Genomic DNA, 288,358 nt, shown 5'->3' with positions numbered 1-288,358 from the left:
AATATAAAACTTATATTACAATCTCATGAAGAGACCCGCGCATGCATATAAAAAGAATTTCATAATACCGAGTGTCTTAAAAGCAGAGAAATTAATTTATTCATTTGAGTTTTATTCTATCTGAAAAGCATTAAGTTATTGGATAGGAAATGCATTACGATATTGGACTTTTCAAGTTACCCTTTGCTCAATGAATAAAATATGTACGTTTTTTTATTTATGCTTAGATTACTCCTACACTCCACTCCGATGAGATAATGCTTTGCTTTGAAGTTTTTTTTGTTTTTTTTTTTGTTTTGTTTCTTTTGTTTATTAACGGAAGATACCCAAGTAAGAAGTTAAAATTTAATTACTGTTGTAGTCATTACTGACTTTTGAACAATATGACTATTCGTTAACAATGAATCCTTCACATTTGTTTCTGATCTGCAACAAGTTTTGGTTCTATGAATCACGTGCTGCGTATATCAGAACGAGTTTATCTCGATTTTTTTTGGCTCTTGTTGAGCTGGGCGTGGTTGATTTTTTACTTTAGAAAATCTGGCAGGTTGTGCCTGCCAGATTTTCTAAAGTCGAGCATACATCTGGCCTTTATTAAACAATCGAGATATTGTAAGGGTATTTTGCTTCAATGACGTCCCGTATTTGCTTTAATACATGCACTTAGATTGTTACATTACTGTTTTTTTTTTTTTTTTTCAACTTGGCGACAACTAGCTGACAATTCTCAATGAAATTGCTTCGTACTGATTCTTTTTTTTTAGACCAAAATTGTCCAAAGAACATACGGTCGCCCGATCCAATGATTAAAGTGAATGAACAGATCCATCAGGGTAGACGGAAAGTCATGCAGGTCATCCAATCAACAGACTGCCATTTTCTTTCCGACTCATTCCATCAATTCATTAATTTTCTCTTCTTTCTCTTTATCTAATCCCGCTCCACTTGGAAAATATTTTTTTTTTTATTTCTTCTTTCCTGCGCTTCTAATTCGGTTTCTGTTTCTTAGAACTCGTGCACACACACACACACACACACACACACACACACACACACACACACACACACACACACACACACACACACACACACACACACACACACACACACACACACACACACACACACACACACACGCGCGGATCAAATCACTACGACCGTTCGTAATCAGCTTGATTTTCTGACGTTTTCTCTCTCTCTCTCTCAATTAAATATCTACAGTTAGCGTATCACGCCAATACGAGAAAAGAAATATCTTTTGCAGTCACATGATTACCACCATTGACTTGACGGTCATAGGAGTGCCATTTCCTGTTAGTAAGAAAATCCAGAAGGAGCAGTAAATAGTCCCACATACACAACATTTGTTGCGTTAGGAGCAAAGGGCAGTTTGGTAGCTGCTTGCCATCAGAAACCGAGTTGGCCAGTAAAAACAAATGCCAATCTGACTTGGATGCACTGGGTTGTACTAAACTGTCAGCAATTTACATTGAAAGCACATTAATTAAGTAAATCGACGCTACTTCCCTGGGCTTGATTTTTATGCCTTTTATCCATATTTTATATTTTAGACAAGTTTATGTATTCGTTACACTCATGTGGCAAAGTTGTTTCTCAAAACACGTGGATGCCCAAACACTCTCACCTGCCATTTTTCATCATCATCATTTACATTTTATTCCCTTCCGATTTTTTTTTATTTGAATTTATTAAATTTATATCATTGACTGTCTATTCGAAAGCAAATGTGAAAGGAACTAGAGTAAATTGTGTTTTGTGGTGGTATGTTATCGCTTCATGTATTTTTGGTGATTATAATACTCTTTCGATGTTGAATCATAAACATGTGTTCGGTGGTGGCTTAAATCATTAGTTTTAAGGTTCGAACTAGTCGCTTCACTAATCCTGATTTAATCAGCTCTACGATAAGCACAATCCAAATGAATGTAGATTATTGTGTAGCTTAGGCGACACCGCTAAGGAGTCCAAGGCCTCATCGTAAGAGGACATTCTTCACCATACACCCCATACAATAGAGAGGGATTCCAATGTATTGCATGCACTGAACTTTTTCTTTTATTCAAAATATTCCACATTGTTGTTCTCTGTCCACACTGATGATGTCCTTGCGATCTGGTGTGTGTGTGGGGGGGGGGGCTGCATGGTTTTGTGAAGGGTAAGTCATCCCTCATTAATTTATTAACTTTTTATAATAGAGTGATAGCCGAGTTGGATAAAGAGAATGGCAACCCAATGATAAAAGTGGATTTTGCAAAGGCGTTTGACAGGATACCACACGAAACTCTGTCATGCAAACGAGAACAAATGAGGACGGATATGGAATTGATAACAGTGTGGCTGATGGAAATAAACATCGGAGAGTACAACTCCAAGGAGTAGACTCGGAAAATACACGAGACTAGCATTATGATACAGGGCTGTGACTTGGGCCACTGTTATTAAATTTGTAGATTAATAATATAGGATATAATGATTTGAAGGGAAAATAATTATATCCTACATCATTAAAGGATTTGATGATGCAAAACTGAATAACAAGAAGAGTTAATAAAGGTGATGTAGAGATCTTTCAGATTTAAATGAATTTTGCCATGAAAAGATTACCAACAATGGAAGGAACTCGGCTGGAGGAAATTGATGAGCTAAGAATTTGGGAGTATTGAAGACCATGAAATACAGTTCGAAGGAGATGTTGCGCATGTGGCTAAAACAGCTCACATGACTAAATTTTGGTTGTTGAATAGTACATTGAAAATATAATGAAGTCATTACAAGACCGATACAGTTTCACCTGGGCTATTATGCACAGATCTCGTGGCCTGGGTTTCCTTTGGGATAAGAAGGAGGCAGATCGGATATAGAGTGAGTGACTAATATAATAACAGGTTTATAGAATGCTCCTTCCTTTCAAATTTTATCCAGGCTCCGGAACCGGCATAGGCTGACGAATCAGGCCTATGGCTGGGTTAATATTCCTGGCTGTAATCCGTGTGTTCACTGGACCGGTTTGTCTGCTCGCGGGATGAAAACCCCCAGATAAACTGGTGGGAAAACCCTGCTGTCCACGCCCAAGACCGGCTTACTTGGCTATGGCTGAGGAAAATCCTTAAGCTCCTCACGTCGGCGACGGGAATCGAACCTAGGACACTCCTTCCCCAGGCATATGGTTGCGAAGCGCAAAGTCACTAGGCTAACCGTGCGGATGGAATGCTCCTTATGAGGATAGGTTGAAGACGTGTCGAGAGAGGATATCATAGAGACATATCAGTTACTTAAAGGTTTTATTGGTTGATACAGAGAAAATTTTCCATTACATGACTGGGAAAGGGTAATCTCTGGAAACGGAGTAAGAGCATAGTTAGTTAGGGCATGATGAGTAGATTTTTTTTTCTTTTTCTGCTTGGATAGTGGTGGATGAATGAATTGGGTTTGCCGTTATGGTGAGTGAATTGGAAGCAAAGTATGACAGAAACATGTGAAACTTTACTCCACTCTCCTAACTTAAACAGATCCGAGGTTTACGTCAATCCCTTTTGTGGGATTGACGTAAACCTCGGATCTTTATAAATCAGCTAATCTTTCCTAACTTTTTTAATATATATATATATATATATATATATATATATATATATATATATATATATATATATATATATATATATATATATATATATATATATATATATATATATATATATTTTTTTTTTTTTTTTTTTTTTAATAAGTTAGGAAATTTATTGACCGTTTTTAGTTATCTTACATTAGCTACTTAGGTGGCGCCTTTTGAAATTGTCAGTTATTGTTTAATTAGTTTTTTACATGTACTGAAGATGCTTGTGATACTCGGGCAAAAATTCTACTAATAAATAATATTTTTACGCGAGTTAATTCCGTTATTATTAATTTTAATTAATAAGTATTTTATTTGACATAGTTACTATTGTGAAGCCAAGGTAGCGCTCAGTTAGTGCATTTACTTATCCCTAGAATAAACCACGTGGTCATATTTCTTTTACAGTGAAACTGCAAAGGGATTTACCGCCGATCCCATTTTAAATGAAACAAACGTGCGTGAAACTATTGCGAAAATCTCTGTTGACATTCTTTACATGGATCTAGTTTTCACTCCATCAGTACTCGATAAAAATTCGCTTAAGTGCTACATTACACTGAGGTAAACATAAAAGATTTAGGAAGATATCTGAAAAGCAACCGGCATTATTTTTCTGGATAATCCTTTTAAAAGTTTTTCAAATCCTCACTCGTGACCCAAACAAATGCTACATATAACTTCTACTTATAGAGATATCGCATCGAGTGCAAAATAGCCTATATAATACAGTACATTGTTATTATTACGCGACACCTCGTGTATTGCATAAATATGGAAAAAAATAAATATTCAACAAAACGTTTTCTCTAACAGTCGCAAATATATAGAAAGCATAATGAGGTCTTTTTTTTTCACTGTTTTTTATTTATTTTTTACTGGTTTTAAGGTCAAAGTACACATTATTTTACTTGGTTGGTTAACAGTTTTAACGATAATCCTACAAAGAGAGGTCATTCAACCTACTAATACCGTAAAAGGGTATACAGTTGAGCAGAAGGGGGGGAAACTGTTTAATAGTGCATTTAAGTTTTTTGTTCCTTATGCTGATCCTCATAAAAATAACAATTGAAAAAAAAAAAAAAAAAAAAAAAAAAAAAACCTAATTCCCAGTGTTGAGGAAGCGACATTTGGAAACATACATCAATAGTGAGATCGGTTACTCCAAGAAGAGAAATCTGGATTTGGGGGTAAGATTAAAAGAAAAGGGTAGTTATGTGGGCGCAATAAGACAGAATTGAGTTTTACTAGTACTGAAGTTAACAATGCTGCCGGAATCCAGGCCGCCATAGCAAAGAATGCTTTGTTATCTAAATTTATTGTTTGTCCTAAGTAATTGTAGGAGTCAACCCGTTCTATAGGGATGCCATCATTATATAGGTGACTGTCACTTGTGCAGATGTTATTGATCCATTTTGTTTTGTTTTTTTTAGATTCATTTCTAAGCCTATCTTACTGCTGTTTGTGTATATTGTTTCACCCATTTCTTCTGGATCTTTTGGGTTGTGGGATATCAGTACTAGATCATTGGCAAACATAAGGATTTGTAGTTTTTCACCATCTATGCTTATTCCTCCGGTTAGGTCTATTTTTATCAGATAAGCATAGATGGTGAAAAACTACAAATCCTTATGTTTGCCAATGATCTAGTACTGATGTCCCACAACCCAAAAGATCCAGAAGAAATGGGTGAAACAATATACACAAACAGCAGTAAGATAGGCTTAGAAATGAATCTAAAAAAAAAAAAAAAAAACTGGATTAAAAACATCTACATAAGTGACAGTCAGATATGTATTGATGGCATCCCTATAGAACGGGTTGACTCCTACAATTACTTAGGACAAACACTCCAGAATGTATTCTAAAGTGCTGGTAAATAGATTTGGGGAGATTACATCGCCTTGACGGATCTCTCTCTTTATATCTATATTTATAGGTTGATCAAATAGGGTTATTTGTGTGGTCTGATTTTTGTTAATTTCTTTTATCATGTGGATGTACGTAGGATCCACATTTATTTCCAGTAAGGCACTGATGACTGCATTGTGTTCTATGGTATCAAATGCTTTATATGTGAGAGAGTAGACAGATTGGACGATAGTTTTTTATGTCTTCCTTGTTCCCTTTTTTGAATAGAAGTATGGTTTTTGAAGTCTTCCATTCACCTGGAATCTTTCTTTCTTTGAAGTACCACGTGAATCTAGCAGCCAACGCTTTGAAAATAATTGGTCCACCTTGTTGGATTTCTTCATCCTTAACATGATCAAGTCCTGAGGCTTTTCCTTGACTCATTTTCTTAAGGGCATGTTCTATTTCTTCTGGAAGTACATCTGATATTGCTTGGTTTTGGAATGATAGGTTCTGAAACTTGGCACTTAGTTGCATAGAGATCCTTATAAAAATTCTGCACAATTTCTTCTATCCTTTTTCTATTAGTATGTTTTTCTCCATTTTAATCGTGTAAAGCAGTTGGAATTGACTGTTTAAAATTTAAGTCTTTCTCTTTTTTTTTTCTGGCTGGTTTTTGCCTGCACTGCTTCTCTTAGTTTTTGTATCCTGAAAGCTTTGTAGTCTTTTGGAATTCTTTTTTTTAGTAACTTAGAGATAATTTTGTATTCTAGAAAATTTTCTTCAGATTTCTTCAGTTCTTTTCTCTTTTTCAGTAGTACTATAGTTTGAGGTGAGAGTCGTTCTCTTTTCTTTTGTTTCACAGGAATTTCTGATTTTTTCTTGCACTCGTTGAATTTATTAATTTATTTATTCGTATGGAGTTTCCTCACTTTTTCTCCCCCGTCCCTATTGGGGAGAGTTGAGCCCCCTCATGGGGGATTAAGTATTTATGGCTGTAGATCCGTGTGTGTGTGTGTGTGTGTGTGTGTGTGTTCATGGGGTCGGTTTGCCTGCTTGCAGGATAAAAAACGCCAGATAAACTGGCAAAAAAACCCTACTACCTGCGCCCAAGACCAACTAACTTGGCTAAGGAAGATCCTCAAATTCCTCACGTCTTCGACGGGAATCGAACCTGGGACACTCCTTCCCCAGTCATATGGTTGCGAAGAGAACAGCCACTAGGCTAAACGCGCGGACAATTTATTAATAAAGTCAATATAGTCATCCTTTATGTAACAGTTCTTAATAGTCCATTCAGTCTCTTCTATGTACTTCCCGAACTTGTGGTAGTCTATTTGTTTGGGTTGTCTTTTGTGGTTTGATGTTGCCCTGATATGTTGTTCTTTTTTTGTGGTCCATTCTTATAATGGCTCTGAAGAGTCTGTGGTCAGAATCTATGTTGAAGTATGTTTCGCCTGTTGTACCAACATTTTGTACCAGTCTTTTACAGTCTGTTAAAATGTAGTCAATTTCATTTTTTGTGTCTCCATTCGGTGATTGCCAAGTCCATCTTCTTCCTAGGCGTTTGTTGAAAAAAGTGTTCATGATAAAGAGTTGTTCAGCTGCAGCAAATTCAGCTAATCTCTCTCCTCTTCCATTTCTTTCTCCCAGGCCATGTGGTCCGATAAACGTTTCGTTTTCTTTTCCCCATCCTATTTTGGCATTAAAGTCACCACCGACGAATGTGTATGTTGACTTGTAATGCCTGTTCAAGATTCATGTAAAATTTTTCTATTTCTTGATTATCAGCTACAGATATTGGAGCATAGCAGGATATTAATTTGATTGTTATAATGTTCTCTATTCCAATTACGAGTACACCTATTCTTTCAGATACGGTGTTACAAGAAAGAATCGACTTGGTGAGCTTAGATTTAACAATGAAGCCCACTCCACCTTGTTTGCCATTGTTTGAGGATGCTCCAAGGAGTATCTGTGAGCCATTGTACCATCTTGCTGTCAGTTCTTTCAATCTTTTTGTTTCATTCACTAGCAGGATATCCAAGTTGATATTGGTTAGTTCTTTGATTAATAAATATATTCTGTAGTCTCTTGCCAAAGTTCGAGTATTGAGGGTACCGATTGCCATTTTCATAGATTTAAGAGGCGACCTGTTTTCATCTGCAAGATTCTTAGCACCCCTGGCCTCACTCGGTGCCTTACCGTCGTTGTAGAAAGATGAGTGTGGGCCGCACAAGACTCGGGGCCGTTTCTGTTGTTGTAGTGACATCTTTGCTGTGGTCGCATATACACTTCTCCTGACCAGGGGTCTGAAATGTATATATATATAAAACAGACTTCTTCAGGTGCAAGAAAAAATAGAAATAACCAACAAAACAGCACAATAAAAGTATGCATTTCAACGTTAATGCGATGACATTTGTGTACAATGTTTAAAATCATTCTCTCTCTGACTTCATTATTGGGCGTGCGCGTGCGCGCTCAAAATCTCGTGAACGCCAATACTGGATAGCAGTGCAATGACAGTCCGATAGATTATAACTCAGGTTGCTGCTGAGATGTATAGGATCGAAGATGATTTCTTTAGATTCTACCATCTTTCTCTCTAATTCATCGTAACAACGGAAAATATTAGTAGACTTGTCCCATAGTATTGGATGGGGGTGGTTCTCTTCGTTAGAATTTGCGGAAAACAGAACATTGCTAGACAGAGCACTAACTCGTGTTAATTGGAGAAACTAAATTTGAAATGAAATAAACGAAAGTTAATTCAGTACTATCCATAGTACTGAAGACGACCATAGATCCGAAGTTTGAGTCATTTCAGCTTGAGATCTTCCGTAATCTGAGTCTTAAACACTGATCTCTTTTTTCCTGATACCTGCTGGATAATTTGCCATTCAATAGCAGAGTCTGGATAATCTAGTACACTTCATTACTACCAAAAAACACAGTTCAGTCTTATTTTTGTAAGAAAGATCCCCCCCCCCCTTTTTTAACAGCCTATAACTTCCCTATTGCTAAAGGCCTCTACCATTGCGGAAGGGTTGGGTCTACTTCTCCCATGGTAACCCACTCCATCTTGGGAGAGGGTATTCATACTTGTCTGAATGAAGGTGGAAGACAATCACAAACATCCATGCCTAGGCGTTTATTTTACTGCGGGATTCGAACCCGCAGCTTTTATGGCTGGAGAGCGGATACGCTAACCACTCGACCAACCAGATCGCCCTTCCATTTTGATAATTAGATTTCCCGTGATGTTTTTCGTGGCTAAGTTACACCTCTATAAGTCTTTCCTGGCACAACCGTGTCACATCTCAATCCTCATCCTCCAAAAAACTTTACTGTCCTTTTCCGACTCCTGTAAAACTTCCATCACTGTATAATCAATGTCGAGTCCATTCAGAATTAGAATTCTGTTCATTATCATTTTGGTGGTGTGTCTAAAACCTCCCTAAGAATGCTTGATGCATTCCTGAAGAGGCTGTTTCACTTAATATATGACCGGTCCAGCTCTCTCACAGACTCTTTCCAACCACGTTTTCAGAGATGTTCCTTTTCTGTGGGTATTTTCAGCAGCACTCCACTGATCTTGTCAGTTATTCTTCACTTTCTCGTAATTATATATAAAAACTAACTAGTCAACATCTAACCAATGTTAGAATTGAAATTTCTCTCACAAATTTTTCATCCAACTCTTTCGACGGCATTTCTCACATAGCTTGCCTGTTTTGCCAAGAAGATTCCGTTCTCCAACCAATGGGGCGTAAGTTTTGAATCCCAATACCGGAATGGATGTTTGTGAATATTTTATTTGGAGTAAAGGATAACTATCTGCGAGAAGCTACATTGTCCTTTTAAATCCAACGAAAAAGGACGGTTTTTTTTTTATTTCCTCTTATTATGATAAAAATCTGAGGTTTTTCCAGGCTGGAAAATGATGAAAATTATTTCATTATTTTCCAGCGACGTTACTCGAAAAAAAAACTTAGAAGGAACGAAATCTTGCTAGACCCAAGCCTGTTAAGTTTTTAATGGACTTAAATCAGTCGCAGATTCTGACGTGCTTTTAAATCGCTTATACCATTCATTGCCCGAGATCGCTCAAGTACCTCGTTTCTCCCCCAAACAGCAGAGAAAGTTTAATGTGAAATCGAAGCCCTGTTCTGTTCTGTTTCTTTTCTAATGTTAACACGGTAACAAAGATGAAATTAAAGTACAAGTGATACTAAAATCTACCGATAAATTACACATTTCTGTGAATTCAGTAACAAAAGATTAAAATAACTAAAGTGTATTATTTTAGTTATTTCAAAATGAATAATTTATTCTCCGACAAATTGTGAATTGTTATCTGAGGTTTTAACAAATTCTAGAATTTTAAATATTCTGGAGTTTGTTAAAATTGCAGTTACACGAAAGTTATAAATAACAATAAAAATCACTGAAAGATACGAAACTGTGGCTACAATGATCCAACTGGGACAACAATGTATCTTTACACATTTACAAATATGGGGAAAATTCCTGTTCTGTAGAATTAGTTAATAATTTCCAATAATAAATGCTTCGTCGCAAAACATATTTAACTTACCTTGTGGAGTGAATATTCTTTTAAAAATACTTAGAAATCAAAATAAAATTTATTTAAATTATTTCAAAATTTCTGCACAGACGGACGTCAATCAGTTCCCTCTGCTACAACAAAGCTAATAAATTAATTTAAACAGTTTTATTGGTCGTCAATAGTCAGTATGAATTAATGAATTAATATTGTATTGTATTGTAAAATAAAAATAAAATAAATAAGAAATAAAGAATAAAAAATAAAACAATGTAAGATTATAATAATTATTTCTAAAAATTTATGCCATGTTATAAATAATTTTACACATTATATTTAACACCTTTTGATATTATTGATAAAAAGAAATATAAACTTTTTGCCTATTTTTATACAGTTAAATTTTGTATCATTGGAGTTTTTACTCAATTTTTTAATTTTTTTTTTTTTAGGATTATTGATATTTTAGGATTATTGATATTTTAAAGACATAGATACATAAGGAATATAAGAAGGAAGGAATAATTTTGGGCATACCTTTGCAGGATGTTCCTGGTTGTCTTCTTTTGGAGCAGCATCAGGCATATAGCGATAAACATTTATACTGTATACCACTTCTGGAGTATATAAAAAAAGGAAGGGTGGGGGGAATGTGGTGATAGAAAGATGTGGAAGAATTACGGATAAAGCATAGGTATGTGGATTTAAAACCCGAGTTTCCAACGGTGGGCTGTGAATTTTTTGGGGAAGAAGGTGAAAGCACTCCTAAAGAAAAATAGGTAAAATAGCCATGAAATTATATTAATTTAGAGGGGTAACATAGAAAAGTTTCCACAAATAATATCTATACTAGAAATAGAATCTTTTTGCGGGTGTTTCATGTTTGTATATTTATAAGCGTGAAATGGTTTGACAAGTTTATTTACAACTTTGGAAGTGATGTGATATCTAATTACAGGTATATTTTTAAATCTACCTTATATATATAAAATAATAAGCCTTTTTATGTCACGTTTGTATGTAATATTTGTATGTCGCGTTTTTTGAATTTTGAAACAGGGGCTACCCTGAATGTCGAATCTTCAAAATTCGAGTCATCAGAATTCAAAAAGAACCGGCCTACCAGTCCGGAACAGGGGGTTGGGCGCCAGGGGGCGTAACCCCCTAGTATAATAATAATGCATACCGATTTTATGAAAAGTAAGCGATGTAATAAATTAATTGGTCTTATAATGCAGCAGAATAACACAAACTATATATTTATTATTATAACACATAAGTATAAGATTTATGTCTCTGTCGTATCTCCCACCTCCCCTCCAGCCTATTTGATAAACTCTGCAATCAAGTTCCATAATATGTTCCTACTATGAACTTCCATAGTCATGAAACCATCTTAGCTCCTCTCCTTTTACACTTTTTCAATTTTAACGCCTTTCACAATGCGGCAACATTTCTCCTTTTCATTATCGCTTCTGTTCAACAAGTAATCATCAATACCTTTACTACGTATTTCGTGAATTTCAAACTGTATTCACTATCATCTTCCAATCCCTACCTTTCTCTGTTATCCTTCAATTCAACAAGTACTCATCAATACATTTCCCAATTTCCTATATTATATATTCCGTGAATTTCAAATCTTATCGGCCATCATCTCCACACTCCTAACTTTCTCTATCACTTGCAGTGCACTTCCACCACTATACAGTACACTGCATTTCGCCTCCCAAGTCCAAAGTACAACCTTACACTTCACGACATTGAAAGACACCCCTACCCATTTACCCACAGCAACAGTCTATCTAAATCTTCTTGAAAGGAAGATTACATTAATATTCATCAGTAAATAACCGAATAGTGAGTCATCAATATAATTAAGAAACAGTGGCACCTTACTAAATGCTTTTGCAAAATCAGGAAATATTACGATATAACCTTTGTCCCTACTATCTTCTCCTCTTTTCACACTTCTTGAACTGTATGCTAAAGTATTCTTCATCCCATTCGTATACTCCATGCCAGCATACTTTCACAACCATCAAATGCACCTACAAAACAGTCAGTTATTCGCCTTTTTATAATCCTTAGGAACTGTGATCATTCCTTTTTTAGTTATACTTTCTTTCACTGAATACACGACTGAAAATCTCCTTGGGATTTTAGTTAGGTTTGAGTTATTAGTCTTCTTTCATAGTTTAATCTTACCACACTTCTTACCTTCCTAGTCTGGACTGCATATTCGTCATGCAATTGTCATGGTATCCTGCATTCCGATATCTAAACTTGAACTTCTGCATCACCCCGTTATCAAAGAGAAATACACTAAAATTCTTTACTCACCTTCACGGGAATGTTATGTCTATAAAACGCTTTAGGTACTTCACAAATATCGTATCGCAATCCTGCAAACTACTGAAACAAGTAATCATTCATACTGTTTAATCAATATTATGAAAGAAGAGTATGCTGACCATCTTGTCTACGTTATTTATTATTATTATTATTATTATTATTATTATTATTATTATTATTATTATTATTATTATTATTATTCCTGACACCTCATTATTTTCTCCTCAAAAACAACTGTATAGAATGTTTCACGGGGGACATGGCATTCTATTTGCATATTGTAAAAGAATTAAAAAATGACCGAGCAAACACAATTTAGAAGTTTAGAAATTAATACGATAAATGAAAACGGTTAGAGAATAATGGAAACAAATTTAGAGTCAAATGGAATAGCAGACGACATAAATTAGTGTATAAATTACATGCTTGGAGGCGCTGGTTTCTAATAAATAAATATATTAATTAAGCTATAACAGATCGTAACTCAGTGAATTTTTATTTGTGTAATGAATAAATACATTGGAAATTATGATTATCGATTATGATTATGGATCGTATATGTTCTGTAGTATTTTGAATTTTATAATCTTTGTTCCTATATTAGGATTATAATATTTATTTTGATTCATTAAACAACAAGAAATTATCGTAATAGATGGAGTTCTAAATTTAGCATTAGCTAAGACTGAAATGAACATTCTGACTACGCTGAATTAATCACATAAAAGATCTGGAAAGAGGGTATTATGTACTGCTCAAGATAATAATTCTTTATGGCTAGTTCTTAACATATGAACCTTCGGTGATTTCTAGAGATTCGGGGATTTTACTCAAAGTGCATAAATCAAAAATTGCTAAAAACGTTCTCATGTACACAGACAGAAACATGTCGAATCGGTTAGTAAGAGATTTGCCAAAGCTTTAGCGGTGCACCGGGACAAGTGGCGCCATCTATAACACCTACAAACATGGCCGTGGAGGTAATTGCTGAGATCAACAAGTGGGGCCAAGAGGGCGTACGAGTCAGTAAGGGGTGGCACGTATCTGCTATTACCTGTCTACACGGGCAGGAAGGATGTATTTAGACCGTGATTGGCAGCTGTCTTCAGCATTCGCAAAAGGCTCGGAGGATGGAGATGCTGTTACTATGGAAACTTACACCCTAATACAGATCAATAAAGTCAAGCAGCATCCCGTTGCTGCAACCAGAGTTAGTCTCGCTCCGGCAGTTAGCAACAATGGAGGCACGCGCGCATGGACGAAATACCTGCAGCTGTGACAATCTCTACCTGGCATGTGTGTATGGGACAAACACGCATCTTCGAAGACCTTGCCTTACTCGTCCATGAGGAAGATGGTGCTGAAATCTTCAGAATCGGTCCTTTCCTATCCCTAAAACCCTCTAATTGTTCTTTGGTGATGGCTGGGAAAACATTTCGCCCAACGTGAGTTGAAATGTTTTTATATTCGTGCTTGAAGCTTGTTTGTGCTTTGCGTGTGTCTTATGAGCTTTAAATAGCGTCTGCTGCTTCCTGTTAAAGTATCAACGCGTTATCTTCAATGCGATTTAAGAGAAAGAAAAAACACATTCCATACTGGGTTGGTTTAACTAACACCCAAACTTATCCATAGATTTGGATCGAAATATTACTGAAGTCCCCAAGAAATCAATAGGAATCATGAGCATCGCTATAGAAACTATATGATTTCGATAAAATCAAGAAATCTATACTTTTGGCTTGTTTGAACATCGTTTGAATATTCATAAGCAATAAATAGGTGATTCTTTAATTGTATTTAGCCTAATGGCTATGCAAACGATATTTCTATGTGATCAATCAAACAAGTTATTTTTATCTTTTTTTTCTTTATTGCATATTGAGATCTACTTTTCATATAACTCTCTTTCCAGATTCTTTTCATGATTTAACTGCGGCCAATTTCAAAATACGCAATATACTTTTTTAATTAAAAGGCCACGCAGTGTTGTATATGATAGTCCGTTAACCATTGAAATAATGGTTAGTATCTACGTGCTATGTATCTATTATTTATCTCCAACTTTTGGACTTCGGTATACTAACTAAGAACTGTTTAGGTATTGGTACCATAGATTGGATCAATTAAGCTGTCATGCAGTGTCCTTGAATATCAAATTGTTTTAGAGATTATATCTTAAAAATTTATTGAGTTTATGATATCGTTTTTCTGTAAATATATAATATTAAATTTAATATAATCAGGATTCCCACATAAATTAAAACAGTGATTAAAATAAAGGTACTTATTTGGACCATCACCTGCAAGCAAGTGATGGTCCAAATAAGTACCTTTTTATAAAAAATTTTATAAAATTTTTTATAAAATTTTTTTTTATAAAATTTTATAAAATCTTAAAATCTTATAAATTTTTAAGATATAAAAATATATTAAAAATTTATAAGTTAGTTATAAGTTTCAATGAAGTTGATATTATATATTTTTTTCGGATTTCGATTTTCCTTACCCGTAAAGAGTTACTCCTGCCACAGTCAACATCACAGTCACCCTTTAAATATCAGCAACTTTGAGTCATGAATACAAACAGAAAACTCCTATTCGTATACTTTAGATGCAAACTAAAAAAGTAACTGTTATATTTTTCCTGAAAACTTTGCCTAAAGATCAGACATAGAAAACCTGTACTTCTATTGTTATTAGCAAGTGTATTTTCTCAAGTCCTGGGTTAAGTCGTATTTTAAGTTCTATTAAATGTCACTGTGGTATTGATCCACAGATCCTTTAACTCTATTCGCTTGGACGTTACCAAGATGAAGCCGTACATCTAATTCTAGTAAGTTAACTCTTGGCAAAACTGTTTGCCGGTAGAAGATGCTCGGGGGCATGTGTAACAATAAACGTATCAGTGAACTAGCTTTGTTTACACAGAAAAATGAGTTCATGTATAGATTATCTCAGTAGGATACATTAAGCAATGCATTAGACAGCTATTGGAAGATAGGAGATGTTATGAGTATCATCGCAATCGCCTATTTCCTCTGAAGGTGATAACAAGTTTGTCTAGAGTCTGTATAACTAAGACAGTGGAACGTAATACATTTTGAGCATCTGCAGATGTCGAAAATTAAATTTTGAACTCAAGATGGTGTTTAGGAATTGTCAACATTGTTTTCTGTAACGTACTACAGATGCACAGGCTGTCTGCTTATCTTAAAAATTTCTTAAAAGGGTTGCAGATCTTTATCCGAACTCAAACGTACGGGTAATGGAGAATTGTTTGCTTTTACATGATATTATTTGCTTCTACACAGAGTATAATAAATCCTAATAAGCACAAAAAAAAAACACGTATTAGATATCCTATCCTACCATAGACACAGCATTTTTTTCAAGCATTTTTTCCAATTCCACCTACAAACGGTTAGAAATCAATGATATATTATTTCCGCAGGTAAGTGAACGTTTAGATAAATAGCTAACTATGTATCTTAGAAGTTCAATATAGTTTTTATTTATTTATTTTATTTTATTTCTGCGATGTCGCATCGAAAGAACAAACTCTATCTTCTAAAGTCTTTCAAATGTCCATGTAGAATCTCAGTCCTCTGCTTGTTGGTAACCAAGCGAAGATTCAATCTATTCGACCAATCTGCATGACTAAGATGATAATGGTATAATAACTAAATAAAGAGAAAGTCTAAAAGAAAAACATATTAAAATGAGTTTGTTATGTCTTAGGAAGGAAAACTATCGCCCTGTATTTGTCAAAAATGTGTAATTGCAATGGGATTGTTTGGTTTCTGGTAGTTATTTTTGAAATATATTTTTTCTTCCCCTGAACAGTTTAATCTTCTGCTATCACGTTTCCAAATAAGCCTGGAATTTACATGTTACTCCAACAGTAAAATTGTTACCGACACGCGTATCTTTCTGAAGCAATTTGCAGCTTCTGTTCCAAGCTTTTTGGCAAGATATGTTGTATAAATTTTCGTTTTATTTTTTTTTTTCTTTCGCTCCGTAATTTTTTTCCCTTTCGCTTTACAGAAGTTTGCGAACTGCATAGACGAACTTATCAAAGCCTGCCTCAGTGCATTGAAATGGCAGGGGATGACAGGTGACATAAAAATGAGAAGGCGAAAAGGTAGACCTGTTTGCACACTCGTGAATGAAAAAAGAACGCGTAACAACACAAGCCAGGCGTGTGCACACAAATAGCACATTATATGGGACCGGAAGTCGAGAATTACACAAATTGAATAATTCCAAATTAGGCCTAAATACATTACGAGAATACCTTATTCTCCTTGTTATATAAGTTCATAATATATCTTTTACAGATGTATCATGAACAGCTTTTACAGGACATAAAATGTATCTAATAATTTAATTTACTCAATGTTTTCGATTCTTTTCTGGTAAGAAATATGAAGTGCGAGTTCCAGATGAGAAGGCACCATCACAAAAGATTGTTTGAAAGATCGTGACAAACAAAATTTAAGCCCAAATGTTAGTGATATCAAAGATGGGAACGGATTTGTTGACTTTTTCCATGCTCTAGGCCATACTTCTCTCTCTCTCATATTTTTATAATTAATCTATGTAACCCTCTTATCCCTTTATCCTCTGTGGCCTTAACTCTGACTGGATTCCATCTGCACTTTAAGACATTGGTACTAAGCTCTTTAACTGCTCTTTGAACATGCCTAAATGAGGATGATTCAAACTCAAGATTCCTCATTGGAGGGGTCTCTTCCAACTAGTCCTCATCGTCTCTATTGTACAGTTCCTCACAATACTCTTTTTTATCTGTTTTTGATCTCCTGTCTTCTATTTCAGAATCAATAACTATAACAGCAACAGAGAGAGAGAGAGAGAGAGAGAGAGAGAGAGAGAGAGAGAGATCACTGTTGCACTAGAAGGGAGATATAAAAGAAAGGAATGCAAGAACTATATAAATGTTAGTTTAATCGCCCATCGAAGCAAAATTCTAAATGATTCTAAATAGGATTGAAGCCAAAATCGAGGCTAACATATCTTAAGACATTGTCGGCCTGATTGGCCGAGTGGTTAACGTATCCGCTCTCCAGCCAAAATGGCTGCGGGTTCCACCCCCCCCCCCCCCCATGGAAATTGATGTTTGTGATTGTCTTTGAAAATACTAGTGGTGGTGGGTGGTAGATGGCGTTGGTGTAGATCAGTGCTTCCCAAACTTATGGAAGTAAAATCCCCCTTGAAAAAATTAAAATATTTCACGGCCCCCATCGAAAAACAAATTCGTAATGGAGACATATATTATTATAATATTTATTGTATTTATATTCAGTACAAAATATACACAGCAAATATCGTAAAAATCAAATGAAATATTTAAAAAAAACCAGCTAATGGGGAGTACGCGAGGCCTTTTAACCCTATCTAGCTTTTGGAGACTGAGTGGGCAGTTCAATCTCCACCGGTAGCCAATCAGAGATATCTGGCCCATGTCTATCACTAAATATAGCCGCTACCGATGAAGAGGCTGGTAAACAAGCTGCCATCTAACCCTAACAAGATATGTTACTGTCTGAAATTATGTGGGTACTACGGTCGATTTTCTTGAGTTTACGGGAGGAAAAACAATCTTGCCCGTGCCAGAGATCGACTAACTCGGGAATCGGTCGAAGAATAGCTTAGAAAAAAGTTCCTCCAGTTGGCGACTAGACTTGAACTTAAGTCTGACCTCAAGCGACCAAGCGCAGAGTACGCAAGCGCCACTTCCATTGAGCTATACAGACCTTGACATGGCACATTTAGTCTTAAAACACTTTAAATTTGTTTTCATTATTTTACAGTCCCCTCAGAAAACTAACGGCCCCCAAGGGGGCCGCGGTCCACCATTTGGGAAGCGCTGGTGTAGATGATGTGTAGTTGTGGTTTGTTGTAGTTGGTGGATTGAGTGGTGGAGTTGTAGAGTACGTGCCCTCCCTCGATGAGTCTTTGGACTCCCTGGTAATAATTATAATAATTATTACCAGGGAGTAATAATAATAATAATAATAATAATTATTATTATTATTATTACTCATGTAATAATAATAATAATAATAATAATAATAATAATAATAATAATAATAATAATAATAATAATAATACCTGAGAAACCTGCCTGTTTCTCAGGTATTATTACTAAATTTTATTGTTAGTAAGTGTAAAGTTATGCACTTTGGCTTGATTAGAGTTCCAGCAACATATTATATCAGCGAGGATATGCTACAAGAAACTGAAGAGACAAGGTATCTTGACGTACTGGTGGATAGAAATTTAAAGTTCAAAGATCATATAGCAAAAGTTGCAAATACAACTCAGAGGATAAGTGCGATGCTGAAGCGAACATTGAAATGTAAAGATACGGAAGTCATTTTGCCTCTTTATAAGGTTTTGATAACACCACACCTGGATTATTTTGCGCAGATTTGATCTCCCTTGTTCCAAGGGGATAAAGAAGCTGTGGAAAGGTGCAAAGAATAGTTACAAAGAATATATCCGGATTATCAGATTTAGATTATGAGGACAGATTGCAAGTATATGGATTGCAGCCTCTGGTTAACAGGAGAAAGAGGGATGATATGATAGAAGTCTATAAACTTTTGAATGGGTGATATGACATTTCAACTGATGAAATTTTTGGTTATATGGAAAGCGGGGAGAGAACACGGGGGGCATCTATGGAAGTTAAGTTTGTTCACAGTCAAGAAAGGGATAAGAGCTAGGTTTTTCTTCCAGAGAGCAGTGTGTGAGTGGAATAATTTGCCCTTAGGGGTAGTGAGTGCATCTAGTGTGAATGAATTTAAGGGAAGGTATGACAGCTGGTGTGGCTGATTTATAGCCTCTCTTGATGAGTCCTTGATTCCCTGAAGATCTCAGATACTACTACTACTCCTATTACTACTACTAATAATAATAATAATAAAGAGAAGGATGCGAGAGCCAGATCCTTTGTTTTATATAGATTACTGAGAGGTATAAAGAGTTTAGACTTCCTTTAGTTGTGCTTCACAGACTACTCCAAAACTTTTGACTGTGTTCAGCATGTCAAATTGTGGGAGGTGATGAAAATAATGGGTTTTCCTCAGCACAACATGAGATCGGAAGCTAATTTGTATACAGTGAGCTTGTTAGGCGTGGATGCCTACTTTCTCTTCACCCATTTAGTGCCTATGCTGAGGGCATTACACGTGTGGCATTGGATGAGCTGAAGACAGCAATTAGGAATGATGGTGGACGGGTCAGCGACCTCGGGGATGTGCTGATGATACAGTACTTCTCTCTAATAGTAGGGACGACCTAGAACGATCCCTTGACATGGTTAATAAGATCAACAAGAACAGAAGACGTAGACTCAACTCTAGTAAGACAAAGATTATGGTTCTTGAGGGGACAGAGAAGGTACAGAGAAACAAGTGTACCTTAATGTAGAAATAATTGAAGAAAAGTCAGCAAATTTGAGTATACCTGGGTCCAATATCATGTGAAGAACTGTTGTCAGAAGACATCAGAATAAGCTTAGGAATACCTAGAACAATAGTCAGAGATATCTCTAAAGTCTGGAAAAACAGATATATCGTTACGGGAACAAAGTTTAGGTGTCTGAATGCAGCTGTTTTTTTTTTTTTTTTTCAGGAAATTAAAGAAGTCTAATAGATAAATGATAGTTGCTTTTGAGATATGGTGTTACAAGAGACACTGCTGCTGATCTCATATAATTAAAAGCGGACAAATGGATGGGTTCTAGAAATGGTCGGCAGAACTTTAACACTCCTTAGCGTATCTACAGAGGAAAGTTAAAAAAAGATGGAAGGAGGACTTGTCGAACAGTAATAGAGGACAAAGTTCCTGGTAAAATGGGAAGAAGTGGTAGAACTCTCATTGTGATGGATGGATAGTGTGTTTGGAATGACTGGTCTTCGCAGAAAACCAGTTGGTAGCGAAATAGCTACCAACTGGTAATGCAATTTCAACTACATTGGCATGTTTTACTTGTAGGTTGCAAACGAACCTTGCAAACGGAGCTTTTCTTGCAATGTCAATGATGCTTTTATCTGGCTGTAATGTTTGTCAAAATTCTCGTGGGAACCCTCTTTTCCAAAGCACAAAGAAGGGCTTTAGTTACGGGTATTTCATAGACTCGAAAGAAGTGTTTGACACCCCATTCAGCCTCTAGACTGAATATACTAAGGTACAACAGTCACCCAAGTTTATTACAAATTAGTGAAAATTGCGGATTCAAATGTTTTGAAATAAGATTTAAATCAAATGGAAACAATTTTAAATAATTATCATTATTACATTACAATAAATAAATAAGCAATATATAAAAAAGAAAACACGGTAATATAATCAGTCTGTTAATTAAAATAATTTATTCTCCCCAAGGCGTTTATTCAAGCCACTTCAGGCATCCAATAAGCAGTGCTGTGGTCTCACACCGGGAGGTGAAATTCATCTTTCACCTAAAGATAATCACAAACATGTACGTCTACGCCCGGATTGGAAACCGGGCGTAGACGCCCGGTTTCCAATCCGGGATATATATATTATATATATATATAATATATATATATATATATATATATATATATATATATATATATATATATATATATATATATATATATATATATATATATAATATATATATATATATATTACGGTTTCCAATCCGGGCGTAGACGTATATTTATATAGGGATATATAAATATCGAAAACAAATGAAAAAATTGAAGGTGCATACTTTTTTTTTTAGAATTTTAGAAAATATTTTAAATAGTTTAAAATGTTGACTCATAGATTTTCACTAAAACATTTACCTTATTATTTCCGAGAGGATTATAATAAATCCTTGTTAAACTACGTAAAAGTGCGTAATAAGTTACGGAGTGCCAGAAATTTAAATTCTCAAACTATTAAACATAAATTTAAATATAGTTAGTTTTATTATATTGGTAATTTCGTGGAGTCAGACGACACATTAAGGTAGACTAATATTTTACAATTCAAGATTGCAATCGGATAGATGGCGCAAGGCGAATTATGGTTTTTCACGTCTTTTATTTAGATCGCCATTTTTATTTGCAAAATTTTGCCGTTCACTTCAATAAGTTTCTGTCTCAATTATTCAGAAAAAATATTGCAATTACTTTTTTAAGGTAGTTAAGTTCGCCTTCGTTTTATTTTTATTGTGTTGCATTAACAAGTTTGCAATCTTTATTACACTTCTCGTGAAACATATGGATGTCGTCTGCATTCATTTCAACAGGTTTTCAGGTACCTCTCTTAAGAAGCATTGCAGTCCTTTATTTTTAATTTTATTTTTAATTAATTTGGTAATTCTCTGATACTTTACGGTTTATATCTTTGGTTTTTAACATATGAACGAGGGACGACACAAATACATTTGACTATTAATAACATCTGTCAGTGAATTCTTTGATTATTTGGTATGAATAACAAAAACATCGTAGCTATTTTTCACTCTTTACAGCAACAACTGTAATGCACTCATACGTGCTTGCAGTAAGCAACTTCAAATCTAAAAAAAAAAAAAAGGGGGGGGGAGGAGTTAATCCCTGATCACGGAGGGGAAAATTCAATTTTCAGAAAGAAATGTTGAGATGCGTTTATTGGAATCCCCGTCTGTGTCCACAGACGGGACGAGCGATCCGTCGGTTGACATTTGTACAATACATCCGTTTGGTAGATATTTCTTAATCTTCTCTCTCTCTCTCTCTCTCTCGTGTGTGTGTTTTCGGTTTCCATCGTTGCACATCCCTGCCCTTTATCCAATTGTCCCCTTAAACGTTTTGGTGACACTTACCGAAGCGTTCTATTGACGGGCATGCCGCCGACGTATTTTATCATTAAAATTGTCTCCTCTCATCTCTAATCCGCTGCAGGCAAAGTCTGTTTCGGTGGAATCCGAGGGATTTAAGATGTGCTGCCGTAAGCAACGTGCCTGGCGAGCCGAACTCTACAGAGCATTTCGCCATCAAACTAATGGGCCACCAGTGACTGCTGGGGACAATATCTGTCCCGCCACGATCTATCTGTTGCATGTGCTATTCTGCTAGCCTAATGAAAACAGAGTGGACGAGCGCGCTGCAGGCAGGGGGAAGACGCTAGCGGAAGGAATCTGTGGAGACGCTTTTAAGTAATCACTGCAGCGGGGATTCGCCTTCCCGTGTAGCGATGTCAGTCAGGGAGACGGAGATTGCCTGTCTTGGGGCAGCGCCATCGCCAGAGTCTGTCAGAAAATGTCAGCACAGGGTGTCATGGCGCGAACGTGGTTGTGGACAGAAAGGTCAACACACGGAGACGGAGAAATCAACACCAAGATAAGATGTGAATTTGTGCCGATAGGAGCACATTGAATTGCCGCTTACTTCTCTTCATAGGCCTCGAGAGGCTCTTCTTCCACCCTTTTCATCCTTTCTATATTCTTTTCGGATAAAATACATACTGGATTTGATTTTGATGCTCGAATAACTTCTGCTAGCATTTCTTGCACTGCACGTCTGCTGCTAAAAATGTATTTTTTTTTTGACAAATTGTTCATCTGTAATTATGATATTCATTTTATGGACTTTAATGCAGGTTTTGATTGTTTTATGAAATATTTATGCATTTATTTCACAGTAAATCAATTCTCCACCCCTCTCTGTGTAAGGCTGGCTAATTTATACCTGAATAGAAATTATCTTGGGAATTGCGTAATTAATCCATGGCGTGTTTACTTAATAAAGAAAAAAAACTATAAAGAATGATAACACCCTTATATTCAATAATACGATCTGTTGGCAATGTAGTTGAACAGGTTATCTTTGAATTGAATTTGCAGTTCTCAACTCAATATTTCAAATAAATATAACCTGAGCACTACATGAAAAAAATATATATGTAACCTGAGCAGTGCATGAAAAAGATATATATAACCTGAGCAGTGCATGAAAAAGATATATATGTAACCTGAGCAGTGCATGAAAAATAACTATATATAACCTGAGCAGTGCATGAAAAAGATATATATGTAACCTGAGCAGTACATGAAAAAGATATATATAACCTGAATAGTGCATGAAAAGATATATATGTAACCTGAGAAGTACATGTAAAAGATATATATGCAACCTGAACAGTGCGTGAAAAAGATATATATGTAACCTGAGTAGTGCATGAAAAAGATATATATGACCTGAGCAGTGCATGAAAAAAAATATATATGTAACCTGAGCAATGCATGAAAAAGATATAGTGAACATGTCATAAATAAACACGTTAAGTAAATCATAAGTACAATACACATCTTTCCCCTTATATTATAGAAAATAAAAAAGTATTTTAAGAAAATAAAAGACGTCTGAGAAAATTATTATTTTATTGAAATATTTAAATTAAATAAAATTGATCTTTAATTTTTTGTAATATTTTAAAATATCTACTCATAATATAAATGAATTCTTCAAAATTTACAGCACTTTAACCATAGTTTATCGGTCTATAAACAAAGAAATTGGCGCTATACTCACAAAAATTTAATTAAATGTAAATAATCAAATATATAATTTAATTACCATTACTACAACGCCATAACGAATACATAAATAATATTTTAAAATTCCAAATGTGATATTTAGCTAGCAATATTCAGCATTGGACTGACCGATTGATATTTTCGAATTGTAATAAAATAATAATTAGGCTACGTGAGTGTTAAATTCGCATATTCACCCACCTACAAAATCTCGAATCGCGACGTATTCTGACGTGCCAGTAAAATAACAATTTCATCCTGAGTTCAACTCCCCCAAGTCTTAACCTTATAACAAGCAATTTCTTAAAAGGAAAGCAACGAAGACATTTTATTACTTTTTTTTTTTTTTTTTTTGCGTTTCTTTTTCGACACCTTCCTGGCTGTACTGAGGGCAACGCGAACGAATCAATCATGCTCAAAGCACGCGCCCAGTCCCAGGGAGATTAGTAGCGGACAAAAGATGCTCATTGTTCGGCTGTCCTAGTACGGCCGCACAAGCAGATAAAACCACACTTCCGTAGGTGGTGCGTCAGCAGTTTGTGGCTGATGGCGGGACTTCGGCAGGCGAAGCGTAGAATGATACGGATTGGTGCCCGGAAGAACGCACAAGTAGTGTAAAATCAACATTTTGTCCTCCACGTTATCACCCAGCCATCTTGTCACGGTGCCGGCATTTCAGCTGACTTATAAGTCCGTCCTGTACTGGGATCCGACACCAATAAAGAGACAGGCGTAATTATTACGTTCTGTTGGGTCTCCTTAGTTCGTCCTCGGCTTTCTTTCGCGTCGATAGGTAAACTAGCATCTTTATTCAACGATTGTTGAAGGTTCAAGTACAGACTCTTGACTTGTCTTTCATAAACACCGTGAATATGTTAGAAAAAATATACCTATCAGTGTTGTCTTTATAGCACTGGGTCAGGGAACCAACATTACTTGGTCCAAATAGACTTTTCAAAATAACAACAAGAAAAAAATTCTTTTATTATTTTGTATAAAATATATTTGCAAATAAAATAAACATGCAAATTATTATAAAAGTACTTTATAATTGGAAACTAATAATATAATAACTAATATAAACCAAATACAGTATAACGTAATGTAAATAAGTTATTAATATAAACCAAATTGTTTAGTTAAGTGTACTGTGGATAGGACTCGGTGATTGATTCATTCAATCCAATACCCTTGGAGGGTAATGGATGGCAATGCTGTAGCCAGTGAAGTTCCAACTGAGGCTCGGCTATTGCTCTTACCCTCCTGCCATGATCAGAGCTTTAATAGCTCAATAACACCTTATCCCTACACTGTCTTCTACAGATAACGGGGAATGTGAAAAGTATTCTTGCTTCGCCCCTTTAAGCCAGTCCTTATAAGGACTATAAGTGTACTGTTCCTTCATGACCTAGCTGAAAAGTTCATCAAGAAAATTAATCATCCGAACCCACTGATTAAGCAAGCTTCAGATTATAATATAATGAAGCAGATTTCTGCAAATACAAGAGACCCAAATCAATTCTGTGCTCAGCTGAACACAGTTAATCTCACTGCCCTTTCAGGCGAGCTTAAAGCTCAATAATTCTCCACCCAAAGAACTTTCCTTTTCAGATGGAGGAGAATATGAAAAGCATTTATGCTTCACCCATCAAAACAGTATCGTTCTGCGTAAGTGTACTGTGGGATGCGGAGGTTTTGATATCGACAGTGAGATGCGGTGATTAATACTCTTGGAGGGTAATGAATGGCAATTGCTGTTACCCGCCTGCCATGATCAGAGCTTTAATAGCTCAATAACAACGGGCAATATGAAAAGCATTCTTGCTTCTCCCCTTTAAGCCAGTCCTTATAAGAACTAAGTGTACTGTGTGATCGTACTGTCTGATCACGTGAAGCGACCCTGTCTGAGATGTTTCATATTGGCAATAACTTACATGAATCCTATTTTGATGACAATACACGTGTTATGTTCTACAAACAAAATTTTTACAAAAATAACAAAAAAAAAAAAAACTGCCGGATAATCATTATTTAGCCCTAACTTTTGGAAATTTGGGAGGAACTTTTCCCGCGCTTAGCCGTAACCGAATTGAGTTCATTCGGGGAAAATTCAGGGAACATCTAATGTTGACAAGAGTATCAATATATTTTTTTTGAAAAAATCGAAACCAAAAAATAGAAAAAAATATTGAAATGGTAACCCATTTTAAAAACAATAACGATGCTAGATCGCTTGCTTTTGAAGTCATGAAATATATATATTAATTAGAAGAGTTTGAGCATTTACTACATCGGATTTCAATGAAAAACTACAGGACGTCTGGCACAAAAGATATGCTTTTAAAATACTGTACGATAAATTGATAAAACAGTAGCTGTTGATGTTTACTGACTTTTGCATGGGGATGGACATTCTGGGTACCCCTGTTAACTGAGGCTAATAGTTTTCGAGATGTGCAGAATTAATTGATGTCTGAGCATGATGCATTAACCCGATCTACAAATCAGAGAAACTTCCCTAGGCTGGCGATTGGTGTAAGCCAATCCTGTCCACATTAATTAATTCCACTGATCAACCATATGCAGAACTGTGCACAAATCACGTCTGCTTCCAATTACAGTCCCGAGGAGATGCTAAAAAATCAATCAAAATACAGCCAGTGTACACATAGATAGAAGCCGCCATTTAAATCTTGTCGTGCGCTCGAGGTTAAAAGGGAGGATTAGAAAGGAACGCTGGCTACAGTTATTACGCCATTACAACTTGCTGGAGCAGTAATTGGCAAGGCTGCCTTCAGGGATTTGCCTAATAGTCAGATGTTGTACCAATACGGCAAATGCATTTTCATTTTTCCTTTGTTAACATGCGTAGCAAAAATGGACAAATTGGATTAAAGTGTTGCTAAATTGTGTTCGGCAAGAAGCGTAACGTCTTCTGGGGGGGGGGGGGGGAAGAGAAGGAAGGAGGGGTGGGAGGCAGCAGAAGCGAAATTAGTAATCGGCGACTCCTTTATAAACCATTCCAGATAGATAATGAACATCCGGATGCATCGGAACAAATGTTGAAGACTTGATTGGTCTTTTTACACTTTTTCCTCTGTGATCTGCGAATCACATAAGTCAGGTGCATCAAGTGCAAAGAAGATGTTGTGGAGAAATAGCGGGGATAAATTATTGTAGCTATTTAGACACATGTTGTTGCGTACTAAATGCTTACATACAAAATGATATAAATAAGTAAATATTGTGAAGTCATCGTGATTTTTCACCTTATCCTAGCACTGAAACCATGCTAATATAAATAAATTGAATTACACCTAAAATATATTTAATAAAGTTATATATCTAATTTAAATATATCTAAAAATATTTACACTCAGTTGTCAATGACACTTTAAAAAATAAAAATTAGGTTGTAGCGAGCTATTTCGCATAAAATAACAAAATGCAAATATTGAAATAAAAAGATTTTTTCTTCTTTGTTTCTCTATATTTAAATTGCGTTGAAAATTATTTTCGAATATATGACTATTAAATTTGTAAAATGAGTCTCGGAGCGCGGCACTGCTAAAAAAAAAAAAAAAGCGGCATATTTGACCTTTATGTTAACGGATCATAAAAGACGCAAATTATATTTGTGAATGTTGTTGCTTTGTTCAATATTTACATAATAAAAGTGAAAACAAGAATTGTGGCCAAGGGAAAAAACTAATAATGATTTAAACATTACATAATTATGTAAAATTGATTCGACACCATTAATTTGCATTTTTGTCTTCTTTTGAATTAAATGTTCATTCATTTGAGTTCACGCAAATAATTCTATGACTGAAAAAAAAAAAAAAAAACAGTTACTGTGGTTTGCATAGCAACCGTTTCTATGAAAGTTCGTAAGAGTTTAAAAACAGCAACATTTCGTTATCTGTCGTCTGCTCTGTGCAGATTTATTTTTCGTATTTGTTTTTACATAACTAGTACATAAAAAGGAACGGAAACAATATATAAACTCGTTCCGTGTATCAGAGATTTTCCTCCCTGACTATAAATCTAGCGGATGTTTCAAAAATTCTTTGACTACAACATATCATCATTTAAGAATATCCAGCAACTAGACGTAGTCAAGTTTGCGGATAGAAATCGCAGTCTTGTTTCCCCTACAGCACACGCACACATCCAAGTCACACTTCTGGCCAAGCATGATGAACACAACTGTCACAGAAAGTGTCTGCGATGTATCCACTGTTTCGCTTGAAAAAAAAAGATCGTTTTTCTCTCTCTAACAGCCCAAAATGCTTTCGTTTTCTTCTTCGCTACTCTTACTTAACCCTTATTTCACAGCGCTTGCCATGACAGAATGCCAACATTCTCCAGTAATGACATTCATTTCAGTGGAAGGTTGATCTGATTGTAAGCGTGACATTACGTCATTCTTTCGCCCGATAAGTTTCTTGCTTTGATTTCTTCCTGCAGACAAAACTGTATTCTTTCATCTGCTTAAGAAAGTTACATTGGTGATCGCCACAAACACTTCAGATAAAGAAATGGGCAAATGCCTTAGTGAGCGAACCAAAGTTGGCCTATGATTCACGGACTTCCTTTAAAAAAATGCTCAGAACAAGCATAAATGGCACCAAGTCCAATTTGGTTGAAAACTTGCACGTAAAATTACTTAATGTATAGCGCCATCTACAGGCAAACAGCGTAAACATGAGTATTCAGTTCGAGTGGAAACTTGCAAACCAATTTTTTTTTTCTGCTCTGATAGATGCTTGGATTTAAAGAATCCTTTAGGACTCTAATCCAATGTCCAATTTTTCCAAGAGTATTAAGAGGCTAGGTGGCGCTTTGCGCTAAGGATACATGTTGTCAAAACAAGTAACAAATGACCTGCCAACACTCCAGTGCCGTTCTAGCTGTGATTCAATGATCAGCTCTAGTTGAGTCGTGTGGAAACTAAAGATTTTTGTAGCCTCTTTTGAAGTAACGGCATTTTTAACCACGAACTACTGTATTAATATGTTGATTTTTATATTATAAAATATAATGGTATAACCTTGCTTTTTTTTCCTGTCCCACTTTTTTATACAAAACACTTACACCACAGTCCAATACTAATTTAGAGATAACATTCATAAATATTTCGTTTAATGTCACGTTAAACATCGAAGTTTGTATGTGTTTACTTTTTTGAAATATGGAAACCCTTTCTCATATCATTAACTACCAGATAAATTAGCAATTGCTAGTAAAAATCAACTTATTTATATACTTTTTCTTATACAGATATTCTGCGGTAATCTCTGAAACTGGAGATATCATTTCAAGTCATCTGTTAGGTAAGTATAAAATGTTCTGCACTATTTTTCTTATGAACAAGATGAATACATAATAAATGGAATACAGAGAGGTTCACGAGCATTCTTTATTGAGCAATTAAATTTTATATATTTATCTTTACAGTTTTATAAAGTTCGGCGACCTATATTCCCTTCTTCTAAGGATTCGTGTACACACACACACACACACACACACACACACACACACACACACACACACACACACACACACACACACACACACACACACACACTAGTATCCAAAACCTAAGGACAAACTACTTCTGAAGATTACAACTGCAAATTCAGACGAATCTCCTTGTGGTAATTTGTATAACTAACGATTTCGAAACGGAAAAGGGTACAAGTTTTCAAATCGAGAGAAAACGGGTCACGTGACAGCACTCGACAGGGCAAAAGGCTACGCATATCGAATTGCAAACTTCGATGTCTTGCAATGTCTCAAAGACATCATCTGGATGATTTCATGGGGGAAGAATTATTACAAAGCTTGAAGAAGACCGCAGAATTACTGACATTGCCAGAGAGTTTGGAATCTCACACAACGTTGTGTCCTTGCTCTGGGCAGCGTTTCAAACCAATGGAATGTGTTCCAGACGTTTACTAAGAGGTCGCCCTCGCTCTACTACGGAGCATGAAGACAGATTTTGCTTATAGCATCAACCACGGCAGGTCAGCTTGCAAGTCTGCTCAATTCAAGGACAGGTATGCGGATATCTCGAAAAACTTATGGCAAGTCTACGACAAGTAGCCACCCGAAAGCCCGTAGTCTGCGTCCCTTTATCCACAGCTCATCGTAGAGTACGTTTACTGTAGTGATGTATCCATAAAAATTGGACAAGACACCATTGGGCTAATGTACTGTTTATAGATGAGAGTCGTTTCAGTGTTTCCTCCGATTCTAGTCGACGCTTGATCTGGTATGAACGTGGCAGTGCTTACCATTGCGAGAATGTTCTTGAAAGAGATAGATTCGGCCAGTGGCGCACTAAAGATTTACTCTTGGGGGAGCCGAGTTGAACGGATAAAAATATTTTTAGCGCTCGGTCCACCCGAGCACTACTTCGTTCGCCTTGTGTTCAGAGCGGCCGTGATTCCCGAGAGCTATAGGGTACCCCGCCTTACGTGACCGCTAATTCATAAATGGTATAGAAATAGAAAACACGACGCAACATAAATAAAAAAATGAATTTTAATTAGGAAAAGATTTTTCGAAAATTTTCTAATATTTTTTCCCTTTTTTCTTTGGGGAATACAGAGCCCCTTGGCCCCCCTCTGGGTGCGCCCCCCACTGGATACGACAGTGCTGGGATCATGGTGTAGGGGGTGGGGGAGAGCCGAGCTACAAGTGCTGGAAAAAGGGACTATGGTGGGAAAAAGAGACAACGTCATGTTCGATTGTTCCGTGGTGCTGTAGGCGAAGAATTCACGCACACGAGAAGTGGAGATACTTCTGAAGATAGAGGATATTTATCGAATCGAGTGGCAAGCACGCTCCCCAGATCTCAATCCCAGAGAACACGTTCAGGACGCAATAGGGAGACGCATTGCTGCTCGAAATCCCCCCTCCAGAAAATAGACAATTCCTTATCCTTGCTCTGAAGGAAGAGTGGACCAGTTTTCCTCAAGAACTCCTGAATCACCTGGTGCCAAGCATGGGACGACGTTGTGAGAGTTGCATCGCAGTTAGGGATGGACGTATTCCACATTGAAATGTTTTTGCGCATAGTTTTCTGTAAGTTTCCCAAGAAACTGGGGTTTTTCATCTCGTATACAGATATAAAAATAAAAAATGGACATGGACAGGACACATCGCAAGACAGGGAGTCAACCACTGGAGAAAAGTCTGTACAGAATGGCAAGAACGAGAAGATTCAAGAAGACCTGACAGACCATCAACAAGGTGGAGAGATGAACTACATCATTCAATGGAGCTTCTGGGCCAGAGACAGAGAAATGTGGATAAATATTAGTTTAAGATAATGTAAATGCAGATAAATGTCTTTATTATTTAAAGCCTATTTTTTGGTATAATCATGTTTTTCTCTCAATGGATTTGAGGGAGAAACATTCTCTCGATTTATGGCAACATGAAAAATAAGTATATTGCAATGAGCATCAGTAAAATCGACCAAGATTTTTATAATTAGGGTGCTCTAGAACTCTGTACTAGGATCATTACTGATCTAAATAAATTCATAGTGGGTAAAGACAAGGATTGCAATCCACTGTTAATGTAAGGTAATGCATTTCGAGGGGGGGGGAGAGATTACACACTTTATTTCATTTTGATGGCACAGGGAATTGATGAGGCTAGGGATCTGTGGCTGATGGTGAATAGAAATTTGAGATGCAGAGGACATATTGCAAAAGTTTCAAAATAACTCAGAAAATTACTTCGATGCTGAAGAACACATTGACAAGTGACAAGCTGAAGAACACATTGATAAGGAGGTTATGATTTGGCCACATGTTGACTGTTGTGCACAGATTTGGTCACCTGCATTTCTAGGGGACGGGGGGGTGGTGGAGAGGATTCAGAGATGAATGACCAAGCTTGTGACAGTTCTGTGGAATGCTCCCTATAAAGGTAGATTTAAGGTGTGTGGGTCACAGAGTTGAGCTGCAACCCACATATAAAATTACTGAAGAGATTCTATAGGATTAACACAAAAGAAATTTTTCAATACTTGTGAAGTGGGGGGGGGATAACACTTGGAAGTTGTCTAAGAGTGTTTTTAGTAAGGGTGTATGGACTCGATTCTTTACCTCGAGAGTAGAGTGGTAAATGAGTGGAATGGATTGCCAGAGGTTGATTTTGAGCGCTCAACAGTGAATAGGTTTAAGCAGATGTATGGCAGGCATTGTGCTAATGAATCAAGTGGGTCTCCCGCGATGAGTCTTTTGACTCCATGGAGTACCATATAAATAATAATAATATAAATCAAGTGGATATTAAAACCAGAGTTATTTCAAAGCCGAATGTAGAAACTATGAAAGTTCGTACGAAATTTGACCAGAGAGCTTATGGGAATACACTCGCCGACATTTACGAGTTGCCCTTACAGAAGACACGATCGCTTGCCCAAGAGTCCGTATATTCAGTGCCGCGTGGTTGGTACGAGGCGCTCTTGTGCAAAACGCTTTCAGCGCCCCCATGAAATAAGTTTCCATGAAAAATTTTACTATATATATATATATATAAACAAAAATTACTTTTATTTTAATATAAAAAGAAATATTACATAACAAAGATAATTCGGATTCATGCTTTTAACTATATAACAATTAGAATAAATGTAGATTTATTTTACATATTTATCCGTCTTGCTTTAGCCGCCACAAAATTTTTAATAATATCTTTAATGTCTAATGAATCCATAATATTATTTTCAATTGATATAATTGATAAATCCATTAGACGCTCTCCAGACATTGTTGACCGCAAATTTTGAAAAACTTCTTTTTCAATTCTGATGCTACGGAAATCGGTAATATTATAAATACGCTTTACAATCGTAGTATTCGGAAACGTGTCAGTTAATTTTCGTATATGTAATTTAAAACATCCTGAGGAGCGACTCTTTTTAATAATAAAACATTTTAAAGTTTTTAATTCCACAAATAAAGTCATACCATCAATCTCGCGATTGTCGGAATCTTGATTGTTGCTCAATTTTAAGTGCAAATCTTTACAATGTTTCGTTAAATCTTCATCGCTCCAATCGTGTCTAAAATCGCGAAGAAAAAATGTATTTTAAAATTTTGTTTAGGATCATACGTTGTCTCATCTGATGCTTCGTAACCAAACATTTTTATTTTTCTTATTATGTCTTGAAAAACAGGATCAATATTAAGATCGTTTGCTACTTCTTTTGCAGTTCTAATAATTCTGGTCTGTTCGGCGAGTATTTAATTCTTGTATAACATAATCAAGATTTTCTGTAATTTTTCCTATATCAAATGCCGGATTCTGCATTATTTTGCTTGCAACATTTACGAGACTTAAGATTTCGTACCAAACATGAACAGAGCAAATAAATTTAAAGGAATAAATCTTTGAAATTAAGTTGTCTGCCTGAACTCCAGAATCGATATCTTTAGTTTCATCTTCCGTAATATCAAAAAGATCCACAAAGGGCGAAGCACAGCGTAAGAATGAATTCACGGTCTGTCTTAAACTAATAATTTCCACTAAACTGGTGATGTGTTAAGTTAAAAATATTGTTAGATTATTAAGAATTCATAATAATTTGACTGATTTAAAATTTCATTTTTATTGCATTAACTATAATTTTAATTGTGTAATTTATATAGTACGATATAATTCAAGAATAAGAAAATTTATATATATATTTTTTATTATTTCACGTGGTGAAATGGCACCCCTCATCTTTAAGCGCCCTTGTGCGGGGCACAATCTGCACAACATATATTCGCCTTCTGTTGGTCCATTTTGATAAGGTATCACTGGCCTGATAGCTGTTATGAACTAGTTGGTTTTCCTCAGAGACCAGGCTTTGAAATAATGCTGGATTTAACATCCAAAATGATTTATATAATTTTGCATTGCCGAAATGAAGCCTTTTGGCAGTTTATTTTAGTAAATACTTTACGCACCGACCGAGAGTTCGCTTACGAAAAATACACGACACTTCCGCGTTCCTTAGTACCGAACAAGAGTTTTTGCTCTCTTAAGGTTTCTACCTGGCCTCTGAGGAGAACCAACGAGTACGAAACATCTGTCAGGCCAGTGAAACCATGGACCAATAGAAGGCGAATATATGGACGCTTGGGCAAGCGATCATGTCTTCTATAAGGTTCGCGCTAGGGCAACTCGTAAATGCCGGCTAGTGTGTTCCCGTAAGCTCTCAGGTCAAATTTCGTACGAACTTTCATAGTTTCTGTATTCGGCTTTGAAATAATGCAGGATTTAATATCCAGTTGATTTATATAATTTTGCACCGCCGAACTGAAGCCTTTTTGGCTCTTTATTTTAGTAAATAAAGAATAATAATAATCGAATGCACTTAATTATTTTTTTTTGTTGTTGTTACTGATTTAAATATCGTCGTACGTCTTAGTCTATTTTTTGACCTTTTTGGTTATTATTTCGATTCTCTTTTTATTTTTATCCTTGTATAGCGACACTGCTTGAATCAACTAAGACGTACGATGATATTTAAATCAGTAACAACAAAAAAAAAAATAATTAAGTGCATTCGATTAAAATTAATGAAGCAATTTTCTTTATTTCAAGCAGTCCGTACTTTTGATTAGGTTTAAATAAATAGCTGGGTTGGTTTGTCAGCCAACAATCTAATTAATCACATACAAGTATTAAATCTGAATGTATGTCGAATATAAATTAATAAAGGCTGTACTAAATAACATAATTAAATGAACTTTAATAGAGAAGTATAGGAATCCGACGGCTACATTAGAATACGCCATCAATCCATGTTCTGAATTAATCACTCCATGAAAATGAAGAAATACGAGCTGAAAGGCAAAAATAAAACTCTAATTAATGAAGAAACAATTAAGTCGCCGTGAATGAAATATTATTTTGAGCATATTTTACAAGCTACTTGACGCAACCTTAACCTTTCAGCTCTCTGATATTTAAAAACTCATCTCAATTGCATTTATCCTTCATGATATGCAAAATGAATGGAAACTGCGTCCCTAACTTGATTATGTTCTTGATACCAACCTCCATCTTTCGCTTCTGTGAAGCCAAATCTATTCCAGTGTCGTTATTTTACACCTCGATGGTTTCAGGTGGCTCTTCAACTCCCGTTATTCACATCATGCATAAAATCACCATGAAATTACCAACACAATATTCTTAGCACGCATTCTGTTTCAAGGTAAAAACTAGAAAGGAGATGATAGGGAACGAGTATTGAGAGTCCAGTAGATATATATATATATGACAATGTCTTATATATATATATATATATAATCTTCTGGGACAATGTCTTTTATCGGTACATTTTAATATGCACCCTCTGTCCAAAAAGAAACCGAACTTTTTGAAAATAGAAGAAACTAGTAGCGCCACCTGTTTTATCTTTTTGTTGTCGAAAGCGGCAACCTTCATTAGTATTGTATCAACTGTTTATGATATTTGTTTCATTATAAGCCTAGTTATAATGCCAAGAGTGACAGTGTGTTTTGACGAACGGTCGATCGTCACGATATTCATGCTGTACGCGACGAATTCTCTCTATCAATCGCTTCAAAACTTCGAGATAAAATTCACCATTGACCGTTTGGCCATGCGGAACGAATTCTTTGTGGATAATGCCCTTGGAATCGTAGAAACAAATCAGCATTATCTTTACTTTTGACTTTTCCAAGCGAATTTTTTTCGGTCTTCTGCCGATCTTCTGGTGGTCTCCACTCAGCACTCTGGCGCTTTGTTTTGGGGTCATACTCAAAACACCACATTTCGTCATCAGTAACGACCGTTTCAAGGAAGTTTGAGTCCATACGAGCGGTTTTAATGAGGTCGTTGCAGTGTTCAATTCGATACATTTTTTGGTCGTCGGTCAACTTGTGGAGAACAAATCGCGAATTCAATTTACGAAGGCCCAAACTCTGGGTCAAAATGTTGTGCACAGTTGATTTTTGAATCCCCAATTCATCTCCAATCACTCTCACGGGCGATTTCGGGTTTTCTTTGATGAAACCAAAGAAAACCCGAAATTCTTTACTTTTGACTTTTCCAAGCGAATTTTATTCGGATGCCGCTCTCCCTACCACTTTTTTGGATGTTAACTTCGCTCAGTCCAGTTTACATGTCCATAAACCTGAATACGGGATAAGCATTCATCACCGTATGCTTTTTGAAGCATTTGATGCGTTTCGGTAAAACGTTTACCAAGTTTAACACAAAAGTCAATCGCAGCTCTCTGTTTGAAACTTATTTTCCGACCGTTCGGCAAAACACATTATCACTCTTGGCACTATAACTCGGCTTCTAATGAAACAAATTCATAAACAGCAGTTGACCTTTCGAGAACAAAAAGATACAACAAGTGGCGCTACTAGTTTCTTCTATTTTCCAAAAGTTCGGTTTCTTTTTGGACAGAGGGTGTATATTGTATGAAATCTGTGACGGTAGAGGGGAAAGCTAGTTGAAATCACAGCCTTTCAGACAAAAGAGAAACAAATGTGCTACATTGGACTGACTCCCGCAGCAGTAAACTTTGTTTTCAATAAAAATCAACGAATGGCAGTAGTTACAAGGGTTGGTTGGGCTGTTTTTAAGAATTACTAACGAACCGACTGAGTCCAATGTATTACGTCTATTAAATGAGTGGGAGACCAACTTACTCAAATTCAGTTGAAAAATCTCCTAAAAAGATTCTTTGCTTCTCTAGGTTGCAGGGGAAGGGTGATTTCAATCCATTCCATCCTCTGAATAAAAAAAAATCGTGACATTCCCTTGTCAGATCTTTCAGATTATTATCATATCGGTCCCTGCAATCTTCATAATTGGTTCAAAATTAAATTCAGCACTGTTTGTTTACTAAAAAGACATTTACTGGCATTCTAAATTCCATAAAAATCCCTAAACCATTCATATTTTTCAGTAAACTCACAAAGATTTTTTTTCAGTTACTTAAAATTAACGGTAAGAGACACCATGAAGTGCATGATATCATTTAACACTTCAATTATTATTATTATTATTATTATTATTATTATTATTTGAGACCTTCAGGGAGTCAAGGACTCATCGAGGGAGGCTAGAAATCACCAAAAGCAGCTATCGTACCTTCCCTTCAATGCATTCACACTAGATGCACTTACTATCCCTGAGGGCAAATTATTCCACTCACTCACTGCTCTCTGGGAGAAAATCCAAGCCCTTACCCCTTTCTTGACTGCAAATAAATTTAACTTTCACGGAAGTCCCCGTGTTCTCTCCCTACCTTTCATATAACGAAAATTTTCATCAGTTGATATCCTATAACAGGGGTGGCCAGAGTTTTTGCAGTAAGAGCCCTAGTTACCTACCAGAAATTCTTAAGAGCCACCAATTTACTTTTTGGAACATTTTAAGGGCAACATCAAAAGCTTCCTTAATATCAACGCCACGAGTGCTGTCTTTTAATGTTATTAATCTAATAATTCTCCTGTCGTCACTCCGCCCTCAAGAACGAAACGAATAAAAATTGCTAATTGTGGTTGGTCTGTAATGTCAGTTGATTCTTTTGTTGTGTCTTTTTAAATTTTCTGACAGGGTCATATAAATATAACTACATTGCCGAACAGCAATGTAGTTAATTGAAAAAATTAAATTAAAAACAATAGAAAATTAAGAAAAATTATTAATATTTTTTATTTGTTACTTGAGCCACAATAAAACTTAAGAAGAGCCGCAGTTTGGCCACCGTGGTCCTATAACACCCATTCAAAAGTTTATAGGCCTGTCTCTATCATATCACTCCTCTTTCTCCTATTAACCAGAGTCTGCAGTCCGCATACTCGCTCTTTCCTCATAATCTAAATCGCATAATCCAGATATAATCTTTGTAACTCTTCTTTGCAACCTTTCGACAACTTCTTTATCTCCGTGGAACCCGGGAAACCAAATCTGCGCACAGTAATCGAGGTGTGGTCTTATCAAAGCCTTATAAAGAGGCAAAATTACTTCCTTATCCTTACATGCCAAGGTTCGCTTCAACGTAGCAATTATCTCTGAGTTATATTGGCAGGGGTGCTTAAGGGTCAAAGCTGTATAACTGAGAGGAGACCTCCACATAGCCTTTAAAGGAATGCGGAGAACCGACCAGGGCTTCTGACCTAATGTCCAATCCTCACCTTTTCGTGGTGCACCCTGTTGGGTATCTACCTGGACACTGAACGAACGAGGATGGGCTGGCAATTTGGGATTTAGCCGACTAAATTTTAATTCTTATTGGCTTAAACCAAATTATAAAATGATGGTACAACATGAAAAAATTTCAAGCCGGCTGGGGCGTCGCCCGGTTAATAAAAAGGGAAATAAAACTGAATGTGAGAATTACAGAGGTATTTCCCTACTGAGTGTTCCTGGCAAGATCTATGCAAGTATATTTGAGAAACGGTTGAGAAGAATTGTGGAAGAAAAGCTTGGTGAAGAACAAGCTGGATTCAGGCCAAATAGAGGCTGTCAGGATCAGATCTTCACTTTACGACAAATAGTCGAGAAAGCATGGAAATATAACAAAGATCTGTATTTAAGTTTTGTTGATCTGTAAAAGGCATATGACAAGGTGCCAAGAGAGAAGCTATTCAATACGCTGCAGTTATATGGTGTCAATGGGGCATTATATCAAGCCATACTTAGTCTTTATTTGAGTTGTAAGTCAGCAGTTAGAATTGAAGGAAGCACAGGAAGATGGTTTAATGTTAAATCTGGTGTGAGACAAGGATGTACATTATCCCCTCTGTTATTCATTATCTATATGGATCACATTATGAAGGAAAGTGGTATTAAACCTGATATCAAATTTGGAGATGTTAATGTCAGCTCTTTGCTTTATGCGGATGATGTTATACTTCTAAATAAATCCGCTACAAGTCTGCAAGATTCCCTGACTAAATTGAATAGCTGTTGTAATAGATATGGTATGAAGGTCAGCAATAAAAAGACAAAGACAATGAAAATAGGCAGAATCATTGAAAATGTCAACTGTGTTGTGAATGGAGAACCTGTGGAACAAGAAAAACATTTCAGCTATTTAGGCATGATTTTTACTGAAGATGGCAAATTAAATATAGAAATAGACAACAGAATCAGCAAAGCGGGTATGGTGGGAAGTCAATTGAATAAATTCATATGGAAGAAGAGAGAATTAGTCGGAACACTAAATTAGCTGTATACAAGACAGTGTTCAAACCAGTTTTAACTTATGGATCTGAGAGCTGGGTCAGAAGTAAAACACTTGACCAAAGACTAGAGACCGCAGATATGAGAGTCCTGAGAAAGATTAGAGGCGTGAACAGATGGCATCAATGGCAATATCATATTAAAAATGAGGATATTAGGAAAGAACTTGACATTGTCAGCATCCAGGAATGCGTTAGCAGAGCTAATCTCAGGTGGTATGGTCACTTAAATAGAATGGGAGAGGAAAGATTAGCAAAACAAGTGTTCTCTTTCAGGTTGGCAGGAAAACGACCCAGAGGAAGACCAAGATATAGGTGGATTGATACGGTACAAAGTGCCTTAGACGATAGAAATATAAGATCTGATAATGTTGGAGTCTTGACAAGTAACAGACTGATTTGGAGGAAAATTGTAGATAGGAAGTTAGTAATGATGTAATTTTTTCATGTAGTACTGTCATATCCTCTACACCCCTTGAGGGTACATGGCAGGAATTTGATGATGATGATGATGATGATGTTATATTGGCAACTTTTGCTATGTGACCTCTGAATTCCTATCCACCAATACGCCAAGATCCTTGCCTCTTCAGTTTCTTATGGCATAATCCCGCTAATATAATATGCCTCTGGAACTCTAATCACGCCAAAGTGCATAACTTTACACTTACTAACATTAAATTGACAGCCATTTTCATTTGTCCAAATTTCCAGTCTATTCAAATATCATTTTATGATTGCTGAATATCAGTAGCATCCCTAATTGCCCTGCCTATCTTCGCATCATCGGCAAATAATTGCACATCTGATGTTAGATCCTTCGTAATGTCGTTAATGTATAGATTGAATAATAAAGGCCCAAGGACTGAACCCTGAGGTACACCACTGCTCACCTTAAATGTCTTAAATATTTTTAGACATAAATGTACAGATGTAATGATAAACGCTCCATTGCATAATAAGATCCATTGGATGTGATAGAATAATTCAAATTAACGGTAATAGTTTAATATAGTTGGTACGCTAAGTGGAATTTCAGCTCGCTGCCTCTATGCACTTTTTTTTTTGTATTTTAATTCATTTTTTACCTGGTTCGGAAACCATGCTGTAGAGACCAAACACGGAACCTTCTCAAACCACTTCAAGCCTCTAATAAACGGGTGATGGTGGTGGTGTCACAACGGGCGATGAAAAATTTCTCCCACTTAAAGACAATGCCCACGCAGGAGATTCAAACTTCCAGCCTACTTGATGGAGAGCATATACGCTAACCACTCAGTCATCTAGCCGGCAAACTTAACTAAGCAGTCAGCTGGACGATCTTAGTATATTAAGATCGCTGCTAAGGAAAATCTTAAGAATATTATAGCGATCCTAGCGTCTACAAGTTTATTTTATGAACTCAAAGATTATCTTCATTGAACTTCATTGTATAATAGCTTCTTTTGTCCAGACATACGTAATTTTTTCTTTCAGATGTGGTTTGCTATTGTTTCTTTAGTTTCATGATTTATTTTTGCTAAACCATTCACATGGTTGTATGTATACAGCGCAGCCAAAGCGCATTTTAGCCCTAAAAGTTACATTATTTCTTTAATTTCAATTTCTGACTGCAACACCCATTACGAAATGAAGACCATTCCCCCAAAGTAACAGAAACTTCATTCGAAGCATGCAAAACAGCCTAAAACTAATAGGAAATCTGTAATTCTTCAAGTAGAAACACTGAAGTTTGATTTTATTTTTAGCTACGCCAACTCCACTCCCTCCCATCCTGCTATTGCATTTCGGCAACGTTTATTGCGGTGTTCTGCTTTATTTTAATGTTTGTGAACGGAGGTAAAAGCTGCTACTCATCTTTGAGATACGTGTTTTCTATTTACCTTTCATTACAAACTCCAGCAGAGCAAATATGCAGAGGAGAATACTTCGCTTTGCCAGTACTTTACATCTCCATGCAGAGATGTATCACTTATCGATCGATGCATTCTTGTTTCTGAGCTCCTGGAATGTTTACCACATCAGTAAGTCCGTGTGTATGAAGTAAGGCTTTCAGTTTGTCGATTCATTTGCTTGTAATTCGCTCACTTCATACAGACATACTGTTTAGCTCCAGGCATTGAAAACAGCTCTAAGAAACATCCTTTCGTCTTTCCCAAAAACAAATATATCTAAGGATTCAAAGCTTTCGGCTATGTATGACTTAAAAGTTTGTTACGAAATACATGCAAATTTAACAAATTGGCTCATTTTAATCACGCAAAAATTAATAGTTTACTCAATTGCTAGATATTCGTAGATCATATATTTGAGCTAAACATCATGAATATAAGAACAACAAGTGAAGAAGCGTTTTTCAAAATTCTTCGTCGTAGATTATTTGAAACTATTTTCTCGTTCTGTGACTAGCAACCAACTGATGAAATTCTCAAAAAAAAAATTTATGATGCGAAGTATAATAACAACAAAATCCCTTTCAATAGCAAATTAGCTTAGCCAAGTCGTGTCTGCATTTCATGTGTGTGGTGTTTTGTATCGTCATGTAGAACATTTAAAATTTTGAAGAGGATTTATAAAATCATTTATTTTAATGTATGATTGAGGGCGATACATAAGCCTGAATTGACCCGATGGTCAAGTCGTATTATCACAGCATTACAGGGCTGTGAATAGGCGCATTGAATCCCTTCTCTTTTATGCCAAATTTGTAAATGACAAAGCATTTGATACGTGCCATACACGAGATAAAATGGATATGAAACTAGACAGATCTTCAAAGGGTTGTGTATGGAGCAGCAGAATCCAAGAGAATGCGGGCGGCCAGCAGTGTGGCACAAAGCTCTGCACTTGGATCACTGTTTAATTTGTTCATTAAGGATAAATCCACAGAATTTAGCACTAAAAATGCTAAATTGTTGGACGATATATGAAGATGATGAAGGATGATTTAATTAAACATTGCGAGTAAGAATATAATGGTTACCGTATTTACTGGAATGTGATTCACCCTCGCGTATATCTCGCACCCCTGATTTTACTTTATGAAAAAAAGAAATTAAAAAGTTTCGCATATACCTCGCATACGAAAAAAGTTTAGAATTTTAAGAAATGGACAGTGATGGCAGTTTCAGATATTTTCGAATAGGTTTGAAGAGCATCAGCATTTCATCTCAACAATAGTCGGCTTGCCTTTGTCGTAGAGTCGTGCGAACTTTTGTTAATACCGCATCAACATGTGCATGGAGATGGAAACAACCAGTAGAGGAAATGTGGGAGTGAGAGCGTCGATTTCTACTTGATCTTGGTTTGCGTGGGAGTGGAGCGTTGAATGAGGTAGGGGTTTAGGTTCTACATGGAGTGGATGGCAGCCAGCGGCTACGACCTGGCTCCGGCAAGGAAGATTAAAAGACCATCATTAGAACTATTCTGCAACTGGATTTTGAGATCTTGGGACATGATTTCGCCAGAAATAATTGCCAAGAGTTTTTTTTAAAAAAAAACTGGTATTTCTACTCCCCTGGATGGAAGCGAAGATGAGCTATTTGGATACATGACTGTAGCTAAAGATTTGTAACTAAAAATTCAAATATATCACTTGATGAAGGTGAGCGGCCGATCGCGTAAATAACGTTGATAATTAAAATTTAAATGCATTCATTTAAATGCATTTAATAATAAATAATGTGATCAATTATAAATTATAATAAATATTGGTGATTTAATTATAAACTTCAGTTTAGTTTTTTCCTGAAAAACTTTAGTTTACAAAATTCCCCGCATATATCTCGCACCACGCATTTTTTAGGAAAAAGGTGCGAGTTATATTCGAATAAATATGGTATTTGTTCACTTTGGAAAAATGTAATGTTGCGATCAGTGGCTGCTCGTGGCTTGAAATCGTGGGGATGCTGCAATTTTCGAAATATACATACACACTGTAAGTACAGTGTGTACGTGTTTGGATAAAATATCAAAATTATGGTAAAAATTTAACAAAAAAAAATTAAACATGAAAAAATATTCTTTATTATCGATAAAATTATACAGTTTGGTATAATTCAAAATGACTTAAAAATAAAATCCATTCCTTTAATTGTAATTAAAGGAATGGATTTATAATGTTTGGACATTACAATTAAATGCTTTAATGTCCAAATATTTAAAGAGACGGAGTAAACATGATAAGCACTACGAACACTCTACTACTGGCAAAAACTGCATATAAACAACAGTGGAACTGCGCGACGGACAGTGCCGCATTACGCTAATAGCTTGCATCTCACTATGACGTGCATATACTTGCGCGCGTAGCAATATGACACTGTGGTAAACACAGTGCTGCTAGCGCCCTCCTAAGTGTTACAAGATGGATTTTTATTATTTTTTTATACAAAATAAGAGAATTGTATAGGATTGTTGATGATAAAATTAAATATTATAAGCAAATATAAATAAATTAAAAAATATATTTATATAGCGAGAAAAATTGGGGGGGGGGGGTGCTGCAGTTCCTATGCACGAGCAGCCTCTGGTTATGAGTTCACCTTAATCACGTTGATATGAAATAGATCACCAGCCTATGTATTATACAGAAATTAATGAGGCAATGATAATGGAGACTGGGAATTGAAGTACAGAGAATATACGAGTATTTTGTAAAAGTGGGCAAAATGACATAAACAACCATATATATGGACTCCATATGTGGTTGTGCACAATTTTTATATGGACAACGTATGTTCAATTTTCGTCGATGTAAAGGAGAGGATTGAGAGGCGTAAATCAGCAGTACGAGATGCTCCGTATGAAGATAGATTGAAAGTTGTAGTTTACAAAAAATGATTGATGGATGGAAAAGATTTCATATTTTTCATTCATAAAATAGGAGCTGTTAAATTTTTCCCTGAATCCAAACTCCATAGAATGGATGCGGGGGAATTTATGAATACATGAAAGAACAGAAGAGATAGAGGGATATCCCTGGAAGTTGTGTAAGAATGTGTTAGCAAGAGCATGAGGACGAAAGGAGGTTGATGAATAAGGGGAATGGATTACGTGCATGTCAGTTTCAGTTTCAATGGGATTAAGATGATTTAGGATGTGCGTTGTATGAATAATGGTAATGCGGGGGGAGGTTATAGGATCAATGCGGGAAAAATTCTTCAGTACGTGTTAGGAGGAGGGGAAAGAATAAGATTATCAGACATTCACTAGTTGCAATGGTAAGGGAAGTAATAATAACGATAATATGGTTTTTAAAATTGCGTTTGGTCAAATAAAATTGAGAGGATTATCTCTAAGTAGCGCGAGATATATTGGCATTGATAGGCGTACTTTTCTAGTGGTGATTCACAGTTTTTAAGGATGATATCGAAGTGATGCACCCGCTCAATGTCCTTTAACTAGAACACGCAAATCCTGTCTGTGCTATGCAAGGACATTTATAACGGATTTTCATCTCAAGATTAATTAGTCTCATTCACACTGACGCAGAAGGAAGTATAAGTAAATAAACAAAACGAAAAAACCGCCTATGCAGTTATCAGACAAGATACACTTGCCTTATAAGTCGTAGCGCTTAGAAAAGTTTTTTTTTTAATTTAATATTTATAATATTTCATCAGTCATTCTCGGCTTGTTATAAGCTATTTATTTATAGAAAACAGCTACACCAAGTAGATTTTTCGCCATGTTATTTTTGTTATTGTTGTGTTAAAGAAGTTCTCAATAGATGGCGGTGCAAATAAAATTACGTCAGAGTTTGAAAAGGTTTTATTTTGATGATGAAAATGCATGTTTCATATCCAAATAACGGTAAACAAAACTGGATGATATCTGATATCGCGTTCAAGAGTAGAAGTGCGTCTTACTTTTCGTATGATGACTCGGTATCATATTACTTCGAAAACCCGATTCTAAGGTGGACGCAGTATTTCGCTTCTTTTTTTTTTTTTTTTTTTTTTTTTACTCTTTTTCAAAGCAGAGACATAAAATAAGCCTTTTTGGCCGGTAACGAGTAACGAGTCCCGCTTCGTTTCGAATTTTAATTTAAAAACATCGTTGCTTTAAAAACAATCCATCAATAAATATTTGTTTTTCTTTTACTGTATTTTGTATAAATCATTCTGCTCTCCACCTACCTGTACTTCAGGCGCGTCCGTCCCACTATTTACGACACTGAGAAAAATAAATATTCTAAATTATTTAGTAAATAATTTAGAAATACGAATTTATTTTTTATGCAAATTACAACATTATGGAAATAAAATGAAAACTATTATACGCTGGGACTAACACTACTTCTGAGGATTATAACCGCAAATTCAGACAAATCAGCTGGCAGCAATTTGTATAACTGACGATTTCGAGTAGAAAAAGGGCTCACATTCAAGTTTTGAAATTGCGCGAAAATGGGTCATGTGGTAGCACTCAACAGGATAAAAGGCAAAAGGCAAATTTCCTGCAATTCTAGACAACACTTGATCTGGCATGAAAATGGTACTGCTTAGCATCTCGAGAATGTTCTTGAAAAGGACGTGATACAGCAGTGCTGGGGATATAATGTGGGGAGTCATTATGCTTAATGGACGCGCCGAGCTACAGGTGCTGGAAAAAGGGACTATGACTGTCGATTGATATTGCAACGAATTTTTTCAATGCTATGTTCGATTGCTCCTTGGTGCTGTAGGCAAAGAATTCATTTTTATGGATGAAAATGCCGCACCACATTGTACACGAAGTGGAGATACTTCTGTATCTCCACTTCTGGAGACCTGGAATACACAAGATGATCTTCGTATCACTTTGTATCTCCACTTCTGGAGATCGAGGATATTAATCGAATCGAATGGCCAGCACGCTTTCCAGATCTCAACCTCATAAAGCACATTTGGGACGCAATAAGGAGACACTGGTCGAAATTACCTCCACAAAACAGGCAATTCCTTACTCTGAAAAAGAAGAAGTGGGCCAAACTTGTGGCCAGTTTGTCTCAAGAACTCCTGAATCACTTGTTGCAAAGCATGGTTCAACGTTGCGAGAGTTGAGTTGCATCACAGTTGGTGGACATATTCCATACTGAATTGTTGATTCTTTAAAGATACTTGTGACATTAGGATTATAAAATATATACACGTTTACACAAGAATATTGTTTAATTTGTCAAATATTTCAGTCTGAATATTACAGACCATCTTCAGTGGCTACATAGGAATAGTTTTAAAAAACAAGATGGAATACGAACAATTGATCAATCACTCAAAAATAGAACAAGCCGCGTGATGTCATATCGCTAAGTATTAAAAGAGTAAACATTTTTTATCAGAGTTAATTTTAAATTAAAGATATTAATTCAGAAATTCATGTAATAATCTTAAATAACATTAGACTAATATAGGAAATTTAAAAAAAGATTAATGTGTTATCCTAATTAACCTTTCCCAAATTTTTGATACAGATATACAGTCATTACGATTCAAGTTAGGACGATTTCTCGGGTTTGTTGTGTTGAATGGATGATTGATGCTCTTAAATTCTTTTTTCTATAGAGCGTCCATTTGTCCAAAGTAGGAAAGATTACAATTACAAGGGACTTGATACACACCAGGTAGAGACAAGGTTGAGCGTTTATCTTTAGAAGAAGGAAAATGGGTTGATAATTTGTTAATAGGTGTATAAGTGGTTGTTAACTCATATTTCTCCAGAATTCTTGAAATTGGTTCAGAAATCCCGGAAATGTAAGGAATTGGAACTCGAGATATTGAATCTTTGCTGTTTGGTGTTGGATTGTAAGAATCGAAAAGATGTTGAGTACTCTTTTCGGAAAAGCCATTGAGTTTCATGTGTTGTTGGATAGTAGAAAGTTCTTTCTGTAGAAAATTAGAAGTAGAACAATTAGTTTTGGCTCTTCGGATTAAACATTTTATGATTCCTGTTTTTTGACAAGGATGATGGGCAGATTCTTTGAGAATATAACGACCTGTGAAAGTTGGTTTTCTGTAAACTGTTATTGTAAGAATACCAGAAGGTGAACGGATGAGGAGGATGTCTATAAATGATAACTCGTTGTCGTTTACAATCTCCATGGTAAACTTTATACGAGGATGTAAGGAATTGATACTGCTTAAAAAGGAAGATAAGGAGTCTCTATTATGAGGCCATACAGCAAAGATATCGTCTATATAACGTTCTATACAACATTCGTATAAAAACAGAATCAACATGTAAACCACAAATATGATGTTCTTGTTTCTAGACAAATCAAGCCGTTCCAAGTTCCAGATAATTGGATCGTCAACGTATCCGGTCACCCTTTAATTAATAGTGAAACACTCATCCTCTCAAAAGGACATGAATTCTCTATAGTCCCTAAAAAGACTCCATATCTAGATTTCCTAGTTAACATCGAACAGAAACTCATTCATCTTTCAAGTGAAAAAGCTAATGCACTCCGCCTAGAAGTTGCTTCTTCGATACTTAAAGCCAAGCTTCCTCCTTCGAACATATCTCCTTCTGAAAAGAAATCGCTACATTCCTTAAGAAGCAACAGTCATCTCATCATTTCCAAAGCTGACAAGGGGAAAGCGACAGTAATTATGGACTCTTCAAACTATAGAAGAAAACTTTCCCTTTTACTTCGAGATCGCTCAACATATCAAGAACTCAATCACGATCCAACCAACAGACAACTGAAGAAATTGAACTCCCTGATAGATGAGGTCATAAGTTTGGATGTAGGCAAAAATTTTGTAGGATCTAGGTTTTATGGTCTACCTAAAATACATAAGACAGTTATTTCTCTTCGCCCTACAGTGGGTTGTATTGATTCTTCTACTTATCTCATAGCCAAATATCTAGCTAAATTACTGAAATCACACATTGGCAACTCACGCTCTTTTTTGAAAAACTCTTCGGATTTCTTAAATAAATGGAAAAATATCGCATTACAACCTACAGATCTTATGGTTAACTTTGATATAGAATCTTTATGTACGAACGTACCTCTCAAAGAGACTTTAGAATTACTTGCTGACATCTTCCCACAAGACATTATTATAAATTTATTTGATTACGTTTGCTTTGACATAAGAAATATCCACTCTGGATATTTCTTATGTCAAAACAAATTTTACAACCAAGTGGAAGGAACAGCCATGGGAAGTCCACTCTCTCTTGCTCTAGCCAACTTTTATTTGGAACATCTAGAAGAAGTCCTGTTCTCATCTATATTCCCTCACCCATCCTTTTGGGTTAGATATATAGACGACATCTTTGCAGTATGGCCTCATAACAGAGATTCCTTACCTTCCTTTTTAAGCAGTATCAATTCCTTACATCCTCGTATAAAGTTTACCATGGAGATTGTAAACGACATCGAGTTATCATTTTTAGACGTCCTCCTCATCCGTTCACCTTCTCGTATTCTTACAATAACAGTTTACAGAAAACCCACTTTCACTGGACGTTATATTCTCAAAGAATCTGCCCATCATCCTTGTCAAAAAACAGGAATCATAAAATGTTTAATCCGAAGAGCCAAAACTAATTGTTCTACTTCTAATTTTCTACAGAAAGAACTTTCTACTATCCAACAACACATGAAACTCAATGGCTTTTCCGAAAAGAGTACACAACATCTTTTCGATTCTTACAATCCAACACCAAACAGCAAAGATTCAATATAGCCACTGAAGATGGTCTGTAATATTTAGACTGAAATATTTGGCAAATTAAATAATATTCTTGTGTAAACATGTATATATTTTATAATACTGAATTGTCCTTCCGCATAGTTTTCTGTAGGCACTGTAGATTAATTCCTTAGGAAATTTGTAACTTTTGCCAAAAACGTTTTGAAGTTTAATTCGTACGAAATGTACCATATATTTTTGTGTAATATAATTTACTAGTATGCTGGGAATAAATGTTTGTCCACATTTAGGTGTAGTCACGAAAATATTTTTCATATACCGGTAACAACATAATTTGTCCTTAGTTGTGGACACCAGTGTACAAAACTGGATGGATTACCAAATGACTCGAAGTTAAATGTACAACAGAGATGGGATAAGACCAAACAAACTATTCTAAAACTGCCGAGCAAATTCTTGGAGTTGATAAGAAAACCGTTAGGAATGGTGGATTGTAAACGATAAAGATTGTAAACGTCTTAGTTTAAAACTGAAACATTCATCTGTAAATAATGATTACGAGGGCTAAAATAGCCAATGTTAACAACTTCAAGAAAAGAAGAGGGTGTTTAATACGGAGTGTAGAAGAAACAATAGAATTGAAGAAAAAGAAATACGAAAATAGAGGAGAAATTAAAAAAAGGCTAATATGACGTTTTGTAAGAAGGCAGGAGAAATGTGGATGAAACAGTTTAAAATTTACCCATAGAAGAAATGACAAAGAAGATGAAGAAGAAATTGAGCGACTGGATGGTCCTGTGAAGGAACCGAATGACACGGAGATTGTAAAGGTTAATAAATCACGAAGGAGTGCACCTGAACTGGACTTGATTCCTGCTGTAAAGAATATTGGGAATGGGTTGTGGTTAAGGCCTTCACCCAGCAGTGGGGAAGTTACAGGCTGTTTTCATTCATTCGTGATAGTGTTCAAAGGATTAGCCTCTAAAATAAGATATTATCAAATAGATTTCGTGAGAATTCGGAATAATTACCCAGAAAGTTAGTTGTTTTAGTAAAGATGGCTGTCAGGTGCAGGAAGAATTGTTGTTGTGGGATGGCTTTAATATTTTTTATTTTTATTTTTTAGAAAATAATATATCTATTCATTTGTTTAACCTTTGACTACCGAAGATAGTCGGGAATACTAAAAATAATATGGTGTGACGATTTACAAACGGGAATTCACAATCAGTTGCACATGCGGACGATGTAGAGTTGCGGCTCGTAGAAAAGTAGGCTGGCTGAAGGATTTCGCAAATCACGTGAAGAAATACGAAGCATAGATTTGATTGTGAATGAAAAGAAGATAGGATACAATGAATAGAAGGTATTAACAGGGATATTCAGAATTTACCAGTTTTACCTTGATCGGTATAAATCCGAGAGAGTTCAAGTTTTAAATACCCATCTTAATAGCAAAAAAATGGCAACAGAGTGGAGATCAAAGCAAGGCTAACTGCGACTAACAGATGTTACTTCTCATTTCAGAATTCACTGAGATCCTCTCTAGTATCGCCAATAAATAAATTTCAGATTTATAGAGTGATAATGCGACTGCTGTTACATACGGAGCAGAGACGTGATAAAAAAATGACACATGAGAAACTCCCTGATTACACGAGAAAGGAAGATCTTAAGAACATTTTACAGAGTCATTCAAGAAGTTGTGGTTTGGAAGATAAGGACCAAAAAAGAGGATAATAAGGTCAAATAGATTTGGTTACTGAAATAAAGAAGTAGCTAAATGATGCTGAGGAGATAGACAAATTGACCTCCGCAGAGTTTCCGCTGCGGAGGTCAAGGCGCCGCCCTAAATATAGATTCTGTTTGGTTAGTTTCTCGCGAACCAAGATTGGCCAAAGAGATCTGTATTTGTTGAAGTCTTTCACATCACCTTTCTTGTACAACGGTATGAATACGTCCATTCTCTCCGTCTTACAATCCATCCTGTCTCCCACATATTTCAATCATTTTACGAAACACTCAGCATGTTCCATCAGTTTTTGATAATTTCTGTTCCTGCATTACTATCTCATTCTCATTCAATTTGGGCATAAACCTTTGCTTGAGCTAACAAACTAGCCTAATTGTATCTGTTTCCTCCTCTGGTACCGTATATCTTCACATTTATTAGCGCGATATTTGTCCTTTACTTAAGTGATGTATTTCCTAACTTTGCGTCATCTCATATATCTTTAGCCCCCGTATCTCTGTGTTTTTCTACCTCCTTCTTCTTATCACATCCCATGACATCCATAGATTATTGGTTTTTAATTGAGCAGTCTAAATGTTTCTTGGCTGTATCCTCTAATGTCTTTGACTCCATCCCAGAGCTTATTCTCCTCATCAGTCTTCCAAAAGAGCATCCAACCTTTTTTGTGTTTCTTTTGGACCCTCTAGAGATCAATCTGACATCTAACAAGTTTGATAGCCAAGTGTAAGTCCTGAATGCTGCTGGAAGCGAGTATTACGAATAATAATATTTTCACCATGGACAGGTTTCAGCAGTCTTTCGCCACGTTGTTCCTTAACCAAACCTATCACATTGCCCGTCATATTCTTTCCCACTTTTGCATTGAAGTCTGTTAGGATGAAGAGTACATCACTTCTTAGCTGGCAGTCCGAAACAGTCAGTAGGCTTTCACTAGTATTATAAGACAACAGTATCTTGTTATTTACTGGGTATATGTTATTTACCCAGTAAACAATAACGAATCATTTATGATCTTTCCTCCGTATCACATCTTTTCAGTAGCGATTCGCACCTCTTGAATACTTCGCCGTCCTACCATTTGAAAATTTCTTCGCCATTTCACCTGGTCCCTATAATCTCTTGGATATCAATTCTTTACCTCTCCGTCTCTCTGCAGACAATTCAAGAGGGACCATCTGAATCTCCAGCATTCCTTATAAGTAAAGTCTACCTCAGAGGTTAATATCCTTCATCTACAGTAACATTGACCTATACTCAAAATGGTAATGTATTTATTGAACGCAGCTCTGATTTTTCTTCACGACGAACGATGTAGCCAAAAATTGGTGATAATGCACAACATCTCATTTTATTAATGCAGATTAATATACAAGGGATACTTGTACAGTCTAATAGTAACTTCTCTGACACGATCACCAGACTAAATTAATTTTTCCGGGCTATTTTTCAGGAGGGTCTCGAGCTAGTTGATCTTAGGCGCAAGCAACTAGGATTTTGTTTCGCGACAAGAAAGTTTTTAACTTGACATCGCATAAAAAATCATAGACCATAACGATTACGGTTAGGAAAACGAGACGCAGCAATTGTCTGCTGTATTGTCGCCCGTATGTCTGAAAATCGCTAGCAATGAGTTCAAGTATCGGTGATGACAAAGGGTGGAGACCGACTGGGTACAAAAAGTTAGAACTAAAACGTTTTGCCTACTCCCTTAGAGGATGAAAGGGGGTTAGATTGTTTATTTATTAATATAGAAATGTCACACAAAAGACCCATTTGTAATTTCGGTTATTCCTTCCTTTATGATGCAGAGTTGAAAATAGAATTCCGTCACGTGCACATTAACAAAAGCGAAAAGCTTGTTTTCGCTTTTGTTAATGTTCACGGGTTTTGTTAATGATAGCGGAAGAAATGACATTAAGGTAAATAGGACAGAATATTTGGTACGATGTTTGTACAGGCCAGAGTGTATTGAAAGAGGTCAGCGCGAAATGCTTCCACAATTAAAACTAGCGAGTAAGACGTGGTTAATTATTATGATGACTTTAATTATAGTAATATAGTTGACCACAAGGAGTATCATATAGCAGTAGCGCAAATGAGCTTCGTATTCGTCGTTTACCATCGCTTGATGCGATGGTGAATGACGTTTCTATGTAGCCAGATGGTGAAAGTGATCCTGTGGTACTATAATGGGAGTGGTTCCGCACGTCCCATGATGGCACCAATCAGGAGAGGTAATATGTGGAATTATACTGCAGAACACTAGGAGAGACTCAATCGACTTATCTCACCAACATTCGCTGCCAGGAAGCGCTTGTTGGAAATTGTTAAAAGAACACCTGAAGCTAGGGATCGTAGATAGTATTTCCAGAGTTAGGAGTAGAAATAGAATGGGGTCAAAATGGATGAATAACGAAATTCGAAGAGAAATACTTATCAAAAAATGCTTTGGGGAATGTGATGAGCAATTGCTTGACTCCTAAGTTATTTAGTTATGTAGCCAATGCAGTGGCGGCTCGTGGCTTGAAATCGTGGGGGTGCTGCAACTTCGAAATATACAGGGTGGCCATAAAATAATTTTCCCTCTTTGGAGGCATCTGTAGCTAAAACCAATAAACGGAATGAGAACAAATTTTATATTGAGACTTTTGAAGGCATGGGGAGATGATTTCCGCGAAAAAAAGATTTAGTACCAAAAGTCGCCGATAGGGGAAGTTTTTGGGAAATGGAATAATAACATTTCGACGGTGTAGGCGACAGCCGCGTCACTCATTCCAGCTGGATATGTGGCGCGTTACATTAATAATAATAATAATAATAATAATAATTAAACTAAAACAACAACTTGCGAGAGACAAAGAAATTAATGTAGTGATTGAACTCACAGGAAATAATGTTTTATTCATCAGAATCAGGGTCCCCTGGACCACATACACGATTTTCAATGTACTGCTTTCTGTCCTCTGCCAGGTCTAACTCCTAGTGATCCAGTTTCTTCAAACTTCTTAATCACAGCTCTCAGTGCTACAGCTGACATAGGACCTGTACGGAGGTTATGGAGCATTTTAAATTCCCAAAGGGCCGCTACGGCATTGCACTGTTTAAGGTAAAACAACTTAACAAGAAAAGCACGCTGTGGCAACGTAGGATGCTTATTGAGCACAATCCGTCAGTCATTCGAATAACTGCCTGAACGTTTCCAATCCCTTTTTAAGTAGAATTGGTGGCGCTGCTGTCACGTACGCACAGTAAAATTTGCATAATCCTTTTTACCTGCTTTTACTGCAAATATCTGACTGCTTCCGCCAGCGCCAAAATTTTCCGTAATGGCGACTTTTGGTACTAAATCATTTTTTATTTTTTTTTTTGCGGAATTCATCTCCCCATGCCTTCGAAAGTCTCAATATAAAATGTGGTCTCATTCCGTGTATTAGTTTTAGCTACAGATACCTCCAAAGAGGGAAAGTTAATTTATGGCCACCCTGTACACACACTGTAAGTACAGTGTATACGTGTTTGGAAAAAATATCAAAATTATGATAAAAATTTAAAAAGAAAGTAAACATGAAAAAATATTGTTTATTATCGATAAAATTATACAGCTTAGTATAATTCAAAATTACTTAAAAATAAAAACCATCATCATAATCCCAATAATGTTCTAAAATAAAAACTGTAACAAATGTTATGTCTTTAATTGTAATGTCCAAATATTTAAAGAGACGGAGTAAACACGATAAGCACTACGAACACTCTACTACTGGCGCAAACTGCATATAAACAACAGTGGAACTGCGCGACGGACAGTGCCGCATTACGCTAATAGCTCGCATCTCACTATGACGTGCATATGCTTGCGCGCGTAGCAGTATGACACTGTGGTAAACACAGTGCTGCTAGCGCCCTCCTAAGTGTTACAAGATGGATTTTTATTATTTTTTTATACAAAATAAGAGAATTGTGTAGGATTGTTGATGATAAAATTAAATATTACAAGCAAATATAAATAAATTAATAAATATATTTATATATCGAGAAAAATTGGGGGGGTGCTGCAGTTCCGCAGTGTCTATGCACGAGCCGCCCCTGGTAGCCAGTAAAAGAAAAGGAGACTATGGAAAAAAAGAAAGAATTCTTTCTAAGATGATAAAAAGGCGAGCAAGACAGAGGATATAATAAAAAATAATTCTCTTTTTCATCAATCCAATTTTGAATTTTAACCTTCATCAACTTCTGAAAAATCTTAATCATGACTCTATAAAAACATACCAAATTACCTCCGCCTTGGAATCATCTTTTTTTTTTTTTTTTTTTTTTTTGTATCAGTGCTACCTTATCCTATTTCTATTTCCCGAAGTGGAAAGTGGATACGATAGTACCATTACCAAAAAACTGATTCCGAAACAGAGGTGTCAAAATTATCCACTGGTCTATGTTCTTGGAGTCATGGTTTGGAGGAGATGATGAAGGTTGGAATACAAAATTGTATTTTAATTAAAAAAAAGAATCGCTAGGATAGTCAACATGGATTTGTTAAAGGAAGGTCTTGCTTTAATCTGATCATATTTTACAATAAGGCAAAGACAGTACCAGAAAAGGGCGATGATTATAGTGTGCTATAGGATTTTGTGTTTGCCTATTGCTGTTTAATTCATATATTAACGATATGGTATCTGATTTAAAGGGTAGCATTCAGTTGTCTGCAGATGACGCACAATTCGAAGACTCAAGGGGATTTGTGAGTGACTAATAGAGGATTCAAGTTCAAGGGACATATAGCAATAGTAGTGAAGATGGCACAGAGGATTGCTGGAATAATGAAAAGGACATTTGTATTTCGCGATAAAAATAAAGATTATATAAAACATTTATTTTGCGGGAAGGAGACGATCTGGTTGACATTAGTACCACCACAATAAAAATGACAATGGAGAATATAAAAAATAACAATAAAACAATAAACATAAATCCGCTACCTCCTTTGAGTCTCCAAAGGGAGTAAACTGAGCTCCTACTAACTTTAAAAAAAAAAAACGGATGGGTAGCCAGTCTCCATTCTTAATTTTTCACTGATAGTGAGATCAAACTATCAATGAACAAAGACTTTCGGAAGAGAGGGAGTGCGACAGACAGCTGCTGCCATCTCGTGGCCCTGAACCTTAATACTTACTTATTGTCTGTAATAGTGTTGTGAAAAACTGTAGTTTCTGGGAAAAGAAACTACTTTACTGTGCCAAATGCCATTTCCATGGCAACATAGAACCCAAAAAACGTAAAATATTTATATAAAACTAGAACATCTACATATGAATTTTGAGTCTCATGTCTTGCACTGGTTTTTTTTATAAATAAGACCCTTCCCGCTAACTTCACAAACACGTGGATTGCCATATGCAGCAATGTATCAGATATGAAGCTTTCAAAATGTTCTTATGTTTGACCGATGTATTTAGACTAATGGAAGTTCATGAATTTCATTTAGCGGTTTTTTTTTTTAATATTTATTTTTAAATGCTGCTCTCTGTAGTTACAGGAGATAAAAGTGGGAATTAGACTGTTGAAAAGAAAAAAAAAAAAGAATTAAACATACAAACAAAAGACACTGAGGGCTTCGTTTGAAATATTTGAATAATTTGAAATCGGTGTTTTGTAGCCGAGAATGCGTAGGACCATAATAGCCCTAAAGGGCGCAAGGACTATTGTGTGGATAGAATAACAGCTCGTGAATCTATGATTTGTTTCCTAAACTACTTAGTAAACAAGGGAAAGGAGAACATCAATAAAAGTGTCATCTCATCGCTGTCACTAACTAATATTTAGTTACTGACAGAGACGTAATCAATCAACTTAGTGAGGAAGGAATTATCCTCGAAGACACATATTTTTGTTTAAACCTTATTGAGTTATCAATCAAACTTACCTAAGAGTGGAATTCCAAGTGTTTACATTGCTATGGTAACGCGAAGCGGGTTTTAACAAATTGGGAGCTGTTCACGCGCTCAGAGATGTTGACACAGAATTCGTAATTCGGAGCTGCTACTTGGAGTCAGAATGGAGAGAATCGATGGAGAAAGATCTCGGTCAGAATTCTGTTTGGACTCGACATTAAGTAGGATTAAATATCGACGTTAGAAAATGTATTGAAATCTCATAAATAAAGTCTACTGATCTACTCAATGAAGAATCCATGCTTCCTGCAACTTATTGAGGAGGGACTTGAATCCACTCAATCTGAACACGTCAAGATGATTTACACAACAATTCATTTTCACTCTTTTTTTTTTTTTTTTTTGTGCCAGCGTTCTGTCTGGTGCTAGATCTGGTGTCCAGTTCTAGCGACAATGCCCTCTATCGTCCAGCTGTGCAGTTCTATTTCTTTTCGGAGACCGCCCTCGCAAAGGCATTTCGTTAAGGAGTAGTGTAATCTAGCCGGACGCTGTCAGGAGCCTACGAATCATCCATCATGGCTATCTCACCGCTAGCGCGAGAGGATCGGGGACAAGAGGACAGAGAAAGATGGTGCCTCTATCTATCATAATGCAAATTCTTCCGCCACTTCAACTGACCACACGTCCGTATTGCGTCCGCGAGTCTCATCTGTCGCCTGGAAGCCGCCTATAACGTCCCGCCACGCGCGGAGTCAGCACTTTGCCGGTATTTAACGTAACAAGAGAAAGAATAGTCGGGTAACGAGGTTAAGGCTTGGGATTTATGACCCAAATATAGAAATCTCTCAAAGAGAGAGAGAGAGAGAGAGAGAGAGAAAAAGCGAGAAATTTCTTAAGGTTTTCGGACGACCCTGGAGCGGCGGCTGCATTCTTCAATAGGAATGCGCTAGAGGTCGTACTGCAATTGATCTTTGACCTCTCGGGAATATTAAGCATACGGAAAAATCCCTTCCCTCTAGCAGCTCACCTAAATAGTTTTTGTTCGCATAAAACGCAATATGGTATACAGACAATGAAATACAGGTTCTTGTATGTACTGCCTATCAAAATGTCACCTGCATTTATTTACCAAACAACCAAGACAAGCTCTCTTAGTTACTTTATTTCTTATTAATGTATAGTAAATTTTTAATAAACTGAGTCGAGAGGCAACAAGTGACCGGAGAGATCGCTAAAACAACGCTATCCATGATGGCGGTGCACTAATGGCTTTGATTACAGGGACAGTATACGCCGAGCTGTACTAGTTGACCAAAGGACACTTTGAGTGAATCTGCACTGAAAAGCACTGTTTTTACGTACATTCTGATGTGCTTTGGTTTGGTACGAATCAGTTTCTTTGTGCCTCGCAGTATTTCGACTTTCAGTGGTTGATTAGAACACGTCTTTGTTGTATTTCTTTTCCTTTTTTAGTCTTAACTGTCTCAAGAGACGTGTCTAAGCAAGAGTGATTAGCGTTTGTTTGTCGTATACATTAAAAGAATAAATGTTCGACACAAACTTCAATTAGGAAGAGCCGTTCTCTGCTTGTACGTCAAACTGCTTGCGTTCTCTGAGGGGAAATAAAGAGGGGGGAGGGATTTTTCTTGCAGGAATCCAATTTCTTGAGAGAAAGCGCTCATAAATAGCAATTACTATGGATCAAAGAAATTATGGGTTGATCCGATATCTCCGAGTTACAGATAGCACACGACTTCAAAGAAATATTGTGTTATGCGAACCAACACTGACTTCATAGTTTAAGTTACTTCGGCAAGAATTCAAAACAGTGTAACCCAACCAAACTGTTCGAGTGAATTCGAACTCCTGTTGGTTAAGTATATGCTATCACTTGACTTGAACATTTTATAGTCCTCCAGTAGAATTCTTATGAATTGGAATAAAAGATAAAAACATTATACCACTTCACGGGAAGTAGATTTTGTTCAAAATTTGTTCGAAGACAGAATAGCCTATGGTAAAGTCTGAGGAAACGTTAGATCCCAGTTTTTTTTTTTTTGAAAGATTCACGTATACATTAAAACGTATACATCACGCAACCTCAATGATATTGTTAGCGCCTACAAACTAAACGAAAAATTCGCATTTTTTTATCTCTTTTAATCGCCTTTAAGTGTCATTCCGAATGTCTTTAAAGTACCATCATTCATTACATTATAACTCGACAAAAGCTGCTTAAATGAAAATGGAAAGAATTCTGATAAACATTAAGACAAATCAGAAAATATCTTATTTAATGTTCCCCCCCCCCATACTTCTCGCCATTATTCAGATACCAAAAAATAATCACATAAAAATATGTGAGCAGCTTTTACCTTTTTATCTGCACTTTGATAATCTCTGCGAATCTGATAATGGAATACGCAAAAAAAGCTTAGAATTATATCTAAGTGTAATGCGCAAAGATGGACAAATTAAAATAAAAGAACTCGTTTATGCTTCGTCTATAATGACTGAGCTACGGAGACTCCATGCTAGAACTTTTCAACCTTAAGTAGGAGAATATTTTATAAAAATAATACTATTTCGGGATCATGAACTTCTTAATTGGAGGTCCCTCTTGATTGATTCCAAACATTATTATCATCCAGTCTGTTTTCGGGCAACCAGACCAGAAACAGAGGGGTGGTGGCGATATCCTGATATGGGTATTGTTCTCATGAACATCACTGGGTTCTCTCATTCCCACTGAACACACACTGACCGCTAATTCATGCGATTATTTCGTACCAGCTATTGCCGTAACTTTGTGACAATGTGGCAATGGATTTGAACTCTTCCAGCGAAACGTGGCTCTCATTATGCAAGCATATTGTTTGAAGAGCATTTATTGTACTCTTATAGCCATCTAATTCTGATTTGAATCGCATCAAACATTTGTGATCATTTCGAATCAGCATTCACAGATCGACGTCTTTGTCTGGCTCGGTCGCTGAATGACGGACAGGCATTCTGTCCAGTCGGTCTAGAATACTTCAGGACACCTTCCATTGTCTAGTGGAGTCAATGGCAAGACTCGGCCAAAGTACCCAACACGCTACTAGGTTGTGGTCATGTTTATTTCACCATAGAAAATGCTTTTGCTGCTTTGAAAAAGCAGCAAAAGCATTTGAGACATTGAACAAGTTTATATTATTATTATTGCGCTATTATGGGAGATAAGGCATTCTATATCTGTTAGTGGAAGATATCAACATGTCTTCTTTGATTTCAATGACACTTTTATCATATGGCCAGCCAAGAAGATCAGGTTGTGGGTTCCAATCCCACTGCAGACATGGATATCTGTGAATACTTAAAGATGTTAGACGAATTCCATTACCGGTGTAAGAGTACCATCCTATTCATTAGTGTGCTGAAATGACTTGAAACACATTTAATCTCTAAAGCATCGACTGTATAATGTTTCAACAATAAGAACCCGAATTCAAACCTGTTTCGGAGGAGATCTTATCCCTTCGTCGCTATATTAAAAACGAACTACATGAGTTGCAACCCGCTTTATTTAATACATAACAGAATTTACATTAATCGCAATATAAATAATTATGATGACTCTTTTATGTATTTAAAGATTGTTTTCAAATCTTAGAAATCGAATTCCTTATCAACATCTTTAGCGATCCTTCATGATGTACGTTCAACGCTGTATCATTGTGCTAGTTATGAGATCAGTTTTAATTTCCCTTTTAATTGCTATGAAAAGGGGATCCGAGGCATAGATAATCGGGAAACTCCACTGTACAAAACAAACTTGGGATTTTTCTATCCACTTCAGGTCTCCGAAAGCAGGAATGGTGGTCTCACACCGGGTAATGAAAGTCATCCACCGCAGTAAAATATTCGTAAACATCCCACGGTACTGTTATAAGATTTTACGACCTCTGGTGTGTGAGGAAGTTGATATATTTTAAAAAAATCCTCATCCATAGTGGGATCCAAACCCATAATCGGTTTGTTGGCAAGGAAGCGCTATTCTCAGATTAATTTAAAGTATGCCCATCACAGTTTTGTAGCCGTTGGCTGACTCGTTTTTGTTTTTATGCTTTGGCGCAAAAATATTTTCTGTTGTGTTATGGGAGAATCAACATACGTAAAATATTCGACAGGTTTATATTATCACTGTTGGTGTCGTATAAGACAGATCGCTCTGGATATTTTAACTGCTAGTGGAAGATATCTACTTGGGAGAATCGACACATAAATATATCCACCTTCACATAATTGAATAAATAAAAACGTGATACGACTGAATGGTTTGCAATGTCTTTGTGCACTTCAGTCCTTATGAAATCACGTGATCAACTGGTGGGTAGAGCATCATTTCTTGTTACGACAAACTAATATCGGAAATTTTAGAACAATAGCTTACTGAGTCGTCTAAAATAAATTGGTTTTTAGTTAATTAACATATATTGTTAATTAACTAAAAAAATTAACTAGTTGAAGGTTTTTAGTTAATTAACATATATTAATTACTCGCGGTTGAACTTTCTTAAATACGATTGCATAATTGCTTTATTTTATTTTATGTTGTCCATCTTGAGTATTATATTTACATATAATTCCATCGTTATTATTATTATTATTATTATTATTATTATTATTATTATTATTATTATTACAAAGTAAACAAAAGTTGCCTGCCTTTCTTTCAAACTAAAATATCCTAGTGACATGTTTTCAGCCATCTTAGTAACTGCCAAGCTGTAGTCACGATAAACGTAAACAAATGACATCTAGCGTGATTTCCGGGAAACAGCATTTATCAAACGCAGTTTCATCCTGCATGGCAAACTACAAACATTTCGTGAGCTAACCTGTAGAAGCTGATCAACGGTAGACATTTGTGTCGTGATCTGGCTGGACGTCTTTGAACTTGTTCACTGGATAGAGAAACTTTTAATTACATGGTCTCAAAACAAACGAAGTTGGGTTATTAATGTGTAAATATGTATGACGCCGTCCAAAATTACTTCGCTACAATTTAGAAATATCTCACTGACCATATTTTATTTTGTCATAAATAGGAAGCGAGTTGTTTCTATTCTGAGTGGCTGCTTATATCTCTGCTATTTCATAGCATTACTCAAAAGATATTGCCAAGAAATAGATCTTGTTTATTCTCTAGAGGACTTTATTTGAGCGAATTTTATTCTTTAAACTGTGAATGTATCGACGTTGGTGTGTTTATTCAAATTGATCCAATTAACTAGTTCCCAATCATTATTTGAATTAATATTTTCTATACGCAGTATAATATCGCTTATTGCATTACATATTTCTCTTGAATCATGAGTCATTAGTTTTGAACTTTCTCATAAGCAGGCGCGGCTCGTCCCTAGGCACCGAGGAATTGCAGCGCCCCCAATTTTTCTCGCTATATAAATATATTTATTAATTTATTTATATTTGCTTGTAATATTTAATTTTATCATCAACAATCCTATACAATTCTCTAACTTTCTATAAAAAATAATAAAAATCCATCTTGTAGCACTTAGGAGGGCGAAGGACGCTAGCAGCACTGTGTTTACCACAGTGTCATATTGTGGTAGAAACAAATCAGCATTGTCTTTACTTTTGACTTCTCCAAGCGACTTTTATTTTTTTCGGGTGCCTCTCTTCTTGTGGTCTCCACTCAGCACCCTGGCGCTTTGTTTCGGGCTCATACTCAAAACACCACGTTTCGTCACCAGTAACGATCGTTTCAAGGAAGTTTCAGTTCTTAAGAGCGGTCTTCATGAGGTCCTTACAGTGTTCAATTCGATACATTTTTTGATCGTCGGTCAACTTGTGGGGAAAAAATCGCGAATTCAATTTACGAAGGCCCAAACTCTCTGTCAAAGTGTTATGCACAGTTGATTTTGGAATCCCCAATTCATCTTCAATCAATCTGACGGATTGATTAAAAGGTTTTCTATGATGTAATCATGCACTTTCTAGATGTTAACTTCGCTCAATCCAGTTTTTGGGCAACCCAGCATTTCGTCGTCCTCAAGTGCCTCACGACCACTTTGAAATCGCTCAAACCACTCGTAAACCTGAGTTCGGGATAAGCATTCATCACCGTTTTTTTTTTTTTTTTTTTTTGAAGCATTTGATGCGTTTCGGTAAAACGTTTACCAAGTTTAACACAAAAGTCAATCACAGCTCTCTGTTTGAAACTCATTTTCCGACCGTTCGTCAAAACACACTGTCACTCTTGGCACTATAACTCAGCTTCTAATGAAACAAATGTCATAAACAGTTGACACAACACTAATGAAGGTTACCGCTTTCGACAACAAAAAGATACAACAGGTGGCGCCACTAGTGTCTTCTATTTTCGAAAGTTCGGTTTCTTTTTTGGACAGAGGGTATAGTCACCAGAATATAGAGGGACGAAGAAACTTTGAAGAAGATATAGAGGTGGTTGAAAAAATGATTTGGGGATGGTGAAATGTTAGTTACGAGAACACTTTAAGAGCATGTAATCCACAAACTACAAAATGTGCTAGACAGACGACGAAGGGATGATATCATTGAGAATATTCGCTGAATGGACACTGGAGAATTTCAAGTCATAGAACAAAGAGAAAGGACAAGGACAAGATTACCTATGATAGATATATAATTGACGAAGTGTACCTTCCATGATGAGTCTGTTGACTCCAGAAGTTTTGTAACAATAATAATAATAATATTTCGCTAAGTGAATTTTCCGTCCAGGCTGGATAATTTGCTAGTATGTTTTACATTAAAGTTTATAAATTCCTTAAAACATGTATATAAACATAACCGTGTATTCTCAAACAAATTACATTTTCCAATATCGGTAAATTCCCACTAAAATATGACCCACGATGCATAGACAAACAGATATTTGACGATACGATGCATAGACGTGTTTCCCGATAACGAATTCGGGTCAGCCGGAGTAACTTCTTTATATATGTAACCGATATATGGATAAGCGGACTCTCAAGACACTGCTTTATTGTGAAGCGCACCTAACAAGCGCTTATAAATTCTAGAAAGCAGTTTAGACTCATGAATAGCGGGCGGACGCAAACTACGTTTATAATTATAGCGTTGAAAGTCGACTCTATCAATGCGAAAATATGGAAGCATCTTCGCTTCTATCAAACAAAAGTGTCTGTTGATTTTAAAGGCGTCATGTTTAGGCTGTATTATTGGAGAAATTGCATCTTTGTGATTCACCATGACGCATTTAACTTCGCACATCAAATTTTCCACTCAAAGCGCGCTTTTCGTTTGCAGAATTTGCATATTAATAAAACGAACCATTCCCAGAGAGTCGATACAGAAAGAAAGTTGTTTTCCACATTTAAGAACGTCGATTAGATATATTGAGGTGTATATTCAGCGAGCATATAATATTAGATTTAATTGTGATAATGCCACCGAATCTCAGACTTTAATATTGTATGTATAAAAATGTAAGATTTGTAGTGAAATTTTATTGAGTTGTTTGTTAGAAAACATTCCTTCAAAGGGAGAATTGAATAGATTGATCGATAAGGGTAAAAATAAGTCAGGAACGGAAAATTACTGAAGTGGAAAAAATGTGTTTTAAAATTAAAAGTAGTATTTTAATATTAAAAGAGAAATTGATAGTTATGGGCCAAAATCTCTGATTGGCTACGGTGGAGATTGAACTGCCCACTCAGTCTCCAAATGCTAGATAGGGTTTATAGGCCTCCCCTTACTCCCTATACTGGAATAAAAGGCGTTCCCAGATCTATTTACACCCTCTGTCCAAAAAGAAACCGAACGCTTCGAAAATTGAAGACACTAGTGGCGCCACCTGTTGTATCTTTTTGTTGTCGAAAGCGACAAACTTCATTAGTGTTGTGTCAACTGATTATGACATTTGTTTCATTAGAAGCCGAGTTATAGTGCCAAGAGTGGCAGTGTGTTTTGACGAACGGTCGGTCGTCACGATATTCATGCCGTATGAGACGAATTATCGCTATCAGTTCGCTTCAAAACTTTGAGATAAAACTCACCATTGACCGTTTGGCCAAGCGAAATGAATTCTTTGTGGATAATTCCCTTGGAATCGTAGAAACAAATCAGCATTGTCTTTACTTTTGACTTCTCCAAGTGACTTTTTTTCGGATGCCCTTCTTCTGGTGGTCTCCACTCAGCACTCTGGCGCTTTGTTTCCTGCTCATACTCAAAGCACCACATTTCCTCGCCAGTAACGATCGTTTCAAGAAAGTTTTAGTCCTTACGAGCGGTTTTAATGAGGTCTTTGCAGTGTTCAATTCGATACATTTTATGGTCGTCGGTCAACTTGTGAGGAACAAATCGCGAATTCAATTTACGAAGGCCCAAACTCTCGGTCAAAATGTTGTGCACAGTTGATTTTGGAATCCCCAATTCATCTTCAATCAATCTCGTGGACGATTTCCGGTTTTCTTTGATGAAACCACGCACTTTTTGGATGTTAACTTCGCTCAGTCGAGTTTTTGGACGGCCCGGCTTTTCGTCGTCCTCAAGCGTCTCACAACCACTTTGAAATCGCTTAAACCATTCGTAAACTTGAGTACGGGATAAGCATTCATCACCGTATGCTTTTTTATGCGTTTGATGTGTTTCTGTAAAACGTTTATCAAGTTTAACACAAAAGTCAATCGCAGCTCTCTGTTTGAAACTCATTTTCCGACCCTTCGTCAAAACACACTGTCTCTCTTGGCACTATAACTCGGCTTCTAATGAAACAAATGTCATAAACAGTTGACACAACAGTAATGAAGGTTGTCCCTTTCGAGAACAAAAAGATACAACAGGTGGCGCTACTAGTTTCTTCTATTTTAGAAAAATTCGGTTTCTTTTTGGACAGTGGATGTATTTATTTATTTTAAAGAGAAATTGAAGTGGATTTAGCAACTTAATGAAAATTTCGAACAGAAAGGAAACTGAATGTATTGAAGAACTCTGTTTTATACAGAAAGGGTCCAACACAGATTCATACTTTCTCCGTATTATGTTTAACTTATTCAGATGATTCTATATTGGTAGTGCTGTCGGCATTGACTTCGCTCAGAACTGTGAAAAGTGGTTGTTGCGCGTGTCTTTATAAATACCGTGAGAGTGCATACTCTTACAGGTAGAAACCATGCTGAGAGTGTGTGTGTGTGTGCGTCTGACTAGAAGTACTGGTTTATCATGTCTTCCATTTTTCGCACACACTTTCAGCATGTCTAAACCACACTCTTAAATGTTCATGTGGCATGAAAAGGCTTATGTTTTTCGTATTAGTTTGGTTTATTAATATGTAAATTATTATAAAAATTATTTATTATCATTATTATCACGCAAGTAAACAGTTAACTTGAGTGGAAAATTGAAAGAACGCAGGGAAATACATTGTCATAAATGACAAAGATTTAATTTCTCCAATATTGCAACGTAAACATGATGCCAACATCAATTTAAACAAAAATAAAATCAACAGACACTTTGTTTGATAGAAACGAGATCTCCTCCCCCAGTATTTCAAGACTCACAGAATCGACTTTGCATTATAATTATTAACTTATTTTGTGGTCGCTACTACAGTTCACGACGCCGAACGAGTTTTGAATGTTTGTTAGGTATATTTTACAATAAACCTAAGCATCATGGGAATCGTTTGGTTCTTCTACCCACCAAGTACATAATAGATTACAATCTCAATCCAGAAATTCTGCTGCAAAGATTCTTGCTCATCTTTTAAAGTGTAAAAGATAAAATTCGGATTAGTAATTGCTATTCGTTGCTCCGATTATCTCCATTGCATCAAAAGTAATTTCTTTTTGGCAGATGAATTGGTACTGATTTGCAAGAGTCGTTAAGAGTGTTAATAATTTAATTGGAAAAGATGAAACTGAAGAAATTATGAATAACATAATCGGTGACGGGGAAGAACTAGCAAGCATTTTCTTATATATTTTTATCATAAAAAATAAATAAATCATCTAACACCTTTAATTCCCAAAAGCGAGTGGTCCTAGTGAAGATAGCCGGTCTCCATCTTTAGCATTTCCTGAAAGTGAGTAGTTGCCATCAAGTTCTTTATTAGTGAGTGTGCCAGTGAAGTATGTTTCTGATAGTTGTGTGTATTTAAGCCAATTTACTTTTCTGAAGTTCCAAGATCTATTTGTCTGTGGTTTTTGGTCTAACTGAAATTAATGGTTGTGATAATAGCTCTATGACCACTGATGGCATTCTTTAGTATTTTCCACTTCTCCAATTTTAGTATTTTCCTTCGCAAGACTCGCAGTTTCATAATCTACTGCTGTGATGTCTAATGCTGATTCTGCACCCGTTGTTTTTTGACAAGTATGTATTTTTCCAGTTGTTTATGATCTCAAGGTTTAGATCATCAATTATGTCTTCTGTTAGTGCTCCTTTCTAATCTAGTTGTGGGGAGCCCCAAGTTGGGCTTTTGGCATTTAGATCTCCTAAGAGGATCTTTGTAGCTGACGTTGTTTGACTTAGTTGTTAAAGTAGTTCTATATTTATATCTGTGTTATGTGGGTGACATGCATTGACTATTGTAATAATGCGTTTTGGTAGAAATATTTGACTGCTTGAGCCTCTGCGGTTACTATTTATACCACTGTTTGTAGTTGATACGATTTCTTTATATTTGATGTGTTTGGTCCGTAGGAGTATAGCTAGACCTCCACCTGAACGATCCGATCTGTCTTTCCTTAATGTTGAATAGCCTTTGATTTGAAGCTTTAGATTCTGATTTAGTTTCGTTTCTTGTGAGCATGCAATGTAGATGTTATTTTTGCATAAAATGTTCTTTAGTTTTTCCATCTTTTTTTCTGAGTGCCGTTGATGTTTAGCTGAAGTGTGTTGAGAGTCCTCGTAGCATATTTCTCATTCGAGATTCCGGACTGCAACTCTCGGCTGCCCCAGATGCGGTCTCCATAAACTAAACGAAAGAATAATACATACCAGACTTATGTATTGGCTCTTAGAATATAACGAGATCAACTTCTACCAAACTACATACAGGTCTCAACACAGTACAGAAGATCAATTATTTTATCCTTGCCAATCAGTCATAAATGGCTTTCAAGAAAAACCACCAAAGAAGACAACAGAAATCTTCTTGGATCTCACAGCTTTGGATTTCAGATTTCATGAAAGGAAGAAAATTGAAAGTAAAAGTTAATGGAATTTATTCCAACATGCATCGAACTTGGGCTGGAGTCCTAAAAGGTTTTGTTTTTAAGCCCATTCCTGTTTCTCATCTATATAAACAATATCCATCCTCTAAAACAGCAATCTGACACACAAGCAGTAATCCTCAACAATCTGAAAAAGTCCTAAATAATTCAATAAAAGGCTTAGAACGTAATTACAGATAAACCCAGAAAAAACAAAACTGAGCATCTTCTCCACTAATAGAAAAACTAGACACAATTACAACCCCCAAATCAAAATATATAACACCAAAGTTAAAAAAAAAACAGTCTCCACAATGGGCCTAACCCTAGATACTGAACTGAGATTTACAACTCATACTACAAATATATCCAATAAAGCTCTTAAAAAGCTTAATATCATCAAAAAGCTTTGTGGAACAAAGTGGGGTGCAAAACCGAAGACACTCAAAACTACATACGGCACTCATACGACCCACTGTGGAATATGCCTCAACAATCTGGGCTCCAGCTTCTACTAGCTCAAAAGAAAAACTTGACAGAGTATAATCAAGAGCAGCAAAAATTGTTATAGGTGCAGTCGCATCCACAAATAATTTAAAAGCCCAACAAAAGTGTAGGCTTCACATACTAGAGGACAGAAGAAAATTCTCCCAGTTAAATTCAACAGAATCAGGAGCCAACCACAGGATCACATCTCACTCAGGACGTTTGATGCCTGCACAAGAAAATCTAGACTAAAGAGATCATCTACTTTACAATACGATTATGAAATTAGCAAACAGATCGACTTAGAACACCTGCCCATTGAAATAAGCAAAGAGCCATTCCTTTCCACTATACTACCAAAAAAAAAAAAAAAACACAATAAGACTTAAATCTCCTCGAACCTTGTTCAAATAAGGATTCACAGCAAGAAAATAAAAGAAAAGGACTTGACACTATACATCACTTAAACAGTCCAAATCATGTCACTGCCTACACTGATGGATCCTCTGATGAAACACTCAACCAAGGAGGTTCAGGGGTTTTTCTAACTCTACTTGCAGGCGAGGAAATGCAATTCAAAACCACAGCTGGCAAAATAGCTTCAAACTTTACTTGTGAATTAACAGCCATACAAACAGCTCTCAAATTCTATCTCTCAAATCCAGTAATAAGCATCTACAGTGACTCAAAATCTGCACTTGAGGCATTAAAAAATGGAAAAACAAAACTCCCACAGGAAATTCATGAACTACTAACTACCTTAAATTCGAAAAATAAGAACTGCACACTGCAATGGATGCCAGCCCATGTAAATATTGAAGGCAATGAGAGAGCAGACAGACTATCAAAAGAAGCAAGATACTTACCTCACAAATTACACCCACTATCGCTAACTGATGCTAACACTGTTGCCAAAATAACATTGGTAAAACAAACACTGAAGAAGAGTGAAATCAGTGAAATTAATGAAAATAGAGAAATAACCACAATCATCACCAGACTAAAGTCAGAACATTTTAAAGACATGAAAATTCAGCCAGATGGTAGTAGGAGCTATGAAGCATGCAAGAACTTTCCAGGAGTTGAACTAACATCTGCTCATATCTATTCTTATCCAGCAATTGCTGCTGCTCTACAGAAAATTGAGAATAACCCCAGAGAAAAGCTCTACTCCATTAACAGATCGCCAAAGCAGTTCTACAGATCCATGGTCATATCTAGAAGCTTTTCAATGGACTCGACAACAACAGAAACAACAACTGTTGCCATCTGGTAGCCCTAAATTCTAATTTGCAATATTATTATTCCTTGCAATAGTTGGCACAGTTAAAAAAAACCAGAAACTGTAGCTTTTTCTCCCGAGTGGTTGACCTTGCTAGAGATTGACCAACTCTGGAAATGGTTATAGAAAAATTAGGAAAAAGTTCCTCTAGTACGCGACTAAAATCGAACTTTGAACAGTCTTTCTTTGGGCGATTTTGTGTTCTGGTTGCAAACGCGCACAAATATATTCTTATCATATAAATACAAAAATGTAACTCGCTCCAAACAATCTTTTGTTTTCTTTCAAATTTCTTTTTAAATGAAATAAAAAAAGAACATTGGTGAGTGAGTCCTCTAAGGTGTACTGTGTTATCCGATAACGTTTTTAATTTTCCTTAATATATTACATAGAAAACAGTAAGTTGGGTCTTTTTAAATAGGTATTTTATAAATTGCTGAAAATTACAAGTGAAGAAGGCAAAGTTACTTACCCCCGGGAGGTTTGTAGCGACTTTGGATGGCCCGTGTTAAACTGAGTCCTGTTCCAGCTTACGTTTGCATATATTTAAAGGGAAAAAACAGCTCTGAATTGTATGCTACAAAAATTAGGCATATAAATAAAGCGGACGACAACAGCGAATGGAGAACATTAAAATAAAGAAGTGTTCTTGTGCGGTGACCTATTTTAATGAATAACAAATAGGTAATAATGTTGAATTTATGATACAGTGGTGTGTGTATTTCGCTTTTCGTTGCAAGGCTGTTTACCTTATCTGTCTCTGAATAAGTTTACAAAGTTTATGGAATAGTGAATATCGTGTGGCACCGAGAAAGAATTTATTGTTTGGAGTCCTTTTAACATGCACCTATGCAGACGCATTTTAACCTCCTAAAATGCTCTTTAGCGTGTCAGTTTGCAGTGAAAAACTGACTGCAAATATATCACACACACACATATACAAGAAAAAAATCATTGTGCAGTTTAAATTCATTTATATATTTTAAAAAAATACAGATTTACTAGATCTGCTGCACGTAATAGTTATTCTCATAACTTGATAATTGTAGATTCATCATCGTCATAATCATCGCTATAATCATCGTCATAATTCCCGGTATAACAGGGAATTATGACGATGGAAGGAAGCAAATAAAGAACGATGTGGTTTAAACTATTCAATACCTGGAAACATCCAGGAGTAGTTTGCACCCAGAAACAAAGTAATAAACATATAATAATAATATAACTTATGAACTTTCAGTGCCAGTAAATTACAATATTTACTCGAATATAACTCGCACCTTTTTTCCCAAAAATCAAAGTTAAAAACTCGAGATATATGCGGGATTTTCGGAAACTAAAGTTTTTCAGGAAAAAACTAAATCGATTTATAATTAAATCCTCAGTATTGATCAAAATTTAAAACTGTTCACATTATTTTTAAAATGAATGCATTTAAATTTTAATTATCAACGTTATTTACGCAATCGGCTGCTCACCTTTCATCACGTGATATATTTGAATCTTTAGCTACAATGCTTCTGTAATTAAATTGAAACAAATAGTCATCGAATAGGGTCATCTTCGCTTCCCTCCATCCAGGGATGTCGGGTTATATAAAAAAAAAAAAAAAACCTCTTGGCAGTTATTTCTGGCGATATCATATCCCAAGTTCTTCAAATCCAGTTGCAGAACAGAATAGTTCTAATGATGGTCTTTTAATCTTCCTTGCCGGAGCCAGGTCGTAGCCACCGGCTGCCATCCACTCCATGTAGAACCTAAACCCCCTACCTCATTCAACGCTCCTCTCCCCGCGCAAACCAAGATCAAGTAGAAATCAACGCATTCACTCCCACATTTCCTCTACTGATTGTTTTCGTCTCTATGCACATGTTGGTGCGGTATTAACAAAAAGATCGCGCGACTCTACGACAAAGGCAAGCCGACTATTGTTGAGATGAAATGCTGATTCCCTTCAACCTAATTCCAAAACATCCGAAAGTGCCATAACAATATTCACTATCTATTTCTTAAAGTTCTGAACTTTTTTTTTTGTCTGCGAGGTATATGAGAAACTTTTTAATTTCTTTTTGTTTTCTTTTTTTTCCATAAAGTAAAATCAGGGGTGCGAAATATACGCGAGAGTGTCCTGCGTTCGATTCTCATCGCCGACATGAGGAGCTTAAGGATCTTTCTCACACATAGCCAATTAGCCCGTCTTGGGCTTGGACTGTAGGGTTTTTCTCCCCAGTTTATCTGGTTTTTTTTCCTCCCACAGAGCAGGCAAACTGGTCTTAAGAATACAACGCTTTACAGATGGTTGAGCGTGGGGATAACGACCCCACCTCGTAGTGAGTTATGAAACTCAAAAATGGGAGGCCAAGGCCCTGCATGGGGCTGTAGTGCCGAAGAAGAGGAAGAAGAAATACGGTATTCAGAGAGAGAAACGAATATTGCTTCCTGTACTGGCCACAATGGACACAGAGTTGGTGTAATAGCAGACAGAATAACTCATCAAATCATCATTTGCTTACATTCAACAGATGAATGGTTTGGTAAACGAGGTGTAATTATTTACAGAAGAAAATATTCTCTCTGTAGCCGTAAAATGAACTCGAGAGTAAATTACAAATTTCATACATGAAAATAAACATGTTGCTGTACTCAGGAAAAGAGAAATGATTTGAATACAGCAAATGAATAATCACAGAGCAGGACTTAAGTTGATGTAGATCATACTTCTTTAACTATTTGCAGAAAAGAAACTTTTTAGTTGGTGAAGCGAACAAGTTTGATGATACACTTGGTGAATGCCTTCATTAGGAGCCGTTTATCATTTGAAATGTTTGTTGTCCCCGCAACTAGAGCATGAGAACACCTACCGGGTGTCTATGCACAGAACTGAAGTCGGAAGTTAATCGTGACTACAAAAGCAGTCACGATCAAGATGACTGCTTTTGTAGATTTTTTACAATCAATGGAGAGGGCACAAAAATTTTTATTCACATCTTTCAGAAAGAGGGGACACGTAGAACAGTTGAATCCGTGGGACAGTAGCGACACCTGCAGACAGAGAAATAAATTCCTGTTCCTGAAGACACGTGTTCTGGCTTCAAGCAGAATTGTGCCAACAGTAACTTGCTATTTTTCTCCATAAAAATTGCCCTAAAGTAAATTGCATTTGGTTCAATCGAGTAATTGCATTTCCGCTAAATCAAACTTAAAAATTCAAAAGCACATTAAAAATTTAAATTAAAAAAACCCTTCATTAATTAACTTCAATGCAATTAATTTCAGTGCAATTATTGCCCTCAAACGAAAGACATTAAAGTTTGATATAGAATTAATGTAAGGAATACGATATAGTTTTAAATGCGCTTTGAAAATGAAAAAGCAAAAGAAATTGAATAAAAAAAAAATTGTCTTGAATTCGAGTGCATGGCGCTTTTCAAATATCTGGTTTAATTTAAATATAGAATTTTCTTAATTATTTAAACCTAATGTCAAAATACTGTAAAAGTGTTCCTTAGGTGTACGATACAAACTTGGGATGGAATTCTGTACAGAGAATGTCAGCAACGTATCTGAAGATCTCAATCCCGAGAGCTGTTTACAGTTGTCATTTGCTACTTCTTCCAGAATACCTGGTAGTCCGTGCTTAGAACTCGCGGATTCTTTTTTCTTTTTTTAAATGAACTCGATAAAAATCGTACTTTTTACAATCCTTAATATCTTCAGCTTATGTTAACGCTTACAGTGCAGAAATCATATCCTAATGAGCGAAGATATTTTGCAATACTGTCTACGAAGCACAGAATGAAATTTTAGAGTAAAGAACGAACAACAAAATTGGTTCAGGAAGAGAGAAAGAAACAGTAGGGGTGAATGGGGAATTGCAGAAAAAAACAAAACAAAAACAAACAAAAAAAAAAAAAAACATGCATCTCTTGATCTACTGATCCAGCACACTCGAATCGGAAGGGAAGGATGTGTGCATTATTGCCTGCATCTATCTCGGGGCTATCATTTTAAAATATTCTCCATTTTCGTAGTTTTTTTTTTTTTTTTTTACCTTCTTCGAGTCCTCTTCCTTGTCACCGTGGGTTCGTGATGGGGGGAAATACGAAGCGTTCTTTGTCCTCAACCGCACGATGCGAACAAATAAGCCTCGGCATCCATTGACATAAAGTGAGGTGACAACTGAAAAGGCTTCAGTGATCCGAGCTGCTTCCACACATGCTCTAATAACACACCCATAAGCGGGGGGGGGGGGTGCAGTAATGGGTTCTCGGCAATAATGGTCGAAGGCTTTCTTGAAAGGCGATACCTGCGGGACATGAATGGAGCCGAACGATACTCGTTCGACACCGGAGAATATATATGCACACGGTTGCCATGGTAACGAAACGGGCGGCAAGGAGCGCGGGGGGGAGCACGGGGGGGGTGAATATCACTGCCTTTCCATATTGTTTACTCGAATCCCGGTAAGTTTGCTTAGAAAATTAGTAGGAAAGGAATAAGCTGGAGAGGATTGCAAACGGCGCTCGAGAGACTGAGCCATCCCTCTTAAAACTCTTTTCTTTTGCGAATAAATGAGCTAATTTTTATCGAGTACTGAGCACAGTCGCTCGCATTTCGACTTACTCTGGTAATCGCTGAGCAGTTCACGTAAGGCGAGTTCAAACCGTCCCCAGTAGCTAGTGGTAGAGGGAATGGTTGTGTACATATAAAGATTTTAACTTCATGTAAGCTTTTAATGTATGTAATGCAGGATTAATCATGTGCTCCCCCCTGCGCCCCCTTAAACTATTTCCCTTGTTTAATGGAACTGTGAATACAATCGAACACAGAACCGGCTCTGCTTAAGTGTCGAATCGATGTAAAGGATTGTCGTATATTAAAATTAATCTTTGAAGAGAAACTATTACTATCGCATTTAGGCCGAACTTTATTTCAAGATTTTTTTTTTGTTTTTAATCAAAAAGATTCACCACTAGATGGCGCACGTGTACTTGTGCCACAAGCCGAACTTTGGCAAGAATGAATCTACGGTCTACGAACTGAAAAGAAAATTATTTATTTTGTAATAAACCATGTACTGCATTTCCAAGTTCGTTGTCCCCCAATAACGTGATGCCCCAATAACAATAAGAACAGTACTTCAACAGGGTAAAGTAATATGCTGTATATTCAAGACTCAGGAGTTTGCAAGCCAATTATGGCTTCGAAAATCTGTGAAAAGAAAAAAAATAAATTTGTAAAAACAGCCCCAGGATGTATAAATCTTCCTTATGTAATATTTGAGTGATCGAAGAGGAGTTAGCCGGGTGAAAGCCTCTCCCATTGCGGGAAGTTTGGGTCTACTACTCCCATGGTGACCCAGTCCATATTGGAAGAGTATATCTATACTTGGGTGAAGGAATGTATGAAGGTGGAAGACAATCACAAACATCCATGCGTACGCGGGATGTTTGTGATTGTCTTCCACCACTCGGCCAACCAGGCCGGCAAACACAATATACTGTCTACGTTATTCTTTTCTTTAAATCCGAACACAGAAACTATAAAAGTTTCGTGAGAATTTTGACCAGAGAGCTTACGGGAATACACTCACCGCCATACTACGAGTTGCCTTAGCCGGACCTTATTGGTGGCAACGAACGCTTGCCCAAGCGTCCGTAAGTTTGCCTCCTGTTGGTCCATTTTGATAAGGTTTCACTGGTCTGACAGCGGTTTCAAACTCATTGGTTTTCGTCAGAGACCAGGTAGAAACCTAAGAGAGCAAAAACTCTCAGTACTAAGGAACTCGAAGCGTCGGAGAGCTGTATAAACATCCAGTTTATTTATAAAATATCACCCACTGCACTTGCTACGTTCATGTTGATTTGGAGGTAAAAGAGAAAGTGTATAAATTTGTAATAAAAATGAATAATAAATAAAGGAAAACATATGCACGTCAGAAAAAAGATCGCGACACTGACACTGTTGTGTATAATTATATTTTGCATTCTTATCTCGTCCGTTCTTTCCATATGTCCAAATCTACAAGCTCCGATTTAACCATTTAGCAATGGTGATCCACAAAGTTTGTACAGTTTTTGATTCTATCCTTTTCATTCGCCTGTTGTGTTATTTCTTACAGGTCCAAAGAGTTTTCTAAGGATTTTATTCTAAAAGAAATGCAAGGCTTTTGCATCTTGGGCTATTATGTTCCAGGTTCTCCATACCAAACATTAACTGTAAAGACGGTCTTGTAGATTTTAATTTCACTGTGCCTCAAAGAAATTCGGAAAATAATAAATGTTATAGCGAATGATGTGATCTACTTGGAGGCAGGTCTTCTAGCTTGGATTTCTGAACTAATTTCATTCTATCCACTAATGAATCTTCCTAGCTGAAGGATGTAGCATTTGTAAACTTGTGGTTATCAGTAAAAAGTTTTTCCTTGGTTATTACCACACACTTTTAATTATTTCATTTTACCCTGATTAATTTTTGGTCATAGTTTTTTAAAAGTAGTTTTGAGTTTCTGAATGTTATTATAATGTTTTCTGTATTTTCTACAACTAGACAAATATTATTATTATTATTATTATTATTATTATTATTATTATTATTATTATTATTATTATTATTATTATTATTATTACGGCAGCTCCAAGGAGTCCTTAGACTCATCGAGGGAGGCCCAACATCATGTCAAGAACTATTCAGAATTCGCACAGTATCTATCATACTTTGCTTTGAACTCATTTACAGTCATGGCACCCACAACAGACTCTGGCAGCTTATTCCACTCATTCACCACTCTCCAAGTAGCTCTAACACCCCTGCTAACCACACTCTTGCCAAGCTTCCATGGATAGCCCCTAGTCCTCCCACTACCAGTCCTATTCTCAAAAATATCTTCTGAATTAATCTTATAGAAACCCATCAGTAATTTGAATGTCTCAATCATATCACCCCTTTTCCGCCTCTCAACCAATTTCTGCAGCCCACAAATCTTCAACCTGTTCTCATAAGGTTCTCATAAATATCATCTGCATATCGTGATATCACTGTTCCACTTGTGTTATTTTTTAGTTTCTCTAAGGCATTTTTAAAGCTTAGCCAAGATGGCTGAAAGGGCATCTCCTTGCTTCAATCCTTCCATTAGCGAATACCATGCTTCAGCTGTCAGTGCTGGAAATTTTTGTAAAATGTATTATCTATGAGGTATTCTAAGTTAATTTAATACTTCCGAAAGGCCTTCTCTATGAATGATATGAAATTCTTTAAAAAAACTGAATTCTGCTGAATATTCTGTTTTCTTCAGCATATGGTAAGATTCTTTTCAGTATGATATTAGTTAACATTTTGTAGCCTGTGGACAGAAGCGATATCCTTCTGTAATTCACCAGTTTATGTATTTTTGGAGTTAACTCACTAGCATCATATTTGATGAGCTCGGCTACTATCCGATATATCTGGCTTTGTTGTGTTTGTTTCCGAGTTAATTAACTGTCTTCTACTGCTGCAAGTAAAGGTCTAAATTCTTCCTCATAAATATAGCTTTTTTTATATAATTTTATTTATAATTTTAATTATAAAGTAAAATTTTTATATTTTTATATATTATGTAAAATGTGTAATTTTAATTATAAAATAAAGTACTCCTAAAACGTTAATACTCATTAATAATAATTTATTTAATATCGTTAGCTTATTATACCTTATTAATTTTCCAATGAATACGTTTTCCCTGCATCAAAGACACATTATTCCTCATGATGCCACTCTACAGTCTAATTTTTCTGCGAACGAAAATTAAGTTATTTATTTATTTATTTATTTTTTTATTTTTTGCTTCTTCTTGATGCTTACTGTTTGAAGGTTGATTTCAGATGAAAATGCATGTAGTTTAAAAATAATGCATGCAAATATGTGCTAATGTGTTGCCTAATATAATTTCTAGTGCAACAAGTATGCAATGATTTGCGCTTCTGCAACTATTTCAGCTTCCTTCTACGTTTTGATATCAACCATTATAAAGTAATAATAACTTTTAAGGGCATAACAGTCTGCCGAACTCACAAAACGATTTGCTTTATTTTCGCTTAGCTAATAACGTAAATATACGTAAAGCGACATCTAGTGTCTTCAGATGTTTATCTAATGAAAGTCGTTTGGTATTTATTGCATTGAAAGGATATTATTCAAATTTTTTTTTTCCCTATTGATTCGCTTAAATTTCGGTTGATCAACGAAATTAGACTTAACAGATCAGGCAAAACAGCATTTGACTAATCTGATAATATTTTGCTTAAAAATACCAAGATTTGCACTTTTGTCTTTAAAAATATTTATTTATTTATTTATTATTATTATTTGACACCTCCAGGGAGTCCAAAGACTCACGAGGAAGAGTGCACCAACAGCATCGAACGATTGGTTCCCTTCCAACTACAAACCGTCCTCAAACTTGCTTAACTTTTTGCGTGAGCCATTAGTAGCAGAGGTTCTACCAATCGACCAAAACGCCAGAGAAAACTGCTGGAGGAAAAAAAAAAAAAAAACAGTTACCAGTATTGTAACTATTATGAAAGTGAATACTGGATTTTCAGAGAAAATGTCAATATTTTTAAAAAGTTCGCTTTAATAAGGAATTCTACAATTACGTGGCTAGTAAAAGAAATGGAAGACTGACTCTAGTTGATGGAGTGGGGTATGGATTAAATTTGCTGAAGATATATATATATATATAGTAGAAATGTTCAATGAATATCTGTCAGTGTATTGGGAGGGGAATGTGTAAGTAGCGTGGAATACAACTGGGAAGATAAGAGATCCAGCTCGTCTGGTCGCCTGTTCTTCCACTTCTCAACAACAAAAATTATGTTTATAAATTTGCAGTTAAATCGGTCAGACTGGAAGGTACGAAATATTATAGACTCCTGCAATCCATCCTCTCGTAACTCCGCTATTCAATATAGGGTTCGTATATCCTGTGGTACTCCAAACCACCTCTGAAATTCTGAAGTATAATCTGACACTTACGTTATTTCTTTTTTGTTTCTATCATCAAACTATTTAATTTCTTACAGACTGCTAAAGATAAACGTTAACTGCCTGTTATTTACCTTGAACCCCTGGCGAATGCTATTTTTCGTAATTGGGAAAAGGTATTTCAACAGAGTAAAGGCATCAAGAACACCAGCTGCATGAAATCTCATAATTCGACTCTTTCTCATCATGGAGTGGACGCGGAACATTGAATACTTTAGACCAATGAATGCCTGATCCAAAGCTTTTTTTATATACGAATGTTTATTTAAAGAAAGCCCCCCCGTAGCTTTAATGCATCGATCCAACCTCAATCGAAATGATTGTTTTATCGTTATCAAAAGTTTTATAGATTTCATTTGTTAACTGCAAAAATTTTTAATCACTGTTCGAGTTTAATCTAGTCAGATGTTATTCTTCTGTCTGGCAACTCTTAACATGAATGCGAAATCCCTTGTGTATTCTTCCTTTTCAATTTGCCTATTGTATCACTGATGATGGACAAAATTAGCTACGGTCTGAATCGTTTGATTACTTAATGATTTCATATTATCAGTAAACTTCTTTCTTGTGTGTATGTGTTCTCTTGCAATGGATATTTGAGATTAAAACAAAAAATAATAATAATAAAAATCAGAGAAAATCCAACGGCACATGACCGGTACTCTCTGGAGTGTGGATTGTTGAATAGAAGGACAGATTGAGGGATTTTACTCTTCACAGCTTGACAAAGAGGAAGACAAGAGAAAAGGTGATATGATGCGACATATTTCTCATCATTGTCTTTGTAATATCAAAGAGATGTAAGGGAAACATTGAAAAAGATCAGTGGATGGAGAACGACAGGTTCCTGAAAATTGTATAAGGGTCATTCAAGTAAGGAAATGAATGAAATTCATTGTCATAGTGGGTAGTAATCGAAAACAGCACTAGATATACTCAAGCACAGTATAATGTGTATTGTGGGGGTCTGTAGAGTTTCCATGATGAGTCTTCTGACCCCGCGGAGGCCTGGAAATAATACTAATTACAAAACAAAATGTCGACTTTATAGTGTATTTCTAAAAAAGCGTCAGAAGTACTTAAAATTTATACTTTAAGCTGGTGCACATTTTTCTTACCCCCCCCCCCCCCCGTGTTCTCATTTCACTGGTGATTTTGTATATTAAAAGACGTCATTTTGTGTTATTCAGAATTAGGACACGCACAAGAGTTTCTTGACATATTTTACCCATTTCAGTTTCTTTACAGATTTCTGTCAAACCTAATCGTTACTGAAGATTTTAGTTTGCCAAGCAGATCACTCAAATGGACCTCAACAGAATTAACCTTTAGAACGTCGAAAGGATCGTATTTGTTCACCCGAAATCTGCCATCATTTTTGGGACTGCTGCAATTATTTATAAAAAAATTGCATAGTCACAAAACTGATAGTCGATAATCAGGATAATCCACATGAAATGTTCCATGAAAGAAATGAAGTTGCGTCATCGATAAAAAGGTGAAGAGGTCACAGTTAATTTCGGTAAGAAAATGAAATGATGTTTTCTGCGTTACGATTGGAGTGAATTCTAATTTTATACGAAATTTTAATTTTACTCATAAAACTATAATCACTGAACCACAACCCTTATCTAACATTGTTTTCAAAATACTTTCTTTCATTTCTTGCAGTGCATTCTATAAATATAATACACTACATTCCACTTCCTTGGTTCGGAGTTCCAAAAACTTGCACTTTGCAACAATTGCATCTACTAGAAGGGATAATACACAATGGCTTAGAAAGAGCCTCTGTGCAAATCGTATATTGGGGTACCCGACGTTGTCAAATATCTGAAGTACAGAAATATTCGACTTGCCACGCTCCTTCTTTTAGATATTTATTTTCTCATATACAACCAGTTCATATCCACGTAATCAGTCTGTTATCAATTACCATTTTTCACAATTCAAATCCTACCATACGCCACTATGACAAACTTCGTCTTCTTCTTCTTCTTCTTCTTCTTCTGCAGCTTCTCCTACTTAAGTGGGGTCACTGTTTATAATGAGTCTCCTCCACACCTTCCTGTCTTGGGCTGTCACCACATCCAAGTTCTTCATCTTCAAGTCCTCTTCTACCAGCTCCCTCCATCTCTTCTTTGGCCGCCCACGCTTCCGCCCTCCTTGCACATCCATTTGCATGACCCTTCTTCCCACATATTCGTCCTCCCTCCTCATCACATGACCAAAACATCTCAACCTTGCTTCCTGTATCTTCGCTCCTAAGTTCGTAACTTTCACCGTTCCCCTGACATAGTCATTTCTCAGACGACCCTTTCTGGTCACACCGCACATCCACCTAAGCATTCTCATCTCTGCTACTTCCATCCTGCTGATGCTATTTTTCCTCAGGGCAACAGTTTCTATAGCATACGTCATAGCTGACTACTGTACTGTAGATTTTGCCTTTTAGATTGATCGGCACCCTCTGATCGCATAGCACTCCAGAGATCTCCCTCCAGTTCCTCCAACCCGCTTGTATCCTGCATCCCACTTCCTTCTCAGCTCCTCCATCTTCTTCCACTGTTGAACCTAAGTATCTAAAGTCTCTCACCTTCCTGATGACATTTCCTTCCAGCTCCAGATCTGTCTCCTGGCCGCCGCCCACTGCGCAACACATATACTCTGTCTTACTTCTGCTTGTTCTGGATTAAACAAACAGATTTGTTTAATCCAGAACTGTTACATCATCAAATGCTCACGTCACTTTATTGAAAAATGCTTGTATAATCAGATTTCTAAAACACGATCTTCCTTCTCCACCCAATTTTGTATTATAATCATGGTGGCGTTCAAGACCTTCAATATCACCCAAGAAGCAGAGAGGCTGCCCTAAGAGAAACGCAGTTAACTTCTTGAGTTTATGGAACGAAAGTGGACTGAAATGTTTCAGGCATCAATCAGTTTGAAGGTTGTCACCTTCTAAGTCACAAATAATTTCAGGATCTGTAAATCCTGACATTTTGATTAAAATTAACATTTTCTCATCATTATCATCAAATTCCGGAAATGTCACCTCAGGAGGATGTTTAGGATAACATTTTATTCAGAGAAATAAGCCATAAGTACGTGTTTGGATCATATGATGGAAGTTTGTTGACTAGGCCTGTGTACAAAACCTGACGACATGCTCTAGAATTTCCAGAACAGCTACGTGCGTTTCTCCAAACCTTTGCACAGTTTGTTCGTAGGGATACAGTGATGGCTAGGAGATCTACTAAGGGTGGATAATGTCAAAATATATACTGGCGATCATAAATTAAGTCGCTAATTATTAACCATACATCTTACACTAACTCTGGTCACACATTTTTGCATGCAAATAAATAAACAAATAATGTACGAGTATTATATTACATTTTTAATATATTAATCTTAATATGATTCTGCCAGAACAACTTTCACTTTCCTAATTTTCCCTAAAGCCTTTCATATTTATTGCTCTAATCTTCAATCAGTTTTTTTTTTTTTTTTTTGTAAATATAGATTTCAGATTCCTAAGATAAATACTGCATAAACACTGTCTTGTATATAACCAACTGCTTTAGTGTTGTGACACCCCTGTCCAAAAGAGAAACCGAACTTTTCGAAATTAGAAGAAACTAGTGGCGTCACCTGTTGTATCTTTTTGTTATCGAAAGCGGCAACCTTCATTAGTATTGTGTCAACTGTCTATGACATTTATTTCATTAGAAGCCGAGTTATAGTGCCAAGAGTGACTGTGTGTTTTGACGAACGGTCGGAAAATGAGTTTTAAACAGAGAGCTCGATTGACTTTTGTGTTTAACTTGATAAACATTTTACCGAAACGTATCAAATGCGTCAAAATGCATACTGTGATGAATGCTTATCCCGTACTCAAGTTTACGAGTGGTTTAAACGATTTCAAAGTGGTCGTGAGACGTTTGAGGACGACGAAAAGTCGGGTCGTCCAAAAACTGGACTGAGCGAAGTTAACATCCAAAAAATGCGTAATTTCATCCAAGAAAACCTGAAATCGTCCGTGAGATTAATTGAAGATGAATTGGGGATTCCAAAATTAACTGTGCACAACATTTTGACAGAGAGTTTGGGCCTTCGTAATTGAATTCGCGATGTGTTTCACACAAATTGACTGACGACCAAAAAATGTTTCGAACTGAACACTGCAAGGACCTCATTAAAACCACTCGTAAGGACTAACTTCCTTGAAACGGTCGTTACTGGTGACGAAACGTCTATTTTGAGTATAAGCCTAAAACAAAGCGCCAGAGTGCTGAGTGGAGACCACCAGAAGAGGGGCATCCGAAAAAAAAGTCGCTTGGAGAAGTCAAAAGTAAAAACAATGCTGATTTGTTTGTACGATTCCAAGGGCATTATCCACAAAGAATTCGTTCCGCCTGGGCAATCGGTCAATGGTTAGTTTTATCTCGAAGTTTTGAAGCGATTGATGGCGTGAATTCGTCGCGTATGGCATGAATATCGTGACGACCGACCGTTCGTCAAAACACACTGTCACTGTTGGCACTATAACTCGACTTCTAATGAAACAAATATCATAAACAGTTGACACAATACTAAAGAATGTTGCCGCTTTCGACAACAAAAAGACACAACAGGTGGCACCACTAGTCTCTTCTATTTTCGAAAAGTTCGGTTTCTTTTTGGACAGCGGGTGTATATCGATTCTCCTCGTGACAAGAGGAATCTTTATATGGGCTTGTCAGTCGAAGGTAAGTTAAGTTCGCAAATCAAATAAGAAGGTAGTGGTCTTTTCTTTTCTTTCTTCTTCTGCTCCCAGAAAATCAGTTTTATTTTATTTTATTTTATTTATTTATTTTTTTTGTCCTCATATAGACAAATCGGGCAAGAGAATATTCACAATTAACAGACAGAAAAGATTATTGGTGATGGACGGTAAATGGAGTTGTGTATTTATGGTGGTAGTAGTGTTGTCATGTAGTGCAGGACACGAGTCCTTAGACTCTTTGGAGGTTTCACTTAATAATACATATACCGACCATTGAATCATAATCCTTTATGCAAATAAGCATCACTTACTCCGCGTATATGTAAAATACTTGGTCAGGTGCGTCATCGTGTGTCCTTAGGCGGCTATTCAAGATTACTGCTGGTCAATAATCATCAATATTGTTGATCGTAATGGGAAAAAAACAAAGGATCTTTCCGAGTTCGATAAAGGCTTATTATGAGTGCCCCTCTGGCTACAGCCTCGATACGGAAAACAGCAAAGCTAACTGTGGGATGTCTAATCAGTGGAAAAATAATCCACATTGCTTGTCTAAGAGGCGTAACTATGGTCGTAAGACAGTCTGTCAGGAAGCAGATCGGCATCGTCTGGGAAGACTTGTATGGACAAACAGAACTTTCTGCGTGCAGCCATTGACCGAAGCATTTAACGAAGGCTGTTCACGACTCAAGACTCACCCAACTATGCGCAGTGAATTGAAGACGATCGGTATTGGTAGTCGCGTGCCTTTACGGAAAACACTGATTTCTGAGATGTTTCTAATTTACTGGCTAGTATGTGTAGTAAAAGATACATTTTCCTCTTGGAGAATGATTATCGTTGCTGTAGATAGTATCGGGTGATGAAATAACAGAAATATTCACTATTTTATATATGGATTTCCTACCAGTGAAATATGTCGATATCCAGTGCAAGGGTGCACGAAAAAAAAAAAAAAAAAGAAAAAAAAAAGCATGAAACTGCAGGAAAGCAAAGAAAATGGAAAGAACGGTATTAGTATTTAGTAAATTGAGTAAATTTGACTAAATAAATAGGAGTAGAAGGCATGTAGCCACTTATAAACTTCTTGATTCTATTACCTATTTATGAGTTACATGATAATCTGACTGTTTGGTTGCAGATTTTTTCACAGGTGCGTATAGTCGTATACGTGAGTTGTTTTTCAAACGCTTGGCACTTAGGAAAAGTGAGGTAAGAGCAAGAACAATGGGGCTGAATCCTATAATGAACGAAGTGCAGTCCCGAAGTCTAGAATCGCTAATGAAACAGATGTAGTATAACCTATGGAAAAACGTTTCATACAAACTCTTACCAGATCAAAGCCTTGTGATGCCGTAAAAGCTACAGAGTTGTCCTGAAAGTATCCCAGTGCAGGTTGATAAGCAGAGTTTACTAAAATCCAGTACAAAGGAGATGTTTCTGTACATTTTCGGGAGGAGTATCAGCGTTCAATAGGGAATACATTTCAAAGACTTACCCCCCAGTAACTCTGTGGTAATTGATTCTCTAAATTGTAAGCTCTCTTAGACAAGCAATGTGGGTTATTTTTCCGCTGATTAAACACCCGGAATATCTCATCTTTTGAGAAACCAGTAAGGTCTTATGTTTTCAAAATTGTAGCTCAAGCCAGACGGGCATCCACTATAAGCCCTTTATAACGAAAAAAAAAAAAAGAATTTTTACGAAAAAAATTTTGGAATTATATATCGTTGTAAGTCTTTTAAAAGGACAACACAAAACTGATTTTAAACATTTAAAATTACCACTTCGTTTTCTAAATGGAATATAAAAGTTTCGAATTTTTTTCCCTATGGCATAAACAATTATCATGAAAATAATCTTAAAATATTAAAGCATTTTTAAAACAGTTAAACGGGTTCAGCAGGCAGAATTAAAATAACGAGGCTTTCTTTTATTAAGGTAGCGAAGCCTTCTGACTTTAAATAATGTATTCGTTGGGAAAAGAACTAAAAGTATGAAAGGCCACACACGAAGAGATGTAAGGTTCTATTTCCTTCAGCATAGAGAATAGAGAGGAGTGAATGGAAGAAGAGAAACTGCCTAGAAGGTTCTCGTAAGAGAAGCGCAAAATTAACCCATTTTCAGATGAGGAAATGATGGTCATTATTACCAGACAGCGATTCGTATTCCTTAGTATTCGTATACCTTCTGCATAATTTACCTTCCCTAAAGACAGAATTAAATGAGTAAAAATGCATTTGCAACAATTAAATTCACCATGAAAATGACGAATAATATTTTTTTCCCCTATTGTTAGAATGAGTCGACATAAAGAGATAGAGAGGGCGCTGTCAACTTTAGATAATATAACAGCATAGACATAGTGATTTGTTATTTTACTATTGTTGGTGCTCGTGCTTTAGATTCGTTACGTAGACTGATAATTTTTTTTTTTACTTTTAATGTATTATAATTATAGTATTAGAAAGCTTTTTAAGTGAGCTGGAAGCACCATGAAGAAGTTGGTATTAAAATAAACAAAGATCAAAGTAAAAATAGAAAAAAAGATAGTCTTCAAGTTAAATTGTTCATATTTGGTCTAATGTATTAAAACTGAGAACTTTATTAATAAGAGACCATACGATTTAATGAATAGAATACAAATTGCCAACCAGTTTCACTAGCTACTGTCTAGCATTATCAAGGCTGTACTGGTGTAAATACAAATGCACCAAGTTACATGAATACAGAAGCGTTAGTATCTGTTAGACCGTTATATTTGATAATTCGCGTTTGGAAGTGCGCATGCGTTAGTCAGAATCCGGTACATGACCATGTGTTGTGTGGTTTTTCGCGTATTGTAGTTCTGTTGAGCTGAGAGAGTTGAGATTTTTCCATGTGTCTTTAAGAACAGCACCTTGATTTCTATTTAAATTGCTGCCTGTGCGTAGCACCACTGCTGATTCTTTGAAAGTTCTGTGTCTGTAGTCATCCTCGATGTAAGGCATCGGACCGTTTTCCCAGTCTATAACGTGATTGGATGTCGCAAAATGGTGAACTTAGCCTGATGTGATAATTCTCTTGTGATTTACGTCTTCCATGTGTTCTTTCTGTCTTATTTCAAGACTTCGAGAAGTCTGTCCAATGTACGATAGGCCACACGTGCATGGAATTGCATATACTCCAGATGTTTGAAGAATAGGACTTCATCTTTAGGTGATCTTAAGACCCCGTCTGATCGTAGTAGTTGGTTTAAAAACCACTCTGATGTTATGAGCTTTTAACATTCTCATTAATTTTGTGGATACAAAGATAGTCTTCAGTTTTTACTCATTTACGTTGGGTTTCTGCCAGTGATATCAAACTGCTGATAGAAGTCCAACTATTTCAGTCTCGTGTGCGTGTAATCAACACATTATATAAAATAATCAATATCACTTTGCTGAACATAGTATAGCCAACATTGATTATATTAGATCGCTTGAAGAATCTGTATTTTCTCTGTTAATTGAGTGTGTTCTTTGGCTAGTTTGACTTTTCTTGATGAACAACTCGCGCTTTTCGATGAAAACGAGGAAGTTTCAGGACGGAAAATCTCTGCCTGCTATCTCCATATGAAGCCAGCTAACTCAACTTCAATTGCAAAGTCTTTACATGGATGCTCTGGACGAGATTCAAACAATTCACATTTTTGACAAAAAAAGCATACACCCCTTCTCACACACACACACACATCGTCAATAGAGACACATTCAAAAACAGTACCTTCATTGAAAATTATATATCTGCATAATCTGCATAATCATCCCTCATAAATCTGCATAATCATCCCTTATAGCAACTTCATCTGTTGCATCATTGATAATGCTCGCTGATTTGTTAACAATTCATGGCAGTTTCTGACTACAGTGGATCGAATGCATGTAAAAGATGGGCAATGTTTACATTAGCGGCTGGTAGCTAAATTTGTAATCTTGGTATTTTCAATTAAATTTGCTGTAAATATATAGAAAACAGCAGCTATGTTAAATAAAGTAACACTAAATTGAATATAATGCAACTGTTATTCTACACTTTAATTTCACTTAAACTGTGATATATACTGCTACCATATTGCTTCCTGTACTCACCCAGGTCTTACTTCCCCATGTTTATAATTCCATTTTTTTATCCGGTCAGATGGCCATCTACAGTCCAGCCACGTGGTATTTCTAGTAATTTCTAGAAAGGTCTTTATTACTTTACTTCTTGCTTTGATAAACATTATTATTACCATATGACATCTCCAATGAGTCCAAGGACTCACCGCGAGAGGGCACTGTACTCTACTACTTCACCACACACAACTCATCATCTCCTCACTGGCACTCCATTCTCCAACTACACACAACGCCATCTACCGCCCACCACCACGACAACAATAACATTTTTTTGCCTGTAAACACTGCGTGTGTTCTCACGGACGATTTGTCCATAATGCGGGATGAAAAACCCGAGTTTCCGGGTGGGGGGGGGGAGAAAAATTGCTACCTCCGTATGACATCGGCTAACTCACCTTCAATTGCAAAAGTTCTATTTCTTTCGTTGTGACGTTGTTTATCATAAGGGTCTAATTGTTAATTCTGAGGCTCGCCAAAGGTTTATGTTATTTATAGCTCTGGATTTTATTCAAATATTCTCGATATTTTTACTACGAAAATTCTCACGAGCAATATAAGAGGACAAAGTCATTTATTATTCTCCAGTTTGAAACACACACGCGCGCGCACCCCTTCCCCTTTGCTTTTATTAAAAAAAATTATAATTAATTATTACATTATTTTATTTATTTAAAATGCTTTCATAAATAAATATACAAAATAATAAGATGTACAAAGAAGATAAATGCATAAAAATGGCCTTTGTAGCTCTGTAAAAATGGCATTCGCTTCCATAGTGATTCTCACAAGAAAACGCGACTCTGCTTGCCAAGTGGAGGAACTTTTGGTCGACGTTTTAATTTTTTTAATTAAAAATAAAATAAAATAAAATAAATTAAAAATTATTATTAGTATTCTATACTAATATGCAAACTATTCTCGTGTATCTTCTGGTCGATTTGCCCGTATATGTAATGAAAAGTCTTCGCTACTTCCGTTTGAGATTTGGTGACTCACCTTCAACTGAAAAGTCCATGGAAAGTTTCTCTTTCATTAATAAAAAAAAAAATTACAAATTATTTGAAAACTGGAAAAAAGGTCCCTGTTCTTAGAAAAATTCTAAGAATTTTACAAGGATGGAATTGCCTTTTTTTTAAGGATAATGTTCACTACAAATTGGTGACTCCTATTCCTTATTTATGCAGATGAACCGGCTTTTAAGTAAACACTCCATGTTTAACATGAGCTTGGTCACTAAGTGGATCTTTTGGGAGAAATTAATGAAGGCGAAAATGATACGCAATTATTATTTGAGTTCATTAATGAAGAATTCAGAATTAGAACAACGATGAGCAGATATGAAATATTACCTGGTTAAGCTACTTGAGATTCCCAAAGGGGCGGGGGATGTTCGAAACCGCAGGTAAAAAAGATGAAAGAAGATATATGGAAAATTCTTCTTACAAACTGATGGAGACAGCAACGCTGTTTGTCATCAACATGAGTATTTTGAATATTTTTTATCAGAAGGTAAAAATGTTAGTTTGAACACGAAAGATTAGTAGCTAATTAGAAACATTAGAAATGCTTTTTAACTGATGATTTCAAAGTAGAGCCGCCAGAGGACACTGTGATCAAATCTACGACTTTGAAATGCTGCTATGATATAAATTTACGAGAGCTTCAAGAATGATACGTAACCATTTCAAATGATCTGCTAATTTTTTTTTAATTTGAATATATATATATATATATATATATATATATGCATTCTACTTAAGTAGATGAGATAAAATTTCCTCGTCGATCAATGGTTTGATTTGAATTTAGAAGGAGCTAAGAGGCCAGCATGTTATATGAATTATATAATCGGAATTGAAATAGCTGCTGATTGGGGGAAAAAATCCCCAAACACTATTGTCTAGCCATAAAATTAGAAACTCTACTCCATTTGCATCACAATATTTCAGAAGCATTCCATGTAAGTTTAGGATTTATCTCAGATAATCACATTAACTTGAAATCTTCCTGAAATGAGTGTTTAAATATCATACAACGAAAGAAGACTTAAAAAGCATCGGTCTCTGAGCACGCGCCGCACGCCTTTCATTTTTAGTAGTCGGATTCTAAACTACTCTAAATGAAGCCTAGCCTTGTTTTATGCAGGGTAATAATTAAGGTTTCAACTACTAAAACTCTGCGACTATAAAATCCCGTTTTATTTTTACCCAAAACAGAGTTAAACGGTTTCAGAGCACCTCTTTTCATGCTTGATATAACATGAAGGGATACATCCCGTTTTTCCCGAAACCTTACAAGTTTTATCGCTGTAAATTTTTTCTCAAGCTCATTCTCATTTATTCAAATATCTTAACGGTCGTTCACAAGCAGCATATGATGTTCTTGCGTAAATGAAAATGAAAAAAAAAAAAAACTGATTAAATCACTAGCAATATTAGTTATATTTTTAAATAATATTCTCTGTACTATCCATTAAAGGGCGATTTCCACCTTTCCTTTTTTATTGTTAGACATCCTCCAACGCTTTTTATTCCTCAAAGAGAATGAACGAGGCCGTTTAGCTCAAATGAACGTTTAGAGGTTGATGCTTAGTCCATCTCCACTCTTTGATATCACAGATAGCTGGCTCAAGGCTATCAGTGATTTTAATATGCATTCGGGGAGGAGAATACAACATACAACTGCCGCCATCTCGTGGTTACTAACTTTATCATATATTATTGTATGAGAGATAGTGTGAGTTCACCAGTCGATTTTCTTGAGTAATTGGACATGTATTTTACCTAACATTTTTGCACATTCTGTATTAGCAAGCTTTATATCTTTAATCTCATTTCAAATTATTAAATTATTATATATATATATATATATATATATATATATATATATATATATATATATATATATATATATATATATATATATATATATATATATATATATATATATATATATATATATATATATATATATATATAATCAATGGCTCCGTACTTCCACACATATCCCTTCTTAAATGAAAATTCGACATGCTCGGCCACCTTCCATCCAACAGTGCATGATCTTTCTCTCTCTCTCTCTCTCTCTCTCTCTCTAATCGGAAGTAAAATAGCTACCTTGGATATGGACAAATCCTCTGATATTATTAAATCCAATAATCTCAAACGATGCTCTAGATAATTCCTTAACAGTGGATGCAATCCATTTCTCTCCCTGCACGCGTCTTTCGCTCATTGTATTTCTCCATAATTATAGTTTCGATGGTAATTAATCTTCATATGTTCATTAAATTAATTTGACGAATTCATTTCATCTATATCTTCACATCTATATCATCTATATCTATACAGGCCTATAAAAGCAACTAATTATACATTTGAATCTTTGTTTTTCATCCCACACCAAACCGCCTCAAATATACTTTCCACGATCCTGCTGCTACCTTCCTGACAAACTATACATGTCCTTTTACATCTCACAAGGAATCCGGTCTGTCTGTTTTACATTCCTGCCTCCCAACAGACGTATTCTGTGCTGTTCTGTCTGTTCTCTGCATGAGATATTTAGAACTTCTTACTTGTGAGTCTCTGATTACTTGTATTATGAGCTTTTCACTCTTCTCATTATCGTACTGGTCTTTTTTTCTTTTACGGTATTAAGCCTTATGGCCTTTCCGGTCTCACTCCATCTGCTTAAAAGTTTTCTTATATTTCTCTTCCTTTTCGTATAGAGTTGATTATTTGTAGCATTCTATTCACACACTGAATCTATTTTTTTCTAATTATCTATATTTTGTAAAGTTGGTATAGTCGTAGTAAGTTGTAATATATTTTGTAAAGTTGGTAAGGCCTCGCTTACTCCCTATAAGGGAATAAAAGGCTAACGCCTTTTATTCCCTTATAGGGAGTAGGCGAGGCCTTTATACCCTATCTAGCTTTTGGAGACTGAGTGGGCAGTTCAATCTCCACCAGTAGCCAATCAGAGATAGATGGCCCATGTCTATCACTAATTATAGCAGCCACCGATGAAGAGGCTGGCAAACAAGTGCTGCCATCTCTTGGTACCTAACCCTAACAAGATATGTTACTGTCTGAAATAATGTGGGTACTACGGTAGATTTTCTTGAGTTTACGGGATAAAAAACCCGAGATTCCGGGAAGAAAAACCCGCTTGACCGTGCCAGACATCGACTAACTCGGGAATCAATCGAAGAAAGGCTTGGAAAAAGTTCCTCCAGTCGGCGACTAGACTTGAACTTAAGTCTGATCTCAAGCAACCAATCACCACTTCCATTGAGCCAAACAGGCCTCTTCATAAAATTTATTTTTTAAATTTTTTGTTTGTCTATTTTTTTATCATTAATCACGCCAATAACTTCGATGAATTCATTAATTTTGTTTTGAACATGGCCCTACCCCCCCACTCAACATAGCTTATATTACACCAAAATACTTAAAATAATTAATTTATTCTATTGGTTTATAACTGTTCCTTACACATCTATTTAATTATTTATATTCTATCATTTATAGCATTTCCATCTATTATTATTTATTATTATAAAAATATTAGCTGCTGTTTCCTCACAGGGCGTAGGCGAGTTCATTTAACCCTAATTAATTTTTCTGACGAACGATAGTAATGATTTTAATAGCTATATGGGGTTGGAGTAGGGAGATAACTGCTGCCATCTCGTAGTTCCTAACCTTAACATTATATATATTGAGTTGTGCGTTAAAAACCCAGGTTTCCAGGAGGGGAAACCCTACTAATTCTAATCGTCGACTAGAATTGATCTTCCACAGGGCTTGATGGATCTATTTACAGTATTATTATTATTATTTGATAATTCCGAAGACTCATCGTGAGACAGTACATTTTTCTTCACAGTCCACAGTTTCTTTAATACTGATTTTGGATCGGAAGACATCCGTTGGATTCTAGTTCACAGGTGAAGTTGATTTTCTGATGAAACTTATTGAGGTGGTCCAGCAAAAGGTTGAGGTTGTTGATACCGTGTTCCCAGATGAGAAATACATCGTCAATGTAACGACACCAAACTTTAGGTTTAAGAGATGAGGAATTAATAGCTTTTTCTTCAAAATCTTTAAGAAATATGTCAGCAAGAATCGGAGAGAGCGGGCTGCCCATAGCTAAACCTGAGTTTTGTTTATAAATCTTGTTAGCCAATGACACCTGAAGAAGTTTCATTCAACGAAACTGGTTGTATCTTAACAAGAAATTTGTCATTCTCGGTATAAAGTCATTTAATTTCCTTTTTTATATACAGTTCTACCGAGTAAATAATGCAGCTGCGCAATTTCTAATCCATCTAACTCGAGTGCTTCTAGATGTTTTTTCAATGTTTTAGGGATGGCGCCTAAAGCACCTATTATTATGGGAACAACTTTCGTTTTCTTTTGCCAGATTCGTTCAACTTCGATTTGCAAATCGCGATATTTTGTAATTTTTTCATTTTCTTTGTTGTCAATCCGACTATATCCTGGTACTGATATTTCGATAAACGTAACACCCTTGTTTTCACTTTTTTCAACCACTGTGATATCGGGTGTATTACATTCCAAGCTTTTGTCAGTCTGGATTTTGAAATCCCAAAGTATTTCAGCTTTTTCATTCTCAACGACTTTCTGGTGAACTTTATGCTTCCAATAGTCTTTAGATACTTCAAACCCATACTTTTTACATAAATGCCAGTGGATTATCTTAGCTACGTTATCATGCCTTTTACGGTACTCAATTTGTGCGATTTTGCTGCATCCACTTATAATGTGGTCTACCGTTTCTTCCTTTTCTTTGCACAATCTACATTTACTGTCTTCTTGAATTTTTTGTATTTTTGCCTTCATAACGTTGGTTTTAATGGCCTGTTCTTGTGCTGCAAAAATTACCGATTCTGTTTCTTTCTTTAGTGCTCCATTCCTCAACCATTGCCAGGTCAAGTTGCTGTCAGTGCTGTCCTCTATGCTGTGAAGGTATTTTCCATGCAATGCCTTATTTTCCATCTTCCGGTTCTCACTTTTACTTGGTTGGTTTTGTATTACAATTTTGTCTCCATGGGTTTAAATAAACCCTCTTTCCTTACCTCAATTAGAAATTTTTCAGTTGTTAGCTGCAGATAATCATTTAAATTTCGTTTTTCTTCTTCAATAACTTGTTTCACTTGTAATAATCCTCTACCTCCTTTTTTGCGTGATAGATATAGCCTATCAATGTCACTGCAAGGATTGAGGGAATGGTGCATTGTTATTAATTTTCGAGTTTTTCGATCTAAATTTTCCATCTCTAGCTGGGTCCATTCAACAATGCCTGCTGAATATCTCAGAACAGGTATGGCCCAGGTATTAATCGCTTTTATCAAATTTCCAGCATTAAGCACTGACTTAAGGAGTTTTCTTAATCGTCTAATGTATTCTGCTCTAATTCTTTCTTTGATCTTATTGTGCAGAATTTGTGATGCTAAAATTCCCAAATATTTGTAGCTGTCTTCGAATTTTATTGCTTTGATTATTTCACCATTGAGCAGCTCGATTTCGTTCATATCTTCAAACTTTTCGCTTGTTATTCCAGCAATTGCACATTTGTCTAAGCCAAAATCCATTGATATATCTTGACTGAATTTGTGCACCGTGTATAAAAGGTGAGATATCTTTGCACTCTTTTGCGCAGTTTGATAACCATGAGCAGTTTTATTTAAAATTCTAGTTAAAGGGATCCACGACAATACGAACAATAGAGGAGATAATGAGTCTCCTAGAAAGATGCCCCTTTTTATGTTTACCTCTCCAATTTCTTCTCTATTTATAACCAACGTTGTTTTCCAGTTTTTCATGCTGGATTGCAAAAATTTTGCATGTTTTCGCTAATACCAAATAGTTCTGTGCATTTTAAAATCCAGCTATGAGGCACCGAATCAAACGCTTTTTTATAATCTATCCAAGCCATATGAAGGTTGGTTTTTCTACATTTGCAATTTTTAAGAATCATTTTATCAATCAGCAATTGGTCTTTTGTGCCTCTTGAATTTTTGCTGTTACCTTTTTGTTCAATTGGGAGAAGATAATTTGCTTTAAGATAGCTATATATTTTATCAGCTATTATGCCTGCCAACAACTTAAAAGTTGTTGGCAGGCAGGTTATTGGTCGGAAGTTTTCTGGGTTTGGACCTTTTTCTTTATCCTTTATGATCAAAAACGTTTTCCCTGCTGTGAGCCACTCTTCTTTGCATTTTCCTTCTAAAACATCATTAAATTGGTTAGCAAGTCATTCATCTAAGCCTGTTAGATATTTCAACCAGTAGCCATGTAATTTATCCTTCCCGGGTGTTGACCAATTTTTATTTTTTTAGCTTGCTTTTGAACCATTTCAGTTGTTATTTTCAGTTGGTCCATTTTTCGTTCTTGAGATTCGTTCGTAATTTGTTCAATCCATTTTGCCTTGTTATTGTGCCTCTTAGGGTTGTCCCATATGTTTTTCGAAAACTCTAGTGTATTTTCTTTGTCTCTGGTACTTATATTCATATTTTCTTTAAGGTTATCATTCCTGCATCAATCGAATTTGTAAATCTTGAAAAACTGGTGCTGATTTGCGCGAAACATCGAATTTTGCTTGTACTGTTCAATGCGTGCACTGTATCTTCTTATTTTAGCTGCAACTGCAACTATACTATTTTTTGCTTCACTTCCTCTAATACTTCATCAATAGGTCGTGTTCGAGTATCATATCTCTTTATGAGGTTATTTCGGATTTTTGTGTTTTCAGCTTCTTTTCCTTAAGGTTCTTCAAATTGCTCATGTCTGCTCTGAGTTTAAGAATTTTATTCTCCAGTCGATGCTTCCATTTTGGTTCCTGAGCCTTACTGCTTTTGGGTTCACTAATCTTATATCCTAATTCAGATGTTACGACGTAGGCTATTGAGTACATAAGTTGATTCGTTTGCCCAATAGTTCCAGTAGGAATATTCCTTCCAGCTTTATTGGCCTCTTGTAGGAGTTCCTTGAGTTTTTGTTGAGGTACTTGTCTCAATACTGGAAGCCTAACTCGTTCCTGGTTGCTGTTCATTTGCTCGATAATTTTTTGTGCGAGTTCTTGTTCCTTATCTGATAGTTTCCTTTCAACTATTTGTATATTTTCAAACTTTTCAGCATTCTGCACGTTGGAATCTGGTTCTGCTCCATTCATATTCTTGGTCACTTCAGGGTCAGTACGGTCTCCTTTTACAACTTGAGGTTTCAGTGTTTCCAGCTCAAGTTCACTAAATACCTTGCGTTTGATAATGAAGCTGCGTTGCTGCATCAGCCTTTCGAATGAAATTTCAGAATTTGGGTGTCGTTCAAGCCAAAGTTGGAAAATTCGTTTCTGAAATCCCCTAACTGATGGGTTCGAACTGTAGAAGCACTGCATGACTTGTCTATTTTCAGCCATGCTCCAATTTTTCCTAGTAAATACTTTCGAGTTCTGTTGATCTGGATGCTGTAGCCCATTTGTCACTGGCTGTCGAGGAATCCTAACATCCAGTGCGGTCCTTGGTAATAATATATATATATACTTTTGAAGAGTGAACATATAAAATCAACCGTGATTATGGTGATAACAAACTTTAACACTAATGCTATAAATACATCCTCTGTCCAAAAAGAAACCGAACTTTTCGAAAATAGAAAAAAACTAGTGGCGCCACCTGTTGTATCTTTTTGTTGTCGAAAGCGACAACCTTCATTAGTGTTGTGTCAACTGTTTATGACATTTGTTTCTTTAGAAGCCAAGTTATACTGCCAAGAGTGACAGTGTGTTTTGACGAACGGTCGGAAAATAAGTTTCAAACAGAGAGCTGAGATTGACTTTTGTGATAAGCTTGGTAAACGTCTGATAAACGTCTTATACCGAAACGCATCAAATGCTTCAAAAAGCATACGGTGATGAATGCTTATCCCGTACTCAAGTTTACGAGTGGTTTAAGTGATTTCAAACTGGTCGTGAGACGCTTGAAAACAACGAAAAGCCGAAAACTGGACGGAGCAAAGTTAACATCCAAAAAGTGCGTGCTTTCATCAAAAAAAAAAAAAAAAAAAAAAAAAAAACCGAAACCGCGTGAGATTGATTGAAGATGAATTGGGGATTTCAAAATCAACTGTGCACAACATTTTGACCGAGAGTTTGGGACTTCGTAAATTGAATTCGCGATTTGTTCCCCAGAAGTTGACCGACGACAAAAAAATGTATCGAATTGAACACTGAACTCGTAAGGAGTCGAACTTCCTTGAAACGATCGTTGCTGGTGACGAAACGTGGTGTTTTTTGTATGAGCCCAAAACAAAGCGTCAGAGTGCTGAGTGTAGACCACCAGAAGAGGGGCATCCGAAAAAAAAGTCGCTTGGAGAAGTCAATAGTAAAGACAATGCTGATTTGTTTCTACGATTTCAAGGGCATTATCCACAAAGAATTCGTTTCGTCTGGCCAAACGGTCAATGGCGAGTTTTATCTCGAAGTTTTGAAGCGATTGATAGCGAGAATTCATCGCATACGGCATGAATATCGTGACGAACGACCGTTCTTCGAAACACACTGTCACTCTTGGCAATATAACTCAGCTTCTAATGAAACAAATGTCATAAACCGTCGACACAACACTAATGAAGGTTGCCGCTTTCGACAACAAAAAAGATACAACAGGTGGCGCCACTAGTTTCTTCTGTTTTCGAAAAGTTCGGTTTCTTTTTGGGCAGAGGGTTTAAATCTCTGATGCAAACAAAATATTTAATAGCAGGGGACTATTACGCTTTAAAAGAAATTTTGCGGTTGGGTTGCATCGCGACCGATAACTAAATTACATAATCACGAATTAGATCAAGCACCGAATATTCTGAAATCAAAACTTAATGGATTAAACACAATTAGAGTAAATGTACTGTTGAGCTATATTAGTGATCCGATATAGGACTGGCATAATCGACGCAGACAAATTGGACCCCAAAACTGGAAATTTAATGACTATGCATCATGCATTACATCCATGGAGTGCTGTTGATCGAGTATCTACCAAGAAAAATAGGCGGACGCGGTGAGACAAACTATTGAAGAAGAAATTGCTACAAGCCGTCTCACAAGGTCTTTTAAAAGCAATAGGAAATAAATTCGATTACAAGAAAGAAGAGCAAAAGAATCGATTTTCTAGTGCTGGAAAAATAATCCCTTACATGGTCAGTATTTACGATTCATCAATGAAAAAAAAAATTGACTAGACCGAGACATGGCTAGAATAAGGTGACATCAAGACAGAAAGAAACTGAAGGATTTTACTTCAGCCACTCAAGAACAGGCGTTACGAACTAATGAAAGCAAACATTGAGAACATCAGTAATAACAGCAAATGCAGATTACGCGATCAGAAAGATGAAACCGTAGATCATCTGAACCAACTGGTTACAAATACCGCAATGATCATGTAGCCATAATAATTTGGTATTGATGCAAAAAATGCAGCTTTTCTGCCTTTGATAACTGGTGGCAGCATATAATCGAGGCAATACTGGAAAACGAAACTGCAAATATTCAGTGGGATTTCAGAATAAAAACTGATTGACCTCTGGAGATCACAAAATATCGAACACAACTAATTCGTCTAATTTTGTAGTTTCTTCACATGTTTCTACTGCATATGTTAATAGTGGTTAGAGCACTCCTTTGCAGATTCTTATTTTTATTTCGCTACTTATGTTCTTAATCTTCCAGATGAGAGACTGTTGAGAAATCCAGATATATTACTAGCTTTCATGTACACCTCCTTTTGTGTGATACCGTATTTATTTAGAGGTTTATTGTATTCCACTGATTTCTTTATTATTTACTTGAAGATAAATATTGCATCGACTGTTGATCTCTTTTCCCAAATCCTTGTTCATCAGATAATACAAACGAATTATATTTCACATTTCCTATTATTTTTGTACATAATGTTAATTTTTCTTTTCTACTGTATTTTAAATATCACCTAATAGATAAGATCATATCTTATCTGATTTTCTATCCCAGTTCTTAAAGGGTTCGTTCAATATCTTTTTCTGTAATTTCAAAAATTACGTTATCCTCTTCATAAATGTCACCATCGTTAGTTATATTATTTTTATTGTCTTCTGTATTTAGATTTTAAACAATCTTTTCATTTATCCAATCTAATATTTGTTATTTTTTATTTATATTTTTATTTACACAGTCTTGCCATAAATACTGTTACAACTTCTGCTCCTCCTTTCGCGCTGCTTTGCGCTAAAGGAGGAGCAGAAGATGTCCGATACAAGAATGTTTTGTATCGGCGTTATAACGACAAAGAAGTATCTGACTACCAAAGAACAGGTCGACCACGCTGCGTTAAGGTGCAACAGCTTGTGAGGGCTGTGAAGGCACGCCTCTGTCGTAATCCTATGAGAACGCAGAAAGTGATGTCGCGAGAAATGAACGTTTAGCAGAGAACAATGTCAAGTATACTAACATGACCTGGGGTGAGATCCTATCGTCGTTCTACTGGACACTTCCTACCATCCAAACTTATGCGGTAGAGGGTGATAAAATCAAAAGCACGTCTCCGAAGGAATGCGAACAAAATTGAAGAATCATTTAACCACCAGAACAATCTGGTATATTTCCCTGATGATTGCACAGTACCTGCCACAGCAGCCAGGATTCAGAGAGATCATCACTCTGCATCAGTGATGATTTGGTGGGGGTATCCAAGTTGCATTTCTGCAGAAAGGGGAAGAAAACCTCTGCCAAAGTGTATCAAAACACTTCTGACACTGGAAACTGTGGTACAGCTCCAACAGGACTCGGCTCCAGCACACAACACTTCAACCATACAACTGTGGTTGGAGGCGAATGTGTCCGACCACATACCACCATCTGATTAGCCATCTGGAAGTCCTAGTCTGAATCCGTTGAACTTCAAATTGTAGTCGGAGCTTGAGAGAGTAGCCTGCAAGAAACGATACCGCCATCCTGAAGGATTTGGAGCGAGCAAAAGGGTTAGCGTTTTTGTTGGATGTTGTGCATGTGCCATGGATATATGGCCTCACACACTTTGGGCTTGCGTGAAGGCAAAAGGGAGACATTTTGAACATTGAGTGCCACTATATGCACTTGACGACCATAGAGTGTTGTCATCTACAGGCACGATTTTTTTTTCTAAGTTGGTACATCTGTCATAAGCATCCATGTGAAATTGCAAGTCATTCTATCAAGTAGTTTGTTTTATATAGCTGTCTAAAGCAAAAGTGTCATGCATCCCTTGAAATTGATAAAATTGAGTATCGTGAGGTTATAAAATTCTTTGTAAAAGAGGGTTTAACGCCAAAAGAAATATTTGAAGTTCATAAAAGTTTATGATCACTCTTCTCATGAAGAAATGGGCTGCCGAGTTTAAACGCGGCCGTACCAGCCTTGAAAAGGATCCACGTGATGGACACCCAAAAAGTGTAACAACACCAGAAATCATTGATCAGTGCACGATATGGTATTGGATGACCGGCGAGTCAAGGTGCGTGATATTGCTGAGACTACAGGCATTTCAAAAGAACGTGTAGGATATATTTTGCATGAAGAATTGTAAATGAAAAAGTTTTGCGCAAGATGGGTGCGTGTTTTCTCACAGCAGATCAAAAAAGCACTCGCATGAAAATCTCTGAACTAGTGCTTGGAGCATTTTAACAAGAATAAAACTGATTTGTGCCTCGATTTATTGCTATAGATGAGACTTGGCTTCACTATTACACACCAGAATCCAAACAGCAGTCAAAGCAGTGGACAGAAGCCGGTTGTTCAGCACCAAAGAAGACAAAGTCGGTTCCATCAGCAGGAAAGGTCACGGCATCGGTGTTTTGGAATGCTGAAGGCATTTTGTTTATTAATTATCTTGAAAAGGGTAAAACAATAATTGGACAATGTTATTCCGATCTTTTACCCAGACTATACGAAAAAAATTGGTGAGAAAAGACCTGGTTTGCAGAAGAAAAAAATCATCTTTCTTCAGGACAATGCATGTGCCCACAAAGGTGTTTTGGCAATGGGAAAATTAAGGGAACTGCAGTATGAATTGTTGGAACATCCACCCTATTCTCCAGATTTAGCTCTCTCTGACTTCTATCTCTTCGCAAAACTAAAACTCTTCTTCGCTGGTCATCGTTTTTCTTCGAATCAAGAGGTGATTGTCTCTGTAGATGTATTAATGTATAATCTATAATTAATGTAGATGTATAAATGTATTAGTCTTATGGGAGATTATGTCGAAAAATAAAAAAATATATATTAATATATATTATAAAAAATTTAATCAAATTAATAAATATATTAATAAAAATATATACAATATATCAAAATATATATTTGGGCAAGATTTGAGTTTTCATATTTTTAATAGTGAACAGAATGTACGTGTTAAAATAGAATATATTTTAATAAAGGCCAAAAAATGCCAAATAATTGTTAATGGTAATTATATCTCACTTTACTTACCTAAAGTTATGCAAGTAAACTATAATTTTCTCTGTGCTTCTATTTGGAGTTTCGTATTCGTGATGGCCACGCTTGTCGTCTGCTTCTAACAGGTACGAATTTAAAGCGAGTTTATGCAATCCAAACGAATAATAGCATTTGGTAAATCCTTACCTACCGTATTTGAATCATGTCAGCTTTTCACAATGAATAAAAACAGGACAGGAAACAGCGAATCAGAAAAAAATGGAATATAGTTGAAAAACCAAGAGTTAGAATGCTTGCGATCCTCTGGGAAATATGGCGCTTTTGAACCGTGGAAAAGGCAAAACATTGACTTATAGCATTTTGCTTCTATGGAAAATGGCAGAAGTCAATGCCGCTTTATAAAAGAAAGCGCCGAATAAATTGAAAAAACGGAATGTAAAAGTGAGTTTACTTTTCTTTTTATTGGTTTCATTTTAATTTTTTTTTTGGTGTGTTTGTGTGTGTTGTTATATTAAAACTTTATAACTGTCCTGTTTATGAGTAACTTAAAGGCCTATTATTTTCGCATATTGGTTTGGATGCAAATATTATATTTATATTATTTCTTTTACATCGCAAATATCGTTATGTATTATTTATTATTTATATATCATTATTTGATTTTCTCCTATTCCAAAATAATTTTAAAATAATTTAAGAAATAATTTTAATTGTAGTTTTTAATGTTTTTGATATTTGATTACGGTAATCATAATAATTAGCGATATCTTTTATGTTAAAAATGCTTTAACACCTTTTTTTTTATTCCTCAAAGGAATCAAAGGATACTTTTAATATTGAGTCTTCATAGAAGGATGAGTCATGGCTACTGATAACTGAAGATTTTGGAAAGAGAAAGAGAGAGAAAATGGAAAGGATTGACATGATTCAGAATCTGTTGACCAAGATGGTTTCAGTTGTGTGGAATGTGGATAGATTGAAGTTTTGTGGCTTACAAAAATTGGGTGAAGGACGGAAAAGCGGAGATATGATAGAAATATAAGTTGTTAAAAGGTTTTTATGGAATGAATGCAGGGGAAAGTTTTCAATATATGGCAGGAGGAGAAAGAACAAGAGGTCATCATTAGAAATCGAGTCAAGTGTAGTCAGTAGGGATGTAAGATTTAGATTTTTTGCAACGAGGGTAGTGAATGATTTGATAGGTAGTATGTGAATAATGATAGGTTTGACCTCTCGCGATTAGTCTGTTGACGCATTGCTGGATTTGTAAATATGTGTTAACTGACAATAAAATAGTTCCTATAGAAACGGTGTTTGATTTCTTAGTTCTAATCCATTTGAAGAAGGAATGTTAATAAGATCGAACGAATGTAGTTTGTGACTAGAGGAAATTTTATTTCATCTGGTTCCCGAGTTAGCAAATCATCTATTATTGGTACAGGGAAGTAAGTTTTACTTACGGAAACTTGGGTTATATATATAAAAACAAAACAAATAAACAAAAAAAAAAGCTAATGCCTTTTTATTCCCATATAGGGAGTAGGCGAGGCCATTTTAGCCCTATCTAACTTTTGGAGGCTGAGGGAACAATTCAATCTCCACCTATAGCCAATCCGAGAGCGGTTGGTCCAAGACTATCACTAATAATCATGGCATCTGGTGAAGAGAGGCGACTGACAAGTGCTGCTATCGCGTGGTCCCTAATCCTAACACTATGTTTGCTGTTTGTAAATAGTGTGGATTCTATGATCGATTTTCTTGAGTTTACAGGCCGAAAAACCCGAGTTTCCGAGTAAAAAAAAAAAAAATCGCTTTCCCGTGTCGGAGATCGTCTGATTCGGGAATCGGTCGAAAAAAGCTTAGTAAGAGTTCCTCTACTGGTCGGTCGAAAAAAGCTTAGTAAGAGTTTTACTGAAGATGGTAAACTAAATATAGAAATAGACAACAGAATCAGCAAAGCTGGTATGGTGGGAAGTCAATTGAATAAATTCATATGGAATAAGAAAGAAATTAGTCGGAACACTAAATTAGCTGTATACAAGACTGTGTTCAAACCAATTTTAACTTATGGATCTGAGAGCTGGGTCAGAAGTAAAACACTTGACCAAAGACTAGAGACCGCAGATATGAGAGTCCTGAGAAAGATTAGAGGCGTGAACAGATGGCATCAATGGCAATATCATATTAAAAATGAGGATATTAGGAAAGAACTTGACATTGTCAGCATCCAGGAATGCGTTAGCAGAGCTAATCTCAGATGGTATGGTCACTTAAATAGAATGGGAAAGGAAAGATTAGCAAAACAAGTGTTCTCTGCCAGGTTGGCAGGAAAACGACCCATAGAAAGACCAAGATATAGATGGATTGATACGGTACAAAGTGCCTTAGACGATAGAAATATAAGATCTGGTAATGTTGGAGTCTTGACAAATAACAGACTGATTTGGAGGAAAATTGTAGATAGGAAGTTAGTGATGATGTAATTTTTTCATGTAGTACTGTCATATCCTGTACACCCCTTGAGGGTACATGGCAGGAATTTGATGATGATGATGATGATGATGATGAGAGTTCCTCTACACGGCGACTAGAATCGAACTCACGAGGCTCTGTCCTCGGGCGATTTAGCGCCGTGGAAGGCAATGCCATCTCCACTGAGCTACACACAGGCTAGTGGGTTATTAATCATAATATTAAAAAAAAATTCGACCTTAAAACTCGTACTATTTCAGCCATAATATATGCTGGTTAGAATTTCTAGAAACACAACATGGCGGTACGTGTTTGCCGTACTCTCTTTTATAGGAAAGCCCTGATTCGTGATAGTGTTGAGTTCAGGAATGTCTGAAGGACGGAGAATGGCTTCCTAGCTGTTTCAAAAAAAAAAAAAAAAAAAAAAAAAAACGGAATCCTGTCTATTAGGGAAATTACAAGGAAGGATTTATGGCAAAATTTTACAGCAGTTTAGTAGCCTCATTTGCGTAATTTAAAAACAGGAAAGAGAAAAATCTCCACTAGACGAATTTAGAAAATGCCAATGTTGTCAATAAACCAAGAATATTTGTAGCATTTCTTGGAAGCGTTTGAAATATAATTGAAGTTTTCATAACTTCAGAGCGGCACTTTATTGTGAGTTAAAAAAACAACAACAGAAGCCCTTTCAGATACATCATAATAAGCGATGCGTTTATATTTCTTTAAGAAACTTAAAACAAAAGTAAAGTACTTGGGAAAGTTGCTTTAGAAAAAAATTACTAACAGCAGTGAACGTAAAAAATTCAAAGATGTATTGTCTTGAGGGGGGATCTTTTAATCTGTGCTAATGGTCTAGACAGCAATCATAAAGAAATAAAGTAAGAAGCAGTTATTTGAGACGCGCGAATGGAATCAAAAGGTTTGTCTACTGAATAATTGAATGTCTTGAGAAGAAATGTTCTACGCAGTTGGAGATGCATTTTAGGTTGAAAGGAAAGTGAAAGAGTGACAGGGGAATAATAACAGCTTCTACATAAATATTGATTGCTGTTTCATTTTATATGATATGTACCGCAACCCATGCAATGAAAACCGGTTTCAAAGTACATCAATTTCGAAGAAAGTTTGACGTAAAAAAATGTTAGCTGCCAGTGATTTGTAGAATTATTCATTTGGTAAAAATATCTGGAATTCAAATCAATTAAAACTGTAAAATTAAAAGAACGTTTATCAAAATTAAACAGACGTTGCAAACAGACGCTTTTCAGTCCTCGAAGGGTTACGGAATTCTTACAGCCCTAACTTATTTTGGAAATCGGTAAGTAGTCGGTTCCTTTCATCAGTACCGTGGTTGAGAACATTCCTATGGCATGATAGATAAAAACCTATGTTCCTAACTAGAATTTATTTATGTCTACACGAGTGTGTGTGTTCTACGGTCGACTTTGGTGAAGTTCTGGAGAAAGTAAATACCTCAACAAATTAATGAAAGAATCCCATTTGCAGTCCTAGCTGCCTCCTTTCTTGCACTGTTTAGAAAGTTTCGTAACATGGCTAGAATTATTCCTAGGTTATTTTAATATTTTATATTTTAAAATTAATATTAATTGGCATTCATTATATTTAAATAAGCTTGTAGCAGTAGCCTATGATCACCATTATTGCCTACATTTCCCATCTATGTTATCTACAAATTTTGGCATTAAACTCGCCATACTAATGTGTTTAATATATCTCATGGGCGACATTGTCATTAAACATATAGAATAGCGTTACTCTATTAGTGTCATATTTGTCTTTTATGGGGCTCAGACATTTAGACAGGATTTGGGAGATAATTTGATTTCGTGTTATTTTTGAAATGTTTCTTAAGTGTTTCACTGGTAGCTAATAAGACCGACAGCTAATAACGATGGTTGCCTTTCCAACGAAGAGAATTACAACTGAACATGCTTATTAGAAATGCCTCAAATTGATCATTTGTAATTAACACGTGTTCAAGTAATGATTGCGCCTTAAAGCTTACACTGCGAGTGTATCAATGTGTGACACTAGATTTGAAGTTTCCAATGTTTCACTTGACAACAGCATTCCATTGGGTTTCATAATCGGGAACGAACAACTAGTTATTGAATGTCAGCAAATAATAATAATAATAATAATAATAATAATAATAATAATAATAATAATAATAATAATAATAATAATAAAGACATACTCAAATAAAGTCACAGAGACTTATATTTGTTAGATATAGTTTCTTAAATGTTTAAATCAGAATTGTTGAACTAAATATTTATTATGCTGATTTATACTCGCACTTTTTTAAGCGGCTTCAGAAGGATGTATTTTCTTTGTTGATACAAAAGTTCCAGTTCTCTGTTCTTTCCATTATTAAACTCTCACCAGTTTTCTTTCTAGCGTATGTCTCGCTTGGTGCAGGTTCCGCTGTTTTGCATTTGACCACCATTTCATTCGGTTTTCGGCATCAACAGGGTGGACAACCAAGGGCCCTCATGTCTTCTTTTAGGCTATCCATCCATTTCTTTTTCGGGCATCCTTAGGTCGTCGGCAGTCTGGACTAAGTGTAATCCCTGCAACAAATTTCTTGTCAGCCCTGACCATACGCCCATACCATCGTAGGCGTGCTTCCCTCATCCCAGTGTCCATACGAGCATCTGCATCTCCATGACACGTAGTGCCTGTTCATGCTGTTTTGTTACAGGCCAGCACTCTTCTCCATAAAGTGCAACTGGTCGGATGACTGTGCGATAGAGCTTGGATTTGAGACGTCGGGGTATTTTATTGTCACACAGGACTCCATTGATCTGGCACCATTTCAGTTCAGGCAGCATTAATGCGTGTTCTGCGGTCTGGGAGGGTACTATTGTATGACGTCACACGGGATGCAAGGTACTGAAAGTTACAGGTAAGTTCAGTACCACTGACTAGAACTGTGCTATCTTTTTCCGTGCCACATTCTAAATATTCAGTTTTTGTCAGGTTGAGTCGCAAACTGAAGTCCTCAAGTCTTGTTTTCCACTTGTAATTTTAGTAATAAGGTGTAACACCTTTTGGCTACTCGTATATAGAAATATGACATCTTCATTGCTTCAAATTTGGTATGACCTACATAGATGTAGATAAGGCAGAAGCCATACTAAAGACTCTAGAGGAGCAGTGCAAACCCTTTTGTAAGAACTTAGATTTCAATCACTTGTAGAAAATCCACAGACAGGTCAGACACGCTTTAAATCTCCCAGGTACCAGCGCTGACCATATTGCACCCACATCACCTGTTGAATTATATGATATTATTAAAAAACTTAAGAACAATAAAGCTCCTGGACCAGACGGCATCTCAAACAGGGTGATCAAGCTGCTGCCTCAGAAAGCTGTAGTGCACCTGACCAGTATAATAAATGCAGTCTTAAGATTTCACTATTTTCCTTCCACCTGGAAACTGGCTGCTGTAATCCCTATTCATAAGCCAGGCAAAGACCCACACCTACCGCAAAATTATCGTCCAATCAGTCTTATCTCTAATCTGGGTAGGGTTGCAGAGAAGGTCATCCTCTCACGACTCCAAACCTTAGTAAATGACCTAAACATCCTCCCTAAAGAACAGTTTGGTTTTCGGCAACACCATAGTACTACCCAGCAAATCCACAGAATTGTCGAAAACATCACCACCAGTTACAACTGGCGCCAGTGCACAGGAGCTATTTTCCTAGACCTATCCAAAGCATTTGACAAAATCTGGCATTTTGGGCTCCTACACAAACTTATCTCAGCCGGTACGTCACTAAAAATGGTTCATCTAATCCATTAATATTTTCAGAATAGATCAATGCAAGTAAAAATCAACGGTTCTACATCGTCCCAGAGCCATATCTTTGCTGGAGTGCCACAGGGATCCCTACTGGCTCCATTGCTGTTTTCTGTATACATGTCGGACATCCCGCACAATCCGATGTCTTCCATTTTGGCCTTGTATGCGGATGATACAGTAATACTAACCAGATCTCTCAGACCCCATTTCGTTACCAGAAAGCTTCAATAAAACCTTCTAAAGCTGGAGGGTTGGTTCTCCAAATGGAGATTGGAAGTCAACCCCCAGAAAAGCTCAGCCGTTCTTTTCATCAAAAAGGCCAATATCTCCTGCAGGAGATGTGTTACTATTCAATACTAAAATTCCCTGGCAGACAGAAACAAATTACCTGGGTGTAATTCTCGACAAAAAGCTATCTTTCAACCAACACATCAAGTCTGCGTGCGCAAAAGCATCTAAAGCCATAGCTCAGATCTATCCGCTAATTAATAGAAATAGCAAGCTCAGCAACAGAATCAAATTGCAACTATTCCAGATGACGATTCGTCCTATAATCACCTATGCCTCTCCAGCCTGGAGCCACACCTCTAATGCTAACATTATCAAGATACAGCGAGTGCAGAACAAGTGCTTGAGAATGATTCTGAAAGCCCCGTGGTATGTTAGAAACAATCAACTTCATAGAGATACAAATATTCCTTATATTTTCTCTTTTCTACAATCCTTAGCATCCAAGTTTTTCCTAAAGACGTCCACACACCCCAACGATTTGGTTCAACAAGCTGCACCATACGAGGCAACGGACATATTCAAATATAGAAGATCAAAAGCTATATTAGCTTCCTTTAGCGATGCATAATCTCCATGCCCATTCAGGGCGAGCAAACTGGTGATAAATTTTACCCTCACTGTAACCACAACAGATAGCGGGGAATATGAAAAGCATTGTGCTTCACCCCTAAAGACATAAATGTCAATTGTCAATTTGGTATGACCTATGTATCTGGCTTCCACTGATGCGCTTTAGCGTTGTGTTGTCAATAAAAGTAAAATCCTAGCCGCATTAAAAAAAAAAAAAAAAAAAAAAAAAAAAAAAAAAAAAAAAAAAACCGAGCTCCTTTGCAATTCTATTTTGTTTGGTCTACTTATATCTACCACTTTTGAATGTGCGTTCTCGACAAATTTAATTACTTGAAAATTAACATAATAATAAATCCAAATCCTTAATTAAATTGCTCGAAAACGAATAACGTGATGAGTCTTTAAAATATAAAAATAAAATATAATTTAATAAATTAACGCGAGAACGTCACTAGTTCTCGCGGAAGGACACAATTAGAAACGTTTGTGTTTGTGCTATCGTTCTGTTGTAGGAATACATCAATAGTCATCAGTTTCACCTGTCAGGGAACAATTTATAATTAGAGTGACAGGAACTGTAGCAGAAGAAAATAAATGAACAAATAAACGCTGTACTTTTGAAATGATTTCCAACTAATACCATTAAGAAAAGGACTTCGAAATTTTCCTATCGGATTATATTTTAAAAATACTTTCAGAAGATTTAATCCAATATTTAATATAAGTTTATTTTTCTATGAAAGATTTCTCACATATATATACAGGAAAAAATTAATGTAAGTAGTCACAAGTATGCTCTCGGCATGCTATGCATTGCCGACGATGTGTCTATAACGAAGCATGCAGTCTTGTGCTGCTTATGTACGAGATAAGTTGTTTTACTTCACTTGAGGCATTCCGATCTTACTAGTTGGTTCTTGGAGGATATCGTTTGTACATAACACTATTTACTTTCGAAAGATGAAATTTTAATTTAATTTATGCAGACGGTGTATGATGTTCGTTAGTTTTTCTGAAGTTCTGATTACGTGTCCTTTACTGAAAGATCGTGTGTTCCACAGTTGAATGAAATTACATTTTAACGATTCTCGCTCTATTTGAGTAACGATTTACTCAAATAGAGCGAGATCTATATTTGTTTAGGCAGCTTAGTGAGTTATGTATTCCACTTCAACTGTTAATACGCGCATTTTAGGCGATCGTTTGACATTCAATTGCATTTATTAAAATCTACTTAATGAATATTCGTTGATTTCAAATAGTGGATTTTATATATATATATATATATATATATATATATATTTTTTTTTTTTTAACATAGATTTAATGACTAAAAAACCGAGATAACTTATAAAGATTTTAATAAGAATAATACCACTAGTTTCGGATTATAACAGCCTTCCTCAGGTATTCATAAAGGAAAAGAATAGTAATAAACATTGAAGTATTTAAACAAACTGAAAATTACAGGTAAAAATTCCACACATAATCGATACATAAAAAACGTTGTATTTTTTCAAGTTGTTCTAACAGGCGCCATTGTTTATTGCAAGTGTGCGTGCAGGATCACGTGAACGCCAATATTGAATAACTGCAGCATGGCTATCTGGGATGTTATAACTCAAATTGTTGTTAAAGTGGACAGGGTTCAGCAGGATTTCCCTTGATTCTACAATTCTTCTCTCAAACTCATCATCACAGGGAAAAATTTTTTCTGATCTATCCCAGCAAACGGAGTGGCTTTGTTGATCATCATTAGGATTATCTGAAAAAAGAACATGACTGGATAACGCAGTTGCGTGAGATCTTTTGTAAGAGATGTCTCTCTTATGCTCTTCTATACGTTGTTCAATAGATTTGTTAGTTTGTCCAAAATAAGGGATATTGCAATCGCACCATAATTTATATACACCTGGATAGTTTAGGTTGTGATGAGTAGGCTTTGGATGGCTGATTAGAGAACGGATTTTAGAAAGTGTGGTGAAGAACGTCCTGATATTGTATTTTTTAAGAACTTTAGCTAATTGTTTAGAGACTGTGCTAATGTATGGAATGGAGATGCTACCTTTAAAATTAATAGTCTCTGTTGTGCACTTCCTAGGAGGATCCAGAAGAAATTTCTTAATCGTTTTTCAGAGTAACCATTTTGTTTAAAGATAAGAGAGAGTTGATTTATTTCTTTTTGTAGTTCATCTTGTTCATTCAAGAGAGAGCGTGCTCTGTGTCCTAAGATAGATATAGTTCCAAGTTTTTGTGGTGGAAAATGATGAGAAAGATTATGCAGATATCTATTGATATGAGTAGCTTTTCTGTACATAGAGATTTTTAATCTTTCAGAGCATCGTGTAAGCATCCAAGAAAGGTAAGGAGTTATTATTTTCTAGATCAGCATTAAATTTTATATTAGGATGTTGGATGTTTAGATGATGAAGAAAATGTGTGAGCGATGTGTGCCCGTGATTCCAAATAATGAATATATCATCAACGTATCTTTTCCAAACTTTTGGTTTAAATGAGAAGGAAGATATGGCTTTCGTTTCAAAATCTTCAAGGAAGATGTTAGCTAGAACTGGGGACAAAGGGTTGCTCATTGCCAGGCCTTGTTTTTGTTGGTAAACGGAGTCCTGATATCTGAAGTAACTAGAATGAATGCAATGTTTTGATAAAGTAAACATTTTTTTGGATAATATGTCCTTTAGTAATGTAAGTAGCTCGTCCGTAGGAACGTTAGTAAATAAAGATATAATGTCAAAACTTGCTAGAATGTCATTTTCATTAATGGGTATATCTGTTATATGCGAAACAAAATCTGTGGTGTTTTTGATGAAAGATGAAGGTTTATTGGAGAAACACTTGAGGTACTTTGCTGGATATTTTGAAAGTTTATACGTAGGTGAGCCAATTCCTTCTACAATTGGGAGAATAGGGATGTTTTCTTTATATTTTGGGAACTCCGTAGATGCGTGGGATAAGAGGATGTAGAGAGCGTAAAGAGAGGCGAACATTATGAGGAAGTTCACTCGCAGTCTTTAACAAGTTGTTTGTACGGTTTTGAATTTCTCTTGTAGGATCTTCCTGAAGAATTGAATATGTCGAATTATCTTCAAGTAATTGAAGCATTTTGTTGTGGTAATCTTCGGAGTTGAGGATGACCGTGGAATTGCCTTTATCCGCAGGTAAAATAATAATGTTACTGTTCTGTTTTAGATTTTTTAGGGGTTGTCTTTCAGCCAGAGAAATATTATCTGTTGGAGGTTTGCCATTATTTATAATAAAAATCGATTCAATACGAAGAAGTTTCGCCAAATGATTAGCAATGATTGAACTTGCCTTTTCTATTTTTGTAAGAAGAGATTCTTTAGGGATAAATTTTGGTGAGGGAATGAAATTGAGACCTTTGCTAAGAATATCCGTTTCCGCATCCGTTAAAATATGAGAATATTTGTTCACTACAACTTTTTCAGGATTAATACGGGCTTCACTATGACCAGATCTATTTTATATCCTTTTTAGATTGATAAATTTCCTGATAAGAGTATACTTATTATTGTTTTGTATTCGAGTGGCTTGTGCTTTACTGTTAATGATAAAATCATGTAACTTAACATTATCCATAATTTATTCACGTTTTTGAGTTAAGGATCTTTTGTGTTGAACAAAAAAGCTAAACAACGTTTTGTGTCTGAAATTCTTTCGTTGAGGAGATCCATCTTAGCTTTACGATAAATTCTTTTACCGCGTTCCGTTCTTATCTTTTCTTGCAAAGAGATGAAATTGGGAAAAACTGAATGGAACTTACAACGTTTGAGGAACACTAACCTGTTTATTTTCAATCCTATTTTCTTCAATGTTTTTTTTTTTTTAATTCCTTTGTATGTTCATTAGAGACGCCTCGTCATTTAGGCTATAGATGTGATAATCAGCTTTTACTCGGTTGTTGTGATACATTTTAAAAAAACATAGATTTAATGACTAAAAACCGAGATAACTTATAAAGATTTTAATAACATAAATACGACCAGTTTCGGCTTATAACAGCCTTCCTCGGGTATTCTTAAAGGAAAAGAATAGTAATAAACATTGAAGTATCTAAACAAACTGAAAATTACAGGTAAAAATTCCACACATAATTGATACATAAAAAACGTTGTATTTTTTCAAGTTGTTCTAACAGGCGCCATTGTTTATTGCAAGTGTGCGTGCAGGATCACGTGAATGCCAATATTGAATAACTGCAGCATGGCTATCTGGGATGTTATAACTCAAATTGTTGTTAAAGTGGACAGGGTTCAGCAGGATTTCCCTTGATTCTACAATTTTCCTCTCAAACTCATCATCACAGCAAAGATATTTTCTGATCTATCCCAGCAAACGGAGTGGCTTTGTTGATCATCATTAGGATTATTTGAAAAAAGAACATGACTGGATAACGCAGTTGCATGAGATCTTTTGTAAGAGATGTCTCTCTTATGCTCTTCTATACGTTGTTCAATAGATTTGTTAGTTTGTCCAAAATAAGGAATATTGCAATCGCACCATAATTTATATACACCTGGATATTTTTGGTTGTGATGAGGAGGTTTTGGATGGCTGATTAGAGAACCGATTTTTGGAAGCGTGGTGAAGTCCTGATATTGTATTTTTTAATGATTTTAGCTAATTTTTTAGAGACTGTACTAATGTATGGAATAGAGATGCTACCTTTAAAATTAATAGTCTCTGTTGTGCACTTCCTAGGAGGATCCAGAAGAAATTTCTTAATCGTTTTTCAAGAGTATCCATTTTGTTTAAAGATAAGAGTGAGGTGATTTATTTCTTTTTGTAGTTCATGTGGCTCATTCAAGAGAGAGCGTGCTGTGTGTCCTAAGGTAGATATAGTTCCACGTTTTTGTGGTGGAAAATGATGAGAAAGATTATGTATGCAGATATCTATTAGTATGAGTAGGTTTTCTGCACATAGAGATTTTTAATCTTTCAGAGCATCGTGTAAGCATGACATCCAGGAAAGCTAAGGAGTTATTATTTTCTAGATCAGCAATAAGTTTTATATTAGGATGTTGGATGTTTAGATTATTATTATTTTATTATTATTATTATTATTATTATTGTTCCGGAAAACTCCAAGGAGTCGATAGACTCATCGGGGGAGGCCCCAACATCATGTCAAGAACAACTATTCAACATTCACACGGCATCTATCATACTTTGCCTTGAACTCATTCACGGTCGTAGCACCCACAACAGACTCTGGAAGCTTATTCCACTCATTTACCACTCTCCAAGTAAAGAACCTAGCTCTAACACCCTTGTCAACTACGCTCTTGCCCAGCTTCCATGCATGGCCCCTAGTCCTCCCACCACCAGTCATATTTTCAAAAATATCTTCTGGATCAATCTTATAAAAACCCTTCAGTAATTTGAATGTCTCAATCATATCACCCCTCCTTTGCCTATCGTCCAATTTCTGCAACCCACAAATCTTCAACCTATTCTCATAAGGTTCATTCCACAGACCTGCTATCATCTTGGTCACTCGTCTCTGGACCCTCTCCACTTCCTCCCCATCACGAAGAAACCCTGGTGCCCATAACTGGCCACAGAAGTCCAGATGGGGGTCTTATCAAGGCTCGATACAGAGGAACAACAACTTGTTCGTCTCTGCATGTTAAAGTATTTTTCAGAATCCAAGTGATTTGGTGAGCTGTTTTAGTTACTTTTGCAATGTTCCCCCTAAACTTCAACTCCCTATCCACCAACACTCCCAAATCCCTGGCCTCATCAATCTCCTGGAGTATGGTTCCACCAATGCGATATACTGCTGCTATTCTTTTCACCCCAAAGTGCATAACCTTACACTTTGCCAGATGATGAAGAAAATCTGTGAGAGATTTTCTTCATCATCTGAAGTGATTCCAAATAATGAATATATCATCAACGTATCGTTTCCAAACTTTTGGTTTAAATGAGAAGGAAGATATGGCTTTCGTTTCAAAATCTTGAAGGAAGATGTTGGCTAGAACTGGGGACAAAGGATTGCCCATTGCCAGGCCTTATTTTTGTTGGTAAACGGAGTCCTGATATCTGAAGTAACCAGAATGAATGCAATGTTTTAATAAAGTAAACATTTTTTTTTTGGATAATTTGTCCTTTAGTAATGTAAGTAGCTCGTCCGTAGGAACGTTAGTAAATAAAGATATAATGTCAAAACTTGCTAGAATTTCATTTTCATTGATGGGAATATCTTTTATATGAGAAACAAAATCTGTAGTGTTTTTGATGAAAGATGAAGGTTTATTGGAGAAACACTTGAGGTACTTTGCTAGATATTCGGAAAGTTTATACGTAGGTGAGTCAATTCCTTCTACAATTGGGCGAATAGGGATGTTTTCTTTATATTTTGGGAACTCCGTAGATGCGTGGGATAAGAGGATGTAGAGAGCGTAAAGAGAGGCGAACATTATGAGGAAGTTCACTCGCAGTCTTTAACAAGTTGTTTGTACGGTTTTGAATTTCTCTTGTAGGATCTTCCTGAAGAATTGAATATGTCGAATTATCTTCAAGTAATTGAAGCATTTTGTTGTGGTAATCTTCGGAGTTGAGGATGACCGTGGAATTGCCTTTATCCGCAGGTAAAATAATAATGTTACTGTTCTGTTTTAGATTTTTTAGGGCTTGTCTTTCAGCCATAGAAATATTATCTGTTGGAGGTTTGGCATTATTTATAATGAAAATCGATTCAATACGAAGTTTCGCCAAATGATTAGGAATGAGTGAACTTGCTTTTTCTATTTTTGTAAGGAGAGATTCTTTAGGGATAAATTTTGGTGAGGGAATGAAATTGAGACCTTTGCTAGGCTAAAAATATCCGTTTCGCATCCATTAAAATATGAGAAGATTTGTTCACTACACCTTTTCAGGATTAATACGGGCTTCACTATGACTAGATCTGTTTTGTATCCTTTGTAGATTATTAAATTTCCGGATAAGAGTATACTTATTATTGTTTTGTATTCGAGTGGCTTGTGCTTCACTGTTAATGATAAAATCATGTAAGTTATCATTATCCATCATTTCTTCAAGTTTTTGAGCTAAAGATCTTTTAGTGGTGAACAAAAAAGCTAAACAACGTTTTGTGTCTGAAATTCTTTCGCTGAGGAGATCCATCTTAGCTTTACGATAAATTCTTTTAGCGCGTTCCGTTGTTATCTTTTCTTGAAAAGAGATGAAATTGGGAAAAACTGTATGGAACTTACAACGTTTAATAAACGTTCAAATTTATAACGGGATCTATGTAAGAGGCGAGTTTTTGACCAAAGGATGTTGTGGTTAGTTAATAATTTGAACGTTTATTCAAAGAAAGCGTACAGGCCTTACTCCATCGTCCTAACCTGAATCGGAATGACTGTATATCTATATCAAAAATCTGAGAAAGTCCAATCAGGATAACTCATTAATTCATATTAATTTTATGTTATTTAATATTATTAATTAATATCTTTATTTCAATCATGTCTCTGCTTAAACATACTCCCTTCAATACTTAGTGATATAACATCACGCGGCTTGTTCTATTTTTAAGTGATCTATTGTTAGTATTCCACCCTGTATTTTTTTTTTAAAAACTGTTCTTGTAGTGCCACTGAAGATAGTCTGCTATTTCCAGACCGAAATATTTGGTTAATTAAATATCTTTCTTGTGTTTACGTGCTTATATTATTCAGTTTTTATGTCACAAGTATCCTTAAAACATCAAATATATTGCAAGTGCATTTTACTCAAACCGGACTCAATACTATCACTATTGTTTGTCAAAAGTCTGTTATTTGTCTCTTTTATTGTTATGAATTTGTTGTTTGATGAAACAGTGTACTACGAGGGTGGTCCGAAAAGTTCTTGTCCTAACAATGAAAAAACGAATTTATAATTTCAAAATTATTTTTATTTTTCAACATAATCTCATCTCACTTAAGATTAATACGTACATTTATTCCAGCGATGCTCCATTATCCCGTCTCTGTAGTGGATCTCAGTAAGATCTGGCAAATACCCCTCTACAGCTGCAATCACCTCTTGATTCGAAGAAAAATGATGACTAGTGAGGAAGAGTCTTAGTTTTGGGAAGAGATAGAAGTCAGAGGAAGCCAAATCTGGGGAATAGGGTGGATGTTCCAACAATTCATAGTGCAGATCCCTTAATTTTCCCCTTGCCAAAACACCTTTGTGGGCAGCTGCACATTGTCCTGTTGAAAGATGATTTTTTTCTTCTACAAACTGGATCTTTTCTCACTAGTTTTTAGTCTAGTCTGGTGAAAAGATCGGAATAATATTCCCTGGTTGTTTTACCCTTTTCAAGATAATTAATAAACAAAATGCCTTCAGCATCCTAAAACACCGATGCCATGGCCTTTCCTGCTGATGGAACCGACTTTGTCTTCTTTGGCGTTGAACAACCGGCTTCTGTCCACTGTTTTAACCGTGGAATGTGATATGTAATGGTGAATCCAAGTCTCATCCATAATAATAAATCGACGCACAAAATCAGTTTTACTCTTGTTAAAACGCTCCAAGCACTCTTCAGAGATTTTCATGCGAGTGCGTTGGTCTGCGCGGCACACATCTTCCTTAAAGCGTTTTCACTTGCAATTCTTCATGCAAAATATATCCTACATGTTCTTTTGAAATGCCTATAGTCTCAGCAATTTCACGCACTTTAACTCGCCCGTCATCCAATATCATATCGTACACCTGATCAATGATTTCTGGTGTTGTTACACTTTTTGGACGTCCTTCACGCGAATCATCTTCAAGCTTGGTACGGCCACGTTTAAACTCCGCAGCCCATTTCTTAATTGTCGAAAACGAAGGAGAAGAGTGCCCATGAACTTTTTGAACTTCGAATGAATTTCTTTTGGTGTTAAGCCTTCGTTTACAAAGAATTTTATAACCTCACGATACTCAATTTTATCAATTTCAAGGGATACATGACACTTTTGCTTCAGACAGCTGTATAAAACAAACTCCTTGATAGAATGACTTGCAATTTCACATGGATGCTTATGACAGATGTATCAACTTAGAAAAAAAATCTTGCCGATAGTTTTGTCATCTATGGTCGAGGCCGAGAACGTTTCACACCACCCTTGTATAAGTTTGTACTTATAGTACGACATGACTGCGGCCTCTTATTGGACTGTGGATATTCTAAGTACCCGTCCAACAAGGCGTAAAGTTCCATTTGTAGGCCGAACCACGATGACGTTTCCAAGGGTTTAATTTATATTACTTTTTTTTATCTTTTAATATATGAGTTCAGATAACTGTTTATTTTTTATTCGAGACGGTATTTCTCATATATCATTAAAGATTGGCAATTCTACTGTTTTTTTCTAGATGAAACTAATATTTAGTAACTGCATTCTGTTCATATTCTTGAAGATTAATAAAGAATCAAAAAATAAGAATTTTTTAAATAAAAATGTTATTTTCTTTTTTGGCTTTTTTTTTTTTTGCGTCAGAATGGATTAAAGTATTTTCATTAGCTTAAAAGTAAGAGTATAATGTTTTCAGATCGATAATTAAAACCTTTTTAAAGATGAGAGCTTCAATTTATTTGCAATTAGTTAATGAAAACTACTTAGAAGCATCAAAGAAATAGGATACATCATCCTCAAAAACTTTTTTTAATGTAAATCAGGAGGAATAAAAATTTACAAGCTCAGATTATAGTATTTTAAAAGGAACTAGAATAAAAAATAAAATAAATAAAAAAACGATAACTTCGCATCAGGTTGCATCTCGTTGCATGCGAGCTTGCAAGTTCTCGTGAACGCCAGTATTGAACAACTGCAGTATGGCTATCAGAGATGTTATAACTCAAACTGCTGTTCAAATGTTCAGGATTAAGGAGGATTTCTCTGGATTTTTCCACGATTTTTCTTTCAAACTCATCACTACAGCGAAAAATGTTTTCGGATTTATCCCAGCAAACTGAGTGACTCTGTAGATCATCATGAGGATTGTTTGAGAAAAGAACATGACTGGATAGGGCAGCATGTGATCTTTTATAGGAGATGTCTCTCTCTTATGCTCCTCCATACGAAGTTCGACAGATTTGTTAGTCTGTCCAAAATAAGGAATATTACAATCGCACCACAACTTGTAAACACCTGGATATTTCAGATTGTGATGAACAGGCTTAGGATGGCTTATAAGAGAACGGACTTTAGAGAGTGTAGTGAAAAACGTCCTGATGTTGTATTTTTTAAGGACTTCAGCCAATTTTTTAAACCATACTTGGCTTACTTGGGATTAGGAGTAAAATAACCTAGTTTATAAAATTACTTGGTAATCCTAATATACATTACCCAAGATAAAAAAAAACCAAACTTATTTACATATATATATAATCCACTATTTAAAATCGACGAATATCCATTAAATAGATTTTAAATGAAGAAATGAAGCCTATTGGCTCTTTATTTTAAATAATTTATGGGTGCACCTTTTTTGACAACTCGTATAGCAGAGTGTATAAGTTCTTTTCGCTATACCCTTGGTATTATTTTGGTCTAGCTACTCACTGATGAAATCTCAATAAAGATCGAAACCGGTCTGGGTAGTGACCTCCCACCATAATGTATAACATCATACATCTCCTAGGAGATGGGTTTTACATTGTGGAAAATACTAAGAATAGCGATCAGAACTTTCTCCACCTTTGCTATGAGTTGCCCTAGTTTGTACTACGTGCTTTAGCTTATGCTAGTAGTCGCCGATAATTTTATAGTTACTATATTCAGCATGAAACTCTTTGATTTCGATCTTTGAGTTTCTTATTCGATTTTAAAACATGGGATTTAATATCCCCTTAATTTAAATAATGTTTATATCGCCGAAATAAAGCCTATTGGCTCTTTATTTTAAATAAAACTATTTATAAGCTCTTATTTAAGTTAAGGGATATTACATTACATATTGTTTCATAGCCGAATAAGAAACTCAAAGAGTTTCATGATGAATATAGAAACTATATAAAGTTCGGCGAGTCCAAGCGTAGGCAAATATCTGGATAGTCCATATGGTAGTGCAACATGGGACAACTCATAGTAAGGGTGAAGAAAGCTCCGATCACTGTTCTTGGTATTTACTCATAATGTGAAACCCAGCTCCTAGAAGCTGGATTAACTGTTCTACATTATATTAGAGAAGGTCACCACACAGATCGGTTTTAACCTTTATTGAGGTCTCATCAGTGAGTAGGTAGACCTAGTTAATACCAAGTTGTAGCCAACAGAACTTACATACCCTACTATAAGAATTGCCAAGAAGTTGTCCTAATAAATTACTAATTATATGAAGAGCCAAAGGCTTCAATTCGACGTCGAATAATTTCCCGTTGCTGAATTGAAGCCTTTGACTCTTCATATAATTATTATTTATAAGCTCTTCTAAATTTAAATTATAAGTATGTCCGCATCTGTCGATATAGTTGCTAGACCAACCAATCTTTCTTGGGCCATCATTGCTATTCGCAAATAATTTTTAATCAGTTTAAGCTTGGAAAAACTTCTTTCCACACTTGCTATGCTAAAAGGAATTGTTAGAGTAGCGAAGGCGCCTACCCCAATATGGCTGAACGAGCGCCCTTATTAAGCCGCGCCTTGAGGCAGGCTGCCTCTATGCTGCACCCTGTCGACGGTACTGGTGGTAAGGTTGCATTTCCAGCCCATTGTAAGTGACAACTGAAGCTGACATGTTTCAACGATCTGGATAATACAAAGGACAATGGACATGTATATCATTTAGATATATCTAACTAAACGAACACTATATTTCTCAATTATAGTGTTCATTTCAAGTGAAGTATCAAAATCACGTCTATATCACGTCTATATATATATATATATATATATATATATATATATATATATATATATATATATATATATATATATATATATATATACACTATATTCTCAATTATAGTGTTCATTTCAAGTGAAGTATCAAAATCACGTCTATATCACGTCTATATATATATATATATATATATATATATATATATATATATATATATATATATATATATATATATTTTTTTTTTTTTTTTAAACCTGGTTTTACTCCATTTCCCAAGTAAGCACACAGACAAACAAGTCAAGTTTGCGGCTGCAAGTGCTACAAGTCTAACTGACTCCGTACGTAGTGCAAGACCAAGGCAATTCATGGTAAAAGTAGAATAAGCTCTGATCACTAATTTTAATATTTATCCTTAATGCAAAGCACATCTCCTGGAGGAGATGTATGATTAAAGGCAAGGGGCCACTACCCAGACTGGTTTCGACCTTTATTGAGGTCTCATCAGTGGGAGCCAGGCTAGAAATACTAAGATTTTAGTAATACAGAGCTTATAAGTATTTTAAGAAAACGAGTTACCATAAGGCGTTTTAACCTTATTAAATAAAAATCTCAGGAGGAGATATAAATGTAGAAAGTACCAGGTTTAAAATAGCTTGGTATCTAGAAAGCTTGGAATCTATCTTGGTATTTAGAAAAACCAGGTTTAAAATAGCTTGGTATCTTTAACATTTATTATACCCAAGGTAAAATACTTTCTACAATTTATATCTCCTTCTGAGATTTTTATTTAATAAGGTTAAAACGCCTTATGGTAACTTGTTCTGGTAAAATACTTATAAGCTCTGTATTACTAAAATCTTAGTATTTCTAGCCTGGCTCCCACTGATGAGACCTCAAAAGGTCGAAACCGGTCTGGGTAGTGACCCCTTGCCTTTAATACAAAACATCATACATCTCCTCTAGGAGATGTGCTTTGCATTAAGGGTAAATATTAAGATTAGTGATCAGAGCTTATTCTACTTTTACCATGAGCTGCCTTGGTCTTGCACTACGTGCGGGGTCAGTTAGACTTGCAGCACTTGCAGGCGTAAACTTGACTTGTTTGTCTGTTTGCTTACTTGGGAAATGGAGTAAAAACAGGTTTAAAATAGCTTGGTATCTTTAACATATATATATCATATATATATGATGTTAGTACACATAAAAATAAAAACGAAACTGTTATATTCCTGCAGTATGCACACTCAGGCAGTTTGGAGAATTTATACGAAATCCATCAAAGAGAAGTACTGACATTGCTTTTCTTGCAAATGCTAAGCTACGTAAGTAGCTTAGCATAACATATATGTAACATATTCCACATTTTTCATCTTTAGGTTTTCAGCCTAGAGCTGAGCCGGTAGCTGTATGAGGCAGGGAAGTGGATAAATTTTCCAAGTAGAGCAACATGTGTTTAACTCCGTTTGAAAGAATTGGATATACAATAGTGACAGAACATTTTAGACATCACTTACGAGGTAGTCATAACGTACTTTTACTTTTCCTTCAGTTTGTTGAAAGCTCTCAAATATAGCTTTCTGTGAACAAATACATTTTAGATATGCACGTTTTTTTTTATATAAAAAAAATCGGATATGTTACTGACAAGTATTAAAACAAATCTGAATGTACGAGTATACTAAAGTTAAATTTAGGATTAAGAAAACACAAAAAAGAAAAACTTTATCATTGCGCCCTTCGCAAAGAGTCTTTGAACTGTAAGGAGGTGGATGTCACGGAAAAATACAGTAAATAACCTTATAGCATGTTCATCTGATGGCAGCCACGATAAGGATATAAAATTGTTATTATTTTATTCTTATTAATGCAAACAAAAATATTACAAGTGGAGATGTTAAATAAATAAATACGGTAATAAATCTAAATAAATAAAGACGCGTCTGCGTCTGAAAATTATCAATTTGGCTTGCCTCTACTTGTGTAAGAAACTTTTATTCAGGACTATAACTAAGTTAATTCGCTGATCTCAAATTCTGTATAGTTTCATTCTTTTATATAAAATGTAAAACACTTAAATCGGTTGTTATCGTAGTCCAGTACAAGATTTTAGCGCTTGTATGATAATAATCCAAATAACTATTCCTACGAGAAAATACAGGGTGGCCATAAAAGAACTTTCCCTCTTTGGAGGCATTTGTAGCCTCCAAATTCGGAATGAGACCAAATTTTATATTGAGACTTTTGAAAGCATGGGGAGATGATTTCCTCGGAAAAAAAAAGATTTAGTACCAAAAGTTGCCGATAGGGAAAATTTTGGCGCTGGCGAAGCAGAAAAAACGCGGATAATTACATTAAAGGCAGATAAAATGGAATAATAACATTTCGATGGTGTAAGCGACAGCTTACACTGTAGAAATGCCTTTTACGCCAGCATTTCAGTAATTAGAGGGTTATCAGTCAGCTCTTTCCCATAGCATGGCCGCCTCGATTCCTGGACATCACTCCATGTGACTTTTGGCTGTGGGGGTATTTGAAATCCGTTGTGTATGTTGGTGGCGTTCCCAACTTGCATGTCTTGAAAGAAAACATAAAACGGGCTGTTATGAACATCCAATCTGCCTCCTTATGCTCAGCTGTAGAGCATGTCGCATACCAGATGCAATTTGTTGTACACAAGAAAGGTCAGCACATTGAAAATCGTGTATATGGTCCAGGGGACCCTGATTCTGATGAATAAAACATTGTTTCCTGTGAGTTCAATCACTACATTAATTTCTGTGTCTATCGCAAGTTGTTGTTTTAGTTTTATTATAATTATTATTATTATCATTGTAACATGCCACATATCCAGCTGAAATGAGTGACGTGGCTGTTGCTCACACCGTCGAAATGTTATTATTCCATTTTATCTGCATTTAATGTAATTATCCGCTTGTTTTCGGCTCCGCCAGCGCCAAAATTTCCCCTATCGGTAACTTTTGGTACTAAATATTTTTTTTCGCGGAAATCATTTCTCCATTCCTTCAAAAGTCTCAATTTAAATTTGGCTTTATTGGTTTTAGCTACAGATGCCTCCAAAGAGGGGAAGTTTAAAATCTGTAGATAAAACCGTTTATTGATTTTAGCTACAGATGCCTCCAAAGAGGGGAAGTTATTTCATGGCCACCCTGTAATAAATTGCAGCAATTATTTTTTTTTGTAAAAAAAGAAAAAAAAAGAAAAAAAAAGGAAATTTCCAAACATAACACTTGAACCTACTTGAAAAATCATGACTAATGCAAACAGAATCCTGTTGATTTATTTACTATATTGTATAATAATGTAGTAGATACTATACTACAATATAGAATACTGTATAATAATAGAGTATTATACTTGAATGTGTACAGGATGGATAATTATAGTCTGCATCAGTGGCAGTTCATGGCTTGAAATCGTGGGGGGGGGGGGGCGCTGCAACTTTCGAAATATACATACACACTGTAAGTACAGTGTATGCGTGTTTGGATAAAATAATTATAGTAAAAAATTATAGTAAAAATTTTTTTAAAAAATTAAACATGAAAAAATATTGTTTATTATCGATAAAATTATACATTTTGGTATAATTCAAAATTACTTAAAAATAAAATATATTCTTCTTGTTTTGTTTCTTGAAAAAATATTGTTTATTATTGATAACATTATACAGTTCAGTATAATTCAAAATTACTTAAAAATAAAATCCATTATCATAACCCCAATAATGTTCTAAAATAAAAACTATAACAAATGTTATCTCTTTAATTGTAATGTCCAAATATTTAAAGAAACGGAGTAAACACGATAAGCACTACGAACACTCTACTACAGGCGCAAACTGCATATAAATAACAGTGCAACTGCGCGACGGACAGTGCCGCATTACGCTAATAATTCGCATCTCACTATGATGTTATACGTTTGCGCGGTAGCAATATGACACTGTGGTATACACAGTGCTGCTAGTGTCCTTCGCCCTCCTAAGTGCTACAAGATGGATTTTTATTATTTTATACAGAGTGATTCAGAACTCTTGGGCCACACTTTAAGCGGGGGATAGAACACACCTAAACAAGCACTTTTCGTCCCGAGGAGTGCAAAAAGGATGGATTCTTTCACAAGTCAGGAGAAGGTGACATGCATTTCATTTACGGAGCTGCGGACGGAAATGCGAGGGAAGCCCAAAGAGTGTACCGAGAGCGTTTTCCGACCAGACCCGTGCCTGATCGTAAAACCTTTCAGCGATTGCACCGGTATCTGTGCAAAATGGGCTCCTTTTTCAGAGGCATGCAGGATAAAGGCATGCAAGGAGTGTGAGGATGCCAGGTGTTTCAGAGGAAATTCTACGTAGGTTGCAGATCTTCCCGAATGTTGCACGCGAGCAATTTCCCATGCCATATGTGTGCCCCAGTCGACGGTGTGGCGAGTTCTACGAGATGAATGATTACAACCCTACCATGCACAGAGGGTGCACGCCTTGACACCTGCAGATCAATGCCCTCATGTGGATTTTGCACAGTGGTTCCTGCAGCAGACTGTAGCGCAGCTGGACTTTCATGCACATGTCTTATTCACTGACAAATGCACCTTTACACGTGAGGGCATTTTTAATGCCCACAATTATCATGTGTGGGCAAGCAGAAATCCGCACGCCACACGTCCACTTTCGTACCAGTGGTGTTTCTGCATAAATGTTTGGGCTGGAATCCTACATGACCATTTGATTAGCCCATACCTCCTGCCAGCACGACTGAATGGGAGAACATACCTTGTATTTTTACAAGAGGTCCTGCCAGAATTACTGAACCCTGCAACCAATAGATGATTCAACAGATGGGAGAAAAAGGGAAAATATTCTGACAGTCATCAGAAGACAGATGAAATGGTTTGGACATGTGGAGAGGGCTAATGCCATTCCAAAGCAAGCGCTAGAAGGAATCATTCCGGGATCAAGGGTTAGGGACCGACCTCGATTAAAATGGACTGATAACATCAAAAAATGGACAAATTCCTCCCTTTCTCAACTGACATCAAGAACAAGAGACCGAGACGACTGGAGGAGGCTAGCAAAGAGTATCACCTACCAGCCATGAATGACCAACGGTTCATTTAGGACTACGGGAGAAGATTCCAGCAGCTATTGAAACACGTGTGGTTCCAACACGACGGAGCGCTACTCCATTATACCGTGGATGTGCGCTGGAAAAGCCAGCTCGGATGGAAGTGGAGAGGTTTGAATCCCAGGTTCAAGGAAGCTTCTCTAAGAGCTTATAAAACCTGCTGAAGGTAAGTGAGATAGAGCAGGTCCAGTCTTGGTAGAGTATTTTTTAAATTTTGTTTTTACTATTTGTGCTATCGGTGACGATGACACTGATAATGAATTACAACCACCTTTATCTGATGTGGACTACGCCCAGTGCAAACCAGTGTTGACGATGCAATGTTTGGAAAAGGATACGATTGTCATGGCTCGAGCTTCCGTTATCATCATTTTGGATATACCTAATTTCTTTCCTCGTGACCTTCACAGTAGTTACGATGTATACTCAGAGTAAAATGAGCAAAACCACTTCCCGCTGACGAAACTGTAAAGTTACAGGAGCACAGAAAGTGGAAGCCTATATTGAACCAATGCATCAGGTAGTGTTGAAGCAGTTCACATCTCAATATAATACCGCAAGTTTAATTGACATACCGAGATGAGATGTTTATTTTATCGCGTATGAAGTTCCAGTTCCAGAGTGAAAACTCACAAGACACTCACTGAAGGTCATCGGAAGCAACTACTATAATGTCACCACTCGAACACTAGAAGAATGAAGTTGTAGTTCCTTCTGCACCACGCAGATGGACGGCTATATGGATAGTGCAAATAAGTTGATATACTCCACATATTTTGTAGAGTTGCAGTTCTACTCCTCGAAACTGGTCCTGAAGAAATATTGACGCATATAAATAACTTGCTTACGATTCGTTAAAAAGTTGCTGGCAGTAGTTGCATGTAAAAGCAATAGGTAGATGAAAACATCTGACTGTTGACTCGAAATACGCTAACGCCTTTTATTTTCTAAAAGAAGTACGAGAGGCTGTGTAGATCTAACTTCTTATATTCTGACTGTCGACAAGGTAGCGAAATTATTTCTGATGGTGGTGGAGGAAAGCAAGTTTCTAATCATGAAGCAGAAGTTGGCTGTTTTTTTTTTTTTTTTTTCCATGAAAACAGTTTCAAGATAATGGTAAGAACATGGTATATAATCATCACAAAAAGCTCCTTCGATTTTGAGAACGTGACAGACGTCGCCTGATGTGGTTCTCTATTTAGACGCTACAGATAGATTGTATGCTTGCGCGCGTTATTTCTGTGGGAGACGAAACTTATTAGTGCGTGTTCGTGTGAGTGTGAAATATTTTTGGTAAATCTTATTTTATTCTGTTAAAATAACATATAATTATTTATTTATTAAAAGACAAGGCTGAATTATGACGAGTGTCACTGTTAAAAATATGAAAAGAACTATATTTTCTCAATTATCGTTAAAAAAAAGTGTTGGAATGTGGAAACCGACACTGCTCGTTGAGCAGTGTCGCTATAGATATATTGTACGCTTCCGCGCGTTATTTCTGTGTACGAAACTTTTATTATTGGTGTGTGTTCGTAGTGAGGGTGAAATATTTTTAATAAAGCAATTTTTGTAATATGTACATTTACTTATTAGTTTTCAATATTGAATTGCGAAAATTATTTCTGTCGATTAAGAATTACAATCCCCTACACTGAATGCTTGCTGAAAAAAAATATGGCCTGATGCTGTTCTGGAACAAAATTTCGTACTGCCAGTGGATGCCGAGCTAAGTCGTATAATAAACCTCGCAAACATTTTTGGTGGAGAGGGCTTTTGCGATATGGTTGAAAACGAAATTAGTGAATTAGGCGGCAAAAAAGTTATTTTTTGTCTTGTTTTTTGGATGAGGAAACAGATTTAAATGAGGAGGAACTGTTACAATTAATAGATGACGTCGAACCAAATGGCGGGGAAATTTCTGCCGAAGATTCTGATGGTTATGAATCCGTTAAAGAAATTGGCAGACGGATTGGACTTGACAAGAAAGTTAAGTTATTTTACGGACAATGATCCTTCAATCGAGTGCTCCAGAAAATTCACGAGACAATTGGATATTTGTTTAACTCCATATTATGAACTTAATAAAAATTGCAGCTAGTAGTAGTAAGCATGGTCTTATTACTAACTTCTAAAATGTCTAAGAGATTTCAAGTGATGACGACGTCCGGCCACTCGTAAATAAAGAACATCTATGAAATGTTATTTTTGAAGACAGTGATGACGATTAAAATATGCACTTTTTTTATTTTGCCTAAAATATTTATGCATTATGTGCAATGAAGTTTATATACTATGTATTTGTTTCACAGTTTATGTCTTCTTAACTTACATGAATTACCTGAATTAAATAAAAATATATTTTTGTTGGATATGTCATTGTTGTTTATATAATTAAAAAAAAAAAAAAACGACTTCGGAACCAAACCCTACTTTTTCTATGTGATCTGAGTCTTGCATAATGCGGAATTTCTACGGAACCTAACATCCGCGTTATACGAGGGTTACCTGTATTTTTTAAAATTTTGGAATAGGAAATAGTCAGATGGGGCAGACACTGAAAGCCCAAGCTGTGTATTGTCTGTTTGGTTTCATGAGCAGTGTGAGAAAGTAACATTGTTCTGCAAAAGCAACATGCCTCTGCTCAGTTCCCCATGGCATTTTTCCTTCAATTCCTTCAGAGCTGTTGAATAAACTACTGCTGCTGTAGCAGTTGAACCTTTTTTTGAGGTACTAGCTAAGGATTACACTATCCATCTGCCAAAGGCAATGGCAAGAAAATTCCCTGCTGATTTTGGGGTTTGGAATGTCTTTGGCTGTGGAAACAAACCTTTGGAATGTCTTCACTCCATTGACTGTTGTTTGGTCTCTGGGTCATAGCGACAAAGCCATGTTTAATCCACAGTCACAATACGAGCCAAAAATTTACACTTGCTTTCTCAACTTTCTCAAAATGACCCTAAATCCCACGATATGACAGCACACGTTCCTGCTTTTGGGTTAGCATTCAAAAATTTGGGGATGTTTGAGCTTCTGCATGTCTAGATGTTGCAGGAGAATGACCCCAGCTTTCCCTGGATATCCCCAGAGGCTTTGCAATGTTTTTGGCTGGTATTCATCTATCATCAAGGATCATGGCATGCACTGCATTGATGTTTTCTAGTGTGATCGCTGTGGAAAGTCTTCCTAATATTGGGGTATCTGTTGTCTCAGGATTCCCAGTTTTAAATTTGATCCCCCATCTGGCAACTGCTGGAGATACAGCCCCCTAAAGTCTCACACAAAGTTTGATGAATCTCAGTTACAGACTTTTCTTACAGCACAAAAAACTTGATGATAGCCTGTACCTCTGTATCTTTGAATTCCTTCAAACCTGACATGTCAGAGGTTTGAGGAAATTTCCTTATATATATCCTAAAAGATAAAAAACAAATTATTACAATTTGATGAAACATGGGGAGTTAAAGGGTTTTAAGATATGTTCTTTCTTTTGGTTATATCACTTGCTTTAAGATCATTTTTGTTCTAGGTGTTTATGAGAACTTTTCAGCCCCCTTATACATTTATTTCAACTAAGCCTATAATAATACACAGCAACTGGTCAAACATCCACTCAGAGTTCAACTGTAAACCCTTCCAATCTCTCTGGGACGTTGTTCCTTACCAAGTGTTCCCAATGAATATAATCTTTAGCCATTTGGTCATGTAGCAATCTGAAAGACTATTTTTGGAGTCAGTATTAACAATGATACCCTTCACTAATATTAACAAATAGGGCTGCCTTAATTTACCCAAAATTTATGAAATTGATATTCTAAGACAACTTCAGCTCAATGGCCATACGCTATCACCTAATATAGCTATGGAGAGTACATGCAGGTATTTTAATTCTCTTTTTCAACTAATATCTGGAATTATTTCCACTAGTCAATTGAATATAATGCACTTATGCTTTGAAAATTCTGATTTAAATCCAATAAAATATCAGCAGTTTAACAAATTACATTATTTATTTATTCTTATATGGTGTAATTCCTTATTTGAACAATATCATTTAACATAATTTCATTAAAAATGTTTACGTAATGGACTTCAGCTATTCAAAAAGAACGAGTTTTTTTCTCTATTAATTGTTATTGGCACTAACGTAAAAAAAAAAGTTCCCAATCATCATTAAGTCATCAACAAAAGAAGCTGAGATGAAATTTAAGAATAGCTTGTTGCCAGAATATTGTTCCTGATGATGTAATTTATACATATCCTGGACAATGATGGTGTACTCATTTTCTTCAGATAAGTACACCATCAGACTGTTCTTATAGTTACTAAATAGGTTCTATGATTATAATAGAATGTAGCATTCAAATTGTTCAAAACAACAGTGCTTTTCAGTGAATGCATAAAAATGGATTAAAAACTGTGGTATCATGGAATTATACTCTCGCATCCAACTCAAATAACTTTTTTTTTAATATACGAACAAATATATCCTTATACTAGGTGGATTAGGTAATCATTAGGTAAACACTTCAATTCCTGTGTCTAGTGTTCAAGCCTTAATGTTCGGTTGTTTAGGAATTCCATCTATACAATCACCAATCCTAGCCAATGCAAAAGTAAATGAACATCATCACTTGAAACTATACTCTTTGAGGGTGCATATCTAACCCCTTAGCCAAACACACAAATGTACTTTGGTTGGTAACCTGTTGCATTGGGATTTACACACGTACATGCACAAAAAAAGCAGCCCACTTATGATAGTGCTACACAGCAATGTGCATTATCAGTAGGTTCCTATTAATAATTACCTCCCAGATTAATTTGTTATTTGTCAGGTCTTCAATACTGTCAAATGCTATATTTCGGTCTTCTAATGCACAACTAAATGTATTAATCCACTTAAATCTTAGAGAAGATTCTCTGAAAATTTCATCTCATTATAGTGAGCAATATCTGACCTAGCTATTCAGTTCAACTTGCAACATAAGCTACCACAAACAAAAAATTCAAGCTCTAATTTTCTTTTATAACATGTATAAACTGCTTAGAAGCAGTTTTGTTATTATGCACTGCTTAGTTGAGAAAGAGACCAAAAAGAATGAAAGGAAAAACTGTCAATGCCACAATATCAAAAAAAAAAAAAAAAAGAGGAGCTAAGTTAGGCAGTCAGAAAGAGGGGATAGAGTTTTTCTCTTAACCACAGATGCTTTTCGTCCACAGAAAAAAGCACACACATTTATAGATTTAATAAGCAAATATACCATTAATAATTAGGCATGTGGAACTTGGTGGAAGTGGTGTTTACGTCCTCAGTATTAGACTGCCCAAAGAAAGTCCTATGTTCAGTTCTAGTTGCTGATTAGAGGAACTTTTTCTAAACCTTTCTTCAACCAGTTCCCAAGTCACTCGATCTCTGGCATGGACAAGCAAGTTATTTTCTCCCAGAAACTCAGTTTTTTCATCCTGTAAATTTATGAAAATCGACCGTGAACCCACACTACTAAAATAATAACATATTGTGTTAGGGACCACAAGATGGCAACACTTGTTAGTTATCTCTTCATCAGATGCTGCTTATAATTAGTGATAATCCTGGACCAGCAATCTCTGATTGGCTATCAGTGGACAATGAACTGCTCACTCAGTCTGGTTTTTTTCTCCTGGAAACTCAGCCAGGAGAAAAAGCCAGAAAGTGGCTAAAATATAGTCAGTTCTTATTATAGCAAAAACTGTAGGAATCAGAGAAATGGTTTGTTCTAGTTGCTTATTTTAGTCAATTTCTTTTAACATCACATGGAGAATACAGGGCATGTTTTGAAAGTAAGAAAACTAAAGGGTAAAGACATTACATATATACAATGAACAGGAAAGCAAAATAAGAATACTGTAAAAAGCATATCAAGAGATATTATTGTACAACTAAAAAATTAAAAGGAATTCAAATCATAATTTTATAAAATAAAAATTTATTCAAAAACACTGCATATATTTTACAGCAGAAGGCAAAGTACAGTATGATGATTGGTCCTTTCTGTACACTTTTATTAAGTTAGCGATATGCATTGGCTTTATGCTTGGGCAAGAAGATAAAGTTCTCTGGAACAGGTCCAAGAAGCATCTCACTGAAATTAAGCAAAAGTAATCATTTTCAAATTATTACAAACCTATATGTGAGTAATACTAATTGTTAATCTCTCTCTCTATATATATATATATCCATTCTATATATATAAAAAGATAAGCAGAAATTTGAAAAGTTTTTATGTGACGTTTTGAAACGTCAAACAATGTGTTTGCCTTCATGAGACAACAATTTTATCGTTTCAGGATTACAACAAACTCATAGTCAACCATTAGAACAGTAACTGTTAGTATTCATTACTGAAATTAGCATAATGCGCATGTCATGACTGATTATATAGTAAATATTTTATTTTCATTTCGTGATTTTGAATAATTAAAGTGAGGTTCATAAAGAACTGGCCTATCAGGCCCGAAACTTGGGGGGTTAGGCGCTGTAGGCACAGAGCCACCCCCCCGCCCCAGTACAGGTATCCCTCGATTAACGCGGTTAATTAATCCCTCGATGTTATCATCATCATCATCAAATTCCTGCCATGAACCCTCAAGGGGTGTACAGGATATGATACTACTACATGAAAAAAATTACATCATTATTAATTTCCTATCTACAATTTTCCTCCAAATCAGTCTGTTACTTGTCAAGACTCCAACATTATCAGATCTTATATGTCTATCATCTAACGCACTTTGTACCGTATCAATCCACCTGTATCTTGGTCTTCCTCTGGGTCGTTTTGCTGCCAACCTGGCAGAGAACACTTGTTTTGCAAATCTTTCCTCGCCCATTCTGTTTACGTGACCATACCACCTGAGATTAGCTCTGATAACGCATTCCTGGATGCTAACAATGTCAAGTTCTTTCCTAATTTCCTGTTTTTAATATGATATTGCCATTGATGCCATCTGTTCACGCCTATAATCTTTCTCAGGACTCTCATATCTGTGGACTCTAGTCTTTGGTCAAGTGTTTTACTTCTGACCCAGCTCCATAAGTTAAAACTGATCCATAAGTTAAACATAAGTTAAAACTGGTTTGAACACTGTCTTGTATACAGCTAATTTAGTGTTCCGACTAATTTCTCTCTTATTCCATATGAATTTATTCAACTGACTATCCACCATACCAGCTTTGCTGATTCTGTTGTTATTTCTATATTTAATTTACCATCTTCAGTAAAAATCATGCCTAAATAGCTGAAATGTTTTACTTGTTCCACAGGTTCTCCATTCACAACACAGTTGACATTTTCAATGATTCTGCCTATTTTCATTGTCTTTGTCTTTTTATTACTGACCTTCATACCATATATATTACAACAGCTATTCAATTTAGTCAGAGAATCTTGCAGACTTGTAGCAGATTTATTTAGAAGTATAACATCATCTGCATAAAGCAAAGAGCTGACATTAACATCTCCAATTTTGATATCAAGTTTAATACCACTTTCCTTCATAATGTGATCCATATAGATAACGAATAACAGAGGGGATAATGTACATCCTTGTCTCACACCAGATTTAACATTAAACCGTCTTCCTGTACTTCCTTCAATTCTAACTGCTGACTTACAACTCAAATAAAGACTAAGTATTGCTTGATATAATGCCCCATTGACACCATATAACTGCAGCGTATTGAATAGCTTCTCTCTTGGCACCTTGTCATATGCCTTTTCCAAATCGACAAAACTTAAATACAGATCTTTGTTATATTTCCATGCTTTCTCGACTATTTGTCGCAAAGTGAAGATCTGATCCTGACAGCCTCTATTTGGCCTGAATCCAGCTTGTTCTTCACCAAGCTTTTCTTCCACAATTCTTCTCAACCGTTTCTCAAGTATGCTGGCATAGATCTTGCCAGGAACACTCAGTAGGGAAATACCTCTGTAATTCTCACATTCAGTTTTATTTCCCTTTTTATATATGGGTACTATGAGAGCTCTACTCCAATCATCGGGAATTCGTCCCTCTGTCCAGGCTTTCTGAACTATGCAGTGCAGCCACTGTAAGATTCTTATACCACCATACTTTAGCATTTCTGGTCGAATATCATCTACTCCTGCTGCCTTTCCACATTTCAAGCCTTTGATGGCTTTTTCTACTTCAAGTATGGATATGTATTCCTGACTGCATGCCTGGTCAGTTTTTTTTTACCAGTGTACTGTCATTACTGCTTGTTTCATTTAGCAATTTTTCAAAGTAATTACTCCATACTTCAAGGATATCTTTTTCTCCCATTTTCATGTCACCTTTATCATCTCTAACTCCTTTCACAGCACTCTTGCCTCCATTCCTAAGCTTCTTTAACAACCTCCAGAATATTTTGCCACCTTCTTCATATTTATTTTCTATATTCTTGCCAAAGTCCTCCCATGACTTTTGTTTAGCTAGTTTTACACAGTGTTTAGCATTCTTGCATTTGTCTTTATATTCTCTAAGAGCACAAGCTGACTTGTTTGACAGGAACTTTTGATATGCTTTCTTCTTTTCCTTCACTGCCTCTTTAACTTCCTGTGTCCACCAGGGAGTTCTGATTTTTTTATCCTTACAGACAACCTCACCACATGCCTCTCTGGCAGAATCAATCAATGTTTTCTTCAGAATTTGCCACTGAATCTCCAAGGTTTGATTCCTGTTCTCAAACTCTTTCATTTTTTCTTCAATAATCTTTGTGTATTTTAGCCTACAGTTCACATCTGAGAGCTGCTCAACTTTTATTCGCTTTAAAACTTTCATACATGTTCTTCTTTCCAATATGAAATTCAATTTTATCCTGCTCAAGACTAAATAGTGATCACTTCCAATTTCAAATCCTCTGTACACTCGGGTGTCCTGCACCAGGGAGAAAACATCACTATTAACAATAACATAGTCAATGAGACTTTTCTTATTCCTAGCCTCTTCTCTCCATGTGAATTTGTGCACATTTTTATGTTGGAACATGGTGTTAGTAATAACCAGTCCATGTCCTGAGCAGAAATCCAACAGATATTTGCCATTATTATTAGCTTTGCTCTTTTCTCCAAGTTTTCCCAAAATATTTTTGTATGTCTCACAATCATTTCCTACTCTGCTATTTAGATCCCCAACAAGGACCAACTTTTCATTTTTCATTGTGTCAGTTGCTTTTTCTAAAGCATCAAAAAATTCCTCCACTTCTACCTTAGTAGAACCTTCTGTGGGACCATAGGCACAAATAAGTCTCATTGTCCAGTTCCCCATTCTTATATTTGTCCACATTACTCTACTTGAGACTGACTGCCATTCACGAAGATTAGCCTCGTATTTTGTGTTGAATACTATGGCTACTCCTTCTTTTCCTTGATTGTCATTGCCTGAATATAACATTTTGTATTTATTGCTCAGAAAGATCTCACCAGTTTTGGTCTTTTTTGTTTCAGTCACCCCTATTATGTCGATCTGGTACTTATCTAATACCTCAGCTAGCTTAATTTCTTTGCCATTCAGTTTTCTTAAAGTTGATAGTACCGATCTTTAACTCTGGTAATGTTGAGTTGGGGTTTGTTTTCATATTTGTTCCAGTAGCTGACTTTTCGCTGTTCGCCCTGGTTCCCTGGCGAAAACAATGGGGGCCTTGTTTAACCGGGCGACACCCCAGCCGGCATGAAATTTTGTCATGTTGTACCATCATTTTTTATTTTGGTTTAACCAATAAGAATACAATTTGGTCGGCTAAATCCCAAATTGCCAGCCCATCCTCGTTCATTCAGTATCAAAGTAGATACCCAACAGGGTGCACCACGAGAAGGTGAGGATTGGACATTAGGTCAGAAGCCCTGGTCGGTTCTCTGCATTCCTTTAAAGGCTATGTGGAGGTCTCCTCTCAGTTATACAGCTTTGACCCTTAAGCACCCCCTCGATGTTATCGTGTATATCAAAATCGCGTTAATCAAATCTAATAATCAATGGTAAAAATTACAATTCATCCATGATCGAGTACTGTATTAATGATTAGTTTTATATGGTACTCTTTTAGGAAAGATAAAAATGAAGGCAAAGGAAATGTTTAATAAATACTTGTACCTAAGTTAGTTACTTCAATTTTCTATCAAAAAAAAAGTTATAAAAAGTCGTTTGAACAGTTTAAAATTTTTCTTATCAGCATAAATTCTAGGATAACAAGCGAAATGACTCTCTAGACCTCAGCAAACAGGCATTGTTCGATTAACATCTGGATCCGTATCCATTACTTGCTGCTTAAGCAGTTCTAAACTGAAATATTCCATGCAGTTCTTTGATTGTTATCTCTTTCGGAACCTCATCTTCACATTCCATTTTTTCAGTGTCTTCATATGCGCGTTGTTGTTCAATTTCAAGAAGATCGTTGTCGCTGAAATATTTTGAATTTGAATCCAATAATTCTTTAACATCTTTTGCATCATAACCTAAGTCTTCATCGATTGCAACGATTTCTTCAACCACGTTGTTTTCACAGGATTTTGAAAACCACCTAAGTCATTAGTGCATTCTGGCAAAATGTTTTTCCAAAAAGCTCTCATGCAGCTAAAAGACACTCTCCCATGAGTTATGAATGTTTTCAATTGCTGTTTAATGTTAAATTTTTTTGAAAATTCTTGTAGCGTAATCGCATTTTCTCCCATTGTTGTTCTACTGCCTTCGAGAATGTCTTTTTAAGAAAATAGGCTTTGAAAGTTGCAATGAAGCCCATGTCCATGGGTTGTACAGGGTGTTCGGGATAAATTTGACATATTTATAATTAATTATATTTTTCCGTAAGTTACATGTATTAACACACACTTCTCTTCATTTAAAAGTTTGGACCCTTCTTCATTCATATACAAGATGTCAGAAAGGATGGATAGCTGGAACCCACCTGAATCATGGAAGAGAATAACTTGTATCATGATGATTCGTGCCTGCCATCAAAATAAGGATATTACGACTGCTGCCCAATGCTCCCTGAATACAGTAAAAACAATCAGGCATGAACTAGAGACTTGCAATGGTGACTACGAGGATGTAGCAAGAAGAAAGATCCCTAGCAGACGATCTGATTGCGTTCGTACAGCAGAATTCCTCGCAAATCTGCAGGAACAGGTGTTGAAGAACCCTGGCATTGGAATTCGGGCTTTGTTCGTGGAGTTGCTAACTGTAGTCAAGCCCTGGATAACAAGGGTAGCCAATGGTAGGCCGTATGTATGGCAGCAGGATTCGGCCCCTTGCCACACCTCTGGGAAAAGTCAAAAATGGTTGTCTGAAAATTTCTACGACTTCACCAGTCCAAATGTTTGGCCTCCAAACTCCCCAGACCTTAACCCCATGGATTATTTTGTATGGGGCGCAGTTGAAAAAGACACCAATCGCACTTCCAGTAATACAAAAGCCCAGTTAATGGATAAAATTAAAACAGTTTTTGCGGCCCTTCCCAGGGAGGGAAGCTGTAGCATCAGCTTGTTCGAGGTTCTGAAGCAGAATTGAAGCTGTGATCGATGCTAATGGTGGTTATTTTGAGTAAATCTTGTTGATAGTATTGTAATTAACTCTGCCTGTAATGTTTTTTTGTCAATTCATTAAATTTAATAGATACAAAGAAGATTTTCTTTTTCCTTACGAAACTGTCAAATTTATCCCGAACACCCTGTAGCAATGATGTCACATTTGGTGGAAAAAATAAAACTTTCACATCACACAGATCATTAAGAGAATCTGGATGACCACGTGTGTTATCTAAATGCAAAGTTCTGCTGTATTTTTTAAATACCCCAGAACAATTGGAGCTTGTAATATGCCCACTCTTAATGCTTAATGGGAGGAATGACGTCATCTGCTTACGACTTTCTTTCTCTTGAGGAAACATTCCTCGAGGCTTGCATGTTTTTGCGTGGTAAATTTAAAGGCGTATTAATCAAAACTCTTGTCGCGTATATCAAGGGATTGTCGCAATTAATTCCGCTGCGTTAATATAATGCCGTGTTAAGCAAGGGATACCTGTATGTATATATATACACATATATCATAAAAATTCTAACATAGTAAACAAAGATGAAACCTTAAGATACACACGTCATTTATCCACTCTCATCAAGCATAGTCATGGTGGTTGACTACAGAGTAACACATGACATTTAATCATAATTTATCGAATAGGTTAGTTTCAAACCATATCTGATATTATATTGTTTAGTATATACGAGGTCTGACAGAAAAAACGAGACTGTGCCTGTATCTCTTTTATTTAACAAACTGAGAAAATCAACTACGATCTCCTTCAAAATAGCTCCCTTCTGAGTTGACACACAACTGCATACGATGCTGCCAACATCCAAAGCCAATCTGCAGATCATTTTCTGAAAGGCTGTTGAGGATCTCCATCATATTTGCTTTCACATCTTCTACTGACAAAAAATGGATTTCTTTGAGCACAGACTTGATCTTTGGGAAGAGGTAGAAGTCGAAGAAAGCCAGGTCTGGTGAACAGAGTGGGTGCTCAAGCACAGTGATGTTGTGATTAGCTAAAAACTGCTTCACAGACAAAGTGTTGTGGGCTGGCACATTGTCTTGGTGCAAAATCCAACCGTTTCTCCACAATTCTGGTTGTTTCCTTCTCATGCATTTGGGCAATTTGTCAAGACTTCAAGGTAATACTGCTGATTTACTGTCTGGCTGCTGGGAACTGACTCTGCCATTACAATACACTGGATATCAAAGAAAACAATCAACATGGCCTTGAACTTCGAATGACTCGTGCATGTTTTTTTTGGTCTTGTAGATGTTGCTGACTTCTACTGCATTGATTGTCACTTGGTTTCTGGATTATACATAAATATCCAAGTTTCATCACAAGTAATTACCGAATTCAACAAATCTGGTTCATCCTTAACACCGTGCAAAAGGTCCAAACACAGTTCTTTTTGTTCATCTGACAACATTTTTGGAACCATTTTCGCACAAACCTTTTTCATGTTCAATTCTTCCATTAAAATGCATCAAACACTCCCCATTCAAATGAACTTTCTCAGCTCCAGCTCGAACACCCCCTTCTGTCTTTTTGAATCACATCTCACACTTTTTTTAATGTTGTCATCGGTAATTGCTGTGCGTGAGTGGCCTGGGCAATCATCATATTTCACGTTTTCTCTACCTTCCAAAAATCGTTTGTGCCCATTCAAACACATGCACAAGACATGCATGCATGCACTCTTCACCATAAGCCTCAGTCAATAATTTAAAAGTATCCGTCACTGATTTCTTCAGTTTCACAAGAAACTTGATGTTAACTTGCTCTTCACTCTTGCACTCTAACATTTTCTGACAGAGGGTAAGAGAGCATCTATATTTGAACACGTGTCCACTCATACTGAGTAAAGCGATGGAGTTGAGCCTTGTCGCATGGTGACAGGTTAGAGCATGCTCTATAACCATCTCTTTTTTTTATCTCTCTCATCCCACTCTCTGTTCCCAAGCTATAGGGTTAGTCTCGTTTTTTTTTTGTGTGTGTCAAATCTCGTATATCTATAAATCGTGCTCAATATTTAAAGACTAGATTACACACAAAACAATGAAACTAAAAGGCATAGGATAAGTCATTTTCAAAGGAAAAAAAAAATTTTGAAAATATCAATTTGTCACTATTTGCAGTCTTATTTGATCTGGTTTTCAGTTGGGCCAGTTTGTGTGGCCAAATTGTAAAAAGTGTCTCCACTTTTCAGCAAACAAGATTTGTAGGTGGCAGATAATTTTCAGTGCCCAGTGCAAGACCATCAACCTGATTATTGGGTGCCTGAAGTGGCTTAAAGTATTATTTTTGTATTATTCAAGCCTATTAAAAAAGGGAATATCAAACAGAGAGAGATGCCATTTCACCTAAATTATTTACAGCAGCCCTAGAAGAAATTTTTAAAAAATCTAGAATTGAAAAATAGAGGAATTATAGTAAATGGGAAAGAACTTAGGAAAAGAGTTTAGGAAACTCTGCAGAAAAAATTCAACAATGATCAATGAATTGAATGCAGAAAGTAAAAAAAAAAAGAATTAAATATAAACAAAACAAAAATAACATATAATAAATACATAATAAAAAAAAAAGCAGTACATATGGAACACTGGGTAACTGATATAGTAACTTCATATGCTTATCTAGGGAAAAAAGATCATAGGGGAGGCTGTGGCCAGTGCATAAGTTAAAAGTACTGAAACTTTCATTTAATCAAGTTGCTTTTCTATTGCATCAAGAGTGACACCTCTCTCTCTCTCTCTTTCTTGGGAAGTGCTACCTCTCTACAGAAACATCTGTAGAGAGGTAGAATTAGAATAACTATAAGTTTCTGATGTAATAATAAATAAACTGTTATTACCTTATTTTTATCCAATCTGCACAGCTAGGACTTGACATTAAAGTTTCCATTTCATTTCTTCCAAAATATAGTAGAGGTCTTTCATTGATTTTCTGTGGAACTCTTTCCAGGAGACCAACTGGAATATATCTAAACAAAGAAATACATTTACTTAAATCCAACTCATAATGGTGATCTGGATTTTAAACAAATATTATGACAATAAATATCTTATTAATCCTTCCATTCCATCTTTTTCTCATACTGAATTAAAGTTTTATGCAAATCATTGAATGTTATAGACTTATAGTAAATTAGTAAAATGAAGAGAATAAGGGTAGATATAACAAAATGTTGTTCTAGAGATCTTCAAATAACCACTCCTGTGCTGAGCAATGAAATGCATATACTCAACTAAAACAACTTACTTTCTATTTAACACCTTTAAATGTTACATAAAATGCCTTCATGCTTGAGTAGTTTTGCCATGTATCATTCATTTGGAAGAAAAAATGTGGATTCAAATCCCATCTACAATAAAAGTAAATCGTGTTGTGTAGGTCTTTCTCAAGCAAAGTTGATGAATTTTATTCTGAAATGACAATCTGCAAAATGGGAGCTAACTGTATATTAAAATAAATAAATTAATTAAATTAAATAAAAAAACTGTTTTTGAAATCCAGTTAATGAACCCTAACAAATCACATAAAACACAAAAGAAACATGACATTTTACGAAGCAAATAAGAAAGAAGTTAGTATTTCAAAAGATGTGCACATCCCAAGAATCACTTTTGTGCCTCTCATAGCTCACAATTGGAAGGGGATGATGAGTCATGACTTCCTAGACACAGATGGTCCTGACATTGTAATAAAACTATAATACTAAATGATTAAATTTTAATTAAATAAAAAAATGTGGCAAGAAAAACAAATTATATTAACTATGGACTAAGAACTGCAAGTGAACTGATAAACATGTACTGGTGTCAGGTGTAAGCTTTGGCCTGACTGCATTCTGAATTCACATGAGCATGCCACTACCCTTGAAATAGGAAAATAGGGCTAGATGATGTAGAATTTGGTGACATAAATGAGCTCCTTGAGAGTCATGGTGAAAGCTTTCAATGGAAGATTTAGAAGAGCTCGCTGAACAACTGTCTAAAGAAGACACAGGAAAGTGAAGCTGACTCTGCAATGCCAGTTAGGACATGAAATCAATGCAAGAGGCTATTGCTCTTATTAATAAGAAAAGTGAGATCTTCTGCAGCAATGACCCCAAATGGGAGTGGAACTCAACTATTGAGAGGACCTGAGACAGTTCTACAGCCATCCTATAACTTATTATCAGAAAGGAAGAAATCCAAATGGACATCTATTCTATTGTTTTTAAAGCAGTAAATTTTCTTTCTTAAACATTATGCAATTTTCAATACATAAATTTCATAAAATAAAACACTTTTCAAGCATTTTGTGTTGATTACTGAAAATCTTGGAACATAATCTAATGTATTAACGTATGTTAGCATTATATTTTTGCTTTAATTTACATTGGAAATTTCAGGAACCTAATCCCAGCTAAAACCATGCATAAACAAAATTGGATGAAGCGTGTAAACCAAATTGCCAATACTTACTTGGTAACATAAACAATTAATAAAATATACATCAAATGGGAAGAGAAAGCCAGGTAGACCTCCAAAGGGATTAGATTAAAATGAGATTGGAACAGATCATAATGTCTATATCTGTGTTTAGTGGTATGATGCTGATAATGTTTACACATACACACACAAGATGATTGCAAAAATAATCATAAAGAATTTCAAAACTTTTTGCAACCAATGGCACTGATTTAGAATTGAGCATAGTAAGCATGCTTTGGCATGGCAAGCACCTCCATGGAGAATAAGGTGTCCCTGAATTTTCCATATGACCTACAGGCAATGTAATGGTAATCATCCCCCCCCCCACACACACACACATCACCACCACCAGTTTGAAGGTGGCAAGGTATTCCCTCCTGACAATTCAGATTTTTCATCTCATTAAAATAGCTAGAAGAACACCCATGATTGATTGACACACATAATACACTGGCCTCATAGAATTAGTTCTTTGGTGTAACTCTGAACAACAACTCATATAAGATACTGGATTTTGCAACCTGTTGAGTACACATGGATGAATTAGTAGAATTGATATAACATATAATAAATATAGTAACACTAATGTTGTTACAGTGAGCACAAAAATACCATTAGAAAAGAAAGCAACTTGTGAAAACTCATTATTCTGCAAAATAATTATGTTTCTTCATATAAATGTACCTTGTTTTCGTTTCTTTGATATCCTATGTGTTATGTGCTGAATATTGAGCTGTAGTTCTTTCACTCGTCTGGTACAGGAGAATAATATAATATACACCATCCTTTAAAAACGACCATAAAAACATTCCTTTCTAGTTTAGTTAAAAGATACTTAACTTCTAGGTTCATGATAATTAAAGAAACATCCAAAGATGTAAACTTCTAGCAATGAGCAATTATTATATATTCATATATAGTAGTTCAAATAAATATACACACACACACACACACACACACACACACACACACACACACACACACACACACACACACACACACACACACACACACACACACACACGAGGGTGTCTGAAAAGTTCTCGGCTTCGACCATAGATGGCAGCACTATCATCGAGATTTTTTCCCCCCATAAGTTGGTACATCTATTATAAGCATCCATGTGAAATTGCAAGTCATTCTACCAAGTAGTTTGTTTTATACTGCTGTCTAAAGCAAAAGTGTTGTCTGTATCCCTTGAAATGGATAAAATTGAGTATCGTGCAGTTATAAAATTCTTTGTAAAAGGTTTAACGCCAAAAGAAATTCATTTGAAGTTCATAAAAGTTTATAGGCACTCTTCTCCTTTGTTTTTGACAATTAAAAATGGGCTCCGAATTTAAACGTGGCTATACCACGTTTAAACTCGACGTGAAGGACGTCCAAAAAGTGTTTGGAAAACTTCACGTCCTAACACCATCAGAAATCATTATCAAGTGCACGATATGGTATTGGATGACCGAGTCAAAGTGCATGAAATTGTTGAGACTATAGACATTTCAAAAGAATGTGTAGGATATATTTTGCATGAAGAATTGCAAATGAAAAAGCTTTGCACAAGATGGGTGCCATGCTTGCTCGCATGAAAATCTCTGAACAGTGCTTGGGGCGTTTTAACAAGAATGAAACTGATTTTATGCATCAATTTATTACTATGGATGAGACTTGGATTCATCATTACACACCAGAATCCAAACGGCAGTCAAAACAATGGTTGTTCAGTGCCAAAGACAAAGTTGATTCCATCAGCAGGAAAGGTCATGCCATCGGTGTTTTAGGATGCTAAACGCATTTTGTTTATTAATTATCTTGAAAAGGATAAAAGAATAACAGGGGAATATTATTCTGATCTTTTAACCAGACTAGACAAAAAAATTTGTGAGAAAAGACCCAGTTTGTAGAAGAAAAAAATCATCTTTTATCAGGACAATGCACCTGCTCACAAAGGTGTTTTTGGCAATGGGAAAATTAAGGGATCTGCACTATGATTTGTTGGAACATCTACCCTATGCCCTGGATTTGGCTCCCTCTGATTTCTATCTTTTCCCAAAACTAAAACTCTTCCTCACTGGTCAGTGTTGACCAGCAATGACAGTGTTGACTAGCATTAACAGCAATGCTATAACATTGCTGTCAATACGAAGTAAAGCGTAGCAGATTTTGCTGCAATACAGCCCTTTAGGGTAGGCTCTCTACTAAGTTCTGGTAAACTGCTGTTGGAATTAATTTTCATTCCTCCTGTAATATGGTAAACATCTGATGAGTGTTAGTTAGGCAAGTAGGTCTGGCCAGTTTAGTTCTTCCACCTCTTTAAACCATGGAGCTAGGGTCTTTGCTTTGTGAACAGGTGCATTATCATGCTGATACAGAAAGAGCCTATTCCAAACTGTTGTCACAGTGAGAAAAGAACAGAATTGTCCAAAATATCATGGTATGCATCAGCATTTAAAAATCCAGACACAGAAACCAATGGGCCTAGTCCAAACCAGGAAAAACAGTCCAAGACCATTATGCTACCACCTCCAAAATTCAGGATTGCTACAAGACATTCCTGTAAGTATCATTCACCAGGTCCAAACATGCCTATCGGATTGCCAGATTGTGTAATGTGATTCATCACTCCACAGGACCTTCTTCCATTGATCCACAGTCAAATGATGGTGTTGTCTGCACCATTCCAGATGATACCAGGCAGGTGTAATCAAGGGCTTGTGAGCAGCAGCATGACAACGACACCCAAGGGCAAACACCTCCTGGTGAATAGTTCTGTCACTGATATCTGTTCCAGAGCTCATGCAGAAGTCATTTGTGATGATTGCTAAGGCTAACTGATGATTTGCTGTGACAACATGCTTGAGAGTTTGTTGGTTCTGATTCGTCAGTTTCTTAGACCTACCAGTTTGGAGGAGGGGTTTGGTAGTTTCCATCACGTTTCCACTTCATGATAACCTTGCTGACAATACACCACGGCATGTGTAATGTGGCAGAAATCTCTTGGACTGAATGATCATCCTGATGGCAAAGAATGTCTACACTGTTAATGCCCACATGCCTATGCTTATGTAGAATTGCAAACAACATGTATTATCTACATCATACAGGTGAGTCAACATAGAGCTATAGGGACGTCTGGACACTTTTGGCAACATAGTGCATGTATGTGTGTGTGGGAAATCATCTTCAATCCTGTTCATCTAAATAATAACTTGAGCTACAACCTCCCAGATAGTCATTCAGCTGTAATCATGTACTGGCGTTCACGAGATGCTACTATCATGTACTTTCCCAACAATACCACAAACGAAACAACAGCTTTAAATACAACCACAATGTTTTAATGTTAATTATGTATAGAGACTCTATGATGTTCTTAGTTTATTTAAGCTTCAGTGTTTTTTCTTTTTTCTTTCTTTTATAATGTCACCTGATGAAGGCTGTTATAAGCCGAAACTAGTAGTGTTTTAATATTAAAACTTTTTTACTTAAATCTCGGTTCTAGTCATTCAATTCTTTAAAAAAAAAAAATATATATATATATATATATATATATATATATATATATATTCAAAACCATTCCTTTTCCTCTATCAGCATTTTTATCCATATTTAAGAACTGACATAGGAAAGAGATCAGCTATGAATATATAGTTGGTTACTTTTGATGATTCTGATTTGGGATGCACTTCCTTTTAAGAAGCTTCTGAATTAAAAAGAACATGTATTTTCTTTTTAATTTGCATGAAAATAAATACAGTAAAATGAAAATGAAATGAAGTGAAAAGAGTGGTGCAGAAAGAGTTTACAGGATTTGAGTCAACTGGCAATGGGCAGAGAGAAATGGCAAAGAATGGTGAAGCAAGCATCAGACACCAATAGGCATTGGACCCATGGACTGTGATGATGAAAATGAAAGGAATCATTCAAAAGAGTAACCATCTAAGTGCAGTCACACAGTTATAAAATGTGATAATAATATCTGAATGAGTGATAGAACTAGATTTAATGGATTAGCTATCAAAGAAGACATATCTGCTTAATATTTTTCTAACCTAAAGCTTGAGATTCTGCTTCTGAATGACTGAATTCATGTCTCTTTCCCCCCCCCCCCCACAGTATTAAAAATATTATTTTTTTTTAAATCAAAAACAGCTTACAGTACATCCTCAATACAGTATACAGGTAACCCTTGATAATGCAGTACTTATACAATGCGGTTTCCATATAAGACGGTCTACAAACTGCAGTAACCCTTTATATTTTCATATATTTTTCAACGCACGACTTAAAAATCAAATTTTATCTTCGTCAAATTTGTGTCTACCAGTATCGTGCATATAGTTATAAGTAGCGAATTTGTATTAGGGGAAATACCCTTTAGCACGCATGTACGTCAACTGCTTACCGTATAAAGTGGTTATTGTTGAAAATTGTCTTCGTTTTCTGCCAGGAAAGCGGATTAAAAATCATAAGTATTGTTAATCTCAAGCTGAGCACTTTATTTTTTGGTGAGTTACATACAATATGTAATGCTTTTTTTATGTAAAAAATTTATTTTTATAGTAATGGCTACTTATAGCACTTTTCCGATATGGTTGAAAATGAAATTAGTGAATTAATTGATAGTGAAATAGATTTAAATGAGGAGCTAGTACAATTAATAGATGACATCGAACTAAATGACAGAGAAAGTTCTGCCGAAGATTCTGATTGCGATGAATCTGTTAAAGAATTCAGTTTAAAGAAATTAGCAGAAGGATTTGTTAAATATTGTCATCTGTGCCATTGTTATGTCGTTTCCTACTTTTCCTAAAATGATTTACTTCCTTTATGAATTTTACCTCTCTACAATAACTACTTACCAAAATTTCCCTGATTCTAATATCTGTATCACTTCTTATGTGTTCATTCTATAAGGAAAGCAAATTCTATATCTCTAGCCGACTTCTAATTTTACTCACGTGCTTACCCTGACTGTTAAAAGTTATTCCTTGCTAAAAGAAACGAATCCTCTAATTTCATTCTGGGGCCGTCTCCTCTTCAGATATTGACAAATTTATTTTTTTTAAGCTGTGCCAGCCAATATCTTAGAATAGAGGGGACTCTTATTCAAGGAGACTTTTCCAGACTTATGGTGCACATAGGTGAATAAATTTAGTGCTTAAACTCATAAATTAAACACTTTACTGTGGCTAAGTAAATTCTGGTTTGCAGTCGTAACCTCTATATCAACATGTTATACCTTTCTTTCAATCCTCCTGCTATGGTTCAGATTAATGAGTGGTAGTCTTGATTCATATCACAGGCAAAACTCAGGTATAGAAGAAAAAACATATTTATTGGAATCTAAAGACATATACACTTAGACCAATCTCACTTTCAATTAGTTCAATGACATGCTGAATCAAACTATCAAACTGATTAATATTCTAATGAATGAACAATAAAATCCTTCTTTTAAGTCAGAGATTAAACACACATAATATACACTTCTAATCAATTTTCTACCTACTATATTAGTCTTGCACATTAAACCAGTCACAATCATCTATAACACTGGCCAACAAAAAAAAATTTTTTTTCTGCTGATTATGATCTGACACTTGTTTTTTACTAATTTGGGTGCGCTGATTTCAAATATCAAACCCATTTTTCTCTATCACGTCAGGTTTTTCCTCTATGGCATTTTCTTTTTGCTAATTTGTAAGTTTTTGATAATTTTAAGGAGGCAGTACTATTTAGAGTATCAAAAAAATCGATTTTTTAATATTATTTTCTGAAAGTATGTACTTTTAAAAATCTGTTCCTAACTTTTATCAAGAAATTCGAAAAATTCCCTAAGATATAGCCTATTATTCAAAGTGGTTTGCAGATCAGAATCGGAGCGCTCACCGCTCTCGCTTGTTAGTAAACGAATAAATGCGTAAGAACCTGCAATGGCACACGTACTGGCACTGTGAATGCGAGAGAGGCCAATAACCAACCTAATACATTTAGGTGATGAAAAGTAGGCGATGACAACTGCCTAAAACAAATGAATGCTATATGCGTCATAGCGGACAAAGAACAATCGAAATCAGTCAATCGTTAATCGATCATGAAAGTATGATGAGCGCTTATAACATTTCAATAAAGTCTCTGGGGTTTTTTTGTCTTGTTAATTGCATGTTAGTCGGTAGTGAAGAAAATACATCATGTCTACTACTCGAAATTGTGTCAATAGTGTAGATTCCTTCTGCTACATTTGTGGCAGCTTTACTGTTCCCAGTCAAAGGACAAATATCACTGATTTTGTTAAGAAAGTGTACTTTGCATACTTTGATGTAAAAATTGCAGATCAGGACAAGTCATGGGCTCCAAATAAAATGTGTAAGTCATGTGTAGAAAATTTTAAGACAGTGGAGCAAGGGAAAATGCCAAAAATTAGCTTTTGGCATACCAATGATTGGGCGTGAACCGAAAAATCACGTAGATGATTGCTATTTTTGTTTAGTTCAGACTTCTGGTTATAATAAGAATAATAATTCATTCATAATTCATTCAAAGCGCCAGTACGTGCCATTGCAGGTTCTTACGCATTTATTCGTTTACTAACAAGCGAGAGCGGTGAGCGCTCTGATTCTGATCTGCGCACCACTTTGAATAATAGGCTATATCTTCGGGAATTTTTCGAATTTCTTGATAAAAAGTTAGCAACAGATTTTTAATAGTACATACTTTCAGAAAATAATATTAAAAAATCGATTTTTTTGATCCTCTAAATAGTACTGCCTCCTTAAAACTATCAAAAACTTACAAATTAGCAAAAAGAAAATGCCATAGAGGAAAAACCTGACGTGATAGAGAAAAATGGGTTTGATATTTGAAATCAGAGCACCCAAATTAGTAAAAAACAAGTCTCATATAAAAGTCAGCAAAAATTGTGTTGGACTGTGTAATCATTCCAGACAATTTGTCTTCTGGACATTAGCCACTACTTAATAATCACTTAAAGTTCTTAAATACTGTCCATACGCAATTATTACACTACAATGATATTTCCCTTTTACTGACTGGGTAATTATACAACAAAATCTGTACTTTACCATTTCTTGGGGCAGGATCTCCAGGTCCTTCTTTGTTTGAATTACCTCTTGATACTTCCATAAGCCTGCGTCCACGTGGTGGGTCACTATGGTCATCAGATTAAGCTATGCTCTGCACCTGGCGTTTTTCCCTCGTCTATTCTCAATATGTTTCAAGTCATCCTAGTTTCTACAGGATATGTCCACGATATTATTCCATTGGAACTTTCAGCGAAGGAGTGAAGACAGCATATGCCGACATCTCACGCTTTAGTACCGGCAGAAATTTAGACATCGAAGGGAAAGGCGCACCGTCCAATATCGTACTATTGCCAAGAAACACCATCAGGAACTTCCGATCCACGAGAGAAGTCGAATCATCTTCCCGCAAAATAGGTGAAAAAAAGGCCCCGAGAAAGGGGTGCAAATCCTTTTTATTCTTCCTTCACTTCCCCCCTTTTTAGCACCCTGTTACTAGCTGCGATAGCACCCTCTTACTTTCTGCAATCTTTTCCCGTCTGCTACTTTCTTCATCCGCAGGGATTTCGGCACGTCGCGAGATCTCTAGCAGCGTCTTCCGGGAAACGAATGTGCATCGCTTTCCAAGATTGCCAATGCCTCAGGTCCACCCATGACCTTTGGACTATTGTTTACATCTAATTTATCCATTCATTGTATACATGATGCATTCATATAATACTAATTTATACACAAAGTTCTTTACATGGTATTACAATTCTACTAAAAGGATGTAATTCTATTTCTATTTACAGTTACTACTTTATTTCTTCTGCTCGAGTACAAGTTTTTTCTCTCTGCTGATTTTTCTGACTTCTTAAATCCTGAATGAATTGTTTCCTTTTAAAAGTTCTTCATTCAGGATGTAACAAAGGTCCCCCCTTTCTAGAAAAAAATTTTTTTTCCAGAAAATTTCTTTTTTAGACGTCCCTCAATCCTCTGGGAATGAATCTCCCATTCTTCAAACTTGAATTGTTAAAGGAACTTCTAGATCTTTCAAATCTCTCAATTAAATTTACAGCGATTGTTCTCTGACTATTTTCCCCTACATTTTGATCATCTACTACTTTGACACTTGATATGAGGTAAGTTTCAGTCTGGCTGTTTTCTTTGGATGTTGAAGTTAATGAAGAATCAGTCTGGTTATCTATACATTCTTCATTATCCCTTTTAGACTGTACACTTTCTGTGATGTTAGTCTCATTTTGCATTCTGCCTTGAAATGATTCCCTAACTTTCTTTCCATTAATATTTCTCCCTTTACCTGACCGTTTTCTTCCCATAAGGAACATTTCATTACGAGAGAAGAGTCGCATGAGAATTTGTACTTCTCTAGAAAATTTATTCCCAAGATGATTTGTGCGCTTGGGCGAGATGTCCTAGGGAGGACCAACAAATCTTGCCAAACACTCATGTTAAATTCAGGTAAGTACAATTTTACTCTAACCTTCTTTGTTACATATATCTCTGATGTTGAGATTCCTGATAATCTAATCGGTCTCTTTAGTTTATAACTACCTTGCCATACACTAGATTTTATTTCTTGAAGATAATCTTCAGTAATTACAGAGGCCTAGGAATCAGTATCTAGCAATATGTTACAATAACATCCATGTATATTCCCTTTGATTTTCATTCTCGATCTTCTTAGATGTTCATGATTCCTTTGTCCTCTTCTCCGTGATTTACCTTCAAAAATATGAGGAGTGTGCCCAAATCTCGGCTCATATCTATTATTTCTATTGGAGGGTCTCTTGTTGCTAAAACAATTTCAGGCTAAATGCCCAATCTTGCCACAATTAAAACATTGAGGAGTCTCCTTTCTTTCTCCTTGCCCACTACTTCGTTCAGATTTAGGTAGAGACTCCTCGGGTTTCTGTTCTGTCACTGCCACCATTCAACAGCATCAAGACGGTCTATCATAGGCTGTTGAATTCTTTCTACTTCTTGTCTGATGAATTCATTAGTCTTCTTGATTTGAGGTATAGCTGATTTTGAGGTCCTTTCTGTAACTGCCACCAGCTGCTTTAGTGCAGCATCAAGACGGTCTATTCAAGGCTGTTGTAGCCATTCAACTTCTTGTCTTATGAAAGTGCGTAGTTCCATATTTGTTAGCCCTATTTCTTTGTGATGTTCATTTTAATTTCAGCCTCTTGATTAGTGTTGACTGAATTTTCTCTTACTTCCTCACTATCCCTTTGATCCTTATTCGTCCCTATACGTGAGCAAGATTTGTTCTCAATTTTGTTCTCGCAGTTGGAACTCTTCATCTTCTTAATCACGTTAATATAGCTGGCAGCAGATGCAGGAAGAATGTCTCCAAGCATCTGTTCTCTTTCCTTTACGGCGGCATAGCACTCTTCTAAGTTGGTTATTTCCTTAGCGAAGGCTGTCTCCTTCAGTTCTGGTCTTAGTGCAATCCTAGACTGCCCAGTCCAAATGGTGTTTGTCTTCACTTGAGACGTTTAGGGTACTAGAGAGGGTCAGCAACCTATTGTGGAAGTCGGACATGCTCTCCTTATCCTTTTGCCCCATTTTCTGCAGCTTCCACAAATTAGGCCCTACATTCTTTATCCTTGAAAACTGAGATATAAGGATTCCTTTGAATTTTGAGTAGCTCAGGGTCTCCTTCAGAATCGGTGAAGAGTAGAAAAAGGTCTTGGCCTTCCCCACTAGCTTGCTGCGTAGCAGAATAAGGAGTTGGAAATCACTCCATCTACCGATTTTTCTCAATATAACCAAAAAACATTAACACATCATCTGATTCCTCACCAGAGAATTGGGGGAATACTTGCTGTGGGTTTATCGTGGGAAAAAATTCAGTGTCGTTCATCTCCAAACTGGTTGGGAGAACCATACTTGTATTTGAGCTTACACTAAAATATAAGATTATTTTCTCAAAATTTCTACTATTTCCAATAAATTTCTGATTGCCTGATATCAACCAAAGACCAACTCACTGTGATAGGTCAATTTACTTAATTTTTTTCAGGACCTAATCACATCCTGCCGGCTGCTGCACCATTGTTAAATATCTGGGGGGGGGGGGGTATTTCTTTATATATATTCTTTGCCTTTGTCCTTTTTAAGGTATATGTTTTAAGGGATGTCTCTTACATATATTCCATCATCATCAAATTCCTGCCATGTACCCTCAAGGGGTGTACAGGATATGATAGTACTACATGAAAAAATTACATCATTATTAATTTCCTATCTACAATTTTCCTCCAAATCAGTCTGTTACTTGTCAAGACTCCAACATTATCAGATCTTATATTTCTATCGTCTAAAGCACTTTGTACAGTATCAATCCACATATATCTTAGTCTTCCTCTAGGTCGTTTTGCTGCCAACCTGGCAGAGAACACTTGTTTGCTAATCTTTCCTCGCCCATTCTGTTTAAGTGACCATACCACCTGAGATTAGCTCTGCTAACACATTCCTGGATGCTGACAATGTCAAGTTCTTTCCTAATATCCTCGTTTTTAATATTATATTGCCATTGATGCCATCTGTTCACGCCTATAATCTTTCTCAGGACTCTCATATCTGTAGTCTCTAGTCTTTGGTCAAGTGTTTTACTTCTGACCCAGCTCTCAGATCCATAAGTTAAAACTGGTTTGAACACTATCTTGTACACAGCTAATTTAGTGTTCCGACTAATTTCTCTCTTATTCCATATAAATTTATTCAATTGACTTCTCGCCATACCAGCTTTGCTTATTCTGATGTCTATTTCTATATTTAATTTACCATCTTCAGTAAAAATCGTGCCTAAATAGTTGAAATGTTTTACTTGTTCCACAGGTTCTCCATTCACAACACAGTTGACATTTTCAATGATTCTGCCTATTTTCATTGTCTTTGTCTTTTTATTGCTGATCTTCATACCATATCTATTACAACAGCTATTCAATTTAGTCAGAGAATCTTGCAGACTTGTAGCAGATTTATTTAGAAGTATAACATCATCTGCATAAAGCAAAGAGCTGACATTAACATCTCCAATTTTGATATCATGTTTAATACCACTTTCCTTCATAATGTGATCAATATAGATAATGAATAACAGAGGGGATAATGTACATCTTTGTCTCACACCAGATTTAACATTAAATCATCTTCCTGTACTTCCTTCAAGTCTAACTGCTGACTCACAACTCAAATAAAGACTAAGTATTGCTTGATATAATGCCCCATTGACACCATATAACTGCAGCATATTGAATAGCTTCTCTCTTGGCACCTTGTCATATGCCTTTTCCAGATCGACAAAACTTAAATACAGATCTTTGTTATATTCCCATGCTTTCTCGACAATTTGTCGTAAAGTGAAGATCTGATCGTGACAGCCTCTATTTGGCCTGAATCCAGATTGTTCTTTACCAAGCTTTTCTTCCACAATTCTTCTCAACCGTTTCTCAAGTATACTTGCATAGATCTTGCCAGGAACACTCAGTAAAGAAATACCTCTGTAATTCTCACATGCAGTTTTATTTCCCTTTTTATATATGGGTACTATGAGGGCTCTACTCCAGTCATCGGGAATTCGTCCCTCTGTCCAGGCTTTCTGAACTATGCAGTGCAGCCACTGTAAGACTCTTATACCACCATACTTCGGCATTTCTGGTCGAATATCATCTACTCCTGCTGCCTTTCCACATTTCAAGCCTTTGATGGCTTTTTCTACTTCTAGTATGGATATGTATTTCTGACTGCATGCCTGGTCAGTGTTTTTTACCACTGTGCTGTCATCACTGCTTGTTTCATTTAGCAGTTTTTCAAAGTAATTACTCCATACTTCAAGGATATCTTTTTCTCCTGTTTTCATGTCACTTTTAGCATCTCTAATTCCTTTTACAGCACTCTTTCCTCCATTCTTAAGCTTCTTCAACAACCTCCAGAATATTTTGCCACCTTCTTGATATTTATTTTCTATATTCTTGCCAAAGTCCTCCCATGACTTTTGTTTAGCTAGTTTTACACAGTGTTTAGCATTCTTGCATTTGTATCTATATTCTCTAAGAGCACAAGCTGACTTGTTTGCCAGGAACTTTTGATATGCTTTCTTCTTTTCCTTCACTGCCTCTTTAACTTCCTGTGTCCACCAGGGAGTTCTGATTTTTTTATCCTTACAGATAACCTCACCACATGCCTCTCTGGCAGAATCAATCAATGTTTTCTTCAGAGTTTGCCACTGAATCTCCAAGGTTTGATTCCTGTTCTCAAACTCTTTCATTTTTCTTCAATAATCTTTGTGTATTTTAGCCTACAGTTCACATCTGAGAGCTGCTCAACTTTTATTCGCTTTAAAACTTTCATACATGTTCTTCTTTTTAATATGAAATTCAATTTTATCCTGCTCAAGACTAAATAGTGAACACTTCCAATTTCAAATCCTCTGTACACTCTGGTGTCCTGCACCAGGGAGAAAACATCACTATCAACAATAACATAGTGAATGAGACTTTTCTTATTCCTAGCCTCTTCTCTCCATGTGAATTTGTGCACATTTTTATGTTGGAACATGGTGTTAGTAATAACCAGTCCATGTCCTGAGCAGATATCCAACAGATATTTGCCATTATTATTAACTTTGCTCTTTTCTCCAAATTTTCCCAAAATATTTTTGTATGTCTCACAATCATTTCCTACTCTGCTATTTAGATCCCCAACAAGGACCAACTTTTCATTTTTCATTGTGTCAGTTGCTTTTTCTAAAGCATCAAAAAATTCCTCCACTTCTACCTTAGTAGAAGCTTCTGTGGGACCATAGGCACAAATAAGTCTCATTGTCGAGTTCCCCATTCTCATATTTGCCCACATTACTCTACTTGAGATTGCCTGCCATTCAAGAAGATTAGCCTCGTATTTTGTGTTGAATACTATGGCTACTCCTTCTTTTCCTTGATTGTCATTGCCTGAATATAACATTTTGTATTTATTGCTCAGAAAGATCTCACCAGTTTTGGTCTTTTTTGTTTCAGTCACCCCTATTATGTCGATCTGGTACTTATCTAATTCCTCAGCTAGCTCCATTTCTTTGCCATTCAGGCTTCTTACGTTGATAGTACCGATCTTTAACTCTGGTGATGTTGAGTTGGGGTATATTTTCAGATTTGTTCCAGTAGCTGACTTTTCGCTGTTCACCCTGGTTCCCTGGCAAAAACAATGGGGGCCTTGTTTAACCGGGCAACGCCCCAGCCGGCATGAAATTTTGTCATGTTGTACCATCATTCTATATTTTGGTTTAACCAATAAGAATGCAATTTGGTTGGCTAAATCCCAAATTGCCAGCCCATCCTCGTCCGTTCAGTATCCAAGTAGATACCCAACAGGGTGCGCCACGAGTAGGTGAGGATTGGACATTAGGTCAGAAGCCCTGGTCGGTTCTCTGCATTCCTTTAAAGGCTATGTGGGGGTCTCCTCTCAGTTATACAGCTTTGACCCTTAAGCACCCCACATATATTCCTTATATTTTAAATATATACACTCAATTGTTTATTTTTTTTAGAATGATTATGTATATCAAATAAATTGACAAAGGGTAGACTTCTGAATAGAGTCCGATCCTCAGCAATAACGGTCTGGAGTTACCTCCTAATCAGGTTCTGGCAATATTTATTTGATCAAGCTGCGCCAGCCAGATCCCTAGGTTAGAAATTCCTTTTAACCAAGGAGTAACCCTCAGAAAATATACTAAGTAAATCAATCTATTAATTACTCTTTATCTCAATTTTATCTATCTCTCTTAAAATACTTTAGTTTGCAGTCGTGGTCTCTGTCACATAATTCTCTCCCACTCAGATTCAAATGTTAGCAAGCAGTGCATTGGATTCAAATCTTGGCACAAAACAGGTTAAGATAATCAAGATACATTTTATTAGATTCCTAAGATTACACATTAAAAAAAAAAAACACTCAATAGGAAGAGAGTTATCCCAAGTTATAAGGTTAGACATAGCAACTGTAATTCACACATCATATCCAAGAATAGGCTCGTTTCACTATACAAAATTCTTGCTAGCATCTTTTAAATATTTTACTAGCTTACACATATTCTTAAAACATTCACATCGATAACTCTATAGATCATTACTTATAACAAATTAACTACTACTCGTTCACATAAATACTAAGGAAACAGCCTTTAGATTCTAGACACTGGTATCTAAATTTCACTATAGTCCTCCTTCCAACAAGTTTAGAGTTTTATAACCTAACATCTCGTTTCTTCCATAACACAATATTCTGTTCTTTCTTAACAAAAGAATTATAAAAGGGATTTACAATACCACATTTCTGGAACTCATTCAGTCTGTCATTTTTTTATAATTTCTCTGCGAATGTTCAATCTCGTCCTTGGTGATTGATTCACGGGCTAGATTTGGCTTTCATTGTTTTGTCCTTCCATCACATTCTCAACTTGAAACAGCATGGCTTGGATCGATCCACATGGACGTATGTGGCGGCCAGTTTCTTCAAACTTACTCGGAAGAGTACCGAATATTTCTTCGTCTATTCTTTCCGCACAACATCGCGAACCGACAGCAGAGAATAGCTGCCCGCTATTGATTAGATTCCGAACGCTTCCCGACTCCACAAGAAATTCTCCAGCAACTCCAGATGAAAAAACCTAAAAAGCCCTGAATGGGGGGGGGGGGGAACAACCCGTTTTATACCTCGTATCTCTAGCGCCCTTTTCACCCAAAACTTTCTGCTTTTTGTGCCTGGCTCCTATTTTCATTTTTATCTTCCTGGAATACTCTGTACGTGTGCCACATCTTCCCGTAAAACACTGTGCGCATGCCATTCGCACGTGAATGGCATGCGCACAGTGTTTATCCGAAGTTGTTGTTAGTGGACTTTGAACCTTCGTTACTATGCTCTAACATATATCTTATAGGGTCTTACATTATAATCTTTTACAAATATATGACATCTTTCACCTTTAATTAATATTTCAAAATTTGTATTAGTATAATTCTTTAAACAAATTAGTATCTTCACTTATTTACAAGCATTTTCTTTATTGTTTTAGTTAAATTTGTTGGATCTTGAAACAAAAATTAATTTTCCAAGGAAATCCTTTCATTCAAGATCCAACAGATTGAACTTGGCAAGAAAGTTATTTTATGTAATGATCTCTTAATGGAGTGCTCCGGAAAATTCACGAGACAATTGGATATTTGTTTAGCTCTGTATTATGAACTTAATAAAAAATTGCAGCATAGTGGTAAGCAAGGTCTTATTAATGACTTCTTAATAACTAAATCAGCTTAAGTATGCAATGAGAATTATACAAATGATGTCCAAGAGATTTCAAGTGATGACGATGTCCGATCACTTGTAAATAAAGAACATCTACGAAATGTTAGTTTTGAAGAGAGTGATGATGATTAAAATATACACTTTATTTTATTTTGCCTAAAACATTTATGCATTATATGCAATGAAGTTTATGTACAATTTATAATTTTTTATAATTTTATACTATGTATTTGTTTCATAGTTTATATGTTTTCTTAACTTACATGAATTACCAAAATTAAATAAAAAAATATTTTTGTTGGATATGTCATTGTTTATATAATCTAAAAAAAAAAAAAAAAAAAAAAAAGATTTCGGAACCTAACCCTACTTTTTCTATGTGATCTGAATCTCGCATAAAGCGATTTATATAACGCTGCATTTCTATCGAACCTAACATCCGCGTTATATATGAAGATTATCTGTATGTGAATTCACTTATATATGATTCATGGAGAAGATATAATGAAACACCAATTAAATATATTACAAACAATTTTGCTAAAATTTTATAAGTATGAAGGTAACATTAATAAGAAATTAAAACAATTTAATTTATTTATATCTCACAAATAATTCACCTTAATTATTTTAGTATATAACTGTTTTCATGACCAATAAAGTGGACTCAGTGTACTGTACACAGTACAATACTAAATGCAATATTACCAGAAATTGGCATGACTATCTTACTGTTAAATGAAAAAGGAACTGAGAATAGTGGCTGATGTAGGAAGGACTAAACATTTTCCTTGCATAAAGAATTAATTAATGAAGTTCCAATAATATATGGGTGAAGGTTTTTTTGAAAGTAAATCTCTACCAAACTCTGTAACTGAATGGCTCATCAAATATAAAGCTCCATACTTGTAGATAAATGCAGCAAAAGTAAAGTGGCAAAACAGCTGGATACTCAATGTGAAATATGGTGGTATAAAAGTTCTGCTGCGTACACTGCATAATCCAGATAGTTAGGTCATAAACTGAAATCGCATGAAATTAAAGTAGATCTCCCTCTCTCTCTCTCTCTGTAACAATTTATAAAAAAGTGAAATCAAACTGAATGTGAGAATTATAGAGCAATATATATATTGTGTGTGTGTTTTTAAAATTTATTTTTTTTTTTATATATGGCTCCTTCAAACCTACAATACATTAGAAGCAGATGGGGATAAGGATTTTTATTATTTTTAAAATTTTATTTATTCTTATATTTATTCTTAATCCGAAGTGGCTGGTAGTCTCACATTGGATGATAAAACCATCTACCACCAACAAGCATTCACAAACATCTCTGTCTATGATGGGATTCAAACCCACAGCCTGTTGGTTTGAGTGAGAGAGAGAGAGCACATCTACAGTCCACCTGCTGGACACTCAGTATAGAGAATTATGCAGCAGCATATTCAGGCGCAAACTTTGTTTGCTCACACTTGGATAAAGGATTAAACTAAATTCATTATACTCTAACCAAGTGAAAAATAAAATTTCAACATCTTTCTCTAAATCCAGAGTAATTTATTAAAAAAAGGGTGGCACACCATTTGGCAATTCCTATGGGTAGAGATGACCTGCTAATGCTTCTGCCTGGTATCTCAACTTGGGCCTGGCTCCCACTGAAGAGACCTCAATAAAGGTCGAAACTAGTCTGGGTAGTGGCCCTTCCCTTAATGCATAACATTAGACATATCCGCAAGGAGATGTGTTTTGCATTATAGGAGATACTGAGACAGGAGAGGTTGGTAGCTTGCTCCACCTTTGCAACGAGTAAGGTGGTGTTGTACCACCTTACCCCAGTCCTGAAGATACTTTCAGGTGCAAACTTTGTTTGCTCACACTTGGATAAGGGATTAAACTAAATTCATTATACAACAATATTATATTTTAAATAAAAGTTATTATAATAATGAAAAAACCTTACCTGTACAAAAATGACAACCATTCTAACAAAAACCTTCGAGTCTTTTCTACTCCCTAAAAATAAATCAGGACAATAATTATCATAACACTACAAATCAAATAACAAAAGATTACAGTTTAACAATAACACTAATTCTTTTCAGTAGGGAATCAAAGTGACTATAGTTTATATTCTGCTGTTGCATGATGCCTCTCATTAAGTGGAAAATAATTTTCATTACCCAATGCAAAACTGCAGTCAACTCTCACTACAGCAAACTCATAGAGACCATAGGAAGTTTGGTTATAGTAAATTTCCTTTAAAAGAATAAATATTGTAGCTGGGAGGTTTGATTGGGACCTATTAGTAGTTTCTTACTGTGAGTAAGAAACTACTAATAGGTCCCAATCAAATGTTATAATAAAAATCATTATAACAGCCTTACACTAACATTTTTGCCATAGTGAGACTCCATGGAAGTTACATCATTATTGACAAAGTGCTTGTCGTATTGCTCCTTAAATCATTCATTGACTACTCTGACAGCCTATCCAATCTCCAAGCAAAAAAATCTAGTTTTTACACTTTTTCTAACCATACTCTTATACCACTTTCAGGGGCATCCCTTGTTCTCTCCTGTCTAGCCAAGTATTGGAAAATGTATTTAACAGTTACTCTTATAAAAACAGCTTAAAATATGTTTCTATCACATCTCCTCTTTTCTGCCTATTAACTAAACTTTGTAACTCACAAAATTTCAGTCTATCCCATAGGAAAAACTCCACAAACCAGTCACCATTTTATTCACAATTATCAAGATGGTGTTGTATGAAAACCTTATAAAGAGAGAGATAATAACTTCCTTATCCCTATTTCTCAGTGTTTCTTAACATCCAAGTGATCCAACTTTTGCAATATGTCATCTGAACCTCAATTCTCTGTTTATCACTATCCCTAAACTTCTCAATTTCATGCAGTGGAGTTCCAACTTTGTAATAAATAGCCTGTTGTTTTTTTCATCTCAAAGTGCATAATATACACTTTGACCCACTGAATTGGTAGCCATTATCCTTTACTCAAACCATCCCACTAAGTTCAGCCTATTTTCATTTCACGTTTAATAACTATTGCACCATCCAGTTTAGCATCATTAACAAATAATTCCTGAATATTCCTCTCAAATCATTTTCAATATTAATGAATACAAATTGAGCTGCAATGGCCCAAGTACAGTGTATACCACTTGTCATCTACCTTCTTTTTGATTCAACAGCTTCGTGTTATTATCATTATCCGAGACCTCCAGGGAGTCAAGGACTCATCGAGGGAGGCTGTAAATTACCCAACCCCAGCTATCATACCTACCCTTGAATTCATTCCCACTAGATGCACTCACTACCTGTAAGGGCAAATTATTCCACTCATGCACTGCTCTCTGGGAGAAAAACCCTTTCTTGACTGCAAATAAATTTAACTTCCATGGATGCCCCCGTGTTCTCTCCCCACCTTCCATATAACGAAAAATTTCATCAGTTGAAATGCTATAACACCCATTCAAAAGTTTATAGACCTCTATCATATCACCCCTCTTTCTCCTGTTAATTTCCAGAGTCTGTAATCTACATACTCGCAATCTGTCCTCATAATCTAAATCCCATAATCCGGATATAATCTTTGTAACTCTTCTTTGCACCCTTTCCACGGCTTCTTTATTTCCTTAGAACCCAGGAGACCACTAATATAATGTGCCGCTGGAACTCTAATCATGCCAAAGTGCATAACTTTACACTTACTAACATTAAACCGACAGCCATTTTCGTTTGCCCAGATTTCCAGTCCATTCAAATCATTTTGTAATTGCTGAATATCAGTAGCATCCCTGATTGCCCTGCCTATCTTTGCATCATCAGCAAACAATTGCAAATCTGATGATAGACCCTGCTTGATGTCATAGATTGATGTAATGCTTAATGTATAGATTGAACAATAACGGCCCAAGGACTGAACCTTGATATACACCATGGTTACCTTAAATCTGGCAGATTCACATCCACTGTATACCATTTTTTGATATCTGTCTGTCAACCATCCCCTGATCCAAGCAAATGGTCTTTTCCCAATGGGAAAAGACCAAACTTCTACATAGATCTTTATATAAACATGAACGTTTATATAAGTGCTGAAGCCCTACTTCACAGACCAAATCTAAACTGTAATGACGTTCTTGCTATTCCTAAAATATGAGAAATTGTCATACAAAATTGTGTAAAATATTTTTATATATGTTATCTTATTTTAATGTAATATGTTCCCCCCCCCTCCAGATATATTTTAATTTTTAATTCTATAACACGCTACTGCATGCATATTGGGATTCCATTGTAATCATGCACCCTAACTGTATGTTATTCCTAGTATTATTTGAATTAACTGTACTGACGATGTCCTAAGATACTTAGTATGAAATATTTACTTATTACTGTGGTTATTAAGTGTGTGTTTGTTTAGTAACAAGCTACAAGTTTTAATTCCACTGAGCATGGATGGATGTTAGTAATTGACATCCATTCTCTCAGTGAAATTAAAATAATTTTCAGAGCCTCTGTAGTTGTCAGTAGTGATGATGCCTTTGACTGGCAATAACTGGGTTGGAATTCACTCAAGAAGTAAAACCATGTTTAGTACTTTTTAACTTAATGTGTGGTGGGCAATCTAATATGGAAGAGGCAGGGTTTCTTCTCACAGAAACTTGAGCTTTTTTCAGCAAGACAGAAAAAAAATTCAATTAATTGCAAGTCTAGTGACTGGATTCAAGTTAAAGAATAATTTTCATGCTATTTTAAAATGGCGTTCATGCACAAAATGGTTTTTGCAAACCTATAGTACATTTTTATGATAGGCAGGCTAAGGATTTTTTTCTATTTTTATATATTTAATCATTTTTTTACATATTCCAAAAATCCTACTCTAGAGCACAAACATGGAACTTTTTCAAGCCACTTTATAAGCTTCCAATAAGCAGGATGGCGGTCTCATACCAGAGCATTTCCATTCATCTCCCACAAAGCTACTTTTTTGACTGCAATGAACAGAATGTGGACACAGAAATGAAATTATTTTATCATATTGACTTCCCCTTAATGTGGCTCAATGACCTGTTACAGCCAGATATCTTCAGGGAAACCTAATTAATGCTCTGACAGGGCAGTTAAGTGAAATGCACTTATCAGGTTTCCATGAAGCCAACTTACTTGAATGTAACAGGTTATTGAGCTTAGATTGCCAGATTATCTAAAACCCTCAGCATGAATTATACTAAATATACGTTTACAAAATTTTATATGAATGAAATTTTCATAAAAATGAAATAATTAAAAAAAATTATTTAATTTTGCTTATCTCTAATAATTTGTTTGATACGGTCTGACTCAGAGATGTAAAAACCAGGCTTAAAGACTGGATGCAAGAAAAACATGCACATTATATATATATATATATACAGGGTGTTCGGGATAAATTTGACATATTTATAATTAATTATATTTTTCCGTAAGTTACATGTATTAACACACACTTCTCTTCATTTAAAAGTTTGGACCCTTCTTCATTCATATACAAGATGTCAGAAAGGATGGATAGCTGGAACCCACCTGAATCATCGAAGAGAATAACTTGTATCATGATGATTCGTGCCTGCCATCAAAATAAGGATATTACGACTGCTGCCCAATGCTCCCTGAATACAGTAAAAACAATCAGGCATGAACTAGAGACTTGCAATGGTGACTACGAGGATGTAGCAAGAAGAAAGATCCCTAGCAGACGATCTGATTGCGTTCGTACAGCAGAATTCCTCGCAAATCTGCAGGAACAGGTGTTGAAGAACCCTGGCATTGGAATTCGGGCTTTGTTCGTGGAGTTGCTAACTGTAGTCAAGCCCTGGATAACAAGGGTAGCCAATGGTAGGCCGTATGTATGGCAGCAGGATTCGGCCCCTTGCCACACCTCTGGGAAAAGTCAAAAATGGTTGTCTGAAAATTTCTACGACTTCACCAGTCCAAATGTTTGGCCTCCAAACTCCCCAGACCTTAACCCCATGGATTATTTTGTATGGGGCGCAGTTGAAAAAGACACCAATCGCACTTCCAGTAATACAAAAGCCCAGTTAATGGATAAAATTAAAACAGTTTTTGCGGCCCTTCCCAGGGAGACTGTAGCATCAGCTTGTTCGAGGTTCCGAAGCAGAATTGAAGCTGTGATCGATGCTAATGATGGTTATTTTGAGTAAATCTTGTTGATAGTATTGTAATTAACTCTGCCTGTAATGTTTTTTTGTCAATTCATTAAATTTAATAGATACAAAGAAGATTTTCTTTTTCCTTACGAAACTGTCAAATTTATCCCGAACACCCTGTATATATATATATATATATATATATATATAAACTGTATAATTTCAGTAAAATAAAAATAAATGTAGAGGTACAGTATGGCTATATTATATATATATATATATATATATATATATATATATATATATATATATATATATATATATATATATATATATATATTGTTACCTCTGAATCTGAGCCCCAATGTTCTAAACCATAATTGACATAACGTTTCACAATATCAAAACGTTCAGATGACGAAATATCCCAATGTCGTTGTTCCTTTATTTCAGTGAATATCCATGGCTTTATAAGAGCACCTCTGAAAATAAAACGTGGTAACCAAAATTGTGCATAAAATTCCTTTATTAATACATATTATTTTTTAACTCCAACTCCACTACCTTTACAAATCATAAATAGTAACTAGAAGTAATCTAGAAGGCTACTCTTCCTCAATTTGTCATGTACAAACTATTATGCACTAAATTAATAAAAATGTATAAAAATCAATGCCAACATGGATTTTAAATTAAAGAAACCTACAAAATGAAAAAGAAAATGGAAAAAAAAATAAATAAAATAAAAGACAGGTTTAATGATAAATAAATTTCAAGTTAAAATAAAGCAAAGGGGTCCAAGTGATTTTGCATCACTTGGACTCCTTTGTATCCATGACTAGTAATGTATCAAAAACTGCAATGCTATTTTATACACAAAATATTTATATGATGATGATGATATTTTCTAGTTATAGCAGCCTTTTAAAATTGAATTTTAAAAGGCTGCTGTAACTGGAAAATATTAAATTTTCCTAGTCAACTAAAGCTGGTTTTACATAACAATATAAGAAAAAAAAAAACTTTACCTTGCAATCATCAATCCTGATACACTTGTGTGTTGCCTATGAAAATTAGCTTCCTCAAAGGATAAAACATCTCCACTACCTTTACAAATCAAAATAATGCATCAACAGAGAATAATACCAACTAAGACAAAATTTTCTTCACTTTACTGAAACATGTAAAAAATTTCAATCTCTAAGGATAAATTACATTACAAGGAATGCATTTCAGCAAAATTTTAACAACTAAATGAGTGACACATGGGTGACAAGGAGTGTTAATCAGTCAGAATTTTTAGACAGATGATTGGCTAACATCATCATCAATTAACTAAATCAGCAATAAACCTGAGTAAAAAATAATAAATGTCTAAGAAATTAACAGAACAGGTACTGTAATTATTACACAATTTTTTTATGCTATTGGCAGAAAATTAATCCTGTTTCTGTAATCATGCATGTGCATTTTTCTACATATGTAATGGTAACTGGCCACCAACTATATAATTTCAGTAATATCAAATGATTGTGTCTTCTAAACAAAATGTTATATTTCTATAATTCTGATACCATTTTGAATGCTTATATATAGTAGCAATTAGTTTGAGATTTTCACAGGCTACAGCAATGTACATACAATTGTACAATTATAATCTCATTCAAAACTTTCCCTTAAAAATAAATAAATAAATAAAAATTCCTATTGAACTATTCAAGTATTCTTGGTTTTGATCAAGGTCTCCTCTTTGGCCCAAACCTCACAAAAAATAAACCACCTGGAATAAGAACAGGACTTTTTGAAGGCCATACTGTTGGTCCTCTATGTTCAATCCATTCAGTAACATATTATATAATCACACATATACCACAGTAGAAAATTATTAGTGTACAAATATTTTCATCTTACAATTGTAAGGTATCGTCACTGTGTGCGAAGAAGGAATTTGAAACAGTAAAGAATTTGAAATAAAGAATAAAATTGTTACGAGTTGCCCTAATAGGAAGTGATTAACACTCAAAGGAAGTGATTAACCTTATAGGAAGTGATTAACACTCAAAGCACCTGTATATTCGTCTCCTATTGGTTCATTTTGATAAGGTTTCACTAGTCTGACAACTGTTCCAAACTCATTGGTTTTCATTAGAGTTTGAAACAGCTGTCAGACTAGTGAAACTTTATCAAAATGAACCAATAGGAGGCGAATATACGGAATGAGGGATTGAGCATTCGTCACTTCCTATAAGGTTCGGCTAGGGCAACTCATAGTATGGCAGCGGTATATTCCCGCAAGCTCTCTGGTCAATTTTTGCGCAAAACTTTTATAGTTTCTGTATTCGGCTTTGAAATGATGTTGGATTTAATAACCACTTAATTTATATAGTATCACTTAACATTCAGACCACATTCAGCTTATTAAACTGAACACATATGACCTGGCACAGCATGGAAATGAAAATACAAACCACAGGATCCAATGGGAAAATCCCAAACTATTACACACACATCTATGTACAAATACAAACACTTCTTCAACAAAAGTGCTGAAGCTCTACTTCATTGACCAAACCTTAATCACAATGACTGCCTTACCCTCCCTAAAATTTGGGAAATTGTCATCCTCAAATGTATTAAATAAGTTGCATTGTGGATAATTTATTTTAATTAACATTTTCAGACCAATAGTTCAACTTATAATATATGACTGCACATATAGAGGGATTCTAATTTAAACAATGTGCTTTACAGTTCTTTTTTGTTCACAACGATGGTATCGTACATGTAAGTTGAAATATTTGTCCAATAAATAATTTTGTACTGTGGCACATGAGGGATTGTATAATTATGGAAACTCCACAAGTCTCACTATACAAGAAAGTCTTATTCCTACATTAGGGAATCTACAACACAAGAAGAGCAATCTAATAGGAAAAATTACAGCTGAAACAGGGTAAGCTATGTGCTATAACCTAATTTTTAAAGAAAAATGAAGTTAAACTAATACCAACAAGATAAAAGAAGTTATCAAATCACCAGCTGCTTATAAAATTTAACTTCAAGCCAGTCATTCTTTATTATTTAGCCAATTAAAAATTTCAAAAAAGAAATTAACTTTATATATTAGAAAAACATCAGAGTTGGGAGCCGATCTGTCAAGCATATTAAATCTTGAGTTACTAAATGTTGTTACTAATATTGAAAAAAAAAAAAAAAAAGTACTAGAGTCATCAAAGAAAAGTATTACAAATTTTAATTGGAGACATGCAACCTTACTGAAATGGCTGCAAAAATCACTCCTAATTGCTACTAACAAATGGGATGTTAATTTATCAGGATGCTCAATCATGCCAGAAGATATATCCTGGCATGGGCCATAAGTTTGCATTTCATCCACACAAATTTCCCTATCTGTACTTTCTGCACAACATTTAAAAAACATCAGCCATCTTTCTAGTGATAAAGTTAACAGACTTCATTTTGAGGTCACCAAAGTCATTTATGATGCTCAACCACCAGAATTGAATATCACCATCTGAGTTGAGTTCAGGAGGAGAGAACGCTAGAATAAATACAGAAAACTAGCATTCAATCTATTTAGGCATGGAGACTACATTTCAAGTGAAAGATATTATCCAAAGAAAAACAATATATTCTTAGAATCATTAAAGAGTTTCATTAATAATCATCATCACCATCATCAAATTCCTGATATGTACCCACAAGGAGTGTGCAGGCTACTATGACAGTACTGCATGATTAAGTTTACATTATTATTAATCTCCTATCAATAATTTTCCTTCAAATTTGTCTACTACTTGTCAGTACTCCAATATTGCCGACCCTAACATTTCAGACTTTTAATGCATTTCTCACTGAATCAATCCACCTAGATTTTGGTCTGTAAATTTGTTTTTTCACTGTTAGGCTGAGAACTTTTCAGACCACCCTTGTAAGCTTTCTGTTAAACATGAGTCCCAAGGACTTGGCATCTGGTGCTACTGGAATAATATTTTGTCCAATTCTTAAATCAGGCTCTGCGTGAAGAATATCTTTTTTGGCAGAAGTTTAGTTTTTTTTCCTGCTAAAAACCTTGCCTCATTACCAAGGACCCATGAAGAGAGACAATTCACTGCTTGTTGAAATTGTCTTTCAATTACCCTCATATCGCAGGAGTGACAGTAACTTGTGAAGTCATTAATATAAAGAGTATTGCTTACTCTGAGAGGAAATTGTTCTTGATGATATGGCTGAGATAACATGCTTCCCACTCAGAAATGGAAGTTTCTGTCCAGCCGAATCTTTCAAGTCTTGAAAGATTCAGCTGGACAGAAAGATTTTAATAAAAACAGGAAAGCATTCTCTCAGGCCAGACATTTTAATATGCCATATCTCTAGTCTGTGTCATAAGCTTTTTCCATGTCAAAGAAGAGTGAAACCAAATGTTCTTGTTTCCAGAATGCATTCTGGAAACAAGAACATCTCTTATATGTGTTTCTAAATGAACCAAATAGTCCAAAGTTGATTGGTGTCTACGAAAGCCACATTGTGTGTTGAATAGAAATTTGGTGCTTTCTAAATATGAGAGAAACCTTGCATTTATTTCCCCCCCCTAATATCTTACAAAGACAACTGGTCAGAGCAATAGGTCAATAATTGTTTGCTTGTGTTGAATCCTTTCCAGTTGGGATTGGGATGGCAATGACAATTTACTTATGTCAAGCATCTGGAAACTCTTCCTCTAAGTATTCTGTTGCATAGTAAGAGGAGATCCATGGAAGATGATGTAGTTGTTTTGTTACCTCATAATGGATGTTATCAGGACCTACTGCACTGGCATAACAGAGTTCCTCCTTAATGAAAGGCTGATTGTACAGCTCTAGCACACTAGTAGAAAGTTTATCCACTGTTTCCCTTGTTGCCCTTTCAGTATTAAAAAAAATAGGATGATAGGAAGCTGTTACTGAGATTCTAGCAAAATTATCTCATAAAGTGTCTATAACAGGATTAAGATCAGTAATAACAACACATACATTATGTTCCAAAGTATACAGTATGTTCTACATCAACCTTACATTTTCAGGATTTTATCCCATACAATTTTTGCACTGGTTGTTAGATTAATTGATGACGTAAATTGGATCCAAGATTGTTTATGATTCTGATATTTCATATAAAGTGATTTGGCCCGAGCATCTATAAGATATATCCAATTCCCTGTCTAATTTTTTTTTTTTTTTTGGCTGCTTGACACTGTATTCTATAATGGTTTTGAATAGAGTAGAAATCAAGATGATGTTCTTTGGATTATGGCTGTTGCTGCATGGATAATACAATCTGTGATATACCTCACTGCTTCATTAATAGGTATCTGACTGAGTGCTTCAGTATTAAATTTTATAAGACAAGAAAAAGTATGCTAATCAGCCTGGTCCATTTTCCACATGGGCATCTGTGTAGGAGAACATGTTCCTATGAAGATACAGTGCAAACAATAGGAAACTAATCACTTCTATGCATGTTCTCTTCAACATCCCGAATGAGTAGTGGAAAGATGGTAGGGGAGCAGATTACAGTATCTATTGCAGAATAAGAGTGAACATATGGGGAAAAAAAAGTATAGATCGTATGCTAAGAAGGGAGAGGTCATGATTGTTGAGCATTCGCTCAATGATATGATCTCATTGAGCTAATTCACCAGATGATCCTGACACATCAGATATGTGTCAGGATCATCTGGTGAATTTAATTTATTTTCAGTGGATACAGAAGTATCCATTTTTTCTATGGGGGGGGGGTGTGTCTGGTGGTTTATCTTTAAGTGAGATCCTTACCATAATTTTCTTCACAAGTGGGTTCTCACAGAATGGGATCATTTTTGGAATTGTTTCAAGAGTGAGACAGTAGGTGGTACAACTGATGTGCTCCACAGAGAAGACTCAAGTTCAGGTATGGAAAATATTAATAGCAATTCAAACATGGGTTTGAATTGCTATTAATATTTTTTTAATTGTTACCTTCTCGGCACAAGAAGATTTCAGGATAGGTGTAGTGGTGGCTAGCTTTCTCTTTGCATCCTGACATGATATATTTTGTCTGTTTTTATCTTTTATATTTCTTTTTCATCCTTCCACCACTAGCATGCATAGAAGTAGACTGGATGATTAGCTTTTTTGGAAGAGCAAGTTTGTCATGACTCTACCACCTGTGCCTGACAGGCAGTTTAGGTATGCACGTATTTCTGACATTTAAAGCATTGAGGTGTTTCAAAAGTAAGGATCATGTTCCTGGTCGGAATGAGTGACCATCTCTACATATCAAGATGAGCCCTGTACTAGTCACTCCCTGATCTGAACATATTTCCTCACCTGGAACATCAAGAAAATCCGATTATGATATCAATCCTCTAGAAGAGTTCAGCAATTTACAAGATGTTAATGTAATTGGTATTCCACTGAGTAATTTTTCTTGAGTTTTACTGACATGATGTTTCTATAAGGATATCACTGGATCATTGTTCTGGTCCTTTTAAATCCTTTAGAATGAAAAAGGGTGACAATTTCCCTATTGGCTTTTCATCTGTTGCATGGATAATGAGAATGAGGGCCCTGAAAAATATGAGGGTGAAAATTCATGCTAAAGATTTTTTTTGTTTAACACCAGAGCTCCCCACCCACCAAGGAGCCACACATGATGCCCAATCACCAGCAAGCAATGACTGTACTTAAGAGAGGAACACAAGGGCTACCCCAGATGATATATACTGGTACCACAGCAAGCCTTGGTACCTGACCATGGGGTTGGAAGCTTACTGCAACACTGCTGACCCTTGCAAGCATATCCACCAGCTGACTGGTGTTGGCTGAGCCATCGAGGACTTTGGCCTCTGCTTCGCTGCAGAGGCAGAGGCCAAAATAGTGCAAGACTATCAGAATCCCCCTTTCTGGATGTCCACTGGTCACATCACACAGCAATGGATTCCAGTAATGATGTCTAGAAAACAGGATAGCATAAAAGACTCAGGAGAAGTCAAGTAAAGAATACAGGAAGAAAAGCAAAGAAAAAGATACCAAGAAATTATATACTTGGTTTAATCCTTTAACCAAGTGTAAGCAAACAAAGTTTGTGCCTGAAGTATTTTCAGGACTGGGGCAACTTGTATAAGGAAGCGAAGACTTCACATCACTTGCCTTAATATTCCATACTGCAAAGCACACTTCCTTGCATGTATAATGCTATGCATTATGAGAAGGGTCACTACCGAGACCAGTTTCGACCTTTTTTTTGGGGGGTCTCTTCAGTGGGAGCCAGACCTAGAGGTGATATTAAGGTTGAAGTAATGCAGAAATCACATTTTCATATACAAGTTGCCAAAAGGTGTCACATCTTATTATTAAATTAATCTGGATTAGAGAAAAGTTGTTGGAAGTGTTTTCACTTGGTTATACTATAAATTAAAGATACCAAGAAATTATATACTTGGTTTAATTCTTGAACCAAGTGTAAGCAAACAACGTTTGCACCTATGAGGAGGAGTTTCACTTGGTATGCAATAATTTGTTAAAAATAATACTATTAGCAGTCTTTTACAAAGGGCAAAATAACATCATGAATCTTTGGAGCATGAAACATAGTCATTCATTCATAACATCCTGCATATATATAACAGTTTGAGATTTATAATCTAGTTCACTCTGAATTTATTGGAGTTCCTCACATGAAAAAGTCTCTGATTACATTAGAACAAAATTTCAAAATATTTTAATAATTCAGACATAGTAGAATAATGAATGTCTAGACATACATTATTCTACAATAAATAAAATAGTTCAAAAATAAGAACCAAATCTCAGAGTCTCATTGGCAAACTCTGAAGAAAATATTAACTGATTCACATAGGGAGGCATGTGGGAAAGTTGTCTGCAAGGATATAAAAATAAACCTGAGAAGTTAAAGAAACAGTTCTGAAAAAAGAAGAAATCATACTGGAAGCCACTACCAAATAAGTCAGCAGATGTCAAAACAGAATACAGGCATAACCAGATCATACAACACATTCGATTACAGACCACCATCATATAGTAAATTTCATTGTATAATGAATCACTGTTTTTCTACCCCATCCAGTTTTTTTTCATGTGTATAATGGATTAATAACATGTTTAAGTAGTCATAATGTGGTAAATGACATAAATAAAGCATTTATTTAGGTCAGACATAGCAAGCAACAAAGTTATTCTGAATAGCTTGGCTTAAGGAACAAACCAAACAGTTTGGTCATCGATCTACACATTAAAGTTTTTCCATTCTCACAATAAGATTGTCAAATTTATAGATTACTGTAGTATTAACTTGTGTAGCACTTTTCGCTTCACTAAGAACTTTATCTTTGTTTTTAAAAATTTTAACAATAGTAATGCAAGATAAGTTTAGCCTGTGACCTGTCTCAGTGTTTGATACATCATTGTCACTATATTTAATAATTTTAATCGTAGTATGTAATAGGTTTATGCATTTTCTTTTCCATATTGTAACAACACCCTTGCTTTGAATTTTTTCTGCTATTATTAACAACAGTAAAAAATTAAAAAAAAAATTATAAATAGTTTATAATTCACAGCAAAATACAGATAGATGTAACCAGCAAAGATGTAGTAAATAAACTGAGTTCAAAAATACTGCACACTGGTTGATTTATGGCATCATCATGTCTCTAAAACTGCCATATGAGTGAATGCAGAGTCGTAAAAATGGGCACTGGTCATAATCGAGAAGCATTGTAAGGAGAGTATTACTGTATAGACTTTACAACAGACTCTGTTGCTAATATTGCTTGTTTTATAACCAGCATTTTCAGGGCACAAACAGTTTCTGATATGAAAACAGAAGCTAAACAAAGTAATGGGAATACTTGGTAAGAATATAGAACATAAATATCAGAAAGTTGGTAAAATATAACAGAGACTATTGAAATGGAGAAAAGCATACTGTAAAAGGAATCAAAGATGATAAAGATGACATGAAAAAACTGAAGATATTCTGGATGTCTGGAATAATTTCTTTGAGACTGTTTAATGAAACAAGCAGTAAGAATAATAGTAGAAATTTCAAGAGGAATTCAAACAATATATATATATATATGAAAGAATGATCATTAACTCAGTTAACATACATATTTTTTAAAAAGAATTGAATGACTAGAACCGAGATTTAAGTAAAAAAAAGGTTTTAACATAAAAACACGACTCGTTTCGGCTTGTAACAGCCTTCATCAGGTGACATTATAAAAGAAAGAAAAAAGAAAAAACACTGAAGCTTAAATAAACTATGAACACCATAGAGAGTCTCTATACATAATTGACATTAAATTGTTGTGGTTGTATTTAAAGCTGTTCTTTCGTTTGTTGTATTGTGGGAAAGTACGTGCTAGTAGCATCTCGTGAACGCCAGTACATGATTACAGCTGAATGAATATCTGGGAGGTTGTAGCTCAAGTTATTATTTAGATGAACAGGATTGAAGATGATTTCCCTAGATTTTTCCCAGCAGACTTTGTGACTTTGGGTTTCATCATTAGGATTAGCCGAGAAAAGGATATGACTTGATAATGCACTGGCTCGCTGTCTCTTGTAAATGTCCCTCATGTGTTCTTCCATACGCAATTCAACAGATTTGTCTGTCTGCCCAAAATAAGGAATATCACAATAACACAATATTTTATACACACCAGGTATTTGAGATGATGATGACAAGGTTTTGGGTGGCTTATTAAGAAACGGATCTTTGGAAGTGGAGTGAACAAGGTTCTGATATTGTATTTTCTTAGAACTTTTGCTAATTTATGTGAAACTGTACTTTTATGTAAGGAATAGATATATTGCCTTTGAATCTATTTGTTTCTTCTGAACGATGTCTAGGAGGATTAAGAAGGAATCTTTCAATGATTCTCTGGGAATATCCATTAACTTTGAAAGAAGTTTTGAGATGGTTTATTTCTGTAAGAAGTTCATTTAGAAGAGAATGGGCTCTATGTCCCAAGGTGGAAATTATTCCAAGCTTATGAGGAGTGAAGTGATGGGACTGATTATGCAGATATCTGTTGGTATGTGTGGGCTTTCTATATATTGATATTTTGAGTTTACCAGAAGAGCGGGTCAGTTTGACATCCTGTTCATCTAAATAATAACTTGAGCTACAACCTCCCAGATAGTCATTCAGCTGTAATCATGTACTGGCGTTCACAAGATGCTACTAGTACATACTTTCCCAACAATACAACAAACGAAAGAACAGCTTTAAATACAACCACAATGATTTAATGTTATTTATGTATAGAGAGTCTCTATGATGTTCATAGTTAATTTACGCTTCAGTGTTTTTTCTTTTTTCTTTCTTTTATTATGTCACCTGATGAAGGCTGTTATAAGCCGAAACTAGTCGTGTTTTTATATTAAAACCTTTTTACTTAAATCTCGGTTCTAGTCATTCAATTCTTTAAAAAAAATTTTAATTTAAATTAAAAAAAATATATATATATATATATATATATATATCAATACTTGATAGAAAAACCTATCAAAAGCCTGAAAGGCAGCTCAAATAGATAATATTCGACCGAAATGCTCACATATAAAGATATAAAACTTTTGCAGTGACTACAGTCATATTTCAAAAGGCTTTATCACAGAATACAATTCCAGATGATTAGAGTAGAGTTTTCATATTGATTGATTCAGCCAGAGAGGCATGTGGTGAGATTGTCTGCAAGGATATAAAAATCAGACCTCCATAGTGGACACAGGAAGTTCAAGAGGCAGTGAAGGAAAAGAAGAAAGCATATTAAAAGTTCCTGGCAAATAAGTCAGCTTGTGTTCTACAGAGACAAATGAAAGAAAGTTAAACACTGTGTAAAACTAGCTAAACAAAAGTCATGGGAAGATTTTGGTAACAATAAGCATAGAAAATAAATTTCAAGAAGGTGGCAAGATATTCTGAAGGTTGTTCAAGAAGCTCAAAAATGGAGGAAAGAGTGCTGTAAAAAGAATTATAGATGATAAAGGTGACATGAAAACTGGAGAAAATGATATCCTTGAAGTATGGAGTAATTACTACAAAAAACTGCTAATGAAACAATCAATGACAGCACAGTGGTAAAAAACACTGACCAGGCAGGCAATCAGGAATACATATCCATATTTGAAGTAGAAAAGCCATCAAAAGCCTGAAATAGAAAGGGAGCGGGAGTAGATGATATTCAACCAGAAATGCTCAAGTATGGAGGTATAAACGTCTTGAAGTGGTTGCACTGAATAGTTCAGAAGGCTTGGACAGAGGGACAAATTCCAGATGATTGGAGTAGAGCTCTCATAGTAGCCATATACAAAAAGAGAAATAAAACTGAATGTGAGAATTACAGAAGTATTTCCCTACTGAGTGTTCCTGGTAAGATTTATGCAAGTATACTTGACAAATGGTTGAGAAGGATTATAGAAAGGAAGTCTGGTGAAGAATAAGTTGGATTCAGGCCAAACAGAGGGTGTCAGAATCAGATTTTCACCTTATGACAATTAGTTTAAAAATCGTGGGAATATAACAAAAATCTGTAGTTAAGTTTTGTAGACCTGCAAAAGGCATATGACAAGGTGACAAGAAAAAAGCTATTCAAAACACTAGTTATATGGTGTCAATGTGGGACTTTATTTGAGTTGTAAGTCAGCATTTAGAATTGAAGTACAGGAAGATATATTTTCCCCTCTGTTATTCATTATCTATATGAATCGCATTATGAAGGAAAGTGGTATTAAACCACTTGGAGATGTTAATCTCAGCTCTTTGCTTTATGCAGATGATGTTATACTTCTAAATAAATCCTCTAAAAGTCTGCAAGATTCCCTGACTAAATTGAATAATTGTTGTAATAGATATGGTATAAAGGTGTCAGCAATAACAAGACAAAGACAATGAAAATAGGCAGAAGCATTGAAAATATCAACTGCATCGTGAATGGAGAACCTATAGAACAAGTAAAACATTTCATCTACTTAAGCATGATTTTTAGATGGTAAATTAAATATGGAAATAGACAACAGAATCAATAAACTGGTATAGTAGGAAGTCAGCTGAATAAATTTATATGGAATAAGAGAGAAATTAGTCAAAACACTAAATTAGCTGTATACAAGACAGCGTTCAAACCAATTTTAACTTATGGATCTGAGAGCTGGGTGACAAGTAAAACACTTGACCAAAGACTACAGACTGCAGATATGAGAGTCCTGAAAAAGATTAGGGGCATGAACAGATGGCAATATCATATTAAAAATGAAGATATTAGGAAAGAACTTGACATTGTTAACATCCAGGAATGTGTCAGCAGAGCTAATCTCAGGTGGTATGGTCACTTAAACAGAATGGGCGAAGAAAGATTAGCAAAACACTTGTTTTGCTAATCTTTTTTCTAAACTTGTTTTGGTAAAAAGACCCAGAGGAAGACCTAGATATAGGTGGATTGATACAGTAAAAAGTGTCTTAGAAGACAGAAATATAAGATCTGATAATGTTGGTGTCTTGACAGGTAACAGACTGATTTGGAGGAAAATTGTAGATAGAAAGATAGTAATGATGTAAATTTTTCATGTAATACTATCATATTCTGTACAACCCTTGAGGGTACATGTCAGGAATTTGATGATGATGAATAAGATGTTTATTAAATTACTGATATGCTAATATTTTGCTGGTTTTATGTCCATAATTTTCAGAGCACAAATAGTTTATCACAAAGAACTATGGTCTTAATTTGGTTCCAACAACAGATTGTGCAAAATTAGGACTTGAGTTCTTTTGTGTTGTCTATTACAGTTTTAAACCATTCTCATTATTAATAACTCACTATTTATTGCTCTCCGAAGATATGAGCTATAAAATGAGTGAAATATTAGTAGCTAAATAATTAAGCATCTTCTTTCTTTCTTTTTTTTTGTGTTGTCAAATTATTATTACTAACATCTGACCTCCATGGAGTCAGAAACTCATCGTGGGAGGTATACACTATTGCACACAAAGCTCATTAAACCATGCCTTAAACTGATTCAATGTGTCTACATTCACAACACACTCAGACAATGCATTCCATTCACCAACCACTCTCTATATAAAGAACCTGCTCTTTACTCATCTGTTCAGTTTCAGGGATGGCCTCTTGTTCTACTTCCCTCTCCCATTCTATGAAAAATCTCTTCCATGTCAACCTGATGAAAACTCCTGACAAGCTTATATGTCTCAATCATATCTCCCCTTTATGAGGCTTTGCAATTTATATTCTCTCTATCTGTCCTCATACAAGGCCAGATCAAGGCCTTATACAATGGCATGATAACCTTTTTAATTCTGTAAGTCAGGGTCCTGCACATCATTGCCATTATCCGATGTGATGTCTTCACAACTTGTGCAATGTGGCCCCTGAATTTCAGGTCTCTGTCCACCACCACGCTCAGATTTCTCATCTCCTCTATCTCCTTTAAAGTTTCCCCACCAAGTGTATACTTTGCATCCCATCATTGCTTACCAAATTTCAAACTTCGAATTTTACAACATTGAACTGACAGTTCCACGTACCTGCCCATTCATGCAATATATTCAAGTCCTCCTGTAAGGCCATAACATCTGCTTCACTCTGAGTTGCTCTCTCTAATTTTACATCATCTGCAAATCAGTAAAACTCATCCCAATATCATTAATATACAAACTGAACAACAGTTATCCCAAAACTGATCCCTGCAGCACACCACTAGTGACGTTCCTCTTTTGGGATACTGCATCTCCATATATAACTTTCTGATACCCACCTGAAAACCAGTCACTGTTCTAACTCAGAATTCTGTTATCCACACCCATCCATTTCAATTTATTTAACAGCTTGTTGTGTGGCAGTCTATCAAAAGCTTTTGCAAAATTTAAGTATACCACTTTATATGCATCTCCCTTGTCCAAAACATGTCACCTTTTTATAGTAGATAAGTAAATAAGTTAGTAAAACATGATCTGTCTTGAACAAAGCTTGCTGATAACCACAGAGAATCCTCTGGTTATCAATCCATTTCTGTATTCTACTTCTCACCAATCTCTCTATTACCTTCACCATAACTTCAGATATACAGATTGGCCTATAATTTGTAGCCAGAGCCTTTCCCACCTTTATGCAGTGGAACGTTAACTTCTTTCTACTCTCTTGGAACCTGTGCTGTTGTAACTCTTATTAAACATGCATGCCAATGCTAGCCACTGCCAATTCCCTGGAACATTCCCAAATAATATGTCATTAAATCCTATCGCCTTACTGACATCAAGGTTATTTATTTTCTCAAATACCTCCTGCTCACTCACAATTCTGCCATCCTCTACACTTAATTTCCTCATGATTCCACACTTATCAGGATGAAGCACCCTCATAAAGTGATCACTGAATACTTCAATAATGTCTTCTGCAGTTACCATTCTGCCATTTTCACCATCTTACCATAATCATTCTTTCTTCTACTTGCCACATATCTAAAAAATTCTCTAGGATTTTTCTTTTAAAAATCCTAGAGAGTTTTGCTAATTTCTGTTCATACTACACTTTTGTTTTCCTTACAAATTGAGTCACTCTCCTGGCTTGTTCTTTACATGGGAAGCCAGAGGATATAAAAGCATCATTGACTATATAATAGTGGGTGAAAAAAAGAAGTCAGTAAGAAATTGCAAAGTACACAGAGGATGCAATGTTGACTCAGACCACACATTTATTAATCAGTACTATTAAGATACCAAACCAGAGAAACAGAAACAATACAAGAACACAAAAACAAAAGCAAGAGCAATTTAAGACAGAACTGTTATAGCAAGATAGTATCAGAGAACTATATCAAAGAAGACTTACAAATCATATAAGGAAAATAAATGAAGATACAGATATAGAAAATGAATGGCAAAACATTAAACAAATAGTAAAACAAGCAGTATATGAAGCCATAAGAACAAAACTATGAAGAAAAAGAAAAGGACTAAGAACCTGGAACCCAGAAATGGAATCTTTAATAAGAAAGAAATCTACCTTAAATGGTTAAATGACAGAACCATAGGAAATGAAATAGAATATAAAAGAATCAGAGCAATAACAAGAAGAGAAACCAGAAAAATCAGAAGACAAGACTGGGAAAAATTTGTATCAAGATTAGAGCATAACATAAATGGACCTCAACTAAAGAGCTATAAAATCATTAAAAAAATGACTCAAGAAACAAAGGATAATCTACAATTAGAATGCCCCTCCACAAAGGAATGGACCAATCACTACACCCATCTTCTAAACAATAATAATCAAATTGAAATAAAACAAGTAATAAGTCAAGAAACAAATGGAGAACCAATACAGTTAAATGATCTAAAGAAAATATTGGAAAAACTAAAAAACAGAAAAGCTACAGGAGAAGATGGAATAAATTCAGAACTATACAAATATAGCTCTAAACCATATCAATTATGATTAATTAAATTTCTAAGCAGAATATGGGAAGAAGGAAACATCCCACAAGAATGGAAGACAGCAATAGTCATATACATATTCCAAAAAGGAAACAAAGGATTGCAGAAACTACAGCGGAATATCCTTATTAAATACATGCTATAAAATATATCTAGATATGATTAAAAATAAATTAACATCATGGGCCAAGGAAATTATTGAAGAAGAACAATGCAGCTTTAGGAAAGGAAGATCTTGCACAGATCCCACATTTACACACAAACAAATTTTAGAAAAAAGAATAGAATTAAACCTGCCAACATATATGGCCTTCTTAGATTATGAGATAGCATATGATCAAATCAACAGAACAAAATTAATTAATATACTGTATGAATTGAAAGCTCCACCTCAAACCACAAAAGCAATAGCAAATACAATGGAAGACAGTTATATTAAAATTAAAATTAATAATGAAACAACTGAAAAAAATTAAGACCAATAGAGGTCTCATTCAAAGAAGTGGATTATCACCAATACTCTTCAATATATATATATGGAAAAAAATTAAGAGGGATGCTTAAGGGTTAAAAATTATATAACTGAGAGCAGACCTCCACATAGCCTTTAAAGGAATGCAGAGAACCGATCAGGGTTTCTGATCTAACGTCCAGTCCTCACCTTCTCATGGTGCACCCTGTTAGGTATCTGCCTGGATACTGAACAAATGAGGATGGGCTGGCAGTTTGGGATTTAGCCGACCAAATGGCATTCTTTATTGGGTAAAACCAAAAAAAAAAATGATGGTACAACATGACAGAATTTCATGCCAGCTGGGGCGCCGCCCGGTTAAACAAGGCCCCCGTTGTTTTCGCCAAGGAACCAGAGTGAACAGCGAAAAGTCAGCTACTGGAACAAATATGAAAACATACCTCAACTCAACATCCAGAGTTTAAGATCGGTACTATCAACATATGAAGCTTGAATGGCAAAGAAATGGTGCTAGCTGAGGAATTAGATAAGTACCAGATCAACATGATAGGGGTAACTGAAACAAAACAACAACAACAAAAAAAAAAAAAAAACTGGTGAGATCTTTCTGAGCAATAAACACAAAATGTTATATTCAGATGACAATCAAGGAAAAGAAGGAGTAGTCCTAGTATTCAACACTAAATACGAAGCTAATCTTCTTGAATGGCAGGCAGTCACAAGTAGAGTGATGTGGGCAAATATCAGAATTGGGAACTGGACAATGAGACTTATTTGTGCCTATGGTCCCACAAAAAGTTCTACTAAGGTAGAAGTGGGGGAATTTTTTGAGGCTTTAGAGAAAGCAACTGCCTCAATGAAAAAGGAAAAGTTGGTCCTTGTTGGGGATCTAAATAGCAGAGTAGAAAGTGATTGTCAGATGTACAAAAATATTTTGGGAAAATTTAGAGAAAAGAGCAAAGCTAATAATAATGGCAAATACCTGTTGGATTTCTGCTCAGGACATGGACTGCTTATCACTAACACCATGTTCCAACATAAAAATGCGTACAAATTGACATGGAGAGAAGAGACAAGGAATAAGAAAAGTCTGACTATGTTATTGTTGATAACGATGTTTTCTCCCTGGTGCAGGACACCACAGTGTACAGAGGATTTTACATTGGAAGTGATCACTATTTAGTCTTGAGCAGGATAAAACTGAATTTCATATTAAAAAGAATAACATGTAAGAAAGTTTTAAAGCAAATAAAAGTTGAGCAGCTCTCAGATGCGAGTCTAAAATACACAAAGTTCATTGAAGAAAACATGAAAGAGTCTGAGAACAGGAACCAAACCTTGGAGATTCAGTGGCAAGCCCTGAAGAAAACACTGATTGATTCAATCAGAGAGGCATGTGGTGAGGTTGTCTGTAAGGATAGAAAAATCAAAACTCCATGGTTGACACAGGAAGTTAAAGAGGCAGTGAAAGAAACGAAGAAAGCATATCAAAAGTTCCTTGCAAACAAGTCAGCTTGTGCTCTTAGAGAATACAGAGACAAAGGTAAGAAAGCTGAACACTCTGAAAAACTGGCTAAACAAAGGTCATGGGAGGACTTTGGTAAGAACATAGAAAATATCAAGAAGGTGACAAGATATTCTGCAGGTTGTTCAAGAAGCTCAGAAATGAAGGAAAGAGTGCTGTAAAAGGAATTAGAGAGATAAAGGTGATATGAAAACTGGAGAAAAAAATATCCTTGAAGTATGGAGTAATTACTTCGAAAAATGGCTAAATGAAACTAGCAGTGATGACAGCAGTGGAAAAAAAAACACTGACCAGGCATGCAGTCAGGAATACATATCCTAGTTGAAGTAGAAAAAGTCACCAAAGTCACCAAAAGCCTGAAATGAACAGCAGGAGTAGATGATATTCGACCAGAAATGCTCAAGTATGAAGGTAGGCTGCACTGCATAGTTCAGAAGGCCTGGACAGAGGGACGAATTCCAGATGATTGGAGTAGAGCTCTCATAGTACCCATATATAAAAAGGGAAATAAAACTGAATGTGAGAATTACAGAGGTATTTCTCTACTGAGTGTTCTTGGTAAGATATATGCAAGTATACTTGAGAAACAGTTCAGAAGGATTGTAGAAGACAAGTTTGGTGAAGAACAAGCTGGATTCAGGACAAACAGAGGTTGTCGGGATCAGATTTTCACTTTACAACAGATAGTTGAGAAATCATGGGAATATAAGAAAGATGTGTATTTAAGTTTTGTAGATCTGGAAAAGGCATATGACAAGGTGCCAAGAGAGAAGCTATTCAAAATGCTACAGTTATATGGTGTCAATGGGGCATTATATCAAGTAATACTTAGTCTTTATTTGAGTTGTAAGTCAGCAGTTAGAATTGAAGGAAGTACAGGAAGATGGTTTAATGTTAAATCTGGTGTGAGACAAGGATGTACATTATCCCCTCTATTATTCATTATCTATATGGATCACATTATGAAGGAAAGCGGTCCTGATATCAAAATTGGAGATCTTAATCTCAGCTCTTTGCTTTATGCAGATGATGTTATACTTCTAAATAAATCCTCTACAAGTCTGCAAGATTCCCTGACTAAATTGAATAAGTGTTGTAGTAGATATGGTATGCACGTCAGCATTAAAAAAATAAAGACAATGAAAATATGAACTGCAATGTGAATGGAGAACCTATAGAACAAGTAAAACATTTCAGCTACTTAGGCACGATTTTTAGTGAAGATGGTAAATTAAATAAGGAAATAGACAACAGAATCAATAAAGCCGATATGGTAGGCAGTCAACTGAATAAATTTATATGGAATAAGAGAGAAATTAGCCAAAACACTAAATTAGCTGTATAGAAGACGGTATTCAAGTCAGTTTAAACTAATGGATCTGACAGCTGAAAGACTAGAGACCATGATATGAGAGTCCTGAGAAAGATTAGGGGCATGAACAGATGGCAATATCATATTAAAAATGAGGATATTAGGAAAGAACTTGACATTGTTAGCATCCAGGAATGTGTTAGCAGAGCTAATCTCAGGTGGTATGGTCACTTAAAATGGAATGGGAGAGAAAAGATTAGCAAAACAAGTGTTTTCTGCCAGGTTGGAAGGAAAAAGATCCAGAGGAAGACCAAGATATAGGTGGACTGATACAGTAAAAAGTGCCTTAGAAGATAGAAATATAAGATTTGATAATGTTGGAGTCTTGACAGTGTTGGATCCTACTTCTAAATCTTTACCTTGGATCCAACATTTAGTTATTATTATGTTCTTAAACAAAATAGAAGGTTGCTAGTTGATTTCTAATTCAAATATAGAGAAAATTTATATTTAAAGACTGCGCCACTCTATATCTGAATTAGTTCAAGAATTGAAGAAAAATCAACCTTCAACTATTTCTCCTTAAAATATATACTGGCCGAGTATATTTGACTTACTTAATTTACCCGCTTTGGTTCGAATATTTTATGAATGGTGCAGTAAAAGAGATTCAGGCAAAATACAACTTTAGATAAACAAAAACAAATATTTAATTTAGAATCACAAATTATACACATAAGTTCAAAATCATTAATTAAGATATTACAAACGCTTTAGCTCTTCTGATTAACAGTCATACAAACTCAGGCATTGGTCAGTTATCTGAAATACAGTCTTCACACAGTTCACTTAACACTTAATAAAGCTGAATGTCATAAAATTCCTTAGTGATCATTCACATTAACATCTCATAGTTTTTTTTTTTTTTAGTTTCAAATACAATTTATTGGTGGCAATACTTTTTCACAAGCTTACACTTTTAAATCTACGCTTTAGCTAACCTCCGCAACAGTTACTGTTAGTATAGGGATATTCTAGGAAGAAACACACTCATATCTCTGCATAGGAATATTAATGGTTGAAATATTCTTACTGACAATTTTCCTTCTTCATATACTTATGTGCGAACACTTTTTGTAACTGTATACACTTTAATCAATTAACGGCACTCATTTAAAAAAAAATCTTCTTAGAAATAACTGGATTAATTAACGGTCACAATACACACAATCAAACGTTCTTGCATAGATCAAACCGCTTGCACTACATTTGACATCACTTAACTAATTCAGTGTTCTACCAACAACTCTTGTACTAAGGTAACACACAATAATTCCTTAACTTGAAGTTTAATATGCACAGTTGCCTACTCCTTCGATATCAGTTTAATCCTTTAGGTACCATAATTCTTAACACCGCTATCATTAAACTCAACTTTGTTGCCTCTAATTATTCTCTAGTTACTTTGTGCTATGCTTCAAGTTTCCGTGTGTCCTTGAAAGGTTGGCCCTGAAACTAAATCTCAACTCAAGTATTGCTAGTCTATTTAGTAGTCACTCAGCTGTTTTCCGTAGCTATAATTGTTATTCTACAACTTATTAGCTAACCGCCTCTCGACTAGTAGACTTTATTTAGCTGCTTGAGTGACTTGCCGACTCGCTATTATCGCACTGTGATTCCCGAATGCTCCCATTCCAACCTAATGCCAATCTCCCTCTAATAAATCTCTAATCTCCTAATTAATTAATAATTTCAGTGTTCGTTGCTTATATATCAGTTTTTCCCCCTAAATTGCTCGTCATTTCTTTCTTTTCAATAAACCTCACGTGGTGTTCCAAAACGTGCTCGCTCACTTACATACATTTCCATGACAACAAAACAAAATATTATAAAATTGAGCTATTGCATAACGTTAAACTTTCACAAACAGGAATAAATAAAGAATATTTATATTTCAATTAATGCACAGTTAATTTATCAGATACAAATTCCTATAATATTGACATAACAATAAATAAAATAACTTATTAATATTTAATACAGTCTTTTCATTATTCATACATATATCTTTGATTAAATAATTAAATATTAGACAAAATTAAGGTATTTATATATTATTTTTATATTCATATTTATATTATATTTAAAATATTAAATTTTAAAATAAGTTGTTTACATTAAATAATATTTACAATTGCAGCCTTTGTGATGGAAGATCATGTTGGATTCTGAAGCAAATAATAATTACTTTAATCTCTACATAATCAGAATCCAACAACAGGTAACAGAATGATTTGGAGGAAAATTGTAGATAGGAAGTTAGTAATGATGTAAATTTTTCATGTAATACTATCATATCCTGTACACCCCTTGAGGGTATATATCAGGAAATTGATGATGATGATGATGAAAAATTCAAGAGAATGGAGGAAAACAAAATCATAGGAATTAAAATAGGAAATAAAGAATTAACTAGCCTATTGTATCATCATCATGAACCATGGGCTCACTGCCCGTTTGTCTGATGCCTGTTTCACTATCTTCTTCCACCTTTCTTTGTCCAGTGCACAGTGTCACAGTTTTTGTACACCCATTCCACACCAGTCTTTTATATAGTCTATCCATTCTCTGTATGGTCTACCTCTTCTGTTTAAACCATCCAAAATACCAAACATAAATGTTTTTATCTTCCGGTCCTCACTCATTCTACAGATGTGTCCAAATAATTGCAGCTTCCGTTTTATAATCTTCTGCGTTAGATTCTGTTTTGGTTGTCTCTTCTGATAGAGCTCTTCATTGGCGATTTTCTGTACCCATTCTATTCTTAGAATCTTCCTGTAACAAGTTCTTTCAAATGCCAAAATTCTCTTTCTTGATTCCTTATTTATTATCCACGTTTCAGATCCATACAGTACACCGCTGAAGATGCATGTTTCCAATACTCTTAGTTTTGTATGCAGACTGATCACTTTACTTTTCCAGATGTTATCCATGGCCTTCAGATTTGTTCTTCCCTTTGCAATCCTGATCTTTATTTCTTTTTTACAGTCCAAGTCATATGTCAGTTTACTTCCCAAATATGTGAATTGTTCTACATTTTCTATATCAGTTCCATCCACTTGTATCTTTTGTTCTCACCAAATACAATTCTTTGTTTTTTCAAAGTTTATAACAAGTCCAAATCTCTTCCCTTCCTCATTTAACAGTTTCAGTGTGTTTTGTAGTTCTCTTTTGTCTTCTTCAATAATAACAATGTCATCTGCAAATCTCAGATTGTTAATTCTCATTCTGTGTACAGATATTCCTTTGGCATTGTCTTTCATTTTATCCATTGCTCTTTCTAAATGTGCGATGAAAATGCTTGGTGATATTGGGTCTCCCTGTCTAGTACCTCTGCTTGTTTTAAACCATTTCCCCAAATCACCACCTATTCTAACTGCTGCAACTGCATTCTGATAAACATCTTTTAATATAGCTATTAGTTTTTTATCAATTCCATAGGATTCCAGAACTGCTAATGTCACTTTCTGGTCAATACTCTCAAATGCTTTCTGAAAATCAACAAAGCAAGTATATATGTTTTAGTTTTTTCTCCTAGCTTTCTCTGCTATTAACTTCATTGTCAAAATCTGTTGAATTGTAATTCTATCCTTCCTAAATCCTGCTTGCTCGTCTGCAAGGTATGCTTCCAATTGTGTTCTCAATCTTTCTGTCAATATGATCATCATCACTTTACCAAGGTGACTTATCAAGGCAAGTGTTCTATAATTTTTACATTCTAGCTTATTTCCTTTCTTGTATAATGTTACTAATATTGATTTCACCTACTCCTCTGGCATTTTCCCTTCTTTCCATACCATATTACATAGTTGGTGCATTTCTGTAATCATACTTTCACCACCATATTTAATAATTTCTCCAGTAATGTTATTGTTACCAGGACTCTTGTTGTGTTTTAGCTGTCCTATTGCTTTTTCTACCTCTCCTCTTAAAATGTCCATATCATGCTCATTATCTGGTGGTGATATCTGCTTCAATTCTTCAGTCAGTTTCCCAATGCTATCAATCTAGTTTTTCTTCATATAACTCACTACAGTATCTTGTCCACTGCTATACAATTTTTTCTTTATTCTTCAATACTTTGCCCTTTTCATCTTTAATTGTGGTCTGTTTTGGTTACCACTTTCTATTAATGGTTCTGATCATTTTGTATACCTCCCTTGTTTTATGCTCTCCATAGTACTGTTCTATATTGTTGCATTGGGCTTCTAACCATTTCATCTTATCCATTCTGACTTCTTTTTTCACCTCATTACACTTTCTTCTATATTGCTCTTCTATTTGCTCTGATGTATCCCTTCTTATTTTCAACATTCTTTTCTCCTGTACTAACTTCAGTGTTTCTTGTGTAATCCATTTCTTCTTGATCTTCTCTTCTTCTGGTACTGTTTCTTCAACTGCATCTTCCATCGCCTTCATTACTCTTTTCACTCTTAAATTCGAGCTTTTTTCTTTCTCCACACTTTTAAGTTTCTCTTCTAACACTGCTCTGTACCTTCTTCCTATTTCTGTTTCACTTATTTGTGCTGTATCTCTTCTATTCTGATGTTGGGGTTTATATTTCTTTTTTAATTTCAACTTCATGTTTGCAATCACTAAACTATGGTCCGAGTCAATATCCGCTCCTCGAAAAGTTCGACACTGCTTTACTGATGTTATTTATCTTCTTTCAATCATAATCATATCAATCATGTTTCTGGTTTTCCCATCATTTGATTGCCATGTCCGTTTTCTACACTCTTTTTGTTGGAATCTTGTGTTACAGATCATCATCTCGTGGTCCACAGCAAATTCTAACAATTTTTCACCTTGTTCATTTCTTTCTCCAAAACCATATTTTCCAATGACTCTTTCCCAACCATCATTATCCATTCCAACTTTGACATTCCAATCTCCTTCAATAATTAGCACATCTTGCTTTGGTATTGTTTCTATTGTCTCTGTCAGATCTTTGTAGAATAAGTCAATATCCTCATCTGTGCTGTCAGATGTGGGTGCATATATCTGGACTACTGATATATTGAATGGCTTTGCCCGAAATCTTGTGACTATGATTCTTTCATTAACTGGTTTGTAGCCTAACAGTGCCTCTCGAGCTCTTTTGCTAAGAAGGAAGCCTATTGTATGCTGACGATCAAGTTATTTTTGCTGAAAATGAAGACCAGTTAAAGAAAAATCTACACTAATTAATAGAAGGCTAATTATTTCACTATATATGGGACAAACTGCCATGGTGAGAGACATATATGGTACAACAGAACTAAGTATCATTGGACGAAGAGTAAGACAAGGCTGTTCACTGTCACCGATTTTGTTTAACATGTATTCCGAAGCAATGTTAAAAGAAGAACTGGATAATTCGGAAGAAGGAATAAAGATTAGAGGTAGACAGATTTTTGCAATAAGATACGCAGATGACAAGGCATTACTATCAAATACTGAAACAGGACTACAACATCCGTTGAATAGATTACTGGAGTCCTGTATCAATTATGGAATGAAAATTAACATCAGAAAAACAAAGATAATGAAAATAGCAAGGAAAGAGGCAAATATGGATATCAGAATAAATGGGGAAAAATTGAATCAAGTAAAGACATTTAAATATCTAGGAAGTGTTATTAGCAGTGATGGAAGATGTAAAAGTGACATAAAAGCAAGAATAGCGATGGGAAGAGATGCCTTTAATAGAAAATGGAATTTATTCAGAAGTAAAATAGATAGAAACCTAAAGAAAAGACTAATAAAATGTTATGTGTGGAGTGTTGCCCTCTATGCAGCTGAAACTTGGACATTGAAGAAAGAAGAAATTAAGATTTTGGAAAGCTTTGAGATGTGGATTTGGAGAAGGATGGAAAAAATCAAATGGACAGAGAAAAATAACTAATGAAGAGGTCTTAAAAAGAGTAGAAGAAGAAAGAAGTCTGTAAGGAGGATAAAAAGAAGCAAGGGAAACCGGATTGGACATATTCTGAGAGGGAATGGAATCATCAGAGATGCCATCAAAGGAAAAATAGATGGAAAAAGACCCAGAGGAAGAGTAAGGAAAACAATGCTAGATGACATGCTCAATGGAGACAGGTACACAACCTTGAAAGAGAAGGCTCAGAACAAAAGAGAGTGGAAGGAAAGTTTCTGTTACTAAAAGAAGACCCTGCTCAATTACAGAATACTCAAGAAGAAGTATGACATGAAGATCTCAATAAATAAAACAAAATCTATAGCATTTCAAGGTAAAGAAATCAAAAGATGCAAACCACATCAAAGTAATAGAACAAGTGAACAAATTTAAATATCTAGCAAATTAAATAAGCCCCAATGGAGAAATCGACATTGCATATAAAAAGCAAAAATTCCTAGTAGTCATTGTAACTGAATAGACACTTCAGCAAACAGATATCTAGAACAACAACCCAAATAAAACTATATAAAATAATAGCCAAACCAATTCTGAAATATGGCAGTGAAACATGGACTTGGGGAGAATGAGATAAAAGACAAGTGGAGGCTGCAGAAATGAAGTTCCTAAGACCACTTGCAGGCTACAAAAGAATAGACAAGATAAGAAATGAAGGAATAAGAAACCCGTTATCCATAAGTAACATAACAGACGACATCACAAACTATAAAAAGAACTAGAAAACCACATAGAAAGAATGAATGAGGACAGACGGCCAAATATTGCCTGGAAATATAAACCAAAGGGACACCGATCAAGAGGAAGACCCAGGAGGAGATGGGTAGAAGACTTTTTAAACCCTTGAAAATATTACAGGCAAACAATTGCCTAATAAGGGAAGCCAAGAAGAAGAAGCTAATTTCTGCTCATGCTACACTTTTGTTGTCTTTATAAACTGAGTCACTTTCCTGGCTTGTTCTTTACATTCTTTATATAACTAATTATTATCATTATTCATCTTGTATTGCTTCCAAAGTGCCTTCTTCTCCATCACATTTCATGCTTAAACCTCTCAATCATCCATTTTACACCTATCTTATTCAACCTTTTGACCTTGGGAATATATTTACACATTGATGCTGTTATGTATTTCTTTGTCAGTTCCCAAGCAGCATTTATTTCCTTACCGCTCGACTCCTCATTCCATGCTATAGCTCAAAGCTGTCTCCTAAGCATGTCATAATCACCGTCCTTGTACTTTCACATATATCCTTTCTTCACAGAAGTCTGCACATGGCTAGCCACAACCCAGGTGATCACTTCATGATCACTCTCACCAACTGGAGGAAAGTGTGAAACCCCGCTCAGTCTTGACTTCCCCACCCAGATCCTGATCTATTCCATTTCTATGCTGATCATCCCCATACATACATTCACTACTACTTCCAGCATCCACTCTCTCTATGCCATGTCTCCCCTGTCCACCTGGGATCCCCCTCCCGGTTTCTCTGTTCCTTTTGCATTCCCATTCTCTTTTCAGCTCTCACACTACCACTGTTTCCATTGCCAAGCACTTCTGTCTCTTCAATACCAATACCTCTTCAACAGCATCCATTCTCTGCGTGATGTCTATCCCATAATTGTCTATTATATTTGTATCATTTGTTTCACAAGAGGAAGCCAGCATATTATATTTGTTCAAATTTTTAGTTTTAAGTTTATTACCTATGTAATAAAAAAAAACTGTCTTATGTGTTTAGATTAAACCACTTCACATAATAAAGCAAAAGTCAAATACAATTATTTTTGCATTTATTTTTGTTTTGTTACTTAGTATTTAACAAAGCACTGTAGCATTGTTTTCTTCTATTCTTCATTAGAAATGCAAAATATTACAATTTGATTATATTTTAAACAGAACTTTCTGGACTGGTTTAGCTCAAGAACCTAACAATCGTTTTACAACATTGGGGAAACTAGTTCCCAGCTCAAGAAAGAAAGTGATTTATGACTTTTAACTTCTGGAATGTATAGACTTCCTATCAAACAGCAATATGAGCAAGCTAAATGTTAGAAAGAAAGAGGAAATTTCAGAATTTGAATTAGATGTGATAAATGAAGAAGAATTATAAGCATATATACTATGCTATGAATTAATAAGATGATACCAATTCTTACTATGGTAAAAAGCATGAAAGTATTCTCACTCACTACATGACAGATGAGTCCAACTTATCTTTGATTATAATTATTAAAACAGAAAATCCTGATTCAAATATTATTATTATTATTTGACACCTCCAGGGAGTCCAAGGACTCATCGAGGGAGGGCACCAGGTCTACTACTCCATCTCCACCATTCAATCACAACTGACCACAACTACACCAATGTCATCTACCGCCTACCACCACCACTGGTATTTCCACAGACAATCACAAACATCAATGCCCACGGCGGGATTCGAACCCACAGCCCTTTGGCTGGAGAGCAAATATGCTATCCACTCGGCCAACCTGTATAAATCTTTATAGTCTATATTAAAATATATAGCCTTTAAAACTGGAAAAACAATTACTTATCAATCAAGTATTCATAGCAAGAATTAATGACTGTCAGGACAAACAACTAGCTTTGACATTGGAGTTATTATAATAATATATGGCTCTTAAAAATATCAACCTACAAAGATTAATTTAGAAAAAAAGAACATACCAAAAAGAGGAATAGGATGGGCAACTTTTGCACATTCATTAATGTAATCCCAATCAGCTAGCTTGGTATAACGCTGCTCTCTGGACCTACCATGCAACTAAAATATGTTAACAAATTAGATAATAAACATGACATTTATTTTCAAGTTACATGAAAAAATACTAATAGTTCAAATTAAAAAACTAACAATAACATGATTTCATGATAACAATATGACACCACAGTGTGAGGAACACACAGATATGGCACCCACCTTAAAATGTAGGACCTTTCACTGTGATGACCGCAGCAATCCTACAGGGCATACTTTCCACGAGCGTACAATAGCGATCAATTAGAAGTTTGGACCATTCTTCCTGTAGGCATGCAATGAGGTCCTGGACTGTTATAGGGTGAATGCCCCTATAACCAGAAAAAACAGGACCATACCATCACAACATCACTTCCAAATTTCATATTTGGATTACATACTCTAGTAAGAAAGGTTCACCAGGTATCTGCGACACTGTCCATCTGCTCGACAGAGGGTGTAGCCATGATTCGTTGCTCCATAACACAGCTTCCAAGCTTTCACATCCCACTATACATGCTCTTTGAACCACTGAAGACGATGCTGCATGTTTGTTTGGTTAATGTGAGGCTTGCATATTGCAGTCCTATAATGAAAACCCATGTTGTGGCCTTGGTTCTGAATGTTTTTGTGCAGATTCATGTTCCAGTCGATGCCTAGAATTTCGCATTTCATGCGTCAGCCAACAAATGGCGGTTTTTTACATATTATGCTTTATAGCACCCTATGGTCATATTCAGTGAGTGTGATGGGTCATCTGGGTAGCACTTGCAGTTAACTCCCTGCATTTCCATCTCAGTATGGTATTAATCACTGCTGACTTGGGATAGCCCAATTTGTCAACAATTTACTAAATAGATAGGTCTGTTACATGGCATCCTATTACAATGGCACTTTCAAACTCCATCAATTCACTTCTTGCAGCCATTTCACTCAGACACAGTTGCACTGATTTGGAAGCATCATATTCCTCCAATTTATACTGGCTACAAACACGTGACTCGTTACATGGCACAATGCACCCTGCTCGTGCGTGTGTTCACTGACTTCTTTCCAAGCAGTGTACATGTACATGCACATACACACAACAATATCTCAAATAGTGCATTTAATGCATGCCAAAAATATTAAGTACTAAATAATACCACACTGAATTGAGCATTAATATAGCAGGCTTCAGTGTAATGCATTCCAAACAGGCAATTACTCTACTGGTGGATAAAAACAAACATGATTCGATATACATTCTTAACAGACACTATCTGATGTAATGAAACAATGAACGTGATTAAATTGATTGATATAACTTACTTGTTCAATACCAAGATGCATTTCAAACAGACCACAATCACAATTAAAAAGGATTGGAAATGAAAAAAATTTAGAGATTTTTATTATTCATGACCGAATAGGTGGTAATATAAGTTTTAACTGTTTAGAAAATCACAAGGTAGTTTTTGCACATATACATACACATCTCTATAGCATTGAATAGCATTTTCTAAGGATGCAACTTTTCAATGCTTTGCTCAACATTAGGATCCTTATTCCTAAATACATTCAAGAACTTTATGGAATGCTTGGAAACGCAGAATGTTAGCTAATGCTTTTATGATACTTGGAAATGCATTATTCCTTAATTTTGTCACACAACTGCTGCTACAATACAATGCAAAATATTAATGTAAAACTTAATATTAATGTAAAACTTAACATAGTGGGGACTTCGAGGACCCTGAGCCGATATGGTAGCTGTGAAGGCCTGAGAGAACCCTGAAAATTGCTGGCTAACGGGGCTCTGGCATACCCAAATTCCATGAAGGGTGTCTATTCTGGACTGGACGACAACAACAATCAAAGTGGAGTTTGGCAGATCTTTTAGTTTGACCATTGATATGATAAGTTGCAAGAACAAGGAACCTTGTACAAACCTGAAACAGAAGGGGAGGAAGTAGATCCTTAGGAGAACACAGAAGAGAAGCCAGCTTCAAATGAGGTTTGAAAGCAGTACAGAAATCATATTTCTTTAAAATTCTGGTACATCCATGTCTCTCCTTTCCCCTGGCCAATTTCTATATGGGGTATTTTCAAAAACATGCTCTTGATACTGCCATTCTCAAACGCTCTCTATATATTTGGCCACATGGCTCAGACACATTATTCTTTCCTCCTCCATGTCAACAGCACCATAAAATCCAGTTACTATACAAAAAGGAAATAACAATAGCCTACTTTTTTAGATATTCTAATCACACATTTGCTCTATGGCAGATGTGTGATTAGAGTATCTAGAAAAGGTTTTTTTGTAAACCGAGAAAGGTTTACAGAAAATCCACACACACAAATAGATACATACATATCATACAAAAATGTCCAGAAGAAGACCAAGATATAGGTGAGTATATATAATAAAAAGTGCTTTAGCAGACTGAAATGTGAGAGCTGAATGAAACCTAGTTATGAAACTTTAACCCACTGGACTCTCATTATATCTGTTATACTCTTTCAAGATAGACACCAAAAAATGATGATGATAACTGAACTTTTTTTTTGGCCATCTTACCAGTTTTTGCATAAAATAATATCCCATAAAATATTTTAAAAATTGAAATGATGAGGCAGTACAATGAGATGTAATTTGCCTAACACAAGTCAGTTTCATCATCATCTTTTTTTTTTTTTTTTTTTTTTAAACAATCAAACTATATATAAATATACACAGGCATCAATAAAAGTTTAATTTGGATACTTACTGTAATGAGATCAACTGCACTTCCCCATTTCTGAATTTGGCTGATAACATTATGAGCTAAATGTTTGTTTTCATGAATGCCTGTTCTCATTTTCACAGTAAGTGGAACATTCAATACTGAAGACATTCCAAAAACTATTTCTTCCAGCTTTTTCAATCTACCCATCAGTCCACATCCTCCACCCTATGGGGGGAAGTAAAATAATATTTAATGATAATCATTATATGAATTTTCTTAAAGTTAATCATTTTGTAAGTGTTACTCTTACAATCTTAATTACCTTAATGTGCTTCATTTCAGGAGCAATAATTAACATTCATTATTAAATCTTATTATACTGACATTACATAGGCTGCAGATTCAAATCTTCTGTTTGCCACAAAAGCCGATTAAGTAAGTTTCCACCATATAGCTTTAGTTATATTCAGTACTTGTAAGGTAGATGGAAATAAGATTTCTGACCTTAGAAATGTCAATCATTTTCAATATTAAAAACATCATTCCATCTACCCTTAATTGCAAGTACATTAATCCTTGCAATTAAGTATTAATGTGATGGAATCCGTATATCATGGATTCTGGAAACTTGATCAGACTTTGTGCCAAATGGCTGATTGTATGCATGCCTTCTTCAAGTTATTTCAACTCTATTGTTCACTTCATATCCATTTCGATTGTTGAATGTATAATATTACATATGGCTGATAGGGAATTACAGAAGCAAGGAAAGAAATGGTACAAGTGTAAACCAATCTACTCCAGATGATTCACTGTATGTCATGAAGGTAGATGAAGTAACCTTGGAAAATGTCAACCATTTTCTTCTAACTTTATAGTTATCTCTCAGCAAATGCTGACACTGACAAGAAAATATGTTGTCATCCCAAGTTAATATGGTTGCATAAACACAGAACACACACCACAGGTACCTGAAAAAAACAAGAAAAATACCATCAGCTCCACTGCTTTTGAAAAATTCTTAATATTTACTGGGGAGGGGGGGGTTAAGAAAAAAAAAAGGAACTCATATAAGCATTTTGATTCTAGCTGCACTAATACTGAAGCAATTAACCACCATCAATTTTGCTCAATTGGTCACATGCCAGATACCTAATTCTGAAAACAGGTCGTTTTTCTTAGAACTGAAGGACAATCAAAGAAAAAGAGGAAAGCAAAAGAAGCTATCAAGGATAACCATAAGGTATATATATGAAGAAATGTAACATTGGCATAATCAACTGGGAATACCTAGCTCAATAGTTGAAATAGAGAAAGGCATTATCTACAGGATCTCAGTATTTTGAAAGTGTGCACATGTAACAGAAACTGAGAAGACTGACCATTTTTTCCTGCAATGTGACCACCAATCTATACTGAATGAAGAAGGCTACATTTTAGTTGGTTCAAAGTTGTTCTATCAGTCTGAAAGACTGGGATTCTCTCTAGGGCAGTCGTTTTTTTCACACAGCAACAACACATATAGTATGTTATTGTACACTGTCATAATGAAAGAGACAGGGATCTGTTCCAGAAAAACTAGCAAAATGTAGGAAGCACTGCATTATTACGAGTGTTTGCATATCTGTGGGCATTCATCCTTCCAGGAGTCAGCCAAACATCTGATTACAGCAGGAAAAACAGCTCTGAACCATTAAATTTCTGCCATCAAAAATCCTAGTTTGGATAATACACTTGTTGGATTCTGATTATGTAGAGATTAGAGGAATTATTATTTGCTTCAGAATCCAACATGATCTTCAATCACTAAGGCTAGACTTGTAAATATTTTTTAATGTATATAACTTATTTTAAAATTTAATATTCATATAACTGCTTAATTTTGTCTAATATTTAATTATTTAATCAAAGATATATGTATGAATAATGAAAAGACTGTATTAAATATTAATAAGTTATTTTATTTATTGTTATGTCAATATTATAAGAACTTGTATTTGTAATTTAACTACGCATTTATTGAAATGCAAATATTCTATTTATTCTTGTTTGTGAAAGTTTAACGTTATGTAATAACTGAATCTAGTTGTATAGCCTAATGTAACATTCGCGAGAATGTTTACGTTTATCGGTTGTCATGGAGACGCATGAAATAAACAAGCACGAGTCGAAGAGTGCGTGACCTTGGAACCAGAAAGGAGAAAGGGAGGCAATAAGAATTTTATAGAAAGAAAAGGGAAGAGTTTTGCGGAGCCTGAAGGAAAGTAGGATATAAGCAAGGAAGTGAAAGAAAATTGTAAATTCTTTAGGGCAGAAATTCAAGAGCATAGTGTTTAGAAGTAAGCAAGAAATGTAGTGAATCTTATACTCAGCTGCAAGTGAAATCAGCTGTTGTTATAGAGGAAAATTGATGTCGTAATCGGATAAATAAAGAACTGGACATTCAATGGGAAATTCTGATTAGTTCCAGTTAATTTACGATTACGTCTTAATTCTATGTTGCCCTGAGAAGAATTATAATGAATTTAACTAATTGCAGGAAAGTAAACAAGGAAGGATATCAGTGCCTTATCGCTGTTGTTTAGAGTAGTGAAGCGCGATTAACAGTAGTTCAGTTAAAGCGTTGGAGAATTTTATTTAATGTGTTCCGCCAGCTCAAATAAGTTAATTCATAAGTGTGCTCGCAATAAATTGATGTATTGAAGATTGTATCTGGTAAGAGTAGTCATACATGTTTATTCATTCTAACATTAACTATAGCGTATCTTCGAAGCTCAAGGTCCGAAATAAGTTTGCTTGGAATATTGTCTACCTTGATTAGTGCCTGCTGTGAATTTAAACATTAAGTACAACTGATAGATGTGTGCAGACTGATCAAATGAGAAGTTTTATTTTATTAACTTGAGTTAAGAAAACTTGTAATTTTGAAGCAGTGAATTGTATGTTAAAGTTTAGAACATTGAATTGTAATGATTGACTTAGTGAGATGTATTAAGTTAATTGTATTGTTTCATTTAAAAGTAGAATTCATGTATTTGCTATATATCATACATTAAATGTTTTATTTTGTTAGTCTAAATATTGTGTTTGCCTGAACTCCCTTTTATTGCACTGTTCATAAAAAATTCGAATCTTGCGGGTGCCCCAAGTAGAGTAATAAATAATTCGGCCTAATGAGAAGACTGCTAACTTAATTAAGAATTGATCCTACTATTTTATATAGACTAATCTAAAAATAGGGTGGCGCAGTATAATTATAAATTTCTCTACCCTTGGATTAGTGATCAATTTACAATTAGTTGTGTTTATTTAGGTGAAAGTGACTTGTAACAAGATGGTGGATTCGAACAGAACATGAAGAAAACAACGTCACGACAAATGGTGCAGTCGACAGGATGTGATTTAATCGATAAGAATTAATTTAACAACTATAAGTTGTTAAATTAATTCTTGAAATTAATTAAATTTTAGAAAGTAAAGAAATTTTAGAAAGTAAATTAAATAAATCACAATGAACTGGTTATAATCTGGAGTCAGGCAAAAATAAAAGTTTATTTTAAAGTAGAAAGATTATATTAATTGAATTAGTAATTTATTAATCACTATGGCTATTACATCAAGCTCTGAAATGAACGATAGTGAATTCTTTCATACGGTAAACCCGCAACAGGTTTTTCCCCAATTTTCAGGTGAAGAATTGGATGATGTACTATTTTTCTTTACCTATGTTGAAAAACTTAGAGAAATAGCAAGTTGGACTGATTTTCAATTGCTAGTTTTGATTAGATGTAAATTAATAGGTAAAGCAAAAACATTTTTATATTCTTCTCCAATACTTCGGGAAACTTTTGAGTATTCCAAATTTAAGGAAACTTTGTTATCCCAATTTTGTAAACTTAGAAGTGTAGGTCCTAATTTATGGAAATTACAGAAAATTATTCAAAAGGATAAAGAGACTGTTACTGATTTTCACAATCGTTTATTAACATTGGCCAACAGTTTGAATGTTACTAGTGAAGATAAACCTCACTTGGATTGGGCTGTATTCCAACAATTCCGACAAGGTCTTAGGCAAGAACTGTGAGAAACAGCCTATAAGAGGAAAATTTCCACCTTAGAAGAGTGTGTCAAAACTGTCAAGGAAAGAGAACAAATATTAGGAGACCTTCATCCCTCAACCAATGTAAATCTTGTGAATAAGACTGACACTTCCTTCAACCAATCAGAAACAGAAAAGAGAAGTAAGGTTGAAAAAGGAAAGGCAGAGAATATTGGAGAAAATTTAAGTAGTGTGAACTGCATGACTGAAAATAAAGAGCAATTGGACAAGAAACTGATGACAGAAGTAAAAACTTTAATTCACCAGGAGGTGAATAAATTGAATCAGCCAATATTAAGTAGTCTTGATGAAGTTATAAAGCAATTGTCGACTATTACCTTGAAATCTCAAGAAAATCAACACCCCACTACAAATAAAATTAATGAGATGATCAAACATGAAGTTGAAAAACAAAGTCAACCTATTTTAAGTAGTCTAGATAAGGTAATCCGAGGATTAAATGATGTTAGACAACAAATGTCTGCTATTTCTCAATCCAAGACAGACATAAAACAAAGAAATCCTGTTAAATGTTATAATTGCAACAAAGTTGGACATTATGCTAGGAACTGTTTCCATAACAAGAAAAACTACTATAACAACAGATGGAACTCAAAATTTGGATATATGACTCACAGGAGAAATAACAAAATTCAGAAATATCAAGCATCTAATGAGAGAATGATGAGAATTAGAGGTGATATCCTGGGCTCTAAATGCGACATCTTACTGGATAGAGGATGCAATGCCTCTACAATCAGAATGGATTATTTCCTAACCTTGAAGAATAAACTGTGGAAGAGCACTGCCAAGCTGAGACAACCTGTAAGAATTACTTCTCTCTCAGACTCAAACTCTGTGGCATACGAAAAGCTTCGAGCAAGAATATACCTACCAGAATTTGGACTGTACGTGTGGCAAGACCTACTTGTTGTCCCCACTACTTCCAATCTAAGTTCTCACATTATCTTGGGAACAAACTTCTTAGCAAGATATCAATTTTCTTGTGACTTTTCTAAGAAGAGAATATCCCTGATGAACAAGAGCAGATATACCAGAAGAAATGAAATTCATGATTGTAATAAGACTAAGTAGCAAACAAAACAGTTTAGATTGCCACCTGAATCAGGACCATCTACTAAAGAAAAGTCGGCTGTGAATCAATCATCTAAAAGAGATAGTGATGATAACTCTCATGTGCACATTCAGTCTGACACACCTCTTGTCACGGATGAACAACAAGTGGTAGTGACAAAGCCTAAAGCAGAAATTGCCACTAATAGTGAGATAACAGTTGAAGTCAATTTTGGTAAAATAACCAATCTGTATAATGAAACAAATCACCAAGTTATGAAACAGCTAAAACTTATTTCTGGTAATAGAAAACGTGAATTTAATTCAGAAGAGACGATCCCATACTGCAGACATAGAAGATACGCAGAAATTGATAATGATAGTAATAAAAAAATTAATGAGAATGTGAAAGAGAATAAATATGCTAAACATAATAAGGAACCAAGTTTCAGTCAAACTAGGTACTACTTGAGGAATCGGAAAGGAAATATGTAATCCAGTCCTTCCATGAAGGAGCCTAGTATATAAAAAAAAAATTTTTTTCTTATAACAAAAATTTTTTTTTTAAAGGAAGGGTGAGCCTATGTTAAATTGTGAATGAAACTATGTTGTGTAATTTATTTTTTTTCATTCACATTTAACATTGCTTATTATATATTAATCATAATTTGTATAAGAATTGTTTATTGTTCCTTAATTAAGGATTACTATTTAAATATTTATTCTAAACTTAACCTACTATTAATTTATTAAATAATAATATGTGTAGAAATTTATGACAACTAAAATATATATGTAAAGTAACGAAAAGTGTATTATAAATAATTGTATACGTAATGAAAATTTAACGTTATGTAATCACTTATGTAGTAGTAGAGCGTTGTATTACATTAGCGAAATGTTTGCGTTCGTGCGTTGTTATGGAGACGCATGAAATAAACAAGCATGAGTCGAAGAGTGCATGACCTTGGAACCAGAAAGGAGAAAGGAGAGCAATAAGAATTATATAGAAAGAAAAGGGAAGAGTTTTGCGGAGCCTGAAGGAAAGTAGGATATAAGCAAGGAAGTGAAAGAAAATTGTAAATTCTTTAGGGCAGAAATTCAAGAGCATAGTGTTTAGAAGTAAGCAAGAAACGTAGTGAATCTTATACTCAGCTGCAAGTGAAATCAGCTGTTGTTATAGAGGAAAATTGATGTCGTAATCGGATAAATAAAGAACTGGACATTCAATGGGAAATTCTGATTAGTTCCAGTTAATTTACGATTACGTCTTAATTCTATGTTGCCCTGAGAAGAATTATAATGAATTTAACTAATTGCAGGAAAGTAAACAAGGAAGGATATCAGTGCCTTATCGCTGTTGTTTAGAGTAGTGAAGCGCGATTAACAGTAGTTCAGTTAAAGCGTTGGAGAATTTTATTTAATGTGTTCCGCCAGCTCAAATAAGTTAATTCATAAGTGTGCTCGCAATAAATTGATGTATTGAAGATTGTATCTGGTAAGAGTAGTCATACATGTTTATTCATTCTAATATTAACTATAGCGTATCTTCGAAGTTCAAGGTCCGAAATAAGATTGCTTGGAATATTGTCTACCTTGATTAGTGCCTGCTGTGAATTTAAACATTAAGTACAACTGATAGATGTGTGTAGACTGATCAAATAAGAAGTCTTGTTTTACTAACTTGAGTTAAGAAAACTTGTAATTTTGAAGCAGTGAATTGTATGCTAAAGCTTAGAACATTGAATTGGAATGAGTGACTTAGCAAGATGTATTAAGTTATTTGCATTGTTTCATTTAAAAGTAGAATTCATGTATTTGCTATATATCGTATATTAAATGTTTTATTTTGTTAATCTAAATATTGTGTTTGCCTGAACTCCCTTTTATTGCACCGTTCATAAATATTCGAATCTTGCAGGAACCCCAAGTGGAATAGTAAATAATTCAGCCTAAATAAATGAGGAGACTGCTAACTTAATTAAGAATTGATCCTACTATTTTATATAGACTAATCTAAAAATAGGGTGGCGCAGTATAATTATAAATTTCCCTACTTTTGGATCGGTGATCAATTTGCAATTAGTTGTTATATTGATAAGAGTGACTTGAACCAAGATGGCGGATTTAGAACATAACATGAAAATAGAACGTCACGACACACTTCCATGAGGGCAATTCTAGGCATCCACCATAACTATACTATTCATCCATTTGACCAGAAAAGAGCATAGTATGATTCACTGCTCCACATCACAGAATGCATGTTCTACAAACAAGATGTGATGTTCTGCACAGTTTCAGTTCATGTTTGACTTATGTGTAGTTTTCATAGAAACCAAGACTATGTAGATCTTTTACAGTATTAACCTGAATCCCAGTAGGGTTTTAACTCTTGATCATTTTGACATCAGAATGTCAAGATTTCCATATGGCCCTTGGTGTTTCTTGGTGATTCCTGTTTCTTGGCTGAGATGGCACTGTCACATTTCCATTATATGTCATTGATAATATTGGCTAAAGACTACATATGTTTTGAAGTCCTAAGTTCTTCACATGCCACTGACAGTATACAGTCTGGATGATGTACAATCAATACTTGGGTTATTATCTGTTTGCTTACAGAGTATAGACCACATGTATCAACTGGACTCGATATATATATATATATATCTTCTATTGCATCAGTCTTATGACTGGTAGCTCAGAAGCAATTCCTTTCATTCTTCTCTTCTGTCTGCTTTCTTCTTTATTTCATAGTGTGCTTTTAGTCTAGTGCTTTGTTTTATTTGATCAAAGTATCTTTTCCTTGGTCTTCTTCTTTCTCTTTTTCCTTTGATTTTGCCTTCTGTTATTCTTCTTGTCAGACTTTCATGTCGTAAGAGATGTCCAATACATCTGTCTCTTCTTGTTATTAATGTCTTTATAAGTATTTGGGGTTCATTTACTTCCTTAAGCACTTCTTCATTAGATTTCTTAGATATATATATATACAGGGTGTTCGGGATAAATTTGACAGTTTCGTAAGGAAAAAGAAAATCTTCTTTGTATCTATTAAATTTAATGAATTGACAAAAAAACATTACAGGCAGAGTTAATTACAATACTATCAACAAGATTTACTCAAAATAACCACCATTAGCATCGATCACAGCTTCAATTCTGCTTCGGAACCTCGAACAAGCTGATGCTACAGTCTCCCTGGGAAGGGCCGCAAAAACTGTTTTAATTTTATCCATTAACTGGGCTTTTGTATTACTGGAAGTGCGATTGGTGTCTTTTTCAACTGCGCCCCATACAAAATAATCCATGGGGTTAAGGTCTGGGGAGTTTGGAGGCCAAACATTTGGACTGGTGAAGTCGTAGAAATTTTCAGACAACCATTTTTGACTTTTCCCAGAGGTGTGGCAAGGGGCCGAATCCTGCTGCCATACATACGGCCTACCATTGGCTACCCTTGTTATCCAGGGCTTGACTACAGTTAGCAACTCCACGAACAAAGCCCGAATTCCAATGCCAGGGTTCTTCAACACCTGTTCCTGCAGATTTGCGAGGAATTCTGCTGTACGAACGCAATCAGATCGTCTGCTAGGGATCTTTCTTCTTGCTACATCCTCGTAGTCACCATTGCAAGTCTCTAGTTCATGCCTGATTGTTTTTACTGTATTCAGGGAGCATTGGGCAGCAGTCGTAATATCCTTATTTTGATGGCGGGCACGAATCATCATGATACAAGTTATTCTCTTCCATGATTCAGGTGGGTTCCAGCTATCCATCCTTTCTGACATCTTGTATATGAATGAAGAAGGGTCCAAACTTTTAAATGAAGAGAAGTGTGTGTTAATACATGTAACTTACGGAAAAATATAATTAATTATAAATATGTCAAATTTATCCCGAACACCCTGTATATATTATTATTATTATTATTAGACACCTCCAGGGAATCCAAAGACTCATCGAAGGAGGGCACCTGCTCTATAGCTCTGTCTCCGCGACTCAATCCACCAACTGACCACAACTACACCAACAGCATCTACCGGCGACCACAACCACTAGTATTTCCAAAGACAATCACAAATATCCATGCCCATGGCAGGATTTGAACCTGCAACCTCTTGGCTGGAGAGTGGATATGCTAACTGCTTGGCCAGCCAGGCTGGCATGTGATATATATATATATATATATATATATATATATATAACAATTTGTAGTATTAACTCGGAATTGGGATATGTTCATATTTATATATACTGACTATAACCAAGACTAGAATAACAATTAAATTTATTCAAAACGCAACATGTTTCATCAGATTGTCTGACTTCTTCAGGCATGAGAACATAGAAAGCAAATAAACATTTTAAGAAACATTGTATCACTATAAAAACTACTATTATAAAATTCAGTTAGCTTTCAACTGTAGCTACAGTACATGTTGAAGTTCTATTGTTGAGCAGCTGCGTGCGTCTGATTTCAGGAGTGTGCCAATATCGGATAGCAGAGCTGAAATAGTCCGGTAGCTATTGCTATCCGATATTGGCACACTTGTGAAATCAGACGCACACAGCTGCTTAACAACAGAACTTCAATATGGACTGTAGCTACAGTTCAAAGCTAACTGAAGTTTATAATAATATATGCACATAAACACAAGAAAGATATTTAATTAACCAAATATTTTGGTCTGGAAATAGCTGACCATCTTCAGTGGCACTACAAGAACAGTTAAAAAAAAAATACAAGGTGGAATACTAACAATAGTTCATTTAAGAATAGAACAAGCCGTGTGATGTTATATCACTAAGTATTAAAAGGAATATTTTTAAGCAGAGACATGATTGAAATAAAGATATTAATTAATAATATTAAATAACATAAAATTAATATGAATTAATGACTTATCCTGATTAGACTTTCCCAGATTTTTGATATACATATACAGTCATTCCGATTCAGGTTAGAATGATGGAGTAAAGCCTCTACGCTTTCTTTGAATAAATGTTCAAATTTATAATGGGATCTATGTAAGAGGTGAGTTTTTGACCAAAGGATGTTGTGGTTAGTTTCCATCCTGTGCTGAGCCAATCCAGATTTTTCAGGTTTGTTGTGATGAATGGAGGATTGATGTTCTTGGATTTTTTTTTCAAGAGAATGTCCAGTTTGTCCAAAATAGGAGAGATCACAGTTGCAGGAAATTTGATAAACTCCAGGAAGAGATATAGTTGAGCGTTTGTCTTTAGGAGAAGGAAAATGGGAAGATAATTTGTTAATAAGTAAATATGTAGCTGTTAACTCATATTTCTTCAGAATTCTTGTGATAGGTTCCGAAATCCCGGAGATGTAAGGAATTGGAACTCGACGTAATGAATCTTCGTTGTTTTGTGGTGGATTATAAGAATCGAGATGTTGAGTACTCTTTTCGGAAAAGCCATTGAGTTTCATGTGTTGTTGGATAGTAGAAAGTTCTTTCTGTAGAAAATTAGAAGTAGAACAATTAGTTTTGGCTCTTCTGATTAGACATTTTATGATTCCTGTTTTTTGACAAGAATGATGGGCTGATTCTTTAAGAATATAATGACCTGTGAACGTTGGTTTCCTGTAAACTGTAGTTGTAAGAGTATTTGAAGGTGACTGGATGAGGAGAACATCTAAAAAAAAGATAACTGGTTGTTTTCTTCCATTTTCATAGTAAACTTTATATGATGATGTAAGGAAATGATACTGCTTAAAAAAGAAGATAATGAGTCTTTGTTGTGCGGCCATACAGTAAAGATGTCATCTATATATCTTACCTAAAAGGATGGCTGAGGGAAAATAGATGAGAAGAGGAAGTTTTCTAGATGTTCTAAATAAAAGTTGGCTAAAGCAGGAGAGAGAGGACTTCCCATGGCCGTTCCTTCTACTTGACAGTAAAATTTGTTTTGACATAAGAAATATCCAGAGTGTATTATGAAATCGAATAGTTTTATAATGTCTTCTGGAAAGATGTCAGCAAGTAATTTTAAAGTCTCCTTGAGAGGTACATTTGTATATAAAGATTCTATATCAAAGCTCACCATAAGATCTGTAGGTTGCAATGAGACATTTTTTAATTTTTCTAAAAATCTGACAAGTTTTTTAGAAAGGAACAAGAGTTGCCTATGTGAGATTTCAATAATTTAGCTCATATTTGGCTATACGGTAAGTAGAAGAATCAATACATTCTACTATTTATATAAGTAATTACTCCATACTTCAAGGATATTTTTTTCTCCAGTTTTCATATCACCTTTATCATCTCTAATTGCTTTTACAGCACTCTTTCCTTCATTTCTGAGCTTCTTCAACAACCTCCAGAATATCTTGCCACCTTCTTGATATTTATTTTCTATATTCTTACCAAAGTCTTCCTATGACTTTTGTTTAGCTAGTTTTACACAGTGTTTAGCATTCTTACATTTGTCTCTGTATTCTCTAAGAGCACAAGCTGACTTATTTGACAGGAACTTCTGATATGCTTTCTTCTTTTCCTTCACTGCCTCCTTAACTTCCTGTGTCCACCAGGGAGTTCTGATTTTTCTATCCTTGCAGATAACCTCACCACGTGCCTCTCTGGCAGAATCAATCAATGTTTTCTTCAGAGCTTGCCACTGAATCTCCAAGGTTTGATTTCTGTTCTCAAACTCTTTCATTTTTTCTTGAATAATGTTTGCATATTTCGGTCTACAGTTCACATCTGAGAGCTGCTCAACTTTTATTTGTTTTAAAACTTTCTTACATGTTCTTCTTTTCAATATGAAATTCAATGTCATCCTGCTTAAGACTAAATGGTGATCACTTGCAATTTCAAATCCTCTGTACACTCTAGTGTCCTGCACCAGAGAGAAAACATCACTATCAACAATAATATAGTCAATGAGACTTTTCTTATTCCTTGTCTCTTCTCTCCATGTGAATTTGTGCACATTTTTCTGTTGGAAGATGGCATTAGTAATAACCAGTCCATGTCCTGAGCAGAAATCCAACAAGTATCTGCCATTATTATTAGCTTTGCTCTTTTCTCCAAATTTTTCCAAAATATTTTTGTATGTCTGACAATCATTTCCTACTTCTGCCATTTAGATCCCCAACAAGGACCAACTTTTCATTTTTCATTGTGTCAGTTGCTTTATCTAAAGGCTCAAAAAATTCTTCCATTTCTACCTTAGGAGAACCTTCTGTGGGACCATACAAATAAGTCTCATTGTCCAGTTCCCCATTCTCATATTTGCCCACATTACTCTACTTGAGACTGACTGCCATTCAAGAAGATTAGCCTCGTATTTAGTGTTGAATACTATGGCTACTCCTTCTTTTCCTTGAATTTCTTTGCCTGAATATAACATTTTGTATTTATCGCTCAGAAAGAGCTTGCCAGTTTTGGTCTTTTTTGTTTCAGTCACCCCTATTATGTCAATCTGGTACTTATCTAATTCCTCAGCTAGTTCCATTTCTTTACCATTCAGGCTTCTTATGTTGATAGTACTGATCTTCAATTCTGGTGATATTGAGTTGTGGTGTGTTTTAGGATTTGTTCCAGTAGCTGACTTTTCGCTGTTCGCCCTGGTGAAAACAACGGGGGCCTTGTTTAACCGGGCAACGCCCCAGCCGGCATGAAATTCTATCACGTTGTACCATCATTTAATATTGTGGTTTAACCAATAAGAATACAATTTGGTTGGCTAAATCCCAAATTGCCAGCCCATCCTCGTTCATTCAGTATCCAGGTAGATACCTAACAGGGTGCACCACGAGAAGGTGAGGATTGGACATTAGGTCAGAAGCCCTGGTCGGTTCTCCACATTCCTTTAAAGGCTATGTGGAGGTCTCCTCTCAGTTATACAGGTTTGATCCTTAAGCACCCCTATATAATAAGTATACTGTTATATTCTGTTTATCTTTTGTTATGTTTGCTTATCTTCTGTTTGATAGAGATGTTCCATGTAAACGAAGTGCATTTTTGTGTTTATTTAATTGGTTATTTTTGAATCTGAAGTATTAATTAAACAAACTGAAATTAATATCCATCACTCCAAGTGCAAGTTATGAATACCCCCTACTGATTTCATCAGTCTTGTACTTGAAGTACTTGAAGCTGTTTTATAACTATTTATTAAATAATCTTTAGTAACCTCTAATTTTTAAAATTAAGTACATGTAAGAAATACATGTACCTATTTTGTGTGTTGTGGGGAGATACATGTAAGAAATACCTATTTTATATGTTGTGTGTGTGTGGGGGGGTCTCCTGTCAAGAGTTTGGAACAAATTACAAGAAATCAACATATTACTAGTTTCAGTTTACAATATTTACAAGTATAATAGGTTTTGTGGAGTGAATTACTATCAGATCTTCAGGTCCCAATGAGTGTATTTTTCACATAAGAGCTCCTCTCACAAATGGTAGGTTAATTTTCTGTGCATTTCTCTATGCTTTGGATTAACAAAACCATGCATTTCTTAAGTTGAATACTTTATTTTCAAAACAATTTCTTTTCATCTTTTGAAAACGTATTCTAAATGCGAGTAGAAAAACTTTTGAAATTAAGCAAACTTCTTTCTATCAGAAAAAATACAATTTGTTTTTTTTTAAGTAAATAGAAATTTCATGCATCCTATAATAACGGCAATTCAAAACTTTATCCTAACCTAGATATCTAAATGAATATTTTTAAAGTGCTGTATTTTTTCACAAAGACAAAGAACAGATCACAAGAAGAATAGGATCCTTTTATGTCAAGTTGCATGAAGATTCCTAAGACTTAAACCAATATGAAAACAAAAATGTAGTATCCTAAATGGAAGATGACGAAATATGCCCTGATGTTTTAAAAGAAGTTTGATATGCAATGGATAGCATAAATGATGGAAAGACACAAGATGAAGATGAATTACCAATAATAGTTCTGAAAGCAAATGATGCACCAGTCATTACTATGTTAAGTAAAATTTATACATTATGCCTAAAACAGAAAAGAATACCAAAGAGTTGGAACAATGCTATCCTTATTATAATTTTTAAAAAGGGTGACAGAGAAGATATAAAAAATTACTGCCTTATCAGTCTCCTTTCAACAATATACAAAAGTTTAAAAAAATCATTAGCACCAGAACACAAAAGTCTAGATTTTTGCTAATCTCTTGAACAAGCAGGATTCAGAAAAAAAGTACAGCACCATTGATCATTATATGTAATAAGACAAATAATTGAAATGACAGATGAATACCTAAAATCATTAAGTCTAGCATTTATTGATTTTGAAAAAGCATTTGATTCAATATCAACATTAGCTATTTTAGAAGCCCTTAAAAATCAAGGAATTGAAAAAACTTAGTTTCATATTATACCGTTCTGACATTTATTTAATGATTGCATGTGTAACTTTATTATAAGATGATAGAATACAACACTGCAATACTTCATGCTTGTTCTAATTTGACTGCTATTTAATTTTCTGTGTATATTTCTCTGAGGATACATGTCAGGAATTTGATGATGTTGGTGTATATTTCTTGTAAGAGTTGGTTTGGTACATTTAAATCATCTGATATGAAAAACAATTTTTGTCTGTTAATTTTATCAAAGGGTTTTTCATAATAAATAAATCATGTGTTTCTGAAATTCTCTTTTCAATTAATAATTTTAAAGTAAAGATTGAGTCTATGCAGCATCTGCCTGTTCAGAATCCATTTCGTTCTTCAGGCAGTTTGTCCTCTAGAGCAGCGCTTCCCAAACTGTGGGCTGCAGCCCCCTTAGGGGCCATAAAATAATGAAAACAAATTTAAAATGTTTTAAGACTAAGTATTTTTTTTTTAATCTTAAAAGAAATGTATTTAATTTCTATTATTTATTATTTCTTTTTTGTTCTTATATTTTAATGGAAAAAAATCACAGTGTTGGTTCACAAATTTTGCTTCTTGCATATTTCGGCACTTTTATGCTTATTCATATAAGTTTCATTTCAAAAGTATTGATAAGAAGCACAAAAAAGATTACAAATGCAAAATCTTGAATATAAACTGTACTGAATATAAATACAATAAATATTATAATAATATATGTCTGTATCATGATTTTTTTTTTCAATGGGGGGACCTATGAAATATTTAAATTTTTACAAAGGGGGCCTTGACATTCATTAGTTTGAGAAGCACTGCTCTAGAGTAGCATTTCCCAAAGTGTAATATGCATTCTCCCAGGAGTATGCAAAAACCTTTTGGGATATGTGACACTTTTTAAAAATTATTACCTTTCTTTTTCCCTACCATATTTTTGTTGCCATATTGTTTCAGATAAGTGCAGGTCTATTCCATAAATAATTATTTGATAACTAAAAAATCTAAAGGAAGTTTAAAAGAAACTGTCTCTTGGCATGTAACAACTGATCTTCATATACGGCTGCATCTGGATGATGGCATGATAGTGTTCCAACTGTGTAGTTCAAACTGTTTGTAAATTCAAATAGTTTAAGCCATGTGGTTAGAACTCTCTGCTAAATTTCATTTGTCTAATTAAGCTTTTTCTTTATTACTGAAAATATAAATTTCATAATTTTTGTTTCTACTGTGTGCATAATGGATTTATCATCATCATGCTTGTCAAGGATTTAGGCCTAGAGTGGCCTGTTCCAGGACATCCTCTTAAGAGATTCAACGATGACTTAGAAGTCATCATTGAATCTCTTAAGAGGATGTCCTGGTTTTCTTTTTTCTAACAGTTCGTAATTTAAACCTTGTTCTGGTAATTTTTCTGTTTTCATTCTTTCAACGTGTTCCACCCATTTATGTTTACATTTTTTAATTTTTTCTATTACTGATTCCTCGTTTAATTTTTTCATAATCTCTTCATTTCTTTTGTGATTGAATAGAGCATACTTTGCAGTTTTTCTCATAAGCTTCACTTCAGCTGTTATTAATCTTTGTTTGTCGTTTTATTTTATTGTCCAGATTTCACTTCCATACAATAGAACTCGTAGGGTTACTTTTAGTCTGGTTTGTTTTTGAACTAGGTTAGGTTTACATATAGAGTTAATTATACCTGTTATTTTAAAATATTTTGCAATTTTTAGGTTTATATCTTTTTCATTTTCATATGCAATCATACATCCTAGGTAGTTAAATGAATACACCTGTTCTAAAATCTTGTTATCTATTACTATTTTAGTTCTTACTGGATCTTGTCCTATAATGTCTTGCTAACCTATGTAATGTCATTGCTAACTTATAATACATTTTGTATTCAGGGTAGGCTAAGGATTTTTTTAAAATATATTTTTATATATATAAAATATATAAACTGAATAAATTTATATGGAATAAGAGAGCAATTAGTCAAAACACTAAATTAGCTGTATACAAGACAGTGTTCAAACCAATTTTAGCTTATGGATCTGAGAGCTGGGTTAGAAATAAAACACTTGACCAAAGACTAGAAACCATGGATATGAGAGTCCCCAGAAAGATTAGAGGCGTGAACAGATGGCATCAGTGGTATCATATTAAAAATGAGGATACTAGGAAAGAACTTAACATTATTAGCATCCAGGAATGTACTAACAGAGCTAATCTCAGGTGGCATGGTCACTTAAACAGATGGGAAAGGAAAGATTAGCAAAACAAGTGTTCTCTGCCAGGTTGGTAGGAAAAAGACTCAGAGGAAGACCAAGATATAGGTGGACTGATAAAGTAAAAAGGGTCTTAGAGGACAGAAATATAAGATCTGATAACTCTAACATTATCAGATCTTATATTTCTATCTTCTAAGGTAACAGATTGATTTAGAGGGAATAGATAGGAAGTTAGTAATGATGTAAGTTTTTCATATAGTAGTACTACCATATCCTGTACACCTCTCGAGAGTACATATCAGGAATTTGATGATATATATAAAATATATACAGTAAAACCCCTTTTTTACACTTTTCAGGGGACTGATGGAAAAAAGTGCAAATAGCAGGAAATGTAAAAAAACATTAAAGAAAGGCTAAAAGATGACTTCCTGCTAGTATGGGAGTCTACATACTAGATTACAAAATTTAATAACTGAAAATAAATGAATTTACAATGTACTTATATTTATCTATTTAAAAAAATCTTTAATTGTTGATTGTTTTTTCTTTTCGTTTTTTATTTTTTGACTTAGCGCCAGATTGCTTTCCATTGAGTTCAATGCTTGACCTCTTTTTTTACTATCGTGTTCAAAGTGGACATGGAGAGTCCAAGATCTTATGCTAAATTCACACGTGTTCCGGCATGCCAATTTACACGTTACAGAATTACCATCTTTTCTTCTACCGAAATACATTTTCTGTCTTTTTTTTCTCCATGTTACTAACATGGATAATCCACCACTGCAACTTGAAAGCAACTTTCACACGTTAAATTACGTTGCAGAAATTCCGCAATATCAATTCGTACTGTGATTGAAAAATCATGGTATCGCTCATCACTACAGTACTGCTACATGCACACAAGTCACCGTGATGGCGGAAACGAAACTACAGCCAAAAGCAACGCCACCTGAGAACAGAAATGCACAGATTTCCGCTGAAATCGATTCGAAAATTGGTACTGCCGCCGAGAAAAAAATGCAAATCACGGGAAATAACGTCCACATCAAGTTGTTAATGGCAGGAAAACAATACATCGTGAGAATAGGCCTTAAGATGGAACCAACAGAAAATGACGTAAACGTCAGGAAAACGTAAATTGCGGGAACGTAAAAATGGGGTTTTACTGTATATATATATATATATGTATGTTAAAAATACCAAACAAAATTGCTTGGTATTTTTAACATTTATTATACCCAAGGTAAAATACTTTCTACACACATATATATATATATATATTTTTTTTTACATAGTCGAGAAACCCTGTACTAGACACCAAACATGGAACTTTTTCAAGCCACTTCGAGCCTCCAATAAGTGAGAGGATGGGCTCACACTGGGCAATGAAATTTGTCTCCCACCTAAAGACAATTACAAACATCCATGCCCATGGGAGTATTCAAATTCACAGCCTGTTGGTTGGAAAGTGGGTAAGCTAACCACTCAGCAAACCAGGCCAGCAATATACCATATACCCCTTTCAAAAAACACTGCTGTAAAATCTGTATGGTTAGCTACTTCCCAGAATAGTACAGTATATGGGTGGCAAAACATTCTTAACTGAGACCTCTGACCCCCCCCCTTCTGATGCTATGATCAAAATCTAACACTCTTTGACCTTGCTTCGAGGTCAAAGAGTGTTGTTAGATTTGATCAGTGTTAGATTTCCATATTTCACATGCCGCTTAAGAAAAAGTTATCTCACAACAGCTCAATAAATTGCTAGGAACCTTTAATACACTTTCTTCTTTTCAGACTTGCCTCTTTAACTTTCTGAGTCCACCATGAATTCTCTTTTTACAGACAACTTCACCACTATGACTGAATCAATCAGTGTTCTTTTCATAGACTGCCACTTACCATCATTATCATGAGAGTTCTCTGCTATCCAATCAATGTTTGGATAACTTAAGTCACCCATGATGAGAATGTGTGTGTAAGATCAGCTTTATACAAATGAGTTACATTCTAGTTGGATAATTTGGCAATGCACCCAGCAGCTAAACCACCAGGTCTATAGCAACACCTCATCATACATTTAATCCTGTTAGCCTCAAACTCATTGCTATGAGACATTATTACTATCACTGCTTTCATAAGCTTCTATTCTAACTGGACTAAAACCATCAGATATCATTAGTAGTATCCCTCCCCTTCCTCTCTTCTGTCCTTTCTAAAAATATGATATCCTTTGCACTCAATTCCATTTACTACACCTGACTGTGAGAGCCAGGTTTCACTAATGCTAATAATCTTAAGCCAAAACATATTCACCAAGGCAATGAACTTGATCCATTTGTTCATGATACTCCTGGCATTTGTGTGTAGACATAACAATCACTCCCTGGCTTTTGGACAACTATCGCTTTGCCAACTCCAGACCCACTGCAAAATTCCAAACCCAAGACATGTATTTCCACACCAGCACCAAATTTATGACTATGCTCATTGATGTTCATATCATTATAACATTTGCATACTAAAGCTGATCTCACACACATTCTCACCATTCCTTGTTTCTCTGCATTGGGTCTTACACTATAGCAAATAATTTCTCCAGGCTTCTGATGACCAATCCATTCAAGTGCAGGCCATCCCTCTTATACAAGTCTTTTCTACCACTAAACTCACTCCACACATTTCACAACTATTTCTTCTCTACAGCCTATGTATCAAATCATTTGTTATCATAGTCCTCTTTTTAATTCAGTATCGAGGTATCTAAGTAATAAGCTAACAATTTTGTTTCATCCATCCTTTCATAACCTCTCATACTATATTTATCACTCCTTAAATCATTAGTTCCACAAGCACTATCTGTTTCTCTATTAAATTTATCACACCTTTAATTTTTGCTCTCAGGAAGCTTAAAGTAGTCTCCTTCAGTAAGCATGAATTTCATGAGTGAATCACCGTACCATATTACTTCTTTTTTCTTCCATTCTAGTTGACTTACTTTCTTGTTATTATTATTATTACTATTCATAGTCATCTTACCTACTTCAGCACTTTCTTTCCTCTTCTTTTTTCTTACATTCTAGTTGACTTACCTTCTTGTTATTAATATTCATAGTCATAGTTACTATTCATTGGCGAAAGAATCTATATAAGATGGATGGCTTGCATTTGAATGGTTACGGTGTAAGAAGACTTGAGAAAGTGTTGCTGAATGTAGTGGATGTGCAAATTCAGGGAAACTAGATTTGTTGGGGGGGGAGGGGGGGAGTAGGTATACAGTCCTTATGGAGGCAGTTGAATGTAAGAATGAATATAATATGCCAGAGCAAATAAGGACAACAAATCCTAATACTCCTAGTATTAGTGTACATGAATTTAAGACCCCCATTAGCCTCAACCCTACCTTGATGCCTTATATTAACTATCCCATCAAGGTAGGGTTGGGGCTAATGGGGGTCTTAAATTCATGTACACTAATACTAGGAGTATTAGGAACAAGAAGGAAGAGTTTTTGGCCATGGTTGGCACTTCCAGACCACAGGTTATAGGTATTAGTGAAACATGGCTGACTGTAGATGATATAACTAGTGGGATTGAATGTGATGGGTACAGTGTGTTCAGGAATGACAGAGAGAATAAAATGGGGAGAGGAGTATTGTTGATGAAGGTAGGGTTGGGGCTAATGGGGGTCTTAAATTCATGTACACTAATACTAGGAGTATTAGGAACAAGAAGGAAGAGTTTTTGGCCATGGTTGGCACTTCCAGACCACAGGTTATAGGTATTAGTGAAACATGGCTGACTGTAGATGATATAACTAGTGGGATTGAATGTGATGGGTACAGTGTGTTCAGGAATGACAGAGAGAATAAAATGGGGAGAGGAGTATTGTTGATGATAGCTGATGAGCTCCAGCCAAGGAGAATAGAAGTTGAATTGCAGGATAGAGAAAAGAGCACATTTGAGGCCATTTGGTGTGAGATTGTGGCTAGCAGAACTAAATATACAATTGGGTGCTGCTATAGACCAGGTGATGGAAAAGATGGTGGTGACAGTATGCACAAGCAAATAGAAGAAATGGGTGGAAGGAGGGTGATTATTATGGGAGATTTCAACTATGGTCGCATTGATTGGAGTGAGGAGAGGACACACGGGAGGAAGGAACTGGATTTTATGCGGTTATTAAGGGATAACTATCTGCGACAGCATGTAATGGAAAATACTAGGGGTCAGCGAGTGCTTGACCTAGTAATTACATCTGAGGATTTGGCTGTAACAAATATGACCATATTGCCACCAATCGGTGAGAGTGATCATAGGGTCTTAACTTGGGAGGTGGCTAAAGGTGCAGAATTTTCAATTAAGACAGGGTACATGTGGAATTATCGGTTCGGAAAGTATGACAAGTTTAGGAGTTTGATTGGTTCAGTGCCATGGCATGTACAACTGCAAGGACTAGAAGTTGATAGTGCATGGGAGGTAGTTAAGAAGTGCTTGCATGAAGCAATGGCTGACTGTATACCTAGAGTCCGAATAATAAATCAAGTAGGGGTTAAAGGGATGAATAACACCATTAAGCTTGAGTTGCAAAAAAAAAAACAACTATGGAGGGAATTTAAGGAGAAGGCTGACCGGCAGGCACATGAACGGTATAAAGCGCAGGCCAGAAGGGTGACGAGTGTGGTAAGAAAAGCAAAAAAGGATTACGAAAGAACATTGGCCATGCAGGCTAAAGAGAATCCTAAACAGTTTTTTAGATATGTAGCAAGTAAAAGGAAAAATGTACATGGCAGATTGATTTTAAAGAATGCCGATGGTAGGGAGGTAACTGAATCAGTTGAGATAGTTGAGTTACTGAGTGAGCACTTTGCAAAAGTATATCATCCAGGTGGTGACATTGCAGAAACGAATAAACCAGTAGATTATACGGGAATTGTGGTTAATGAAGTGGAGGTGAGTAGTCTATTGCATAACCTCAATGTCAATACATCTGTGGGATTGGATGATATACCAGCTCGTGTTGTACGAGAAGCAGCTAAAGAATTGTCAGTACCCTTGACCATTTTGTTTAATTTGATTCTCGGGTCTGGGTTAGTCCCGAGCGGGTGGAAAGAGGGGAAAATAGTTCCACTGCATAAAGGTGGTTCCAAGACTGCTGTTGTAAATTACCGACCGATTAGCATATCAGGAATCATTGTAAAGGTCTTAGAGAAAATAGTCAAGAGGAAAATACAAGATTGGATAGAAGAAAATGGGATACTGTATCGGGGACAGCATGGTTTTGTGAAGGGTAGGTCATGCCTCAGTAACTTGCTCACGTATTATAACACAGTGACGGCTGAACTGGATGAGGGTAATGGGTTTACGGTGATTCTACTGGACCTTGCCAAGGCCTTTGACAGGATTCCACATGGAATTCTAATCAGTAAATTGCAGCATATGGGAATGGACATAGGGTTGGTGAGATGGATAGGAGGGTGGTTGACGGAGAGATATTAGAGAGTGGTTTACTCGGGAGTAGAGTCCACAAGACGACCTGTGACTAGTGGTGTGCCACAAGGATCTGTTCTTGGACCACTGCTGTTTAATTTGTTCATAAGTGATATAGGAAATGATCTGAGAGGAACAGTTCATTTGTTTGCGGATGATGTGAAGTTGGGTAGGGCAATAGTGAATGCAGATGACGTCAAAATTTTGCAGGATGATTTGGATAGGTTGGAGGTCTGGGCTAAGGAGAATGGATGTCAGTTTAATGTGGCAAAATGTAAGGTTATGCATTTTGGGGTGAAAAGATTGGCGGCAGTTTACTGCATTGGTGGAACCGTGCTCCAGGAAATTGATGACACGAGATTTAGGAGTGTTGGTAGATAAGGAATTGAAATTTAGGGGACACATTGCAAAAGTGACCAAAACAGCTCATCAAATCACTTGGTTGCTGAAGAATACGTTGACAAGCAGAGACAAGTAGGTTATTGTTCCTCTCTATCGAGCCTTGATAAGACCCCATCTAGACTACTGTGCTCAGATTTGGTCACCTAGGTTTCTTCTTGATGGGGAGGATGTGGAGAGGATCCAGAGGCGAGTGACCAAGATGATAGCAGGTCTGTGGAATGAACCGTATGAGAACTGGTTGAGGATTTGTGGGTTGCAAAAATTGGTTGATAGGCGGAGAAGGGGAGATATGATTGAGACATTCAAATTGCTGAAGGGTTTCTATAAAATTAATTCAGAAGATATTTTTGAGAATAGGGCTGGTTGTGGGAGGACTAGGGGACATCCATGGAAACTGGACAAAAGTGTGGTTAGTAAAGGTGTTAGAGCTGGGTTCTTTACTTTTAGAGTAGTGAATGAGTGGAATGCGCTCCCTGAGTCTGTGGTGGATGCTGTGACAGTGAATGAGTTTAAGGCGAGGTATGATAGATACTGTATGAATGTCAAATAGTTGTGATGAATATAATTTGGGGCCTCCCTCGATGAGTCTAATGACTCCATGGAGTTGCCCGTAATAATAGTAATAGTAATAGTAATAGTCATCTTACCTACTTTGGCACTTTCTTTCCTCTTCTTGTTCTGCTAATTTTTCTTATCCTGTGTGAGTTTCATTAATCGTTTCTCAACTTTTTCTAATTCTCTGGTCAACTGTCTTTGTTTATCAAATAATTTGTTTTAATTTGGATATTACAAATATCAATTTGTCCTTGCTTATATTCTCAACAATGGTGCTACGATGCTCGATGGAACAAAGGTTCTCATTTTCAGCACCTACATTACCTTGTGGTTTTAACACAGCTTTGTTCTAATGGGTTTTTGGAACCATTTTTAAGAATATAAGAGCTTTGTAATAGCACATCCACATTCAAAATAGTCTCAAATGAGATATCAAGTTCCTTCTTTCTCTTGGACTTTGTCCACACGTGGCACCATTGTGTTATAGGTTTGCAACTTCTTACACATGTGGGGGTTAAAAAGTGACACTATCTTAAAATAACATCAAAATCTTTTTATTACTGTGTGATGATGTGAATGCTTTGAAATTGATATTAACATTCCTGTTGCTGAGAGTATAAAGATAACATATGACTGATTTATTTTGTGTTTACAAATTTAAGAGAGTTGTTAACATGTGGCACCATTGTAATAGGTTTGCAACCTCTTACATGTGGGGGTTAAAAAGTGACACTATCTTAAAATAACAACAAAATCTTTTCATTACTGTGTGATGATGTGAATGCTTTGAAATTGATATTAACATTCCTGTTGCAGACAGTATAAAGATAACATATGACTGATTTATTTTGTGTTTACAAATTTAAGAGAGCTGTTAACAGCACAACATAAATTGTTTTTCATCTACTACTATAGATAAAATTTAAAAAAAAAAAAGGAAACAAATTACCTTTTGAAACACCAGATCAATCGGACAACCCATGTTGATATCCACAAAATTTACATCTATCTGTTCAGACAAAACTTGGGCACATCGAGTCATTATATCTGCATGAGGTCCACAAAGCTACACAAAGCAATGCTAGAAATATTAATCTATAAATTTTTAAACATTGATTTACAAAACACAAAGTCAAAAATCACATAATAAATTTTAGAATAACTTAGGAATGTGAACAGCAAGCTTGAATTTATGAGAGCTATCGCCTTTATTACTAAATTCTCAAACTAGTTTAAATGCAAATGAATGTTACTGAAAGCAACCACATACTTTTAAGATGAGGTTCCTTTATGTAGTCACATCCAAATTAGAAAAGCCACCATACAGATAGCTTCTGATTTGAATTAAATTAATGCAAGTTTAATTACCTATTAAACAATAGGCTGTATGGTCTAATGTTCATTATGAGTATGTGGAATGGGAAAATCTACAAACAGTTATCTGGTCTTGCAATGGTAAGCCATCTATTTCCTCTATGTGCCAACCTATTCATGGAAAACTTTGAAAAAGATTTCCTGCTATCTACAAATCCAAAACCATCACTTTGGCAGAGATAGGTAGATGAGATATTTATAATCCGGAAACACAGTATGGCTGAATTACAGAATTTTCTTTCATCTATTACTATTAACTCCATACATCATAAAATTAAATCTACTTTCGAACTTGAAATTGAAGGAAAATTACCTTTCCTAGATATTTTAATTTAAAAAAAAGCCAGAGTATTTTGCCAGCTTCTTGATATTTACAGGGTGTTCGGGATAAATTTGACAGTTTCGTAAGGAAAAAGAAAATCTTCTTTGTATCTATTAAATTTAATGAATTGACAAAAAAACATTACAGGCAGAGTTAATTACAATACTATCAACAAGATTTACTCAAAATAACCACCATTAGCATCGATCACAGCTTCAATTCTGCTTCGGAAATTCGAACAAGCTGATGCTACAGTCTCCCTGGGAAGGGCCGCAAAAACTGTTTTAATTTTATCCATTAACTGGGCTTTTGTATTACTGGAAGTGCGATTGGTGTCTTTTTCAACTGCGCCCCATACAAAATAATCCATGGGGTTAAGGTCTGGGGAGTTTGAAGGCCAAACATTTGGACAGGTGAAGTCGTAGAAATTTTCAGACAACCATTTTTGACTTTTCCCAGAGGTGTGGCAAGGGGGCGAATCCTGCTGCCATACATACGGCCTACCATTGGCTACCCTTGTTATCCAGGGCTTGACTACAGCTAGCAACTCCACGAACAAAGCCCGAATTCCAATGCCAGGGTTCTTCGACACCTGTTCCTGCAGATTTGCGAGGAATTCTGCTGTACGAACGCAATCAGATCGTCTGCTAGGGATCTTTCTTCTTGCTACATCCTCGTAGTCACCTGACTACATCCTCGTAGTCAGGCATGAACTAGAGACTTGCAAGTCTCTAGTTCATGCCTGATTGTTTTTACTGTATTCAGGGAGCATTGGGCAGCAGTCGTAATATCCTTATTTTGATGGCGGGCACGAATCATCATGATACAAGTTATTCTCTTCCATGATTCAGGTGGGTTCCAGCTATCCATCCTTTCTGACATCTTGTATATGAATGAAGAAGGGTCCAAACTTTTAAATGAAGAGAAGTGTGTGTTAATACATGTAACTTACGGAAAAATATAATTAATTATAATATGTCAAATTTATCCCGAACACCCTGTATTTTCTTGATATTTATATTCTTGCCAAAGTCCTCCCATGACTTTTGTTTAGCTAGTTTTACACACTGTTTAGCATTCTTGCATTTGTCTCTATATTCTCTAAAAGCACAAGCTGACTTATTTGACAGGAACTTGTGATATGCTTTCTTCTTTTCCTTCACTGTCTCTTTAACTTCCTGTGTTCACCAGGGAGTTCTGATTTTTTTACCCTTGCAGACAACCTCACCACATGCCTCTCTGGCAGAATCAATCAATGTTTTCTTCAGAGTTTGCCACTGAATCTCCACAGTTTGATTCCTGTTCTCAAACTCTTCCATTTTTTCTTCAGGAATACATATCCATACTTGAAGTAGAAAAAGCCACCAAAGGCTTTAAATGTGGAAAGGCAGCAGGAGTAGATGATATTCGACCAGAAATGCTGAAGTATGGTGGTATAAGAGTCTTACAGTGGCTGCACTGCATAGTTCAGAAAGCCTGGACAGAGGGACAAATTCCCGATGATTGGAGTAGAGCTCTCATAGTACCCATATATAAAAAGGGAAATAAAACTGAATGTGAGAATTTCAGACGTATTTCCCTACTGAGTGTTCCTGCAAGATCTATGCCAGCATACTTGAGAAACGGTTGAGAAGAATTGTGGAAGAAAAGCTTGGTGAAGAACAAGCTGGATTCAGGCCAAATAGAGGCTGTCAGGATCAGATCTTCACTTTACAACAAATAGTCGAGAAAGCATGGGAATATAACAAAGATCTGTATTTAAGTTTTGTCGATTTGGAAAAGGCATATGACAAGGTGCCAAGAGAGAAGCTATTCAATACGCTACAGTTATATTGTGTCAATGGGGCATTATATCAAGCATTCCTTAGTCTTTATTTGAGTGGTAAGTCAGCAGTTAGAATTGAAGGAAGTACAGGAAGATGGTTTAATGTTAAATCTGGTGTGAGACAAGGATGTGCATTATCCCCTCTGTTATTCATTATCTATATGGATCACATTATGAAGGAAAGTGGTATTAAACATGATATCAGAATTGGAGATGTTAATGTCAGCTCTTTGCTTTATGCGGATGATGTTATACTCTGCTACAAGTCTGCAAGATTCTCTGACTAAATTGAATAGCTGTTGTAATAGATATGGTATGAAGGTCAGCAATAAGAAGACAAAGACAATGAAAATAGGCAGAATCATTGAAAATGTCAACTGTGTTGTGAATGGAGAACCTGTGGAACAAGTGAAACATTTCAGCTACCTAGGCACGATTTTTACTGAAGATGGTAAATTAAATATAGAAATAGACAACAGTATCAGCAAAGCTGGTATGGTAGGAAGTCAATTGAATAAATTCATATGGAATAAGAGAGAAATTAGTCGGAACACTAAATTAGCTGTATACAAGACAGTGTTCAAACCAGTTTTAACTTATGGATCTGAGAGCTGGGTCAGAAGTAAAACACTTGACCAAAGACTAGAGACCGCAGATATGAGAGTCCTGAGAAAGATTAGAGGTGTGAACAGATGGCATCAATGGCAATATCATCTTAAAAACGAGGATATTAGGAAAGAACTTGACATTGTCAACATCCAGGAATGCGTTAGCACAGCTAATCTCAGGTGGTATGGTCACTTAAACAGAATGGGCGAAGAAAAATTAGCAAAACAGGTGTTCTCTGCCAGGTTGGCAGCAAAACGACCCAGAGGAAGACCAAGATATAGGTGGATTGATACGGTACAAAATGCCTTAAATGATAGAAATATAAGATCTGATAATGTTGGAGTCTTGACAAGTAACAGACTGATTTGGAAGGAAATTATAGATAGGAAGTTAGTAATGATGTAATTTTTTTCATGTTTAACTATCATATCCTGTACACCCCTTGAGGGTACATGGCAGGAATATGATGATGATGATGATGATGAAAAAAAGCAGAAGGAGGCCTCTCTCTCTCTCTTAGTGAATACCATAAGCCAACTCATATGGGTTGTTACCTACATTTCTCTTCATTGCACCATATATCGTAAAAATTAGGTACTATACATATGCTGGAAAAAAAAAAAAGGGATGATCTCTATACAGGAGATGAAGAAACACTAAAAGAAGAATTGCATTCTCTTCTCCAACTATTGGTGAGCAATGGATATTCTAAGAAAATATTAGATTATCATCACTGATTATCTTCACAGCACTGACATTGGGCCAAAAAAAGCATGACTAAGTAGGCATGATTTAAGTTTCCATTTTAGGTCCTTTCATAATCAGTTTTGGATCCAGTGGTAATTTCTTTACAATTACATGCGCAACTTGTAGTTGGGAGGGGCAAACTGGAATGGTCTCCCCCCTTATGTGTTTCCCAAGGAATATGATATACAGGCTTTTAAATCAAATGTAAACAAACTTCTCCTTTCCCAACTCACCATCAATACATGGTACAGGTTAATTAACCAATCTCTCATGTACAGACTCAACATAAACTAAATAAATAAATAAACTGGCTTTCATCGAAAATTCAGTCAGCTCCTCCCAACTGCAAGTTGCGTATATAATTGTAAAGAAATTACCACTGGATCCAAAACTGATTGTGAGAGGACCTAAAATGGATACTTATATCATGCCTACTTAGTCACGATTTTTTTTGTCCAATGTCAGTGACTTTGACTGCATTGTTAATGAAAGAGAAAAACCAATCTTCTGTATTTTTAAACAATTTTTCCAATTCTGATACTGATTATCTTCATAAATATTCTCTGACCATTCCAAAAACACAACATTCAATGAACTCAACTAAAGAATTTAACTAATTCTTCTGAATGGTTATATTCTAGATTTGATTAGTGTTTTGTCACTTATTCACTCTCTTATTTTATTAGAATTTATCTTGCAGCTTAAAAATAAGCCAATATTTGGTTATCCAAATACTCATTTTGGTCGCCTCTCTTTTTCTCTACCTGTTCATCCTTTAGTCTTTTCGAAGGTAATGGATAAATCATTACAGAATATTAGTCAACTTCCATATTATGCAAATTTCTAGAACATTTCATCACTGAAGTTATAGAGAATTTTTCTTAGGTCATCTATCCTCAGATAAATGCAATGGAAGATTCTGGAGAACTTTGTGATTTTTCTTAATATATTTCTAAAGTATCTGATTTGGTCTGACATATTGTGTCTATTTGCAACTAGGTTGTTCCTTGCTCACTGGTTGCACACTATATATGATAATCGACCAATCTCTTGCCATAAACTTTCAACTAATGTTAAGATAACACAGGGCTCTGTTCTTCTATCTACTTTTTTCCAGTTTCAGATCAATAAACTTCTCCAGTTGACAGTAAATCACATTACAATATTGATTTTAATAGCATGTTATCTACTCCTTCATTCTACAAAGACTAAAACTTTTATATCTAATTCCATAATCCTATGAATCAATCCCAAAACTAATCTTCAGTAGAGATCATTGCTATATTATTTCACTGATAGCAAAACTCAATCCTGTATTATTTCTGGGGGAAAAAGTGTTTTTTTTTCTCCCACCCTCCATAATGTAATAACAGCATACGTTTCCTAGGAAATGTGTTTTTACATTATGGAAAATACCTAAGAATAGCGATCAGAACTTTACCACCTTTGCAACGAGCTGCCCGGTATTGTACTACGTACTAGGATCACTTGAATTGGCTAACGCTAGTGTCGTCGATACTTTATAGTTTACTATATATTCGGCAAGAAACTCCCTTGATTCTGATCTTTGAGTTTCTTATTCGGTTTTAAAACTATGCGGGATTTAATATCCCCTTAATTTAAGTAGTGCATGTATTAAGATAAAAATAGGTCTTGTACGTTAATACCTTTAATCTGCTTAGTTGCACAGATCGACAGAGTAGCTTATAAAAGAAGAATCAACATTGATATTTCTTAGTCAAGTAACAGCAATTGAAACTTTTGTGTATAAAATAATTTGTAAAAAAGATATAATTTGTATCAATTTCCCTGAAAAAAAAAAGTAACTGTTTTTTTTTATAACTTTTTGCACAAAAATGCAAAAGAAGAAATAGCAAATTCACATGTGTACTGTATATATATATAAAAGGATAAATAATAGAAAAATATGGGATGGAGAAAAATTACTAACTTTTTGTTTGGAATGTGAAATTCTGAATGTGAACATGACATTACAGAAAAAGCTACAGAAGACAGACAAAACACTAATAAATGTATAGACAGGAAAGAAAGTAAAATGCATGAAAAAACAGCATTCAGAAAAAATTATGAGTGTTAGTAAAGAAGGAAAATATGCACCTTAAATACTTGAACGTAAAGAAGGAAAATATGCACCTTAAATACTTGAACGTAAAGAAGGAAAATATGCACCTTAAATACTTGAACGTAAAGAAGGAAAATATGCACCTTAAATACTTGAACAATATACAGCATAAGTGAATTAATCATTATGATTACCAAAATCAATAATTATTATCCATCCATCCATCAGTGGCTTTAATAGGCACTTAAGCACCCATAGCCTTCCAAGTATCCTTGGATTTCCTAACCGTAATACAAGGATAAGGCAGTTACCCCCCCATGCCTCTAACTATCCTATGTTTTTTCATCCCCGAACAAGCAAACCAGCCCTGTGTTCACAGGGCTGATTTGCTTGTTCGGGGATGAAAAAATCCGAGTTTATGGCTGAAAAAAAAACCCATTACCTCCGTATGAGACCGGCTAACTCACCTTTCATCGAAAGAGACAGATAAAGGTCCCTCACATCAGTGACAGGAATTGAACCCAGGTTTTTCCAACCAAAAGGCTTCGTCTATACTGACTGAGCTATGGAGGCTTAATAATTATTATACCTATAGGAAATTTACAACAAATGAAGGTCTGTGCTAAGAAACAGATTTAGTTCTGTAGTACACACATGCAGAAACCAGTAATGTATGGATATTGATGCTCAATTTGTACATTAGTAGAATCTTTTTATTTTAGAAAGAAACAACAAATAGCTAGATTTTTAACATGCACTATGAAATTTCCTCACATAACACAGAAACAATGGCAAAAATAGATTGTACATATAATGCTTATAATCTTTACTTTTGCTTTGCGAAGGCAGAATAAATATCTATATTTCATGGCCAACTAACAGCAAATGAAAGAGAGCCTGCATTATAAAACAGTAAATTAATGAAAAGAAGAATAACACTGATATTGCATATCTACATAGCTTCAAAACTAGTTATCACTATATAGATATAGCATGTATGATACCATAGTTACCAGGTTCACAAAAATTAATTGGTAAAAATTTATTTTATTATTAACTGCTATATATATATATATATATATATATATATATAAATCACTTTTTCTTCAGATTACATTTGCTAGAATCAACAAAAAAACTTCTTTTTTTTTAAACGAACAATGTTATAATTTTTTCTGCTATATTATCCATTTCATGGTTATACTGCTGTTTAGCATGTTTTACATGAATATAAACAATGATATGCTAGTGTTAAGGGGAGAGGGGAAGTAATAATCTGACTGCATAGGAACACTAACTCATGTATCATGGAATAGTGCGATTTCAGGGTTCAGTTGACTTATGGGTTAATTGCTGTTTTGGAGGTTGGACAAATTGGATGAAGAGTATATATTATATTATGCTTAATTTATTTGTCAGAGAAGAAGTAGAACTGCTATGATAACAAAGCATAAAATAATTTACCTGAACTCCAAATATATCTTCTGATGAGTGCCTTTTAAGCAATGCCCATTCTGATTGTTGTCCTTGTAGAATATTTTGTGCCATTGCCATTTCTCCACAAGTGATGTCTGCCCCAAATTTCTTACATATTCTTCTGAATGGGAGATTACCAACCTAAAATAAGAATAAATGGGGAGCAGAAATAGTGTTTATTGTATAGTGCAACAAAAAAAAAAGTTTAAAATCCAAAAGCTTAAGGTTTCAACCAAATATGAAACTTCCTGAAATGCTGTGTTACTAAGTAGTTTAATTAGAAAAGAAACTAACTCTATATGCAGTTATATCACTGTACCCAGTGCACATACATTTTCTTGAGTCATTGAGAGGTATACCTAGCATATGATTGAAATTTCCCATTATTAGTAGTAGAGGTATTGCAGAAAGTTTTAAATTATGTATGATAGCACATACAATTTAAAACCCTCCATAACACAGCTAACAATGAAAAATGTACTATAAGGAAACTTGCAACAAGTTTTTTCAGTGGGTCAGAAAGTAAATTAAACTTGACAAGAAATTATATTCTTGTTTTTATCCTGTATACAAACATGAGCAAACAAAAATTTGTATCATGTATAACCAGATCTTCAACTTCGCATCAGGTTGCCTTAGTATCCCATACTGCACAGCACACTTCCCTTCAGATGTGTATATTTCCATACATTATGGGAAAAGTCACTATCCAGATCATTTCTGACCTTTACTGAAGTCAACTGTCTTTATATGCAAGTAGCCAAGTGGCAAAGTTACTTCATGTGCAAACCTTTGTTTGCTCACACTTGGGTAAAGGATAAAATGAATAGTATGATTTCTTGTCAAGTATAATTATAAGGAAACTTCAATGAAATCTAAAAACGTCTGCAGTTTATCTTGATCTAACTGCTGCATACTGTCTGGAGAGAGAGCATGCCGTATAAATTCATGAAAGTACTACTGTGTCGAAAAACAATACAACTTGTTAATAATATGCTCAGCAATAGATATTTCCATGTTGTCCTTGGAGAAAATATTAGTAACCAGAAGAAACTTAACAATGGCTAACCACAAGGCTCAGTATTGGCTCCTCACTTATTTAGCTTATATATAGCTGATATACCAGATACAGTATCTAGAAAATTCTGCTATGCGGATGACATACTGCTAGTCACCAGAAATAGAAAACTACTAAGACGAACGAAGGAAACTCTCACAAACAACCTTGCTTCCATGCATATTTACTTTAAGAAATGGAGACTACAACCAAGCCAAAGTAAAACTAAGGTGTCAACTTTCCATCTCAATAATAAATTAGCACAAGTCGAGTTGGACATCCCATTCGGAAATTCAGTCCTACGCCATAATAAATACCCTAAGTATCATGAGTTACACTCGACCGTACTTTATTATATGAAACATGATATAAACACAGCTGGAAAAATAAAAACTAGAAATAACATCATTCAGAAATTATGTGGCACTTCCTGGGGTGCAACTGCAAACACATTATGAACATCTGCACTCGGTCTGGTTTTTTTGGTGGGGGAGTACTGTGCTCCAGTCTGGCTCAATAGCTTCCATACTAAACTAATTGACTGTCAGCTTAGTACCACAATGCGACTTATATGGGAACCATAAAAACAACTCCTGTTTATTGGCTTCCAATGCTGAGTAACATAATACCACCAAATCTATGATGTGATGCTCTATTACGAGAATATGACAAAATACTCAGAAATACTGAATTGCCTATACATAATGACATATCAGAACTACAGCTTAACAGATTGAAATCAAGAAATCCCTCTCTTTGTAAAGCTAAACAGCTGAGAAGGACTAACTATAATACCAGAGATCAATAGAAAAGAATGTGGAGCATAAATACTAATGCCCAACTTGAAATTTGGTTTGATAGGCACTTCCTCAACATCCCAGGTATGGAATTGAGGTGAAATACATGGACAACACTGAACAGGATTCATCAACTGAACAGGATTCATACTGGCCATGGAAGCTTTCTGTAAAAGTGGGGGAAAATTCCCTTACCGGAGTGTGACTGTGGACACCCACCAATCAATCCATCATATTTCCACTGAGTGCAATCTTCGCACACATACGGGTCAAAGAAGCGACTTCCTGGAGGCAACACCGCCTGTTATAGACTGGATCAGAGAACTTGATCTTAACTTATAAGTGCTTTGTCTGTCGAAAGTGTAACTGCCTATGTTTTACTTTAATTATTTGTCATTTACATTTTTTATTTATCTTTTACATATTTGTACTGATTTATCTTTTTATAATTGTATGTAGATTGTCATACGATAAATAAATAAGGAAACTCATTTGGTATGTGTCACAAAATAGTTCATTAAAGTTTAACTCTAGAATGATTATCACTAAGAACAAAAATATTACATGTAACAACTAATAAAAAAAAGGCAAAACTGGGGAGAAAAGAGGTAAATGAAAGCGAAGGAAATCAGAGTTGGAAACATAAGAGAATATACAAGAATAAGAAATGCATGCTTCCTATTTTTAGGGCATAATGGATCAACCATGAATATGAGTCTCCTGTAATAAGTCAGAAGGATTCATCCTAAATGACACAATCCTTAACATACGACATCTTAAATTTTCATAGTCCTCACACCACAATACACTCTGGCAATACATTCAATCTACCAATTTCTATGAAAACCTTATATTCTTATATATCACCTTCATATTCATTTTCTAGGAATGGCTTTTCATTTTTTATAAATTAAAGATACCAAGAAATTACATACTTGGTTTAATCCTTTATCCAAGTGTAGGCAAGCAAGTTTGCATTTCTATTTTCAGGAGTGGGGCAACTTATACATAGCATATATACAAGTTGCACCAGCATACTCGTATATTTTCCCAGTCCTGAAAATAGTTCAGGTGCAAACTTGTTTGCCTACACTTGGATAAAGGATTAAATCAAGTATATAATTTCTTGGCATCTTTAATTTATAGTATAACCAAGTGGAAAAACTTCCAACAACTATCTCTAATCCAGAGTATTTTAATAATAAGGTGCGACACCTTTTGGCAACTCGTATATGAAAATGTGACTTCTGCATTCCTTCAACCTTGGTATCACCTCTAGGTCTGGCTCCCACTGATGAGACTTCAAAACTGGTCTGGTATGGGAAGGGCATAGCACTATACATACCTATAAGGATATGTGCTTTGAATTATTGGATACTAAGGCAAGTGATGTGAAGTTATAAGCCTCTATATCTATATATGAGTTGCCCCAGTCCTGAAAATACAAGTAGTTCAGGCATAAACTTGTTTGTCTACACTTGGAAAAAGGATCAAACCAAGTATATAATATCTTGGTATCATTAATTTATAGTATAACCAAGTGGAAAAACTTTCATTTTTTACTTCATCTGCACTTTGCAAAATCTCCAATATTTATTCAGTAAGCTCCTTTAAGTATCTTATATATGTATACTGGGGGGGCCTCTGGCACATACAGCGCCAACCCCCCCCCCAATTCTGGGCTGGTAAGCCGGAGACAAAAAACATGACATAAAAACATTTCAAATTTCAGCTTATCTTTTTATATATATAGAGTACATATATAATCCTTCCCCCATCCCCTGCCATCAGGCTCTGCAATTTACACTCAATCTATCTCATAAAATTAAGTATGACATTGACAATAATTGTCTATGTCACAGTAGCAAAGCAATCTTTTGTGTTTGTCTTTGCTACCTTTATGATGATGTGCCCTTGGAAATTCAACATCCCATCACATCAAGATCATTTGCCTCTTCCACTTCATGCAGCACAGCTCACCAAAACTGTATGCAACTTCCTATCTCTGAATTTCAAATTACAAAACTTTAATTTAGCTACAATGAATTGATATCCTCACTATCTGCCAATGGATTCTAATCCTCCTGAAAGAACTACCACCATATCAACCACATTTGTATGATATCTCATACAAAGTTTGCATCATAACCAAAAATATATTTTCCAAACCATTCACATTATTTTCATATGGGCTAAATAGTAGTGGATCGATCACTGAGTTCTGTAAGATTACCACTAGTCAACTCTTCTTCTTCCAGATATTGTTCTATCATACACAACTCTTTGATATCTTTTTTTTTTTTTTAATCACTCTTCCAGTTGCATTCATATGTCAGAGTGTAAACTGATTTGCCTTGCCAATGCACCAAATGCTTGCAAAATTCAGAATCATCACACCACCTTTATCAATCTCTGATATTATTATAAACATGTAATTAAATTAAAACATATCAGTCCCAAAAATCCACATTGGCCATCAAAGAGTTATATTCCTAATCATTCATAATTTCTCCAAAACATTTATTACTCCAAAAATGCCTAACTAGTCTGTAATTCAATCCATCTGCTTTTGCATTTACACTACACTACACTTGTGAAATGGTACTATTTTACTTTCCTTCTGCTCCACTGGTTTCCAAAAGTCATTAAACTAAAATGAATCTAACTAGCTTCTTCTTATAGTCTTATTAAATAATCAAGTTATGGATACCATCATTTTCCTAGCACACTCCCTTAAAAATGCATGGGAGAAATCTTTTTAATCCCACATTTGGTCATGAAAACAGAAAATCTGAAATTCAGTCATTTTTAATCTCACAACTCTTCTTTAATCATTTCTTTACCTACTGATAACATAACAGACTAACACAATAACATAAGTTGATGGCTGCTAGTGGCAAAGACAGAAGTAAATAGTCGATGCACAGAGTGAAAAGTTTTAGTATCAAGGGAGGATTTTTTTATGCGTGCATGTATCTTCCTAATACCAGTTTTAAGTTTCTGGTACTGAGTTTCACTATTTTTTGTACAAATGGTCTCTATCTTGTGCCTAACTGCACACACATCCATCTGGAAGCCACCAGAGCTAACATGTTGTTTCCCAGCCTGCAGCCATTTAAAGAGAGCATTTTATATATAGCATAGTGGAGGATTTTGTAGCATACTGCACATGGCATGTATGCATGGTTGACTGTCTCAGACTTTAGTAGCAATAGTAGTGCATGGAAAGAGGTGAGTAAACTCCAAAATGTAGATATGAGTAGTATGAAATTCGGCACATGGTGTGGTAGAGGAAGATGTTTAACAGACAGCCGTGATTGTGAATGTTGGGTGAATGAAGAGATTAAGAGACTAGAGGTTAGATAGTGCAAGGAGAGGGTAAGTGTGAGAGAGAAATAGAGTGGAAACAGAGAGGATCAGGAATATCAATGAAAGAAGAATGAATTCTGTTGGAAGTTTAATAGAATATTTACAGCACTGAGAAAGGATTAAAACTAATTTTAATGCTTTATGCCTCAGTCACTGAGACATCTTCAGGGATTACAAATAACTTTTGTAACAACACACTCAAATACAATACAATACAAAAGTGAAACACGTAGGTGACTCTAAAATAAAGTCCTATCTAGGTGGTGCACCTTCTATGGGGGTTTCTAGGTGGCCTAGGATGTAAAGTTGGATCTCCGATAATTAATGTTTCCAAAATTTTAGGACGTTTTATGCAACCGTATTTATTTAAATTCGGTTAATTTCTGCGTGCTGCCACAGATTCTAAACGCAGTCTTTCTTTTTTGAATTTACTATGGTGGAGAATGGTGATTTTTCTCCAGGAAATCCTCGAGAAAAACTACCTGGGTTGTATCCAAAACATGGTCTGCAAGGCCAGATTAACCATAGTCATAATTGTAGATGTATGATTTGTGTTCTTCTATCCAGATGGTTGATGATCTGCCTATCTTTCCGAAGTAAGCTAGCTTGAAGGAACAGGCACTGAGAGAGGAGGGAGCTGATCTTTGGTGGAAAACAGATAAGAGTAGTAAGTTTATGGTCAGGCTTAAACACTGTGTGGAGATTGTACTTTTTTAAGGACCTGGCTATTTTTCCTGATGTGCCATGGATATAGGGTATGGTGATGGCATTTCTGAAGTCCTGAAGAGATGGCCAGGGAATGGGAGAGGAACTGATTATTTTTTTAATTCTATAATCACTAACCATTGAAAAGGCCACCAGAACAAAGCTTGTGGTTCTATTGTTCAGAGTTTTAATAATGCCATATTGTTGAGAGGGGTGGTGGGCAGAGTTTGTGAATATATCTGCCTGTGTGAGTAGTTTTTCTATATACAGAGAAGGAAAGGTTACCATTAGGAAGGCATATTACTAAGGTGTCTAGGAAGAGTAAACTATTTTAATTTTCCTTTTCCATCGTAAATCGGATTCTTGGATGTAGGCTATTGAAGTGACTGAGGAAGGAGTCTAATGTATCTGGGCCATGAGGCCAAATATAAAACACATCATCTAAATATCTTAGCTAGATAGAAGGTTTCAGAGGGGCTGAGTCTATGGCTCGTTTTCCATTAAACTTCCAACATGGTGTCCTCACAGCACTTAAGCCTTAACACAAGAATGAATCCAACAGTGAGGAGTGTGGAGATTTGGGGTTTATAGAGTAGAGTATTAGAGGAGTGCTTGCCTGAAAGAATAGGAGTCTGGAAATTAAGTGAGGCAAAAAGTGGAAAAGAACATTGTGATAGTTGATATAAATGACTTGAGAAGTAGTGTGAATCATTTAGTGAGAGATTTGAGATTGATGTTAGGGAGTGTGCAGCAGAAAAGTATAAGAGGGAAGATAATGGATGTGTGGCCTTAGTATGACAATACAGAGTGGAGGAGAAAAGCAGTAATAATGAATGAGGTGATAACAAGAATGTGGAATACATGAATGTTTGCATTTTAACACAGGACACACACTGGCATTTTGGAGACAGTGTTGTTTCCTAAGCCAGGAAAGGAGTTTCAAGGATGGAAGATAGCATGGATGACCTCATGTGGGGGGGGGGGGGATAACAGCTCACAAAATGAGAAGGTTATACTGCAGAGCAGAGTAGCATCTGCAGAAGGTTTTTTTTTTTAATATACAGATCCACACATGAAAGGCCACAAGACCAAAGCACATTAGTGCCATGTGTGGGCAAGAGGAATAAAAGAAAGGAGGAATCTGTTCACATTCTGATTGAACTGCTGAGCGTTGCAATCTTTGGGGAAGGTAGAGTTGGAAGGCAAAGTAGATGGAATGAAAGAAGAGACAGTGAAGTTGGTTTGGTAAGTTTCAAGATAGACTGTAAAAGGATGTTGGTTAGCAGTGGTTCTTGTTTTAATGATTTTGGAGAGTGGAGGAATAATAGCGGCCAATTTAGCAGAGTGTCCATGAGAGATCAGTTCTGTCTGATCTCTACAAGGTTTGCTGAATGAAAAGGAGGAATTGAGTGTACTGTCATCAGCAAAGCTATGGATAGGATTGGAGGTCTGTGAAAGCAGGTCATTTATGTACAAGAGGAAGAGAGTGGGTGAAAGAACAAAATCCTAGAGTACTGCATTGGTAGGGAAATCAGAGGAGAGTAAACCATCACAGACACATAGTGAGTGACCAGTGAGAAAGTGGGCAATCCAATTGCAGTGAGGAAGGCAGACCATAGGATGGCAGTTTGGTGAGTAGGCCCTTGTGTCAAACCTGATCAAATGCCTTTGTAATGTTGAGTGCAACCATGAGATTTTCTTCAAATTTCTCCATGGTCTGAGTACATAGGTGGGTGGTGAAAGCAAGATCAGCTGTAGATTGCGAGTGGCAGAATCAATACTGCTGGTCACTGATTAGTTGATATGTCTGTAGGTGGTTCAAGAGTTGGTTGTTGATGATCTTCATAATTTTTGAGAAAACAGAAGTGAGACCAATTGGATGGTAGTTTGTTGGTTGACTTTTATCACCTTTCTTTGGGATGGGGCTGGATGTGAACCTGTTTCTATGTTGTAGGTTAGATGCCAGTTAAATAGGATAGATTGAAGCAGCGATACAGGATAGGTATTAGTTCTGTGGCACAATTTTTAACACAATAGGTGGAATACCATCAGGACTAGAAGCTTGGTTTATGTTCAGTTTATTAAGGATTCTTTGGACAGAAGCATATGTTTCCTAGCAATTTCTTGCAAAATCTATAGCATATTTTTTTTGTCGAAATTGAACTAAAGGCCTTGGCAACTTTCTAGTCATCTAGAGCAGCGCTTCCCAAACTGTGGGCTGCGGCCCCCTTGGGGGGCCCATACATTTTGTTGAGGGGGACCGTGAAATAATGAAAACAAATTTAAGATGTTTTAAGACTAAGTAGATTTTTTTTAATCTTAAAAGAAACATATTTAATTTTTATTATTTATTATTTCTTTTTTATATTTTAATGGAAAATATCACACATTGGTGTTGGTTCATAAATTTTGCTTCTTGCGCATTTCAGCAATTAATGAATATTAGTAAATATATGTTTATTCATATACGTTTCATTTTAAATTGTATTGAATATAAATAGAATAAATATTATAATAATATATGTCTATATTACGATTTTTTTCGATGGGGGCCATGAAATATATATTAATTTTTCCAAAGGGGGCCTTGGCATCCATAAGTTTGGGAAGCACTGATCTAGAGTTGTCAATAGTCCCAGGATATTTTTCATACATTACAGAATGAAACTTCATCTTCATAGCAACCACTTGAATTCCTTAAGCCATTTTTGTCTTGAAAGCAGGTCTTGATTGTTTTTAGTTGATGACATAACCCCATAATGATTGGAGAACTCATTTCTCCAGTCATTATGGGGTTTAATGAAATAAATACAACACATAAATAATTAAATAACACGTTTAATCATTCCTATATGCAGATATATATTTGCAATTTTAATATTGTTTCCCTGATGATGTCTCAGTGACTGAAATGAAATATAGGAATGATTAAACATAATTATTTACATGTGCTGTATTTATTCCATAAACCCCATAATAAGTTTGAACCAGCACATAAGTCAAGAGCACAGTTGACTTATGTGCTCGTTTCTCCAGTTTAATATTTTCTGGTCCCTTACCCTCACTGTCAGTTTTGCACTTGACAGAAATAAAAAGTGCAGTTTGGTTTCATTTATGTTCATAATGAAAAGTCAATTTATAACTTACTCATAAAATTAATTCAATAAAAAAGGCAAATAATAGAGTTTGTGCAAACAACAGAAAATAGTCAATGAGTCAGACTAACTTTTCATGAGGTAACATCAATAATGTGAATCTTTGCAAGATAACAGTGTTTTTTAACTAGCACTATTAATAAGTCTTTTCATTATGTATGTTCAAGTATATAATTACACTAAGCTAATTGTGAAAATAAGCCTTACACCAATACTACTGGAAACCTACTTAAAGATGTTGAGAGAATTATAGTTGGCAGTGAAATAAATGAAAATCGGTCTTGTTAAATTAATTTTTTAAGGATATCTCTGGTTTTATTAAGAATAGCAATGTCTTGCAAGTTATACAAAATAAAATGTTGTTTGAGAATGCTGGACTATTTATTTCAAAATTAATATTCAGATGCAGGTAAGCTTTATTTTATAACAGGTGAGAGATAAGTAGTGCTACCTGTTGTTATAGATTGAAATTACTTCACATTTGGGAAGCATCAGCAAGATATTTTTGAGAGTAACTTCACATAAACAAACTCCTGGCAGGGAAAACATCTAAGAACAAATGAACTTAAGTTAATTACATAAGGTACTATCCCTTGGTTGAAAATCAAACTTCTTTATTACATTAATTGGAAGCTGCATGTGATAAAATAATTTGACAATGAATGAGATGATATTTTAAAATGAAAATAATTTGTAAATGGTACAAAGAAAATAGGCAACATATTTTGAATGCATTTATAACAAGGCTTAAAATTCACTCGCCACTTGTCTCTGGTAACTTGCCCATGCCATGTGCATTTCTAGAGCTGTGTGTGTATATGGAAGTATGAAAAGAAATTAGCTTGCAGGCAATCAAAAAAGAATTAAATTGCTATGCTGCAAGTAAAAGAAAAAATTAATATGGAAGAATAACTTTAATGAATGCGGATGGTATAGTACCCTTATGTCTGAAGCACATGAGACTGCTTATAAGAGTTCACTTTCGTAAGATCCATCAACCAGGTATAGGTAACATGGTGCACAATACTCCCACTCTACTGGATGAAGAGAGATAGAGGTGTATAAGAATGAAGTTCAAGAGCTGCCGAATAACCTCAATATCAATTCAGCAATAAGGCCAGATAGGATATCAGCACCGTGTGCTAAAGGAATGTTCAGCCAAAATGGCTTGGTCATTAACATGTTTGTATAACTTGAGCTTCAGCTCAGGAAAGATCTACAGGAATGGAAAAAATGTATGACAGTTCCATTCTACAAGGACAGTGGTGGTGTTATACCCTGATAAGTTAGAATATTAAAATTAATCTTATCATTGTCTAATAGAGCAAACACCCAATAATCAGACAATATGCTTGGTATCTAGATATGAGTAGTTTTGAATACATTAATAAGAAAAGAAAGAACTGTAAAGTAACGAGATGTTATTTACTTTTATTTAGATGTTATTTAGAAATCTAATCGAGGAATGTACGTATCCGGAATGTAGTGATAATAGAGGTCAAAGAGATGATCGCGTTCACATATCGACGATTGGAAAAAAGAGGAACAAAGGAGTATAGATAAGTAGACAATTTATTCTTTGTTATGTGTGTGAATCCAGAAATTAATATTGTGTAAAACTTTAATGACAAGAGACTCAGGGATAGCAACTAAAAGAGACTGTATGAGAAAAGATTTGTTTGTTGTAGAAGATTATAAAAGGACAGGCACTGTATGAATCTGAATATTATGTGTATTAAAAAATGCTTAACAGGATTTGATCTATAGAGTAAAAGTTAACTGAGATTGTAAAGACTGAGATCATAGTGTAAGAAATATGTTTTGTATAGAATAACTTAGGTTGATTGAAATTTTGATGGGGTTGTCTGTAGAAGGTATAAGAGTTATCAGATATGATTTATTCCTTAGCTAGATTTTGAATGGAACCTTTTTACTTGTATTATTAGCAGTATGTATATTATGCTTAATAAACCTTACTATTCTTTAACCAATTTTATCTCTTTATGGAATTCAATGCACCACTTGTAAAATTACTTACGAATCTGGGCGGGAGATTTATAGAAAATAATTCACGGTCACAATTGCATATCTTGTGTTATCTTTGTTTACTTCTTGCCAACTTCTTGATTAACATTCTAATTAATCTAAAGGTCCTAAGTGGCGCAGCAGGAATAAATAAATTTTCTTAGGACTTAACGAGAAGTTGGTAACGAAGAGTCTGCCACATAGGTTTTGGCTTGACCCTTTGGCTATTCCTATGTGACCCAGAGATACCACGTGCCACACACATAGGCAAGACTTTAAGGAAACTCATAAAACATAAGATTAAAAAGAAATGGGACACAACAGTGGTGGTGCTGCAAAATCTTTTCTGCATCTCTGGAGTGGTAGTGAAGATTTTAGAGAAGTTGGTAAGAACTTGAATACAGAAATGGGTTGACAGACCAGCCATACTTTACAAAGAACAGCACGGTTTACTATAGGGAGGTCAGGCTTTATCAATTTGCTCACATTTTATAATGATACTATGATTGAGTTGGATAAAGGGAATGTATACACTATGATACTATTAGACTTTGCTAAAGCATCTGATAGGATAACACATGAAAGGTAGTTGCATAAACTGGAGCATATGGGACTGGAATATCAACTACTGACTTGGATAAGTGGGTGGGTGGCTGATGGACAGATATCAGAAAGTGGTATAATGTGGTGTGAATCTACCAGATTTAAGGATCAGTGGTATTCCCCAGAGATCAGTCCTTACAACATTGTTGTTCAATCTATATATTAATGATACTGGGAAGGACCTGACAGGAGATGTTCAATTGTTTGCTGATGGCACAAAAATAGGCTGGGCAATCAGGGATGCTACTATCATATGCCTTTTCCAGATCAACAAAACTTAAATACAAATCCTTGTTTATTTATAGTCCCAAGATTTCTCATCTATATGTCTTAATTTAGTGAAAATCTGATCTTGACAACCTCTATTCGGCCTGACTCTAGCTTGTTCTTCACTAAGCTTCCCTTCTACAATTTGTAGCCATTTTGCAAGTATACTTGCATAAATTTTACTAGAAGCATTCAGTAAGGGAAATAAGTCTAATTCTCACATTCAGTTTTATTTTCCTTTTTTATAGATAGGTACTATGAGAGCTCTGCTTCAATCATCCAGAATTTGACCTTCTAACCAGCCTTATGAATTATGCAATGCAGCCACTGTAAAACTTTTGTACCTCAATAACTAAAAAATTCACACGTATACCACACTAATTAAATTTTAATAATATGTAGATATTTCATCTTAAATATCTTAAGACATCATCAATACAGTTATTACAAACAATACTAGGAATTACATACAAAGGGACAGTTAGTGCACATGCTTACATTGGAATCCTTCTATGCATAACGAAATATCTACATATTATTAAATAATTACTGTAGTATATGTGTGAATTTTTTAGTTATGAATACTCCATAGGTTTCACTATATAACAGAATTTTATACCTCCATATTTCAGTATTTCTGGTCAAATTTCATCTACTCCAGCTGCCTTTCCACATTTCAGGTTTCTGATGACTTTTTTACTTCAAGTATAGATATGTATTCCTGACTATCTTTCCCATTCTATTTAAGTTACCATACCACCTGTGACTGACTGCTCATACATTACTGAATGCTAACAATGTCAAATTCCTTCCTAACATCCTTGTTTTTATATGATTCTGCCAGTGATGACATTTATTCACTACCCATCAGTAGTCTCCAGTCTCTGATCAAGTATTTTATTTCTAACCCAGCTCTCAGATCCATAAGTTAAACTGATTTGAACATTGCCTTGTATACAGCTAGTCTAGTGATTTGGCTATTTCTCTCTTATTTCACATAAATTTATTTAGTTGACTCTCTCTATCATACCAGCTTTGCTTCTTCTATTGTCTACTTCCATATTTAATTTGCCATCTTCACTAAAAATTGAGCTTAATAGATAAAATGGTTTACTTCCTTAGAGGTTCCTAATTCAAGATGCAGCTGATGTTTTATATTCCAAAGTTGAAAAGGCTAAATAAGGTAAGTGCCAACCATCCATCAAATTACTGACCGATTGCAATCACATCCATTCTCTCCAACATCATGGAGAAAGTCATCAAGAGTCAACTACTCCACTATCTACCATTAGTATGGATTCCATCACTCTAGATCACTGGTGACCTCTTAGCCTACGTCACCCATCACTGGACAAATGCAATGCAATGAAAAGGTTGGTGGAAACATGCTACAGCTCTTGATATTTTCAGAGTATTTGGTCATGTCTGTATCAAGGCTTGCTCAGAAAACTGTCCATCTTAAATCTACTATGATCCTCTGTAAGCAGATAGCTAGCTTTCTCTCTGTCCACTGCATGACATGGCACATGGCTCCCTCTCTTTAAGCTTGGCCATCAATACAGGAGTACTTTAAGGCTCTGATATATCACTTACCTTTTTTCTACTATACAAAACTGACATACTCAATCATCTCTAATCCTATCCATAGCATTGCTATTATAGTACAGTCCATTCTTGCTACTCATTCAATAAACTACATAGTGCTCACACATCATGAGATTGAAGATCATCTACAAATAGTGCCATAAACACTAATCTCCATACCATTCTTCATGGGGTGAGATTAAACTGGTCACCACCAATGATACCAAGATGCAGTCTTCCCTCTTTCTCTTGCAAAAGGGATCTTAGCTCACTTACCCTTACCTTCAGTAATAAACAAATCACTAGACAGGATTCTTTTCCATTCACAATGCTACTTTCACCCATCCAGCTACTAACTTATACAAATACCAAACCATCTATTCTTAGAATATATGAATGCAAGTAGTTATCACACCTCCTAATGGTGATAACTGATGGCTAGCACTTCTTATCTAGTTGCACCAACTCTATCTCTATCGTATACTTTCTATTTATAATTTGGTGTTCAGAATAATATGTTGAGGCTGGTAGTGAAGTTAAACAGAATAGGAGAGAAAAGGTTAGTAAAACAAGTGTTTCTGCCAAGATGGCAGGAAAAAGACCTAAAGGAAGACAAAGATCTAGGTATGAAACAGTAAAACATGCCTTAAAATACAGAAATATAAGATGTGATAATAAAATGTATTACTCATTCATTATCTTTACAGAACTGCAGTAATTTAATTCCATTTTTATTTTGCACCTGGTTCATTAAATCTTGCATATTCCTTGCATTATCTGGTTCCCAATTTGTCCCCAGCTATATAATAATTTCTGAAATGATAATTTCTGTTGGTTTTATTTTATCTAGAGTTTTTTGTAATTCTTCATAGAATGTATTTAATTTTGTTTCATTTCCCCACTCAGGGCTATAAATATCTATGAAATTTATTATACACCCTTTCATCTTTAATTGCAAATGAATGATTCTTTTTGATATGTACTGAAATTATTTTATATTTAACTGATACTGTTCATGTAGTATTATTGCTGCTCCTGCTTTTGTCCTTTCTTTCTTATTTATTCACTGTATGCTATTAGATAATTTGTTTTATACATTCTTTTTTCTTTCTTCTTAGTGTCAGATAATGTTGCTATTTTAATATTTCTTTCATTAATTTGTTTATATTTTTTGATTTAATGATCTTATGTCCAAGTTGCTATTTTAAAGTCATATCATTTCCAAAAGTTTTCAATTTCCTTGTGTGATCCATCATGCAATCTGCATTATTTCCCTGAGCAAGACAACTTTACAGCTGTAACCTCTCTCTCTCTTTTTTTTTTTTTTACTCCCACCCAGTAAAGGTTATTTGCAAACCTATAGTACATTTAGTACACTGGCTGGATAAGGATTTGTTTTCTATTTTTCATTAATTATATATATATATATTATTTTTATTTTATATAGTCCAGAAACCCTGCTCTAGAAAAACATGGAATTTTTTCAAGCCACTTCAGGGCTTTAATAAGCGAAGCAGTGGTCTCATGCCAGGCAATGAAATTCATCTCTCACCCAAAGGATTCAAATCCAATGTTGGTGAGAGAGCAGATACTCTAACCACTCAGCCAAATAGACTGGTCTCTTGATGCCTACTGCATTAGCTGGGCATAATGATGTGGCTTTCATGCCTAGGATTACCCTTACTTGATAGTATACACTGCCAATGCTTTGCCCACATTGTCCATTCACTCTCTTACTATACTGAGATACAAGAAGGATTAAAGAGAGAACAAACACCTACAGTATGATTAGAAGGATTATTCATGAGGAAAAAGATCATGGGTATTTGGAAAGCAGTTAGTATATGATATTCTGATATTCAATGATGATAGCAAATGCATTGAAATCTTTATCTGTTGGATTAGTGTAGCTGGAAAAAGAAGCTGATTAGAATTAGAAACATTAAAATCTGGGGAAGATGACTTCACCATTATGAAAGTTAGATTTAAAACCATCAAACAGTTAAAAATAACTGGCAACATTAGAAATGCAGAGACCACAAATGAACTGAAAATTTTCTTGGTTACATACTTTTACAAAAAAAAAAAAAAAATCAACAGATGATTCTAGAGAGGATATAAATTTAAATACAGCCATATAAACTGTTGCCAAGCTATTGCAAAATCAGTAACACAGCACCAAAAGTATCTTCAAAATAAAACAACTGCAACTAAGTTTACTATCTTCAAGCTGCAACATCATTTCTAAAACATAAAAGGGGCAGTATATAAAAGCTGCATCACTTACCGTAGTTAATGGGGCCAAGTATAGTTTGTTTTTGAAATCAATCTGCAAAAATAAAAAACATAATTTTATGTTCAGAGAAACAATATATATATATATATATATATAAAAGAAGCTAAAATGCACTCCAAAAAGTTATATATAACTCCCAATCCTCTCAGACTTAGTGTCCAATCTTCATATCTTTTGCAGATACTCATTAACATACCACCTAATATTTATCCATAACAGATTAGCAGTGTAAAAAAAAATTAATTAAAAAAAAAATCTAATGCCACTTATTGGCCAGTTGACCAAGGTAACATGCAACATACAATTCCTCATTTTCAAATCAATCCTGCCTTCCTGGTTTATGCATGTATGTATGTATCCCACATACACGAAAGGTCGAGAGATCTGTTGGCACATCAGTACCATGTGTGGGGTGCAGATGAGGATTGAGATAGAAATTTATTGATTTTTTTTTTCTCTATCTGTTGAAGAGCTGCAGGTTGTAGCTGTTTGAGAATACTTCATGAAGCTGTTACAGAGGTGGACCGAATAAAAGAGGAAGAGGAGAAGCTGGTCCAGTGGGTTTGCAGTTGCACAGTATAGGGAGGTTGAGCAGATACTGCTATTATATTAAGAAGTGTAACAGAAAGTGGAGGAATGATAGTTGTCAATTCACTGGAGCAGTAACCATGGATACTGTATTGCAGCTTGATTCCACAAAAGGGGTTGTGAAACATCCAGTGAGCATTCTTGCTACAAAATGATATTTTCCTAGTTGGAGGAAACACAACTAAACCCACTAAGTGGCAGATGACCTACATCACCTGGTAAAACACATACATCAAGAGCTTCCTTCATACACCTCTAAAAAACTAAGCATTCTTTTCTGCTCAAGATGTTGCTTTTCACTTATCCAGCTACTAATGGTATACAAATCCCAAATCTGCCCATTCTTAGATTGGTGCACCACTTTTAGGTGCACCACTCCACACTATTCAAATGTGTGGAGTGGTGCACCTAAAACCTATCTAAAATTATCAGTGCTATATAGAAGAGAATAATTTAGTTCATAGATGATCCCTCTCTCACTGATTCATTTCAACCTCTATCTCACACATGCAATGTTTCAGCTCTGTATCTTTTCTACAGGTACACTCTCCTTTTGGTTTTCACAGTATTACATCACAAAAAACAAATCATATAAAGATATTTCTTAACTGGCTTATCATCATCATACTTCCATGGAGTCAAAGACTCATTGTGGAAGGCTCCACTGTCACACACAATTCATCATACTGTGCCTTAAATATAATCACTGTCTCTGCACTTGCAGCACTATCAGGAAATGCATTCTAATCACCTGTCATTCTTCATGCAAAAAAACTCCTTCTCCTTACATTTCCCTTATATAGTTTCCAGGGACAGCCCCTTGATCCATCTATTGTCCCCATTATATGAAAAACCTCATCCGCATTAATCTGGTGACCCCTTACCACTTGCATTATTATTATCATCATCATCTAACCTCCATGGAGTCAGAGACTCATCATGAGAGGTACACACTATTGCACACAATGCTCATCCAACCGTGCCTTAAACTGATTCAATGTGTGTATATTCACAACACACTAGGGCAATGCATTCCACTCACCAACCTCTCTCCATTCAAAGATCCTGCTCCTCAATCCTCTGCTCATACCCTCCTTATCCAGTTTCAGGCGATAGCCTCTTGTTCTACACCCTCTACCATTCTATAAAAAATTTCTTCCATGTCAACCTGATAACAACCCCTGACTAGCGAATATGTCTCAATCATATCTCCCCCGTCTTCCACCTATTCACGAAAATTTGCAGCTTATATTCTCTCAATCTATCCTCATACTCCACATTCCAAGACCACTGACCACCTTTGAGAATCTTTGAAAACTGTGAGGATTACAATCACAGAACTATGAGCCTAATATCCCATGCATCTAAAATTATTTTAACCTTCGTTAACAAACAAATTGAAAGAGCCATAAGCAGTGAATTGAGTGAACAACAGAAAAGCTTCAGAAAAGGAATGGGAACCATTAATGCTATCCTGGAAATAAAAATACTAATAGAAAGATCACTTGAAAGAAATAGGAACATTTGCATATGCTTCATAGACTTTCAGAAGGCTTTTGACCAGGTAAAACATAATAAAATGTTCAATATATTAGATATATTAGACATAGAAGATTATGTACTTAAGATTATAAAAATGATTTACACCAAACAGAAAATGCAGCTGTTTAACTCTACTTCTGAAGTGAAAATAAAAACAGGAGTTAGACAAGGTTGTATCCTTTCACCAAATCTATTTAATATCTATAGTGAGATAGTGATGAAAAAGATTAAAAAACAAAAACAGGAATTGGTATCAATGATATAAAATACAACAATCTTAGATATGCTGATGATACCATTCTAATAGCAGAAAACAGAAACAAATTAATCAAATTACTGCAGCTACTAATTGAAGGGTAAAGAATTTGGATTAGATATTAATGCAAAAAAAAAAAAAAAAAATTTATGAAAATCTCAAAAGAAAGTAGATCCGAGTCAGAAATATTCATAAACAATATGAAAATTGAACATACAACAGAATACAAATATTTAGGCACCTACTTTACTGCAGATGGAAAGCAAAATAAAGAAATAAAAATAAGAACAGCCATAGCTAAAGATGCATTCTGGAAAAATAAAGATCTGCGAGTATCGAGACAAAGAAAAGACTGACAAGAACATTAGTGTGGCCAATTTTCACATAGGGAAGTGAGACCTGGATATTCAAGAAGAGAGTAAGGCAACAGATAATGGCCTCTGAAATGTGGTGCTATATGAGAGCTCTGAAAATCCCATGGACAGAACACGCGACAAATACAGATGTCTTACAGAGAAAGAACACAGAGATCTTTATTACAGGAAATGATCCAGAGAAAGATGAGATCGGCAGGAAATATACTGAGAGTTTCAGCAGGGCAGAGGATATTAACAGTTTTAGAAGGAAAAATTATGGGAAAAGGATCAAGAGGCAAAAAACGAAGGACATGGCTTGAAGATATAAGATCATGGGCAGGATCACATGGCTATGCAGAAACAAAAAGGAAAGCCACCAACAGAGAGAACTGGAAGGACATGGTGCTGCACCCTTTCACTGAGGAAGCTACATGAAGAAGAAGAAGACAATGTCCTATGATACTTAGGATGAAATATTTACTTATTAAAAAATCTTATTACGGTGGTCATGTGTGTATGTTTAGTCATGAATGCTGCACAGGTTTCATTATACAGTCTTATCGCCTCTTTTATGAAGTGGAACAACTTTGCTCTCTTTTCACTCTTTTGGAACTTGACCCAATCTAAGAGTCATGCTAAAATTGTATGTCAGTGCTATTGTTAACTCCTTGGAATATTCGTCAAAATACATGCTGATATATCATCACGTCCTAAACCTAATTAGTTTACTCAATTCCTCATATACCTCTTGCTCACTTTCATAAAGATGTTATATTTCTCTGGGTTCGAATAAGCATTGTCAGAGCATAACTACTAGTTACAGTACAAACATGACCATGAAATAAAACAACTCAAATTATAATGGACAAAAGACCTAAAGTCCTAATTTGCCACATCTAATCTTGTATAGAAATTTTTACAATTATTAGGTTGAAGATGATGCTAAGATGACTGTCAACAAAATTTTTGGCAGATTAATGCAGCCATACTTGTTGAGGCTAGGAGAATACTTCATAGTCATTATTGAATTTAAAAACAGTCTCTCCAACTTATGACTTCTATATAGCATACTAGGTTTTTTTTTGCATCTAATCCTGTCTGAAGGGGTGTCCAAAGCATGTCTACCAGTTATGACTTGAAATACACAATGAAAGCAGCTAATGTATTTCTTGTGCTCTCCAAGGCAGATGTTAACAGATCTTCCTGTCTATAGCAGGCCATGTTACAATCACAGGAAAATTCACAGACTCCAGGATGTGACAGAGGATGGAGTGGAATTTATCCTTATGAATCAGTATTGCTAATTTGAAGTGTGTTTTGAGTGTGGTGTGAAAGTTATAAGTTCTTTAATATTTTAAATGGGTAGAAAGACTTATATACTAGCAGTTCATGTTTAGTTTATTTAATGGTTTTAATTTGAAATACAACAATTAAAACCATTAAATATTAAAATAATTAGGGATGCTTAAGGGACAAAGCTGTATACCAGGGCTTCTGACCTAATGTCCAATCCTCACATTCTTGTGGTGCACCTTGTTAGGTATCTAAGACTAGAGACTGCAGATATGAGAGTCTTGAGAAAGATTAAGGGTGGCATGAACAGATGGCAACAATGGCAATATCAATTAAAAACAAGGAGATTAGGAAAGAACTTAACATTGTTAGTATCCTGGAATGTGTTAACAGAGCTAATCTCAGGTGTATGGTCACTTAAACAGAATGGTAGAAGAAAGATTAGCAAAACAAGTGATCTCTGCCAGGTTGGCAGGAAAAAGACCCAGAGGAAGACCAAGATATAGGTGGATTGATATGGTAAAAAGTGCCTTAGAAGATAGAAATATAAGATCTGATAATGTTGGAGTAATGTACCTCAAGGGCTCAATCTAGTGAGTACGGGAATGGCAAACCAGAGGTGCCTGATACTAGACCATGCCTTACTTCGTGTAATGTACGTCTGTTATATTATCTGTAGACTGGTCCCTATCTTCTCTCTTTATACTTCCTCTCTTCTTCTTGTTCCTTCCCCCCAATGCTATTAGAGTAATTCGAGGGCTAGGGGTGAATCTTTTCTATTTACTTTATTTTCTACCTTTAGTAGTGAGAGGAGTAGCCTATTCTAAGCAGTGAGAATCTGCTACTCTCCCAGGTTTGAAACCATACCATAATGGTTTCCTGAGGAAGGCAATGGGAAACCACCTCAGTATTATTTCCAAGAAATATGGTGAACTCTCGGCAAATTTAGTTTCCACAACTGGCAAAAATGGGGTATATCAGCAAACGATAGATGTCATGCCCGGCAGAAGAAGAAGAAATGAGGCTTCTCGGGTCGTTAACCTACGAAATCCTCAAATGGACAATGAGGATGGAATCCCAAGCATTGAGGAAAATAGGAAGAAAATAAGACATCAAAGAGAGAATGAGATAGAAACTATACGTGTTGCAACTTGAAATGTAAGAACAATGTTAAGAGCTGGTAAATTAGAGAACTTGAAGAAAGAAATGGAGAAGAATAAATTGGATGTGGTTGGTCTAAGTGAAGTAAGATGGGAAGATATAGGAGATTTTGAAAGTGATGGTTATAGAATTATATATTCCTGTAGAACATGGGGGTAAAAATGGCGTAGCACTTGTGTTGAATGAAAAGGTTAAAAATTCAGTAGAAAAAATAATATATAAAGGTGACAGGGTGATTATGATTAAACTAAAAGCAAAGCCTGTGGACATAATGATTATACAGATATGCCCACAAGTGACCATGATGAAAATGAAGTAGAAGAGATATATAATCAAATAGAAGAGATAATGGAAGAAGACAGAACTAAAAGGTGTACCATCTGGATGGGAGACTATAATGCGGTGGTAGGTGAAAAGTTAGAGAAGGGAATAACAGGAGGATATAGCCTTGGAAAAAGGAATGAGAGAGGTGAAAGACTTATAGAGTTTTGTAAAAGACACAAACTAATCATTGGTAATACTTGGTTTAAACTTCCAAAGAGAAGATATACATGGAAAATGCCAGGTGATATCGCAAGATACCAGATTGATTATATGTTAATAAAAAAACAGGTACAGAAACAGTGTAAAAAGAATATCAACATATACAGGAGCTGATAATGACTCAGACCATAATTTACTTGTTATGGAATTAAGAATACAATATAAGAAAATAAACAAGGGTAAAAGCAAGAAAAGATTGAACCTAGAAAAACTCAAAGGAGATGCAGGTAAAAAATTCAGAGAACTGGAAAATAAAATAAGGAACAAAGAGAATATATCTGAAGAAACTAAAGAAACTATGGATGTTAATGCAAAATGGAATCAACTGAAAAACTTGATATATGAAACAGCTGCTGAAGAGATAGGTTTTGTGGAAGGGAAAAGAATTAAAAAGCCATTTCTTACAAATGAAATTATAAGAAAAATAGAGGAAAGAAGAAGACGGAAAAATGTAAACACTGAAGAGGGAAGAAGTAAATACAAAGTATTAAATAATGAACTGCGAAGAGAAACTGATAACGCAAGAGAAGAATGGTTAAAAACAGAATGTAAAGAAATTGAAGAAATGGAAAAAAGGGGCGATATGATAAAAAGTTTATTATTATTATTATTATTATTATTATTCAGGCCTCCATGGAGTCAAAAGACTCATCATGGGAAGTTCTTCCTAAGAAACACAAAGTCTATCCAGACTCATTGAGAGGAGGTCCCCCCCTCCTAAGAAACACAAAGTCTATCATACCACTCCTTGAACTCACTGACCATTCTCGCTCTCACCACTCCATCAGGCAATGCATTCCATGGTTCAACCACCCTCCATGCAAAGAAACTACTCCTCATCCTCTTGCTCACAGTTTCCTTTCGTAACTTCCAGGGATGGCCCCTTGTCATCACTCCTTCCTGCTGTTAAACCAAGCAAAAGAACTCCCCAGTGTCAACCCTGTAACCACCTCTCAACAGTTTAAAAGTCTCAATCATATCAGCTCTCCTTCTTCTATCCACCAAGCTCTGCAGTCCACATTCCCTCAGTGGATCCTCATAACTCACATTGTACAGTCCTGAAACCATCTTTGTTATCTGCCTCTGTAACCTTTCCACAGTTAATTTATCTCCTTCAAATCCTGGGGCCCAAATCTGAGAACAAAAGTCTAAGTGTGGTCTGATCAGAGACTTATACAACGGAATGATAACTGTTTTATCTCTGCAGGTCAGTGTCCTTCTCATTATAGCAGCAATCCTCCGTGTTACCTTCACCACCTTTGCAGTGTCCCCTAAATTTCAGGTTTCTATCAATCATCAACCCCAGATCTCTTATCTCCCCTACTTCCTCCAGTATAACTCCTCCCATAGAGTATGCGGTGTCCCATCGATGTTTCCCAAACCTCAAGACCTTACATTTTGCTGCAATAAACCGACACCCCCATTCATTTGCCCATCTATCTAGCTTACTCAAATCCTTTTGCAGGGCTGCCACATCTGCACTATTACTAATAATCCTTCCCAGCTTTGCATCATCTGCAAACAACTGAACATCCCCCTGCAATCCACTGACAATGTCATTGATATAAAGGTTAAAAAATATAGTTCCCAGTACTGAGACCTATGGGACCCCACTTGTAACCCTGTGCTTCCTTGAAACTACCCTGCCATACACAACTCTCTGATGCCTATCAGACAGCCAATCCAGAATCCAATTGACCGATCTGACATCCAGACCCATGTGCTGCAACTTAAATATCAGCTTATCATGTGGCACCCTGTCAAATGCCTTCGCTAAGTCTAAGAAAATGGCAGTATATGCCTTTCCCCTCATCTAATGCTCTTGTAACTTTATCATAAAAGGCTAGCATATTGTTAAAACAAGAGTGCCCCTTCACAAATCCATGTTGACTCTCACAGATAACATTACCCTCATCTGCCTAATGCTGTATATGGTCCTTCACTACTTTCTCCAAGATCTTACTAACTACTGATGACACACAAACTGGTCTATAATTAGACACTTCCAGTCTGCTACCGCCCTTATGCAATGGCACTATCTTACCCTCCTTCCATTCCATGGGAACCTTTCCTGCAGCCAGACGTTCATTGAAAAGGCAGTCAAAGGCACTGTCAGTTCCCTAGCACATTCTCTCAAAACTCATGGTGAAATACCACCCACAGCTTTACTGACATCCAGAGTACTCAGTATTTGAAACACACTCTCCTCCTGTACCTCTAAACCTTGAATCTTCCCTATCCCTCTAGCATTAAAACTGACTCCTCCAGGATGAAATACTCCAATAAAGTGTTCACAACAATTCTACTATGTCCTCTGCATCAGTCACTCTATGGCAGTGACTGATGCAGTCACTCTATTCCCATTTTTATCCCACAATATTATTCTTCCACAGTCATTTCTCATACTACTGGCCACATATCTAAAAAATTCCCTAGGATTTTCTTTGGATCGTATGGCTAATCTCCTCTCATATTCCAGTTTCGTCTTCCTTACCATACTAGTCACTCTTCTGGCCTGTGTCTTCATGCATCTTCTCTTCTCCTGTCTCCATATATCTCTTCCACAGCCGCTTTTTTGCATGCAATTCCTGTTTAATATTGTTTGTTATCCACTTTACTCTAAATTGTGTTCTCTTGTTCACTCGTGATACTTACCATTGCTGCTAACAAATATTCTTTCATAATTTCCCACGCACTAATGATATCCAGGCCTTCCAATTCCTCCCTCCATGAAACTTCCCCAAGTTGACATTTTAAACTATTATAATCACCTGCCTTATAATTCCACATATGTTCCCGTCTCTTTGATACTCCTGCATGTCTATTCATTTTCCAAGTCAAAACCATATGATCACTCTCTCCAACTGGTGGGAGAGATGTCATCTCAGTTATTATCAACTCTTCTGATGCTATAACCAAATCTAAAACTCTTGAACCTCTTGTTCCCTCTGTTACATGTTGCCTAAGACATCTGTCCCTCAAGAATTTTAGAAATTCCATTCCCTTATTGCTACATGCATCTTACTCTCCCCAGTTTATACTACTGTAGTTAAAATCTCCCATAACAATCATTCTTCTTGCACATGCCAAACTCAACGTCTAAACATTTCCTGGTCCCCACCCTCTGTACTCCTGGGTCTGTAGCAACACCCCACTAAATATCCTGTCTTGCCCACCTATTCCTGTTGTTGGGCCATTGTTGGAAGATAGCTATTAGTTTGTACATTTTTCCGACTTTCCTCCTGTTTTTCTGTTTTTTTTGGGTGGCTAGTTGTTGCAGCTTTAGTTTGCTCTGCAGTTTTATATTTTCCCACCACTCGGATTTGTTCTTCGCATTGTCTTTGCCTGTCAGTTGCATGAGTAATTGCTTTAATTCCGTTTTGATTCCTGGGTGTTCGCACCTCCAGTAGCCTGTCCCATGAAATTCTTCCGTCAGTATATCTATGACCATTTGGACTGCCACATTGTCAGAGGTCTGGGTTGTTAGACTGTCGTGGTTACTTGTTATACTGGTTAACCAGTCGGTTAGGCTGTGTGATATATAGAAGCAATCCAATCTAGTGCTAGTCTCATTTCATTAATGTTTTGAAAAATGCACTTTTGTAATCTGTAAATGTACCCGTGGAGATCATCTACCTCGTTCGTAAACAAACTACGTATTATAATTTTGAAATGAAAAAATTTCTTTTGTTTGAAAAAGCAAAAGAAATTACAAATATTAAAAAAAGCATAAGAAATCTGCCATTAGAAGATAAGCAAGGAAACTGATTTATGATATTGAAATATAGGGGGAAAGATGGAAGGAATACACCAAAGAACTTTATGCAAAAAATGAATTGGAAGAGCAAAATGAAATCTCAACAGAAGAAAGAGGTACTGAAATACTAAAGAGAGAAGTAGAAACAGCAATTAAGGAATTAAAAATTGGAAAGATGGAAGGAGTGGATGGAATACCTAGTGAAATCCTAAAACAACTGGAGAACAAAGGTATAACAGAAACATGGAAACTCTGCAATCTCATTTACAGAACAGGAGTATGGCCTAAAGATTTCACAGAGAGTATTCTTATACCAATTGAAAAGAAAAGCAATCCTGTTAAGTGCAGTGACTACAGAACTATAAGCATACTCTCGCATGCCTCCAAAATACTGCTAGGAATATTAAATCAACGATTGTATAATAGAGTGGAGTATTTTCTGGGGGATGATCAATCTGGATTTAGAAAAGACAGAGGAACCACAGATGCATTTGGAGTAATGAGGACCATACGCGAAAGGAATATAGAAGTAAATAAAGAAGTTTATATATGTTTCATCGACCTTTAAAAAGCATTTGACATGGTGAAATGGGAAAATCTGATGGAAATATTATGCAAAATAGGTTTAGATTGGAGAGACGGAAGGTTAATGGCTAAATTATATATGAACCAGACGGCCATAATAAAGACAAAAGTAGGAAAAACTAAAAAATGTGTGATTGGCAAAGGTGTAAGACAGGAATGCTGCCTGTCACCGATGCTCTTCAATATATTTGCAGAAGAAATGATAAAGAAGCATTTGATGAAGAGAAAAGAGGAATCACTATTGGAGGAAGAACAATACAAAATATTAGATTTGCAGATGATCAAGCAATATTAGCTAATACCGAAGATGAACTACAGCACCTAATGCAAAAATCTGAAAATATATGCAAGAAATATGGTATGAAAATTAACGCAAAGAAAACAAAAGTGATGGGAGTCTTCAGGAAACCAGGAAGTATCAAGGTGGTGATGAATGGAGAAAGTGTAGAGCGAGTGAGACAATACAAATACCTTGGTAGTATAATACAAGAAAATGGAAAATGTGACATGGAAATAAAAGAAAGAATTAACAAAGGAAAATGTGCCTTTTATAGCAAGAAAAATTTGTTTATTAATAAAATGAATAAAAATCTAAAGAAAATGCTTTTTAAGTGCTATATTTGGAGTATGACCTTATATGGGTTAGAAACATGGACAACTGAGAAGAAAGAAGCTTGGAGGCATTTGAAATGTGGTTATGGAGAAGAATGGAGAAAATAAAGTGGACTGAAAAAATCACCAATGAAGAAGTATTGCAAAGAGTTGAAGAAGAAAGGAATTTACTAAAGACCATAAGAAGAAGAAGAAAGCATAACTGGATAGGATTAAGAGGAGACAGCCTACTGAAAAGAATGATAGAAGGGAAAATTGAAAGAAAGCGACTAAGAGGAAGAAGATGACTAATGATGCTTGATGATATAATGGGAACAAGAAGATATCAGGAAATGAAGGAGGAAGCAAGAGACAGAGGAAATTGGAGGAAGAGAAATTTTTCTTTAAAAAAAAAACAACAAAAAAACTAATGATGATGATGATGATGAATGTTGGAGTCTTGATAGGTAACTGATTGATTTGGAGGAAAATTATAGATAGGAAGTTAGTAATGATGTAAATTTTTCATGTAGTACTATCATCTCCTGTACATCCCCTGAGGGTACATGTCAGGAATTTGATGATGATGATGATGATTAAAATAATGAATATTTAACTTATTTGCTGATATTTCACTTGTGTTAACCCAGCATCTTCAGAGCACAAAATAAATATTAATTATTTTCTTATTGTTCTTGTGTTGTGAATTAAAGTCTATTAGTACTTTAGCTATCTTTTCAGATGTATCCTTGATATATGGGATAGAAATAGTGGTGCTTTGCTCGTGTGTTTGGATGGGGGGAGTGAAACATGCAGTATTTAATCTATTTCATAGGAGCTGTAACCACTAGCCAAAAAGGTGTGGCAAAAGTAGCTGAGTTCTATGGCATGAGGTGCATCACTAGAATAAGTAGTCTGGTTCTATGAGACAGCATTTTGAGAAATCATACTGTTTGGGCTGGATGATAATATGATTGTTTATGTAGGTCTCTCGAAATGTGTGTTGGCTTTCTATAAATAGAAAAAAGATAGAAGCATTAGAAAGATGAGGACCCAGTGTGTCAAAGAAAGTGCACACTATTGTTCAATTCTCTAATGTGAAGTGTATTTTAAGATGTCGACTGTTCAGGTGAGTTGCAAAGGAATCCAAAGTGTCATACCCATGGGGCCAAATCCTTGAGATAGAAAAAAAAAAGCCATCAAGAACAAGAACCAGAAGTGTGGAAAGGCAGCTGAAATAATGGATAGTTGACTAGAAATATCCAAATATGAAGGTGTAAAAGTTTTACAGTACATACACTGCATAAATCCTTGTCAGAAGATCCAATTCCAGATGAATGGAGCAGAGATCTCAGAGTACTTATCTATAAAAAGAAATCTGTAAAAATGAACTACCCTTACCTGGTGTCTATCAAGTATCCCGTTTTCGTGTCAGCTTTGCTATTTTGGGCAGACTGTCCATTCTGCCTTGATTAGAACTGAAGAACATCAAGACTATATTACATTTTTTAGAATCCAACAAGTCTGGCCTTGCTTCTCATGCTATTGACACTAAACATGAGGAGGGTGCTTGATAGACACCTGGTAAGGAAAGAGGCGGTAATGTATCCTTCATAGATGGTAGGAAAGAAGACAGTTTCCAAGCTGGTTTTAAGGAAGTGTTTTGAATTTAGTGTGGTATGAGCAGCAGTTAGTTAATGAGACCAAAGGGAATCCTAGGTAGTTTTTTTTATATGTGGCCAGTAGAAGAAAGAATGATTATGGATGGTAGAATGGTAAAATATAGAGAATGGTAGAATGATAACCACTGAGATGGATATAGCAGAGATGTTGAATGAGCAGTGGAAAGGGAGGAGCTGGAGAAGTCTTTGATGGTGACTGTGCAGGAGGTATATAAGGAAAACTTAATGTCAATAAAGTCATAGGACTTGATGTTATATCACTGTGTGTTCCAAGGAATGTTCCAGGGAGCTAACAACTTACCTTTTTGAGTCTTAGATTTGCCCAAGTTCCAAAAGAGTGGTAAGAAGGCAAAATTGTTCTTCTTCATAAAGGGAGTGGATTTGCCCAAGTTCCAAAAGAGTGGTAAGAAGGCAAAATTGTTCTTCTTCATAAAGGGAGTGATAAGACAAGACTAATACTACGAATTTAGGACCAATCTGTTTTGTTTGGAGTTGTGGTAAAGATGCTAGAGAAGCTAGTGAGAATCAGACATCCAAGTTAGGTTGATAACAACAGAATTCCCTTTGATGAACAGCATGGATCTGCTAAAGGAAGGTCATGTTTTAGCAATCTGCTTACATACTATAACTAGGTGACAGGTGCACTGGTAAGCATACATGGTGGTATGTTTAGATTTTGCTAAAGGCTATGTTTGATTGATTGCTACACAACAAGCTGGTAGTTAAAGTGGAACTGATGGGGTTGCATAGCCGATTAGTGCATTGGATTGGAGATTGCTGTCTGATAGGTATCAGCAAGTTATGTATGGGGGGGGCAATATCCCAGAGGAGGGTCACCAGTGACGTGTTCCAAAGTTGGCCCCAAAACACTGCTGTTTAATCTGTATATAAATTATATTGAGAAGGCCCTAGTATTGAACCATGTGTATAGCTTACGCTAGGATTCGCCGAAACTTTTATAATTTTCTATATATTCGGCATGAAACTCTTTGATTTGATTTCTATCTTTGGGTTTCTTATTCAGCTTTGAAATAATGTGGGATTTAATACCCCCTTAATTTAAATAATTTTACATCGCTGAAGAGAAGCCTTTTGGCTCTTTATTTCAGTAACTTATTGGTGCACCTTTTTTGACAACTCATATAGCAAAGTATATAAGTTCTACTCACTACAACCTTGGTATTATCTAGGTCTACCTACTCACTGATGAGTCCTAAACTCAAAGATAGAAATCAGAGTTTCATGCCAAATATATAGTAAACTATAAAAGTTTCGGCAAATCCTAGGGTAAGCTAAACACATGGTTCATTACTAGGGCAACTCGTAACAAAGGTGGGTAAAGTTCTGGTCACTATCTTTAGTATTTCCCATAATGTAAAACACATCTCCTAGGAGATGTATGATGTTATACATTATGAGGGAAGGTCACTACCCAGGCTGGTTTCAACCTTTTTTATAGGTGAAGCTGGTTCTAAAAATTAGGCAATCCCGAAAGATTGCCCATCTCAGTGTTGTTCCACTCAGTGACAGGCTCACCCTGTCACCGAGAAGAACTTCTTAGCATTGGCAAGCTCACCACCAAGCAGAGCCATGGGTTTAAAATGGTTCAGGGTTGGCCTTGAGAGGCTACACTTGGGGGTAGGTTTTTGCCTGTCTCTGAGTGGGGCCACCACTGAGATTAGGAGATGTATGATGTTATACATTATAAGGGAAGGTCACTACCCAGACCGGTTTGACCTTTTTTTTTATAGGTGAAGCGATCCCAAAAGTTCGCCCATCTCAGCGTTGTTCCACTCAGTGACAGGCTCACCCTGTCACCAAGAAAAACATCTCAGCATTGGTGGTGGGGGTGAGCCTGCCACTGAGTAGGGCCAATGCTGAGATGTTTTTCTTGGTGACGGGGTGAGCCTGTCACTGAGTGGAACAACGCCGAGATGGACGATCTTTTGGGATCGCTTCACCTATAAAAAAAAGGTCAAAACCGGTCTGGGTAGTGACCTTCCCTCATAATGTATAACATCATACATCTCCTAGGAGATGTGTTTTACATTATGGGAAATACTAAAGATAGTGATCAGAACTTTACCCACCTTTGCTACGAGTTGCCCAAGTGTTTAGCTTATCCTAGGATTCACTGAAACTTTTATAGTTTGCTATATATTCAGCATGAAACTCTTTGATTTCTATCTTTGAGTTTCTTATTCGGCTTTGAAATAATGTGGGATTTAATATTCTCTTAATTTAAATAATTTTACATTGCCGAAGTGAAGCCTTTTGGCTCTTTATTTCAGTAACATATTGAGAAGGGTTTGAATGGTGATATACAGATGATGTAAAGTTGGTAAGGGAAGAACTGAGAAATACAATGGATGTTGTAGCCTTGCAAAGGGACTTGAACAGACTTTCTGAATTGACAAATGAATAGGGCTACCAGCGTAATGTAGCAAAGTGCCATGTTTCTACTGTATAAACGATATAGGAAAGGATCTGAGAGGAACAGTTCATTTGTTTGCTGATGATGCAAAGTTCATCATCATCATCATCATCAAATTCCTGCCATGTACCCTCAAGGGGTGTACAGGATGTGACAGTACTACATGAAAAAATTACATCATTACTAACTTCCTATCTACAATTTTCCTCCAAATCAGTCAGGGGGTGCTTAAGGGTCAAAGCTGTATAACTGAGAGGAGACCTCCACATAGCCTTTAAAGGAATGCGGAGAACCGACCAGGGCTTCTGACCTAATGTCCAATCCTCACCTTCTCGTGGTGCACCCTGTTGGGTATCTACTTTGATACTGAACGAATGAGGATGGGCTGGCAATTTGGGATTTAGCCGACCAAATTGTATTCTTATTGGTTAAATCAAAATAAAAAAAAATGATGCAAAGTTGGGTAGGGCAATAGTGAATGCAGATAATGTCAGAATTTTGTAGGATGATTTGGACAGACTGAAGGACTGGGCTAAGGAGAATGGATGTCAATTTAATGTGACGAAATGTAAGGTTATGCGTTTTGGGGTGAAAAGATTAGCAGCAGTATACCACATTGATGGAATGGTACTCCAGGAGATTGACGAGGCCAGGGATTTGGGATGTTGATGGATAGGTAGTTGAAGTTTAGGGGCACATTGTAAAAGTGGCTAAATCAGCTCATCAAATCACTTGGCTGCTAAAAAATACATTGACAAACAGAAACAAGCAAGTTATTGTTCCTCTGTATCGAGCCTCGATAAGACCCCATCTCAACTACTGTGCCCAGATCTGGTCGCCTGAGTTTCTTCTAGATGGGGAGGAGGTGGAGAGGATCCAGAGGTGAGTGACCAAGATGATAGCAGGTCTATGGAATGAACCTTATGAGAACAGGTTGAAGATTTGTAGGTTGCAGAAATTGGCTGATAGGCGGAAAAGAGGGTATATGATTGAGACATTCAAATTGCTGAAGGGTTTCTATAGGATTAATTCAGAGGATATTTTTGAGAACAGGACTGGTGGTGGGAGGACTAGGGGCCATCCATGGAAGCTGGGCAACAGTGTGGTTAATGTTAGAGGTAGATTTTTTACTTTCAGAGTGGTGAATGAGTGGAATAAGCTGCCAGAGTCTGTTGTGGGTGCTATGACTGTGAATGAGTTCAAGGCAAAGTATGATATACTGTGTGAATGTTGAATAGTTGATGAATATGATGTTCATGGCCTCCCTCAATGAGTCTAGGGACTCCTTGGAGTTGCCCATAATAATAATAATAACAATAAAACATCTGAGAATATGCAAAGCATGTTACTAAAGGTGTGGTGGGGAGCCATATGATTAAATATATATGGAATGAGAGAGAAATTAGCTAAAACACTAAACTGGCAATGCATGTGTGGAAGTTTTTGAGCAAAGGAATCTGTTTATATATGCTTCACTGAAGCAAAATACTATCATATCATGCCAGATATGAAGTTCTGAAGAATTTCTGTACGAGCTACTCTACCTCTGCCATAAAAATGAAATCACTGCATGCTGCTTTTCTTTAGTGCATGTAATCAGAAGAGAAGTCATATTCAACTAGTTAATTTAGCAAGAGCACCAATTATTTATGGTAAAATATCACACTTAAATAACAATAATGTTTCATTTATGGCTGCACATGCATTCAAGCATGGGATCAATTAAAAATGAAACTCTGAGTATATTATTCTGACATCCTCAAAACAATATATTAAGTTATATTAAAATTCATGAAAATGCTGATAATTACCTTCTTTTTTTCACAGGATCTTATTTCAATGAAAGTATCATCTAATTTACAGCTAACTGGTTTTATAGATGGTTTTAAATCAGTTTCTAAAACATTTGCATCCAGAACTGGTTGTACAGATGGTTTTAAATCAGTTTCTAAAACATTTGCATCCAGAACTGGTTGTATAGATGGTTTTAAATCATTTTCTAAAACATCTGCATCCAGAACTGGTTTTATAGATGGTTTTAAATCAGTTTCTAAAACATTTGAATCTTGATCTTTGATCATCACATTGCCACTGTTATCAGTTCCATTACAAAATAAAGAGGAAGATTGAATCATGTTATCTGAAGATTTTACATCAAATGGAAGACCCTTTAACTTTCCTGACTGCATCAATTTTTGACATTTTGTTATCTGCTTTAAAATACATTCACACTTTTGGAAATCATATTTCTTTTTCCTTAATTTAAACTGCAAGGCCCTTGATAACAAATTTGAAAGAGACCGAACATTTTTAAACTTATTCCATAGTTCTTCATTCACAATGTTTCTACTTTCAACAATATGTTGAGAGGCAAATCTACAAATACAGCCATATTGGCACTTGCCAAAAGTTTCAAAGAGGTAGCATTTACTGCCAAGATCTGGAGGTTTATTTTTCAAAACGGTTGAAATATCATGACTAAAACAACATTTATTACCATATGGACATCCTTCATCAGATATAAATTTTAAGCATAACTTCTCAGCCTTAGATAATTTAGATTCTCTTGGCCGGTGCTTATTTTGTCCTTTCAATTTCTTTTTTGGAGGTTCTGCTTCATTAGTTTCAACTTCATCACCAAGCTTTGATTTATCTCTAGTGGCAACAAATTCCAGATCTAATTGCCGAATGTGATCAGTCACAAGATATCTATAAATAAATAAATGTAAAAATTAAATAATGCAAAAATACACTTAAAATATATTTTATACTTTAAATTACTACAACAAAGAAATGCAATTTTATATTTATAAATAAGAATTGCTTAATTCTTTCCTTTAGTGTTACATGGTGATCAGCATTCATTTCAGACAAATTATGGAGACTACAACTGTGTTAGACAAGCTATATTACATTTCATTAGATATGCCAAACAGACAATGATTTGATCAACAATTATTTTACTGGCCTGACCTCTAGTGAAAAATCTCCACTTGTGAAAAAAATAAAATAAAATAACTACATCAAAGCTATATTCTATTTATAACATCATCAGAGAACAATTTCAAATAGATAGTTTTATTACAGCAAAAATTGGTGTCTTAATTTAACATGAGAGTTGTTATATTAGAGTTAAGATCCTGGATTAGGAATGGAAGCAGATGTCAGGACTGTAGCAAAAGAACTTCGGCAGAGTTCATGAAATTAGCCAACAAACTACCAACCAATTGCTTTCACTTCTGTCCTCTCAAAAAAAACTATGGAAAGGGGGGGGGGGTTCATCAATAACCAACTTGTACATCACCAGGAAGTAACAAAATTCTTCATAAGACTTCACTTAAAAACAAAAATAAACTAGATTACAATAAAACTGTAATCATTCATACATTAGAGGGATATCAGATAAAATAAACAGAATACTACAGAAATACAACCTTAATGATACCTTTAAACCTCCTGCAAAATTAAAGAACTTACTCAACTCATCTAAGGATCCACTTGCCTTGCTGTCCCATCTTTCTCTTTCTCTAATATAAATCCCTTCAGTAAAACTTTACGCAAACAGTCATGGTCTATTTGCACTTAACTATACGCTTCGGCTATCTTGCTTGGTTTCCCGCCATTAAGTTCGTGTTTTTTTTTTAGGAACAGTGCATTGAAAAATAAACAATCGGGCAGCATTCTATTGACATATAATTAAAACACATTTATTTACAATAGAAACAAAGTACATTAAATAAGATAGGGAGATTACTCTCTCTCTCTCTACCTATCCTTATATACTTTTGGTATAAAGAAACAAACTTTCCCTTTTCAACAGGAGGATATTTTTGAGATCAGGACTGGTGGTGGGAGAACTAGGGGGGACACCTATGGAAGCTGGGCAAGAGTGTGGTTAACAGGGGGTGTTAGAGCTGGGTTCTTTACTTTTAGAGTGGTAAATGAGTGGAATAAGCTGCCAGTCTGTTGTGGGTGCTATGACGGTGAGTGAGTTCAAGGCAAGGTATGATAGATACTGTGAGAATGTCATATAGTTGTGTGGACTATGATGTTTAGGGCCTCCCTCGATGAGTCTAAGGACTACCTGGAGTCACCCGTAATAATAATAATAATAATAATAATAATATAATAATATTAAATGACAATACAATGTAATTACTCTGTTACTTCTCTGCTTAAAAAAATCAAATTGCCGAGACTAATTTACCCATAAAGAGAATAGCTAGCTATGGCAAGTTATCTTACAATTTATATTCAAGTTAACAACAAATCAGAGGACTCCCTTATAGATATTTCTTATTACTATTTCTTATCATCCATCTATGACATATCTCCTAAATTACAAAAAAAAGTACATAAAAAGATGGGATCACACTTACAGAGGCTCTTTGTTATGACACCTTCCAAAGGTCCTGCATCAAAGTCTCTATGGTTTTTCTTTCATCTAAGGCCTTAGGTTTCCATCCGGAGAGTCTTGCTTCAGGGAGCACTTCGTCGGAATATCAGCAGGTCTTGGACTGTAATCTTCCCAGTACTCAAAAGCTCAGGCAAGAAGTTTCAACATTCAGGCTTGAAGATCGTTCTGTGGCTTTTGTCTTCGGTTGACTTCCTGCAGTACTAGGACATTCGACCGGCACTTGGCATTGGCTGTTCTCCCAATTTTTCTTCTGGCATGGGTTCGCCATAAAGTCTGTTCCCCTGGGTTCGACAGCCTCTTGCTCGCTTTGGTAACAGCACTTCACCTCTGCTCTCTCGGCAACTGAATCTCAGCTCTCCTCTGTTAGCAACTGGACCTGGACACCCCTCTCTCAGTAACTGGACCTGGACTCGCCTTTTATTTTCGCCTTCTCAAGACCTTGCACCAAGAGTTGTAAACCCCGAAGAAATCGGCAGTTCTCCTTGATCTTTTTGATAATGCCGATCCGTTCTTTCTTCTCCTCCGTGTACTTTTTTTTCTTGTCTTGTCAGGCGGCAGAAACTTTTCTGAAACAAGCGGATCTCTTTGATACTAACTTTGAAGGTGTTCATGCACAGAGCTCGCAAAAAGCTTTCTCACACAATCGTAAACAACTTTCTTGTGCTCTTATACATAGCTATTATACAAAGCTCCGATGGCAAAGCATTGCCTTTGTTTTTGAAACTTTAGTTAAAACAGTAAATACAATCAATTCCCATAGGGTTATTTACATTAATATTTAACATAAAATACATACACAAACAAGGTTATTTTGGTAACAGTTCTCATGAGAAATGACCTTAGTAAAAATCGATGTAAAGCGCTTTGGTATTTCTAAGCTACATCGAGTTTTACAATACCATGTAAACAACAGGTGCCTTTCCAATCAATTCTATGTAGAGTATTCATGGCATGATCAGAAAGGCCAGATTTACCATAATTATTGAATTTAATGTGCTGTTTATGTTCCTTTTTTTCTGAAAAGAATTGTATGTGTCCTGTTTCATCTATATAGGGCAAATTACAGGTACAATGTATACAGTATACGCCAGGATGGGAGAGGAGAAAGTGGATCCTTGGATGAGTTGAGTAAGTTCTTTAATTTTGCAGGAGGTTTAAAGATGGCATTAAGGTTGTATTTCTGTAGTATTCTGTTTATTTTATCTGATATCCCTTTAATGTATGAATGGTTACAGTTTTATTGTAATCTATTTTTTTTTTTTTTTTAAGTGAGGTCTTATGAAGAATTTTGTTGATAGTATTTTGGCTGCCATTTTTCAGGAAGGTATTGATGATAACTTTTAATTCATCTTTAATTGCTTGTTCACTGGAGCAAATCTTCAAAGCCCCATTTTTCAGTGTGTTAACGACAGCTAGTTTTGTGTGGGTGGTGATAGGAGTTTATGTGTACGAGATGTGGCTATTAAATAATGAGACTGGTTGCAAAAATTTGGTTTATTATTACAATTGTACAACTTAACTGTTATCCCCTTCAACATAACAGAATTGAGAAATTCAAACAACAGTGTAGGTGTGTGGAGAATTTAAATGTGGTCTAGAAAGAGCTAGGTAAATTAACAACTGAAAATGAACAAGGTATCTGGTCCTCAATACCACTACTTTGCTAAAACCTCATGCTTCTGAATAAATATCTATCCTAAATGCCTCTTCAATCTTTCCTACTTGACTGGCATCCGCTCTTCAAGTATGGAAATAAGCCTACCTACAATTCATCCTGTTCCAAAGAAAATTGATAAGTTAGCCAACAAACTACCATCCAATTGCTTTCACTTCTGTCCTCTCAAAAACTATGGAGGGGTGGGGTCATCAACAACCAACTTGTACATCACCAGGAAGCCTACCAGCCAATTAATGAATAAGAGAGGATTCCACTGCTTGATCTACAGCTGATTTTCTAGCATTCACCCCTACATCTGGCCTCAAGCCATGAAAGGTTTGGAGAAACTCATAGTCACTTGACATTTTTAAGACATTTGATCGGGGCTTGGCACAAAGGTCTACTCAGCAAACTACCATCCTATAGTCTGTACCTTCAACTTTTTTCAAGTGGATTGCCAGATTTCTTCACCAATGCAGGATTACCAACAGATCTCTATACTATCATGAAATCTCTTCCTCTTGTACATAAATTACCTTCTCAGTGACTCCAAATCCTATCCATAGCTATGCTTTTGGCAGTATACTCTTCTTAGAAGCCTTAAGATCCTCCATAACTAGTGACTTAAATTCTGACCCTCCTTACTATTCTTCAATGAGCTTGAACTAATAAAACATGGAATTCTGTATAATTTCCCACATAAAAAATGTTGTGTTGGTTCCCTTACTTTTGATAATACTCAGATATCAAAACATGATCAGGCTTCTCTTCTTGGGCTGACCTACACCACCAGCTTCCAAACCTGTGTATTCACATATACAATTGCTAAAACACTGTATAAAATCTGCACAAATACAGAATACTGTTCGCACATACTGCTTGATGCTATTTATAATATTCAAAAGAGGGAATCACATTAAATGATAACTCTTTCTCATAAATGTTCAGTTTTTGCCTTATGCTTCTTCTGACAGGTACCGCCACGGCCAATGCTCTACTGAATTTGCCACTTTGTGCTTTCTTCCAAAACTGTAAAAATGAAAGCAGCTGCTAGTAACCACCCATTTACCTAATAAAAAAATAAAATAAAATAAAATAAAATAAAATAAATAAAAAATACTCATCGAACCAACTTTTCCTTCTCCATCTCTTTCATTACCTGGTTTGTCTATTTTGCATGATGAAAAACAGACAAACTGGCTAGATGAACACACACAATTAACAGACATAATTAATGCACCTCTTAGCCTTAGCTGCTTTAGCCATTACTCCAAACAGCTTTGGACCTAGCCTCTTTCATTCTATCCTTCTTTGAAACAGTCTCCCCCTTTCAATCTGTCTTCTCTAAAGACCACAACCCTCAAATATTAAAAAAGCAAGCCAATAAATTTCTACTTTCATCTTAGCCACACTAAGCACTGATGTGCTATAGGTCATGTGACCTTTCAGTTATGGGTCAAATATTAAAATAAATAAATAAATAATCAGGAATAGAACATAGAGGGGGAAAGTGATCAAATATCTGAAATGCGGAAAGCAGATGATATTCAAGCAGAAATGCACAAATATTGAGGTCTAAAAGTTTTACAATGGCTGCAAAGTCAAATTACAGATGATTGGAGTATGTCTCTCATGGTATCCCTCTAAAAAAAATGGAAAATATGCTTACTTAAGGCTAAAAAAAACTGTAGAAGTGAAGCTTAAAGAAGAATAAGCTGAACCAGCCCAAACAGAGGTGGTCAGGATCAGATTTTTGCTTTAAGACAAAGAGTTGAGAAATCACGAGAATAAAGCAAAAATCTAGAACCATCTTGAAAGGGCATATAGCAAGGTGCAAGAGAAAAATTGTTCAAAATTAAGTCAGCAGTTAGAATTGAAAGAGGTATTATTATTATTATTATTTGACACCCCCAGGGAGTCCAAAGACTCATCGAGGGAGTGGCATGATATAAAATTAGGTATGAAACAAGGGTGCACGCTACCTCCACTGTTATTTATCATCTATATATACATCACCTTAAGAAGTGACATTAGGCCTGATATCAAAACTAGAAATGTTAATCTCAGCAGTTTATTTTATGCAGAATATGTTACACTCTTAAAGACATCCAAAACAATGTAGTTAAGGAACCTGTAAGATTCCTTAACTACATTGTTAAGGATATATATATATATAAGGATATGCTACACTGATAACTGCTGCAGAAAATTAATAATAAAAAGACAAAGACTATGAAGGTGTCACTAGTAAACATGGCGATAGTGTTGAGTTATGCTAGAAAATATTATTATTATTATTATTCAGGGCTCCATGGAGTCAAAAGACTCTACGTGGGAGGATATGAAAAAATTTAATTTATTATATTTAATGTAATTTATATTTATATTTAATTTATTAAAATATAAATTTATTATTCAGGCCTCCATGGAGTCAAAAGACTCATCATGGGAGGGTATGAAAAAATTTAATTTAAAACATGTTCTAAATTAAAGTATAGTGTGGCTTTTTGTCTCAAATTGTGCTGCAGTTGTGCTTCGGTTGGATACAAGTGTCCTTCAGTGGTGTTATTGTTTGAAACTCTATTGTATATATTGTGTTTTCACTGCTGTTTCACTACTTCAGTGTCTAAAGATGGCGTCCAACAAGAGACATACGTCAATGGCTCGAAATACTGCTATACTAAAGTCTGGCTCTGCGTTGGATTTTTTGCAATGGTGCTTTGCAGAAACTGCTACATGTATGCATTGAAGAATGTGAAGGATGTGTGGACTGTTTGGCTAAATGAGAAGAATGAAAACCTCAATGTATGTGAGAAGTGTTGGGATAGGCTGGAGCGATTAGGAATGGAAGCAGACACCGGGAAAGTAGCGAAAGAACTTCGGCAGGAGTTCATGAAAATGAAAAATGACCATCTTCTGCAAGAGGAATTGGAAGTGTTCAGTAAGAAGGTTCTGGAAATTAAAACTGAGTTAAATGTTGAATAGAGAAATTAGGACTATGGAGATTACTTTAGCTGAAGTAACTAGAACAGGATTAAGTATGGGAGAGTCTTTGGTGATTGATGAAGTAATAAATAATATGGGAGTGATTGGTAGTCAACAGAATGAAAGCACAAGAGGTCTAGAAGAAACGAGATGTCGTGAAAGTGAGGGAGTAAGTAAAAGAGTTTCGAGTAATGAAACTGGGAGAGTCATGCTGAATAGTGTAGAAAATGAGGCCGTGAGTGACATTTGTTTGGACTTGAATGAAGTTATGAGTGGTAAAATATACGGTGATTCTATAATTAAGGGTATGGAGAGCGGATGCCTGAGGAGTGCTTGGCTGGTGGAACAATAGAGAGAGTGGCTTTAGCAATAAAGAGAGGGCATGATACAGAAAATATGAAAGTTATGGTGGGTACAAATGATCTGAGTGGTAGTATAAATCGGGTAGCAAAAGATTTAAGAACGTTGTTAGATATCTTGAAGAAGAAAAGTGTCAATGGGAGGATAGTGTGTGTGCTGCCTCGTTTTGACAATTATGAGTTAAGTAGACAAGCGATGATAATGAATGATATGATTGCAAGAATTTGTAAAAAAAAAGAGGTCTGAAATTTGTTGATATCTGGAGTGTAAGAGGGAGAAACTTAAGCAGTGATTGTATATTTGTTGATCCTTATTCATGGAATAAATTGCAGAATAGAGTGGATAAAAATTGGCAAGCATTCGAAATAAGAGAGAAGAATTTTTGGCATTAGTCAGTGCAATTTCACCAAAAGTTGTAGGCAATAGTGAAACTTGGCTGTCAGCAGAAGATGTGGTCACTGGAATTGAATGTGATGGGAAGAGGATATCGTGAAGAAACGAGATGTCGTGAAAGTGAGGAAGTAAGTAAAAGAGTACGGGGGAAGGAGTACTGTTGATGATAGCTGATGAGTTGCAGCCGAAGAAAGTAGTATATCAAGATGATAGACGCGAATGATAGTTCATTTAAGGCAGTCTGGTGACTGTCAGCAGAAGATGTGGTCATTGGAATTGAATGTGATGGGAAGAGGATATCGTGAAGAAACGAGATGTCGTGAAAGTGAGGGAGTAAGCAAAAGAGTACGGGGGGGAAGGAGTACTGTTGATGATAGCTGATGAGTTGTAGCCAAAGAAAGTAGGATATCAAGATGATAGACGCGAATGATAGTTCATTTAAGGCAGTCTGGTAAAATAGTGACCAATGCAACCAAATATACAGCTGGTTGCTGCTATAGGCTGGGGGGGGGTACAAGGGGGATATTGAATTCATGCATCAGCAGGATTAGTGATTATTATGGGGATTTTAATTATGGTGATATCAATTGGAAGGAGGAAATATCACGTGGCAAAAAGGAAATGGAATTCATACATCTTCTATGAGATAATTACTTCAAACAGCACATAACTGAAGGGACACATGGTGTGAGAGTGTTGGACCTGGTCATTGGTTCAGAGGATATATGCATAAGTAAGGTGTCCTCGTTACTCCCAATTGGTGAGAGCAATCATGTGGTATTGACTTGTTGCAAAATTTGTGAATTTCTCTCTTAAGAAGGGGCACATACAAAACTACAGGTTAGGCAATTATAACAAGCTTCGGAGTGAGCTTGCAGCCGTCCCATGGCAGAACGTATTGCAGGGGAAAGATGTTAGCAGTGCATGGGATAAAATCAGCGGGTATCCGAGAAAGGCAATATCAGATTGTGTCCCCATGGTCAGGAAGACAAACAAGGTAGGCGTTAGATGGATGAGTAGTAGTATCAAGCTTGATCTGCAAAAAAAGAAAATGTTATGGAGAATTTACAAGGAGAAACGCAAATCAATACACCCATGAGCAGAACAAGGCTCGAGCTAGGAAGGTTACCAGCATAGTAAGAAAAGCTAAATCAGATTATGAGAAGACCTTAGCCAAGGAGATCAAGGGTAATCCCAAAGAGTTCTTCTGCTATGTGGCAAGTAAAAGGAAGAATGACTTCAGAAGGATAACTTTGGTGGGTGCTGATGGTATTGAGGTGACAAATTCAGATGTAATAGAAGAGTTACTGAGATCACTTTTCAAAAGTCTATCACCCAAGTGAGGTTATCTCTGTACCTCACTTGGGTGATAGCAAAAGTAATGTGAGAATTGAAGTTAAGAAATCAAAGATATTTAGTATATTGCAAAATTTAAATGTGAACACTGCTGTAGGTCTAGATGGAATATCAGCTTGGGTGTTGCGTGAATGTGCAAAGGAATTCTTAACGCCTCTTACTTGGTTATTTAACTTAAGTTCGAACTCTGGTATGGTCCCTAGGTAGTGGAGGGAAGGCAAAGTAATTCCTTTGCATAAAGGTGGCTCTAAAACTGTGGTAGTTAATTACAGGCCAATCACCATCTCAGGAGTGATGGTAAAAGTATTGGAAAAGTTGGTTAAAGACAAAATTCAACAATGGGTGGATCAGGATATGATACTCTATAGGGGCCAACATGGTTCTGTTAAAGGTTGATCCTGCCTTAGCAATTTATTAACTTTTTATAATAGAATGACATCTGAGTTGGACAAAGGAAATGGCTAAACAATGGTACTTCTGTATTTTGCTAAGGCTTTTGACAGGATACCCCATGGAATACTGTTGCTCAAATTGGAGTAGATGGGGATGGATACTAAACTGGTGATATGGATAGGAGAATGGCTCAGGGAGAGATACCAGAAGGTGGGGTATGGAGGAGCAGAGTCCAGGATGAGGCAGGTGACCAGTGGTGTGCCTCAGGGCTCTGTGTTTGGGCCATTGTTGTTTAATTTGTACATAAATGATATAGGAAATGGCTCAAAGCGAGATATTCAGGTTGTTTGCTGATGATGCAAAGTTGGGTAGAGCAATATAAAATCAAGCTGATGTTGAGAGTTTGCAGGATGATTTAAATAAGCTGGCAAAATAAAAAAGCCAGCTGAGAGAATGTGGACTGCAGAGTTTGGTGAATAGAAGAAGGAGAGGTGATATGATTGAGACTTTTAAACTGTTGAGAGGTGGTTACAGGGTTGACACTGGGGAGTTCTTTCGCTTGGTTGATCAGCGGGAAGGAGTGATGACAAGAGGCCATCCCTGGAAGTTACGAAAGGAAACTGTGAGCAAGAGGGTAAGGAGTGGTTTCTTTGTGTGGAGGGTGGTTGAGCCGTGGAATGCATTGCCTGATGGAGTGGTGGGAGCGAGAACGGTCAGTGAGTTTAAAGAGTGATATGATAGACTTTGTGTTTCTCAGGGGGGGGACCTCCCCTCGATGAGTCTTGAGAGACTTTATGTCTTAGGAAGGACCTCCCTCGATGAGTCTTTTGACTCCTTGGAGGCCTGAATAATAATAATAATAAAATGGGCAAAAAATAATGGATGTCAGTTCAATGTGGAAAAGTGTAAAGTTACACATTTTGGGATTAAAAGATTACCAGTTGTGTACTACATTGATGGAATGGTACTCCAAGAGATTGATGAGGCTATGGACTTAGGGGTGTTAGTGGATAGGGAGATGAAGTTCAGAGAACACACTGCTGAGGTGTCCAAGATTGCAAATAGGATTACTTGGTTATTGAGGAACACACTAACATCCAGAGACAAAGAGATTATTATTCTCCTTTAAAAAGCGTTGATACTACCACATTTGGATTACTGTGCTCAGGTCTGGTCACCTGGATTCCTTGGAGATGAGGAGGTTGTGGAGAGGATTCAGAGGAGAGTGACTAATTGGTGAGTGATGTAAAAAATGGTCCCTACATTGATAGATTGAGAGCTTGTGGTTTGCAGAGGTTGGTTGATAGGTGGAGAAGCGGGGATATGATAGAAACATTTAAATTACTAAAAGTTTTTATAAGATTGATGCAGGGAAATGTTTCAGCTGTGTGAAAGTGATGGAAGAACAAGAGGTCATCCCTGGAAATTAAGGAAAAGTGTGGTTAACAAGGGTGTGAGAACGAGGTTTTTTGGCTTGAGGGTGGTGAATGAGTGGAATTCATTGCCTGACTCAGTTGTGAGTTCTTCGTCTGTAAATGAATTCAAGAAGAGATATGATACATATTGTTTTGATAGTTTGGGTCTCCCACAATGAGTCTACTGACTCCATGGAGATACTCGTAATAATAATGATGATGATGATAATAATGATGATGAAAATAGCCAAGGAATACTGAAAATATCAACTGCTTCTTGAATGATAACCTATAGAACATTTCATATACATAGACAATTTTCAGTGAAGATAGCAAATTATGAAAAGAATAACAGAATAAACAAAGCTGGAATGGTAGGGAGACAACTGACTAAATTTATATAGAATATAAGAGAAATTAGTGAAAACACTAAACTAAATGCATACAAGATAGCATTTAAAACTAGTTTGAACTTATGAATCTAAGAGCTAGGTTAGAAACAAACAGGTTGATCAAAGGTTGGTGATCACAAATATGAGAGTTCAGAGAAAAATGAGGGGAGTGAACAGATGTCATCATTGGCAGAATCATATTAAAAATGAAGACATCAGAAAAGAACTTGTTAGCATTCAGGAATGTGTGAGCAGAGCTAATCTTAGGTGTAATAGTGAGGGTGCTTTGCATGAAGATTTGGGCAAGAAAACTGCAGATTCAGAAAACTTTTTTTTTTTTTTGGTTAATAAACTGTGGTTTTTTTTATATGTTTATGTGTAAGAGTTGCTGTAGAAGTTCTGTGCTTCTTTGTTTCAGTTTTCCTGAAAGTATTTAAACTCAGAGTGACATAACATACTGATGGGCACTGAAAGCAAAATGGTAACAGCTCTATTAATGAATGAAATATCCACACGGTTAGCCTAGTGGCTGTGCACCTCGCAACCATATGACTGGGGAAGGAGTGTCCCAGGTTCGATTCCCATCAAAGACGTGAGGAATTCGAGGATCTTCCTCAGGCATAGCCAAGTTAGCCGGTCTTGGGCACGGGCAGTAGGGTTTTTTCCACCAGTTTATCTGGTGTTTTTCATCCCGCAAGCAGGCAAACTGGCCCCATGAATACACACGGATCTACAGCCATAAATACTTAACTCCCCATGAGGGGGCTCAACTCGCCCCAATATGGACAATGGAGAAAAACGGAGGAAACTCCATACGAATAAATAAATAAATGAATTAAATTTTGATTTTAGTCAATTTGTGAAGCGTAAGGTTGCTAAGTGTACTTGTTCAATTATGGAGATAAGTTATGAATTTTCAAGGAGGATGGAAGAAGAGTATGTGCAAAGTGCGACTTGAATACAGAGGTGATATGACTGAGGGTGAAAGCAGCAAGAATTCAATAAGAATGAAGGATCATCTGATAGCAAACAGAGACAATGTGTGTGTGTGAAAGAGGAGCAAATGAATGGAAAGAAAGTTATGAAAACATGGGTGAGTGATCTGGTGAAGAGGCAATTGATGGTAACGTGAATAACAAACATGATCAAGTGTAGTGAAAGAAATAGCAGATGTGGTACAAATATGGTGAATGACGCAGCAGAGAGCAGGTTAGATAGAAGATATGAAAGACACAGTAGAAGAATGAAAGTAGAATGGTAAAGAAGCCAGTATGAAAAATAGGAACGATGAGGATATTAGAAAAGAATACTAATCCTTTCTTTGTAATCCATGTCTGGCTTAGATACGGTGACGATGTTTTCGCGATCTGGTTCCATGGTCGCCAGACACTAGACACATTCCTTAGCCACCTAAACAAACAACACAAACACATACAGTTCACAAATGAGATTGAAAAACAGAACACACTTCCGTTTCTAGATACACTTGTCACACGTCTTCCTTCTGGCAATCTTTCCTTCACAGTTTACCAAAAACCAACACATACTGGCCAAAACTGCTACCACCACCCAACACAAAAACTCGGTGTCATCGATACTCTAAAAAACAGGGCTCTGAAAATCTGCTCCGGTGAACAGGCACTGAAAGACGAATTTAAAGAGATCAGCAATACTTTCCAAAAAAATGGGTACAGCCAAAACACTATTAACAAAATTCTCTACAAGACCTCAATAAAAAAACAAAGACAAACCAGACTACAACAAAACTATAACCATTCCCTACATTAAAGGGACATCGGACAAAATAAACAGAGTACTACAAATATACAACCTCAAAGTCACCTTTAAACCCCCTGCAAAATTAAAAAGCTTACTCAACTCATCCAAAGACCCCCCCCCCTCCTGCTGGCTCACCCTGGAGTATACCGTATTCATTGCACCTGTAACATACCATATATAGGAGAAACAGGATGCACAATTCCTATCAGACAAAAAGAACATAAACGACACATTAAATATAATAATTATGGTGAAGCTGGCCTTTCTGATAATGCTCTGAACACCTTACATAGAATTGACTGGAAAATCACTAGTTGTCTACATCACACCAAAACATGGTATGAACACAAATTTAAGGAAGCCTGTGAGATTATTATCAACCACCCCGATCTGAACAATAATGAAGGTCTAAAAATCCCATACATATGGAAGGCATATATTCGACCCACGGAACCTTCCTCTCTAAGAACAACTATAAACAGAACTGTAGTTAATCCAGGATCCTAAATCAAAAATAACAATTATAATGCTAAAAATAGGACATCATTGTTACTGAAAGAAAACTATCTATAAGAAAAAATGTTTATTCACATTATCTTAAATTAAATCTAGCTTGATGTAATTTATAAATAATATATATATTTTTTTCATTAGAGGTCATGCCAGTAGAATAACATGTGATTAAATCATTGTTTTTCTAGCTTACGGTTTGTAATGTAACTCAGCTTGTCTTGAATATTTGTGTATGCTCCAGATGATGATCTTGATATGAAAGATCGAAAAGTCGGATTAATAAAAAGAGTTAGCTTTAACGTGGTTGTGAAATCCATAATTTCAAAAATGAAAAGAATTCTAAGGTTGAGGAATGTGCAAAGTGACATGGTACATTGATAGAAGAGATAGGTGGTTGCAGGTGTAAGAAGGAAGACGAATGAATGACTGCAGTGGAATAGTGGAAAGTAGCGTAGTGCTGAATGGGGACTCTGTGGTGACAGATGTGAAAATGGAACAGATGCAAAAATGTGTCTGAGAGGAGCAATGATAAAAAGAGTGACTGAGATCTGCGGGGAAGACGGTAAGTGCAGAAGAGCTGATGGTATTGGTAGGAACAAATGATTTGCGAGGAAGTGTGAATGAGGTTGCATGGAATTTGAAAGTGTTGCTAGAGGACAATGAAACAGAAGAGTATGAGAGGGAAAATTGTGTTACCAAGATGTGATAATAGGGAGCTAGGGGAATAGCAATGATTATGAATAACATGACAGCTAGAATGTGCAGGAGGAGAGGACATGAGTATGTAGATGTATGAGATAAATTAGAAGGTAGGAAAAAGTTGTTTGCTGCAGATAGTCTGCACTTAGTGAGAGCAGCATGAACTGCATAGATTGTTGATGAGAGGAAGATGAGGGTGCCTATACACACTCATCCTCCTCTCATCAGGGAAATGAAAACTAGGAGAGGAGGATGAGATCCAGTTGATCAGAATGAAAATCATTGGTGTTAGTGAGATGTGATTAATGGAGGATGTACTCATGGGAATAGAATATAATGGTTAGCATTTTTCAAAAAGAATAGTTGTGGCCACTCTGTGTGTATTGAATTTCAGATATTTAGTGGGGTGTTGTTACAGACTGAAATGTTTAGAATTAGACTGGTGAGTGACAGAAGAATTGTAAATGAATGCAGAAGTCATATATTTCTCAGGAAAAACTTTCTACCATTATCTTTAATGGTACCATCAGCTGTATCCTGTCAAACACCTTTGCCAGGTCCAGCAGTATCACTGTAAACCCATTTCCCTTATCCAGTTCAGCCGTCACCTTGTTATAAAACTTGAGCAAGTTACTGAGGCATGATCTACCCTTCACAAAGCCATGTTGTCCTCTGTACAGTATATATGGCTGATGGTTGGTGGTAGAAAGTGTATGCAAAGTGAGGAGTCGAAGTATGTGTCAGGTTGTGAGACAGTAATGGTTGAAGAAAGCCAGAATGTGAGTGAAAATAGTGGCATGATAGGGATTTGCGGTGTACTAGATGGCAATGTGAGCGGCGATCTAAGAAAGAGTGAGAGCAATTATACAGAAAGAGAAAATGGTTTGAATGGTAAAAAAAATGAGGAATTATTTGTAGGAAGTGAGATCGCTAGGTTGCGCGCAGTGATACAAAATGCGCAGCGGCAATTAGAGCACTTGCAAAACTCTTTCAAGAATGATTCGGCTAACGTAAATAAACAGCGTGGGAGAGTTTCCGAAATGAAGGAAAGAGTGTTGTATGGTGACTCGTTATTAAGAGGAGTAATAGATGGGAGTGTAACTAAATCGTACTTACCGGGTGTGAAATTTAAGGATGTAAGTGAGAGTATTAGAGTGCAAAAACAGAGGGTGAAAGAATTAATAATTGTGGCAGGTACGAATGAATTGAAAGGTGATAAATTTTTTATGAGAGAGGACTTGAAAGTATTGTTAAAGGTAGCGAAAGAAAAGAGTGACAGAGTTAGAATGGTGAGTCTGTTACCGCGGTATGACAGAGAGGAGTTTAGAAGGAGGGCCATAATCGCAAATGACATCATGTGCAGGTTATGCGGACGGTGTGGTGTGGAATTCGTGGACGTGTGGAATGAGTTTGATGGGCGAAAGGACTTATACAAGATGGATGTCCTGCATTTGAATGGACTTGGTGTGCGGAGACTGGAAAAAGTGTTGCTGAATGAAGTGAAAATGGATGTGCAGAACCAGGGAAACTAGAACTACCAAGGAGGGGGGGGGGATATCCAGACATCAGTGAGATAGTTGAGTGTAAAAATGTATATAATGTACCTGAGCCAGCACTAAGGACAAAAAATGGGAATGGGACATTTAGAATAACGCATCAAGATAGGGGTGGGACAAAGGGTTCACTGCAATTCATGTATACTAATGCCAGGAGTATTAGGAACAAGAAGGAAGAATTTTTGGCCTTGATTGGCTCTTCCTGGCCACAGGTTATTGGCATTAGTGAAACATGGCTGACGGAAGATGATATAGTTAGTGGGATAGAATGTGTAGGTTATAGTATGTTTAGGAGGGACAGAGAGAATAAAATTGAGGGAGGGGTGTTACTGATGACAGCTGATGAACTGCAGCCAAGGAGAATTGAAGTATTGCAGGATAGTGAAAGGAGCTCATTTGAGGCTATTTGGTGTGAGATTGACACTGGCAGAATAAAATATACAGTTGGGTGCTGCTATAGACCAGATGATGGAATAGATGGTGGAGATGGTATGCATAAACAAATTGATGAAATGAGTGGAAGGATGGTAATTATTATGGGGGATTTCAACTATGGTAACAATGATTGGAAGGAGGGGAGGACATGTGAGGAAGGAAATGGATTTTATTCAATTATTAGGGGATAACTATCTGAAACAGCATGTAATTGAAAATACTAGGGGTGTGAGAGTGCTTGACCTGGTAATTGCATCTCAAAATTTGACTGTAATGAATATGACCATGCTCTATCAACGTTCAGCCCTTGCAGTTGTACATGCCATGGCACTAATCCAAGCAATCTCCTAAGCTTGTCATACTTGCCAGCATGGTAATTTCACATATACCCTGTCTTAATCACAAATTGCACACCTTTAGGAGATTGCTTGGATTAGTGCCATGGCATGTACAACTGCAAGGGCTGAACGTCGATAGAGCATGGGAAGTGGTCAAAGAGCATTTACAGGAGGTTATGGCTGATTGTATACCTAAGGTCCGAATAGTGAAACAAGTAGGGGTTAAATGGATGAATAACACCATTAAGCTTGAGCTGCAAAAAAAGAAACTATGGAGGGTATTTAAAGAAAGGGGTGACCTGCAGGCACACGAATGGTATAAAGTGCAGGCCAGAAGGGTAACGAGTGTGGTAAAAACAGCAAAAGCCGATTATGAAAGGAAACTAGCTATGCAAGCAAAAGAGAATCCCAAACAGTTCTTTCAATATGCTGCAAGCAAGGAAAAAAACTGTACATGGCAAAACGATTTTAAGGAATGACGATGGTAAAGAGTTCATTGAACCAGTAGATATAGTGGAGTTACTGAGCGTGCACTTTGCAAAAGTATATCATCCAAGTGGTGACGTTGAAAAAATGAAGGAACCATTAGTTTATACGGGAATTGTGATGAATGAAGTGTAGGTGAATAGTCTATTACAGAACCTTAATGTGAATACATCTGTGGGATTGGATGGTATACCGGCACGGGTCTTGCATGAAGCGGCTAAGGAATTATCAGTGCCCTTGACCATGTTGTTTAATCTGAGTCTCGGGTCTGGCTTAGTCCCGAAGGCGTGGAAAGAGGGGAAAATAGTTTCACTGCATAAAGGAGGATCCAAGACTATTGTTGCAAATTACCGACCGATCAGCCTATCAGGAGTCGTTGTCAAGGTCTTGGAGAAAGTAGTCAAGGGAAAAATACAGGAATAAATTGATGAAAATGAGATACTGTACAGAGGACAGCACGGCTTTGTGAAGGGTAGATCATGCCTCAGTAACTTGCTCAAGTTTTATAACAAGGTGACGGCTGAACTGGATAAGGGAAATGGGTTTACAGTGATACTGCTGGACCTGGCAAAGGCATTTGACAGGATACCACATGGAATTCTAATCCGTAAACTACAACATATGGGAATGGATATAGGGTTGGTGAGATGGATAGCTGGGTGGTTGATGGAGAGATATCAAAGAGTAGTTTATTCAGGAGTAGAGTCCAAAGGACGGCCTGTGACTAGTGGTGTGCCACAGGGTTCTGTTCTTGGACCACTGCTGTTTAATCTGTTCATTAACGATATAGGGAGGAGTCTAAGTGGGACAGTTCATTTGTTCGCTGATGATGCAAAGTTGGGTAGGGAGATAGTGAATGCAGAAGATGTCAAAGTCTTGCAAGATGACTTAGATCGATTGGAGTTCTGGACTAAGGAGAATGGATGTCAATTTAATGCGACAAAATGTAAGGTTATGCATTTCGGAGTGAAAAGATTAGCAGCAGTATACCACATTGGTGGAACTGTACTCCAAGAGATTGATGAGGCCAGGGACTTGGGAGTGTTGGTGGATAGGGAGATGAAGTTTAGGGGGCACATTGCGAAAGTAGCTAAATCAGCTCATCAACTCACTTGGTTGTTGAAAAATACCTTGATGAGCAGAGACAAGCAGGTTATTGTACCTCTGTACCGAGCCCTGATAAGACCTCATCTCAACTACTGTGCCCAGATTTGGTCACCTCGGTTCCTTCTTGATGGGGAGGAGGTGGAGAGGATCCAGAGGCGAGTGACTAAGATGATAGCAGGTCTATGGAATGAGCCATATGAGAACAGGTTGAAGATTTGTGGGTTGCAGAAACTAGTTGATAGGCAGAAAAGGGGAGATATGATTGAGACATTCAAATTGCTAAAAGGATTCTATAGGATTAATTTAGAGGATATTTTTGAGATCAGGACTGGTGGTGGGAGAACTAGGGGACACCCATGGAAGCTGGGCAAGAGCGTGGTTAGCAGGGGTGTTAGAGCTGGGTTCTTTACTTTTAGAGTGGTAAATGAGTGGAATAAGCTGCCAGAGTCTGTTGTGGGTGCCATGACAGTGAGTGAGTTCAAGGCAAGGTATGATAGATACTGTGAGAATGTTGAACAGTTATGTGAACATGATGTTTAGGGCCTCCCTCGATGAGTCTAAGGACCCCCTGGAGTAGCCCGTAGTAGTAGTAGTAGTAGTAGTAGTAATAATAATAATAATAATCTCTGATCTAAAGCATTTTAATATAAAGCACACCTTTTTACTATATGTATTTGAGAAATATATGACTTCTGAATTAATTCAACCTTAGTTTCTTCCTGGTCCGGCTTCCACTGATGAGATCTCAGCAAAGTTTGAAACCATTCTAGGTATTGACCCTTCCTTAATGAATAGCATTATGAACTTCAGAAAGGATGTGTAGTTTATTTACATCATAAAATGCTAAGGCAACTGATGTGAAGTAATCAACCTCTACATACAAGTAGTCATGAAGATATTTCACATTCAAAACTTTGTTTGCTTAGATTTGGATACAGGATCAAACAAGAAATAATTGCTAGGCAAGTATAATTTACTTTGTAACCAAGTGAATAAACTTTCTACAGGTACAGCAGTAAAATAGCTCTGCAGGCCGACTTTACAAATAATGTAAGGAACCAAACCTGATGGCAATGTAATTATGAGATTTCCAAATCAGTCAACATATAATTCTGCTGTTATCTACATAGTAACTGTAGTTTATGTCGGGAAGAAGACTTAAGTAGCAGTATGTCAATGGTCCATATTATAGATTAAGACTGAATGTGGTCACCCATATGAGTGACCAATCTTCTGAGAAGTGGCTAAAGAATTGTCAGTACACTTGACAATTTTGTTTAATTTGAGTCTCGGGTCTAGGTTAGTCTCGAGGGGATGGAAAGAGGGGAAAATAGTTCCACTGCATAAAGGTGGTTCCAAGACTGCTGTTGTAAATTACCGACCAATTAGCATATCAGGAATCGTTGTCAAGGTCTTAGAGAAATTAGTCAAGAAAAGAATACAGGATTGGATAGATGAAAATGGGATATTGTATGGGGGACAACATGGTTTTGTGAAGGGTAGATCATGCCTCAGTAACTTGCTCACGTTTTATAACACAGTGATGGCTGAACTGGATAAGGATAATGGGTTTACAGTGATTCTACTGGACCTTGCCAAGGCCTCTGACAGGATACCACATGGAACCCTAATCAGTAAACTGGAGCAGATGGGGATGGATATAGGGTTGGTGAGATGGACAGGAGGGTGGTTGATGGAGAGATACCAGAGAGTGGTTTATTCAGGAGTTGAGTCCAAAAGATGGCTTGTGACTAGTGGTGTGGTGCAGGGCTCTGTTCTTGGACCACTACTTTTCAATTTGTTCATCAATGATATATAGGAAAGGATCTGAGAGGAAGTGTTCACTTGTTTGCTGATGATGCAAAGTTGGGTAGAGCAATAATGAATGAACATGATGTCAAAATTTTGCAGGATGATTTGGATAGATTGGCAGACTGGGCTAAGAAGAATGGATGACAGTTTAATGTGGTAGAGAGTAAGGTTATGCATTCTGGGGTGTAAAGATTATCAGCAATATACCACATTGGTGGAACTGTACTCCAGGAGATTGATGAGGCCAGGGATTTGGGAGTGTTGGTGGATAGGGAATTGTAGTTTGGGGGGGGGGGGGGGGCACATTGCAAAAGTGGCTAAATCAGCTCATCAAATCACTTGGCTTCTAAAAAATACTTTAACATGCAGAGACAAACAAGTTATTGTTCCTCTGTATCGAGCCTTGATAAGACCCCATTTGGACTACTCTGCTCAGTTATGGGCACCAGGGTTTCTTCGCGATAGGGAGGAAGTGGAGAGAGGATCCAGAGATGAGTGACCAAGATGATAACAGGTCTGTGGAATGAACTTTATGAGAATAGGTTGAAGATTTGTGGGTTGCAAAAATTGGTCGATAGGCGAAAAAGGGTGATATGACTGAGACATTCAAATTACTGAAGGGTTTCTATAAGATTAATCCAGAAGATATTTTTGAAAATAGGACTGGTGGAGGGAAGACTAGGGGCCATGCATGGAAGCTGGGCAAAAATGTGGTTAACAAGGGTGTTAGAGCTAGGTTTTTTTACTTGGAGAGTGGTGAATGAGTGGAATAAGCTGCAAGAGTCTGTTGTGGGTGCTACGACCGTGAATGAGTTCAAGGCAGGGTATGATAGATACTGTGTGAATGACGAATAGTCGTTCTTGACATGATGTTAGGGCCTCCCTCGATGAGTCTGTCGACTCCTTGGAGTCGCCCGGAATAATAATAATAATAATAATAATAATATATATATATATAAAATTGATAAAAATAGGGAAAAAAATGCCTAGCCTGCCTATTGTACTAAAGGTTTGCAAATAACCTTTCATAGGTGGGAGCAACATAATATATATTGTGAACAAGATTAAAACTGAAGCCTTAACACGTAGTAGATTGATTTGGAGGAAAATTGTAGATAGGAAGTTAGTAATGATGTAAATTTTTCATGTAATATTATCATATCCTGTACACCCTTTGAGGGTAAATGTCAGGAATTTAATGATGATGATTAAAATTAAAAAACAAGTCTCAAAAAATTTTAAAAATTCAATACCTTACAAATAAATAATAAATAAATCTCTGCATATCTACTTTACCAAAATTCACAGCAAAAGCACCAACTTAAATTATGTGCACCATCACCTACAAACCCAAACTAATCTACCATTTTTGAATTACCTCTAAATTACTGCTACAACCACAGTCCACCATAAATGTCCAAAACTACATGCTGCATGATTCCTTCATCCATGAGCAGAATATGTGCATGTGTGCAGTCTAATACACTTTGCTAGATGATGCAACATCTTGAATCTCCTTCTTTTAACCTCTCCTATTTTGCGATTTCATTGCCCCAATATGTGTTGTCATAGTAATATATATACAAACTAGTCTAACTTTGAAATACTGTTACCACATCAGACGTAGTGCAACTGAGTTTTCTAAAAAAAATTCTTGACTTGGTGAAGAAGAGTGCACATGTGACAGACCTGCTTGTGAATGAAGTGAAGAGAATGAAGTGAATCAGTGACAGACCTGCTTGACACTGATTCACTTCATTCTCTTTCATACTTCATGGAGTTTCTGTTGACTCCAACAGAAACTGAACATCCTTCTTCTTCTTTAGGATTAACACCACTAATTCTCCTGATTTCATCTTAATCCATTGAGATATGTGTGATGACTAGCCACCAAATATTCACAGTTCAACTTTGCACTTACAGAACAAATTATTATTATTATTATATGGGCACCTCCATGGAGTCCAAAACTCATAATGGGAGACCCAAAATATCCACACAATCTACCATACCTCTCCTTGAATCCATTGACAAAGTGTTAACAACTGACTCTGGCAACTCATTTCGTTCATTCACAACTCTCCAAGTGAAACATCAAGTCCTCATGCCTCTACTACCCACACTTTTAATCAACTTCCAAGGATAACCTCTTGTTCTGCCCCCCCCCCCAGCCATGTGTTGTTGAAACAATTTCCCTACATCAATCCTATAAAACCCTTTAAGTAAGTTAAATGTTTCTATCATACTCCCTCTTTTTTTACCTATCTACCAACTTCTGCAGTCCACACACCCTCAATCTATCCTCATAGGAAAAGTTTCACAGACCACTCACCATACTGATCGCTCACTGCTGAATGCTCTCCACCACTTACTCATCCCCCCCCCAAAAAAAACCCAGGTTTTCTTCGTCTTAGTTAATTATCTCTTTACTGTCCTTTGGAGCAACTTCCTTATCATATGTAGAAAGTTTTTCACTTGGCTAAAAATCAAATTAAAGTTGCCAAGAAATTATATTCGTCTTTAATTCTTTATCCAACTGTAAGAAAATAAAGTTTGCACATGAAGTATCTTCATGACTCCCAAACTCTGTTTGTTTACATTTGGGTAAACTGATGAAACAAGAATATAATTTCTTGAAAAAATTTAATTTCTATCATATGTATTTCCTGAAACATACAAACTGTAGATTTTCAAATCTAATGTTAATAAGGTCCTTCATAATCTTCAGTCTATGTATAGTGTTATGTTACTATTGAATAATTGTTCGTGCTTGGGACCATTGTAAAAATAATAATAAACAAATGCCTGCGTTGTTCCTTTCTTCCAATCTACTTATTTGCTGATTAACATAACTGAAATGTGATCATTTTTATTATTACTTATACCTTCATGACATATTAACTTTCATTCTTATAAGTTTCCCTTACTGCAACTTCATTTACACTTATGCCACGAAAGTTTGAAACATTAGAAATGCCTAGTTTTCGTGGTTATCAACATTATATTTTCATAGTCCTTTACACTGGCTATTTGAATATATGTCAGTGATAATGAATTTGACAATACTGATCTATCCTATAGTAGTTAGTAACTGCACAGTTTAAATTTACTTACTCGGCTTTTATCTTAGCAATGCCAGGTGAATCTTGTGCTTTTTCTTCAGTAATTATGGAAGTCATGTTTATTTGCTATTCACATTATTATCTCATATGATAATGACTAACGTAATTATATTCGTTTTATGAAATTATAAAATATATATACATATATATAAGCAAACAAATTGGGCGTTCCAAACGCGATTTCCACGTGCCTGACTGCTAATACTTTGCGCTAGACAATTAAAAGCGCCCTCACTCTGATGCAAAGTTAGTAATCTGTGAAACTGTTTTGTGTGTAAAGCTACAATTTCCAGTATTTACACATACAGTATTTCGAAAACGTGCGCGCATAAAATGCAAGTTTTTAGCTTGAAATTGTATGAATAACATCAACATACAATACCTCTGCTGTGTACAGTGTTGTAAAGCGTTTTTGTGAAGATAAGTGTTTTTCGTTAGCTGCACAGCTGTTTATAGTGAGTGAAATATTTTAATGGATATTGTTTCGAGAGTATTTTAATACTGAAATTCCCTTCTAATTTGGCAGTCGCATCACAAGCAAATAGTATTATGTTTACTTCCTTTTATGAATCGAACTTTTTGCGTTATTTGGAACAACTCAAGCCAAAAGCGCAGTCGTTAAAATATGATTATAAGAGGCAGTCCTTCTTGGGCTTCTTGTTATGTATTCATTTAATTGGTATCAGCATATTCATTTGGGGCTTTTTACCCATGAAGAGTGTAATTCCTGGTTATGCAGTATATAACAATTTGCCTGCAGAACCTTTTCCAAATGCAAGCTATCGCTGTAACATGAATCGCCCAGTGAGAAATGTAGTGGACCTTAAAGAAATATATAATCCATCTTTTAAAAGAGTTGTATTGATTGTAATTGATGCTTTAAGAGTGGATTTTATTCCGGGAATGGAGTCATTTATTTCCAATACACAGCAGTTTGCTGCAGTAACAATGCCTTATGTAAAGAGTTTAGTTGATAGTGAACAGGCAATTCAATTTGTAAATAAGGCATTTGCTCCAACAGTTACACTTCCTAGAATCAAAACCTTAGTAACTGGATCTGTACCAAATTTTGTGGATGTAGTGTTAAATTTGCAAGCAACATCACTGAAGGAAGACAGTATTATATATCAGTTCCATCGCAAACAAAAAAAAATTATTTTTTTTGGAGATGACACTTGGCTTCGGCTCTTTCCTGATATTTTTCTCCGTCAAGATGGAACATCATCTTTTTTTGTGTCAGATTACACAGAAGTTGATAGGAATGTCACCAAACATTTATCAGCTAACCTCAATTCATTAGACTGGGATATAATGATTTTGCATTACTTAGGAGTCGATCACATTGGTCACTTGGCAGGACCCAGTAGCCATCTTCTGGGACCTAAACTTCAAGAAATGGACAGTGTAATCAAGTTTATTCATACAAAGCTTGTACAAAGCACACTATCCACCCAACTTCCTGATCTAATTATTATATGTGGAGATCATGGAATGACACAAAGCGGAAATCATGGTGGTGTATCGGAAGCAGAACTCACAACCCCACTTATATTTATTACTACAGACAAGTGGAAGATGCCTGCACATAAGTCAGATTTACAAGTATTGCAGATTGATCTAGCACCCACCTTAGCAACACTTTTAGGATTACCTATACCTCAAAATAACTTTGGTTCTGTTATTTCTAGTGTGTTGGATGCAGCAAATATATCATTACGCCAGCAAATGTATGCTTTGTATTACAATACTTTGCAAGTTTTAAATATCTCTAACAGGGCAGATCAATCCTGTCCTCCCATGTTGGAAGAAGCTATTCAGTTACATCAAACATGGCTGAAACAACATGTACATATTGCTAGTCCGTTATCAAAAGAAAGCTCTGCGATGGCTGCAAAAGTGTTAAAATTATATAAAGAAGTTCTTTCTGTTGTAAGCAGAAAATTAACAGCTGGTACCACCAATTATGATATATATGCCTTGATTATAGGAATTTTGATAACTTGGCAAGTTGCATTTTGCACAACTGCATTATTTTTTCCTAAAATTTTAGAAAATTTTGCATTTTTTTTACAACCAAAGGATATTTTATATGTTGCAGTGATTGCATTTGTTCATATTTGTTGTTGTTATAGCGTCATTAGAGGTGTCTTGCATATATCTCCAGTAATGCTGGTGTTCTCTGTTACGTTTAGTAGTGTTTCAACATTGATGTGCCTAAAGACTTTGATTATAATTTATCACACAACTTCTAAAGCAGTGCTTAAAGAATTGACCTTATCTAGAGATCAGCTGTTCCTAATGTTTTGTGCAGGTTTACACATAGTAAGTTTTTCATCTTCAAGTTTTATAGAAGAAGAACATCAGACATGGTATTTTGTTGCAACAACCTTTCTCTTGTTAATTTTTATAAAAAGTTTAACAAACAGTTCAGAATATGGTCTTGATGAACAGGGTAATGATGAAATCCAGCACTATTATTTCTGCAACAGGACTCGTAGCAAATTAAAAGAAACTCTTCTTCATAATAGAACGGAAAGTATTCCTTCAGAACAGACTAAAGCTGTTGGAAATGTATGTAGATGTACTGAAAGTGATAATGAACACATTACTAAGAGCACCACATTATCTCTAGTTATTCTGATAACAGCAAGAATCTTGCGATTCTGGAACCGAACAGGAGATAAATGGGCTCATCTGCCAGATATCGGAGACTGGTTAACTAGTTCTAGTCATAAACTTACCCTTAGTGTCCTTATGGTTATCTCTCAAATATCTGTTGTTCGTATTATCACGTTCAATGCAGCATGGATTCAAACTGCTTTGATGTTATCTGGAATGTTGTGTGTGTATATTTATAAATCTTACAATAACACTTTGATTTTGCCTTGGAATGGATTGAAATTAGAGAGAAGAACTTCATCTGGACTTGTGTATATTCATGTTGTTTTTATTATCCTTATTGGCTTAAGTCGGTGTGTTTTCAAAATGTTAACATTCAAAAAGGATTCTCTGCCACGTGCAAAGTTAATAGAAGTCAAAAACTTTGTATGTTCTTTGATCCAGAGTTGGGTGCTACTCATAATGTTACTTCATCGTCCACATAACATGCCAGTACTTTTGGGAATTATACTCCAGGAAAATTTACTGAGTATTTTTCTGTGGAAAACACCAGAAGGAGTTGCCATTCCAACATTGGCATACATAGTAATGGCAATGAGTTCTTTCTTTCTTCAGGGTAATTCTAATAGTCTTTCAACATTGGATATCTCTGCTGGTTATACTGGACTTACTTATTATAATCCAGCAATCGTTTGCTTCCTAATGGTGTGCAATACGTATTCTGGTCCACTTTACTGGCTGTTTATGCTGTTTTACCGCACATTACGCAATTTTGAAGTAAGGACATGTGATGTTTGTGTTAAAGAACGATATATTAGTACTGTTACGCACATGTCATCCATTTTATTTAGCTGCAGGTCCTTAACTGTAGCATATTATATGCTAATGTTATACATTCAAAAATATCATTTATTTATTTGGTCGGTTTTTACACCAAAACTTTTATATGAAGCATCCCACACTGTTATATTTGCCATGTTTATTTTATTTTGTTTAGTGATATCCCGGTTGGTTACATAAAATAAATGTTAAAAATAAAAGAAAATGCGTTTTTATTATGCTTTTGTAAACTAGAGAAGAAACTAGCTGTGGTCTTAGAATGAGTCATTCTGTCAAAATTTAAATGAACACGTGTGAACATTTAGAAAGCATACCACTGAAACTACCATTTGGCTGACAACTCGCAGTGCTGAGTTTAGCATTCTCTTTACATGTATGTATTACCAGTGGCAGTGCCACAGCTTTTGCCACCCCTCTCAATACACACCAAAAATATTACAAAAAGTCAAAAAGATGTATACAGTAAGATTCAAAGTGCTGCCCCCTCCCCATTCAGCTACGTCACTGCATATTACATGATGTATTTTTTTACTTCACTTCTCCTAAATGGAGTCAAGACATCACAGTAGAGTTGCTCTACATACTGCAAATTCTATCATATCACCTTCATCATCATCATCAAATTCCTGACATGTACCATCGAGAGATGTACAGGATATTATAGTACTACATGAAAAATTTACATCATTACTAACTTCCTATCTACAATTTTTTTCCAAATCAGTCTGTTACTTGTCAAGACTCCAACATTATCAGATCTTATATTTCCATTGTCTAAGGCACCTTACTGTATCAATCCACCTATATCTTGGTCTTCCTCTGGGTCTTTTTCCTGCCAACCTGGCAGAAAATACTTGTTTTGCAAATCTTTCCACTCCCATTCTGTTTAAGTGACCATACCACCTGAGATTAGCTCTGTTAACGTATTCGTGTTTGCTGACATTGTCAAGTTCTTTCCTAATATCCTCATTTTTATTATGATATTGCCATTGATGCCATCTGTTCACGCCTCTAATCTCTCTCAGCACTGTCATATCTGCGGTCGCTAGTCTTTGGTCAAGTGTTTTACTTCTGACCCAACTCTCAGATCCATAAGTTAAAACTGGTTTCAACAGTCTTGTATACAGCTAATTTAGTGTTCCGACTAATTTCTCTCCTATTCCATATGAATTTATTCAATTGACTGCCTACCATACCAACTTTGTTGATTCCGTTGTCTATTTCCATATTTAATTTAACATCGTCACTAAAAATCGTGCCTAAGTAGCTGAAATGTTTTACTTGTTCCACAGGTTTTCCATTCACAACACAGTTGACATTTTCAGTGATTCTGCCTATTTTCATTTTCTTTCTCTTTTTAATGCTGACCTTCATACCATATCTATTACAACAGTTATTCTTAGTCAGGGAATCTTGCAAAATTGTAGCAGATTTATTTAGAAGTATAACATCGTCTGCATAAAGTAAAGAGCAGACATTAACATCTCCAATTCTGATATCATGTTTAATACCACTTTCCTTCATAATGTGATCCATATAGATAATGAATAACAGAGGGGATAATGTACATCCTTGTCTCACACCAGATTTAACATTAAACCATCTTCCTGTACTTCCTTCAATTCTAACTGCTGACTTACAACTCAAATAAAGACTAAGTATTGCTTGATATAATGCCCCATTGACACCATATAACTGCAGCGTATTGAATAGCTTCTCTCTTGGCACCTTGTCATATGCCTTTTCCAGATCGACAAAACTTAAATACAGATCTTTGTTATATTCCCACCCATGCTTACTCGACTATTTGTCGTAAAGTGAAGATCTGATCCTGACAGCCTCTATTTGGCCTGAATCCAGCTTGTTCTTCACCAAGCTTTTCTTCCACAATTCTTCTCAACTGTTTCTCAAGTATACTTGTATAGATCTTGCCAGGAACACTCAGTAGGGAAATACCTCTGTAATTCTCACATTAAGTTTTATTTCCCTTTTTATATATGACTACTATTAGAGCTCTACTCCAATCATCGGGAATTCGTCCCTATGTCCAGGCTCTCTGAACTATGCAGTGCAGCCATCATAAGACTTTTATACCACCATACTTCAGCATTTCTGGTTGAATATTATTATTATTAATATTCAGGCCTCCATGGAGTCAAAAGACTCATCATGGGAGGTCCTTTCTAAGAAACACAAAGTATCAAGACTCACCTATCATTCCTATCAGTCTATCATTCCCCCCCCCCTAAGAAACACAAAGTCTATCATACCACTCCTTGAATTCATTGACCGTTCTCACTCTTACCACTCCATCAGGCAATGCATTCCATGGTTCAACCACCCTCCATGCAAAGAAACAACTCCTCACCCTCTTGCTTACAGTTTCCTTTCATAACCTCCAGGGGTGGCCCCTTGTCATCACTCCTTCGTGCTGTTCAACGAAGCAAAATAACTCCCAGTGTACCCTGTAACCACCTCTCAAAAGTTTAAAAGTCTCAATCATATTACCTCTTCTTCTTCTATCCACCAAATTCTGCAGTCCACATTCCCTCAGCCGATCCTCATAACTATTATTGTAAAGTACTGAAACCATCTTTGCTATCTGTCTTTGTACCCTTTCCATGGTTAATTTATCCCCTTCAAATCCTGAGGACCAAATCTGAGAACAACAATCCAAGTGTGGTCTGATCAGGGTCTTATACAACGGAATGATAACTGTTTTATCTCTGCAGGTTAGTGTCCTTCTCATTATTCCAGCAATCCTCTGTGTTACCTTCACCACCTTTGCAATATGTCCCCTAAATTTCAGGTTTCTATCAATCCCAGATCTCTTATCTTCCCTAATTCCTCCAGTATAACTCTTCCCATAAAGTATGCATTGTCCCATCGATGTTTCCCTAACCTCAAGACCTTACATTTTGCTGCATTAAACCGAACCCCCATTCATTTGCCCATCTATCTAGCTTACTCAAATCCTTTTGCAGGGCTGCCACATCGGCACTATTACTAATAATCCTTCCCAGCTTTGCATCATCTGCAAACAACTGAACATTCCTCTGCAATCCACTGACAATGTCATTGATATAAAGGTTAAACAATATAGGTCCCAGCACTGAGCCTTGTGGGACCGCACTTATAACCCTCTGCTTCCTTGAAACTGCCCCACCATACACAACTCTCTGATACCTATTGGACAGCCAATCCTGAATCCAGTTGACTAATCTGACATCCAGACCCTTGTGCTGCAACTTAAATATCAGCTTATCATGTGGCACCCTGTCAAATGCCTTTGCTAAGTCTAAGAAAATGGCAGTATATGCTTCTCCCTCATCTAATGCTCTTGTAACTTTATCATAAAAGGCTAGCATATTGCTAAAACAAGAGCGCCCCCTTCACAAATCCATGTTGACACTCACAGATAACATTACACTCATCTGCCCAATGCTGTATACGATCCTTCACTACTTTCTCCAAGATCTTACTAACTACTAATGACACACAAACTGGTCTATAATTAGACACTTCCAGTCTGCTACCACCCTTATGTAGTGGCACTATCTTACCTTCCTTCCATTCCATAGGCACCTTTCTAGCAGCTTTATTTGAAAAGCCAGGTCAAAGGCATTGTCTGTCAGTTCCCTACCACATTCTCTCAAAACTCGTAGTGAAATACCCCCCCACAGCTTTACTGACATCCAGAGTACTCACTATTTGAAACACACTCTCCTCCTGTACCTCTAAACCTTGAACCTGCCCTATCCCACGAGCATTAAAACTGACTCCTCCAGGATGAAATACTGCAATAAAGTGTTCACAACAATTCTACTATGTCCTCTGCATCAGCCACTCTATTCCCATTTTTATTCCCAGTAGGAGGAGAAATGACTGTGGAATTCTTCCACAGTCATTTCTCCTCCTACTGGCCACATATCTAAAAAATTTCCTAGGATTTTCTTTGGATCTTATAGCTAATCTCATCGCATATTCTAGTTTCGTCTTCCTTACCATACTACTCACTCTTCTAGCCTGTGTCTTATACTCTTCATGCATCTTCTCTTCTCCTGTCTCCTTATATCTCTTTCACAGCCTCTTTTTCACATGCAATTCCTGATTAATATTGTTTGTCATCCACTTTACTACAAATTGTGTCCTCTTGTTCACTCGTAGTATACAACTTACCATTGCCGCTAACAAATATTCTTTCATAATTTCCCATGCTCTAATGATATCCTGGCCTTCCAATTCTCCCTCCAATATCATCTAGTCCTGCTGCCTTTCCACATTTCAAGCCTTTGATGGCTTTTTCTACTTCAAGTTTGGATATGTATTCCTGACTGTATGCCTGTGGAGTGTTTTTTCCACTGTGCTATCACTGGTTGTTTCATTTAGCAATTTTTCGAAGTAATTACTCCATACTTCAAGG

The 288,358-nt window shown here is 35.8% G+C and overlaps 2 protein-coding genes across 3 annotated transcripts; one reads left to right on the top strand and one right to left on the bottom strand.

Annotated features, from left to right (window-relative positions):
• Positions 1–131,064: 131,064 nt before the first annotated feature.
• Positions 131,065–280,667, bottom strand: Dus3 (Dihydrouridine synthase 3). 2 transcript variants are annotated; one of them, XM_090402404.1, is made up of 12 exons: positions 280,469–280,667; positions 257,073–257,970; positions 240,465–240,506; positions 224,604–224,756; positions 217,129–217,245; positions 193,010–193,192; positions 190,187–190,283; positions 163,709–163,787; positions 163,027–163,162; positions 158,468–158,520; positions 139,531–139,659; positions 131,065–131,232 (listed from the first exon to the last, which is right to left on the bottom strand). In XM_090402404.1, the coding sequence occupies exons 1-12, from the start codon at positions 280,531–280,533 to the stop codon at positions 131,160–131,162; spliced, it is 2,025 nt and encodes a 674-aa protein (XP_090258530.1). In that variant the 5' UTR covers positions 280,534–280,667; the 3' UTR covers positions 131,065–131,159. The 2 variants fall into 2 exon arrangements, with proteins under 2 accessions (XP_090258530.1, XP_090258531.1); XM_090402405.1 differs by lacking the exons at positions 131,065–131,232; positions 163,027–163,162 and having other exon boundaries at positions 139,593–139,659.
• A 182-nt stretch (positions 280,668–280,849) lies between these two features.
• PIG-G (phosphatidylinositol glycan anchor biosynthesis class G) lies at positions 280,850–284,115 on the top strand. Its single transcript, XM_090403175.1, has one exon. It carries the CDS (start codon positions 281,026–281,028, stop codon positions 284,113–284,115), a length of 3,090 nt encoding a protein of 1,029 aa, XP_090259301.1. The 5' UTR covers positions 280,850–281,025.
• The last annotated feature ends 4,243 nt before the right edge of the window (positions 284,116–288,358 follow it).

This window comes from Typopeltis vanoorti, chromosome 13 (assembly GCF_054136105.1).
Source record: "Typopeltis vanoorti isolate ZY-2024b chromosome 13, IOZ_Tvanoo_1.0, whole genome shotgun sequence".
NCBI classification, from domain to species: Eukaryota; Metazoa; Arthropoda; class Arachnida; order Uropygi; family Thelyphonidae; genus Typopeltis; species Typopeltis vanoorti.
Note: the sequence above shows the minus strand (reverse complement) of the source record. Positions and strands in the feature narration are given on the sequence as shown.

Coding starts and splice junctions, on each gene's coding strand:
- Dus3 (XM_090402404.1), bottom strand. CDS start 280,533: ATGACTTCCATAATTACTGAAGAAAAAGCACAAGATTCACCTGGCATT. Junction 163,163..163,708: donor TCAGGATTGATGATTGCAAG/GTAAAGTTTTTT, acceptor TTTTATTTTCAG/AGGTGCTCTTATAAAGCCAT. Junction 158,521..163,026: donor ATTGGGGCTCAGATTCAGAG/GTAACAATATAT, acceptor ATTTATTTTTAG/GGAGTAGAAAAGACTCGAAG.
- PIG-G (XM_090403175.1), top strand. CDS start 281,026: ATGTTTACTTCCTTTTATGAATCGAACTTTTTGCGTTATTTGGAACAA.